At 36.4% G+C, this 288,358-nt stretch overlaps 4 protein-coding genes and 2 pseudogenes across 5 annotated transcripts; 4 read left to right on the top strand and 2 right to left on the bottom strand.

Annotated features, from left to right (window-relative positions):
* The first annotated feature begins 58,927 nt into the window (after positions 1-58,927).
* Positions 58,928-59,264, top strand: LOC132010251 (large ribosomal subunit protein eL30-like; annotated as a pseudogene).
* A 10,315-nt stretch (positions 59,265-69,579) lies between these two features.
* On the bottom strand, positions 69,580-136,839 carry PROS1 (protein S). The gene is made up of 15 exons (XM_059392131.1): positions 136,620-136,839; positions 110,614-110,771; positions 107,607-107,631; positions 102,011-102,097; positions 99,313-99,435; positions 99,082-99,213; positions 95,876-96,001; positions 93,353-93,474; positions 90,100-90,215; positions 86,928-87,117; positions 81,399-81,566; positions 79,953-80,121; positions 76,116-76,264; positions 73,767-73,992; positions 69,580-70,063 (listed from the first exon to the last, which is right to left on the bottom strand). Exons 1-15 carry the CDS (start codon positions 136,693-136,695, stop codon positions 69,903-69,905), a joined length of 2,028 nt encoding a protein of 675 aa, XP_059248114.1. The 5' UTR covers positions 136,696-136,839; the 3' UTR covers positions 69,580-69,902.
* Positions 124,446-124,595, top strand: LOC132012602 (U4 spliceosomal RNA; annotated as a pseudogene).
* Positions 136,840-142,778: 5,939 nt separating the features above from the next.
* On the top strand, positions 142,779-213,172 carry ARL13B (ADP ribosylation factor like GTPase 13B). 2 transcript variants are annotated; one of them, XM_059392129.1, is made up of 11 exons: positions 142,787-142,886; positions 142,989-143,151; positions 157,388-157,458; positions 163,425-163,674; positions 187,446-187,551; positions 188,645-188,847; positions 192,565-192,679; positions 195,836-196,061; positions 198,407-198,523; positions 199,468-199,536; positions 211,023-213,172. In XM_059392129.1, exons 2-11 carry the CDS (start codon positions 143,093-143,095, stop codon positions 211,097-211,099), a joined length of 1,293 nt encoding a protein of 430 aa, XP_059248112.1. In that variant the 5' UTR covers positions 142,787-142,886; positions 142,989-143,092; the 3' UTR covers positions 211,100-213,172. The 2 variants fall into 2 exon arrangements, with proteins under 2 accessions (XP_059248113.1, XP_059248112.1); XM_059392130.1 differs by lacking the exon at positions 199,468-199,536 and having other exon boundaries at positions 142,779-143,151.
* Positions 171,867-183,304, bottom strand: STX19 (syntaxin 19). Its single transcript, XM_059388169.1, has 2 exons — positions 183,067-183,304; positions 171,867-172,895 (listed from the first exon to the last, which is right to left on the bottom strand). Exon 2 carries the CDS (start codon positions 172,775-172,777, stop codon positions 171,893-171,895), a length of 885 nt encoding a protein of 294 aa, XP_059244152.1. The 5' UTR covers positions 172,778-172,895; positions 183,067-183,304; the 3' UTR covers positions 171,867-171,892.
* Positions 213,173-218,543: 5,371 nt separating the features above from the next.
* NSUN3 (NOP2/Sun RNA methyltransferase 3) lies at positions 218,544-272,565 on the top strand. Its single transcript, XM_059392128.1, has 6 exons — positions 218,544-218,710; positions 219,528-219,637; positions 230,893-231,236; positions 241,405-241,559; positions 242,294-242,415; positions 272,188-272,565. Exons 1-6 carry the CDS (start codon positions 218,699-218,701, stop codon positions 272,456-272,458), a joined length of 1,014 nt encoding a protein of 337 aa, XP_059248111.1. The 5' UTR covers positions 218,544-218,698; the 3' UTR covers positions 272,459-272,565.
* The last annotated feature ends 15,793 nt before the right edge of the window (positions 272,566-288,358 follow it).

The raw sequence follows: 288,358 nt of genomic DNA, 5'->3' as shown, positions 1-288,358 counted from the left end.
AGATCATTTTTGAGCTACCACAACACATAAATAACCATAAATACATTACACATAGCATAAGCTTTTGTACACACTCGTATATTTTGGATAATAAACTGGCATTGAAAAATCCAGATTCATGTTGGATTTCAGTAACATCTTCATTAATGTAATTAATTCTCACATCATTGCTCTAAGTAGAATTTTTACGTCTCAGCAGTGAAAATAAAGTAGATTTCTAGAAGTGAAAAGGTGTTGGTGAAATGGTCTCTGTAAACGTGGGGCCGGATTATTGTAAAATTCCATTACTCACAAATGCCTCTACTAAGAGTTCTACATAAGGAAAGTAAATTTATTGCTATCCCTTTAGGATAGTAAAATCTAAAATAGCTCAGTGTGGGCCTTAGCTCACCACAGAATTTTAATGCTAGACAGGATCTCAGCCCATCATCCTTACTTTTGAGATAAGAAAAGTGAGACTCAGCCAAACGCCTGCTCTTAGTTCCCAGAGCCCGTAAGTGGCAGGGATCAGGACTAATACTTCCTCACTTCTGGTCCATGCTCTGCTTTGAGCGATGCAACTCTCTTCTGTTCAGTCATTTGCTGAAATAAAAGCTGGTTTTTACCACTCTCCTATGCAGGTGTCTTCGATCCTTAAAATTAAAGCATATTAATTCAAATTTAAGTCTTTATTTCTAGGCTGAATAACATAAATACTCCTGCTGACCCCCTAGCCACAAAAATCTGATCTGTTAAAAAGGGAATTTAGAAGACAGCCCTCAGTAGTCATTGGCTAATTAGGTTAATTCAAAGGAGTTGGTTTAGTTAAGGTTTAATGTAAACAGAAGAGTCAAAACCTGCAAATGTACTCAGTCCAGAAACATCTACAACAAGCAGCGAGCAGGAATAAATCTGTAACAGCTGGGGAGGTTTCTATCTACAAATTAACTTAAAGATGCAGAAATTCTCTCTCTCACACCGAGTATGTTGGTTTGTGGTTTTCTAAGAACTCACTGGCTCTGTCTCTATTATTTCTCATGAAGAGAAGCTTGATAAAAGGGCACAATGTCATGCTGATATCCTTTGTAAATCATCTGCTTTCAAGTTTACCAGGCAAGTTTAGCAAGGAGATAGTTGATTACACGACCGGCTCCCATGTCTCTAACTGATGCCAGGAAGCCATTTGACAAATCCATCCTTAAAAACCTGGGTGAGTGATTTTGAACAGATTTTGTTCCTGTAGTTGTTCATAACATGAAATACAGGCGACATTACAACATGGTCCGAATTTTTTCTCAGAGTATTACATATCGTGTTTAGATAGTTAGAACTCCCTGCTCTTGTTTACTCGTGCCAATATAAATTACTCTCTTCGAATGAACTCAGGTCACATAAACTCTGGCTTCCTGGAACCAGAGCATGCTTTCTTTTGGAGAGATGTGAATTTCACCTTATTCCTTGAAAATTGAAAAATCAAATAACAAACAACCTTAGTGTTTGCAATCAATACCTAGTTCGGTAACTCCTTGAGATTGCTTGACTCCAGTGTGAGTTGCAGTGTTGGGAGAATTAAGGACTTGAAATCTTTTTTTTTTGCTATCAACTCCAAAACCAAGATGAGCTGGCGTACAGAGTTACCTTTATTACGGAGGTCTGAAGAGGATCTCTGGTTTGTTTTATTTATTTTAAAGCCACCAGCCAATTCAAGGATGATGAATGGTGTCAGTTTGACAGCACCAAAGACTGAAATTCTTCATTTCTTCCAAGGTTTAGCAGGGCAACAACTGCTATTTCTTTTACTGTTTACTGGGTGAAGTGCATTAACTCTTACCTGGATAAGTTGATTCTAAAAATATGGTGTTGGGATCATGATCTATTCTGACAATCCTTTTCTCCTGACAACCTTGTAAGTGTGAGGGTAGATGTATAAAAGGAGATTCTTTTTACTTTTTAAGAGGTTTTTTTTTTTTTTTTTCAGTTGAAACTGAATAAAGCCTTCTGATTGAATTTATTCAGGCCAGCACAGTGATTGACAGGTAGAACTGGTGTGAACCTGACCCCAGCCATGACTGGTCCACATGCCCAATCTCAGATGGGGTTCAGGTTTATTGACCTGAATTTATCCAGATTGAAAGGAAGTCTCGGGGAAAGTTTACCTATACTCTACCTTTCTACTTTAACGGAAAGTTACTCTGCTCTTTGGTTGGCACCAATAGTGGTAATATGGGGGAATGGATATTTCTTCATCTCTGAGGGATCTCTGGAACAAGGAGAGAAAAAGCTATCTTCAGCTGGTCATTGCCATCCAGGTAATAATGACCTCTGATTGTTAATATACAATCTGGCTTCAAATGAAAACCATTTTGTCTGAAGCACTTTGTTTTTCACTTATTCTTTCCCATCAGTAACTAGTTTATAGCATTTAAATATTTGCATTGAAATGATTATAGAAATGCAATAAAAGGATGAAACACATTATTATTTCTGAAACATTCTTTTCTTCAAGTTTTTAAACATAATAAATATATTTGAAAAGGTTACTAATAGAGACTAAAGCTAAGTCCATATAAATAATAGTAAGAAGGTTTGAAGAACCATTATAACAATAAATTTCTGCTGAAATAAGGACACTAATTAAATTCATGGAATAACCACAATATAACAGTTGTTGCTAAAAGCTTTTGACATAATAATGAAAATATCTCAGTTTCAAGGTGTTTATAATCAACCTGAAGAAACAACAATAATACACTAAAAAATAAAAAGGCTACAATGTTAACAAAACCTGAGTGTTGCCATCAAATACTGCATGTCTTATGAAAATTAATCTCTTTTTATAGTGAGTTGTTTTTAATACGTAATTGTTAAATAAGGTGGCATGGGCTCCAAATACTGTTGTGATTCAGATAAAGAAGAAATTAAATAAAGTATAGAGTATTGGAATTGTGAACTATATTTGGAAAAAAGAAATTATATTTTAAAAACAGGATTGAAAAAATTAGATAAATAAAAATAGGGTTGGAGGAGGACATTGTCAATTTAAAAAATGTTCTCAGATGGTACAAGCATGGATTCTATTGGAACGATGAGGCCTTCTCATTTCTCTAGTGGATGAAACACACTTTAAAATGACTTTAATGAATACCATTTTTCCCTTCATACAAAACTTTTAAGAAGTGAAAAACTGAGTGATTGTTAGGATAATTTCAACCCATGTCAAAAAATAAAGCATATAGCAAACTAAGTTGCAGAGGGGAAAAGAAAAAACACAATTCCTTCTCTTAAAGGATTGAATTTTTGTGTTAAGATTTGCTGCCCACAAGCCTGACAGATTTTTTTTTTTAAATCTCTTTCTTGATTTAAAATGATGAAAGCTGAGTGAGAAATTTTCTTGAATTCATTAGTGTAGTATAACACTTCAGAGTTTACAAGTATAATCACTTACATTACTTATTTTATCCTAGACAGGAGAGAGGACAGCAGGTTCCACTGTCACCACCGTCCAGCTGTGTGACTTTGGCCTTTTGTTTATCTATTTCAGATTTGTTTGGAAGTTTAGTTTTCTTTTCTGTAATAGGAAATGCTGATACCACATACAGTTGTAAATCCCTTAAAAACATAGTGCTTGTTTTGTGAGATTAAGAGTCACTTATGGTTTGTCTCCTGCCGGGGGGAGGGGGTTTGGGAGAAGGGGGTGGGATTATGGACATTGGGGAGGGTATGTGATTTGGTGAGTGCTGTGAAGTGTGTAAACCTGGTGATTCACAGACCTGTACCCCTGGGGATAAAAATATATGTTTATAAAAAATAAAAAATTAAAAAAAAAAAAAAAACATAGTGCTTGTTACAGAGTTGACACTCAAGCATTAGTCCTCTATGCAGACTGAGTAGGGCCACCATTTATATGATGACAAAATCTGGGAAAAGTCCAGTACCTTGTCAAAGGCTTCACAAATTGACGATATGGATAGAACAATAGTCTTCAGATTTACCATCTCCTGATTTTTCTGCTATATGGTATAGTTTCAAATAATTTTTCATATGCTCATATTGATGGATGTGAGTCTCTAGATACATTTTTACCTATATCTATCAAAGCCAATATCACTTATGTATCTAAGTGTATGCGTATCACTGTTAAGCTTCTTAAACAATGTGTCCCTGTGCTATTGTTATTCAAAATCATGGATTAAACCTGGAACACCGGGATGGGGGGAGAAGGACAATATTTTATATTAAAATAAGAAAACCACATGTAAACCATATGTAACACAGCAGAGTTTCTATTTTTTAGTGTAAAACAAAAAATGTGCTTACAGAAGTTTGTTTTTAGATCATATGTTTATATGATCATGTTTTCTGCTGTGCTTGGTAGGTTGAAAAGAAAGTTTGATGAGCAGTAAAATACCATGCTAAAGATCACGAAAGCATTTGTATTCACAAAAAGCTATACTTTGCAGAATATAAGCTAAAAATTGGCATGGTCTCATATTCTTCTATCTATTCTTCCTCCTATCTCCTTCTCCTCCTTTCGAGTGTAGCAGAAGTAAGCATAGCATGACCAAAGTCAATGGTTTACGGGAGGGAACATTGAGGGAAGCAAGTCCAACATGAAAATATGCATAGTGGTTTCTGTACTCTAAGGGACATAATTTTACTTGAGGTAAAATTAAAATTCTTAATTATATTAAATGTTCTCTATCAGTGGCATGTGTGTCGGACAATAAATTTTAAACCCAATCTTCTATACTGCTCTTTGTGGCGCTGTAGCTAAAGGTCTGTAAACTCATTTCTGCTTTATTTAGCTGGATCACTGTTGGGCTGTGCCAGTAGAGGGAGGCTAGAGAGCTAAAGGCTTAAAAAAGACTTGCTGCTTTGTGTCTGGTTCCTATTCTTGCCCCAGTAGACCCAGCAACACACCTTCTCCCTGCCAGTGATGCTTGTTCAATAAGCACAGTTAATTCCTATTTGCAGTTTTTCCAACATTCCCACTGTCTTGCGTTAAATCACCGATTTAGGCATTATTTCTTTTAAAATCATTTCCTTAGTGCCGTGGTTATTATCACAAACAACAGTGACAGATTTTTGCTTGCTTTTATTTTTTTTTTCTCCAACTTGATCTCTGCCAGAAATCTCCAGAGCAATCATACTATCTCTCATCTCTCCCCCAAGAATTCTAGAGAGGTTGGGTAATCTCCTTTTGTGATTACTGGAAAGAGAATATTCAAATAATTAAAATAAAATTTGTCTCAACACTACAAGCCATGAGACCATGAGATCTTATTTCAAACCCTGTTTCAATGTGTCCATATAAAATATTATTGAATGAAGTAATTAATTTGGACTTGCAATTAAAAAAGTTCTCTTGGGTGTTTCTATGGGATTAGGAACAATTTTTTTTCATTTCCTTCACAGATGCAGCATAAAATGCACCAGAAAATTAAACCACTATACTTCTCACATCTGTTTTTCCTAGTTTATATATCAAAAATCTTGATTTTTTTCTTGTTTTTCTTTTTTTAATCTCTTCTCTGCTTAATGCTCAAAAGGGCCTTGTGAAGCAAATATTTTCAGTTTTCCACCATTTCATAGGAAATAAATACAAGATAATTTTTAAATATTTTTAAACCTTTTATTTTGAAGATTTTTAATCTTCCAGAAAGGTAGGAAGAGTTATATAATAATTTCTCATATACCCATTGTGATGGTTAATTTTATTATCTACTTGGCTGGGCCATAGTGCCCAGATATTTAGCCAATATTATTCTGGATGTTTCTGTGCAGGTGTTTTTGGATGAGATTAACATTTAAATTGGTGTGGGTGCCTGGGTGGCTCAGCTGGTTAAGCAATTGCCAGGTCATGATCCTGGGATCCAGGTCAGGTCCTGGGATCAAGTCCCACCTGGGCTCCCTGCTCAGTGGGAAGCCTGCTTCTCCCTCTGCCAGCTGCTCCCCCTGCTTGTGCTCTGTGTGTGTGTGTCAAATAAATAAAATCTTTTAAAAAACTTTAAATTAGTGGACTTTGAGTAAAGCAGATTGCCCTTTAAAATGTGAATGAGCCTCATCTAATCAGTTGAAGCCCTAAATAAAAACAAAAGACTGATCTCCTCTGAGCAGGAGGTAATTCTCCAGTTGAGGTCCTCACACCTCAACTCCAGCCGTGGCTTTTCTCTGGTTTTCAGCCTGCTGACCCACCCTACAGATTTGGGACTTGCCAGCCTTCATAATCATGGAAACAAATTTCCTAAATTAACTATATCTAATTTAAAATAACTACACTCACATGCATATACTGCACACACGCACACACACATATCTTATTAGTTTTATTTCTCTGGAAAACCTTAAAAAAATATACCCATTATCACCATTAACAACTGGCAGTTTCTTTACTTTCTTAATGTATTTTTGTTTGTAATTCTTTAGAGTAAATTCAGACATCATGACATTTCATCCCTAAAATGGTCAGTACATTACCTCAGTAATCTCTGAAAGTAATATTTTCCCACACAAGAGAATGCTATTATCACACTTAACAAACTTAATAATTCTTTGTATCAATTAATACTTACTCCATCTTGAAATTCTCCCAATGGTCCAAAAAATGTCTTGTTCAAACAAGAAGCCAATTGAAAACAAAACTTTGTGTTGGGATGTGATGAGACATAATACTTTATAGATGACACTGTATAGTTCATAATAAGAAGCACATAATGTCTCCTTATTAGGAATACTAACTTTAAACTCTGGTTCAAGGGGATAACAGCCTAATCGCTCCTTTATAAAATCACATCATTTGCTTTCAGTTACCTGCAAGTAATCTTTGTGACTATATTTTGGCATCTCATGAAGATCTGTAACAAACTTTCATCTAGTGATATTCTCATCCATTAATGATCCCTACCTGAGTCAAGCATTTTATTAAAGGTTGCAAAAAATGTTAACAGAACATCCAATGATAATTTATTGTGAAAACCAGTTCTATCTTCCATCTCCTAATTTGCTCTGAACACACCAGTATGGGATTTTTGGGTTGTCATGGTTGCAATCAGTAAAATCAAGTAAAAGAGAATGCTCTGGATGGAAGAAAGCCTACTTTAAGGTCTGGTGTGTGTACGATGAGGGGAGTCTATAAACTGGTAATGCAAATATTGATCTTCGTAAGTCCCAATCCCCATATCACTTTGAAAAATTAGTTGGGATATATTATATGAGGTTTTATGTTAGAATGAGGAACAGATAATGGATTAATTATGCCCAGTAGTGCAGACCAGGAGTTAATAGCTTGGAATTTTTTCCCTAGATTTATTGACATATAATTGATAAATAATTGAATTATTTTTATAAAGACCTAACCAAAAAACATTTAGTTTATGAAATGTGCTAACTTAACAGTGTGTTTACCTATTACCATGTATTTTTATATGATTTTGGCAATTCTTAACCTTTTTTCTTTCCCATTTTTTTCTCAAACTCACTTTGAATCACAGGTTCTAGAACTCTGAGTCTCACCTCTTTGGTATTCGATTTTCACCTTTTTCCTACCACTGTATATCTTCTGCATATATCAGTTTACCTTCAACTTTACTAAGTCTGTGGCAAAGGAACACCCACTGAGAATAAATGGAAGAGATATTAAATTTAAGGACTATGGGAATTTAGAAATTAACATTCTGATAGAAGCAAGAAGATGCTGAGACAGTCTTGGGAAAAAGCCAGTTTTAAGTTAGTGGTCTGTTCTAGTAGATTATATTATAAACTTTTAATTAAGATCCCAATAGACTTTGAACTCAGAATACTTATTCAAATTCATTGTGAACCCTTTGAGGTTGACTCATTGTTCATATTTTACCATTTTAAGGTAAGACTTCCTACTGACACTGACCAGTACAACCTTAATGTGGACAAGTGGAATAGGAAGTTCAAGATTGCTGAACTCTTGTAAAATGACCTATTTATTGTTTTTACTTAATTCCTCAGACATGCTTCATGGCTTTTTTTATTATTACTATTAGATTCTTAAGTTCTATTTTCCATTCAGTGGCCCTAATCTTCCTAGGAAGATCTTGAACAACAGGGACAGCTGTTCAAAGAATGAGCTCACTAATTAGTTTCATATTGGAAAAATAAATAGTGTAACAACTAACTTACCTTATTGTTTATTTCTTAAGGATAGTGTGGAAAATGTCTGCTCATGACTTAATTGCAATAAAATAAATAGGGTTCCATCTGTATGCTTCGGTTGACAAATTTTCCAAGCATAGGAAGGTGCCAAATTAAAATAAGAACCTATCTTCACAAGCTTGGTTGTTATTTATCTATCTAGTTATTCATCTTTATGGTCTGAGAAAAAAAAACAGTGGTGAACAAATTATTCTCTTAAATTCAGGGGGCATGGAAAAGTCTGCTCCTTAAAGGACTCCAGCATTTAGTCTGCATGTCACTCTATCATGGGAAGTAATAGATGAAACAGTATCTACCGAGAAATTATAGGTTTCTGTAGATTCTAAATAAGTATTTATACATGGTAATCTAATTGTTCTATTTCAGTAATGGAGTTTACTCATTTTATCTATCCTAAAATTGACATGTTGGTTTTTTTTTTTTAAGATTTTATTTATTTATTTGACAGACAGAGATCACAAGTAGGCAGAGATGCAGGCAGAGAGAGAGAAAGAGGGAAGCAGGCTCCCTGCTGAGCAGAGAGCCCGATGCGGGACTCCATCCCAGGACCTGGGATCATGACCTGAGCCAAAGGCAGTGGCTTAACCCACTGAGCCACCCAGGTGCCCGACATGTTGGTTTTTTTAAATGTAGATGTCATTTTTACTTTTCATTTCATTTTTTCCTTTTCCTTCCTTCACTGAAGAACTCACTGGTCTGTTATGAATTGAATGTTGATGTCCTCCTGAAATTCATATATGGAAACCCTACCCCCACCCCCGCATACTCCTAATATGATGTTATTAGGATGTAGGGTCTTTGGAAGGTAATTAGGATTAGAGGAGAGCTAATGAATGGGATTAACATCCTTATAGGAGGTAACCAGAGAGCTTGCCTCTCTCTGCTCTCTGCCCTGTAAAGATATGGCGAAAAGACAGCAGTCTACACCAGGAAGTTGTTTCTCACCAGACACTGGATTTCGGGCACCATAATCTTGGACTCCTGAGCCTCCAGAAAGATGAGAAATAAACAGATGTTATTTAATCCACCCAATGACAATTTGTTATAGCAGTCAGAACTTAAATTGTCTAAACTAAATAATTACTTGTCATATGCAAAACTTAAAGTATGCTTGAAAAAACACTGATCACCTCTAACATTGCATATAAAACCATTTCACCTCATTTTATGTATTTTCTTCTTACTCAAAAGATAGAGTGTTCTGCAATTCACAAATACATCTTCTTTCTGGACAAACTTAAAATTGAATGCCCATCAGAGTTATTATGTGGTTCAACACAACTTTGCTTCTCATTTTTGCCTGGCACCAAAGTGAAGACAAACCCACAGCCAGTTCCTGTGGGGATGCAACAAGCCCATATTTGTCTCTCTATGACCAGCACAAGCTACTGGCATCTGACTTGGAAATCCTCAAGAACACCCAAACTTTTAGTCCTGCCTTCCTATGTTATGCCACTTCAATCAGAAAAAAACTGATGAAGAATGTGAGGTTAAGGGAAGTGGTAAGGAAGGGACTGGTTGGGGGAAAAGGAAAAAGACAATATGTAGAAAGCATTTATAGTGGCTTTCTGATTTTCTTTGCAATATTCTCTAATGAAGTTCTAGAATAAAACACTATCGCCCTAGGATCTACAACTAGCTATGCAAAAATGGAAAGTTTTACAGAGGCTGTCATCAAAGTTCTCAAACCAAATAAATCAAAACAAAGTAAAAATAAAATATTTTTATAGAATTCATTATTTTATTAAATGATTATCCAATTTTAACAAATACTTGAGATATTAATTTCAAGCAGTCAAGTAATTTTAACATGTTAACTTGAGAAAAATGTGTCACATGTTTAGCTGCACCTGTAATACTTCTCTATAGGATAATTCAGGGGCTTCCCTTTGCGTTAAAATATTTTCCAAAGCAGTTTATCACACTGCTCTGTTTTTCCCCTGTTTCTTACATACAACCACTTTACAGTTAAAAATAAGTTTGAAAAAGCTGTCTGTGCTAAGACACTTGCCTTTCTTTAAAAGTGGATACATTAGATTAAATATTAATGGTATCCAATAAGCCTGCAAATTGCTACGCCTTGCACAAGCTCCTGTTCGCTTCTGCCTTTGTCTTTTGGTGATTCTGAAGTAAAAAGCTATATATTTATAATTGAGGACTTGCTATGACAAGAGAACCACAGGAGAAGATGTGATTAGTGATAAACCAAAGATTCCAAATGATAGTCCTCAAAGTCTGTTAACCATATATAGTGCAGCAAAAGGTATTTTCCAAAAAAGGCTACAGCAATGTTTCTTGTTCCACAGAATATTTTCAGATCCTTGTCATTCCCTCATCAAGAAGTAGAGTTTATTTTTCCTCCACTTGATTCTGGGTAGGACTTTATGAGTGAAATGTACCTCAGGTGATGCTGTGTGACTTTGAGGCTGGATGGTCAGCGATGGTGTGGCTTCAGGTTGGCTCTTTTTCAATCTCTTAGGACACTCCCCTTGGAGCTTCATAGGTATTCAGCTGACAGCTCCTGCTAAAATCCTAGGTGACTGCCACAGGCATTGCTGGTTACACGTGCAAAGGAATGACTCCAACGACCAGGCTTCTGGCTGCCCCTGCTGACGCTGAATGGAGCAGAGACAAGCTAGCCTGCTGAGCCTTGCCCAATGGAAAACTTGTCAGCAAATCAATGTTGTTTTGTTTTTAGGCCACTCAGTGTTGTGGGTTTGTTATTGTTATGGACTGGACTGTGTCTCCCCACACCCCAATCCAGAATTTTAAGCTCTCATTCCTAATATGACTATTTTTAGAGGTAGGATCTTTAAGGAAATAATTAAGGTTAAATGAGGTCATATAGGTGGTACTTAAACTCAGTAGGACTGGTGTTCGTATAAGAAGAGGGAGAGACACTCTCTCTCTCTCTTCTGATACACAAAGAAAAGACTCCATGTAGACACAGTGAGAAGGTGGATTTCTGTAAGACAGGAGGAAAGTCTTCATGAGAAACGGGCCTGCTGACACCTTGATCTTGGACTTCTAGACTCCAGATCTGTGGGAAAATAAATCTCTCTTGTATAAACCACTTTCTCTGTGATATTTTGTTGTGGCAATCCGAGCCTAATACAGATTTTGGTAGTACGAAGTAGAGTGCTGCAATGAAAAATGTCGAAAATTGGGACAGACACAGAATCAAGAAAGGGCAGAATGAAGGAAGGCTGTTGGAGTTCTGGTATTCTATAGGCTGGGATGAGAGAACTCTCTGCTTTGAATATGCATTTTCCTTCAATGACTCTGAAGGCAATTCAGGGATGGTGGGGAATGCCACTCCCACCCCAGGCCCAGGCGGCAAGGTGGTTTCATCAGTCCTTGCAGATGGGGCCACTTCCTCAGTGTCTGTGGGCCAGGATGCTGCTGCCCAGGATGCAGGGCCAAGCCCAGCTGCAGAGCTGAAGGGGTGGGGCTGCCACCTCAGGACTGAGGAGAGACACCACCACCCAGTGCCTCAGAGCACAGAGCCTTGAGCCAAAGAGGATCATTCTCAAGCTTTAAGACCTACTAGAATTTTTAACTGCTTGGGAACTGTCACCCCTTTTGCCTTTCCATTTTCTTCCTTTTGGAATGGGAATGTTTATCCTCTGCCTGTGCCATCACTGTACTTTGGAAGCACATAACTTGTCTAGTTGCATAGGTTCTCAGCTAGTGAGGAATTTTGAGTCAGGAAAAATCATACCTCAACTCTCACCCATATCCAATTTAGATGAAATTTAGTTGAGACTTTGGAACAGATGGTGGAATGGGTTATGATTTGGGGAGGGATTGGGGGATGGGATGAATTTTGCACACGAGAAGGACATTAATTTGGGGGGTGAGAGAGTAGAATGTTAATAACTGAATTGTGCTCCTCTCAAATTCACAAGTTGAGGCATTAACCCCCCGTGGGACTGTATTTAGAGATAGGGCATTGACACGAGGTAATTAAGATTAAATGAGGTCCTGTCCTAAGGGTGGTACCTTATCCCAGTATCCAGTATCCTTATGAGAAGAGGAAAAGGAGCATGTTCACACACAGGAAAGGCACTATGAGGACACAGAAGAAACTGAGTGTTAAAATCTTCAACTATAATTGCACATTTGTCTATTCATCCTTTTATTTCTGCCAGTTTGGGGTTTCATAATTTGAAGCTCTGTTATTAGCAGTGTACCTATTTGGGATTCATGTTATTTTCTTGATGAAATCACCCCTTGAACATTATACAGTAGCTTTCGGTATTCCTGCAAATTGTCGTCGTTCTGAGGTTGACTTATCCTGATATTAATATAATCACACCCACATCCTTATGATTAATGTTTATCTTGTTCATCTTTTTTCATCATGTAACTTTTAACATAACTATGTTTTTACGTTTATAGTGAGTTTCTTGCAGACAACATATAAATGGGTTTGCTTTTCCATCCTGAAGATTTTTTTTTTTATTTATTTTAGGGAGAGAGAGAGAGACAGCAAAGGGCGGGAAGAGCAGGGAGGGAGGGAGGAAGAATTTCAAGCAGACTGCTGGGCACAGAGCCTGAGGCTGGGCTCCATCTTATGACCCTGAGGTCATGACCAGAGCTGAAACCAAGAGTTAGATGCTGAACTGACTGTGCCCACCCAGGTGCTCCCTGACAACTCTATCTTAAATTAGCGTGCTTCTACTATCTATACACATAGTATAGATTACTTGAGTATTGTTCTGAACTTTGGCTTTGCGAGGAAATATAACAAGTAAGAAGTTACTTGTAAACAAAATTTATACAAATAAAATCTCACTTTTATCTGCTTCATGGTTTGGAATTCTGAATAAGATATTTTTGAAGGCAAAAAAGATTCTGACACCAAAATTATCTTCAAGCCACAGATGATCTTGCATTGATTGATTATTAGCTTTTGGTGAAGTGGATTAGTTTTGACTGATATAAACTGAGGTGTCGATGGCCAAATGAACTTTCGTTTCTGTACAGATATGGGTCACTGGTTATCACTTATACTAACAGTACCCCAGGACAATTGCAGGACTACTTCCGCCACCCTCTGGTAATTGTACCATGATCATATGCCTTTGAAATTCTGAGTTTTGCTAAAATGGGAAATCAAAGGAAAGGAAGAGTGTTTTCTCATAAACTTTGCACTCTGCTTCTCTCCGGAAGTATGTACTGATTTTGCCACCTTATCAATCTAAGCTTCCATTCTAACACCTAGACTATGAAAATAATATCATTTTCTCCAAAAGAATTTAGAAAGTATGGTCACAAGGGAGTAAGTGGTATTTCCAAAGATTTCCATAAATTTTGCATCTCTGACTGCAAATCTTTTCTTTACATTACCTCCCTCTCCTACAAATTCATTCATATTATAGATAAGACATTCTTCTCTTTTGCTTGGTAAATTTAACTGAAGAAAAAGAGAATGCTGGTATTATCCAAAGACTAGCCCAATTGCCTTTAAAGGAAAGTATCTATGAATCACTTGCTGGGCTATAAAGGGGGTTGATAAAAATACAAATGATAACAAGTTGTTGTAATAAACACCATTAATTTTAAGGATTTTACCCTATCTTTCAAGTTTCTATTAGCTAGAAAAGAACAAATAGAAGGAAAATATTGCATGGAAATAGCAAAAATTCACTTGCTTTTAATTGAATGAATATGACTCAGATATGAACTCCTGTGTTTGCCCTGAAAAAATCCCTATTTAGTTATTTATTAAAAATGGAGAACTTCAGTGGAAGATTTCAATATACCAAATCATAGGCTAACTCCACAGAGAAAATAGTAAACACCATTTTTCTCAAACTGTGTAAAGGAGAAAAAGATAAAATTCTGTTATATTTATCAGAAATTTCTCTGTGATAATTATGAGTCCAGGGAAATCAGACCAACTCTATAAAATCTAATTGTGTCTAAATAAGTATATATTTTACATTGAATATGTTCTGCTATATAACAATAAAGAAAAAGAAATATTATAAAATTGAGAAGTAAAACCTTCACTACTCAAAAAATCAATCTCATTTATTATCATCTCTAAAATTAAATAATATCACCTTTACAAGTGTAGATGACAAATCACTTACACATATCTACATTTTTTTAAAAGATTTTATTTATTTATTTGAGAGACAGTGAGTATGAGCAGTGGAGAGGGGCAAGGGGAGAGAGAGAGAGACAGAGAGAGAAGCAGACTCCCTACTGATCAGGAAGCCCAACTCAGGGTTCTATTCCAGGACCCAGGGATCATGACCCGTGCTGAAGGCAGACGCTTAACAAACTAAGCCACCCAGGCACCCCTACTTCTTTTTTTTTACAAAAGAGAGAGAAAGTGAGCACAAGTTGGGGAGGAACATTGGGATAAGATGGAGAGAGAACTATAAGCCAGCTCCATGCTCAGCATGAAGCCCAACGTGGAGCTCAATTTCAGGACCCTGAGCTCATGACCTGAGCCAAAATCAAGAGTTGGATGCTTAACTAACTGGCCCACCCAGATGTGCCACCTATATCTACACTTTAAAACAAACAAACAAACAACAACAACAAAAAAAAAACAGCATGCATAAAAAGCTGAACCTAAATTTATGGAAGTAAAGAGTTGAACAAATGTTGACACTTAGAGATCACTTTAAATGGATCTGAATCTAGAGTTCTTAATTTACGTAAGCAATTATATAGACTTTAACATACATTTTTTTAAAAGATTTTATTTCTCTATTTGTGAGAGCATGACAGCACAAGTAAGGGGAGAAGCAGAGGGAGAGCCAGAGGGAGAACCAGACTCCCTGCTGAGCAGGGAGCCCAACCTGAGCAAAAGACAGCCCCTTAACCCACTGAGCCATCCAGGTGCCCCTAAGCTGCTACATGCTTATCTGAACTTTAAAAAAAGTAGCATTTTGAAATTTGAAGAGATCTTGGAAATTATCTAGTCTAACTGTATTCCTTTAAAACGGAGAAGAGTTAGGTCAAGAAAAGATGAAACATTTGCCCAAAATCTCCCTGCTAGTTAGCTTACTAAAGTGGAATTAGAACTCATATCTAATGACAGAACAGTAACAACAGCAAGTTAGAATAGTAAATTCCATTAGTTAGAAAATCACTTCTGAGTAAATATCATTTTATCTAACGCACTATCAAGCCAACTGCTTTTATCCCTCACTTTAGTTTCTACTCTTTATGCTCTGTAATTGTAAGATTTTCCTTAGGAATAACAAACTATTTCACTCTTCTTTTACCTGAAATAGAACAGCTCATCTTCTTAAAATGAATACCATTCTTCTGTCTTCAACAAGATGATTTCTAATACGGCAATTAGTAACATTCAGATTTACCGACCCTGACAAATGGGAAGAGCAAGTTTTTAATTCATATTTTCTACCATTGAAATGCTTCTTGACTTACAAGTAATTTCCTATGCTCATTTGGCCTAAGCTGAGATTCGACCACTCATCTATATGAAATCCCTAAATGTGTAGTTACTTTTTTCCCCTTAAGTCCTTATCAGTTGAGTATGAAATGATTTTTGAAATGTGTACTAACATACTACAATGGCAGAAAATAGAAGACTAAACCACTTTAGTCTATTTTTTATGGTGAACTGTTCACTATTCTGCTTTCTTAAGCATTTTCTTCTAAGCTTCTATTATATAAAATGTTGATGGTCATATCTTGAGAGAAAAGAGAGACTTGCAAATGGATTGAAATTGTAATGACTGTCTCTAATGGAGATTAGAGCGTAAGAAAAAGAATGACAGATGGAATTTGTTGACACTCAAACCCAACATTTTCACATTTGAGGGGAAGTACCAAAGACAGGCTGAAAATAGAAAAAAATAGCACAATATTAAATTGTTTTATGTAACATTTGTTTCCATCTCTAAGGTGCCACAAATTATATTGGACTGTGTCTCAAAATTGGATTGATCTGCAAATAAATTTGAGTTTATGTATATAGACATAAAATGTGGATATAAAGACTCCCTCTTCTTGATTTATATTTATGTTTGTCTGTTTTTTACTTCCTCTTCACATTTAAACTGTGATCTTTGGGGCACCTGGATGTCTCAGTTGCTAAATGTCTGCCTTCTGCTAAGGTCATGATCCCAGAGTCCTGGGAAGGCCTGCTTCTACTTTCCCACTCCCCCTGCTTGTGTTCCCTCTCTCCCTGTGTCTCTCTCTGTCAAATAAATAAATAAAATCTTAAAAAAAAAAAAAAACCTGTGATCTTTAAGGTTTCTGTATTTATAAGATAAGCAGAATAATTTAATACCATATCTCAGGTTTCATTTATTTCCCTTCCCTTTTGGGGAAATGGGCTAATTCCCATGGATTATCCAGCATTATATGTGGTTTCATTATCTTTGTTTATTCAGATAGTATTCAATTGCCAACTTGATGGTAACTATAAGACACGAGGTAGCAAAAAAAGCATTTTTCATTTTGATACCAAGAAGTCATTAGGATTAACAAATTAATGTTTATCAAATTACCCTAAACACTCAAGTGCATGTTTCTGCATTCATACAAAGGATTATCTGGTAAACCAGATTAACAGAATTGAACAGTATGGTAAAACAAGAATCATCTGCTTTAAGGAATTAAGTAATTATATATAATTAATGGAAAGGAATAATAATTAGTGAATATATAATACTTATACTATAATCAGTTAACACTTTAAAAATAATTAACTTTCCTAATGACCATTTTCAAAAAAATTAATGTATTTTGCATGAGTAGCTGGTGACAAGTAAAATACTAATAGTTCCTCATTACGGCACTGCCAGAGGGGGTAGAAAGAGTATGGTGAGAGCAAACCTTCATGGTTTTCATTAGGATACTCCTCATGATTCTTTTTCTTTCTTTTTTTTTATGATTCTTTTGCTGAAGAAAAATAATAATTCTTTTTTTTTTTTAAGACTTTATTTATTTGACAGAGAGAGATCAGTAGGCATAGAGGCAGGCAGAGAGAGAGAGAGGAGGAAGCAGGCTCCCCGCTGAGCAGAGAGCCCGATGCGGGACTCGATCCCAGGACCCTAAGATCATGACCTGAGCCGAAGGCAGCGGCTTAACCCACTGAGCCACCCAGGTGCCCGAAAAATAATAATTCTTCAGAAAATTCAGCATTGGTAGAATCTAAGTGATAAAAAATATACATACACATTTATATCATAGGTATATATGATTTCATATGTGTATTTCTAATTACTGCATTTAAATGCATTCATTCCAGGGAAAGTAGTCTTAAACTATGATGGTTTGATCTTTCCTCTTCTTATATTCAGTCAGCCACCAATCTTTTCTCCTTTAGACTATTTCATTCATTCTCTTCTACAGACTCCCATCATTACATGTCTGATTTTTGTCTAAATAACTTGCTTCCATTTTTAACTCCTACATTTCATCCTTTGCATAGTCAGCAAGCTATTTCTTCCCCTAAAATATGGTTTACAATGAGGTGCTAGCCCATTCAAAGAGTTTCAATGGTTCCCCATGGCCTACAAGATTAAACCCCAATACTATAGCCTGACACTTACTCTGATCAAAATCCAACCCAGCTTCTTCCCCAAATCTTACTTCACTCTTCTGTTTCTGCTTTTTAAATAGTTCTTGAGTGAATTAAATGACTACCCTTATAATTCAGATAATCAATGGTAAGATGATCAAAATTACTCCAACTTGCCAGCTATTATAATGATCTTTCAAATAAATGATGCTGAACTTCCTCATTAAGATTAGTATTCAGGAAAATAATAACAAGTCATCACCAAAAAAAGGACTAAGTCCTGGTCAATGAAACAATGAAATAAAACTTATGGTTGTGAATACACCTGCTTCCTAGTGCTCTGCAGTTATTGCCAACTCTTCTACAACATAAGTATATGCTGTAGGAATTTACCTTCTTTTTTCCATCCTTGACTTTTGAACATTTGCCTCAGTATCTTACCAACTGGGTGGCCCAGGGTTTCCCTATCTCAGACATGTACATGCTGTTCTTGACAAAACATCCACTGGGAGTCTCTCTGAAACATGGCAGCTGAACTACAGGGGGCAAAAAACATAGGCAAGAGACTAACTTAGCCCACAATATTGCTTTAAAGGCTAGCAGGGGGCATCACATTAAGAAGTGATGGGTCCAAAAAAAAAAAAAAAGGGATGGGTCTCCTAAAAAGGCAAAAAAATAGACACAAAAACGTAGGGAATTCAACTTCACTGTGGTGTTAGATCCAGAGAGGTCTTTAGAGGTTACTTAGTCCAAACACCTTATCTTAGAAACAAGGATGAAAGGTAAAAAGTGACTAATACTGTATTCTCTAGTCAGTGCATGTGATATAATTTAAAAACAAATGTTCTGATTGAGAGCTGGTCCACAGTTTTTCCACTAATCTATGCTCTAGATCAGGGGTCTTGAACGTGGGGTACACATACCCCAGAAGGTAAATAAACCCAACCATGGTAGTGAGTACAGAATATGTTAAGATTTCTGATTATATTTACTTTTTACATTTAAAAGAGAAAAAGAGATATGTAATTAAGCTTTACAAGATTTTAATATACAGACTGACACTAGTCCCCACATTAGGGTGATAATACATATGGATCTACATGTCACCTACAGTATTCAGCTGTCCTGAGAAAAGAGTAAGACATCTATAATTAGGAAAAAATGGGATATAATTTCCTTCACTTTCACATTTGCTTCATCTTATTGATACATGTTATAGTCTACATTTATATTGCACCAGAAAGTGTATTTATAGATTACATTCTCCAATTTGAATCAAGTTAATTTAAAAATTGTATTATCTAGCTTCAATTAAATTAAAGTTCCATAAAATGGGTAAGTGGCTACAATTATATTATTATTAATCCTAATATGACTTCACTGGTGACATTACAAAATAAAATCAATGAATGTCTAATCAGATCTGATAAGATACCAGCAAAAATATTAAAATTTTCAAGAATACAACAAAAAATATGGACATATATATACTGTCATTAACGGAAACTCTGACCTTAAATGTATATTATGTGTTGAGATATTGGTTAATGATAGTGATATTTGTATAATAAAAATAAATAAATGGCTGGTATAACCAATAATACTTTGAGACCACTGCTCTAGTTAAAGTCCCGGACATCAAATAATAATAGATAGGCCCAAAACTATAGACAACCCATATGTCCATCAACGGAAGAATTGATAAGCAAATTGTGATATATTGCCACAATGGAGTAGTACTTGGCAATAGAAAAGAAGGAATTATGGATATAATCAACAACATGAATAAATCTCCAAAGCACTATGCTGAAAGCAAGAAGCTAGACCAAAAAGAAAAAAAGAACATACCCAGTGATTTCATCTGTATGAAGTTCAAGTTGAAATTCTATGGTGACAAAAATGAGAACAATGTTGCTATGAGATGGAAACCGAGTAGAATGGGGCATGAGAGGACTTTCTAAGATGATGAAAATGTCCTATGTCTGGCTTGGGGTGTTAGCTACACCCCAGATACATGTATATTCCAGGTATATACATTCACCAGAATTCAGCAAATGGTACATATGGACTCTGTACATTTCACTGTGCATAATGTGTGCCTTGGTTAAAAAAATTCCAAAAACATGTTTAAATGGATAGCGTCAGGTGGAACTTGCACTTTGATCTGAAGCTCCCATGTTCTAGCTCTTATGTATGATACTGCAATTTTCTTTATTTTTTTAAGACTTTATTTATTTATTTGACAGAGATCACAAGTAGGCAGAGAGGCAGAGAGAGAGGAGGAAGCAGGCTCCCTGCGGAGCAGAGAGCCCGATGCGGGACTCGATCCCAGGACCCTGAGATCATGACCTGAGCCAAAGGCAGAGGCTTAACCCACTGAGCCACCCTGGCGCCCAATACTGCAAGTTTCATTGACATATCCATCTCTCTTACTTGTTGAGGCAGATGCTGTGACGTATTTATTCCTGCTTTATTCAGCCACACTCCGAATATCACCACACTGTCTCAATGCAAGTGTTGCTGAACAGATAAACAAAGGAAGTACTCATTTTTTATTTACAAGTTGTTTAATATTCTTCTAATTAATGAGAATTCTCTATATGAATTCCACTTCCTTGAACAACAGTAAATAAATTTTTCCAAGTTCCTGAAGGCACTCTGCCCTTTATATCAGGCAGCTTTGGACCTCAATTCCAGATGGGCTTCTTACTACCTGTGAGGTCTTAAGTAAATCAGTTGAACTCTCTGGGCCCATTTTCTCTTTGATATATATAAAGGATAATAATAAGAGCCAACACAAAAGGTGTCGAGGAGTAGAAATTAAATAATATGACACATACAGTAACATACTGTACGACTTAGTTCTATTCTCACATCCTATAAACAACATGAGTGCATTTCTCCTGGAGTCATCAAAATAATACAGCTTACTGTTTGTCTCAACATTTAACCATGTGTGCAGATGGCCAGAGAGGTTCAATAATTAATCTCTGTTCCTGTATGGGTTCAAGTTGCCAAGCTATCTCTCCCCAGTCCCCTGTTTTTAATTTGGTGTGACCGGGTAGGTGGAAATGTTAAGCTCCCCACCTTTTGTGGCTTGTGTGTCAAAACCCTCTTTTAAACCCGCTAAAAACTTTCTCCCAGAGCACACTGAAACTCTTTTAGGATGTGACAACTGAATTCAACCGCACCTTGTAGAATTCAGTTTTATGAGCCTGCTGAATTATCTAAGGAGCTTCTTTCCTTCCAATTACTGTTTCACTGCCAATCTCCCCCCAAAATGTAGTGTATCAGTTGTTTCCTGCTAACTGCCTCATAAGGTATCCCATTAAAAAAGCAAAAACTTGTGGGAGGAAAGCCAGCAGTTTATATTTGTTCTAGTCTCTATGAATACCTCATTAAAACAAAACAAAACAAAAAAGAATAGGCAGTGTTTTTATTTATAGCAATAAAACTGAACTGTATACTCCGGGAAGGTTCTCTAGACTCACAACCCAGGAGCTAGTCTTTGAAATTCACAAGCCTCTGACAAGTCCTGGTTTCTGTACTTGAAGCATTTCACAGCTAAGCTTACAGATTGTAGTTATAATAAGCCCTGAAATCTCAACTTTATGAAACAATACCTACCAAATCCTTCACACATGCAATACACTCAAATTCAATGTGTGTGATTTCAAGGAAGAAGGGTATGAAATTGGAAACTGGTCTCTTGATAAGACATTTAGATGTTAGCACGGTAATGCAGAACAATTTTTTTGCGGAATCTGAATACTTCCATTCCCACCACATTTTCTAAGTACTTTATATAAGAAAACAACTGATTTGATTAAGTTAACTAATTTAAATAAGAGAGATCATCTTTACTTAACAGAATGGTACTTTTACTGGACTGGCTGGCGGAGATCATGTAACCTCAGATGATCACCCAAGCGCACAGTACCCTCCTGAGAAAAGTGGCCGGAAATGGTTCTTTCTTGAATATTATGCTTTCAAATGTATATTGAGTGAAATCAACCTCAGTCCTTTGGTCACAACTGATTGCAACAATAATCAGGGCATGAGTCAAAGACAACCACACTGGAGCAGGTCAAAAGTGAGGCCAACCATCTCTGAAAAGCTTTGGCCTGAAACTGAAACCCTACCCAAGAAACTTGTCCCATATTGAAAGATGATAAAACAAGCCAATCAAATCTTTGTCTTTAGAAATAACGAATATTAAATGAAAAGATATCTCATATTCCTATCTAATCCTCGGTAATACTGCTATGGTTTCATTTCTTCAATGGGGGTAGTACTCTCTTAGAAGAACTTTCAACCCAATATTTCTATATAATCTTAATAAGCTCCCTTTGCCAAGGGTAATTCCTATGTGCCTCTTTGCTACAGTATTGAAGAAATATGACTAATATAACAATACCAGTGCTGGGAATAATGTATTTATTTTTTGTGTGTGTAACAGAGTAATAAAATAAAACAAAACCTTATCCTTGACATCATAGATCATATTTCTTACTCGCAGTTTTCCGAACCACTGGGAACATGTTTAAAGGGAATATAATTTAGAGGAACAAAAGGAATTAATTTAGCCAAGCTGTTGACTGTGAAAATTGTATTATTGAGAGAAGAATTCTAATTGCATATAGGTAAGTGGCTTAGTTCATTTTAGTAAGTTCCCATTTTCCTCAGGCTGTGCTTAGGTTAAAGGTAGAGCTTCTGTTTGAAGATAAAATGCTGGCAAATACCAACTATGTATTGAAAATTCTCCCCAGTTTATACCACAAACCAACTTCAATCATCACTGACTTTCCACCAACAAAAGCAGCTAACCAAAAATAAGGTCACCACAAATGCTACCCAGCGAAAAATTTTTAAAAACACCAAATTATAGCCAAACATATAAAGCAAACTCTTAGACTATAGTTTGGATGTTATCAATACCTCACTGGGTAGTAATTAGATATAGAAGGGTTTTTATTTTAGCATGGTTAATCATTATTTCTCCCATAATTTTGCCTTCTCAATAATATAAACCCTTGTGCAGTTTGCATAAATTCTGCTTGTTTTCCATAATATATACTCTCCTATTTATAATGCAAATCTAATTATAATCAGTCAAAAAGGGTAAATGATATTTTGCTACTCATAATTGGTTTTAGTAGCAACAAGGCTCTTACTCAATTTCTGTTAAGGGCATTCTATCTTCGTATATGCCAGTTATCAGTGAAACTAAGTAATTTTCCAGGTTTTAGTCTATTTGTTTTAAGATTTTATTTATTTATTTGAGAGAGAGAAAGAAAGAGCACAAGTCTCTGATTTTAGTTCTAATTTTTTTGCAATAATTTGAAGGCATTAATGTGTTTCACTACTCCAACCATTATATTCCATCTTCTATATACCTGGTCTTGAAATGCTTTATGACAACTTTTTTTTTTCTACTTTTTTGTATGGTGACTCAAACCAGACTTCTTCGAGGACTTCCCTCCCCACCTTCTCTAGTGACTTCCCTCTCCATCTCCAATCACTGCCCTACCATGTCCTCCTCTTTCTTTGATCTTACTTCAACCCTAACCAAGAAATTTTGTGTAGTGTTTGCTAAGTTTTGGTTTGGAGGGTTGACTTTGTTTTATGAGGAAGTTCTATTCAAATAGCAAATTAAGTTAATTAGTCTTAGTGGCAAAGAGAAGCCAGATTTATCAGGAGAGAATGGAGTAGCAGAAGGCCAGGGTGAAAATCTTTGTTTCTGAAGAGAATATTGAGTTTAAATAGCTATCAGTTTTACTTGAGGTTAACAATATAAATTAAATTATTTGAAACCACTTACCTAGAATCTGGCATAGTATTAGATTGAAAAATTCAAAAGCAAGTTTATAAAAAAAACTTGGTCCTCTTTTCTCAAAATGTCAGAGCAAATGTAGTTTGGCTAGTGAGTATAATTATTCTTCAGTTGCCCACAACTTGTTGTCAGAGGGTAATTCAATTCAATCAGACTCATCCAACATTTACTACTGTTCTAACAGTGTTGGTCATCCATGCTAGATGTTGTCAAAGATAGAATAATAATTTCAATATAAAAAAAAAAAGTGTTTCTCTCTGCACAAAAGGAGACAAAAGAAAGGCTGCAACTTGACCCTAGATACTAAGCATTCCAGTGACTTTGCAAACTTAAATTAAGCCATCCTTTCATGAAGAAGTGTTGAATTTTAAGCTAAGTAATGAAAAGTTATTCTAAATATGAATCATACAAGTAGCTCCTTATAGTTCTGAGTGAGGAGAGATACAAGGAGGAATCTAATTTCACAGGACAGAGAATGCAATGGAGATACCTATTAGTCCTTGCTCTCCACACAAATCATCTACAGAGGAGGCTATCTTTTGAAATTCAAAGGCCATGAAAGAAAATAAAGCAAAACTTAAAGAGTTTGCCCCTGAAATTCAGAGTTCAAGATGCATCAGAATTTCATTATTCAAATGCAACCTTTCAGTAATATCGGATTAGATTCGATTTTTGGCTCAGAAGCTCAGGCTGTGGTGATGGGAAATCTGGAGGATCACTCCTGGGTTTGATAACATTGAAGTCTGTGATTTGATTGGTTGGTTCATACTCATGATTTATGAAGCAACCTCTAGGTCAATAGTTCTAGAAGTCATAGAACCTTAGAGCAGAAAGGAACCATAAGAAATCACCCACAAATAAACGACTTCGTGACAGGTGTTTAAAAAAAAAAGACAACCAGCCCAAAATAGAGTCACTTGTGCTAAGCGTCACGTCAGCAAAACAAAACTTAATTGCAGTTTCAACCTCTCCCAGGAATGTAACCCTTAACCAGTCAGTTTAGAATTACTTGATCAGCATAGTGAGGTAATCCACTCAATTGATCTCCTCTGTCCCCCATAAGAAGAAAACTTTGAAACAATTCACTCCTTCGAGAAATTTTCTTTTCCTGACTCATTCAGTCTATAAAAGCCTTTTATTTTGTACAGCTCTTCAGGGCTCCTTTCTATCTGCTAGATGGGATGCTGCCCAATTCATGAATCATTGAATAAAACCAGTAAGATCCTTAAAAGTTAGTTGAATTTTGTCTTTTAACATGGGAGGTTGAATTCTGTGACTAATTAAGGGAGAGAGCATTAAAACCAGTTTTCCTGCCTTTTGGAGCAGTGTTTTATTCCACCAATGCAAATACCGAGAAAAAAAAAATCTTCTGTCTACTTGATAGTTTCATTTCTTTTTATCTTTTGGTTCTTAAACCCTTTTACAAGCAACCTCTGCTTTCCATAAATCTCTAGGCTCTGCTGAGGTGTGATTTTTTTTTCAACATTTTGCACTGTAATTGCTATTTATTTAAGCAAAAGAAAAATTCTAATTGGCTCTTTTTGGGGGCTTGCATCTCATCAGAAAATGTAAAATTTCAGCCCCGATCTATTCTTTCAAATAATAAAAAGTTTATTTTTATTTGAACTAAAATTACATTTGTAAGCATGTTCCAAATTACTGTTCCAAAACACTTTAGAAACTCAAAATGCTGTATGAGGCCCAAAGGAAATACTTTTCTTTTTGCTATAAGAGGCCTTATCTAAAAGAGCAAGTGATTTGACTACTAATTCAGTAACATTTTATACCAACTCAATTCTAAAGAGTCCGAAAATGTGCTCTTACAATGTTAAGTAGAATGCATAACTCTCCCTAATCAATCAATCAATTATCTTATGTACTGACAAGAAAACAGTAATATAAACCAAGATAATTATTTCAGTCATCAGAAATAACTCATTAAAATAGAGCTGAGTGAAAAAACAAAGAGCCAACACACAAGAAAAACAAAGGAAATACAACATGAAGTCAAAGGTTTGTGTAAGAGTTTTTTATCCATATAAAATAAAAAAGTGAATATGGGCTTCAGGGGCCAAAAATCACCAAAGTAAATTTTGACTGAAGCATGAAGGGTGAACTAACAAGAAACAAGAAAGAAAGAGAGAGAGAGAGATATCAGAATATTTCTGACTAGGATTCTTACTCTCTCTCTGATACATGTATGTGTATCCGTATGTCTGCTTAGTGATGTTATTTCTATGAAGGAGTAAGAAATCAACAAGGGAAAAAATCTACCAGAAACACTACTCTTTAGCCAAATTTTAGGAAAGAAATTTACAGGATCTGGAAATTGCAGGGAGAATGCACAAATGGAATGGTAGCTGGATTAAAAGAGGCCCTGTCAGCCTTTTTGATCATCTCCAGTAATGACTAATATCAGTCATGGCTGGACCTGCAAAGTTTCCAACCCTGCTGGGTAACCATCTGAGTATTGAACTAAATGACCCTCCCTGATTCTCAAATACTGTAGTAGATCAATTGCATTTTAACATTTGCACAGCTGGTTATTTGGTTAAATGTGGGCAATTCCCCAAGTCCTCATTTGATTTTGGAATGTATCTGTTCACTTAAAGCACACTGTAATGTGCTGCCTCGGATAGTGTATTTGTCCCTGCGGAATTAGTTCAGCAAGACTGTGCTCCCACAAACCAAACATCCCTCCTGGAGAGACAGTATAAGGCTTTCTGAATTCATTGGTCACAGCCCTAAATACACACTATGTGATAATGATTATTTTAAAACAAAAAAGCTATTAAGATTAGCTAAAGAATCAAAAGCTAAAAAGAAAAAAAAGAAAAAGAAAAAGGGCCCAGTGGCAAAATTAATCCCCAGATGATTTATGATCTAATATACGATCTATCAATGTTGCTAAATTTTAGTACAGTCAAGGAGTAACTCTTAAGCATTGGGTCACAAAATACCAGAACAATCGCCCGTAGACTCTAAAAATTTAGTAGGCTAGATTATGAGACTTGTGACTAATAAATGCTAATTATGGAATTTTAAATTTATAAGGAGTTTTTAGGTCTTCTCATGTTCAAAATGCATCTTCTTTATACCTATTATGTGGGGATTTCTTCCTACCATCCAGCGAGGAAAACGGAAGCAATCTGTTCCTCCTCTCTCAGAAGGGAAAAGAGGTGAGAGTATGGGATCCAGGTAATCCTCCCAGCCTCCCGTCGCCGCTCCCAGCAGGCTTTGCTGCTGCCCTATAACAGCCAGCTCCCCTGGTCCCAGTTCTCAGTTTCTTCCTCCTCAAGCAACGGTTCTGGTTACAGATTCTTCTTCCTCAGTCACTTCAGCTTCAGGACTTCTGCTTGGAGAAAAATATTCCGATATTACATTTGTTCAGTTACTTCTCAGGAAAGAAGCACCCAGATGATGTTTCTACCCAACCTCTCTCAGTATCTCTATCTAAAAGGAGAATGATGTAAAAATCTTTCTCAGAAGGTTTTGTGAGAAATGAAAGAGAAAATAGCACGTAAAGTGTATAGCACAAGTCCTAGCAGTTAGGACATGCATGGATATTAGCTCTTATTGTCAACACCTTAAAAAAAGACAAAAAGGCACTTTCAAAAATCTTAAAAGGAATTTGAAGCTTAATATTTAAGGCAGGGAGAGGGAAAAGAACAATAAAAGAGGAGATAGAAAAATACCAGATGTGTGGTTCCAGGGTGGCTCAGTCGTTAAGCATCTGCCTTTGGCTCAGGTCATGATCCCAGGGTCCTGGGATCAAGTCGCACATTGGGCTCTCTGCTCACTGGGAAGTCTGTTTCTCCCTCTCCCTCTACCCCTCCCGCTGCTTGTGCTCTACCTCTCTCTCAAATAAATAAATAAAATCTTTTTTAAAATATATCAAGAGCAAAAGACACCTTAATTCACTTCACTTTAATTAATGGAGTTACATCTGCTCAACCTAGATGCTAAAAGGGTGAAAGCAGAGCTGTTCGTCATTCCAATCGGTTTGTTTTTCCTTTACAGAACATTCCACCTACTTCAAACGGAAGCTACAGAAACATCCATTTTGGAACATAATGGAAACTGTGAATGCTATGGTATTTTTATTTATGTCTTGGGCACCTAAAATAGCACATACAAGGAAAGAGTGGGAGGTGGTAGTCAAGAGTGGGCTTTTTTTTTTTTAAGATTTTATTAACTTATTTGAGAGAGAGTGCATGCAAAAGAGAGCACAAGCAAGGGAAGCAGCAAAGAGAGAAGGAGAAGCAGGCTCCTGGTTGAGTGGGAGCCTGATATGGGGCTCAATCCCAGGACCTTGGTATCATGACCTGAGCTGAAGGCAGATACTTAACAGACTGAGCCACCCAAAAGCCCCAAGTGTGAGCTTTCAGTAGTGAAAAATCTTACAGGTTCGATAAAGCTATATCTACAATATCTCTAAAAAACAATCTGAAGAGGATAGAAATGTGTGCATTCATGAATCTTTTCTATTTTTAGATGCTTCAGAATTCATCATTTCTTTTAAAAGTGAATGAGAATGAGAACATACATGGTTGCATGAGTATGAAATTAACAAAATATGAAAGTCACAAAGCCCTGTCTGGAATCACTCATGTCAGCATGGCCATTTACCCCTTTGTAGACAGATTTAATTATTTTTGTCTTTACAAATTGCTAAGAAGTTCTCAAAAATAAAGTTTTGGTTTCTTGTGCAAAGAAGTGAGGAAAGATCAGACAGCAGAGAAGCAGGAATTGAACCCAAAGGGTTAATGAGGGCAGAAGCAGTAGAAGAGAGACAGGGCTAGGTAGCTGGTAAGCTGGGGATTGTTAATAGCAATCAAGGGCCACTATAAACAAATCAGCAGGAAATAGAGAGACTCTACATTTTCCTGGCTTGGTAGCAGGAGCCATCTGGACAGAGGGAATTTGGCTTAAAACTCTCATAAGGGAACTTGGCTTTTTTCTTTTTTAACCATTCCAGCATAGTAGGTCACTGAAGTAAACAAATTGAACCTGTTTATGCTATAACAGACTAAATCACTATCACAAAATATAAAATCCACAACAGATTATGACCAATTTAACACATCAACAAAGGAAGAATTTTACAGCTCAGGAAGAGTGAGTATAGTTTTAAGAGTAGCCAGGGAAGCTTAAACAAAGGAAGGAGAGAAAAGAAAAAGTTATTGGTTTATAATATACATAAAAATTATATTCTCCAGAGTTTAAAAAAGAAAATCATTTGTTTAAAAGCATCCAAGTCAGCAGAACTGGTCACCATGATCAAGTCTGCTTGAAAGTATCACATAGGCTGTCCTTTGTCAGGGAGCTGCTAATGAAATTAGAAGTAAAAAAAAAAAAAAAAAAAAAAAAAAAAAATAAAAAAAAAAATCAGAAAAAAAAAAGCCAAAAAGTCTTTCTCTCAAAAAAAAAAAAAAAAAAAAATCACAATAGTGAAGAACAGCAAACAACCAAATAGTTTTTTCCAAGACCTTCTTGTCCCTTTGTATACTTGCAAACCTCCATCACCTCTGCCTCAGTTTCAAATGTTTACTACACTTAGACCAGACTCCAAATCTCCATTGTTGTTGCTATTGTAGCTTTGGTGTTGTTAGCTTAGCATTTTTTTTTTTTTTTTTTTTTTACTGATCTCTGGCTCCCTTTGTTTCTATCTACAAGTTGCATGTTTTACTGTCAAGGGGTCAGACAGGAGGAAGGGGGGGTCTCCAGCCATGAATCAGCAAGGTTACTTAGCTCTCTCTCCTGACTTCCTTTCTCTTTTTCAATTGTCTGCTCTATCAAGTTTTCTCTTTTAAATATTCTATCTAGCCAAAACTTTGACTTCAGAACTTAGGGAAGGATTGACATAAACTCAGGACCCTACATTACCATGACTTGGTGTTTTCTTCTTTGGGCTGTGAAAAACTGGATAGTGGCCCTTGATTGGCGCCTGGGTGGCTCAGTGGGTTAAGCCTCTGCCTTCAGCTGGATTCATGGTCTCAGGGTCCTGGGATAGAGCCCCACATTGGGCTCTCTGCTCAGCAAGGAGCCTGCTTCCCTCTCTCTCTCTCTCTGCCTGCCTCTCTGCCTACTTGTGATCTCTGTCTGTCAAATAAATAAATAAAATCTTTAAACTACCAAAAAGGTTTACCGCACCTGCTATTAGGCCTGCCTCTGAGTCATGGCCTCCATCTGCAGCAATGTGTTTTGTAGTTCAGAGACACACTCAGGGCAAAATCTCTGTCCTATCATGGAGCAGCTGTATGTTCAATAACTAAGAGAGGTATACACCTCTCTGAGATTCCGTTTTCTCTTGCAAAATGGAGAAAATAGTCCCCAGTTCACAGTGTTGTTGAAGGATTTAATATTTGAATGCATGCAATGTCCTCACCATGGTGCCAGGTACAAAGAATGGGCTTAAAAAAAAAAAAATGGGCCAACTCTTATTACTTTTTCTAGGACCCATTTTTGAAAAATTTTATGGCTTCCCTCCATTTGAGTCAGACTCATTTAACTCAAACCCAGTGGTGAAATTATAAATATTTTGCTATAAAGAGTTTTAACTCTCCTTTGTCATTTTTTTTTTTTTTTGGCCAAGTGCATTATGTGCACACAATTCCCACCAAATAAAGGCAGAAACAATTTCTTGGTTTTTGCTTTTCTCTCCTGGGCAGCAATTATAATTTGCTTGGAACATAGTTTATTGTAAGTCATCAAATACATTTCCCTAAGGTGTCATTGCATACCACCTATCTAAATATTTTTTCTGCTGATTTACTTATTTATTCTTCAGAATAAAAATAAAGAAAGCCATATGACAAAAAATATAATTTACTTATCCAAGGGTCTTACAAAAAAAGCATGTGCAACTTTAATACATTGACCCTCTATTTACAATGATGATTTCAAATACCATAGAGTGTTTAACCTAATTCCATGTTTTCCAAAAACTCTTAGTTTGAATTTACACACAGAAGGAGAGATTTACATTAAGCATAGACTCGCAGTTGAAAAAGGAAAAACTCAGTTGTATGTCCAACATCATGGAACCATTCTTTTTTGGTTTTAATCATTAAGTTATCAAACATGTAGCGAGCACTTAGACGTGCCTGCACTCTGCCAGGCACTGAGGATATGATAATGAATTAATTGCCTTGTCTTAATGGGGCTTGAATTGTGTTATGGAAGATAGAAAATAGACAAATACACTGTGTTAGAGCTTCATCAGTGGTGAGAAAAAAAAGGTAAGGTAGGCGGGGAGGAGGTAAAATGGGAGGTTGAGGTTCCACATGCTGACTGAGGTTGCTCACAGTGAAGCCGAATTTTGGTGAAAACCTGGACAGCACAAAGAAACTAACTCTACAGTGTCTGAAGAAACAGCCTTGCAGGGGGAAGCAGCAGCAAGTGCCAAGTCCTCAAGTCAGGAATGTGCTTGGCTGTTTGAGGAAGAGTAAGGAGGGGCAGAGCTCGCACGGAGAAAATGAAAGGAAGAGAAATTTTAAAAGGGGCAGAAATCATGACCGCGTGAGCTTGCAGGGTCTTAACTTGGTATATTCTTTGAATCAGTAATAAATATTGCCTAAAAGGAGAATTTTTATTATCCTATGAAATATGTACTCCAGATTAAGGTACTCTAAATAGAATGTTTTAAAGAAGGAAATATGTAGGGGCGCCTGGGTGGCTCAGTGGGTTAAGCCGCTGCCTTCGGCTCAGGTCATGATCTCAGGGTCCTGGGATCAAGGCCCGCATCGGGCTCTCTGCTCAGCAGGGAGCCTGCTTCCCTCTCTCTCTCTCTGCCTGCCTCTCCGACTACTTGTGATTTCTCTCTGTCAAATAAATAAATAAAATCTTTAAAAAAAAAAAAGAAGGAAATATGTATACAATAATATATATAATAGAATAGAAATAATAGAATTCATTGTATATATGTAAGAATATATAGATATGTGCAGATATATAAATAAAGACAACTACTTATCAGATTTTAAGGTTAATTTACTTGGAAGTAACTTTTGATAACTTTTGATTTTGTGTATTACAGTGAGTCTTTTTTTTTTTTTTTTTAACGTATAATGTATTATTTGCTTCAGTGGTACAGGTCTGTGAATCATCAGCCTTACACAATTATAGTGAGTCTTTTCTATACATCATCCTTCTTCAAAAAAAAAAAAAAAAGAGAGAGAGAGAGAGAGAGAGAGTGTGTGTGTGTGTTTGCATATGAACAAGCCAGAGGAGGGGCTGAGGGAGGGAGAGAGAGTGAATCCCAAGCAGACTCTGGGCCAAGTTCAAAACCTGACGAGGGGTTTGTTCTCACAACCCTGAGATCATAACCACAACCCAAACCAAGAGTCAAAGGCTTAACCAACTTACCCAGCCAGGTGCCCCTCCTTCTTCTTTTAATCTGAAGCTAAAGATATCTATCGGAAGAAATATGAGCATTGTTTGTTTGGTTGGTTTTTTACCTTTTGAGATAAATCACAGGCTTAATCATTTAATAATTTACCTTTATTTTAAAATACGGCAGAGATGAAATTAAGATAGTGTAAAAAACAGAACTGGCCTCAAGTAGCAGGTAAACAGCTCTCCCCAAGAAAAAGACATTTACTCCCCATGGGTAAGGAGCCCAAATGCATAATGCACAGTGAGGATGATTCCTTCAGAAACTCCTTGAATTCAATGCAGGAGAACACTGTGAGCAGCAGAGCATTGACAGGTGTATAAATGATCTAATTCCTTTACAACTTCAGGGGGAAAAAAAGTTCAAATGAGGCATGAGAACTTTTTGCAAAGAGGAGACTTAAGTACCAAAACTCCAAACCTCTGGTAAAGAGTGAGGCATTGAGAAGGCTCGAAGGCAGCGGATATTAGTTAGGCACTAGAAGAGACCCGTACCACACCCACGCAAAATAAAAACATTACCATCTAATGGAGGAGACAGAAATTTCTTTTAAAAAATGAATTTTAGAACCAAAATGAAACCAAATATTTACAGGATCATTTTTATAATTTGAAATATAAATTTGCTGAGATGAAATAGAAATCCTTAGGTAGGATATATGAAACATAATTTATTCCTCTCAGCAATACTACATTTAGTTACCAGGGAGAAGAAAACATGTTCTATTTCACTTACATTTGCCTCCAAAATTCTGAAACTAGCATACTATATCAATAAAATGGGAAATCCAGGAATGCAGTTGGGGGGTCTATGTATCAGCTTTTAAAAAATAACCTCAGGGGCATCTGAGTGGCTCAGTCAGTTTAGCATCTGCCTTTGGCTCAGGTCATGCTCCTGGGGTCCAGAGGTCCTGGGATCCTGGGGTCCTGGGATCGAGCCCCATGTCAGGCTCCCTGTTCAGCAGGGAGTCTGCTTCTCCCTCTGCCCCTCCCCCACTCTCACTCACACTTTCTGTCTCTCTCAAATAAATAAATAAAATCTTTAGGGAAAAAAAAATAGCCTCAAATTTATGACCTTGTTGATTTTTGACAGTTATATTACCTTGCCATGCTTGACATCAACTGGCATTTGATACAAAATAAATTTTGATTCAGTATATTGCCCTAGTAAAACGAGAGAGGGATATTTTTTCTAATTCGGCAGATAATGCCACGCTTATTAGGTATTATAACTTGTTTTCAGGTATCTTCACTCACCAGCCCCAACAAAAATATGGATAGAGGCCATGAACACTATTGTGTAGGCTCATCTGCACCATGGACTGTGAGTTTCCCTACAGTGACCTCATGCTTAAACTTAATGCATTTGGGGCTTTTTCCCCCTCTGAAGTCTATGAAATGAAAGTTAGCAAAAAGCCACTTCCAAGTAAATTAGCCTTGATGTCTGATAAATAATTGTTCTTATTTATCTGTCCACCCGTCCACATCTATATACACATACATACATAGATACATGATGAATTCTATTATTTCTGTTATTCTACCATAATTGTAAGAGTATAATCTAGTACAAATCAATTCTGCTGCACAAAATTCTATACACAAAACTTGCTCTCACTGTCAAAGTCACAGCGAGTCCGCGCCCTTCCTTGCAGCATGACTCACTTCACGTTCTGAAAATGGTTTCCCATAACTTTCCTGGTGAAAATGAAAACCTTTTCCTCAAATGTTCACTTGTATTCACGCTGCCCCTTTTTTCCACTCTCCCCACAGGTTCTCCTCAGCAGCCACTACGTCAACCCTCAGTCTTCTCAGAATGCCCCCCTCCTTCCCGGAGCTTTCCATAACATAGAAAGAAGTTGGCACACTCCTGCAACATAAAATCCCCGTGATTGCCCTTCTACCCTTTTTTTCCAGATTATGTACTAACTCTCTAGCCTTTCACACATGTCGTCAGTTTCAAGTGCTTTTCTAACTTCATATTTTTTTTAAATAGAGCTAAGGCTTTCACGTGTTACATGTGTTAACACATTTAATCCTCACAACCAGTCTATGAGGTTAGTCCCATTTTACAGGGGGGAAAAACTGAGGCACATAGAAGTTATTTGGCGAATGTCACCAGTTAGTAAGTAAAAGAGCTCATCTGTGAACAGAGATAGTATGGCTCCAGAGTTCATGCTCTTAACCAGTTCACGAATCTGCTCCTTTATGTTTGATATTTGTCACTTATTTATATTTTTAAAGCCTATGCCGCTGTGTTACCTGTTCTGGCATACTAAAAACTATTGTTACAAAGATGATGTAGCTTCATTCAAACTATACTTGAATTTTTTTTTTCTTTTCTTAATCATTAGGAGCTAATGCATTCAGGGACTAACTAACTTGGCCAGTGCCATATGAGTGTTAAAACACAAGGAAAAAAGAGTAGGAAGAGGCAAGAGAAATATGATGAAGCTGTATAAATAATATATAGGCTGAGATTTTCTTTAGGAAATTCATCATCTCCTTTCAAAGTTGTCTACTGCCTCAAACCATTGCTGAAAGATTATATTAATATTCTAGTCCCTTCAAATGGATTACTTGCTTTGTCAGCGATATTTGTGGGGCTATTTTTTTCCCTCGGAAACTAAAATACACCTCAAATGTTAAAATTGTGTTGCTGTTTACAGTGTATTTTATACACATTATTTCATTTGACTATATCAGCAATGACCGCTTCCTTTCTCCTGACAAGGAGTAAGTAAAGGTGACGTAAATATGAGAACAAATTTCTCAGGAAAACCATTAGTTTTAGCAAGTGAAAGCAGTTCCTCGTTGTAGACATACATCTTCCCTTTCCCAAGAACTAAATATCTATGTTAATGGAGAAGAAGGTTTATAATACCATTGCAGGACCAGCATATTTATGTCCTTTCTGCTAACTAATATTGAAGGCAAATGAATGAGAAGGGTTGAGAGCAGTACCGATTCGCACATACAGCAGTAAGTCATGTACAATTCTTTCTTAACCGTGCCCTTACATCTTATGGGAACATATGTAGGGCTAAATCATCACATTTTTTAAAAACTCTCACATATACATACACATAAACACACCTAAATATGAAAGAATCATTTCATTAATGTATTAATGTGTAAAGTTCTTTAATGAATTGTTATCAGATAGTAACGCCACTAGAAAATAAATAGGTGGTTTCTTATCTAAATTAGTTACTCCTAATTCAGAGAAAATATGTTAGGTTTAACAAAACAACTGCAGCTAAGCTAATTTATAAGAGTGAATTTACTTTGTATATATCGTACCTCCTTGGATTCTTATTATTTGGGGTGAAATTTTATATTTTTTATATTGTTTTTATATTTCATGCTTTCAAGGTCACTCTTCCCCTGAATTCACAATAAGAATAACTTGAAAATTTTTACTAGTCAGCACATAACCGTAGATGAAGTTAAGAGCCTCGTTAAGGAAAAATCAGTAATGCTATTATTTATTCTGCAACCAATAATTTTATAATTAACACGAAATAGTCCAGTTGTTTTTCCAGTATAGACTCTTTCTTAGGAATTCTTGTGATGTGATGGCCAAGAACAGATCTCCACATCTGTTTTATGGTCACTGAAGAAACGATACGTTTTCCAAGTTAACTGATCAATGTCTTCAGAAGCTCTCTTACTTTAATAAAAACAAAACAAAACATATAATAAGGATTCTAACATCCATAAAGAATGTTTCAAAGTCTAACTTTTACACCCATAACATAAATAAGCACCAAGTGTATCTCTAAACTGAGGACAAGTTATTATTCTCCCAGAGAAAGAGACTAAACCACTAGCTAGGATATACACCAAACTTCATGTCTGTGAGTTTGCCTTTTGCAGAAACGGAGTTACTCAGCACATTTTTACCACCCAGCAGCACAGATAGCCCTCCATTATATTTAAGACAAATCCATATTGTGGAATCGAACAATCACTGCTCTATTAAAATTCTCAAGTAACACAAAGATCGTGTTAACACACAAAATCAATCAGACTGATGTTTGAAGTTCACAAAGAAGTTACTGTAGCTATTCTTCAACTATTCCTTTGATTTCTTTTCTTTTTTATTCCTTTTCCTTTTTTTTTTTTTTTTTTTTTTTTTTTTGCTTCCTTCCCAAAATTCAGACCCTGATACTGGCAAGTTGAATCAAAAACCTGTCATAAGACATCTGTAAATGATTCTGTAACTAATGGCCATGGCCAGACCCGAATTTAATTACGTGTAAAATGATAAATAAAACAGAAAAGTTCCAAACTTAATTAACATAGTGAACATTAAAAAACTTCAGTGGATATTATATTTAGAAAGTCCCAGGCACATAACGCAAAGGCAGTATTTTTCTTTGCATCACACACAACACCGTTCATGAATAAGAGCATACAACAATTGATTTAAAACCTTTATGAAGTTGTGGGTTGTGTTTTTCTCCACACAAATACATCATTGATAATACTGCACAGCTCCATTGATGAAGAGGCTAATCCAATGCCAGGCTATTGATATGAATAGAGAGGACAGCTCCTTTCTTGTTACCAACCAGAAACGGCTCATTTCTCCTTCCTCTGGGCTGAACGCAAAAAAAAAACTTTCATGCCATTCAGATTTCATTTCCAGTTTGAAATATTTTCCAGGAGTCTATTTTGGTTCAGGTGCTTGAGGAATGGAAACGTGTTCTGGTCTTTGGTTGGCAAGGTCATACCTGCATAGATCACTGAGAGCAAATTAGCAAAGATGGCGAATGCCTGCATTCCCTAAGTGGGGAGCTGGCTGCAGCAAAATCGTGTGTCCGGTGACATCAACTGATACTTGCAAGGTAGTAGTGACTAAGAAGAGCAAAAAGCCCTGGAACCAAGGGCTTGAGTCCAAGTTCCTATTCGATTACTTTCTGTACCTTTTGCCATATTATTTAATCTCTCTGCCCTTTGGTTGCCTCAGTATGCAAAAGGAGGATAATTATAAAGTTTTTATGAAGATTAAATGAGTTCATATATATGTAAAGCTCTAAAAAATGTATGCTAATTATGTTGTTATATCTTATAATTTATAGTTACTCAGAGGACGTTTTGATTGTATGACACTGTAGCTATTTTCTCTATTCCCAGAATGAAAACGAAACTTCTTTATGCCACTGGTCTCAAACTCGGCTATGCATTGACGTCATGCGGGGAATGTTTGGAAGCACTCATAACTGTATAGGCTACAGCCTAGACATCAGAATTTTAAAAGATTCCTAGGTTACTTTAATGTGCAGCCAAGTATAAGAACCACCGATCTATGTTCCTCCTTCCCTAGATGGAACACCTATAAAAAAATAAAGCCAGAGTGAGTTTGGAGTAGATGATGCTAATTCCCAAGGTTCCCTGTGGCCTATGACAATTGTTCTTAATCTTCAGTGTACATTAGAATTATTGGGAGGACTTACTAAAATAAAGATTGCTAGCCATACCACAGAGTTTCTGAGCCAGCAGGTCTGGGATAAGGCTCAAGGATTTGCATTTCTAACGGGTTCCCATGGAATGCTCCTGTTGCTGGTCCAGTGACCAGGAGCTGGGGCAGATAAGCCCACAGTAGCCACCATGCTTTTCACATCTGAAGTATGGCCTGTGTTAGGATTCTCCAGAAAACTAAACCAATAGGGTGTGTGTGTGTGTGTGTGTGTGTGTGTGTGTGTTCTATAAATGCTTTCGACTGATTGGATGAACCCACCTGCATCATGGATGGTGCTCTGCTTTACTCAAAGTCCACCAATTTAAATGTTAATAACCAAAAAACACCTTAACAGAAACATCCAGAGTGATGTTTGACCATATATCTGGGTGCCATGGCCCCATCAAGTTGGCACACAAAGTAAACCATACATGTTCACATCTGTCCACAAGTGTTGAATACAGTAGGAAAAAGAACTTCTCATCTCCAAATCTCTTTACTATTTTAAGTTACTATGGAAAAAGTTCAAGTTAATCAGATGGTGATAGAAACCATAAGAAAGTTGAATGATCCAAAAGTGATTGAGTTTGGCCAGTCAGTGACAAAATTCTCAGTGCATTGAGTGACCCAACAGGTATAGCTTTCTAAATAATATTTTAGGATGCTTACAAAAAACAGACACAGAACTCACTCAAAATACAGAAGCTGACTCTTATGCTTCCTAGCATTCCTCTGCAAGGTTACAGGGCTCCAGCCCTCTTGATTGTCTATCAAATCCTCTATGTCCTGTGTTCCTATCCCAAAGTTCCATACTCTCAGCTATAAATATTATAACAAATTAATATGCCATGAAGTACAGAAGTAATTTGATGACACTGACTGATTTCTATGAGGCTTAATAAACCAAACGCCTGCCAACATTATTTTTCCAGAATTGCAAATGGACAGCAAAACTGAGCACGTGAAGGAACTTCTTTTTCACACTGGGGTCTATTACAAGGTTAGCATTAGTGGGAGAGCTTTCTCAAAACACACACCATGTCACTGTGCACACAGGATATATATTAATATGCTCGGTGATGGGTTTGTTCCAGATAATTCAAATAAAACCCTTCCTCCCCCCATCAGTAGTTCTCCATCCTAATTATATATTAAATCACCTCGTGAGCTTCTATTACACCCAGATGCCAGGGCTCCTCCCTAATCCAATTAAGAAAGAACATCTACCTCTACGATGGAATCAATGTGTTTTAACCGCTCCCCTGGTGATTCTAATAATGCATCCAAGGCTGAGAACCACTGCCTTCCATTAAGAAGCCACCAAAAGCCATGAGGTCACAGAGTTTGTAAGGAAAGCAGAGCACACTATTTATCATAAAATAAATAAAACCTTTATGGTATCAGTTTTACAATATATAGTTACAAACTTTATACTTATGGCCAGCTAAAGTTAGAAACAGCCTAGTATGGGAAGGAGTTTTGGGGGAACACAAAGATCTCCAGCACCTTCTAACCTCTTAATCTCTCAGTTCTATCATTTTTATCCACTGAAAAATTCTTACTCACTGAAAATTACCACTGTGAGTAGGCAACATTCCAGGTATTTAGGCAGAATGACAATTTTTTAAAATAGAATAATGATTAAAAATAGAGGAGTTTTTTCCCCCCTTCATTGAGCCTTTTGTTAGTCTAATGAGCTTGAAAGACAAATGCCCTGCAACCATCCCTAAGTTTTCTTGTAACCTTTGATCAACTAGAGCAGGGGGTATATCCTAAATCCATTGTGGCCTCTCCGTAGTTCTAGCCCAGACAGGAACTTGATGTGTATTATTGATTAACTGATGGAGGATGAACTGTTTTAACTGCTTTATTTCAATTTTTAAGGTATTTTAAACACACATCTTTTAGTGCATATTTTTAAATAAGATATATATTTCAATACTTTGATTTTAGAAAAGCCATGTAAACTTCAGAAAACATTTATACTGCAAAAGTTTTGGTTAGTCTCGAAGAGATAAATGTGAAAAAGATCAAAGAACCAATGCATACAAAGAATAGGAACTACTAGAGACCTGTACTCAAAGTATGTCAGATTTCAGATTGAAGGAAATTTTAGGCATCTGGGGGGAAAAACATTATAGCTGTTACAAATCCTTATACATAGGAAACAATCTTCAAATAAAATAATACACCTTTGAAATCATAATGGAGTGGGTCCTTATCTACATAGTTGGATTATAGAAGTAACTGGCATAATGCTATACTTCCCCTCAAACCACACCAATTCTGACTGAAATGGCACCAGTATTATTAAGTACAGCTATAAGCATGGATCACTTGTAGCAAATACTCCTGAGGAAACTAGTTGTCCCAGTGAATTAAAGTAACTTTACTAGGCTCTGCACTTGAAAGCACCTGGTGTGAAGAATGGGACTGGGGGCTTCCAGACAGCAACAAAATCCTTTTGTCAACTTTTCAGAAACTGAAATTATAAGACTCATGCACACCGGTTTCTCCTTCTGAAAAGATCTGAATAACACTGTGGAGTTCTGGAAAGCTGAACTCACTTACAATTAGACATATTGGAACATAATGTTTATAGTTGAAAAATCTGACAATCTAATATATTTTTCATATACCTTTAAATGTACAAGGAAATATTGAAAATGTTTGACAAGGATGCCTGGTGGTTCAATTGTTTGGGTCATGGACTCTTGATTTTGGCTCACGTGGTGATCTCAGGGTTGTGGGATTCAGCCCCACCCAGCGTCACTAGGCACTGGGTGTGGAGTCTGCTTGGGATTCTCTCCCTCCCCCCCACCCCCAATTCTTCCTGGGGTTCTTTCTCAGAGAGAAAGAATTCTCTCTCCCTCTTCCTCTGCCCCTCCCCCACTCCCGAATCACACTTATTGCCCTTTCTGAAAGAAAGAAAGAAAGAAAAGAAAGAATAGAAAATGTGTGGTAAGAACAGCGTATTCAAAAAAACTTGAGGGAAGACATCAGGGTAATTAACTTGTTAACAGCAAAAAGAAAATTTTCAAAGACTACTAGAATACCAGGGGCTAGTCTACAATAAATATGAGCATCACATTGACATTATTTCAGTACATTTTAAAATAATACAGATCATTGGAGCATCTGGGTGGCTCAGTGAGTTGAGCCTGTGCCTTCAGCTCAGGTCATGATCTCAGGGTCCTGGGATCGAGCCCTGCATCGGGCTCTCTGCTTGGCGGGGAGCCTGCTTCCCCCCCCCAACTCTCTGCTGGCCTCTCTGTCTACTTGTAATCTGTCTCTCTGTCAAATACATAAATAAAATCTTTAAAAAAAAGATAATACAGATCATTAATATGCAATTTTCAAGTGGGTAAGGTTGATGATGTTTTTAATGGTACATTTTGTTGTATTCATTTTAATTCATTTAACTGTTCAGTAATGTCTCACTTTGTTTGCAATTGTACCATAAAACAGTTGCAACCATATTGGCAAATAGGAAAAGAATGAATGAGATTGTAAATATGATAATTTGCATAATATCAGTAATTATTATATTTAGGTAATTTATATAACTTTATAATTATGTTTATTTTATTTATACAATCACAGATAATAATTATATAAAATTATATTACAATATTAATGATACTGTGTATAATTAAACGAAAGTGCTATATATTAAAGTATTTGGCCATATGTATGTGTTATTTGTACAAATCAATTTTGATGTTAGCGTCCTAATACCACTTCTTTCCTAAGCTTACAAAAAAAGTCTTTGTTTTATTTCAAAAATCATTAAGAAACATTGCATTTTAGAAGTAAAACTAAACTGTCATGGAATACTTTTGTTAATTGCTCTTCTATTTTGGAAATTCATGCTAAAATGGTAATTGGATTTGAACACAAAATCGATAAATAAAATATAAGTTATTATGACTCAAACAGGTTTTCAATTTTTAATCTCTTACTGTTCACCATTTCAGTAAGTGAAAATACATATAGATCTCTGTAAGTCAGAATTCGCCACTGTCTTTTAGTCAGCATTAATATGCTTGTCATTGTCTACATAGTGCTGGTCTTGGTATCAGCAAATTTCTAATATCTCAAACTAAGATATCTTTGTAAGAATGAGTAATGCCATTTATCAGGCAAATCCCTTCATTGATTTCATTGCAAGATTTAGGAGGCACAGAGTCAGAGGAAAAATTGTTAACCTAGTTTATGATTTAAAATGTTTTATATTAAGCCGAATAATGATATCATGGAGCTAAGGATAAGACAATTCCCCCAAATTTTGGGAATTAAACAGGACATATCAAACTTACTTGATACAGCTGCTTCAGGCTACCCCTCAGCCATATGAATACTTAACACTCTTCTCTGCTTCAAAGAGGACATATTTTGAAGTATGTCTGTGGTCCGTTCCTCTTGTTCATTAAACTGTAAACTGCATCTCTTACCCTGCACCATGCAACTAAAACTTTGCTTCTTTGTTTAAATTCAACAGGTAATGTGACCTTATTATGAACCTGGCACTTTAACACACACTCAAAGAGATACTCAAGGGTAAGACACAATATTTGAGGAAAGAAAGAACAGTAACTTTTATAGCTTACAAACTTAATGAACATAAAGGACAGACACATGAAATAATGTGTTTTAGTAAACCACCCAATAGTTCCACAAGTGATGCAGTAATTACTAATCACATATGGGAAAGAGACACCTGAACACTTGAGAGAGGTGTGGACAGTACTCTAAGGCAAGAGAATTACCTTTGTTCTTAGAAGAATGGATAGAGAGGAAGGGACCAAGCTTCTCCACGTGGAGGAACAACTTGAGTAAAATTGTATCACTGGCAACAATCAAGGCCTGAGAAGCATGATAAAGGAAGAAATTGCTGGTCATGAAATACTGGACAAGGGTGAAGACAAAGAAAAGATTATTTCTAAGGTCCAAATCTGGGAAACCAAGAGAACAAAGTCAAGGTATGTCTGAAGGGAATTTTCACAAGAGAAAAACTTGAATTGGGTTTGAATATGTTGAATTACAGTCATTTCTGGGACAACCAGAAGAAAATTAAAAGTGGAGCTAAAGTCTGGCCAACATGGGAAGTAGTGACAAGAGATCACTGCTACCATTTCTACTACTGGAAAAACCTCAATAACTGAAATGTTTAATTATTTTGATCACATCATCTCTTCTTTCAATATGAAACACAGAGCAGTGAATATTTTGAATGAAGATTTTGGTAAGATCTCTAAAACTTCTGAATTCAACTCAGGAACATTTAGTCAAGCCTCCCTCTATGACTTTTCTTACAGGCTCCCTCTCCTACACGCATTGAAAGTTTTCCTAATTCTTCTAAGAGTCTTCTAATTCATTAACTTAAACTTTATTCCAAGAATATGAGAAAACTGTGTGCCTAGTAAAGGGGCCTAGAATATCAAAGGGAAGAGTAAGTAGTGCGATCACACTTCCATCCTTGCACTCCCTAGAAAGATGGCATTATGCAAGCTTCCCACCAGGAAAGAAGCAAAATGATGAAAAGCATTGCCTACATTTGGCAACCTGGTGTCTTCTAGAAATCGAGAATAACTCAGCTAACAACCAGGTAACAACTAATATGATCTGGGCTTAGCTAAGACTTTTGGTCAAAGAAACACAATACTGTAACCAGAAGGAAATAAAAGACATTCAAATTGGGGCACCTGGGTGGCTCACTTGGTTAAGCATCTGACTCTTGATTTCAGTTCAGGTCATGATCTCAACGTTGCAAGATGGAGCCCATCATTGGGCTCCAGGGAGCCGGCTTAAGATTCTCTCTCTCGTTCTCTTTTTCCCCCTCTGCCCCTCGCTTCACCCTTCTCTCTCTCTCTAATTTAAAAAAAAAAAAAAGAAACATTCAGATCATTTAAAGAAGTCTTTTTAAAAATGGTGACAAGATGGAAATAGACTTTAAAAACCACAAATCTTCTGAAATATTCATTCTCACCGTCTTTACAACTCTTAACATCCTTCACATGGACAATCTTCCTTTCTGATGTTCAACGTCCCACCACCATCCCGTAAGGGGCTTTGTCTTTCTTTCTAACGCTTTTCTCTTTTCTCTTCCCAAAGTAAATACTCCATCTCCCCTTCTTCAGTTTTATTTATTTATTTATTTATTTATTTATTTTTAATTCACTGGCTCAAAACAGCATCCAAGTAAAATAGGAATTGAAACAATTTTCCTTGGAGGTCAGAAGAAAGTAGAAAATCCTGGGCAAGAGTGGGCAGGGGTAAGAACACACACTTTGACATTTGCTGTTCCAATCACATGTGGATGCTTTTACTTTCAAAATAATTTACTATTAGTATGTTTTATTTTGTTCTCAAACTCCAGGCTTTTCAGGGACACCTGGGTGGCTCAGTCAGTTAAGTGTCTGTCTGCCCTCAGCTCAGGTCATGATCCCAAGGTCCTGGGATTGAGTCCCTCATTGGGCTCATTGCTCAGCGACGAATCTGATTCTCACTCTCCCTCTACTGCCACTCCCCCCTACTTGTATGTTCTTGCATTCTCTCTCTCTCTTTCTCCCCAATAAATTAAATAAAAATCTTTAAAGAAAATCTAATCTCTTCGGAAGACAATTCAAATTATCAGATTTCTGGGTCATTCTCTTTTTAGGATCTCTTGGGCTTTTGAAATCAGTGAGAAACTGAATAGAAATCTCCATTGTTAAGGCAAACCACAAAGACCTCAAGAGTCCTCTAACTTTGGAGATGCAAATGACCTTCAGTACTTTCCTGACCCATAAGATGAAATGCTGGGACAGGGTGCAGTGCCTTGTTTTCACTGGTCTGTGGCTTTCCACATTGCCACTCAGCAGAAGACAAGAATGGAATTTGTCTGCTCCAAGAACTAGGGCAACATTTCCATGTTGCCTGTCTTTCTCAAACAGACTGTGTTTTTGTCCTATTTTGCTTTTAATGAGTAAAACATTTAATAACATGATTAATCAAATTTTATTTAATTTTTGAAGCATTAGAGTACTAACAAGAAAGGAAAAAGCTATAAAAATGTAGAATGCACTCCTTTTCTTTTCTAAAATGACCAGAGAATTTTAGGTCATGGGTAGTGAACATCTAGTTAACCAAGGATTGTGATATCAATTACTAGTTTCAGTAACATAAAGTATAGGGCACTACAATAACAATGTATTAAACATAATTTAAAGAATCCTTTGGCACATAGTGGGAGCTCCATAAATATCTGTAAATGAAATCATTCTCCCTCAGGAGACTAAATTATTGATGGTAATTGCAGAAATATTCTCTTTACTAGGAAACTAAAATATTACCTTTTTCAGAAAAAAAATTTTAGCAAATTTGTTCTTAAGGGGTCCAATTTTAAGTAGCTTATTTGAATCATGTTCTCTATAATAATCATTCTTAAAAATAATAATTATTGTAGATGTACCAGAGAGTACTACACTCTTAATCCCCATTTACAGAACAAGAAACCACAGTATAATGAGTCCAGAGGAATAGGACTCTAACTCGGAGTACTTCATACTTGGCCCTCAACCTGTCTAGCACTACTTCAATTATGTGATGTGTAACTATCCATTATTCCCACTCAACTGTTTATTCATCTGAGTAAAGAGACATCAACCTAAATAGCACCGAGTAGTTTCAGAGTTTACCTAAGTCCTAGAGAACTTTAAAGACACCAATGAATTACAATTACATAGCAAATAACAATTACATAAAATAAATGCAAATCATCCAGAATGAATGAATTCTTACCGAAAGTGCATTATGTACCATTTAAAAGTGATGAAAGAAATTTTGAAATAAAGTTGCTTAATTTTAGATAGCTATTCTGTGAATGCATATGTTTAATAGCATTATAAAGTATCACTTCTGAAACACCATTCTGTTTGCAGACAGCGTATTCTTAGGTCACAAAGTTATGATTCATATATATCAAGTCACTTAGCACTACTGGCAAGTGTTGCCAGGCTGAAATATAAAACAGAGAGGATAATAAAACTTTAACAAGCAGCAATAAAACTAATGAAATATAATCTCAAATATACTACTCTAATTCATCCAGAGAGGAAACACAATCACCCAATCCTGGGGATGAGGAAATGAAGCCAGCTCCATAAAAACACATATTCATCACAGTAACATGGATCATTTTAGAATTAGAACCAAAGAGAATTCAAGCTGGTTACAGTAGTGTAATTATCAGGGCCAAATTGTGGAGGATGACAGGATGAAGCAACAGTTCACAAAAGCTTATTTTGGCTCCATAGTTAAAGCTATGGAAATGAAAATATTGATCTTATTTTTAACAGAGATAATCTTCTGTGCTGAGGACAGAGAAACGTCATGACAGATTGGGCAGCAAGATCGACGGGGCCCTAACATAGATGTCATGAAAATACTGTCAATGCAAAAATAAAATATGCTTGTAACTAGGATTAGTAAATTTTGTAAAAAAAAAAAAAGAAAAGAAAAAGAAAAAAAAAGAAATATATATATATATCTATATATAGATATATATACACACACACACACACACATATATGTATCTTAACTATAAAAATGTTCTTCAGGAGAACTCTGCACATCCCCTACCACCAGAGAATATTGCTCTGTGTCTCAGGCCCACACCTAAGTGGTAGCTGTAATTTTAACCCCTATTAATTGAAAACCTTATAATAATAAAGGTTTTATTAATTAAAAAAAAAAAGACTCCCAAGATCGATATGCAAGTGGGTCACGAGTTTATCTACACACAGTACGCATGCGCTTATGATAACCTTTCAATCGAGCCCAAAATAAGTTTAGGTTGATGTTTATTACTGGGTCCCTTGAGGTTGTAATTTTTTTTTAAGATTTTATTTATTTATTTGACAGAGAGAAATCACAAGTAGATGGAGAGGCAGGCAGAGAGAGAGAGAGAGAGGGAAGCAGGCTCCCTGCTGAGCAGAAAGCCCGTTGTGGGACTCGATTCCAGGACCCTGAGATCATGACCTGAGCAGAAGGCAGCGGCTTAACCCGCTGAGCCACCCAGGCACCCCCGTTGAGATTGTAATTTAACAATTATGAGTCTCCCGCTCCCCATCCCCACTTATGGCTTGTCATTCTCTTCTGGTTTTGAGAACCCCTATTTCCAAACCTAAGGAGAAGCGAGGAGAGGGCAGGAAAGGCAAGGAAGAGTGAGAGAGTAGAGTGAGGAGGGAAGGGGGCAGAGGAGAGGGGCGGCGTGTGCTAGGAGCCCTTCGCGGGAGCTTTGGTGTAAGGCAGCAAGCGATAGAGCTCACAGACGTCTCCAAAGATGAAATCCGAAGGGACAAGGTTTATTTTTCTTGGTTTGTTTTCAAGAGACAACCTGCATGATTGTGCATATAGTGTAGTTTTATACATCCAGGTAAACTAGCAAAGGGAGACAGGTCAGCAGCTGCCCATTCTCAGAAGCACCCACAAGACAACAAAGAGTTCTGTGCTTAGTCCTCCACTGCAAGAAGATTTAGGGGAAAATTAGAGGAATTCATATCAGTGATTGATTTTTTTTTTTTAATCCAACGAGGCTGAGGAAACACATAATGTCAAGTGGGGTCAAAGAATGAATAAGGCACAATATGGAACTCTGTTCAGGTGTGTTTAAGAGAAGTGAAAATAATGGAGAAGAACAAGATGTGTACAGGGAGTACATAGGAGTTTGGAATTTCTATGAACAAGGGGCAACCTGGTGGGAGTACTCTCCTAATAGAATGAACTCACAGAGTCAGATTATCCACTTCAGACTTACTTGACTAAGGCATTTTTAAAAAACTAATAAGAGTTTTGTTGAAAAACAACAATGGAAAGATGTCACATGAAAAATGGATGAAAACTAAGAATGACTAATTCTTCTTTCAACCCTGCACTAAAATTAATGGAAAACAGAAAATGAGGTTAAATACAAGTTTTAATAATCGAATTCATCTTACCTTCTGTTGTCTCACTTTTCTTTACAAAACACATATACTTCTACCCACTGGTTTTATTTCAATTTGTTCTGATAGGAGTACTAATGTCAGCCTTGAAATTGGAAGAGATAAGTTTCATTATTTCCCACCTGTCCTGAAATTTTATTATCTAGGTACATGACTTTCCATCTTAAAAGTGGCAATTATTTAGGGGCACCTGGGTAGTCAGTTAGCTGAACATCCAGCTGTTGGTTTCGGCTCAGGTCATGATCTCAGGGTTGTGAGATGGAGCCTTGCATCAGGCTCTGGGCTAAGCGAGGAGTTTCCTTGCGATTCTCTCCCTCTTCCCCTGCCACCCATGCTCACTCTCTTACTCTCTCTTGCTCAAAAATAAATTCATAAATTTTTAAAAATAATAACACAAAAGGAAAAAACACTTTATAGAAATGAAATAACAAGGTTTGTAAGAGCTATAGGTTATTAATAGAGTTAATGCTATTATTTTCCTTCTCAATATAAATGCCTGATAATTCTTTCCAACCAGAAACAAAACCAAAACAATGTCTTTAACATCTACCTGCTTTCAAGGTTTACTACTTTCCCCCTATGGTGGGGGAAAGGGAAACCTCAATTTAAATGGCGTAAGTTGACAATATTTTCAATATGAATAACGTTCCATAGAAACGGAGAATAGAATCAGGCCATATTTATGCTTTAAGTGGATAATTTCAGTTGTTACATTATACGGTTTGAAAAGGAGCCTTTTTAGGGCTTGATTTCATTATAACATATTCGTGTAGCACCATCGTGTGGTAAATCAAGCACATACCAGCTTATTTGAAACTGCAAAAATACCCCAAGAGAAAAAGTACTATTTGGGGGGTTCATTCTAGTCACCTTCATTTTATCCAGAAAAACTTAGAAAGAGTTAGCTGTGGTAACCTCATACAGATCCAAGCCAAAGCACTTGTTTACTGGCAGGCATAGATAGGCTGCCACTCCAATGTAACTGATAAAAACACAGGGAGCAAACAACATTTCCCATTTCAAAACTGTTTAATATTCCGGGTCTCATACCAAAGGTCCATCAACTATTCAAAGTTGGGTCCTTTATACATTTTGAAAATCACAAGTTATAGCTAAAATAAAGTTTTATAACCATGGTGCCTCTCTTATCTAACTGGGAAAAAAATAAAAGCAAAAAACCCCGGGTACATGAATGGACGAGTTTAAGTGCAATTTAAATTAGAAATGTTGAACATACAGTCTGACATCACACTTTTCTCACTTAGTGCATATATTTTTGCATCCGTTTTCAAAAACACAAAATCAAACATCAGTTGTAACTCTCTTCTACTTAATTTTTAATACCCTCTCCAATACTAAGGAATGAGTATAATAATGAGATTATTTCAACAGATTTATGTTTTACAAGTTAAAATTTTTCTTCCGAGATCAGAGCATGGAAATTAAAAACACAGGTTAGTCAGATAGTTATTCTGGATTTAAATACAGAAGTTTTTCTTACAAAGCATTTAATTTTTTTTCAAAAATAAAACATAATTAAAATTTAAATATAGCAAAAACTATAGGGAAGTGCAATTCTGTTAATGATTTCTCTAATTTTAGAAAGTACTAAATGAGCTGATGAAAATTTTGCCTTTAATAAATAGTGTAAAGAAAGAAATGTAATTATTTAAATTCTCTTATCTGTATGTATAACTTTAAGAAATGACAAGTACTTTCAAATACAGTGCCTCAGATTATTAATTTAAATATGCCAGACAACACCTAATGTATTTACCTCTTCTCCTTTCTCCACTGAACACCAACAACAAATTGCTTTTTAGATTTAAAGATACCAAATTATCAACAAATATAAAATCAGAATACAAGAGAGAAAAATAAAAAAAAAAAAAAAAAAGACCTGGGAAGTAAATATCCTAATGCAGAAGGAAAACAATGTATTGAGTAGAGGTGGAGATTATCTAACCCAAAGATCAGATAAACACTATTATTTTGGTTATCTGAGTGTCTATTATGGAAAACAAAACAAACCAGTAAATAGAATAAAACAAGTTGAACACTTAATGGAATCTTGACACTCTTAAAGGACTTAATAATTAAGGGAGGCAGGACCGCAACTAAGACAGTCCACTATTTAATTGCCTGCCAATGCCAGAAAATTTTAATTTAGTCACGGTGACTTTGGTCCAACAGGAGAGTCAGGGGCAGCTGCCAGTGGCAGGGCTACAAATCTAAAGTCTCCTGAATCTTCAGCCTCATGAAGAAGATGAAAGGCATCTAGAAGATTTGACTATGAAGTAATATCAAGGAAAAAGCCCTCGTCACCTTCAAAGGTACACGTCTGTTGTCTTAAGAAAAATAGGGACAATCTTGGTCAACATTCTTTTGACTGCAAGTTACAGAAACCCATTTAAGATAGTTTTTACACAGAACGGGAATTTGTTACACAAATATAAGTGTATAGTGCTACTCGAAGAACAATGCGAAAACATTGACGGGATATGGAAGTTGAGACTAAGTTTAGAAAGTATAGCTTTTGGATACTGTACTCTTTTGTCTGCTGATTCTTTAATAAAATCTGTATTAGTTTCTGATGGGCATGATAACAAATTGCCACAAATTTGATGGCTTGAAACAACAGAGATTTATTGTCTCATAGTCCCGAAGGCCACTCCAGCTATCTTCTTTCAAGGAGGGCCTGGAGGTAGTGAAGCATCTTAGCCCAGCGTAAGCAGAGAGAAGGAAGTGCTTGAGAGTTTACCATCACCACTGCTGCCCAAGTCGGCCGGAAGCCGACAACTGATTAGTCAGGGAGTATGGAAGCCCAGCAACTTTGCCTTGAGTCAGGACAAACAGTGCATTGTAACTTACATTCCAAAACTCCCCTGCTGAGTAAGGCTGTCACCACACTTGCTTGAAATAGCACCCTTGCTGCTTACCTTTCTTCTCTTGCTTCCCTCACTCCCTTACCAGTTTATTTGGGAGCACTTACTTAATAAATGACTTGCATGTGAATTCCTCGTTTAATGTCTTCTTATATTGAAGAAGTGACCTAACACTAAAGGTATTTCACAGAGACCTTGTTTAATGTCCCCTTAGACTGGGAAACCCAACCTAAGACAAAAGCGATCTCATATAAATGAATGGCAATATGAGCATCCAAGCCTCATTAAAGAACCAGAATCAAATCATCAAGTTCTCTCTCTGGGCCTCCCGAGCCTCGTGAACTATTCTCTTTGCACGTCTATTATATTTTTGTCTCTGCATACATCCGTCCCTGCTTTCCTGCACATGACCATAACTTTTAATCTAGCTTCTTGTTCTCTATTTATAATTTTCTTCCACTGAATATGGTAACTTTCCACAATCTGTTAATGACATTCAGAATAGTTTTATCTAAAAGAAGCTTATTTCAATGAACTTTAATAGAAGAAAAGGATCACCCTACAGTTTTAGACATTACCATACTCTTCATAGGGATAAACCAGATCAGTTACTTCTCAGTCTCATTCAAGCGTGGAATGAAGGTGGATCTCATTGACCCAGATTATATTGAGGTAATAAAACTGGATAGGGTCAGTAGTGATATACTATATATCTTTATATAGTATATCTCTATATACTATATATCTTTATATAGTTTATCTCTATATACTATATATCTAAATATAGGATACAAAGGACTGTCAAGCTTCATCCCTTTAAGACAGTTCTTCTCTTTTAAGAAAAGAGGTAGATGCCAAAAAGAATAACATGACCTAGAGTAAACTTAACCAAGGAGGTGAAAGACCTGTACTCTGAAAATTATAAAATGTTGATGAAAGAAATTAAAGAAGGCACAAACAAATGGAAAGATATTCCATGCTCCTGGCTTACCAGAATTAATATTGTTTAAATGTCCATATTACCCAAAGCAATCTACAGGTTCAGTGCAATCCCCATCCAATTACCAATAGCATTTTTCATAGAACTAGAATAAATAATACTAAAATTTTCATGGAACCACAAAAGACCTTAAATAGCTAAAGCCATCCTGAGAAAAAAAAGCAAAACAGAAGTTATTACAATTCCAGTTTTCAGGATACACTACAAACTGTAGTGATCAAAACAACATGGTACTGGCATAAAAATAGACACATAGATCAATGGAAAAGAATAGAGAACCCTGATTTAAACCCATGCTTATATGGCCAGTTAATCTACAACAAAGAAAGAAAGAATATACAATCAGGAAAATACAGTCTCTTCAATAAATGGTACTGGGAAAACTGGGCAGCTACATGTGAAAGAATGAAACTGGACCACTTCTAATACCGTACACAAGCATAAACTCAAAATGGATTAAAGATCTAAATTTGAGGCCTAAAACCATAAAAATCCTAGAAAAGAAAACAGACAATTTCTTTGATGATGACTATGGCAACTTTTTTTTTTTTTTAATTTCTCCTAAAGCAGGGAAAATAAAGCAAACATAAACCAAACATAAACTATTGGGACACATCAAAACAAAAAGCATCCGCACGGGGGGGGGGGGGAGGTGACCTACTGAATGGGAGAAGATATTTGCAAATTCACTCCATAAAGGTATTTATATCCAAAATAAATAAAGAACATATACAACTAAACACCAAAAATAAAACAATCTGATCAAAAAATGGACAGAAAAACTAAATACACTTTCTGCAAAGCAGACATACAAAGGCCAACAGACACATGAAAACATGCCCAACATCACTCATCATCAGGGAAATGCAAATGAAAACTGAGATCTCACCTCACATCTGTCAGAATGGCTAAAATCAAAGACCACAAGAAACAAGTACTGGTGAGGATGTGGAGAAATAGGAACCTTGTGTACTGTTGGGGGGAAGGCAGCCGTGGTGGGAGACAGTAAGGAAGTTCCTCAAAAAATTAAAAATAAAGCTACCTACCCTATGACCCAGCGATCGCACTGTTGGGTATTTATCCAAAGAATACAAGGACACTAATTTGAAGGGTTACATACACTCCTAAGTTTATTGCAGCATTATTTACAATAGCAAAATTATGGAAGCACTTAAGTGTCTACGACTAATGAATGGATAAAGAAGAAGTGGTATGCACGTTCCACAATATAACCATGGCATGCTCCCCAACCATCTTGCCATTTGCAACAACATGAATGGAGCTAGACAGTGTAATGCTAAGTGAAATAAGCAAGTCAGAGAAAGACAAATACCATGATTTCACTGATATGTGAAATTTAGGAAACAAAACAAATGAACAAAGAGGAAAAGAGAGACAGAGAGAGAGAGAGAGAGAGAAACAGAAGCAAACTCTTAACTATAAAGAACAAAAAGATGGTTACTGGAGTGGGTAGGGGTGGGAATGGATGAAATAGGTGAAGAAAATTAAGAATACACTTAGCTTGATGAGCACTGAGAAATACATGGAATTGTTGAACCACTATACTGTACACCCGAAATGACTATAACTGTATATTAGCTATACTAGTGTGTGTGTGTGTATGGGTGTGTGTGTGTGTATTAAGAATAGTCAAATATATATTTATTATTTGGCCAAATATATATGTATTTTTATATAATATATTTTAATATATAATAATAATATATAATATATACCATTATATATAATAGTATACAATATAATATAATATATAAATATAATATAAAATATATAAATAAATATATTTATTATATGATATATAATTTTATAATTTTTATTATATGCCATAATATATTTTATATACATAATATATATTATATGAATAATAAATATATATTTGGCCAAAACACAAACAAGAATGATTTATTCTTTCTAGAGTAAAAATAAATAAGTAAAGTCTTCACAGAAGGAGCATTAAACGTGGACTTGAAGAATAAATAAAAGTTCACCAGGGGGCAAGTGAGGGAATGTTATTTTATGCAGAGAAAATAGCATAACCAAATCTGTAGAAGCTTAAAATGAAGCTCTGAGAGCAGAAACTTAATTGGGACTTTTTCTTTCCATCCTCAATATTTATTGTAAGGCTGGGCATAAAGTAGCTGTCCAGTAAATGAATTCTTCAGAAAATAAGTGCATCCAGAGCTAGCTGAATTGAGGAATGTTAGAAGAAAGTTGATAGAGAGCATGAAAATGGAAACACAGACAAGAAGAAATGCAAGAACCCAAGTGAGAGAAAAAGTGAGCATTGGGGCGGAGGACAGCAGTGATGAGTAAGAAGAGTTAAAAAATCCCAAAAATATTTTAGTGGTAGAATTGACAAGACATGGTAACGAAACAAATATATATGAGGCAAGCGAGAGGGAAAAAGCATGAGGTCACAGAAAAAAGAATCTGGAAGAAAGTCCCCTAGTGGATGATGATCCTTTTATTTAAGATAAAGAACACAGCAGGAAAAACACAGACTTGTAGGAACTAATAAAAAGTGCAATTTCATCCTCTGTTAATTTCGAAATGCCAGGTGTCTGTTGGGGATATTCTGGAGATACAGAACAGAAGCTCAACAGAAGTCAGGTCAGAGATACACCTTTGGAAGTCATCTCCAAAGAGTTTGACCTCTTAAAATGGAATACGCACAAAAAGGGTACATATACTCAGCAAGGCAACAAGTTTACAGCAAATTGTGAGAGATTAAAGGGTGTTCTAGGGAAAGTGATTTTTTTTTTAAGATTTTATTTATTTATTTGACAGATAGAGATCACAAGTAGGCAGAGAGGCAGGCAGAGAGGGCGGGAGGAAGCAGGCTCCCTGCTGACCAGAGAACCCAATGTGATGTTTGATCCCAGGACCCTGGGATCATGACCCAACCTGGAAGGCAGAGGCTTTAATCCACTGAGCCATCCAGGTACCCCCAGGGCAAGCGATTTTAAGCACTGGCAATGGGAAAACAAACGTTCATTAAACTCACAGTACATAATTCTTGCAGAAAATATTCCATTTCCAGGAAAAGATTAAGAAGATTGTTCTCAGAATATGTAGATGCAGACAATCTGCACAGAGAAAAGAGGCTGAGGCAAAGGCAAAAGTAGTGCATGATGAGTTAACTGAGAAAATTTATGAACAAGAATGGCTAATATCAATTTGTAGTTGCTTTTTTAGTAATCAGCAACAGGTATATCAGACCTTCATTGAGTGCCGCACCTTCAAATTCATTGTGTCGGCAACATTTGAGAATCTTTGGACAAAGAAGTGGATCTTCTACACCTGGGGTGATACAGTCCTGACAGGGCTAGATGGTACTAGAAAGATAATGGAATTGTATACAAAATGAACTACACTAGATGCAGCAGGAACTCAAAGTTGAATGTGACAACGGAAAGCTTCCACACTTCTCTCTGCTGCACACACACACCAGGTCCCCAGTTTCCAGGGAGACAGAGAGAGACCAAGAGGACATGGTACATTTAAGCAAAATAATAATCATAATTCCCAAGGACAGACTACCTCATCTGATATTTTAGTTACAATTTTACAAATTAAACAATGATAAATATAATATCAATTACAATATAAAATCTACCTGAGTTATGATAATACTCAGAACTTCAAAGTGGTTTTGTGCTTAGGGTAAGCGACTTCAGGTTATGCTTCCAGACCTTCAAAAACAAAAGCTCATTCTCATTTGTTGTCGGGGCTGTTTTTTCAGTTTGCGAAACAACCAAAAGAGAAAACAAGAGATGTAATGTGAGATTGTGAAATCAACCACGGAAGTGTATAAAGTGAAGACAAAGCCAAATATGAAGTTTGGAAAAATTCATATTTAAAGGATGACTTTCCTAGAGTTGCGAAAAAGAAAAAAATTTTTTCAGAGAGGTTGGAAAAGAATCGTGAAAGAGACATGACACAAAACCCAAAGACTATGTGTGTTTCAAATCAAACAGGGGGCCCTGGTCAGCGGGATCAAATTTGGTTAAAAGGTCTTCCAGAATTACAGATTAAGATCTTCAGTTTCATAAATGGGAGGTGACTTTTACAAAAGCAGTCTGACTGGACTAGCTGATGTGGACCATGGGTTAAGTTGTAAATAGATGGCTTTTATTTTATTTTTTTAAGATTTTATTTCTTTGACAGAGATCACAAACAGGCAGAGAGGCAGGCAGAGAGAGTGGGGGAAACAGGCTCCCTGCCGAGCAGAGAGCCCAATGCGGGGCTTGATCCCAGGACCCTAAGACCATGACCTGAGCCAAAGGCAGAGGCTTAATTCACTGAGCCACCCAGGTGCCCCAATAGATGACTTTTTAAAATAAGCGAGAGAATATAGATTCTTCTATTGAGAAGTTTAGAAAAACCAGGAGCAGTGAAGAGAGAATGGGCTAAAAGTCTTTTACACAATGGAGAAATCGTGAGTAAGCTTGTAGTCCAGAGGAGACAGTTGGAAAGAAGAAAGGACTGATTAAGAATCAAGGAACGTAGGGTATTTCTGGCAACGGGGTACCAACGAACTAGAGGCCATGGGACAGGATAAACACCACATTACCTCTGCATGGAGAAAGAAGGGGTCCAGGAGGGTGGAAAATATGGTAATCTGTGAAGCCTCTACCTTATCAGCGAATTTAGATACTGCTTATCCTGTGAGGGCTGAAGGCACAGGGTTGAACTCAGTCACAAGGAGATGATAAAATTTTGTTAAATTTACAGTCAATGAGAGAGAAACAAAAGAATTAGCATGTATGTTGTAAATGTGCTAACTGCCACCGAAAGACTTTAAAATGGCTAATTTTATGTTCTGTGAATTTAACTTCAATTAGAAAAGAAAAAGTGGTGAACAAAAGTGAGAGCCTGAAAACCACACAGTCAAGGTTAGCATAAAGCAATAGGAAAGAAAAGAAATAGGATGCTCGAAGCCCAGGACATGTTCTGCCAAAGACGTTACAGTTCTGTTTTGACTTTACCGACCTGAAGCAAAATTAAGACTGAAATATGAGTCTATCTTCAAAGGCAGACAGAGAGAAAAAAACGTATTGTAGGCAAAAATATATGTACGAAAGGAGAAAAATGGAGTCAGATACAAGGCTTTTAAATCAGGAGGGGGAAAAAAAAAACAGGTCTGTTAAATGTAAATAAAGGGAGTTTTTTTTTTTCCTTTGTGACTGAGTAGAGTTCATTTGAATTATTTCCAAGGATGTCAAAGTCATGATGAAACACTCTTTTTGTAAGAGTATTTGAAAAATAATGACATGTCCAGGTTGATAGGAAAGTTGAGGATATCCTTTGAGACTGTTCTGGCAAGATTTGTGGATGTGGGCTGTTCTACAGACATATGAGTCATCTGTTTTGCCTGGGACATGAAATTCCAAGAATGAGGAGGAAAATAGGACACATCTTTGCATGTCAATATCTTCCTTACACCATAATCTCTCTTTAGAGTGCAGTGCCTTTTGCCCTAAATCATCTGCTTATGGGCTTATGTAGAAATGGCTCGTTCTTCCTTCTTTATATAAAGACAGAACAGAAACACAGAAGCCTTCAATGCTTCCCTTTATATCCTACAAATGTTTCGCCATAAACATTCAGCTCCAAAAAACTTCATTATCGACAGTACTTTCTCTTTTAGATGAGATAATAGGTGAAGCATAACATCGTTCATCTCCGTGTGCTGAAGAAATGCTGACTAAAACGCCCACGCCTTGTTCTTTCTCACATTGTTATTTCTCACTCTTTCTCACTTGTTATTGCTTGTTCTCCTTTTGACTTTCACTAGTGTCTCGTGATTTTCACAAGCCTCGGTTTTTCAGGTATCCGTGAAGTCATTGGCGTTTTAGGAAGCAGAGAGGTAGTACGGAGGCATCTGTGGATTCAAAAAGAACAGTGGGAATTTTCCCTGTAAATGTGTAAATGTTTGCAATACTTGTTGCAAGTTGGAGAGGAAGTAAAGCAAATATGCATCAACAAAAGAAGTTATTTAATGAACAAGTATTACTACTCAGCAAATGCCAGGCACTGGGGTATAGATAATGCCCCTTCTTTCATACAAATTACAGTGTGCAGAAGGACACATCGTAAATAATGAGAGTATATGGAAGTAGGAAAATGTGATTAAGTGCTGCGAGGAAGAATGGATGCATGCGTCTGAGACGGTCTGAAGGAAAGTAGGGAGGGCTTTATTAGTGGAATGAAGCAGCGAAAGGATGAAGACAAAAGGATTAAAAGGGACCCGTGAGGGGCGCCTGGGTGGCTCAGTGGGTTAAAGCCTCTGCCTTAGGCTCCGGTAATGATCCCAGGATCCTGGGATCAAGCCCCACATCGGGCTCTCTGCTCAGCAAGCCTGCTTCCGCCTCTCTCTCTGTCTCTCTGCCTTCTTGTGATCTGTCAAATAAATAAAATATTAAAAAAAGAAAGAAAGAAAGAAAAAGAAAAAAGGGACCCGTGAAGACCCACAGAGTCACTGGCCTGATGAGGTAGAGATAATAGCTTGGGAGAGTAGAAAGGGGATAAGATTATAAAGGACCTTGGAAATTTAGCAGAAATTTTAAATATTAAAACAAAGCAATTAGTGGCCAGGGAAGGAGTCTGTTTTTTAAAGTGAGCTTAATCAGACTCATCACTTCTGCCTATAATGAGGATTTACTCTTAGTCCTTTGACTGGAGAATTTTACCAGTAAATAAAAAGGTAGGCATCACAGAAAGCTACTAGGGATACATAGTACCTTGTCATTTTGTCCCCTGTTGCTGTGGGTTTTACCTATGGACTAAACTGAAAGCGTAAGGGGACAGAAAGTGGATGCAAAGAGCCACTTTAAAATCTAAGTTATGGGGCGCCTGGGTGGCTCAGTGGGTTAAAGCCCCTGCCTTCGCCTAGGGTCATGATCCCAGGGTCCTGGGATTGAGCCCCATGTCGGGCTCTCTGCTCAGTGGGGAGCCTGCTTCCTCCTCTCTCTCTGCCTGCCTCTCTGCCTACTTGTAATCTCTGCCTGTCAAATAGATAAATAAAATCTTTTAAAAAAATAGATAAAATAAAAAAAATAAAATCTAAGTTATGAAGAACAAAAGTGAAAGGCATTTGATCATAGTATTGAATTTGGGCAACTCATAATAAACATTTTGAGCTGCTTTTCATATACATTTTATCACACAGTTGATGGAGCTAACTATTTGTTTGACTTGAGGTATTATTGAGTAGTGCCATATGTACAGTAATAGAGAATCCTTAGAAAAATTATGAAATATATGTTCTTTTCCTGACTTTTTACCTCACCATGGTCATGAAGCCATTTTTCTGGGTCTGATAGCCTGGCCCTTTCTAGTCTCTAGTCAGGCAAATTAAATGTAAGTTATAATAACTTAAGAAGCTATTATATAATTAATACAGTTGTGTTGAGAAACACAGCTTTATTATTTAAAACTGATTTTTTTCTTACTAATTATTTGAATTATTTAGTATCTCCCATCTTGCCCTCTCCAAAGAGGTCTTACACTTATTTTTCAATAAAAGGGATTTAAATAAATAGATAGATAGATAGATTAATAAATAAATAAAAATAAAAGGGATTTTACCCTTTCTAACTCCTGGCCACCTTGGGGGCTGTTCTTGATTGAGGCCATCCCACACCTAAGGCAGCAAGATGGCAGCCACAAAGTAGTCAAAAAAGTCACTGGAGTCAATCAACTCTAGGCTTGTTTTGAAAAGTGGAAAGTATATGCTGGGGTAGAAGCAGATCCTGAAAATGATCAGACACAGCAAAACAAAACTAGTCGTCTTCACCAACTGCCTAGACTGGAGGACATCTGGAATAGAACACTGACCTCTGTTGACCAAAACTGGTGCCCATCGCTACAGTGGCAATGATACTGAACTGAGCCCAGTCTGTGGGAAATATCACAGAGTGCACCGTGGCTATCATCGATCCCAGGGATCCTGATATCATCTGAAGCATGCCAGAACAGATTGGTGAAAAGTAAATCATGCAAAATTTTTCTTTAATTTAACTGGCCAAAGCTTGTTTTAAAAAGATAAAAAATAAATAAAAGGAGTTTTAATCATTAAAAAGCAGAACCGAGCATTAAATAGTAACGTCCTATCTATATAACTGACTACATCATGGAAAACAATTTGTATTTGAACAAATCTTTCTGGCCAACAAATGAGGGTCAATTTGAAAATGAAATTCTAGAGGCTTTGTTTTTGTGCCTTCTAAACCACATAATTAGCTATCTGAAAAGTATATAGAAAAACCATAATATATCTGTGCTTTAAGTAATCCCTAGTGGAAGCAACAAGGACATTTTAATACTTTCAGAGGAAATGCATCTAAATAAATTATGTGGTTTAATTATAGTTTAGATTTCTTACCTTCTCCCTCCCATAACTTACAAGAGAGTCAGAATCTATTTATTTTATTAAATGAATATTAACATGAGCGTTTAGTGGATTAGCTTTTCTGCTCTTGCACCATTATGAATCTGAGTGAATGATCTAGTGGTTGTAATTAAAACTCCGGTGGTGAAACCATACAGTATAAATGCATCTTTCAAGGTTTTCAAATTTTGCTTTTTCCTCAATCTGGCACTGTTGGAGAAAGGGACATAGTTAAGTCACTTCTGATCAAGTAAAAGATATACATTCTCTTCTCCAATGCAAAAATGGAACCAGGAAAACAAAGCAGCCTGTTACCATTTTCAAGAAAGGCCTGAGAAAAAACTGAAATGTATCAATGAATGAAGTTGGATCTTTAGGAACCACTTCTTTCAAGCCTACTCTGTGGACTGCCACATGGCAAGTTTCTGGTCCTGCAAAGTAGTAGGTAAGACTTTCAACTTCTAATGAAGGACAATATTTTAAGGAATCTTGGGAATCCAGCCAAACTTTCTCTATTTAACAATAACAATAATAAAAATAATAATAACAAACTCATAAATCACTTACTATGGACAATTTAATCTTCACATCAACCCAATAAGCCAGCCACTATTATCTCACTTTATAGATGGGGAAAGAGGCACAGAGACAATAAGCAACTGAGCACAAATAGCTACTTAGTTATGGAACTGGCATTTAAACTAAATAGTCTGGGGTCACCTGGGTGGTACAGTTGGTTGAGCAGCCGACTCTTGGTTTTGACTCGGGATCCAGCCTCTCGTAGGGCTCCACGCTCAGTGCAGAATCTGCTTCAGATTTTCTCACCCTCTCCTTCTGCCTCTCCTCCTCATGCTCTCTATCTCTCTCTCTAAAATAAATCAAATAAATCTTTAAAAAATAAAATAAAAGAAATAGTCTGGCTCCAGAATTCATATCCATAATAATAACAACATAATATTCCTCTCACTTTCTCTGTTCTCTTAAATTTTAACGTCAATCCAAAGTGAATTTTAGACATCAAGTGTAACGGGATGAATGGTGCCCCTCCCCAAAGATATACCTACGTCTTTATTCTTTAAACTGTAGGTGTTCCTTTTCTTGGAAAAGGAGACTTCTTGAGTGTAATTATTGTGATGAGATCACCCCAGATTATCTGGGTGGGCCTGAAATTTAATGGCTAGGACCACTGCAAGAGACGGATGGATGCCCAGAGAAGACACACACTGAGGGGAGGCACTGTTAAGACCGAGACAGAAATGGGGTGACATGGTCACCGGCCATAAAAAAACAAGAAAGTCAACAGGCACCAGAAGTTGGAAAAGATAAGGAACGGATTCTCTTCTAGAGCCCCCAGAGGAAGCATGACCTTGCCAGATCTTGACTCTCACCTCCAGAACTGCAAGACAATAAATTTCTGTGATTTTAAGCCACCAAGTCTGTGTTCCTTTGTTACAGCAGCTTCAGGAAACTGATACAGTAAATAAAATGTTGCTTTGGGATGACGACACTGGAAACACATTTTGAGAAACTATTACTTAGTAGTATGCTGGAGCCAGCCCAGACAGACTTGCAAGAGTTGATTTATGAATATTTGAGAATTTCCCAAGCTCATCGTTAAAGTGCTAAAAATCAAGTGGCCCCTCACTCCCTCTGAGTCACTTTGCCTCCTCTACTTTAAGCAGCGCTGGAGCTAAGGGGGTCTCTCTTGCCCTGGGTCCCGTCTTTTCAGTCCTCACTCACTGAGACTAGCAGCACTCTGGATTCTGGCAATAGGAAAGATTTCCTTTGTTCAGGAGAAGCATCTTACCCCCTTTAGCAAATTTTGATTATTACTGTTAGTGTGTATGGGGAGCAGAAGATGTTTGCATAAAGCAGGATAGGAATATGAAGTGTTGCTAACTAGGATGACAGAGGCTTTTATAATAGACCTATTAGAAAAGCTGGCTAAGTGTTGGCACATTCAATCCCTCCCCCCAGCTTCTCTCCACTGGTCTCAGACACCCAAATACTTCTAATCTAAGATCAGCTTTGTATTTTACAGGATAGAACAATAAAATCAGAAAGTGGGGTAATTTACAAAAGAACCAATCATTTAAATAAGTTTTACCAAGCCTCTCCAAAGCAATATAAAGTCAAGAGAAAATCTGATACTGCAGTCCAACAAGGGTAGTTTTAAGTAACAGGCAGTTACTTAAGAATAGGTAACTTTTTAAGGGTGGTTTTAGCCATAGCAGGTAGAGCATGAAACCCACAGAAGAGCTAGTCTCAGCAGATTCCCCTGCCAAAGCAGTACTTCCTACACAATGGAGGAAGATAATCTAGAAAAGTATTCTCAGCTAGAGTAAGTGTGATGCCAAAAATTTGCTTTGTTTTAAAAGCATACACACTTTCAGACTTTTATTTCTGTATGAAAAGCATATTTAAAGTTAGGGGTTTTTTTTATACAACTATTATTTTTATAAAGTGTATTTATTACATGTTAGAGTAAGTTACTTTTCTTATGGTAGAAGAGGGATTTTGGGGTTTTTTTTTTTTTTGGTACGTGTTTTTAATTAGATCAGAAACATGAGAAACATAGAAATATAAAACATAAGTTAAAAATGGGTTGTTGAGGGGTGCCTGGGTGGCTCTGTTGTTAGGTGCCTGCCTTTGACTCAGGTCACGATCCCAGGGTCCTGGAATTGGGCCCCACATTGGGCTCCCTGCTCGGCGGGAAGCCTGCTTTTCCCTCTCTCACTCCCCCTGCTTGTGTTCCTTCTCTCTCTCTCTCTCTCTCTCTCTCTGTCAAATAAATAAATAAACAAAATCTTTTTAAAAAATGGGTTATAGAAATATAACTTTTACTCTATAAGGAAGCCTCCTTAGAAACAATAGAAATCTTTATTTCATAGTGTGCATGTACAGGTGTGGCCAGGACCCCTTCTTTGCCATTGCTTGCACACCCCCCCACACCCCCATCCACCTTGCTTCATGGGCAAGGCATGTTTCCGTGATGTACCTTAAAATCACCTGCAGAGTTTTTAAACTCTATACCCAGACTGCACACCATACACACTCGCCCTGGGCGAGTCAAATATTTCCCTCGGAATTCTGGAACTGAGGATGAAAGATAAAAACTATTATTACTCTGCTATTTCTGAGCTGTATCTGACAGGAACATGTAAATTCAGAAAAGGTTGGCAGCCATATTCCATGATGTCCCAACTGAACAGTTGAAGAAACCAGTATGTATTATTATGACAAACTATAGCTATTCAGAGAGAAACAGCCATGAGAAACGATGTGAGGAAACTGCCTTAGTTCGCTACAGGAATCCAATCCCTAAGAATAGTTTTTATTCCTTAAATTCCATTAGTTAACCAATTACCTTTCCAAAAATTCTCTTTTTGCTTCCAACTGAATTCCTGCTACTTGCAACCAATAGAATCCTAACTCATTTATAGCAGAAATTGAGGAGCATTTTATGATAAGTAGAGAGATTATAATTTTTTTTTTTTTAAGAGCTTTCTAAGAGAGCTGACTGTGCCAGATATGAAAGCATGCAGCTTAGACCACATTTAAGAGACCCTGCTGCATGGAACACAGCTGACTGAGAGCTGAAATTGGTATCTCCTTGGAGGCATCTGGGATTCCTCCCAGCCAGTGACTCAGCACCATCACAGTATTTCTGCCAGGCCACTCTTGCCTGATGCAGAAATCCCCTGAGAGACAACATGGCCAAGCATTCCTCATTGACCTAGTGGAAACTTTCTCAGAACTGCACTGAGATATGAGACTCTTCCTATCAACCTACTTCTTTCTCTCCTTGTACAGGAGTCAGACAATGCCTGGCTACCTAAGGCTTCTCCCTACCCATTCCTGCTCTCTCTCACTTTTCCCTTCACGGGTAATTCTCTCAATAAATCTCTTGCCTGTGGTATTAGTTTGCTAAGACTCCCATAAGAAAATACCATGTCCCAGGTGACTTAAACAACAGAAATTTCTTTTCAAATTATTCTGGGGACTGGAAGTCCAAAGACCAATGGTATCAGCAGGTCTGGTTGCTCCTAGGGTCTTGCTCTTCTTTGGCTTACTTTGTCCTCATATGGTTTTTCCTCTGTGTGCACACCCAGGTGTGTCTCTCTCTTATAAGAACAGCACTTGTATGGGCTTGGGGTCCCACTCTTACGACCTCACTTAACCTTAATTACCTCCTCAAATGCCCATCTCCAAATACAGTCACATTAAGGCTTTGTCATATGAATTTTGTGGACATGCAATTCAGTTCACAGCCTCTGTCTATTACCTACTTGGTATCTGCTTCTCGAAGCTTCCAAACTAAGGCACTGAGCAGAGTAAAGGGACTTTGTTAAACAAATAGTGAGGCCTGCATCCATGAAGGTATTCAGAGAAAACTTGAAAGATCACTTCTCAGTGATATCATTTGGTCCTACTGATTAGGTTTCTATCTGAATTCCAGACCCACATTGCTTTTTTTTTTTTTTTTTAATTAAACATGAACAATAAAAAAGGTAACCTGAAACCTGGGAATACCATGGTAAAAGCTGATTTAAATTAAGCCATGATATGCAGAGTCATAGAAGATACTTTTGCTTTCTGCATTTAACCTCTATAGATCTTTCTTTTTCATGACCATGTTTGGACGTAGGTGGAAGGATCTTCACTCACGTAGCCCAAGCACCTAGAACAAAGTTTGGCATATTATATGTGTTCCACAAATACTTGTTGAATGAATGAATGTATTGTGGCCTTCTAAACACGTTCAGTTATTGCATCTAGTAGGTGCTCAGATTCTGTATGTTAAAAAGAATTGTGTTGGGGGCGCCTGGGTGGCTCAGTGGGTTAAGACTCTGCCTTAAGCTCAGGTCATGATCTCAGGGTCCTGGGATCCAGCTGAACATTGGCTCTCTGCTCAGCAGGAAGCCTACCCCCAGCCCCCGCCCTGCCTGCCTCTTTTCCTACTTGTGATCTCTGTCAAATAAATAAAATCTTTAGAAAAAAAAAAAAGAATTGTGTTAGAGAATTATGATGATAATGATGTGAACAAGAGATCAGAAGCTAGTGATTTTACTGATTATTTTCTCCCTTCATTGTTTATCCTGGAAAGTTCAGCCCAGAAAACAGAGTTAACTGAGAAATCTGGGAAGTTTTCCACAAGGATGTACAGTTGCATGACCTTTGAAAGCCCCCCAGGTAGTTCTCTGGGGTGGACAATCTGGTCACCAGAAAAACTTGATGGCATCATGGCAATAGCTTTCAAGCTATCAGGGCCTGTAAAGCTTAGTCTTCCTTATTAGAAAGGAAGGAAGGAGTAGAGATGGAAGAAAGGAAAGGCAGGAGGGAGGAAGACATCCTTGCTTTCTTGGAGGGAGATTCGTGACCTGATGCCATGCTCCATGCACAGAGCTCTTGTGATGCTAGACTGATCTTATGAGTGAAATAACAGTTTCTGCCTACCAGCTACAGATGCCTGGTCTTTTCAGGCATTTCTAGAGTATTTTAAACAACAGAGGGGAAAGTAGGTATACCAGGGAGAATGAGGGTCAGCTCAAAGTGGCCTGGCATAAGAAAAATTTCTTTGAATGCTACTGTTTCTAGTTTCATATGCATTTGCCCAAGTCTTTCAAGAGAAAGGTCAGCAGCAAGTTTCGTGCTTTGGAAGTTTCTGGGAAAATGTGGTGCCTGAAAGAAAAACAAAAACAGTACTTAAAATTTCCAGACTAATTATTCTCCATATTTGGGGGGCCATAACAAAGACAGAGGAATGTCAGAAACATAGAGGAGCTCTTATGACTGCAGGTTTAAAAGTTCTCACTGTTCTAACGACAACCTCACACCATGTTGAAAAGAGCTCTCTCTCCTCTGCATTTCCCCAGATGTAATCTCCCTTGGTGACAACTCCCTTAGGTGAAAAGTGGCTAAGCCCCCAATTTCAAAGAGGTCAGAAACAAGGCAAGAAAATGTCAGTGATAGTGGTTGTAAGCCCTTCCCCCCTTTCCTGGCAGAATGTTACAAGATCATCCTCATGAATCCCTATAGAGGATTCCTTGATGATTGACTTTGGGGACACTTTGGGATGGATACCTCCTAGTAGCTATCTGGCCAAGCTACCTGGATGCCCCTCCCAAGCAGCTACCTCCACCTCCGGGGCATAGAACATCATCTCCACACCAAGTCTTATGGATGCCATCCTCATCTTGGATAAACTAGCTGAGTCTCCTCTCCTTCTACTTGACTCACTCTGTATTTCTCTATCCCCTTCTTTTTCCCTTTTAATTATTACTATGTTCTTCTTGTTTCTGCTTTCTCTTCCCAGACATATTCTTCTGTTATTTTGATGTCTGCCTATTTTCTGTTTTTCTTCTGGCACTCTTTCCCTCTTTCTTTCCATTTATATTTGTTCCTTTTCTCTGTCTATGCTTGGTTCATCTCTTTTTTTTTTCTATGCCCATCTACTCTTTTCTGTTTCTCCCTTTCATCTTTCCTAACTTTACCTTTTTCACTTTTTCCTTTTATTTTCTTATAAATTTTTATCTCTACTTCATTATCTCAGTCTCTTTAATTTCTATTTAATTCCTTTAATTCTCAGACGTCACTACTAATGTCACCAACTCCTACCTGTCTAAAAAAAGTAGGTATTCCATTTCATTTTGTATTTTTTTCTCTATCTCTAGCTTATCCTCCTCACCCAGTATCTTTCTGTATCCTTTGCTTCTTTTTCCTTTTCCTCTTTATTTTCTATTGTACGAAATCTTTCTCATCTCCTCTCATTTGGTTTTCTCTTTCTTGTCCTTTTCTCTCCTCCTGATTTCGTTCACGAACACGGACTCATACCTGTTTCTCTCCCTTTCTCCTATCTCTACCTTCCCCTCATTTTTTGCATTACGTCTGCCCTACCATATGTGTACGTGTGAATTCACATGCATATGGGAGACAAGAGGAGACAGAAGGGAGTGCATGAGGCTGGGAAGAACCCAGAGGGTGGCTCTGTGGTTTGCTACCTGGTTTTCAACGGGAATCTTCTGATTCAGTTGTCTGTAATGGGGCCAATGAATCTAATACGCATCTCAGATTGAGATCCACTGGTTTAATGATGAAAGCCCTTGAAAGCTAGGATTAATTATCTGTACTTCATGCAATAATCAGTAGGGAAAATCAGGGACATTTTGAGAATTGTTGTGAAATACGATCTCTGTGTGAGAGATTATCTGAAAATACTGTGGGAAAGAGGACTTGGAAGCAGAGAAATGGAACTTCATATATATTTCATTGGGCCTAATTCAAATAGCACTTCACTAAACTTTCATGTGTAACCCATTTCTTCCTCCCTAGAGCCCTCTGTATACAGTTTATTTCTCTGCTGCAGCTGTTACCAAATTCAGGCTCATATTTGAGTTATTTGTCCCATTTCTGTGCTATCTCCTAGCTAGACTGAATCTCTTGATGGCAGGACTACAGCATCTTCTCCATTGTTTTCCTAGGACAATACATAGTCCAGAGTTCTAATTACAGAAGTTTTCAGAGCCATTGTCAGCATTTCCTTAATTTAATTAAACAATACCACATTTGTCTTCAAAACCATTAAATTGATGATATTATCCTCATCTGAGAATCAAAGACACAGAAAGTTATATGTAGAGCTGAGGATAGAATTTGTTCACTCCAAAAATTAGTATTTACTGAGTGATGGGTTAACCAGTAAGAATAGAGGAGCAGTATAGAGTTTCGAATTTGGGTATGGACTCTTGTTTCAGACATCCCTGCCTGGTAACCTGCTAGCTACATGTACAAAGAGGATTCAACTGTTACCTATCTTCTAGAACAGCCTGCTGTTAGTCCTGTGTGGCTGCCTTGTACATGCTGAGCTGCCTCAATGAGACACTCATCTCTGAAAGCTCCAGCTTTGACTCCAGAGTTCAATACGATTCTGTTTAATTAAATTTTTATATTTATTATATTTATTACTTATATAAAATGTTACTATTCTATAATTATTTATTATTTGGGAACTCCAGATAATAACATTAGAGTCTTTGTCATTTAAATATTGGTCCAGTCACCCTTCTCTTAAGATCAACTTGAAGAGGATCAGATGCATCAGATGGTTTTTCCATCTGGAGACTAGTTACAAAATGAGATTTTAGACTCCGCCATTTAAACCGTTAGCAGAAAAGAGGGTTTCTCTTGTTCCACAGCAGAAGATCAGATTATCAAATGTAAATTCTCTGGGAAAGCCTGAAGCCAGGTACAGCAAGTAGCCCGTGTGTAAGATCATTGCCAGATGACTCTCATAAGAAACACCTCCCCTCTCATCTTGCTAAGTTATATGTACATGCATTTCGAACAGAGATGAAATTTATAAATGGGTCTCTGGACCGTCTTTGAAGATCACTGCATGTTGAAAGTTTTCCATTTCTAATGGTAAGTGTGGAACTGATCCCTATAGTTGTCTTTGTATCTGGGCATAATTAAACAAGAATCACAGAACTCCTCCCCGAAGAAAATTCTTTTTTCCCTCATCTCCTTTCTTTTTTTTTTTTTTTTTCCTTTTCATAGGCATTCAGTTTTTCTACTTTTTTGCTTTTTTACATCAGTGTAATTGTCAATAGTTGCTTGCTGAAATTCATCACCCACAGTACATGGTGGTAAATTGGGAGAAAGATTACATCGAGTAAGATGAACTAGCACAATTCTGGGCAGGTGTCAAACACTCAATACATTATCACCTTTGCTTTTCTTCCCTTTCTGAGCTCCAATCTGTAACTCAACCATAGCTTCTGATCATGTATTTGACCTTTATATCTTTCAACTAAAGAGCCACTGCTGCAGGAAGACTTCCATGGATGCTGTATGATTTTATGTTCCGTTTAAAGAGTTGACAAAATATAGATATTATTCACATAAATGTTTGCATTACACTCCAGTTTATTGTTTTAAATGATATAAAATATCTATAGTAGAAAAAAAAAGTTTATTTTCTAAAACTAGTAATGAAACACCTGAGCCATACCTAACATGACTGGTAGGTCTGGGAGTGATAAAACTTCCACTTGGAAGGCATTACCAACAAGTACCTGGCACCCTTAACCTCCTTACTCCAAAGAAACAGTATTAACTATGTCCCTCTATGGTTATCCTTTCATTATACCTGTTCTAGCTTTCAGAGTTCTTTTTGTCCTTCAGCAATCACATCTGGCAATTGGGTCTAGTACTTAAAGTTGGACTCAAGGAATACTATGCAATTCCATGTTATTCATTCTATCATTTGTTCTTTCCATCTTAGGTTCTGCCTTTTCTTTTTTTTTTTTTTTTTAAAGATTTTATTTATTTATCTGACAGAGAGAGATCACAAGTAGGCAGAGAGGCAGGCAGAGAGAGAGGAGGAAGCAGGCTCCCCACCGAGCAGAGAGCCCGATGCGGGACTCGATCCCAGGACCCCGAGACCATGACCTGAGCCGAAAGCAGAGGCCTTAACCCACTGAGCCACCCAGGTGCCCCAGGTTCTGCCTTTTCTAATCTTGAGCTTGAGTAACCCACAGCCAAACTTAAGGACTGGCCCCATCCCACGTTTCTACACCCATTCCAGCACAATCTAATATCTCATCCTCATAAAATCCAATTACTAAGCAGCAAGATTCATTTGTTTCCTTGAAAATATGTCCCACTTGTTTTGTAATTCAAGAAAGCTACTGGCTAAAATGCAAAGCTAAGTGAAAATCCCCCTGAAGAACAGTTTTTGGGGTAAAGCTTTAAAGCCTTCCACTCAATTCTTTCTTAATAGGCCACTTTCTCTCCTTCTGCCCTCATTAGGGAAAAACAAAAATAAATAAAAAGAGTATCTGCTATGATCAGTAGTATTTAGTCACATGCACTTTTGTTTGATTCCCAAAAAACACAGATATTTATTTCAGCACTAGCTCCTGGTGATAAAACTAAATTTTACTTTGACAAACATAAAAATGAGGAAATGTCATTTGTGCAAAAAATTCAAATTAGAAATGTTTATGTAATTCATTATTTAATTTCTAGGCAGCAATAGAGGTCAGAATTCTTAAATGTGATTTGTACCATCAGAGGTTCTTGTTCTTCTAGAAAAAGGACCTTTTTTAAAATTCCAGGAAAGTCAAAGTACCATAAAATAATCAAGGTCTGAACATTACAGGTAAAGCCCTTCTGCTATTATTGAAACATAAGTATAATTACACACAGGAAAAATATATTATCAGCACAGGAAAGAAGCCTTAAGAATTCTTTGTGTTGTTTGAAATTGTTGGACATGAGTGAGCTCTAATATCATTATGCTTAGAAACAGCTTCATCCAGATCCAACTGGACACCATTAATGTTCACTTCCATACAGCCATTATAAAAGGCATTCACTGGTGTGGCATTGAATGGAATATCTGTAAAAACAGAATATTAAAATATTAGCCCAAGACTTCTGGCATCTTGTTTGCTTATAATTAGAGAAACTATTCAGACTTCCCATATCCAACCAAATTCTAATCATAAAGGAAAAATCAATAATGTGATTATTCAATAAATTTATATTAAGTGACTCCTATGTATATAAGGTATTGTGCCTCGCACTGGATTCAGCATATCAAGAGTTCCTCTGATTTCATAAACACAATTAGTATCATTCAAACCTAAGATAGATAAAAACACTTCAAAAAGAATTAAAAAGAGCATATTCTTACCTGTGATGTTCTATTTTATTATCTTCTTTTTAAATTTGAGCAACAATTTAAGCATTGTTAAATCATTTTTTTCAACTCCAAACTATAGCTACCTGGAAATCTTTTTAAAATGCCATGATAAATTCATCTCTTTTATTACTGCTGGAATAAAAGAGATTTCTCTATTTTCCCAAAAACAGCTTTTTGCTGAGCCTACAATGGCAGGTCATGATAGGGAATTCATTTTATATACTGTTTGGTGTTCAAAAAAATAATTTTAACAATGTTTCAGTGACTAGTTTAGAGCCTTAGGGCCTTTTGACACTTTTACTCTCCCCATCAGACTTAATACTTGGGTAACACCCTTGAATTCCTAAGAACTATGGTTCATCTTAATAACATCCATCTCTCCACTTGCTTCTTTTTTTGGCACTCCTCCCCCATGAATTTAGTTCCCAACGGACATTTTTCAGCCTTTATTCTTCTTTCTTAGTACCTTATGCAAAAAACATACAGTTCAAATTTTCCACTTTTAATTTGTCAATGCAGTGAATAAAGTCTATACTTTTCTAGGGGCTCACAGCATTCTTTATGAAACCCTTTCAAGTCTAGCTAAGCATCAGGATTATGCCACTGTTATAAAAATTCCCAGAATCATCAATTTCGCCTGATTTTTAATTCATAGCATGCGACTGAATATACTTATTTTGCATATCAACTGGTAATTTACCTATCCCACTGTTTACACTCCTAATATCTCAATTGTCGGTTGCCCTCAGTTTTCCTCACTATTTCTCTAAACACATCTTGCCTGAAGTCATCTTCAGTGCTGGTGCCAAAGTCCTGGAACGATTAATATTTGATAGCTTTACTTCTTTTCAACTCTTGTATTGTTTGTCTGATTTACTAAAATGGCATTCAACTAATTTGCAAATAAGGTAGTAGGTAGATTTCAATATAGAATTCATTCCTTTGAACTATAATTATGCTTCTAATAAGTAACCAAAATAACTTAAGTAACTATCTAATAATTAACCACGCTGACTTATCTATTTATCTATCTATCCATAACTTTTAGAGTATCCTTACCTCTGTTCCACAAAAACCCAGATAAAATTTCCATATATGAAAAATGAAGCCCCTGAACAATTAAAAGTAAGAAAATCAAGATTCCTGGAGCACCTGGGTGGCTCAGTGGGTTAAAGCCTCTGCCTTCGGCTCAGACCTGGGATCGAGCCCCACATTGGGCTCTCTGCTCAGCAGGGAGTCTGCTTCCCCCCTCTCTCTGCCTGCCTCTCTGCCTACTTGTGATCTCTGTCTGTCAAATAAATAAATAAATATTTAAAAATAAATAAATAAACAAATAAATAAATAAAGGTTCCTAGAAGTCCAGACATCAAACTCGGAATTTTCCTTACAAGAATAATCTGCAGGGGCGCCTGGGTGGCTCAGTGGATTAAGCCGCTGCCTTCGGCTCAGGTCATGATCTCAGGGTCCTGGGATCGAGGCCCGCATCGGGCTCTCTGCTCAGCAGGGAGCCTGCTTCCCTCTCTCTCTCTCTGCCTGCCTCTCTGCCTACTTGTGATTTCTCTCTGTCAAATAAATAAATAAATAATCTTAAAAAAAAAAAAAAAAAAAAAAAAGAATAATCTGCAAATGATATTTGAAAATATTTCTCAAAAATTTTCTGCCTCAATTACTTTTTGCCACTTAAAGGAAAATGTTGACACCAATTTCATATTTTCCACTATTAACTGGAGATGCATGTGCTTTTCCTCCGGTTCTCCCTATCTTATGATAAATGGAATCTCCACCCATGCAATTGCTCATGCTGGATATCTAAGAAAGAGATCCGGATACCTGCCTTTCAGTCCTTAAATCCTATTAATGTTGTTTCTCACATAAAGCTCCCATCTAACCATCATGCCCCACCTTCACAGCCATCATTCTAGTCCAGCAGCTTCCTCATGTGTGACATGGGGATAATAATAGCACCTGCCTCACAGGTCTGTTTTGGTTATTAAATAAGTCAATCCCTCTGAACCACTCTGAACAATGCCAGACTGTTTATTACACACTGATTGATGGTAGCAGAGTTGTTGCCTCTGTTACTGTTACTGCTTCTCCATCTGGGCTACTTCAGCAGCCCACAGCTCATCTCATCCACTTTTGTCTCCTGCCTGTCCATCTCCATCCATCACATAGAGTGGGTTTTTAAAATGACAATATTGAGAGAGAGAATGCAGAGGGAGAAGCAGACTTTCTGCTGAGCAGAGAGCCCAATGCGGGGCTTGATCCAAGGACCTGGGATCATGACCTGAGCCAAAAGCAGATGCTTAACCGACTGAGCCACCCAGGCACCCCAACTTTTTAAAAGACTTCCATGGCTCTTGTAACAAGAGTCAGGACCCCAAACCAGGTCTACAACCCGCCATGCCCCATGCACCCAGTTCTCAGCCTCACTACCATCTCCCTTGCTCAAAGGGTTTAAGCGTCTTCTGTATTTTCCTCAAGTGTATCCACCCCCATTTTGCCCACACACAGACCTTTTCTTTACTTGCATATTAATTCCAATTCCCACCCAACCACTTGGTTAAATTTAATCCTTCAATTTACCATATTTATATCTTAGCCTTTTCTTCAGAGAGCTCATTCCTGGCCTGCATGACCAGGACAAGTCCCCATTTTTAGGCTCCGAAAGCAATTCATACTTTTCTTTCCTACAAGTTATCATCACAATTTAATTATTCTGATTTTATCCTAATTGGTTATTTGTCATCTGCCTCTGAACTAGATTGTAAAAGGCTTAGAAGCAGAGATCATATCTATTTGCTTATTACTATACCCCTACTACCTAGGATGTAGGTTCTTAATAAATAAAAGGTAAATGATGAATTAATTCAAGAATAAAGATTGAACTCACAAGACTATTGTGAAGATGAACTGAAATAATAAACACTTTCTGATTAGGATAGCCAGATGCAACAAAAGTTGGTTAAGTTTTAGTTCACCATTAAGAAATAAATAAACAGGGACACCTGGGTGGCTCTGTGGGTTAAAGCCTCTGCCTTCAGTTCAGGTCATGATCTCGGAGTCCTAGGATTGAGCCCCGCATTGGGCTCTCTGCTCAGCAGAAAATCTGCTTCCCCCTCTCTCTCTGCCTGCCTCTCTGCCTACTTGTGATTTCTCTTTCTGTCAAATAAATAAACAAACTCTTAAATCAATAAATAAATAAGCAAAATATACCAATAAAACATCAATATAAATTCTCAGGAAAAAATAAATGGATACTGGAATTTTGTCTTCCTTTTACGAAGATTACACATTTAAAATAGTATCAATTTGATTAAAAAGATACTTTTTAAAGCTTTTCAAAGAAAATTTTGGAAAAAAAAGGAAAAAGAAAAAGAAAAAAGTATGAAGCTACCTGGAAGACCACCCAGGTAAGTGGTCACTGTCCCTTTCATTGCTTCATCCAAAATGGCCAACTGTCTTTGAAGGTTTTCAGAGGAGATAGTGTCTTTTTTAAGTGGAGTGAACAGCTCCAGATTGTTTCTGTTGACTCTCAATTCCAGATGGAATGGTTGATTGGAACACAGACTTACAGCATCCATCCGATACATTACCGTATTTTCAACAGATACCAGGATATCCTGAAAAACAGAGCAAAGATTCAATATAAGCAAGTATTTATGGTATTGCCACTTAAGAGGGACTTTTGAGTCACATCATAATTTTAAAAAATACACTAGTTTTACAAATTTCAGGTCCAGCTAAGATACAAATGGACAGTGGTTTCTGAAATTTCAGTACACCCAGTTGTTTTACGAAGGATGGGAACCTAAAGTACAGTCTTTAAGCACTATTTTTCTGTTTGTGAGCCTTCCTAACTTCAAAACTTACATGTGAAAAATGAAGGAGTTGAATCACTCTTTGTTGGGGAAAGGGCTTGGAAAATTTCAAATGCTTGAGTAAGCACATGCCAGCAAGACTGAAAGGTTTCTGTGTGCCACACAAGCAATCCTGTAAGACTTGGGACAAAATGAGGGGGAAAGTCCTGAGAGAGGAAAGCCAGGGATCATCAGCAGTAAGTTACAGAGTATCTACCAGAAGATATTTAAAAGAGAAAATGTATTTGTTTTGCTGAACTTTTCAAACCGCTGAGACACAAAATCACTCAACTGGTTGACAGTGATCTATGCATATAACTTACATGTGGATAGAGAAAATGTAAAAAGAATAAAATCAAGGGTCACCTGGGTAGCTCCTGGATGAGACCTTGGAAATAAGCCAGCAAAAAGTAATAATAATGGACATTTTTGAGGCAGTTAAGCATCTGCCTTCGGATCAGGTCATGTTCTAAGGGTCCTAGGGTCGAGCCCCACGTCTGGCTCCCTGCTCAGGGTTGTGGTGGCAGGCGGGGGGGAGCCTACTTCCCCCCTCACTGTCTCTCCCCACCCCTGCTTGTTCTTGTTCTCTCTCTCAAACAAATAAATAAAATCTTAAAAAAAAAAAAAAACTAGGAACATGGGTGTTATGAGATGGTAGAAAAATAGTCTGAAGTATTTACTTAGGAATCCAAGCCTATACGTTGCAAATACCAGTTATTTGAGGAAATCTGTCACTGTTACCTATCCATATCCTTGAACTCACTAATAATCTTAAAATGGTTCCAGAATGATCAACAGTATGTGGACTTATGTTATGAAATATTATACACAGATCTTGAAAAGGTAATCTGACATGAAAAAAAAAAAAAAAAAAGGAGCCACAGACTCAAACACAGAAAAGATAAAATAAATAACAAAGACAAGGCATACATTAATCTCCTCTACTGGAGGGATAATATAGTGCTGAAGACAGAATTTCCATTTTGTTTAAAAAAAAAAGGAAGCTGGAATCTAAATGCAGTGAGTTCCTGTGGTAAATTGGAGCTGAAAACTGGGCAAGATCTCCTTAGGTGGCTTATGCTTAACCACTAGACACTCCCTGCAATCATCATTAAGCTGAAAACAACACACCTTTTTATTGCTACAGACATCATTCAATTACATCCTTCTGTCTAAAAGCTACAGAGAACGTCCACGCCAACCTTGGCACAAACACAAGCTTCTGGCCGTAACTTGTTGGAATCCAGTATAGATGACACATGGTCAGAACTATTAGTCTCAAGTAGAAGGCTGAATAATACAGATCTTCTGATAATGCTCATGTTTCCTTTTATCCTAGAGTCTTTTCCTGTTCTTCCTCCTATTTTCAAATTACAGTTGCCAGCAAGAAGCCAGGTGGACTGGTTTTAGTTTTCTCCAGTCCTTCCTAATTTACTCATGGAAGAAAAGATTAAGACTGCCAGAGAACACAAAACATTATAATTAGACACAGAATAGCTGAGACTGAATTTTAATCAGACTCACTTTTATTTTGTTAGTACAGACGATGACTCCCATAATATTTCAAGGATTTAAATAAAGGTGGATTTCTATGCACCCTGGGAAGGCTCCAGGCAGCCTGTGTGTGAGTCTGCCTGATCTTGGCTGTTGGATGCACAGTAACAGGCTTTTCAATTTTTCTCCCCTCTCTGCTTCCTGGATCAGACCTTGGAAATAAGCCAGCAAAAAGTAATAATAACGGACATTTTCTGAGTCCTTATCGATGGGCTGGACACGGTGCTAACTACTTTACATGCTATCTCATTTAATCATCATTCACAGATAAAACAAAACAAAACAAAACAAACAAACAAAAAATGAGAATCACAAAAGTTTAGGGAAGTTACCTGAAGCTTTTCAGAGGCAGAGTCTACCAAGGACAAGGCAAAGGGCACAGTGCTGCCAGAAACCAAGGCGAACATAACACCAGTGCCCGTGGATGGGCGAATGCTCAAGGATGCATTTACTTGCCAGTCCTCAACATTGGACAGGTTACCTGTTAAAACAATCAAACAGAAGCAGGATCAGTATACTCCTAAAGTATGCCAGGAGGGGGGCACCTGGGTGGCTCAGTGGGTTAAAGCCTCTGCCTTCGGCTCAGGTCATGATCTCAGGGTTCTGGGATCCAGCCCTGCATCGGGCTCTCTGCTCAGCAGGGAGCCTGTTTCCTCCTCTCTCTACCTGCCTCTCTGCCTACTTGTGATCTCTGTCTGTCAAATAAATGAATACAATCTTAAAAAAAAAAAATTTTAAAGTATGCCAGGAGGAATTATTGCAACTTTACTGATACTCAAAGCCATTTTTTGTGGAAAACTGAAGATTTTCATTCTCCTTCCTCAATGTCCTATAAAACCTGGGCAAAAATCTAAAAACAAGAACCATTTTTTTTAAAGATTTTATTTATTTATTTGACAGACAGAGATCACAAGTAGGCAGAAAGGCAGGCAGAGAGAGAGGGGAGGAAGTAGGCTCCCTGCAGAGCAGAGAGCCCGATGCGGAGCTCGATCCCAGGACCCTGGGATCATGACCTGAGCCGAAGGCAGAGACATTAACCCACTGAGCCACCCAGGCGCCCCCAAGAACCATTTTTTTAAATGCAGGCAAGAAACACATAAATGGAGCCCTAGCCTTCTGGTCTTCCTAGAATAAAATTCTATGATGTGGTGTTTCAGAATATTATGAACTTCTCCTGTGTTCTTTTACAGGTATTCTTTCTGCCTCCATCTCCACCACCGGTCTAATCTCAGATGGTCAGATTTTAGAGTACACACTGAGAAGGAAATTCAACAATTTTATTGTAATGTTTCTGAGGGAACATTTGGGTATGGCTGCCATCACCACCCTACCATTCCTCATCCATAAAGGGGTCAGTTCAAAGCAGTGGGACAGAAAAATATGATTTATACAAATAGGAGAGTTAGATAGTTTGATAGTAGAGATGTACTCTGAAATCAACAGTTAACTCTAAAATTCTAACAGGAACTCTTCTGCGATTCTGTCATCATAATAGTTAATATTTTTTTTTTATTGTTACAAGGTTAATTGTGTATCCCACTAGAGTGCAAGCCCTACTTGGTTCTACGACCACTTTATTTTCCACAGTAGTCACTCAACAAATAGTTGAATTGATGTGTTTCTAAAATAGTTTAATTCCTAAAAAGATTAGGGCACCTGGGTAGCTCAGTCGATTAAGCATCAGACTTTGGCTCAGCTCATGATCTCAGGATCCTGGAATCCAGTCCTGCATCAGGCTCCCCATTTGGCGGGGAGTCTACTTGTCACTCTCTCCCTCTTTCTCTGCCTCTCCTCCACTCATGCTTTTCTGTACCTCTCAAATAAATAAATAAAATCTTTAAAGAAATACTAATTTACACTTTGAGTGAAGCCTTCCTTATTTAATATGAGGTAATATAAAACAATAGCTCAAATACCACTTGTAGGCTTTGAAAAAGTAAATGTGATTGGAGAAAATAATCTCCTCTTGACAAGATGATCTTCCATTTCACCACATCTAATGCTATTACAGTGTTCATTTATAATCTTTTTAAAAAGATTTTATTTATTTATTTCTCAGAGAGAGAGAGAGGGGCAGGTAGATGGAGAAGTAGGCTCCCTGCTGAGCAAGGAGCATGATGTGGGACTCAGATCCCAGGACCCTGGATCATGACCTAAGCCAAAGACAGACACTTAACTGATTGAGCCACCCAGGCATCCCCATTCATAATACTTTAATTCCCACCCAGGAGATGTATTTCTATGAAATAACTAATTACTTATGATTTTTTTCAGATACAATAGAACTCTTATTCTCATTTTAGTTTCAGAGTTTTTCTCTTGAACAAATTATTGTGGGTCTAGTTTTTTCTTATATTAGTCATCAATCTCAATTGAAATTTTTTGTTTAAATCCTTCTCATATAGAATAGAACTAAATAGAATAAAAACATTCCATTACTTTATGTTAGGGACACAAAAAGTGCTAGTGGAAGATTCTTCTTTAAAACTGTAGTAATATTTTTTTAGACTGCAAATAAACACATTTAAAATATAATTTTTCCTTAAAGCAGAGGTATTAGTACACTAAATTTATAATACAATAGTAGCTCAGATCATGAACTCCTAAACAGAAAAAGACAAAGAACCTCGTAAGAGAATTAAGATATAAAAATAGCTAATAAGCATATGGAGAGATATTAAAATTCAGTAGAAATTGGGACAATAATATTTAAAATTAAAATACTTAATTTTTCAACTCTCAGATTGGAAACAAACCTCAAGCATACACTTTCTTACTCTGTTGGTCGGAGTATAAATTGATAAGACATCTTTGGAAGAGAATCTAACTGAGCAGTAGGAACTATACATTTGCGTAACTTTTGATGGACATAATCTAAGATTCTCTCCTACAGAATTAATCACTAAAAGGAATAAAGATGTATGTCCATTCCTTCTTTGTCTTCTCTACGCAACAAAAGCCTTACAGCAATGGGAAAAAGGCAACAAACACTGCCACCATTAGAACACATGCAAAGACCCATTGCATCTACACGTTAGGGAAAGGAAACTGGGAAAAAACAACAACAACAGCAAACCAACCAAAAGCCATTTACCATGGAGAAGGATCTGGAGTCCTGATCATTAGATATCTCCCCCACAGGTGGCTGGGAGAGGGACAATGAAAAGTTCACACCCCTGGAACCCAGGGATACAACACTTGCCCAAAACTGAACTGTATCAGAACGTGAGAGAATGGTCCCCAGACCTTGCCATCATGCTAGCAAATGTCAAGTAACAAGAGCATTCCTTTGAGGTAAAGCAAGACCGTGCAGAAACACTTTCTTGAGGCGTATCATAAACAGAACACCTAAAGCTAATGATAGATGAACTATTAAGAAAAACCCTCTGGCAAACCAGTCACTGCCCTAAGCACAAGGTAATAATAAAGGAATTTGAAGTGTACTCATGGAAACCAGAAAGCTTAAGCAGCTCAACGCTTAACTAGACTGATTCAACCAGTTTATAAAAGGCCTATCAAAAGCAGAAATATGCTTGTCTCCAGACTTATGTATTATTTATCTGTCTTTACTGTTCTATACAAGATGCTTACCTTTAAACCAAAAATCATTCAATACTGAAGGAAACAAGGAAAAATAACACATGGTCAAGAGACAAAGCAATCAACATGACATTGATATTGGACCTATCAGATAGAGAATTTAAAATAATTATGATTAATAAGTTGAAGGCTCAAGTAGAAAACGTGGACAACATCTAATCACAGGTAGGAAACTTCAAGGAAGGGTTGGACATTTTAAGAAACAATCAACTGACATACTGGTAATGAAAATGAATCCTTTTGAAGCAGTAAGCAGTAAACTCAACACAGCTGAGAAATTGGTGAACTTTAAAACAGGTTAATTGAATTTACTTGCAATTAATCAAGTTAGGTACCAATAACTTTTTTTTTAAGTAATATTTAAGTAATAACATAAGCATATTCTACTTCCTTCCCTCCCAACATACTGCAAAAATTGAATAAAAAACATACAACATGAATAAGCCTAACGCTATGCCTGGCACATAGTTACGTATTCAATAATGTTTACTGAAGAAAATACAACTGTTTGTCAATTAATAAATTTAGTCATTAATGAGAAAAGAGAGGTAAAATGAGAAATTACTTACTGTAGTCTATGCTAAACTGAGCAACTCCAGAACCAGGATAGTAGGAACCCTTCTCCACAGTGACAAGACAATGCTTATTTTGCTTTTCTTGAATGATTTCCTTTATTCCCGAAGCTCCCTGACCCATCAAATTCCAACTTCGTATACATCCATCTAGACGAGGGTTAATCTAATAATTAAAATATAGGTCGAGTGTATCTTAAACAAAAAAGTCAGACTCATATAGGGCTTAATTGATTACAGATACAGTTTTCATTAAGAGGGAAAACTTTTCTTTGATGACATTTTAAAATACTTTACATATTTTGAATATTATCTAATTTTTTAAGGTGTCCTTCAGATGGGCAGTCTTTTTCAGTTACAGTGAGTTTTTGCCATCACAGACCTCCACTGCGATCCTAATGATTTCTAGCCCCTCAAGCTCTAGCCGCCTCTCCTCTATCATCCAGAAATAACTTTTCTGCTCTCAAGTTCCATATATGCTTCTAGCTGTGGGTGTGGGCTGTAAGCTGCTTACTTTAATTGCATTTATATATAGGTTTGTTTTGCCATCAGACACTGAATCTCTTCAGGAACAAAAGTCTCCTCAAAGCAACCAGCCAGACTCAAGACCCAGAGTAGCCATTTTATAAATAGTTTTTGAATAATTTATTTTACTTTTAAAATGTCTTGATTTATCAATTTCAAAGGAACAGATGCAGTCACTCTCACATGAGTTAACTAATTCAGGTTTTATATCATACTGCAAGAATCTTTCAAAAGTTAAGGTAAGTGTGAATTGCCATGAGTAAAAGATGGATATTAAATGGTAAATATTTAAGTTAAATCAGCGAGTATAATTGACAGGCCCATGACTTCAAATGAAATTTTTAAGACTCTTCAAGGACAGTGATTAGTCTCCTTCGTGAAACCTATTCCACAGTTATTAGACAAACATCATATTCCAAAAATCATCTATTATATATAACTTCAATTTATGATAGGATGAAGTTAAACTCCCAGAAAAGATTTTTTTTAAAAAGTTCCAGCATCATATGCTATTTTATCTCCCAAATTTAAGTCCTAAAATAGACGTAAGAAAATTCTTTGATTGGCTTCTACAAAACATTGTATTTTTGGACTCAAATACATGTATTTACATTTGTAGTAGCTGAATATGCACAGTTATCATGTTAACAATGAACTGATGCTTGAGAACTGAAAGAAAAATCTACTTCCCCATGAGTAATGCTGGGGATTTAAATGGACTCAAAAACACTACATTTATTTTCTTATTTCCTTAATATAATTTCAAGGATCACTATGTTATTTTTCCTTGTTCAATTTAAGTTGTCACAGTTGGTTCAACAAAATCACTTCTTTTGACTCTCAGAAAAACACATTTTCAAATCTATTACAGACAAGAGTAATTCATCCATGATGAATGATAGAAACTTGGATCATTACCGGTCTAACGAGTGTATTCTCCGCTTTCCGAGGTAATCCTGCAAAATATACTTTAGTTTCTAGAAATCCACTTGTAAGCTTAAAAAGGCTTTCGGGTTTATTTATATTCATTACAGCTTCTTTAGATATTTTCACACTAATACTGTGTTCTAGTTCTTCCACAGAGACCTACAATTAAAAAGACAAAAATTATCAAACCACCAAACATCACTGCATGTCATTTGAAACACTAAGATTGAAAAATCCTGTTATTATTCTGGTAAATAATTTTTCAAAGTAATCATTTTAGTTTAATTATTAATTTGTTGTAATCCACTTGATATAAGGTGGTAAATATGTGTTTTAAAATGGTAATTTTTTTTTAATTTTTTATTTTTGATAAACATATATTTTTATCCCCAGGGGTACAGGTCTGTGAATCACCAGGTTTACACACTTCACAGCACTCACCAAATCACATACCCTCCCCAATGTCCATAATCCCACCCCCTTCTCCCAAACCCCCTCCCCCCAGCAACCCTCAGTTTGTTTTGTGAGATTAAGAGTCACTTATGGTTTGTCTCCCTCCCAATCCCATCTTGTTTCATTTATTCTTCTTCTACCCACTTAAGCCTCCATAAAATGGTAATTTTTGATTGAAAATTAAATGAACCCCATATTTTAAAGTAAAAAAGAACTCACACAATACTGTTCTTTTAATTTTAAACATCCAATTATAATATACATAATTCAAATCCAGTGTCATAAAATTAAGTTTCTTTTAATCGAGTCACTTTACAAGATCTTAGAAAACATTTAAGTTTTCCTATTTTACAGATGTCTGAAAGTATACATAAGGAATCAATAATGGAAATAAATTCTTAATATAAAGTATGAGAAATCAGTACCTCCAGTATTCTGTTCATTACACACAAATTATACTTTATTTCAAAATTCAAAAGTAATTGAGATCATAAAGAAGTATAATACATAAAATTAAATTGGGTTTTTCCAATTCTGTTTTGTTTTTTGTTTTTAAGTAGGCTTCATGCCCAGGATGGAGCCCAACATGGGGCTTGAACTCATGACCCTGAGGTCAAACCCTGACCTGAGATCAAGAGTCAGACGTTTAACCGGCTGAGCCACCCAGGTGCCCTGAAAGGAGTCCAGCTTTTTTTTTTTTTTTTTTTAAAGATTTTATTTATTTATCAGAGAGAGAGAGAGAGCAAGCACAGGCAGACAGAATGGCAGGCAGAGGCAGAGGGAGAAGCAGGCTCTCTGTGGAGCAAGGAGCCCGATGTGGGACTCGATCCCAGGACGCTGGGATCATGACCTGAGCTGAAGGCAGCTGCTTAACTAACTGAGCCACCCAGGCGTCCCGGAGTCCAGCTTTTTAAAAAAGGTTGAAAGTGATGGTAAACGACAATAATAGTAATAATTTCAAAATCTCCCCAAAAGGCCATTCGAAGAACTACTGCTGACATTTCCTCATGCAAAACTGTAGCGCTCAAAACGCAAACTCTTCTTTTACTAATCAATGATGGAAGCAAAAGAGCAGGCCTATGAAAGCACCACTACAGGAAGGGGAAAACTATGCTCTAAAGCAAAATACTTTGGTCATGTTTACAGTTAGTCAGTACACTGTCCTTAATACAGCCAACTGGCATCATTTTACTTGAATGACTATTCCCTCCTTGAAAGATGTTGTCAGCTTCTAGAACCTCAGTCTCACTTGCATCTCCACATTCTTATCACTCCCTCTCAGCTTCCTTTGCTGGCTCCTCCTCTTCTCTCAATGTCTATTCTACACCTGAGCTCAGCACTCTACACCTTTTCCCTCTAGTCATGCAAATATGTTTCAATGGGGGTGTACTGGACCACTCTAGGGTATTTGGAAAACTTAGGGATAGGGATGGTACTTTTAGTTGTCACAATGAGTAGGACGTAGGGGATGCTGCAAAATGCTGGACACCCTGTAATATGTAGGAAAGTCATGAAAAATAAGTAATAAAATATTCAATATCCTGCAAACCCTCTGAACATCCCTACAGGATATTCTTTATGCTGAATATTCAGAAATTTTTATCTATCTTAAATTGAAGGCTAGGGGCACCTGGGTGGCTCAGTGGGTTAAGCCTTTGCCTTCGGCTCAGGTCATGATCTCAGGGTCCTGAGATCGAGTCCCACATCGGGCCCTGCATCGGGCTCTCTGCTTAGCAGGGAGCCTGCTTCCTCCTCTCTCTCTCTCTCTGCCTGCCTATTTACCTACTTGTGATCTCTGTCAAATAAATAAATCTTTTTAAAAAAATTAAAAAATAAAAAAAAATAAATTGAAGGCTGGACCTTAAAAGTATATCCAGCATCTGACCACTTCTCATCACCTACCAACACTATAGTCAGTGATGCCATCTTCTCCCCACTGAGTTACTGCAATGGTCTCATGACCCCATAATCTGTCCCATTCTTACTCTCTACTATCTAGTGTCCACAAAGCCATCATGTCGTGATACAAACTGCCTTTTAAGATACGTGCAAATTAAATCCTGTCACTTCTCATAATCATCCAAGTTCTTTCTACTTAGCATAAACTCCAAGTTCTCACTATAGTCCCCATGACCCTATCTGGTCTTGTTCCAGAGTACTTCTAACCTCATTCTCTGCCCCTCTCTCTCTCCCTTACTCACCTGCATCTACACTGACCTTTGTGTTGTTCCTCAATACAACAATCACATCCTCTTGCCTGATGCTCTGTATTTGCTATTCACATGGCACAGAATCATCTTCCCCAGAGATTTCTCATGATTTATGCCCTGGTCTCCAGTCAGATGTAATCTCATCGGGGATGGCTTTCCTGATTCCACATACACACTCATCATCACTCTCTGTTGCCTGGTTGTTTTTGTTTCTTCCTCCTAGCACTAACCACTCTCTGACGCATCAGTTTGTTCATGCAGTTTTAGGTTTATTCCTCACCCCTAGTACGCAAGCTCCATGAGACCAGTGATTTTGATTTACTCACTGTTGTAGCCTCACCACCCAAAGGAATAGCACATAAAGTGCTCAATAAATTTTCTCAATATGCTCAATAAATATTCTACTGAATGAATAAAACTGTGATCCAAGTTACAGATTTCCCACCCATATTAGAATCATACCGAAATATGATATAATAATGACTTATAATAGAGCAATATTTATTTCTATGGTTTATAATTACCATTTTAAGTACTTAATAAGTACACACATTCTATTTATCTGGATTACAGCACAATTCTACATTTTAATTGCTTATTTTTAAAGTATTTTATTTGAAATTTTAAAATTATTTAAAATCAGTGAAAAACTGCTATGAAGTGAATGGTCCAGTTTACAGATTAATTTAACTTAACTTTGTCATTTAAAATATTTACTTAAAATACATAGCTATTTGAGATAATTTCTATAGCTGCATAAATTTGTCTGAAACGGTATAGTTTATTAATAAGCCATCAAAATTATAAAATGGTAAAAACAGTATGCAGTAATTTTTTACATGAAAGATATGAAGAAAAAAATCCCATTTATACGGTGGGGGTGAACATTCATAAATTGTTAAAATATCAAATTGAGAATTTTTTTAAAAAGCCAGCATCAAATTTACCATATTAAAGTTTTTCTGTGACTTTTTTATTGTTCTTAAATTTTCCTGCCAAGTTGCATTCAGTTTATAAAGGGAAATGTTAATCAAAATATGGGCACATCATTAAATAAGTTTCTTTTAATAAGGATCATAACCATAATAAAATGTGGAGAACTGAGTAGCTGCCTTCTAACCAGCCCAAATCCTACCTTTCAAATACGGTTCATAGATAACTCATTAGTAAACACTACCTGCAACTCAAGATGTTTGCCTCACAGATAAACATTTACCTTCTTTATATATATATTCTGTATTACCTAGAATGTATCCAAGTTCTCTGTCAAACAGATAATATTTTCAATTTGTATCAATTAACCAGAAAAATTGTGTTGGCTCTATTTTGCTGAAAAGTGATCTTAGTGATTTTTAGATAGGTGATTTGGGGACATTAGGCAATAAAACGTATTCTTCAGTACACGGGAAGCACAGCTGTACGCATCAAGCTGTATGCACACACATGGAGTAAAGGAAAGCTGTAGTGGCAAAGCTATATATAGCAGAGAGAACCTCGGGAGAAGCCAGAGAACATTAGTGATTACTCTGACAACTGCATCTGATCTTGTGCAGACTGTATTCTGGTGAAAGTCCAGAATCTATGGCTGTCGCAGGACGAATAGCCCCAATTTTGGTAAAACACATCTGTCCCCAACTGTACTTTATTACTACCTGTAGTGTAACAATTTCACATCCCATTGCATTAGCACATAAGGCAACACAAGCTATTAAACTGTGAGGTACTAAGGAAGTCCAAGAGCAAGGAAAATCTCTAGCCAGAGTTCTACAACCTTGAACGCAGGAACTTAGCATTTGAAAAGGGGCTCACTAAAAGCTCATGGAATAAATGAGTGCATGAGTGAGTAAATAAAGAAATGAAGTAATTTAGTGATGATCTCACATGTCTTCTCAACATGGACCTCCTGGCAGATCCCACAGGCAGACAAAGTGTCTCTTTGGGGTACCACATTCTTTTTTTTTTTTTTAAGATGTTATTTATTTATTTGACAGACAAAGATTACAAGTAGGCAGAAAGGCAGGCAGAGAGAGAGGAGGAAGCAGGCTCCCCACTGAGCAAAGAGCCCAAAGTGGGGCTCAATCCCAGGACCCTGAGATCATGACCTGAGCTAAAGGCAGAGGCTTTAACCACTGAGCCACCCAGGTGCCCCGGGGTACCACATTCTAAGGGGAAGCTGATCTCTGAGTTATCAGCTGCTGAAAGTAGCAATGACTCCTTTGCAGAAAAGAATTCTCCCCATTAGAGACTAGGAGTAATGCCCTCATGAAAAATTCCTTTTTAGTCTCACTGTTAGGGATTATGTAAAAATGCTCATTTTAAGTACTCTACTTGGTACTACTATACTAGCTAGTGTGTACTGTTTGTACAAATTGATTATGTATCTATATTCTAATATTTAAAATTGAGTTAATTACTATATGTATTACTCTTTCTACATGTATTTCTATGTTACTATGTGTATTTCTCTTTCATTTAAAAATATGGGTGGCTATTCAGTATGGCTGTCCTTGATCAGCAGTGTCTTTGCATAAGCTGTTATGCCTGCTAAAAACCCCTAACCTATAGGAGAGACACCAACAGTAGCCACTAAAAAAGGTAAAAAGTCAAAGATAAAGTAGTCCAAGCAAGTAACTGAAAATAATTTCATACTGTTTTCAATACTATTTCAAATATTATGTGAGGTTATCATTTCTCAGACGCTGTTTCAAGGACATACAGTGCATGGGATATGCTTCATACAACATCAAATAAATCCGGCTCCATTTACATTTGGTATCAGTATAAAAATAAGTTATTAATGATGTTAAACAAAGTGTGTCAAAGTAGAGACGTTCTTTGTGAAATCTGCAAAACCTACCATATTCCAATGACCATTATTAATAACTTTGCCTCCAGATATGATTTTGGTTGTAAATTCATTCTTAAACTGAATTTCAATCTTTCCATCACGAAGTGCAATCAGGAACCAAGCTGAGTGGTCAAGAGATTCTGCATACAGGACAACACCTTCTGAATCATAGGTCCGAAAATCAAAATGGGCTGAAAATCTAAATAATGGAAAAAAGAAAGCCTTAATAGGGAAATATGGAAAGCTCAATATACTATTCCTTCTCTTATACTAGTAAACAGCAGTATATTGAGAGAGCCAACTCTTTCTTTCCTGGAATTAAAAAAAGAGTAGGGCAGAATTAGACTGTTCATGTGTTATCTCTGGTTCCATGTGTGTTTAATATCAAGTTATTATATTTTCTTGCTTATTCTTAGAGTCTTTTTCCCCCGTGAACAGATGCTTTGGTAATTTTTCATATTTTTTGCACTGCATTTGGATTGCATTTCATATTTTTTTTTGTTTTGAAGGCCCTTTTTTAAATGTTGGAATTCATGCACGTACAAATACTAGATATATTGTATCTCTCCTGGAGCTTCTTATACACTATATAATCTGACATTATGACATTAAGATTCATTTTTTTTTTTTTTTTTTGCTGTGTCCGTAAGTGATTAGTAAAAGATGTTACAATTTCATGATGGGTTTATGCATCAAAAGGCCTGTTTTCCCTGTGACTTCATATATGTCAGGAAGGAATCACTCACAGAGACATACAAGACAGTACCTAGATGGCTGCAAACATAATTAAGCCTTCATATGTGGAAAGAAAGGTAAAGTAAATACTTTAAGATGTATCTGTGAGCCTGATTTCAAAAGCTCTCCAAAACTCTAACTGTGTAAGTCACTGTACTAGAGCATATAGGAGGAGAGCTTAAAAGATGTAGTCTAGCCATGTGCTTGGGGGTATCTGAGCTCTGGCAATGACTGTTACAATTAAGACCCTAGATATATACGCAGCTATTACAAGGGAAGATGTTAGAAATGCTGGATTAAAAAATAACAGGTACTGATTAGTGCCTTAATGACACCATAATGAGAATCAGCATTAACATTTTCAAGAAACCAGCAAATCAAAATGACTGAAAAATGTGACCTCAGCAGGGAGCCTGCTTCCCCCTCTATCTCTGCCTCTTTCTCTGCCTACTTGTGACCTCTCTCTCTCTCGCTGTGTCAAATAAATTTTTAAAAATCTTAAAAAAATAAAAATAAAAATAAACAAAATGACTGAAAAAAGACAAATAGGGAATAGAAAAAATATTTGTATAACTATTAGTCACTTGAGTTAAGCTAAAATAAAAGTAATTTACACTAAAAAAGTTAGGACTTCAGATAACAGCCAAGTAAGGTAAGAAAGAATCCTTACCTCCCACTAATAGTAGTGGGGGCACCATATACAACTTCTAACTTCAAATGGAACAAAGAAAGGCTCATAAAATCAATTTTTTAATCTCTAGAATTCCAAAGAAATATTTAAAAGAGGTCATGTGGAGTAAAGTATGTTGGACAGATAACAAGGTAGTAATAATTGACTGAACTAAGATTATTTTTTTATTTTATATTCTTGGTTTAGGAAAAGGACCTCTATTCTCTTTCATAACCATTACATTTTGCTGATGCTAAACATGTATTATTCTGTCAATACCCAAATCTGTGTATGCTCAGGATCTTCCAGAAGTTGATCCTAATATGGAGGTAATCTCCCTCTCTGCAAAATCATGCTAACCCAGTAATACAAAGAATTGTGTTCTGTATCTTTCTGTCTGGAATATATCAGCAAACATTGGGGAACAATTCATTCTTTTTCTGAAATTTTGTAGAATGAAAAGGATGAGTGAATTTGTTAACTTTAGGATAGAATAAATATTTGATCATTGAAAACAGAGCTGAAGGAATTTGCAAAAAGCAGGGGAGAAAAGCAACCAAGCACTAACAATTCTTTGTGTTGCTTACTTACCAGGTGGCAGTTTATAAAAAATTCATTAAGCTATACACTTAAGGTACGTGTATATTTCTGTATATGGATATATACTTCAATAAAAAGTTTAAACTAAGTAAATAAGGAACAGATAAATATTGAAAAAAATCATTATTTGGCCTATTTGATCCAATGTTAGAGCTCAAACTATTATGAGTTGTCAGAACTGAATCTCCCTGAACATGTCTAACTATGCAAAAATTAACCTTTTTCTCTCTCAACCTCATTATTCTTTTTGCAAAGGAAATGCTGTTTCCAGTCTCCGTCACTAGACAATATTATTTGCTCTGAGATGTTAAAAGGGAAAATCGGGTCCTGGTGGATAAGAGTACTGAAGGAGCACAACTGTATCATTGAATTTGAGAATATAGTTCAAAGTTCCTTAATGATGCGATATCTATGAATTTAGTTGAATTATTTTATAAATAATCATTCATATATCTAATGAATTAAACTGTATGTAGGCATGCTTATCTAATTAAAATATTTTAAAATATGGATTCTATAAATCAGTCACAAATACACTTCCTTTCCACTTTTCCAACAAAATTCCAATTTCTTTTTTCTAGCTCCAACCATGTATGACTCTGAAAAAATTTGGTAATTAAAGTAGAATCATGACCCTAAAGTACAAGCAACTATTCTTTTCCTACAAGCAACCTAACTGTAGGAATAACAGAAACTGTACTCAGTCAATTAAAATCATGTGACATGTTTCTTTAAAATACTACCTAAGTAATCTTATGAATTTTCTTTAATAATTATGAATATAACTATATTCTAAAAGCAATACTTTGAGTACTTTCTCATTACTTAGTTTTTATAACACATATGAAGAAGAATGGAAATTTCTCAAATATATTAAATCTACTTTCCCAACTTCTTAGTACATACGTATTCACTAGAAAAGGAAGAAGGATGTATTAAGGTAAAATGATCACTGGGGAAGGTCAGCCTAGAATGACCCAAATGATTTCTAGCATGACAATAAACATGGGTGAAGGGGTAAATCAACTTTAGGGCTCCTCAAATCATCTGATTGATAATATCCCTAAATTATCCAATTGGAAATGCAATTTCATACATTTCAAACCTTTTTTGGTCACTAAACTTCTGTCCTTACCTGCTTACCTCTAGAGATTATTACTGACATTGGTACCTCACCTGGTGATTTCCGGCAAACGAAATTTTAAATATAAAGCCACGCCTACAAATTGCTCTGCCAAATAAAGTAATTCATAATTTTTGTCAAGGTTCAAAGGAAGGCACACTGGAACAGCCTGAAAAAAAGGAAACAAAACAAAGAACCAAAATGCATAGGTTATTGCTTGCTGTTTGTGTCAGGTTAGCATTCCTTTCTCTGCTTCCTAATGGTCTTGTCAAATGTGTCCTCTCTGATAAGTTAATTAAATTAAGAACACCCTTGGTAATAAAGCAACATCTTTTACTTCCTTATATAGTCCATCAGTATAACTTCTCAGAACGTGTGTTTTTAAAAAGTCTTGCTCAATGTATGTGGCTTGTATTTTTGTCCTTACTATTTCCTTTGCAAATCTCAGCCCGAAACACAACCTTTTTCTTCTAGTAACAACACATATCTCCTAATTAACTGCAGCTCTGATACTTTCTAAGAATTATATTAGAAAAAAAATTTGGAGTCAGAAATCGTGGAAAAATTAGTATACCAAGAAGTAGCACCTCATACATTCATTCATTCATTTATTAAGAAAAATTTTCTGTGGCACCTGGGTGGCTCAGTGGGTTAAAGTCTCTGCCTTCAGCTCAGGTCATGATTCCAGGGTCCTGGGATCGAGCCCCACATCAGACTCTCTGCTCAGCAGGGAGCCTGCTTCCCTTCCTCTCTCTGCCTGTCTCTCTGCCTACTTGTGATCTCTCTCTCTCTCTCTCTGTAAAATAAATAAATAAAATGCTAAAAAAAAAAAAAAAAAAAAAAAAGACAGGGCCTGTTTGCTTTTAAAAAAAGAAAAATTTTCTGAGCAAAACTGTATCATCTAGATAACGAAGGTGAGGTAGGGGAAGCTCAAGGAACTCTATTTTAGAAAGACTCCATTTCTGCTATTTTCTCGCTCAGCCCTATTTACTCGTGTTCTATATTTCACCTCCCATCTGCGTAAAAGCCAAAGAAGCTATGTTCCCACTCCAGGGAGTAGAGCGGAGCAGGAAAGTTAATAATTCTCTGAGTTCTGTCCTAGGCCCCAAATATCTGATAACATCTAAGAAGACCTGGATCCCAAACATGTTATAGGACATTAGCTTTGAACAAACCTCAGCTGACACTGGCATCAACACCCCCCACCTTCGATGATTTATAAAGTAACACCTATTACTCACCCATCGCTCGCCTTTGATCAGACCCTACGCTGGATTCCTAAAGGAACACACGCCCTGGACCTCTTTCCAATATAAATCCCTAGCCCTAAATAATGAAGAGACCCATTCTCTTTTCCTTTCCAAGTCCCCCAGACACTCTGTCTGCTATACTCTGTTATTCACACAGTAAACTCCACTTTCACTTTCCCTGGCACGAATTTGATTTCTATCCTGTGGGAAGCCAAGGAACCTCTTGGCTGTTCCTGTGGGAACTCCCTCACCCCACCTTCCCAGGTTCTCGGACGGAGCCTGCCTGCATCAAAGGAAATGCTGGAAAACCTACATGGGATAAATATAAATTAAGATACCATGTTAGTATCCAAGGAATTAACAAAAAAATGATTCAGGGTCATTAAATTTATTATCAAGGTTTTTTTTCTAAGAATAAAAGCAAACATTAAAACAGAAAGCTTTTTAGGGATAAGTTCTTGGGCACATATACGGATACTCAAGGGGGGATCTGTGTACCTGACACTGTATTAAATCAAGGTCCAGAAAAAACATCTCATTTCCTCTTAGAATTTCAATAAATCTATTCCAGGGTAGATGGTGATGTGTAACTACTACAAATACTAAAATAATAAAAGATTAAATTACAAAATAGACATCCACAGAGCACGGCATGCAATTAAGTATAGTCGAAGTTACTGCATATGCCAAATATCTCACCTTCCCTTCCCTTCCCTTCCCTAGTAGGTGGCATTTATTGAATATTACATGTTTGGACATACACAGTATAGTGCTAGTAACGGATACAGAGGTATGTGAAGACACGTGATTAAATCACCATTTAAGGTGGGTTTTTTGTTGTGTTTTATTTTGTTTTACTCTGCCTCATAATCCTGTAACATTTTACCTTCACTTGCATAAAGGAGTTCAAGAGTGGGACTAAGAATCACTAACATATGATCCTTATCCACAGAAAAAAGAGCTTCAGATGCTGATCTCTTTCTTTTTTTTTTTTTTTAAGATTCTATTTATTTATTTGACAGACAGAGATCACAAGTAGGCAAAGAGGCAGGCAGAGAGAGAGGGGGAAGCAGGCTCCCCACTGAGCAGAGAGCCCTTTGCAGGGGGGACTCGGTCTCAGGACTCTGGGATCATGACCAGAGCCGAAGGCAGAGGCTTTAACCCACTGAGCCACCCAGGCACCCCTGACCTATTTATTTCAATGAAGGAAAAACTACCCCAACATTCAATTCTTGGGTCAATTAAATCCAAGTGAATAAAAGCAAGTTTGAGAGATAAAGATGAACAAAATTGACCTCTCTGAATTTTTATGTACTTAAACCCCACTGAATTCCAATTTGAAAGTTATTTCCACCCAAGATTTTATGAGCACTCTTGCAAGTTCTGACATGCTGAAGAGCGATCCAACTTGTCAGAGTGGGAAAAAGAAAAGTACACTGAGGAAAACGTTCCTGCTAAGGTTTCTATGTAAGATGTTTTTTCTCACAAAGAGAAGTATAAGCCTCAGCTTTTCTTAATTTTTTAAATAAACATACTCATTGTATTTTGTAAACGTACAGCCTATACGGATGAACACTTTCTGAACTATGACCCTGCAATCATTTTTTTTAAACCTAGTCACTAATTATCCCCAATATTTATAGCTTACATGACCAAAATTAGTAATTGGACTGCAATTCATAGCCTGCTAGCCTATAGCAATTATTATAGAACATCTGTATTTTTCCTGGAGTGCCTGGGTGGTTCAGTCAGTTAAGCATCTGACTCTTGATTTGGACTCAAGTCATGATCTCGGGGTTCGTGAGATGGAGTCCTTGTGGGACTCCATGCTCACTGGGGAGTCTGCTTGAAATTCTCTTTCCCTCTCTCTCTATCTCTCCCATGCTCTCTCTCTGTCTCTCTCTCTCAAAATAAATAAATAAATCTTTTAAAAAATATATATCATTTCTTTAAAAAGAACATCTGTATTTTCCTGACTTATCTCAGCTATATGGAAATATGTACCCCAGTTTCTCATTTTAGAAGAGATGGTAAGTTTAGCATTGCAAAATGTTACCTCACAGCTCTTGTGATCTTGGGCAAGTTTGAATCCTTTTTTCCCATCACAATAACAAGAGAAACCTCCAGGGTAGTTGACACAAAGTTGAGCGCATATGTTCTCAGAGCATTCGTCCACGTCTGGGGTAAAAGGGAACACAGATCTTAATATCTTCCAAACGTTCAATCCAAGAGGAGTATTCCAATTTTAGCATAAGATAATCGGTGATTATAGAGGTGCCGGTAGTTAAGTCGGTTGATCATCTGACTCTATTTCAGCTCAGATAATGGTCTTGGGATCTTAAAATCAAGCCCCACACCAGGCACCACACTCAGCCCCGAGTCTGCTGAGACTTTTCACCCTCTCCCTCTACCCCTCCCCTTCTTGCACTCACTCACTCCGTATCCCAAATAAATTAAATAGATAGATAGATAGATAGATAGATAAAAGATAATCAGGATACTAGATTCTTAGTAAAAGAAATCTCTCTGCCATGAAATCACATTTCAACACTTGGCATGGAAATTTAAATGAGTGTCAAGTGTAATTTCTATCATTTACACAAGTGAAATAAATTTAATGTATAACTTTCAGTAATAAATAATTAATAAAAATATAACAACTATGCTAATTTTCCAGTTTTTAATTTGAAGGAAAAAAGACTGAGAGTCTCAAGGTAACTGTCATTTCTAACTAAATGAATTCCATTGAGACTGCCTCCCAATTATTTGCTTTGAAGAAAAGAAAGGGAGGGGTAAGGAAGGGAGAGGAGAGGAGGGGTGAAGAGAGGGGAAGAGGCAAAAAATCCCTTTTAACTGAAGGTTAATATAACCAGGTATTACATAATATCAAGAACATTCGACATTCCATAATGCAGCATTAACAGTGACAACACATTTGAGGATGTATCTTTATTTCTTATCACTTAAAAAAGAAAAACAAGCCTCACTGTGCTATTACCCCGCCTATTGTGAAATCTATACAGCCCTGTTCTTGCCCATGTTTTGAGAAAATCATCTTTGAAAAATTGTAATAACATGTTTCAGTAAATCTACTTCAGAGCTACATGAGATCCTTGATATTTCCAAAGCATGCATCCTCCAATCTTGGTAAATTTACAAGTATATAAATGCATATATTACTAGCATACAAATTCCCCCATAAAATGCCTCAAAATACTACTGAAAATTGGTGATTCCTTAGCATCAAAATTAAATTGCAGATAATTGAAGTAATATGAATATGTGTCATATATACATCTTTTTCAAAAAACCTGTGTTTTATTGAATAAAACTACAATATACATTATAAAGTTGGCTAATACCATTCTTAATATTACCATAGTAATTTCTATCTGGAGCTGTGTGAGAACAGAAATGCTGTATGGAAGAGTATTTTTTGGTGAGTGCATAAAATGTAAAACATCAAAATATCAACAGGAACAGATATATTTTTTTAAAAATTATTTTAAAATTACTATTGATGTAGGCAAATTCATAAAGATAGAAAATAAATTAAAGGTTATCTCCCAAAAAGTAGATAGAGACAGAAAATAGTTTAGAATTTGGGAGAGGAAGGAAGGGAAATTTATTGCTTAATGGTTACAGAGTTCTGTTTGGGATGATGAAAAACTTCTGGAAACAGAGAGCAGTGGCTCTGTGGCCATAACCATGTGAAAGTAATTAGAGCCCCTGAATGGTACCCTTAAGAATGGTTAAAAGGGTACATTTTATACACATAAACATAGGTATATAATAGAAATATTAGAAAAATCACTATTGATTTGATTAGTTTTAGTCATGATATTAAATTTAAAGTTTTTAAGATTTAAAGGATATGAAATAATTTCCATATATCTATGATCTTTTTTTAAGCCCCCCAATACTTCCAAGTTACATGCACACCTGGCATGTAACTCCTTTGGCCAAATGAATCCAAAGGGCTCTCCCAAATCCACAGGTGCTGACAGTACTCATCAATACTTTTTAAATTTTTAGAGCTCAGTTATCATTTCATTATGATGATATTTTTTATATGTATTTAATTACAACAGAACTATGTCGTTTCCTATTTAAGAATAAATGACGTACAGAAACATGCGCAGAAGATTACCAAAATGCTTGGTATAAAACTGAAGGTTTCTAACCTTCCATGTAACATCCATGTGATTTTTAAACTTGTCTTTCTTTTATATGTGTATGTTTTTCCTTCCAGATCGAAACTCTTTTTATCTTTTAATATTATTTAAATGATGTGAAGATATGTTTATTTTGCTTTTATCAAACATGGGAGGTCTCCAATTCATACATAGCTTAGAAGACAAACAGAGTGCTTAAGACTAAACCTAAAAACCATGCTCTTAGCTACTTTTACTCTGGAAGGAAGCCAATGATTCCCCATTTGGCCACGCTGTATATGGAGCTTGCCGTCTTAGGAAATCTTATTGTGGACATCAAACAGAACCAACGCTTCTAATCTCAAACCAAGGCTCAAACCCACCCTCTCCACCATCAACAATGATAGACACCACCACAACTCTACCTTCGCAAGCCTTTAGTACAGGATTGTATCTGTAGCCTTCAGTACATTCACATTCAAAGTCTCCTGGGATGTTCTTGCACACAGCTGTGCCACAAATGTCTGGCATTACAGAACACTCATCCACATCTATAAATGAAACCAATAGATTAAAAAAATATTTTTCCCATACCAGAGGATAATAGCAAAGAATGCTTGATTTGTGTTTCCTGCATCTAGTTTAATATATATAATGAGACAATAAAGTGGCCTGGGAATAACAAAATTTTAAGTCTATCATCACGTTTTAGTTTACTAAACATGATTTCTTCATGAAAACATATAGGGAATTTGATGGTTGCTATGTTCTTCAGAGTTATGTAAAAGGAAAGGGCTTTAGTTATTTTCTTATCAAGCTACATTACACAAATAAATGGGAGAAAAGATTCACCATATTCTTAATATATATCCCTAAATACATGTTTGTTTGTTTTTTTTTTAAGATTTTTTATTTATTTATTTGACAGAAGGGATCACAAGTAGGCAGAGAGGCAGGCAGAGAGAGAGGAGGAAGCAGGCCCCCCGCTGAGCAGAGAGCCTGATGCGGGGCTCAATCCCAGGACTCTGAGATCATGACCTGAGCCGAAGGCAGCGGCTTAACCCACTGAGCCACCCAGGCACCCCCCTAAATACATGTTTTTGAAATATGTACTCGAAAGTGGATTCATTCTGTATTATCACAAATATAAAAAATAAAAATGAGGTGACTCATCAGCCATGTTTTCCTTTGGAAATGGACAGGAGCTAAATCTGCACACTATTATTATTGACTGAAGTATTCAAGAGTGATTCAAATTTAAAAAAGAATAGAGGAAGGTCTCTAAGTATGTATAGAATTCCAATGCAAATTTTAGTGTCAAATTAATATTCAGAAATTTCAGGTGCATTTATTGTATTTATTATATTATATTAACATGTATATTACATGGTAGAGTAGGAAACAAAATACTAATTGCAACTAATCACTAGATGAAAGCATCTGTGAGAAAAAACAAGTTGCAGAAATAGTTCACTGGAGATGTAATTATTAGTGAACTTTTCTCATCTGTACTCTCTGGAGACAGACAAATTCAGAATGGAAAATATATTTTCTACTCTATAAAATTGAGAGTTTAATTTTTCCATAGACTAATAACCAAAACTTCAGACATTACTCTATTTAAAAAAGCATGAACAGAAATAACTGAATCAATTCCTGTATAAGGGAATCCTATATCATGACTGTATCAATGTCAATATCCTGGGTGTGATATTGTAGGACAGTTTTGTAAAATGTTACTACTGGGGGAAACTGAGAAGAACACATGGGATCTCTTTCTATAATTTCTTACAATGGCATGTGAATCTCCAATTACATCAAATAAAATATTCATTTAAAAAAATAGCTATAAAAGCCATATTTTAAAATAAAGTGAAAACATATGACTAAAATTATTTGGTTTGAGGCATACTGCAGAGAACTATCTAAATCATATGAGTTCAGGTTATAGCACATTGATTTTATTACCCTACACTGACATCTAATGTCTGACAAAAAGTTTTATTCTTGCATTTGTAGACAATCACTGGCAACTTGATCTCAAGCAATATCCACATCTTGGCAAAGACCCTATTGTAATAGTCATATACATATTTTTCTATCACCTAGTTCATGGATAAAGTCTGTGTAAATGAAGTATACAAGAACATATGTCATGGTCATTGGGGATATTCTTATGTATAAAAGGACTTTTTGTAATAATTTATATACATGTGTATTAACTCAATGGATAAGAATTAAATAGCTTTTAATTAAAAATATAAGTCACAACTTCTTGTTGTGAAGAAGAATACTTCTGCATTTAAGTATTTAAATTCAAGTATTTAAATGCAGAAGTATGAATGGGTATTATTTGCTTATAGAATACATATGGTATCCTGCATTATGATGGTTTTCTATAATATGTTCTAACAGTAGTGGTATTCTCAATTTCTAACCTCAAACCTCAGACCTTCAAATAGGCAGACAGGAAAGATGTATGGTCACAAATTGGTAATGGTTTAGGAGAAATTGTTAGTTAATGCAGTTCACTTTAGAGTCATTTAACTGTGCTTTAAACAATATTATAGTAAATTATACTATAATAAACACTACAGTACGGTGAGGGATAGAACATCCCTTCAATAGAATTGACTAGAGTTGAACAGGAACACTTTATGATTTAAGTTACTGTATTGTTCTACCTCATAGCCAAAAGGAGAGGCACAAAGAGGGAGGGAAGAAAGGAAGGAGGGAGCGAGGGAAGAAGACGGGGGTGAGGGAGGGAGGAGAAAATTATTTCCAATTTCTAAAGGCAAAACCTAACTCCAGGCTGGAAAATTCATTTTTAGCCATCCACACATAGCACAAATATTCGAAGTTTTAATTGTGGCAGTTAAAAGAATCAAATAGAAAGGACAATAGACAGAGGGGAAAAAGTCAAAATTGGAGGGAAACATAAGGACAATAAAAAACAAAGGAAATACACTAGTACAATGGCTTATTGAAAAGTTAAACTGACAGGGATTATTCAAATCTGAAGGAAAAAAAATAGTTATGACCGATGATGAGATCTTACATGTATAAAGAGAAAGAAAATAGTTCATCTTTCCCAAAACCACACAGGAAATAAGTTGTAAGAAGAAAGGATTATATTAGATATTTGACAGGTATATCTAACAAGGAAATATGAAATACAGTGGAAGAGGTTATTAAGGATTATGATGGATTACTCTGTATAACTGTTTATCTTATGGTATAAAGGAAATAATATTAGAATGTCTGGAAAAAATAAAAACAATGATTTTGCAAAGACTCTAGTAAGCAAGGACCTGCACTGAAACTTCACTTTATCACCTTTTCATGAAATTCTTTATTCAAACGTATACACACACACACACACAGTAACAAAACAGTAAAATACTCAATAAATAATACAATACAATAAGAAAACAATGAAAAACTCTATAAATGACAAAATAATCCATGAACATTAAACTAAAAGGCAGTCCCCGAGTATCACAAGGCTTCAAGGTGGGTAATAATGTGTATTTGTTACAAGCACTTACAACCAGAGAGTTCCAAGGATTTCCTGGGGAAATTCCACTACCTGAACTTTGGCCCCACACAGTAAATGCCTTCTTGCTCTTACCTTTGCAGTCCTTCTTATTTAAAAGCATAAAAAAACCACTTTTACAGGAACAGCGGTAACTTCCAGGTGTATTATCACATATCTGGCTGCAACCTCCATTTACATTTGAGGGATGTTTGCATTCATTTATATCTAAGAAGGGAAAAATAAATTATTTTTAAAGCAATAAGGCCTCTGGAGAACGTTCTAGGAGACCAATCCAGAGGAGTGAGGTGGGTTTAATAGACATACCATATTCACACTTGTCTCCTTGCCAACCTGGTTTACAGATGCAAGTGAATGTAGCTTGACCATCTCTGCAGCTTTTGTACCCATCTTCATTGCATGGCAGGGGACTACATTGGTCTGGAATGGCTGAAGGAGATAGACAGCTATTTAATTTTTGCCACATGCCATGGTAAAAAAAAGAACTACATACCCTTTAATAGAAATCCTGTGCATGAAGCCTGTAATCAATGAAAAAAATCGTAACTCCTTCCTTCAAATAATACTTTTTCATAGAAAAGTGAGTCCAATATTTTTTTTCCTCTATGATCATCAGCCTTGTTTCCCAAACTCCACATATGAGTGAAATCACATAGTACTTGTTTCTCTCTGACTGACCTACCTTGCTCAGCATAATACTCTCTAGCTCCATCTACATTGTCACAAATGGCAAGATTTCACTCTTTTCTAAAAAGAGAAGCAGACCAAGAAGACAGCTTTTTATTTTTTTTTTATTTTTTTTTCTCTCTTATTTCTCAGAGAGAGAAAGAGAGCGCATGCACAAGCAGGGAGAGCAGTGGGCAAGCTCCCTGCTGAGCAAGAGGCCCGATTGTGGGTCTTGATCCCAGGACCCTAGGATCATGACTGGAGCCAAAAGTAGACACTGAACCAACAGAGTCATTCAGGCGTCCCACCAGGCCAACTCTTAACTATGCAGGATGGCCTGAAGGTTGGCAGAGGGGAGGTGGGGGGAGATGAGTGAATGGGTCATGGGGATTAGGGGATGCCCTTGCTGTGACAAGCCCTGTGTGTTGTATGTAGGTGTTGAATCACTAGACTGTGCACCTGAAACTCATATTGTTTTGTATGTTGGTTAATTGAAATTTAAATAAAAATTTTTTTAAAAAGTGAGTCCATTAGATTGATCTTTATAATTATTTTATAAAAGGGAACTACTTTTATATTTGCAAGTATATACAAATATACAACATATACAGTATAAATTTATGTGTATTTTGTTATTTCTTCATATAAATTATCATATTTGATCCTTAAAACAATTCACTGTGGTAGGCAGAACAAATAAAACTAATTGGTATCAACAGAAAAAAGAATTTGGGACTTCCAATTTGGGTTGGGGGGAGGGGGTTTGGGAGAAGGGGGTGGGATTATGGTCATTGGGGAGGGTATGTGCTTTGGTGAGTGCTGTGAAGTGTGTAAACCTGGTGATTCACAGACCTGTACCCCTGGGGATAAAAATATATGTTTATAAAAAAAAAAAAAATATAAAAAAAAAAAAAAAAAAAAAAAAAAAAAGATGAAGTACATGAACTAGATTCATCTTCCTGCCTTAAATAAATACAACTCTGCTCAAAAGACATAAAATGATGGTTTCCAGACACTGGACAATAGGTAGCAGAGAACTGGTGATTCCTAGGGGAAGGCCATTTTCTTCATAAAATGTGACAGAACTTTACCACCATCTTAAATAATACGCCCAGTTGCGTATTTGTGGTCTCTCTTCCCTCACTAGACACTGCGATGGTCCCTTGGTTCCTGCACATTCCCACACTTGTTTCTCAAGCCTTCCTAGTTAACTCTGCAAATTCCTTCCAACACATTCCTGTTTGCTTAAATTAGCCAGAGGAATTTTCTGTTACATGTAAAAAAAAAAAAAAAAAGTTTTAAAACTAAACAAAACGTAATTGCCAAATTTTTCAATAAATGTTCTAAAAAAATCAAGTTTTTGAAAAGTGGCAATAAATTAAGTATTAGTTAAAATTCTAGAAGACAGGCTAATCAGCAAATTATTAAATTATTTTTATATCCGGGACACCTGGGTGGCTCAGGGCGACTAAGCATCTGCCTTTGCCTCAGGTCATGATCCCAGGGTTTGAGGGATTGAGTCCCTCATAGGGTTCCCTGCTCAGTGGGGAGCCTGCTTCTCCCTCTGCCTGTTGCTCCCCCTGCTTGTACGCTCTCTCTCTAACAAATAAATAAATAAAGTCTTTAAAAACATTACTTTCATATCCTCTGGTAAATTAAAAAATAAAGTATGTATTAAATATACATGTTCAGGCAAACTATTTTACTTGTATAATTACAACTGACTTAAAGTTAGAGAAAATTCAGATACATGAGTATTTAGATAATGCCAATGTCACATGTAAAATATTCACTAGACAGACATCCCAATTTACATGTTGCAATTTCACCCTTTTGTCTTTGACTCTCACCCAGGATATTAGAGATAAATAATCTACCAGAGTTATCACTAGGCGCTATATGAACTTCAGAGGGAGAAGGCTAATGTGATATTTTAATTTTTCATATTTATATGACTGGTGCCAAAACTTAGAAGAATAAGCATGGCTGCACTTTATACATGATCATGCAACGACATCCAAAATAAAGCTGTCAGGAATAAAATTCTGAAGTTGAGGACCTAAAGCTTAGCAAACAAGGAACACTGTTCAACTTAAACATCAGATGGAATATTTATTTGGAGTAAAATAGCAGCATTTACATTTGGGGAAAAAAAAAACAAAACACATTCTTTCAAACGATTTTGAGAATATCTCCTTGCCGGGACACAACTCTTCTAGAGCTCATTTGTTGATTTTAAACATTAGTTATATTTACATGGTATATTTTATTTACTTGAAGGGTTTTGCTTTGCTTTATTTATTTATTCATTTTTTAAATAGATGGTAGAGGTGTTTACCAGTGACACAGCTCCGCAGATCAGGGTGAGCTTCGGTGGACTGACGTGCAGCAGTGAACAACCCAGCTCGGAAAGAGCCAAGACAACCTGTAAGTACAAGCAAATGTAGTCTTTTTAGAGTAGATACATTTACTTCCTCTGAAATCATGGTGGAGGTAGAAATTATCCAAAGTGATAGAATATTTATCTTCCTGGGGATTGACAGTATTTGGCATTCAAAATGTCATCCCTGAATGTTTCTGTCCACATTTTTAAAAATTTAAATATTCTACAAGCAAGATTGCAGTAAATACAGAATCATGAAAAAAAGTTTATGGAAACTTCTTTTTGGAGAAGAATCTTAAAGCAAGAGATGAAAAAGATCTTAGATTAACAGAAAAATTTACTGGCAAATAAATCTATGTTCTTCACTCTGCAGCAGAAACCTAGAGTTACCCTCATATCCGTAGGCCAGAGTCTAATTTAAAAGTGTCTAGGGGCGCCTGGGTGGCTCAGTGGGTTAAGCCTCTGCCTTCGGCTCAGGTCATGATCTCACGGTCCCGGGATCGAGCCCCACATTGGGCTCTCTGCTCAGAAGCAGACCTGTTTCCCCTCCCTCTCTACCTTCTTGTGATCTCTCGCTCTGTCAAGTAAATAAATTTAAAAAATCTTTAGAAGTGTCTATAATTAAGTCAATAGATTAAGTTAGTGTTTCTGGCTGCTGCAGGCAACTTCTAATTCTCTCAGTGTTGTATAGAGACTAAGATAATAATATTTGTATAATGCCTCAATATTATAAAGTAGGTTTACTTCATTTAATTTCTCACTATAACTCTGTGAAATTAGATCTAGCAATCTGGCAGCAAAAACAGCTGAAGTAACAGATAAATACTTACATACTTTTAAGTAGGAGACATTTAGTGTCAACAACAATTCTTTATAGTCTCTGAAGACAACATTATTTTTATCTGTATCTATATCTATTTATCATTTCATTGTACAGCTAATCATAATTTTACTAGTTACCGTAACTTATTACTAAAGAAATGGTATTTTGATTACCTTTTGCTGAGTAACAACCCCCAAAATTAGAACCTCAAGTAATCCCTCCATTTTGTTCACAATCTGTGGGTCAAATATTAGAAAGGGTTTAGCTGGGCTGGTTTGTCTCTGTTACACATAGAGTCAGCCAGGGCCACTGAGACTGGAAGATCCACCTCTCAGATGGCTTTTCTTTCTTTCTTTCTTTCTTTCTTTTTTTAAGATTTTATTTATTTGAGAGAGAGAGAGAGCATGAGAGAGAGCATGAAAGGGGAGTAGGTCAGAGGGAGAAGCAGACTCCCCATGGAGCTGGGAGCCCAATGCAGGGCTCAATCCCGAGACTCTAGGATCATGACCTGAGCCAAAGGCAGTTGCCTAACCAACTGAGCCACCCAAGCACCCTGAGATGGCTTTTCACTCACATGGCTGACATTTCTCTCTTCCCATGTGTTCATAATTCAGGACTTCTCAATGTGGTTCAGTTTCGTTTAGCATGCTGGTCCTAAAGTGGCTCTTATTTCATGGCAGTTGGCTTCCAGGAGGAAGAAAGCAGATACTTCCAGACCAATGAAGAGGCATTTTGTCACCTCTAGAGTCTACTGATCAAGGCTGTCCCAGGGTACATCCAAATTCAGGGAGCAAGGAGGCACTATGTTTATGATCACTCCATGCTGCTGCATATAAGTTATTGCTTCTAATTTTTTGCTTGCTAAACTTTACTCCATTGCAAGCAACCACCATTTTTATAATCCCCTCTACCCATGAAAGATACTTAAATCGCCCCCCAACGTCCCACCTCTACAAGTTGCACTGCAATGGATATCTTCATGCAGATCTCATTAGTACATGCATAAGAAATAGATACCCAGGGGTTTCAAGAATTGTGGGATCATTAGATAGTCACATAGTTAGTGGTTCTCTAGAGGTGCGTTTCCACTACACAGCTTAAGAATTTCTGTATTTGGCTTTCTAACTTATACCACAATAGTGAAGTGAGTGATATTTCATATTGTTTTTTGATTTCTAGTGAGATGGAGCATACCTTATGTCATTTATTATTAAAGATTTTTATTTATTTATTTGACAGAGATCACAAGTAGGCAAACAGGCAGGCAGAGAGAGAGAGGAGGAAGCAGGCTCCCTGCAGTGCAGAAAACCTTGATGCGGGGCTTGATCCCAGGACCCTGAGATCATGACCTGAGTGAAAGGGAGAGGTTTTAACCCACTGAGCCACTCAGGTGCCCCTCCTTATGTCATTTAAAAAATTTTTGTTTCCAGGGCACTTATCTACAGTAGTACTGGTCCTGGACAAAAGTATCAAAATTTGTAAATTATATGGTTGTTCTGTATAAACTTTATCAAGCTCAGAAAATTCTCCTATAATCAGGAGATTTTTTTTTTTTTTTTTGCAAAAACAGTTTGCAAAAAGGTTTTATAATTAAATGCTGAATTTTATCAACTGCTTTTTCTGTATGAACTGAGGTAATAATATACTCTTTATGTGGATAATTAAATTGATAGATTTTCTGATGCTAAACCATTCTGTATTTCTGTAATAAACCCTACTTCTTTGTGATATATTATTTTAATACACTTTAGATTAGATTGAACATCATTTTATTTAGAATTAATTTATAATTGAAAAGGAATTTTTTTGCCTTTTTTAATTTTTTTTTTATTTTTTATTTTTTATAAACATATATTTTTATCCCCAGGGGTACAGGTCTGTGAATCGCCAGGTTTTTATTTTCTTGTATCATTCTTAACCTGATTTTGGAATCAAGATTACTTCAAACTTTTTGAATAAGCTCACAGCATAGAACCTTATTCTCTCTTCTTGGACAATTTTTTAAGAGAAAACACATTTTTTTTTTAAATTTAGAAGAAGTCATTTGTATAACATCTGGATTTGAATTTGAGAGGCACCATGGAAGAGGGCTTTGAGGTTTTGCTGATTTAGTAATTACTGGTAACCAAGTTATCAACTTCTTCCTATAAAATTATAGTGTTATATATTTTTCTGGGAATATATCCCTTTTATCAAGTTTCTAAATATATTTTGGTACAGCTATTTTTATTATTTTGTGATTATACTTTATGATTATCTTTATTTTACCATTATAAATTCAATCTATGTTGGGCTTATAGTATTTCTTCTTCTTCTCCTACACTTTGTGTTTTGGCATTTTGTTTTTCTCTTTTTCTTTTTTCTTAATTATTCTTACTAGAGGTCAATCTAACTTACTAACCCTTTCAAAGAATAACATTTTGGTTTTGTGAATCTTTTGTTTTCCTTTAACTTATTTCTATCCCTATTTTTGTTATTTTCTTATTTTTTGCTGCTAAGAGTTTGCAATATTGTACTTTCTTAAACCTTTTCTTGCTTTGTATGATTAGGTAATTTCTTAAATACTCCAAATGGTCCTCTTACTGCTACCTCAGCAGTCAGCCCCCAACTTCCCACACACACATATTAGGTCAAGCCAGCCTTCAGTTTATTCATGAATTTCTCACATTTCTTGTGGTTTTTCATTTTATTTTGTTATCATTAGTGCCTAGAATGCCAATGTTTCTCTTGAGATGATTTTAAGAGAAGAAAGGAGTCAGCAGTCTGGGCTAATTAATTGACTTGGCAAGAACCAGAAACTAAAATTTATTTTTAATGTTTATATTTAGGCTCAGAACTGAACATTTTCCAAAGAAGCTTCTCTTCCATTAATATAAAAATCCACTCTATCAGGTGATATTTAAAAGGCTTTCATAAATGGTAGGGTTATTCATTTTATTTTCTAAGGAAAGAACAGAACTTAAAAACTTAACATTTGTGTGATGAAATCGACAGTATTTTTTACCAAATTCCATGCTTCCAATGCATTACATACGGTGTATGGATAAACTGAAGCACTTTCTAACCCCTGAAACTCCAAATCTAACACTGTCCACTATGTGAGTTTTAGTGATCTAAGTTCTTGGGTGGTCTTATCTCACGCTAAGGAGATTCCTGAATAAGTTACGGTAACTAGTAAAATTATGTTAGGTTTGCCAAGGACAGGTTCATAAAGTTTTTCCCCCCCATTTGGGGCCATTGACCTATGGAATATACACATCAAACGATCTAAAAGTTTAAGTTAGGTAGAGTTTTTGTTTTTTTGTTGTCAACAGTGAAATTCATTGCATATGCCTATACATAAGTAAAGACCAAAATATAAATTGTGAGTCAAAAAGTAAAAATGATATAAAGTAAAGTTTTGTTTTAAATTAAGGGTTGGTTAAATAATAATGCTTTACATTTGAAGAGTAATGTAAAGTGAAAAAAAAAAACTATCTACATAAATATACTTATCTGGTATTCCCAACAGGTCCGAAGTTAGAAAATATAATTATAGCGCACATTTAAATAAGAACCTGAAAAGCAAAATAACTTGTTTAACCTGACACAGTAGAAATTTTTAGATCTGGGAGTAGAGCCCACATCTTACAGGTTTTGTTTTTGGTTTTCTTTTTTTGTTTTTTGTACTTGATTATTCTACCATGCTGCCAAAGAAGACAAGCAAAAAGAAAAGAAAGTTGAGTAGAGCCAGAAAAGAGGAAAATGAGAAGGAGAAAAGAAGAAAAAAGGAAAGTATTTTATCTAAGGAGCTTTCCCAAAATACATAATGTTGTATTAAAAAGCTATTTATCTTTATCCACATGTACTCTGTGATCAAAGGTATATATTTCTTGAGTGCAGATGTCCACAAAAACACAGCTTCATTACATGAACCTAAGAAACAAGGATTAATACTGTATTTTTTAATGCAAATGCTTTTAATTTTTAATAGCCAAATACCTTTTCTATAAAATATTTAAATTCCTACCTAAAATTGAGAAGCTAAAACAGTCTTGACATTCTATCTTTTCTCCACTTTAATTATGATGATTTATGTCATAAACTCTGAAGAGTGTAGAGATTTTTTTTCTTTCATTAAAAGATAATCCATAAGTTCCAGTTATAAAGTGAACAAGTCTTGGGGTATAATGTATAGGATGGTGACTATAGTTAATAATCCTGTATTGTATATTTGAAAGTTGCTAAGAAAGTAGATCTTACAAGTTTTCATCACAGGAAGAAGAAATTATAAATATGTTGTGGTGACAGATGTTAACTGGACTTACTGGATGGTCATCCTGCAACATATACATATATTAAATATTATGTTGTATACATGAAACTAATACAATGTTATATGTTAACTATATACCAATATTAAGAAGATAACCCATGATAACCATATGCTTCTAAAGAATGTCCTGATACCTAAATATAATTTATCATCAGCCCATGGACATTTATGGCAAAGTCAGGAGAATAAAAAAGACTAAAAGTCAAAATGCCAGACAATAATTAAAGAACCATTTCAAATTTGTTTACGTGTCCTTAAATAAAAGGACAGCAAGACTACTTATAAAATGAACTCTTATGCCCGAGGCTAATTAAATTATATTGGATGGAATAGATGAGTGAAAGATTGGACTTGATCAAATCTAAATTCCCTTCTATCTCTATGATTATATGATTGAGATTCTTTGAACTTACCTAAGTATTTTGGATAAAAATAATCCTAGAAAGAAAGGAAAGACAAAATGTATTTTAGCAAGCCTAAATTTCACTAAATAGTTAAAACTTAGCTTAAATCAATATTGAGCAATAAAATCATGTAACAAAAGCTTCTAAACTGAAAACAGGTTCTACTAAAGATGTTACATGCAATATATGCTCTCTATTTGTAAATTCTTTAATTTTTCCATAATGATCAGATACCTGAGGGTTTTGGAGGGGAGAGGGGGAGGGGGATGGGTAGGCCTGATGATGGGTATTATGGAGGGCACATATTGCATGCAGCACAGGGTGTGGTGCATAAACAATGAATTTTGGAACACTGAAAAGAAATAAAATAAAATTAATGGAAAAAAAAAAGATCAGATACCCATTTGACGCCTTTCATGTCATGCTGATTACACATGCCACATTTAATGTTGAATAGAAGTGACATAATTTGAAGTGAATTAAACTGAATATTCATCTTTTAGCATCTTACGTACATGTAATACCTTATTATAAATTGGTTATGTACCAAAAGTTTGTCTGTAAATCGGTAATTTGGACTAAGGAATGTACTTTTCCAAAGGGAGGAAAAATGTTAAAAATGATTTCTGAAGGTACAGTTCTTAGGCTGGTTCCTCAAAGCTTTCTTAGGCCATAATATATCTAATGTGTAACATTAACAGCACAAGAATACTTCACAAGAAACCAGTGTTTCTAAATAAAAACATACTCAAGTAAGGAATATACTTCATCCAGTACAGAGCCAAAGTCACTCTTGCCTTCTCTCACATATAAACCTAAACAACAGTTGTCCACTCATTTGTAAGGGTGGGATCTCCCACCAAGTAATTCGAACACTGGTATTTTCTTCTACAGAACAAAAGCCAGGAAGACAAGCAACAATGAATGGGTTCAAAAGGAGACGATATGAATGTGAAAGGAAGATATTAGGGACAGCAGGGAGTGTGGACTAGGATATTAGGGATGTGGACAGGGAGGGGATGGGGCAGGATAGAAAATGAGAAGCAGGGGGACCTGGGTGGCTCAGTTGGTTGGGCGTCTGCCTTCAGCTTGGGTCATGGTCTCTGGGTCCTGGGATCCAGTCCCATGTGAGGCACCCCACTCAGCAGGGAGTCTGCTTCTCCCTCTCCATCCACCTCTCCCTCCAACCCTCTCCTCCGTTCATGCCCTCTCTCACTCTCTCTCTCTCAAATAAATACATAAACTCTTTTAAAAAAAAAATGAGAAGCAGTCACAAATGTTTCTTTTTCCCTTCCCTTTCATTTCTCCCATTTTTTTCTTTACTCCGTCATCTGTCATCTTTCTGTTTTGTATATGAGACCAATGTCAAAAAGTGAAGGGGAGGAAGCAAATAAATGAGTTTCCCTTCTCCACTACTTTCCCTCCTCTCCACTATGGTTTTATACCTCACTCTTCATTTGCCATTCAGTGGCTAAGCTACAAGAACATACATACAATGTTAAAAGTATATACTCAGGTATTTAAGGGCTATGCAAGAATATGATATCTTAGGGATATAGGCTTGCCTTAAATGATCCAGCAAAACAAAACTAAAATTAGACTGCGTGGGGTTGAGAATAGGCAAAATAAGAATGGTGATTGCTGATAATTACTTAATTATCAGCAATAATTAATAATTAATAAATAATACCAGGGGAGGTGCATGGGGGTTTATCATACTGTTCTGACTACTGTGGTATATCTTTAAATTTCTATAATAAATAATATTATATTATACTGTATTATAAATGTATATTATATATATAACATATATATGTATCCTACACAATAAGAGTACTAATCTGCTATATATTGTGAAATAATAAAATATTCTGTCTTGTCAATTGCTTATCCACAAAAAGCCACAAAACTCGCTCAATCCTGCAGAGTATTAATTCTTTGGTACCTTGGAAAAAATATTCTTTGAACCTAAGTAGAGAGAAAAGGATTAAAGAGGAACTCGGGAGAACACAAGTTGTTACTGTCTTGAGCAAGTTCTCTAACTATAGACAAATGTTCCTGCTCATTATCTTTCATTCAGTCTCATGGTCCCAGAAGCCATGGCTGAGCTAAAGGAGCTACTTTGTATTTGTTTTCTTCCTCATTTCCTTTGGGTTACATAGTTCATGTCAGGAAAAATATCTGAGGTAATGCTGAAGATTATCAGATTTGAATTCTCAAGGTCATCTTCATCCTAATTTTTAGAGGCACTATTTATAATCCTGTTTTCCACAAGGCATATTAGAAAACATCCTTCCCTAGGAAAATTAGGAGACTAAAGATAAGGTCTGGGGTCCCGTGTTTCTGTATGATATTAGTGGTCTTTATGATTAAATTCTTCTAGACTAACTTGGAAAAATTTATACATTAAATTTATAAATTCTAACACCAGGAATTAGTGATCATATTAAGTGGGTTCAGGAAACTTCCCAAGGCTTTATGGAAAAAAAAAATTTACTTCAGGAATATGGTACTATAATGAATTCTTTCGTAAGCAATCACTGAGTACCTACATTGTACCAAGCTCCAGATTAGGTAGCACTGTCTTCTAAAGCCTGGTTAAAAATGTCAATAGAGAGATTTAATGAGGTATAGTGATAATACAGTCACACACACACACACACACACACATTATACTTGAGATACCTTCTTCTCCACCTACCTAATACTACCAAATTCCAATTGGGAAGAAAGTATTTGCAAACCATGAGGTCAAGACAACTTGCTGATAATAAAGTATACCCAAATTATAGTTAAGCTAGTACATAATGCTTTGGCAGTAGTATCTTCCTAACAAGCCCACTTTTCTCTGAAGTTACTTTCTTCTGAAATGATTCAGTGGTTACATGTAGAAGGCAATATACACAATCATTAATTTCAAAAAGGAACACAAGGGAACACAGACTCAAGATGGAAATGTTCAGTCTTTCATTGTATGTCTAGGTATGCTAACTTACTAGATTTCATTCATTCTTACCGTTTCAGGGTCATTTTCAAAGATCTCCCTGGCTTCTTCTTTATTGCATAATTCTTCAATGCATTCTCTTTCAAGATTACCCTTTTTGGTTTCTTCAAACATAGAATATGCACGGCGTTTCCTAACCAGGACTTGTGAAGCATCCTGCTTTGACAAAACTGAAGGAAAAAATAAGTTTTTATAAACAAGCTTTTCATTTCTCCATCTAAAATATGATATTTTATTAAATAAGTGAGAATTAAAATCATTATCTAATTGTGAACTGCATAACATTTAAAATTAGTATAGGAGAATTGAGAAGAGAAATATGCAGATACATAAGCACTTTAACAACTCAAAGAGCAGGTTTGGTGGGCAAGTCATAGCACTTGTATAATGATCTTCACAAATCATTCAAGTTCACGCATGAGGCCAAACAAACCAGACAATATTTAATGTTTACCTTATTATGACTACACTGGGAAAAAGCAACATGCTGAAACAACTGTATCAAAAGTTACAGCCCACATCTTTAAAGTTAGAGTAATAAGCTTTCTCAATTTTACTGGAAAACCACATGACCTCTGTAAAAATAGAGCAATGTGGGAGTACAGCCTAAGGAGCTATTTAAAAGATACTTGATGAGCTAAAACATTTGATTTATTCACACAAAGGGGAAATAAAGATCTTTGGGAAAAGGAAGATCATGTGCAAAGCATAAAATATAGAAGGCAAAGAGAAAAAATTTGGTAATATCAACTGCATAACAAATTTCAAACAGCTAAGCAGCAACAACAAAAATTACAAAGTTCAACATCAAGTGATAGGCTGGAAGAAAACATTTCATGATACAGACTGGAAAAAGATTACATTCAAAATGTATAAACAGGGCGCCTGGGTGGCTCAGTGGGTTAAGCCTCTGCCTTCGGCTCAGGTCATGATCTCAGGATCCTGGGATCGAGTCCCACATTGGGCTCTCTGCTTGGTGCGGAGCCTGCTTCCTCCTCCTCTCTCTCTCTCTGCCTCTCTGCCTACTTCTGATCTCATTCTGTCAAATAAATAAATAAAATCTTTTAAAAAAATGTATAAACAACTTTTGCAAATTGAAACAATAACAACAATAATAATAAGCCAATGAATATTAATAATGTGTGCAAAATTAAATACAAAATAATATAAAGAAAACACTATAATCAAAATCATACAAACATCACTAAAGAGGAAAATAAAAATGGCCAATAAACATGTGAAAAGACGTTCACTACAAATTTTTTAAGTAGATTTTTGCCCATTAAATGTGCACAAACTTAAAGGACTGATAACATCAAGTAATGGTGAGAGTAAGGGGAAACAAGTATTCTTGTATATCAGTGGTGGGAATATATTCTGCTAAGCATTATTTTAAGGTCATCTGGTAGTAGCTGAAAATTTAAGGCACACATACTCTTCAATTCAACAATTCTGCTTCTGAGGATGTCGTGCAGATATGTACCTGTGCTGGAAAAGGTGTATATAGAATGTTTGTTGAAAAACTGCAATATCAAAAAATTAAAAACAATCTAAATAACTCTCAGGAAGGGAAAGGAAAAATAAACTACAATACATCTGTACTGTGGGATAATATGCACCTATCCAAAAAAAAAAAAAAAAGGAACATATTCCTCTATTGAAGAGCTTCAAAATATATTATTAAATTAAAAATGAAAATTATAGAATGTCATACTATCTCACAACCCTATGTATATCAGGCATACTTGTAGATATGTATATATCATCTGGACAGATACACAAAATAGTTTGGAAAGACACTCAAACTACTGATTGCAATTATGTTTGAAGAAAAGAATGGACAGTATGAAGCTTTGGCTTTATTGTTTTAGCATGTAAACAACATTTTTTTAACAACATAATTTTTAATGAAACTTTTTAAAAGCAAAAATAAAACCTAAAAAATTTTTTAAATCCTGATTCAAACCATAATAGTGCTTTCACTAAGATAATCAAGTAATATAAACAGATAAATCTGTTTTTCTCCTTTTTATCTTATTACCTGGAAAAAATATGACAATAGAAGGAAGAAAAAGAAAAGCAAAAGTACTAATTAATCAAGTCACCATAACTATTATCTGAGTAACTGAACATCTTTCAAGAGTGTAGTAAGTAAAGTTACTTTATTTCTCCTACTTGCCAAAACAGAAGTTTAAATGTGATGACTAACGAAATAAATAGTGTTCAGGTTATATTTTTAACCCTATGTCTTACCATCTTTATCTCTGTTCATTACTAAGATTGAGATTAAATCAAGGCTGTGTGTGTCCAACAGATGTTGTTCTGTGAGCACATTACCTGCCAAACGTAATTACTGACTGATAAATGGTAGCCCTATCCACAGTGAAAGAATCTGACACAGTCAGTTATCTCATTTATTTGAAGTAGTTTTAAGGATGCTACTTTATAATAAATATATCAAAAACTGAACTCTTCTGAACCTCAAAGCAAATATGTATCTTTCTGGGGAAAAAAGTATCTTTCCCTGAAAGATAAATACAGTGATGCAATAACAAACAAACAAAAAAAAATCAATGTCAAATGCACTTAGAAAACTAACCATTAACATCACTCTTTTGCATTTCTTTCTTATGGAATATTAAACTTTGGAATGTAGATATTAATATTGACATTTAAGTGTATCTCTTCCCCTACAAGTGACCACTGCAGGACACAGACCATGTTTGATAACACGAACAATATTCACACTGCAAGAGGAAGTTCTCAAGCATCCAGAGAGAACTAAGGCAAATATTTAGAGGAATGCTCACATAAATTTATAGGAGAAGAAAACAAAATGGCCACCATCATTTTATAGAAGATGAAACGCACATAAAGAGCCTGCAGGATAGTTGCCCTAAATTATAAGGAATAGCAAAATTAGGACTTAGATCGCAATGTACAGATCCCAAGGTACCGATTACTATATGCTGTTTCTCAAAAAACAGAGGTTTCATTTTCTCCACTGATTAGAGGAATCTTAAAAAGGAAAATTTTTACACCTCTACCCTAAAAGATAACGAAATTAACAATAAAAACCTAATTTGGGGGGTTCCTGGGTGGCTCAGTGGGTTAAAGCCTCTGCCTTCAGCTCAGGTCATGATCTCAGGGTCCTGGGATCGAGCCCCACATCAGGCTCTCTGCTTGGTGGGGAGCCTGCTTCCCCCTCTCTCTCTGCCTGCCTCTCTGCCTACTTGTGAGCTCTGTCAAATAAATAAATAAATAAATCTTAAAAAAACTAATTTTGTCTAAATTTGAATGCTTATATTTTATTTCATCTAGGTTCAAGCCAATAATGTTTTAGATTGGCAAGGTACTTAATAATTTTCAATGTGTGTATTATTTCATTTGATCATCACATAAATAATGCCATAAGTCAGAGGACAGAATTATCACCCCCACTTTCCTTGAGTTACTTGAAGAAAATGAAGCTGAAAGAGGTCCTATGATTTGGCCCAAGCCCATAGAGCTAGGATGTGCTGCTAATGGAACAAGAATTTAAATATACCCATCCTCCTAATCCAGTGTTCTTTCCTTCTCTATACCTGCCACTCAAATGCCAACAACGTATTTGGTTTTAAAAAAGAAACTATGTGGTTGTGGCATGGACAAGTTTGATATCTTAACTAAGACATTTACTGTCCTATAGGAAATAAAACCACCCATTTAATAAGTTTGCTTTCAAAGGAATCTACTATCCCTTGTAAAAAAAAAATACAAATATGACATAACAGATCCAAATTAAGAATTACAGAACTGTAGGATGACAAAACTATGTGGGTTAGAAGTGCTTTTACTGGCTGCCTCAGTCTATCTACCCCAAAGCATCCACCCTGCTGCACTGCAGGAATGTCCCCAAAGTTCCATTATTTATCATAACAGTCATGGTATATAAGCAGGTAATGTCCTTTTTACATTATCTCCTTTAATACTAATCACAAATGTTCTAAGTAGACAGTAATTTTACCATATTATGCATGAACAAATGACAACTCCAGGAAGTTGAGTCAACCTTACCAAGTTGACACAGCTGGGAACACAGCCTGCCTCCAAAACCCATTTTCCTTTCACTACACTGTCACTTCTTTCCTACACTGTCTCTAATCACTTGTTTCACTTCTTTGGATTAAGAAGTTTTTCAAGAAAGTCTGTTAAAGCCCAAGTATGTTGCTTGAAAAGTGTTACCTTCAGCTTCATAGTTTAGGTATAACGTTTAGTTATGAGTTTCAAGTTTCTAACTTTCAAGTTAGAAGAATGACTTAACTATTTACACTGTTAACTTATCTAAGTTCTCCCTCTTCAAAATAGGGACCATAGCAGGTTGAACAATTATGTCAGTAATATAACCATTGTTCAAACACGAACTAAAACTCCTTTTTGAAATTGTCTTAACAGCTTTCATATGTTCCCTTTAATATTTTCTGTAAGGACAAATCTTTGGTTTTTGAGCATAAGATTTGATTGTCTTATCTTCAAAAAAGTCACTTATTGTCACTGGTACTTCATAAAAGCAGACATAATAAAGGTAGTGGGATTAACACTATCTCTGGTCAGAGAATTTCCCAGGGTGTTCAATTCAGTTCCATCTGGTCAAGGGAAGGTCCTTTCCCGGGACCCTCTTCTCCCACTCAAGTGTTCAAAACTGCTACTCTGTCCAGAGGGGTGGTAAGGACCACGGATCTGCAGGTTGCCCATTACTGATCAGAGAAGAGGGACGTCGCCGACGAAGGAGATTTAAGCTTTAGGATAGTCCATCGTCTGAATCTTTGCCATTCTGCTCTTTTGTCCTTTTGCCAAGATGGTTCTCACATTCCTTCTTCCAAAGCTCTTCTCTTTTATAGTTTGCTTTCTGTCTCTCTTTTTCCCAGGCCCTACTTGTCTGGCATCCCAAGAATGAAAAACGACTCCTAAAAAAATGTGTCTGAGAAGAAAATCTCCCACTAGCATTTGGGTTGGCAGGGTGTTTGAATCTTTTGTTTCTGATTCAGTGTGGGACGAAGCAGGAGGAATTGTTTTCAATGTACAAATAGAACTAGATAATACTTTGAGATGTAATTGTGCTTCACGTGTGTCAACTGTTGAACTGGCATGTTTCCTTTAGTTCAAGTCTGAGGAAAAATAGAACTGCATGTAATACAGAAACACCATTAACTAGTAATGATGGGAAAACATATGTCCAGAAGTTACCAACTATATTTAAAATAGTAATAATAAAATAGTAATCAAATGTAAAATCTTTCATTTTATTCATAAAGATTTCTACCACAGAAGACTTCTAATTGAGGAGGAATATTTAAAAATGTGAGGATTGCAAGGACTATGAAAACAAAAAGATTTTTAATTAAGTGTTTGTTGGCCTATATATTTATTATCAATTTTTGGAGAAGTTTATGTCAGCCTTCAGAAAGAAATGCCACGTCTGGATGCATGTTACACTTAAATCTTTTTTAGGTTAATTTTTTAAAGAGAACTATTATACGTGCTTTTCTCTAAAGTTCTTTCTTTTGTTTCTATTGAGGACTAGGCTGCTGAGCAACTGATTCTTCCATTACTATGTTAAAGGTTAGAAAAGTATTAGAAAAAGTATTTCTGGGTAAAAGTGCGCATCCATTCTTCAAGAGGGCTAAGCAGTAAATAGACTGATGAGAAATTCTTTAAAAGAGTCCAAAGTCATAAGGATAGATCTGGGTAAGAATTTAAATCTGGGGGGAAAAAAGAGGAAATAGATCTGAGTTATATGTTGTATATATAAAGATAGTGAGTCCTAAAACATTTGGATTAAAAGAGACGAAGGCTGTTATTTATTTAGTAGTAGAAAAGCCATTGGTGCTATTAAAATGTGACTACCCCCCACCCGCCCACCCAATTCTGGCTGAACAGGGAAACAATGCCTGAACTGTTTAGCCACAACAGGAGTGACACGGACCTCTCCTTACTCGGAGATTTAATTATAACTTTAATTTACAGTCCCTAGTCTAGAAAAAAAGAATAAATCAAACACTCTGCCTTTGTTTCCCCAAGGTTAAAATCTCGACTGTATCCATAGACAGAGAAAATGGTGCACATCCGTTATCCTTTCCAAAATAACAAATACTTTTACCCACAAGGCAGAACAGGCAGCTTATTACTCCCTGCCCCCCCCACAAAAAACAACATAAACAAAAACAAAACAAAAAAACCCAAAACACAACATTAATCATCTCTTTCATTTGCTCTGTCTGCTCTCAGTGAGTGTTAAATTAGAGTACTTCGTTTGAAGGGACTCAGAGCCGATTTCGGCAAGGTATGGACAGAGATGTTATAGCGTCTTTCCTTCTCGAGATAACTACACTGCAAACTGACTACCTTCCTGAGGCTCTAGCACGAGGCCTCCTTTCTGACGAGCAGATCTTTCACACAGTCAGCTTTCCTTGTCTTTTTCATCTTCGACACCCTAGGACACCAGAACAGCATCTGCTTTTGACGTCATGTACCAAGAGGTTACAGCGCAGGAAAAGTTGTGTTTTTGTTCTATTTGACCTATTTGTTAGCATAGCATCAATTAATATTATTAGTTCACTGGCCTGTGTCTGTGTTTATGTTTGGAAAAGCAACAGGCAAACTGTTCCTGGACATTTTGAAAGGCGACAGTGAAAGAGCTGGCCTAATTCTGCACTATCTTACTTCCTTCAATATCTCCCAGATATAAAACAAAGCTTAGAAACACTCTAGATGCAGCCCCGTTGACTCTTCTGATATATTTTTTTAAGTGCTGATGCGGAAATGAGATTATTTGGAATATTGGTATAGTACTGAATAGGTGTTTATAATTCAATTTCTAAATTTCTGCCAGAACCTCAGAATTCCTTCTTGACTTCCTGGCCATAAGACACAGTCTAAATAACAACAGAATAAAATAACTTATTTAAGGAGAGGGGAGAAAATGATTGAGATAAGGATTTGGGGAAGAAGGATAATAAAACAAGCAATAAGGAAAAGTACATTTAACATACAGAAACTCAGTTTCTGAGTTTCAAAAAAATGGCTACAAAGTTAAAAAACAAAACAAAACAAAAACCCACTTCTTCCCTTCCACAGTTACAACAATAACAACAAAAAGAACCTGTGTTCTCCTTGACAAGGCATACGGACTGTATGTTTGTCATTATGATATGAATGTTTGTGTCCACCTCCCCGAATTTATATGTTCAAGTGGAAATCCCCAGTGTGGCTCTATTTGGAAAAAAGGCTTCTAAGGAATAATTAAGGTTAAATGAGGTCATGAGGGTGGGACCCTAATCCTACATGATAAATGTTTTTATGAGAGGAGACATTAGTGAGCTCTCTCCCTGGAAGCATACAGGCCCTGAGGAAAGGCCATGTGAGAACATAGTAAGAAAGCAAGGTCTACAGGCAGGAAGGGAGCCCTCCCTAGAAACTGAACTGGTCAGAACTTTCACCTTGGATTCTCCAGCCTCTCGAACTGTGAGAAGATAAATTTCTCTTGTTTAAGCCATATAGTCTGTGGTATTTTGTGAGAGCAGTCCAAGTAGACTAATGTATAAAGCAAGAGGTTAGTGACTATTTTTAGCTGCTCTTTAAAGTTAATGGATAAACTGAAAAAGAGAATGGACTACTTCTCTCCCACCCCAAAAAGGCCACCCCCATTTTTATTCCTATTACATTGAGACAGATTTAAAAAGAAGTTAATGTTCAATGTTGGCAAAGATGAGAACAAGTAGGCACTCTTTTTTTTTCCCCATCTTGCCACGTCTTTTTTTTTTTTTAAATTAACATATAATATATTATTTGCTTCAGGGGTACAGGTCTGTGAATCATCAGTCTTAAGACAATTCACAGCTCTCACCACAGTACGTACCCTCCTCAATGTCCATAACGCAGCCACCCTAACCCTATCCTCCCACCCCCCAGCAACCCTGTTTGTTTCCTGAGATTAAGAGTCTCTTACGGTTTTTCTCCCTCCCCAGTCCCATCTTGTTTCATTTTTTCCCCTCCCTTCCTCCCAGAACCTCCGCCCTGCCTCTCAAATTCCTCATATCAGAGATATCATTTAATTGTCTTTCTCTGATTGACTTACTTCACTTGGCATAATACCCTCTAGTTCCATCCACGTCGTTAAAAACGGCAGGATTTCATTTCTTTTGATGGCTGCATAGTATTCTGTTGTGTATGTATGTATGCATGCATGTGTGTGTGTGTAGTATTCCATCGTGTGTCTCTGTGTGTATCACACCACCTCTTCTTTATCATTCATCTGTTGATGGACATCTTGGTTCTTTCCATAGTCTGGCTATTGTGGACATTGCTGCTATAAACATTCTGGTGCACATGTCCCCTTTAGATCACTACATTTATATCTTAAGGGTAAATACCTAGTAATGGGATTGCTGTGTCAAAGGGTAGCTCTGTTTTCAACTTTTTGAGGAACCTCCATGCTGTTTTCCACAGTGGCTGCAGTAGCTTGCATTCCCACAACAGTGTAAAAGGGTTCCCCTTTCTCCGCATCCTCACCAACGTCGGTCATTTCCCGACTTGTTAATTTTAGCCATTCTCACTGGTGTGAGGTGGTATCTCATTGTGGTTTTGATTTGTAGTTCCCTAGTGGCAAGTAATATTGAGCACTTTTTCATGTGTCTGTTGGCCTTTTGGATGTCTTCTTTGCAAAACTGTCTGTTCATGTCCTCTGCCCATTTCTTGGTTGGATCATTTGTTCTTTGGGTGTTGAGTTTGCTAAGCTCTTTATAGATTTTGGACACTAGTCCTTTATCGGATATGTCGTTTGCAAATATCTTCTCCCATTCTGTCAGTTCTCTCCTGGTTTTGTTGACTGTTTCCTTTGCTGTGCAAAAGCTCTTGGTCTTGATGAAGTCCCAATAGTTCATTTTTGCCCTTGTTTCCCTTGCCTATTCCTCCATGTTTCTGGAAGAATTTGCTGTGGCTGAGGTTGAAGAGGTTGCTGCCTGTGTTCTCCTCAAGGATTTTGATGGATTCCTGTCTCACATTGAGGTCCTTCATCCATTTTGAGTCTATTTTTATGTGTGGGGTAAGGAAATGGTCCAGTTTCATTTTTCTGCATGTGGCTGTCCAATTTTCCCAACACCATTTGTTGAAGAGACTGTCTTTGTCCCATTAGACATTCTCTCCTTCTTTGTTGAAGATTAGTTGACCACAGAGTTGAAGTGCCATTTCTGGGTTCACTTTCTTTCCATTGATCTATGTGTCTGTTTTTATGCCCATACCATACTGTCTGGATGATCACAGCTTTGTAATAGAACTTGAAGTTTGGAATTGTGATGCCGCCAAACAAGGAGGCACTCTTAAACCTACTTTTTTTTTTTTTTTGAAAATTTTTTTATAATTTTTTTATTTTTTATAAACATATATTTTTATCCCCTGGGGTACAGGTATGTGAATCACCAGGTTTACACACTTCACAGCACTCACCATAGCACATACCTTCCCCAATGTCCATAGCCCCACCCCCCTTCCCCCAACCCCCCTCACCCCAGCAACCCTCAGTTTGTTTTGTGAGATTAAGAGTCACTTATGGTTTGTCTCCCTCCCAATCCCATCTTGTTTCATTTATTCTTCTCCTACCCCCTTAGACCCCATGTTGCATCTCCACTTCTTCATATCAGGGAGATCATATGATAGTTGTCTTTCTCTGCTTGACTTATTTCACTAAGCATGATACACTCTAGTTCCATCCACGTTGTTGCAAATGGCAAGATTTCATTTCTTTTGATGGCTGCATAGTATTCCGTTATGTATATATATATACCACATCTTCTTTATCCATTCATCTGTTGATGGACATCTAGGTTCTTTCCATAGTTTGGCTATTGTAGACATTGCTGCTATAAACATTCGGGTGCACGTGCCCCTTCAGATCACTACGTTTGTATCTTTAGGGTAAATATCCAGTAGTGCAATTGCTGGGTCATAAGGCAGTTCTATTTTCAACATTTTGAGGAACCTCCATGCTGTTTTCCAGAGTGGTTGCACCAGCTTGCATTCCCACCAACAGTGTAGGAGGGTTCCCCTTTCTCCACATCCTCGCCAGCATCTGTCATTTCCTGACTTGTTTATTTTAGTCATTCTGACTGGTGTGAGGTAATATCTCATTGTGGTTTTGATTTGTATTTCCCTGATGCTGAGTGATGTGGAGCACTTTTTCATGTGTCTGTTGGCCATCTGGATGTCTTCTTTGCAGAAATGTCTGTTCATGTCCTCTGCCCATTTCTTGATTGGATTATTTGTTCTTTGGGTGTTGAGTCTGCTAAGCTCTTTATAGATTTTGAACACTAGCCCTTGATCTAATATGTCATTTGCAAATATCTTCTCCCATTCTGTCAGTTGTCTTTTGGTTTTGTTAACTTAAACCTATTTTAAAAGCAAATTTTCAGGGAGAAATCTAACAATATGTATTCAAAACCTTTAGATATTCAGTTAAACATTCTATTTCTAGGAAATTAATCTGAAGAAATGAACAGGACATATGTAAAGAAATACGTATGAATATGTGCATCATAATATTATTGATATAAACAAAACATTGGAAATAATCTAAATTTCCAACATATGGTTTTGATTAAATATATTATGATGAACATATATGAAGGAAAATTATAATCTATTTTATAGTGTGACAGATATTTTTACAATTTTGTTCAGTTACTCACTTATAGTACATCATTAGTTTTTGATGTAGTGTTCAATGATTCATTAGTTACGTATTAACACCTAGTGCACATCGCAACATGTGCCCTCCTTAATACCCATCACCCTGTTTACCCCCTTTTAGATCATTTCCCAGGGTCCACAGTCTCTCATGGTATCTTTCTCTCTCTCTCTGATTTCTCCCCCTTCAGATTTCCTTCCCTTCCCCTGTGGTCCTCTGTGCTATTGCTTATGTTCCGCATATGAGTGAAACCATATGGTAATTGTCTTTCTCTGCTTGAGTTACTTCATTTCACATAACCCTCTTCAGTTCTATCTATGTTGATCCTTTCTGATGCTGAATAATATTCCACTGTATATATGTACTTCATCTTCTTTACCCATTCATCTGTTGAAAGGCTATTGTGGACATTGCTGCTATGAATATTGGGGTGCATGTGCCCCTCCTTTTCACTACATCTGTATTTTGGGGATAAATACCTAGTAGTACAATTGCTGGGTCATAGGGTAGCTCTACTTTTAACAACTTGCAAAACCTCCATACTGTTTTCCAGAGTGGCTGCATTGCATTCCCACATGTCTACGTGGGAGGGTTCCCCTTTCTCTACATCCTCACCAACATTTGTTGTTTCCTTTTTGTTAATTTTTGCCATTCTAGCAGGTGTAAGGTGGTAGCTCATTGTGGTTTTGATCTGTATTTCCCTGATGGCTAATAATGGTGAGCATTTTTTCTTATGTCTGTTAGCCATTTTTATGGCATCTCTGAAGGAGTGTCAGTTCATGTCTTCTGCCCATTTTTGACTGGGTTATCTGTTTTTTGAGTGTTGAGCTTCAGAATTTCTTCATAAATCTTGGAAATCAGCCCTCCAACTGTAATGTCATTTGCAAATATCTTCTTCCCTTCCATGGGTTGCCTCTTAGTTTTGTTGACTGTTTCCTTTTCTCTGCAGAAGCTTTTTAGCTTGATGAAGTCCCCAAAGTTCATTTTTGCTTTTGACATGCCTTTGGAGACATGTCTTGAAAAAAGTTATTGTGGCCAATGTCGAAGAGGTTACTGCCTATGTTCTTTGATTCCTTTCTCACATTGAGATCTTTCATCCATTTTGATTTATCTTTGTGTATGGTGTAAGAGAATGGTCCAGTTTCATTCTTCTATATGTAGCTGTCCAATTTTCCCAGCACCACTTATTGAAGAGATTGACTTTTTTTCCATTGGATATTTTCCTGATTTGTTAAAGATTAGTTGACCATACAGCTGAGGGTCCATTTCTGGAGTCCTATTCTGTGCCAGTGGTCTATGTGTCTGTTTTTGTGCCAATATCATGCTGTCTTGGTGATCACAACTTTGTAATAATGAAGTCAGGCAACATGATGTTCCCAACTTTGGTATTTACTTTTTTTTTTTTTTTCATTATTCCTGTGGAGATTTGGGGTGTTTTCTGGTTCCATACCAATTTTAGGACTGTCTGTTCCAGCTCTTTGAAAAATGCCAATAGTATTTTAATAGGGATGGCTTGAACGTACAAATTGTCCCCTGGCAGGATGGACATTTTAACAATGTTTACTCTTCCAGTCCATGAGCAAGGAATATTTTCCCATCTTTTTGTGTCCTCCTCAATTTCTTTCTTAAGTGTTCTGTAGTTTCTAGGGTATAGATTCTTTACCTCTTTGGTTAGGTTTATTCCTAGGTATCTTGTGGGTTTTGTTGCTATTGTGAGTGGAACTGATTCCTTAATTTCTCTTTCTACAGTTACATTGTTAGTGTATAGAAAAGGAACTGATTTCTGTGTATTGATTTTGTATCCTGCCATATTGCTGAATTGCTGTATGAGTTCTAGTAACTTGGGGGGTGGAGTCTTTGAGGTTTTCCACATAAAATATCATGCTGTCTGCAAGGAGAGAGAGTCTGACTTCTTTGCCACTTTGGATACCTTATTTCTTTTTGTTGTCTGATTGCTGAGGCTAGTACTTCTAGCACTACACCAAACAACTGTTGTGAGAGTGGGCATCACTGTCATGTTCCTGACCTTAAGGGAAAACTTTCAGATTTTCCCCATTGATAATGATACTCACTGTGGGCTTTTCATGGATGGTCTTTATGATATTGAGGACTGTTCCCTATACTCTGAAAAGTTTTAATCAGGAATGGATGCTGTACTTGGTCAAATGCTTTCTCTGCATTTCTCAGAGGATCATATGTTTCATGTATTTTCTTTTGTTAATATGCTTTATCACATTGATTCATGAATGTTGAACCACCCTTGCATCCCAGAAATAAATCCCACTTGGTCATGGTGAATAATCCTTTCAATATACTGTTGGATCCTATATGCTAGGATCTTTTTGAGTATTTTGGCATCCATGTTTATCAGGGATATTGGTCTGTAACTCTCCTTTTTGATGGGATCTTTGCCTGATTGGGGGATCAGGATAATGCCAGCTTCATAGGAGGAGTTAGAAGTTTTCCTTCTGTTTCTATTTTTTGAAACAGCTTCAGTAGAATAGGTATTATTTCTTCTTTAAATGTTTAGTAGAATTCCCCTGGGAAGCCGTCTGGCCCTGGATTTTTGTTTTTGGGGGAGGTTTCTGATTACTACTTCAATTTCATTATTGGTTATTGGCCTATTCAGATTGTCTATTTCTTCCTGTTTCAGTCTTGGTAGTTTGTAAGTTTCCAGGAAAGCACCCATTTCTTCCAGGTTGCTTAATTTGTTGGCATATAGTTGCTGATAATAATTTCTAATAACTGTTTCTATTTTCTTGGTGGTGTTCATTGTCTCTCCCCTTTCATCCATGATTTTATTAATTTGGGTCCTATCTCTTTTCTTTTGGGTAAGTGTTGCCAGTTGTTTATTGATTTTGTTAATTCTTTCAAAGAACCAGCTCCTAGTTTTGTTGATCTGTTCTACTGTTTTTCTGGTTTCTATTTCATTTACTTCTGGTCTAATCTTTATTATTTTGCTTCTCCTGCTTGGTTTAGGTTTTATTTGTTTAGGTTTATTTGTTATTAGGTTTTATTTGTTGTTCAGCTCCTTTAGTTTGTGCATTTAGAACTTTTCTAATTTTCTGAGAAAGGCTTGGATGGCTATGCATTTCCCTCTTATGATCACCTTTGCAGTATCCCTAGCTTTGCGCAGTGGCAGTATCGTAGCCAATGAGGTTTATCCGAGGCGTGATTATTGCTAATTGAAACCTTTGCAGTATCCCATTGGTTTCAGACTGAAGTGTTTTCATTCTCATTAGTTTCCATGAATTGTTTAAGTTCTTCTCTAATTTCCTGATTGATCTAATCATTCTTTAGAAGGATTCCCTTTAACTTCCAAGTGTTTGAATTCCTTCCAAATTTTTTCTTCTGATTGAGTTCCAGTTTCAAGGCATTGTGGTCTGATAACATGCAGGGAATAATCTCTGTTATTGTTTGTTATTGCCTGAGACCTGAGCTGTGACCTAGTATGTGGTCTATTTTGGAGAAAGTTCTATGTGCATTTGAGAAGAATGAGTATTCTGATGTTTTGGGGTGGGATATTCTGTATATATCTACAAAGTCCATCTGGTCCAATGTGTCATTCAAAGCTCTTCTGTCTTTGTTGATCTTCTTTTAGATGATCTGTCCAATGCTGAGAGTGGAGTGTTAAAATCTCCTGCTATTAATGTATTATTGTCGATTTGATTCTTTATTTTGGTTAACAGCTGGTTTATACAATTGACTGCTTCCATGTTGGGGGCATAGATATTTACAACTGTTACATTTCTTATTGGATAGACCCTGTGAGATTGATACAGTATCCCCCTGGATCTTTTATTACAGACTCTGGTTCAAATTCTAATTTGTCTGATGTAAGAATCGCTACCCCAGCTATTTCTTTAGGTCTGTTGGCATGATAAGTGGTTCTCCATTCCCTCACTTTCAGTCTGGAGGTGTCTTTAGGTTCAAAATGAGTCTCTTGTAGACAGCATATGGATGGGTCCTGTCTTTATATCCAATCTGCAACCCTGTTCTGTTTCATGAGAGCATTTAGGCTGTTCACATTGAGAGTTATTAAAGTGTGACAGATTTTACTGACAGGAAAACCATCATCATATTTTTAGGTGAAACATCAAACTAAAAATATTTTAAAAAATAGTATTAGAGCACAATTCCATTCTTGTATGTATGTATTTTAATTTCTAAGAATATATATATGCAGACAACATAGCTTAGAAGAAAACAGAGCAAAACATTACTCTGGCTAGTGGGACTACAGATGCATATTTTTTTAAGTGCATATCTGTATTCCCAAATTAGATTATATTAATCACGGAATCCCTGAATGGTTTTAAAAAGTTAGGGAGTCAACAGTATATAGCTAGTAGTTAAAGCTGGAAGAGATGTTCAATGAGGCCAGAAGACCAAAATGGAACCCAAGGAAACTTTAATATCTAAGGGAAAACAGAGATCTTCAAAACAACAGAAGTAGAATGAGTAACACACAAATACAGAGAAAGAAGATTTTAAGATAATATTTATAGACATAAAAGGAAGTCAATTTCAAAAAGATGTTTCAACAGTGTCAAATGTTGCAAAGAAGTCATTAATAATAGGAGTCCCTAGGTGGCTCAGTTGGTTAAGTGTCTAACTCTTGATTTCTGCTCAGGTCATGATCTCAGGATCCTGAGATCAAGCCCTGCCTGGGGTTCTGCATTGAGCATGGAGCCTGCTTTGGATTCTTTCTCTCCCTCTCCCTCTGCCTTGACACTCTGATTCCTGCTCATGTGTCTACATGCTCTTTCCGTCTCTGTCTCTCTCAAAAAGGTTATTAATAATAATTACCATTAAAAAATAATAATGATTACCATTATTTAGAATGACAGCTAACATGTAGTTGATTTAACAATAGGACCATTGTTAACATTCCCAATCACCAACACCAGTGGGAGGGTGAGAAGGAAGAGAGGAAATAGAGAGTGCTAGAATAAACCACTTCCTCAAGAAGTTCGAATGAAAGTAGGAAGAGAATGTGGGGTAACAACTCTCAGTAGGGGGAGAGTAAAGGTAACTTCTTCCTGAAGTCAGGGAGGTGCATTACAGAACAGCTGTGAAACTCAGTGAGAAAATGCCAAATATGCCATTTAAAAGGTAGAAACTATCACACAAGTGCAGGAAGTTATATATATTTTACCATTTTGACAAAGATATAAAGGCCATTGTTTTTGAATGTGTCTTTTTAAAGTCCATTCCAAGAAATGAACAAGAGGACTAAAAAGAATTATACTAAAGGCCTAAAACCAGTGGAGCCAGTTCCTATTACTTTACTTACTATAGTAACACTCACAATCTAGATAAATTATCCCTATTTCAGTTCCCCTCAAGACTGGAGGACTCAATTTCCATATTTAGAACAATGTAATATAAATAAAACTCTTAAATGAAATGGTGTTCTCATACTGAAGTTAATAGCACAAGTTATTATATTTATTAAGGGCAAAAAGGTAGGCAAGGTATAAAAAGCATCATAACTCTACTTTCTAGAGACACTATTAAAATGTTATTCATTTTCTTCCAATCTTTTGTGCACAGTATTTTCTTGTCTAAATTACTGAATTCTTGCCCATCCCCTCAAATTATTGTAATTATTTACTTAAATGCATTTCCCAGATATCTGTAAAATAAAATAGGAATATTTAGGTAAAAAGGATTTGCATCACCCAAAAGAAAAAGAGTCAAGACCTACTATTTGTTTTTGCATCACCACAGTGAGTTTTTTTCTTCTAGCATTAACAAAACATTACCGTCAATCAAAGCTTAACAATTTAAGGATAATTTGAGTTTTGCTAATGTCACATATCATCTTGTACTTTCTGAATAACTGACTGGGGTCCTAAAACCCCAATCCCACTCCTGATAAAAATTTCAATGTCTCTCAAGACTTCTACCTCCTTTTGGAGCTGAGGTTCTTATGGTCGCTATTGGCTCTGTTAGCTTTCACTAAACTCTTCACCTCAGCTGTATCTTATGGAACTCTTCTCTTCATTCTTAATCAGCTAGATGTGGAAATCAACCTCTTCTGAAGAAGCCCTGGAGGCAGGTGGCAGGGGGCAGGTACAAAGGGCTATAGTTTACATTAAAGCAACTTTTCCAATTTTAAGTTGAGTCTTAAGAAAAACCAGTTCCTAAAGGTCCACTGTCCACCTCACATATAATAATTTCTTAATGGATGGGGCACTTGGGTGACTCAGGCAGTTAAGCATCTGACTCTTCACTTCAGCTCAGGTCATGATGTCAGGGTAGGGAGATCGAGCCCTGCATCAGGCTCCATGCTGGGTGTAGAGCTTGCTTAAGATTCTCTCTCTCTCTCTCTCTTCCTCTGCCCCTCTCCCTCTTTCCTCCCCTGCACGTGCTCTCTCCTCTCTCTCTCTCTCTCTCTAATAAATAAATAAATAAAAATAAAAATTTTACTGGAGACATTCCTAAAAGGTGTATTGTCTTGCCATATGGCTCAGCTTCTTTTCTCCCTTCTCGGACATCTTCTCCTCTTCCCTCTCCCTGGTTGCCTCCTATTTCCATCCCTGCAATTTGCATTTACTTCTTACAAAGAACCATTTATCGACTTTTTCTCCTATCTCCTAAGACACCAGCATGATTCAAATTTTAAGTGTGCATAGGAATTACCTGGGGTCTTCTTAAAATGATTATTCTAAATCTGTAGGTCTGGCATGGGGCCAGAGATGCTTCATTTCTAATCAGCTCCCAGGCAATACTGCTATTACTAGTTCATGAATCAGTAGTTCATGAACTACTCTTTTTTTTTTTTTTTTAAGATTTCATTTATGTATTTGAGAGAAAGGGAGAGAGAGAGAGAGCTTAGCAGACAGAGATGCAGGCAGATGGAGAGGGGGAAGCAGGCCCTCTGCTGAGCAGAGAGCTGATGTGGGGCTTGATCCCAGGACTCTGGGATCATGACCTGAGCTGAAGGCAGAGGCTTAATCCACTGAGCCACCCAGGTGCCTCATGAACTACTCTTGAATAGCAAAGTTATAGACCATGTTTTCAGGACTTTACTTTCTAAGCCTAAAGCCACTTTTCAAGGTAAAATAATAACAATTCTCACAAAAGGGATAATTTCAGTATAACTGTTACCACATTTTTTTCACCCTACTACATTAACAGCCGGTTCAATGTCATCATACTATGTCCCCAGCTTAGGTCTGTTGGGCATAGTTAATTTTTCCCTCTCTATTTAACTAATATTTAATACAACCTCACACTTTGTAAAATATATTACCAAAGGTAAAATGAGCAATATGTGTTTGTGCTTCTCTTAGACAGAGAAACAATAATCTTAACCCCAGATGAGGAAAATCTGTAGCAGAGACAATGCTGACCAAATATTCCATGTGCTTCCTTGGGTTGGGCTGTTACAATCATAAGCAGAAGTGAGTTGTGTCACTTTTGTGCATAAGCACACCTCCTCCATTGACCTCCTCTCACTGGGGAGATCAATGCACCTGAAGAGGACACCACAGATGAGACCTTGGCTCTGCTGGATCCCTTGATCTTAGCTTTGTGAAAACCTAAGCAGGTCCCTGGACTTGTACCTGGACTAAGAGTTAATAAATTGTATTGAGATGCTAATTTTGTGGCAATTGGTTACACAACAATAGAAAACTAATGTAAAATGTCAACATGCAATTTTGAATCAGGCTGAAAGTAGTAATATTGATGATTTCATTCCATCTTCCAGCTACGGTCACCAGTTTCAGTTCCAACGGTTGGCTTCGTTGGCTAACACCATCCTAGACAAAACTTTGGCACCCACTGAATAACTCTGAAAAGCCAGACATTCCTTGGCATAATATTAGAAAGAATTCACAAGGACTAGGAAACAGATTCTGGCTTGAATCTTTCACATGGTTCCTACCTATTCACTTTCTCACTTATCCATCCTACTCCCCCGTATGCTATACAAGAATATATGTTCATGATTATCATAGAAATCAGTTAGTAAGGAAATCACTGGGCTTTCTAAAAAGCATTTTATTGGCTGTTCTCCCTAGACTGGAAATGCTAATGGCAGGGGCTGCAATGAAACTGGGTTTCTGGTGATCAAATCTTGGAGAAAGAATTAACAGGTAAAGATCTCTCTAGGATGAGATGGGAAAACAACCCATAAAATTCCTCATTGAATTTTTTAACCCCAAAACTCCCTGAGTTAATAAATAGAGGTTGTATAATACAAAGAAATCACCACCTCTCCTTAATTACCAATCTTGAATCAGTTGATGGATCTAGAATTTCTCGAATGAAGGAGAGGAGAGAAACCCTTGAAGAAGCATCCTGTATACAGTGAACTTTTCTTCTTCTTTCTCCCATGAAAATTAACTGCACTGGGTAACTGCACTAAGGTAAGAGATTGCAAAAACCATTAGTGATTATTCGATACTGGCCTCTAGAGAAGAAAAACATCTAAAATCTAATGAACTACTTAGGACTGAGGTCTATGGGTGTCAGTTGATTAAGGGGATTGTGTCCTAAAAGTACCTAACTATAGGTCTAATAAAACTCAAACTCCAAACTGTGAATCCTTCCCCAGGTGTGAACTATTTTCAGCAACAATTTGGTCATGCTGGAATATTCCTGTCCAAATGAGAGATACGTTTTTATATACCTGGGCATTCAACACTGAGATAGAAGGATACATATTGACAGACCCCTTATTGTTGAGGCATATTCTGTTTTTAGGTATTCTACTCTGGTCTATTTATCATATGAGTCTAAAACCTGCCAGATGTAGCAGATGGAAACCAGAATAATAAAATGCTCTCTGGCTAGTTTCAAAGTTTGATTCAAGCAGTCTCTCAGTCAGACTAGGTAGTGAACCATCAGATCCAATTGTGTCAAATACTCCCTAGAACTGCAGGGTACTCTGCCACTATCCAGGGTACCATACCAAGTCCCTGGAGAAGAATTTTAGTAGAGGTCCTTATGATTTGAGAGTAAGTCACATTTCCTTCTGCCAGGGAAGAAACTTCTCCTGGCATTTTTTCAGACTTTAGTGAAAACTGCAAATCTGACCACAGGACACCTGGTGACCCAGTGATTTAAACAGCTCATTGTGAACTGGATGCTACCTTTTCCATCTAGCCAGAAACTTAGCTGGGACAGCAGTTTGGCTGTGACATGCTCCAGTGGTGTGAATAGGATGGAATTCCAGGCACACCTCCGTGGTCTGTGCAGTTACTCCCTCTCCTGCCATGAAGCCTTCCCCCTGCCTTTACAGTCTTATGGGAAAAAGCCTATGACCAGCCTACTGAGGATGAAAGTCAAACTACTAAACACAAAATCTCTAGCTGACAGATACTTCTTTGTGACAGACCAACAGAAGCCGGAGGGAAACCAGCTATGAAGCCACAGCCTGCAATGAACAAATAAAAAAAAAAAAAATGACAGCCTCTCTCAAGGATGACCTTGAGGTGACACAGAATGTTTGGAGAAATGAAAACCTGGGCAGACAGACAAGCAGCATTTCTCACTGTCCACTTTGCTTAGAACGAGATCAGGATCTATTCCGCTTTCTGAATGGTTGGAAATGGTCTGTGTAAATGTACAGAGACCCATAAAGAGCTAGATATCAGGTCTAGAGACAAGGATGTTTGGCAAGAATTGCCCAGAATTGAGACTGTGCTCCAGGGGCTTACTCGCAAGATAGCCCCACATCAGAGAAGTTCTTAATAATAAGAGAGGCTAGAACTGTCCACGTAAGGATTGTCCATTGTGTTTCTTCTCAAGGCAATCTAGTGCAAGGGTCACAAACTCTGAAATCTACAAGTGTCAGATAGGTTCCATAAGTAAGGGAAGAGAATTTGGTGAAAGACGATAGCGGACGTCTGGAATCATGGCAAACTAGAGAGATTCTATTCTATCTTAAGAAGGCAGCTTTGAATCTTACCGTGTTGGAAGGTGCACGCAGTGTTGCCAGATCTTCCTTCATTTGTTTTCCAAGAGAGGTCATAAATCAAACTTTTTAGATGAAATTTCCTGATTTTTAAAATGCCATGAGGGCCAAACACTCAAGTCTCTGGGCACATTTGTTGCCAAGGCTGTCCCTCTCTCTGTCACTTGGTCTACTGTTGCTCGATACTCCTAAAAAAAACCCTGCCCGAGTGGCAAGGATGGATACTGACTCAATTCTTCCTCACTAAGATCCACGAGGCTCTCCCTACTAAAAAACACCATATTTGCCAGCAGAACTGCCATTCCTTTCACTGTTAAGACATTGGACATATTGCAAAATCCATCAGATCCTGGTGGATGATCGATTAGTTAGGGCTCTTTTATCATGTGTGAGCAGCACATTGTACTCAGAGATATTCATTCTGGATTTGAATTTAATTTTTCTTTTGGTACCACTACTGGTAGACTTATTTAATGCCTTATGCTAAGCCACATAACTTTATCTCTAACTAAGGAATTAACTCCACAGTTAAGTAAATAAGTCAATGGGATGATTATTATGGTTTTCTTGGCTCTCACTATGTAATCTAATACCTAAAAGGAGCTAGCCTTAAGGATGATAGACTGACTAATTACTGAAGGCTCTATTCCTGCCTTTTCAGACACAACACTATTTTCCAAAATGTGGTTTAAAAATTGTGGTATGTTTTGGAGGCCTCTCACTATCTCAGTCAGTACAGCATACAACTCTTGATCTCAGGGTCATGAGTTCGAGCCCCACGTTAGGCATAGAGCTTACTTTAGAGAAAGGAGTACTTTTTTTGTACCAGACATCATTAATATATAGTGCTTTCTTTCTCTAAAGCTAAAATACACAGGTCAGAAATAAAGGTAGAAAGGGAAGAAGTACTTGTCATGTTATGATGCTTAGTGAGTGTTATGGATTGAATAGTGTCCTTTATGAAGATGGTAATGTCCTTCATCTTCCAGTACCAGTGAATATGGTCTTATTTGGAAAAAGGAATTTGCAGATGATCAAATTAAGACAAGGTCATAAGGGTGAGCTCTAATCCAATATGACTGATGTCTTCATCAAAAGGGGCAATTTGGAATAGAAACACTCATGTACATAGGGAAGTTGATGTAAAGACATAGGGAAAATGTCATCTACAAGCCAAGAAATTTTTGATGCTACCAGAAGCAAGGAGAGAGGGGTGAAACAGATTCTCCTTCACAGCTCCCAGAAGGACTCAATCCTGCTAACACCTTAATCTCAGACTTCTAGTTTCCAGAACTGTGAGACAATATATTCTATTGTTTAAGCTCCCCAGGTTGTGGTATCTTCTTACAGCAGCATAAGAAACTAATTCAATGACCTATTTTCAATTTTTTTTTTGCTTTTTTCCTTGCAACTGTCTTTTACTCTTCTAGAAATTGGTAAACGGATAAGAAATACATTCACTATGGGACCTAATGTGTTTTCCACCAATTTAGAAGCTGAGACTGCTATGTAGCCATTTCAAGTTCTTTATTCCTGTTGGAAAAAAAATTTTAAAAAGAAGATTATACTGGTATGACAATAACCAAGGCAAAATAGTGTTGCTGCCACATCTAAATCAAGTCTTGGAGAGCTGCTCCTTCAAGATGACTATTATACACAATAGACATTGTAAAAGAAGAGGTGGATACAACCATCCATAGGTAGGACCAAGGCTCAGACTCTTCCTGAATCAGCATGTGGTTCATCTCAGAGGGAAGCCCCCCCACCCAAAAAAAAATCAAACATAAGGGAACTGTGTGAAAGCAAGAGACGCGTGAACTGGAGAGTGAAGAGGAGGTCACAAACGCCAACTCCCGCTCCAAAGGAAGACAGGCCACCCTAAAGTATTTGTATTCTTTTGCTTCTCTTTTTAGTATGATTATTTTTTGGCATTTGAGATGAATTGGTACATTACAATGTATTGTTTCATCCATAAAGCATAGCACATTGACATGAGACTATGAAAGAACTAGAGGAGGCATGGACATCCCTCGATGACAGTAAACTAAGAAATGGTAGCCTTGAGCCTTCCTCTTTGGGTGTGGTGACTGAAATCTATTAAGGAGAAGGTCCTTTCTGCTATACCTTAGTTCTTAGTTATTTGCATTAGATTAAAATATGTGCATTATACTTGAAATATCTCCTAATGGTGTATATGGAAAGAAGGGAATATATGTATGTTGTACAACCAATAATTAGTATGTGTAGACTTCTTCATTTCTGCTTCCTCTGCAGCTTCCATTCCTTTGTGGGATCTGTGCAGATACTTCACCTGATTCTAGGGAGCTGTCAGTCACAGGACTCCAGATACATGTTAAACCAAAAGGACCAGGTTCTCTCTTCTGGGAATTTCAATCATGGGCAGGGATACCCAGGACTAGAAGAGAAGTTAGAACCCAGTCATCTAATAGCAGCTCCTAACACAGTGAGCATGTAATTTCCCATTATACAGATCACTGAAATGCCTAAGTCCCTGGTTTCTGTTGGCCGAGTTATTCAACATGCTATTCAGCAGTCTTCCAATAAATCCACTCAGATTTCTTCCTACTTCTCCCCTCTCCCCCAACTGCCGCCCTTCCTTCCTTAGTTAGCAAGAGTTCATTATTATCCCCTGTAGCAAAAGAATACTGATATATGTACTATCAGGTTTTTTTCTCAAAATATATTGAAAGTTTAAATACAGCTCATTTAGCTATAAAGAGGATATCGAACTTGGTGGACAGAAAAGGTCTATTATGAAGCATTACTCTGTATCCTGTTGTAGAACTGGTAGTAAGAGAATATGGCACAGGATATTGTTGCTATGCCAGAAATCGTCTCTAACGCTTCCTAACCTTAATTAAATCTCTCCATCAGTGCAACGTTTTGAAGTCTGAAATACAGGGAATTTAAAAAAACAAAAACAAAAACAAAAAAAACAAAGATAGATAAAGAATAATTACAGAAGGAAAGAAGAGAGTAGAAAAGAGAAAGCAAATATGAGTCAGTAATGTCAAGGATAGACTGCACCCACTTACCTGTAGAAGTCTGGATAGGACCAAACTAGCACAGCCAGAAAACATGCCCTTTCTCCTATTTCTCCTCACCACAGCCCTTAGTGGCAACTGATGGAATATGTAGACGGTATATATTTTAAATCTCTCTCCCCCTATCTGCCTCTCTTTTATATTTACTAAAAATATAAGAGACAGTAAAAATATCTTTCATATATATAAATGTCTGCAAAGTGACTCTTAATCTTACAAAACAAACTTAGGGTTGCTGGGGGGAGGGGGGTTGGGAGAAGGGGGGGTCGGGTTATGGACATTGGGGAGGGTATGTGCTTTGGTGAGTGCTGATTCACAGACCTGTACCCCTGGGGATAAAAACACATGTTTATAAAAAATAAAAAATTCAAAAAAAAAGTCAGTTAACATCTTTGACCAATTCTTATTATTAAAATGAACTGGAGAGTTTCTACCAACTCTCAAAACTAAAACTGTGATTTGTAAACCTTTCTCTTTAAATAGCAACTATGTTTCCATGGACTAACAAATGAATTATAAATCAAATATTTAGAGTTCTAATTCTATCTCAAATTTAAAATCTTAGGGAGTAAAAACATTCCATCTGTACCTCAGTTTCCTCATCAGTTAACCAGAGATGAGTTTTAATCCAATTAAACTACTCATACTTTTTAAAATAAAGTCAATATAGGGCCAACGATTCTTTATGTCATATATTTGTACTATTAATTTCTCCACTCTATCATAACAAGTGTATTTCATTACATACATTGTTTGGTTACCTGTGTATAATATGCACAGACATATACATCATTTTTAACCGTGTCTAGATTCAGTGAAAATGTAACAATCTGTACAAAAAGAAAGATTTAGCACATTCCTGTCATGACAAGCAATGAGTCTGGAAAGCTACTTTTGTCTCTTTGGTTATCAGGCAAATATTTGAACACTGTAATGAACTATATAAATAATGAATTTGTGCATATGGTCCACGTACAGGCTCAATGATAGTGGTTTAAATAGTAATGCTGCTATTGCAGCTCTTTAATATAAGATCAACAAGTAATTTTTTACCTTTAAATTAGAACTTTAATTAATTTAGTTTTACCTTTAAATTAGAATTTTACTGATCATCCTGATCAGTAACTAATGCAAACTAGTGGAATTTAGTAAATTCCTAGTTATGTCTCCTAAAATTACTATCTTTGAAAAGTTTCCATAAGAGCTTTAGGAAGCGTACAAGTTTCTGCAATTCAGAGTTTATCTCTCCCATACCATTTCCTGAGAATAAAACGTAGCATAAGTAAGCATTTTTAATCAATGACTATCCTTAAACTTCGAACACAAATTCACTGGCAATCAAAATGTACTAAATGCTAAGGGGCGCCTGGGTGGCTCAGTCTGTTAAGTGTCTGCCTTAGGTTCAGGTCATGACCCCAGAGTCCCAGGAAAGAGCCCCATATCAGGATCCTTGCTCAGCAGGGAGTCTGCTTCTCCCTTTCCCACTGCCCCTCCCTGCAGCTTGTGCTCTCTTGCTCTCACTCCCTCTCTAATAAATACATCTTTTAAAAAAATGTACTAAATGCCTTGATATTCCTTATATACTTTTCAGAGAAAACTCAATATCCTGCCTTGAATCCACCCATGGGAACATAAAGAACTGGAAATACAAAGATAAAGTACAGAGAATTCATGCCATGGCCTCAGATCAGTGACAGTGTCAAAAATACTTAGTACAAAATGATCTGCGAAACACAACATTTAGCAGTTTTTTTGATTTCAAGGTTAGAAAATGACATCTGCCTCCTGCTTTGCAAACCAGCAGTGATCCTAAAACAATTGGTTTGTCACTGCTGAGATAAGCAAACCAAGCTCAAAGTCCAGAAATTGCAAAAGGGAGGTAAATTTCAGCAAGGGGTGCTGGCTGGGGACAGCGGCTTGTACCAAGAGAAAACATAATAGGCTGCCTTTTTCTCCCTGTTGTTATACTGGAAAATGCTCATCCTTGCCCTCTGATTGGGAACTTCAGCTGCTGAGGGCAAATGGGTAAGGTGTTGTAATTCCTTCATTGGTATTCCGTGTCCCCCAGGTTCTTGAATCTGTCCAGTAGCGAAGAGCCTAGAGCAGGGCAAATATTGCCCCTGCCCCACGGTTACTGCCCGCTAGATCCACTGACGGCTTCCGTCAGCCCGGAGATGGGTAGGACTTACTGGAAACTTTCTAGCAGGCTGCAGCCCCAGCAAAGAAAATCCTACCGGGAGGGCTCGGGGTTCCGTCGGCGCTGCCGCTGGGGAGAGAAGAGAGCACGCTATTGATTACTCACAGTTTGCCTCGGAGACGGGGAGCACCAGGACGAGGCACGCCAGCAGCACCCCGCAGCACCCACGCAGGACCCTCATTGCGAAGCGGGCGGAGGCGCGGGCGGGGACCCGGACGGTGGCGCGGCGCGGTGGGGACCTGCGAGCCCGGGCGCCACTCAGGGAGGACTGCGGCGCGGCGGCGCCTGCAAGCGAGCGCTCCGGCGGAACAGCGGGAGCCGGGGGCGGGGGGGGGGGGGGGGGGGACCGCCCGCTCCCAGCCCCCAGCCCGAGAGGGGAAGTGATAACGAGGACATTTCCAGGAAGCTTTACGAAGCTGGGGGCAGGGCTCAGGCAGAGTGGTGGAGGCCTAGTCCACACTGTCGAGACATCCTTCCTCGCCCCGAGTTTCGTTCCCTGTCTCTGCACTGTGAACTTTCCCAAGGGGAAGGGGAAGGAGACGTAGTAGCAACCGCCAGGGAGCTGGGGGGGAGAGGCTCAGTGGCCCCGGGCACTTTGAGGACACAGAGGAAGGAGTGTCCAGGCTTAGAAGGAAAAGTGCTGCAGAGACAGAAGGACGTTGGGATGAAGACATTAATCAAACAGAGAAGGGAACAACTCCAGGAAGGCATCAGAGACCAGAGATAATGGAAGCAAATGGGATACTTTGGATCATCCAGTTTTCTTTTGTTCTTGCGTTTATGGTGTTTAAAAAATGTTTTGAGAAAAAAAAAAAAAAGAAGAATATCAAATTCCATCACTTTCAAGCAGCTTGTTTTAATTTTTGGAGTATAACCCCCGCATTTTGTGCTTAGACATATACATTTGAAATCTTATGTAATGTTTAAGGCTGCATCTGGAGCTAAAACGCCTGATTCAAATCTCATTAATTTTATCACTTACTAGTTCTGTAACTTTAAGCAAATTGCTTAACCTCTCTAAGCTTCAGTTGTATCAACTCTAAAATGGGGGATAATAGAGGGTTTTCATAATGTTAATGTAAGGATTTAAGAGATAAGGATTTAAAAGATAACATGTAAAGCAGATACTATGTATGAAATAGTATTACTGAAGGCATATTTACTATTATCACTTCTAGAATTTCTGCCCAAGTGAACCTGTCGATTGATTTCCTAGGTGTGTGTATGAAATTCAAGAGACTGATCATCCTTCAAGGGTCTCTTCTAGCTCTAGCTTTCTGTGGTTCTGTGACCCAGTGAGATGAAAGTTGATATTAGAGTCACTTTTTCTGATAAGAACACTTGTGAGGGAATTATTGACTATATTATTCTTCTCTTTTTGAAATTCTTTTCCTTCTTGCTGTGTCTGACTCTACCATATCAGTCTATTCACCAGTTTATTCCCAGCCCCAAGTGATTTAAATCTGAATATAATTCTAATCTCTGTAGAATTGTTTGGTATGCTAACAATCTTTAGCATTAAACAAAATGAACTTTAAGTACTTTATTCAACTATTAAAATTTAAATGCATTTAAGCTAGGAATCTTTCAAGTTAAGGTTCGGTTTGGGACTCTCCTCATCCTGTGAGGAGGAGTTAAGAGCAGAATATCAATTTTGAAATCTCAAAATTTCACAAGGAGAGAATAGTTCCAAAATCATGAATCGACAACGTTCATAGCCATCTCCAATATCCCCAATATAAAAAAGAATATAAAAAGTTTGAAGAAGGAAACATGTTACCCAAAAGAAAAAGCTTTCTCTCCTAAAATCTTTGGGAGATTAAAATGATTATGTTTTTAGTATCATAAATGTGCATCACAGTGTCAGCAATTTGTCAGTGATGAAAAATTATGTATCCTACCACTACTGTAATGTCAAACTTTGAAAAATCATATTCTGAGATGTTTAATAATAAAATTTAATAATACAGCTTTGGATAAAAATTTTCAGGTTTTTAATTTCTCTCAGAAGTTTACTCTGTAAAGGTGGTATCTGGTTTTAGGTCAATAAATTAATACTTAGTCAATTTCACTTGCCCAAAATTTATTTTCAGTACATTTCTAAATATGTTTGTAAGTTTGTTTTAGAAGGAGTAATTTCCGTTGTTTTTACTTTGAGAATGTTACTTTGTTAAATGTTTGCAAAATGGATCAGAGCAAGGAAAGATTAGAAACCAAGTAACATTTGTAGAAGAGACAGCAAGTGTTGATGAATAAGCAGAGAACAGTGGGAATGTATATTGGTACAACCATTATGGAAAATACTATGGAAGTTCCTCAAGAAATGAAAAATGGAGCTACCATATGATCCAAAATTCCCAGTTCTGGGTACATATCCGAAGGAATCACTATCTTGAAGAGATATCTGCATTCTCATGTTCATTACGGCATTATTCATAATAACCAAGATAAGGAAACCACAAGCTAAGTCTAATCAATGGATGAATGAATAAAGAAAATGTGCGATATAGAGATAGATAGATATGGGTATGTCACATTTATGTATGGCATTTGGGCATTATGCTAAGTGAAATAAGCCAGAGAAAGATAAATACTGCATGGGATGGCTCATATGTAGAATCTTAAAAAAAGAGGCAGGGAGAGAGGTGCGTGGGTGGCTCAGTCTGTTAAGTGTCTGCCTTCAGTCCAGGTCATGATCTCAGGATCCTGGGATTGATCTCCAAGTCAGGCTCTCTGCTCAACAGGGAGCCTGCTTCTTCCTCTCCCTCTGTCCCTTCCCCCAGCTCGTGCTTGTGCTCTCTTTCTCTCAAATAAGTAAAATCTCTCTCTCTCTTTTTGTTAAGGCAAATTCATAGAAACAAAGAATAGATTGGTCATTGCCAGGAGCTGGGAGTAAGGAAATGGTGAGAAGTTAATAAAGGTACATAAACTGCTTTATATACCCTTTCACAGCATGGTGACTATAGTTAATTATGCTATATCATATACTGGAATTTGGTGAGAGGAGATCTTAAGTGTGTTCTCAAAAGAGAAAAGAAAGGTAACAGTGTGAGGTGTTGGATGGATTAACTGACTTGATTGTGTGAATCATGTTTACCATGTATACATATATTAAGTCATCATATTGTCCATTTAAAATATGTTGTCAATTATCTCTCAATAAAGCTGGAAAAGGAAATCAAGTAACATTTAGGAAGATAATAATCCCAGGGGGATTAAATAAGACTCTTAGCTAGAATGACAGCAAGGTTGTTTTTTATCATTCAGAGTAATTTAGATTAGACTATGGTGAAATAGTCATGGAATTACAATGGTTTAAGGTGAGTGTTTATTGCTTACTCCTAGGAAGTTCACTGCAGGACTTTCTGGGCAGACATCTTCATTGTGTTGGCTCAGCATTCCATACTGTTTTGATTTTGTAGTATTTTGAAGTTAACATAGTCTTCCACAATTTCCATTTCACTCATTTCACTGGACAAAGGAAAGTCTCATGACTTCTAGAGGATGGGAAGAACTACCTCGTATGTATGGAAAAGGGAAAGAAAACTGAAAATAGTGTGCAGTGTTTATGTCTATCAAACTACTTAATGTATTGAAAAACTAGTAGTCAACTTAGTTTACTAACTGATCCGACTGTAGTTTGGCACCAGAAATGGTTGTTGAGATATCATTCTCAGATATGAAGTAGAGACGGGGTTGGATATATTTTGGGGGAACAAAAGGGGTATATAGTATAGTTCCAGAAATGCTGAAGGAACATCTACATAGTAAGTATCATTAGGCATAGGAGTAGTAATTGGATTCTCCAAGAGAACATGTTTTTAAAAAGGAATACAGTGGGATAAAGTCAGATCTTGGAAAGTACATATGGGAAACTGAAGGTGGAATGACTAGTGAGATCCAGAATAGTCCACAATTGTGAAAAGCCGAGGGAGGAAAGAGTTTTAGAAGAGTTAACTGTATTAGATGTATTAATTGATGAAAAAGAAAATGAGAACTGATTTAACAATTAGGAGATATAAGTTAATTAAAAAATGTGTTTTGAGTAGATTGATGGGGCAGAACCCCGCTCACAGTAAATTGATAAAAAGAGTGAACAGAAAAAAAAAAAAAAGTGCTTTAGGATTTTAGTGGTAAGCCACTAGTTTAAAAAGTCAGGTTATGAAAGTAAAGAGTCAGCAGAACAGTACAAATCTGGCTCATATCTAAGGAGGAATTGTGGATCTTTTCTGCCTTGCCTTCTCACCCACTATCCACCCTGGAAACTGCAGTCAAAGATCTAGGGGAAAAATGGGGAGCAATATAGTTCAGATGTTGGATTGAAAAGAAATAATCAGACGAACAGGATTTCAGAAAAGTTGAAACATGATGTTTGATAAAGTTGCAGGAAAGTGGTTAACCTTGGAAAAGAAAAGATAGATGTCTTCAGATATTAGAAAATGAGCAGAAACAGGTAACAGTGAGAAAAGAAAATTTGTGAAGGTATGATCTAACTTTCTTCCTTAGCACTGTAGAATTGAAGTATTACTGTGTCTGGACAGGGCAGTCTGGGTAGATTAAGCATCTGGCACTGATGAAGGGAGGATTCGGCTAGGAAAACCAGTACAGGTCATGCACCCTTGAGCAACTGGAAAGAAATTTGAAGCTATCAAATCAGGACAATGAAAACAGTGAACAAGAAAACATTGTCAGGGCAATGAAAACAGTGAACTAGCAATTTAGAAAAAGAGGTAGGAGGCAAGGTGCCATGAATGTTTATTAGACCGGTGACACCAAATTTAAAATTTGCTATCTATTATTTGTTAGAAACTGTACTTAAGCTTTATTTCTTTCACTTCATCATCTTAGCAACCCTGCAAAGTAGGTATTTTTATTCCCATTTTGCAGATGGGATACTTGGGTTCAGAGATGGTGAGCTGTAAGAGATATATATGAGTCGAATTAGGGTTACATGAATGAATAAAGAACAAATAATTTTAAAACTCAATCTGTTGTGGGGCAGTGGGTTACTCAGTCAGTTAAGCGTCTGACTCTTGATTTCAGCTCAGGTCATGATCTCAAAATCCCGGGAAGAGCACTACATAGGGCTCCATGCTCAGCTTGGAGTCTCCTTGAGATTCTCTCTCCCTCTGCTCTGCCTCCCACTCATGCACATGCATACTCTCTCTCATTTCTATAAACAAATAAATAAATATTAAAAAACAACAATAAGAAACTAAACCAAATGTGTTGTAGCAAACCATTATTTTCCCCTGGATACCCTGAGCATCCCAGGGCCCTCTCTCCTTTTACCAAAATTTGAAAAAATATATTTAAGTAGAAATGGAATGGGCACACAGGTCCCTACATATCATGTGTGCATTTTTTCCCCTACAGGAATGCACTTGCCATTTCTCCCCACGCACCCAAATATATATATATATATATATATATATATATATATATGCAGATATTACATATCCTTGTAAATGAACTAAAACATATTAAAAAAACAGCCAGCAGATCACCATCTCCATCTTGCAGAAACCAAATAGTTAGCAATCTAACATTATCTAAAAATCCTAGGAAGAACATATATTAAAATGTTAATACTTGTTATTTTGGGGTGGCGAATGTGAAATTTTATTTTGTTCATCTTATTCATTTTTTAGTGTTTTTCACATTTTCTACAATGAACCTATTATTTCCTTTAGCACCTGGTACTTGATATTCACTCATTTTGCATTCATTTTGTGTATCTCCCCACAATAATTACCATACAATTCAATTTCACATTTTATATAACAAACAGCAGTAAACATAAAGATTAAAAGTCACTGTAATCTGCATTATTAGTTAGCAAATGAGTTTTCCCTTGTTCTTCATTTGTAATAACTGCCCCAGTGTATTGTTTCTGTAGTTGTGCAGCCAGAGTCCGCCAGAGTCCCAGAGGGTCCCCAACCCTGCTTCATAAAACAAAACAAAACACGCACAAGACCTGAGATCTGTGGATCTCAGCTGTGTTTAGGGACAGACGAGGCACAGCACCCTCGACGACTGGCAACACATTTTCTGCGGGTGTGCAGAGAGGCCTTGCCCAAGATCTGTCTGGGATTTTTCAACTCCTCTCTGGACGCTCCGGTTGCCTAGTGACGACAACCCTCCTCCCCGCCCCGCCTCCACAGGGGAAGGGAGCCGGCTCCTTCAGCCACTCAGCTGCCCCCACCCCGGGCGGTCGCACGATGATTGGAGAAGTATGTGGGCGGTGCTTGGGGGCGGGCCTTCCGCGCCTGGGAGGAACGTCAGCACGTCGACGGGGGGGTTTTCTCTGGCCCGGCTCCGCTAACCCTGTTCGGGTCTGTGTATCTGCGCCTTTGGCCGGGCGGTACCTGGGTGAGGAGGCCGTTGTTCGCTCGCGGGTCCCTGGCACGGTTATCAGGGCTTGGTTTGGGGACTAGCCTCTTTGACCTCCCTCCCGACTTCTCCGCCTCACAGGTGCCTGGGAGCGACTGCGGCCCCCCGGGGACTCTGCCCCGGGCGACCAGGGGCCCGTTCTCGCTCGAGGCTCGGATGGGAGGCGGCGGGAGGTACGGCCTGGCATGTTCAGTCTGATGGCCAATTGCTGCAGCTGGTTCAAGCGGTGGCGGGAGCCCGTCAGGTAAGCTGGAGCCGACTGGCTCCGTGCGGTCCTAGGGGGGAGGGACAGCTGCACCCCAAGGGACTGGTTGGGACGCTACCCCTCACCTCCGGGAAGAGTCTCAGGCCGCGGGGGATGTTTTTGTTCCCAATTTGACTTGTCCCCCGAGGAAGAGATAGGAGGATGTAGCTTTTTTGTGTAGTTGCGATTAAGTTCTCAGTGATGCTTACTGTTATTATTTAAATGGGTTCGAACTTCTTAAGAAGTTGTGGATTTTATGCGTGGAATTGGGAACTATCCGTTGTGTATATTTCCTGTGACGCTAATTTAATGGGATTTTTTTTTTTTTTTTTTTAATAGAGAACCATGGGATACAGCTTTCGTAACATCCACACATTCCTTTCAAAAACACACACAGGCCCACGTACACACTCATTCACTCACTGTTTTTGAGGACTTGGGTTTGAAATCTGCCTCCACTGCTTAATAAATTATATGATTTAACCACTTTTGGCCCCACCTTCATCATATGTTAAATGTGGGGTGATAGTATCTATGCCTCAGGAGTGTTGTATTAAATGAGACTAGCTAATGGAGTGTTTTCTTAACTGTAGTGTAGCTTCAGTTTTCATGGGGAATCTAGTTAAGCCTTTAATTAAGAGTCCGCTTCTTAACCTTTCATTTTGTAAAGCTAGATGTATTAAGATTTAGCACCTGCTACTTGATATTCACTCATTTGTTGACAAAATACAATGTGCCAGGCACTTTGCTAGGCAAGAGGCAGTAAAAATGATGCTTTTTAGGCTTAACCTATTTTGTTACTCCTGATAAATAATGTTGACTTTTTAGTAGTTTTACTTTGGAATTAAGCCAAGGGTAAATTTTAACAAAGTTTTGTTTTTCCAGTGATTTGATAAAGGTGTTGTTGTGCAGAGGAATACGGAAGAGATGACATGTCTTTCTCAGTATCCAGCGTTGCATTATGTTGGTAGTTTTATTACTCGTAGTGTTAACTTTGATCACTTGGCTATTGTTGTGTCTGCCAGATTTCTCAATATAGTGTTTTTGAGTCAAACAGATTCATGTCTGAATCCTAGAAATTTTGGCACTTTCCCCCCATGAAGTGTGGGTGATCTTTGTCTTACAGCATTTTGAGAAAGAAAATTTATGCAAGTACTTGATGCTTTGCAGGTAGCACTCAGTAAGTCAGACTTCTGATCTTAGGAGACAAGTGTGTATTGGTCAGTTACACACCCCAATTCATTTTATACTTACCAGTATAGATTCCTTTCCCTTCCTCCCTTCCTATGTTTGTGGAAGAATGGTTCATTTTCAAGGCTAATTCTGGTGGCTGTGTTCTTTAGTCCATTTTTCCCCATTTCTTGGTGAGCTTTAGTTGTTTAGCATTTTGCTAGAGATCACAGAGAAAACTTCTGGGTTACAAGAATAAACCTAACCTTTTATCCCAAAGTTTATTGTTCAGTTTTATCAAAAGTACAAGTTCTCTTTCTCTTTTGTCTTCACAGCTTCACTTCTATTTTTTCTTTAGAATGTAAACAGGCTCAAGCCTCTCTTACCTAAAAAAAACAACCCAAAATGAATGTTTCCTATTGCTGCTGTGGCAAATTACTATTAACATAGTGACCTAAAACAACACAAATGTATTATCCCATGGTTCTGAGCTCAGAAGTCTAAAATGGGTTAGGAGAGTTGCATACCTTCTGGAGTCTCTAAGAGAGAATGTTTTCCTTTGCCTTTTCCAGCAAAAAAAAAAGGGGGGGGGGCTGTTGCCTATAGTCATTGGCTTGTGGCCCCCTTCTTCCATTTTCAAAGCCAATAATGTAACATCTCTCTCCTCTGATCTTTTATCAGGACTTTTCAGAGTCCCTTTTATAAGGATTCTTGAATTTACCTCTGGTCTACCAGGGCACTCCCAAGATAAGCTCCCTATCCAAGATCCTTAACTTAATCTTGTCTGGAAGATTCATTTTGCCATTTAAGGTAACATATTCACAGGTTTCAGTGATGAGATTGTAGACGTATTTGGGAAGCCATTATTCTGTGTCTACCATAATAAGCAACTCTCTGTCTCTGCAGCACTACCTTTCCTCTCAGCCTTCACCCTCGACTAAACAGTTGGCAATAGATTACTGATACTTCACCTTCCTCTCCTCTCATGCATTCCTTAACTTCTGCTTTTGAAGACTTCTGCCCAGACCCTTTAATTCAGTTTTCTCACTATAGCAGATGTTGCCTGGTTAGTAAATCCAGTGGATTCTTTTTAATCTCTTGGCCTCATTTGACACTTAAGATCTCTTTCTTCTTAAAATTGTCTGATTTATTTTTCCTGAATTTAAATTTTTTACCTTTCTGCCTGTTACCTTTTCTAACTCTTTTTGCCAGTTAGCCTTTCATCATCTCACTCTCAAGGCTTCCCCAGGGTTCTGTCTTCAATTCTCTTTTCTTCTGTATATTTTCCCTTTGTGGGCAGTTTCACCACATACAGTGACTTCAGTGGGCACTTAAACATTGACTCTGAAGTCCGTGTTTCCAGCACAAAGACTCATCTTCCACCACTTGAAGATTTACATATCGCATTTCACAAGAATTCTCAATCCCAGCACATCCAAAATTGAGTTTGTATCCTCTCATTTCCATGCCAAATTGCTTCAGCCTTCCAAGTCAAGAAAAGAAGTAATCCTAGATACCTATATGTGCTTTGATCTCTCAAATCATCGTCTTTTGGTTTGTATGGGCTTAATACCACTTCCAAGTCTTACACTCTTTTAGCCTTTCCATATGCACTGCTCTGTTTTAGATAAAATTTCTGTCCCACATTTCTTTGACAGACTTCCCACTGTTCCCCTCTAATTAATTCTCTACACTGTTGTCAGTGATGTTTTTTCCTTTTTCCTCCTGTCCAAATTCCTCATGCCAGATTTGCCATATTTAAGTTCTCTAGTCCCTCCATTCCTCACCAAATGCTCTTCTTTTTTTGGTTGGCTGTTCCTAATCATTCCTCACATGTCAGTTGGGAGCTTCTCTTTCAGGACCCTTTCTTTGAATTCCATCTAGATTCTTTACTTTTTCGTTGTAATTGCTTAGCATCTTGTATTTGTCTCTTCTTACGCATGTACTGTAATGAGATGTTTATTCATAGAGTCCTGAAGAATAGCTTGTGGACAGAAGCTATTGTTATTTAAAAATATTTAAAAGTAATGCATGTTTATTGTTATTTAAAGGTGATGAATGTTTATGTAGAACATTGAAAACACAGTTAAGCAAAAGTGGCATGTATTAGTAACCTGCTGTCTCACCCCCAAAGATTTATATTTTGGTGTAGAATCTCTTATATAACTGTAAATTCTCTTTTTATTCGCTATTTTTATGCATTACCAAAAGATCTCCATTGTAAGTCAAGTTAACCATCTGATACTATATTAAATTATTAAAATATTATTGACTATATTTCCTATACTGTATATAACATCCCCATGACTTATTTGTTTTGTAACTGGAAGTATGTACCTCTTAATCCTCTTCACTTATTTCATCTCTCCCTCTATGGTAACCAACAGTTTGTTTCCTGTCTCTAAGTTTCTTTCTGTTTGATTTGTGTTTGTTTTTTCAATTCCACGAATAAATGAAAGCATATGGTGTTTGTCTTCCCCTGACTTATTTCACTTAACATCATACCTCTAGGCCATCCATGTTGTTGTACATGGCAGGATTTCATTCTTTTTTATTTTTTTTGGTGGCCAAATAATATTCCATTGTGTATCTATACACCACATCTTTATTCATCTATTGATGGACATTTAGGTTGCTTCCATATCTTGGCTATTGTAAATAATTCTACAGTAAACATAGGGGTGCATGTACCTCTTCAAATTGCTATCTTTGTTTTCTTCCTTTAGATACCCAGAAGTGAATTGCTGGTAGTTCTATTTTTAATTTTTTGAGGAACCTCCATACTCCATATGTTTTCCGTAGTGGAAAATTTAAGTTCCCCTCCACAGTGTACAGGATTTCCCTTTTCTCTTCATCTGCACCAACACTTGTTATTTTTTGTCTTTTTGATAATACCAATCTGACCAGTGTGAGGTGGTATCTTAAGAGTTTTGATTTGCATTTCCCTCATGATTAGTGACACTTAGCATCCTTTCGTGTGCCTGTTGACCATCTCTGTTCTGTTTTGAAAAACTTTTGTTTGGGTCCTCTGCCCATTTTTTAATCCGGTTATTTTTTTGAGTTGTGTCAATTTATATATTATCCTAAGTTTTATACATTTGGGACATTAGTCCTTTATTGGATCTATGTTTTGCAAATATCTTCTCTCATTCAGTAGCTTGCCTTTTTGTTTTTGTTGATGGTTTCTATCTGTGTAAAATTTTAAACAAGAGATAATAGACAGCTAATTTGAAGCTTCTTTTTATTTTTGCTTTAACATCTTTTTGCTTCATTACATGTTTTTCATGAACTAGAGTAGTGTGTTGTATAGATTCACCAAAGTATGTTTAATCATTCCTGTTATTAAATAATTAGAAAATTAAAAATTTTTCACTATTGTGAACAATGCTTGGCTGTGCACCCTCCTATAAATATTTTGGAAGTGGAATTTAAGATCAAATGATGATGAGATCAAATGAAAAAGTTTAAGGTATTTGTTATATATTGCCAAATTGCTCTTCAGAAAGGCTTTCAAAAAACAAATCAACCATTATTACTACTACCAGAAGTGTATAAGAATGCCTTTTCCCCTCAAAAAAGTGAGAGTCACCACTTGTTTTCTTCAGGGGGGAAAAACTTTTTATAGGGGGAAATACTGTCTGCATTTAGTTCCTATTTTTTGATTCCTAGTAAAATTATTTTTTCCTTGGATTTTCATATTTCTTCTTTGGGGAATTTCCCTATGATTTCCTTTGCTGTTTTCCTATTGGGGCAGGTGCATTTTCTTATTGAATTTTCTGAGATTTTAAATGTATATAGTAGTAACCATTTCTCTGTAGTATATATTACCGATATTTTTCTTCCATTTGTTATATTTGTAAATTTTTTATGGTGTTTGAAGCATAAACATTTAATAATTATTTATTCAAAGACACCATTCTTTTAGTGTAATAATTAGATTATATTCCATTATATGTCTCCAAGATTATATTCACCTATACTTTTACCTAGTACTTTAATATTTTAATTTTAACATTTAAAGCTATTAACATTTATTCTGTGTATAGGGAACAGCATTTGTCCTGGATGTAGAACCCAAGCCATGATGCTTAGTATATTCAGTACCTTGTAAGTAGGTCCTCACCCTTGCATATTATTATCTATATACTCTGAACTCCTATTATGTATGCCAGGTAGCATATAGTTGATAGTATAGTACATATAAAATATGATAGAACATGCAAGAGTTGAAAGATGATTTCTAAGATTTTTAGCCAGAATAAAAGACAGGATTTTGTAAGGGGTGTAATTTTACTGGGATCTTGAAGAAATTTTGTGCTTCCTAAGCTTTCCAAGGTCGTGAATTCAGAAATGGCCCACCTAAGAGAAGCAAAAAATTAATATCAAGTTAAATGAGAAAAAAAAATGGCAACAAGAATAACGTAATACTGCGATGAAAAATAAAAATATTTTCCGTTATTTAAAAAGAAAAATATAGTAAGTACTCATGTGCCTACTACCCAGATTTTACAAGTATTAACCTTTAGTTATCACATTTCATTTTCTAAAGAAATAGATAACAAATCTTTGAAGCTCCTTGCACCCTATTCATCTCCCACCATCCCTCCCTAGAGGTAACCACTAGCTGGGAGTAGTTTCTTGTCCATCTGTGTTTTCTGATGTCATAACTCAGCTTATCAATACTTTACTTCAGATTTATTGGTATATTGCTGTTCACTGTTGTCAGCTGTAAAGAGACTGAGACGTTACTTAAGCACTGTGGGTTAATGCTTTTTGTACATCACTGTGGTGTCTGGTAAAAGCAAACTGTGATAGATAGGGCATGTCATCTTTGCTATGAATTTTTTCAATGGGGAAACATTTAGTACCTTAATAGGCATCATTTTGTTTTTAATAAATATAACCGTAAATCCTATACTGTTTATAGAAATTGCTGAGTTTTTAATTTGTTAATTAAGCTGTACACACAGATTAGAAAGGATTATCTGATTGCTGTATGCAGAACTGGAATGTTTTACATTTCTTTTTAAACCCCTAGGGCTTCTTGTGTATTCTCAGTAAGAAGTTTAGTATTTTAGGATAAAAAGGGACCTAGAGACATTCTGATTCTATGCCTTAATATTTTAGAATTGAACAAATTGACATGAAGATTTTGACTTACGACTTCAGAACTAGCATATGACCCCAAGTTTGGTCCCCTTTCTATTTATTAATGAACTAGAACTAGCATATGACCCCAAGTTTGGTCCCCTTTCTATTTATTAATGGTCCATAAATTTAGATAGTGATTTTGATGTAATATTATCCTGGGCTCCACAATCTGAACTAAAATGTCAGAAAATAGTGCATTTGTACACTAAAATCACAGCATAATTTTTGGGTGGTAAACTTTTTATTATACCAATTTTTTTTGTGGTAGGTTTTTTTTCTCTCTCACACACATTTATCATTAAATGGTGTTCCCAAGTCATTTTTCCGACATGTGTTTATGCTACTTTTTAAATTTAGTACTTGTTTTATGTAGTTCTAAATATTTTCAGTAATACTCATTTGATGTGTTTAGGTTTTTTTAGTGTTTTGGTGAAATAGTTTTGTTTTTTTTTTTTAAGATTTTATTTTATTTGTTTGAGACAGAGAGAGAACATGGGCCCAAGGAGAGGGGCAGAGAGAATGGAAGAGTGAAAAGCTGACTCTCCTCTGAGTAGGGACCTGGATGTAAGGCTCAATCCCAGGACTCTGGGATCGTGACCTGAGACAAAGGCAGCACCTGACTGACTGAACCGCCTAGGTGCCCCCCAAATGTTTTTTTTGTTTTGTTTTATTTTAAGATTTTATTTATTTTTTTGCCAGAGACTGAAACACAGCGAGAGAGGGAACACAAGCGGGGTGGAGGAGGGGGGAGTGGGAGAGGAAGAAGCAGTCACCCTGCTGAGTGAGAACACTGTTGTGGGACTCTATCCCAGGCCTCTGGGATCATGACCTGAGCTGAGGGCAGACGCTTAATGACTAAGCCACCCAGGCTCTCGAAAATAGTTTATTTTTGACTTGCAATGTATTTTTGAAGTTAGAAATAGTTTTTATGTAGTTATCTCATTTGAAGCATTGTCTCCTTAGTTGACAAGTTAGGACGTTTAGAATTGTAGATGTTCAAATGATTGCAATAATGTCACTCAATAAAAATTAATAATTCAAATTCTTTTTAAGTTCAAAACTCTGGTATTATATTGCTTAGATTTCTGATATATCAAATTGTATATCTATTATATAAAAAGAGACTCAGATCAAATGTATAAAACAAGCTTTTGACCTTCTTAATCCCTACTTTTAATTTTTTTTTAAAGATTTTTATTTATTTATTTGACAGAGAGGAGATCACAAGCAGGCAGAGAGGCATGCAGAGAGGAAGCAGGCTCCCTGCTGAGCAGAGAGCCCAATGTGGGGCTCAATCCCAGGACCCTGAGACCATGACCTGAGCCGAAGGCAGTGGCTTAACCCACTGAGCCACCCAGGGGCCCCTAATTTTTTTTTTTTTTTTTTTACTCAGAATTCTTTCACTTTTAAAAATCTTTCTCACTGTTAATTATTACCTTGAAACCTTGAGCATGTAAATGTTTTCAGAAAACTTAAGCCAGTTTGATATAAGAAGATAATTTTTTAAAAGGATTTTATTTATTTGTCAGAGAGAGAGAACACAAGCAGGGGGAGCAGCAGGCAGAGGGAGAAGCAGGCTCCCTGCTGAGTGAAAAGCTAGATGCGAGACTTGATCCAGGATCCTGGGATCATGACCTGAGCTGGAGGCAGACACTTAACCAACTGAGCCACCCAGGCATCCCAGAAGATAGATAGTTTTAATTACATTCTCTAAGATTGAGCGGTCACTTTTATGTGAAGATTTATATAAATTAAATCCATTGTAGTACTTTATCAACTGAAAATTATATATTTTAATTTTTCTTAATATTTACTCAGCAAATGGGGGAGTTAGAAAATATATTATGCTATTTCATTCAGTAAAGATGCTTAATGTGTGTGTGTGCACAGGACATTTGATGCTGGGGCTACAGAGTTGATTGACAAGTTCCAGTAGAGGACACTGTATTAGAAGTTGCATAAGAAAGTTAATATCTGTTTGCTGTGGTAGCAAAGAATCGTCAGGAAGGACAGAAAAGATGAGGGGAGTACCTTGATTAGTAGGCCTGCTGACGAGGGCAGAAGAGGAGGCTACAGAATTTGGACTTAATTTTGTTTAAGGATTCTAAGCAGGATTTTAACTGCCATAGTTAGATTTTCATCAATATCATGGTTAGGTTTTATTAACAGCTTGCTATTCATGCTATTCATGTTAGTGTACCTGTATTACATAATCTACTTTCTGTTAGTTCCACGAACTAAGTTACGATTGTGATAGACCTAAATCTGTAAGGGAAACGTCATGATACTCTGATGAAAATGAGCCACACTACTTGGCTTCTGATGTGTATCTGTGTGCATATATATAAGTCAGTAAATTATAGGCTAAACAAAATGTTTTAAGTTATCCTTTAAAATAATAATAATTATTACTGTTTTTACAAACCATTGTATTTAAACTTCCCATGGAAACTGCTCTTGATTAACTTTTTATGAGCACGTAGGGATGGGTAACTTGTACCTTCTCTACTTACAAGGATAATATGAATATAAATGATAGGGTAAAGTAGCTTTGAACCATTAAGACACACTATATGAATTCAAAGCATTGGATATTGCAGGGTTTGGGAAAAGATGAGAGCATTTACTACTGAGTTACTTAATTTGGGGCAATTACCAAAAAAAATTAATTTTACAAAACTTTGCAGTATTTGGTATTGCTTATCTTCTAAGCCTTCTGGATACTAGTCCCAATGCTGCCATTTCTTTGGTCTCCTCATTTCTTTCTAATTACAGTTTTAAGGGTTTCTTCAAAGGTTCTCAGGGTTCCATGCTCCCCTCACCCCTAGCTCTTCTCCTTCATATGTTCTCCCTCGGATCTTTCATCTGTTCTCATAGTTTTAATTAATTAATTACTATGTCTCATAAACCCAGGACAGATCTCTTCTTCAGCTTCAGACTTCAGTGTGAGATGAGTGAGCACGGTCAACATGTATAAAATTGAACCCATTCATTTTCTTCTGTAATCTGGTCCCTGCCTGTTCTGTGTTCTCATCTCATGGACTTCCTGTTTTGAATTTTATGCTGTAATAAGAATAGCCATTGGTTGAGCACTTATTTTTGTGGCACAGGCATTGAGCACTTTACTTGTGTTGTCATATTTCATTTAACCACATCCCTGTGGGATGGATGTTATTATTAACTCATTTTACTGATAAAATTCTGAGATGTTAAATAACATAGCCCAGGTCATATAGCTTGGAAGTGTCAAATCTCGGACTTGAATGCAGGTCTAATACCGAGTTCTTGGCAATCTATCAGATCGCACACAATCCCTGTTACTTGTTACTAGAGGAAACTTACTATACATCTTAAAATACTGCCAAGTGCTTTCCATCTCAGCCTTTCTAGTTTGATATATAATTAATGACTGAGGGATAACTGTGATAAGAGTGAAGTGATCACTTTCAACTGCTGAGAAAGTCACATGATTAAATATTTGTTGATACTAGTTCCTAAGGTAGCAGTATATCAAGTTTACTTTAGATTCAAAGTGTAGTTCTGTTGTGTGGTGATTATGTGTGCGTCTAACAAACGTGTCCTCCTTTTGTTTAAGGCTGCTCTACTGAGGTGTACTCTTAACCCCTAGCTTTAGCGACTCTACACCCTGCGAGTTCTCCTCCCCTCCTTGGGTGCAGTATCTTCTCAGGCAGTGTTTCCAGTCTGGAATCTCTTCATCCTACCATGCATCTTAACCTTACCCTTGCTTGGCAAACTTTTCTACTTTAACAGCTTAGCTGAGGCATTGCCTTCTGTAAGGAGCTTCCCTGACCTTCTGTATCTCTAGGCTGGATAAAGTCCTCTTGCTCTCTATTACTCTAATATCTTGTATACATAGATGAGCATATTTAACTGTCATACTGTCACAATGTACTAATTTTAGTTCTTCTATTTACTATTATTGTCTCCTGCCACTATCATTTAAGTTTAGTAGGGAAGAATTTCTGTATCTGTTGTTTATTTTGTACTAATATTTGTTTATGTTTTAGTCACTCTCATTAGAAGATGAGTACTGTGAGATAGAAAACCAAGTCTCAGGTATTTTTGTGTCCATAATGCCTATTGTCTGACCAAATGACTTGTTTTTATTGCTAGTATCAACTTTTCCAGACACTATAAACCTAAGCACACTATATATATATATTTTTTTTCAATTGAAGGATTATATATTTATTTGATCAGTAATCATAAGGTTAAAAAAAGATACAGAGTGTCTTCCATCCTTCTTTTGTCGTAGGCACAGCGAACTGTTCCCAATCAGTGGTAATTTACCATACTTTAAATAGCTATAATGACATGTATATTTTAACATGTGTTAGAGTGTACGTCTTCATTTTCTGAAGGGCATAAGATTTTGAGTGTTAGGTGAATGTTACCCTTTTAAATCCATTCTGTTCTGAAAGTATAAATTTAATTTTTGTTAATCAGAAATTGCAGTAATTCATGCTGTGATTTTTCATTTGTACTATTAATGTTATGTTTATTCATTAAGACTTTAATTACCTCAAATATTTAATTAAAGTCATGTTTTCAAGTATATGGTGTATGGTCTAAAAAATTAACTACTTTCAAGATTGTCAAAGTAAAAAAGAAATCCAGAGAGACTTATTTTGTGCCATTCTCAGCATAATTACAATTTTCCAATGTGTTATTTTCATGTTTGAAGGACTTTTTTGTTTGAACCTGTTATTCTATTAAAAAGGAAGTTTTTAAGGTAAAAAGCTAATACCCTTGATAGCAAGCTTTAAGAGAAAATGTGTTCAAAATGTGTCATAGCAATTATTTAGAATATTCTTTTAGCTGGAATCTTGACAAGAATGGAGAGAAAACAGAAGATGCAACCTGTGTAATAGAGAATGAGAGGCCATTTCCTTAAAAAAGTCTATTTGAGATTTTTCACTTTGGCTCATAAGGCATAAGAAAACATCACATCCGTGATATTCCTGGAAACTGCTAACCTAGTTGCAGTTGGTCTTCGTTGACTTATAGAGTGGGTATGGTTGCCTGCCATCTCTTCCTGTGGCTGCCTGTGCTTTCCCATGAAAACAGTAATCACACATACCTATCTAATACCTGTTTTCTTGCTCTCGAGTGAGTTAGGAATTTTGGATGTTTTGTTTGCTGCTGTATACAAGGTGTTTAATAAATATTTATAGGATAAAGGAATCAAGTAAGCATAATGTGGGCATTTTGTTCTCCAGTAGTAATTGTTTTGGTTCATGGTCATGTCTGAAGGATGGTAGATCTTTAAATACATTATAAATTTTCAAACGGCAATTGAATTATTTTTAATATTATTTTAATCTAATTTATTGTATATCTAGTCATTTGAATTACCTAAAATATTATATAAATGCTACATTATCTATTTCTTTTGGATAGACATTTACTATATTTTGCTTAGGAGATTATTTTACACTTAAATCTTTTTTTTTTTTTAAGATTTTAATTATTAGAGAGAGAGAGAGAGAGACCACAAGCAGAAGTGTAGGAGAGGGAGAGGGAGATGCAGGCTTCCTGTGGAGCAGGGACCCTGATTTAGGGCTCAATCCCAGGATGGTGACCTGAGCCAAAGGCAGATGCTTAACCAGCTGAGCCACCCAGGCACCACATAATTTGTACTTAAATCTTATTTGATATTTAGTAGTTGTGAATTCTTCAAACAAAACAATAATGTTATACTCCAGAATATTGCACTGCTTCCTTAAGAAGTAAATGCATATTTTTCACAGTTGATAAAGCAGGTGTAATTTCTACATGCGTAGAAGTATCCAGAACTCACATACTATCTCAGCTCCTTAAATTCATAATCTGTCATAGTTCTCTTTGGCATTCCCACTGACCCTCCACTGGCTGACTAGGGTTGGGGTATGGCGATGCTGCTAATTGTGGCTTACTTTATTTTTGCACTGATTCAAGCTTAGATATACTTCCATTTATTCCTCATGATGGGTAGAGACAGTTAAAACTTTTAAGACTATGGCTCCTGGATGAAAAAAAAAATTAATATGGAGAGTAAATCAACTTCATTCACAAAAGCCAAAGCCCTTACCTACGAGGCCGTCCATGATCTGGCCTCTGATGTATTTCTGACTCCTGTTGTTCTTCCCTGCTCCATTGGTTTTACCACATTGGCATGCATGCTGATAGTAGAACATTCCTGCGTGCCCTCACCTTAGTGCCTTTGCCCTAGATATTCTTTCTTGACCCAGATATTTGCACAACTAGCTCCTTCCTTCAAGGCCTTGCTCCGATTTTACCTTCTCAGTGAGGCCTGCCCATCTCACCAGACATAAAACTGCTACCCAGCTTCCATCCCTATTGCTGCCTCCCTCTAGCCAGCTTTACTGTATATTCTTTTTTCATAGTATGTAACCACCTTCCAACATAGTTATAGTGTACTTAGTTCTTATATTTATTAATGTATTATTTATAATATTATAATATTAATAAATAAATATTTATTAGTTCCTGCCAGTTAACATGTATGTTTAGTAAGGGAAGAATTTCTGTATCTGTTTTTGTTTGTTTTCTCGTTGTAGTAGTTTCTTTAATACACAGGCATATCTTAAGTACTTAGAACACTGGTATCTAGTGTACAGAAGATGATCAGTAACTGTTTGTTTAATAAACGACCAGTTTGGTTTTTGCAAGACCAAGTTTGTTTTTCCTCAGTGTATGATCCATAACTGGACTGCCTTACCCCTTCAGCTCTGTCCTTTGTTTTTGTTATATGGATCCTTCGACTACATCTGGCATAAAAGAAAAACAAACAGATCCAAGATCCAAGAGAGTTAGAGCTAGAGAGAAAAAAGAAGACCCCTTCTTAACATCTAAGTTTTGTGTGTGTGTGTGTGTGTGTGTGTGTGTGTGTGTGTGTGTTTTTTAACCCTTTTTGGGATGATTGTTTGTATAGAATGACTTGGCAGAAACCCAGAAGAATGTGGCCCCATGGCTTTAACATGACACCCATGTTATGCTGTGGCTTTCTCTCTCTATTCCCAAATCTGTGGTTTTAATGAATGGTCTTACCTCTTATATGTATGATGGCTCAGCCTGAAACAGAAATGAGCTCTAGTGGGGGACTATATTGCCAAGATAGTAGGACTGTTCTAATAGGTTTGTTCCTTTATACCTATCCTCTGTTTAAGAACTTTCTAGGTGTTAAGTGATTTAAGTTCTAGTTCTGACTCTGTAAGCGACTCATTGTCTTACAACTCTGGTCTTATGTTTCTTCAACTGTAAAATTGAACTAGACTTTTTTTTCCCCCCTGATTATGTGAAGTTTAGCTATATCATCAAAAAGATTTTAAGTTTTATAATTGTAGGAACCCTCTTTCAAAATATGTTAGCACTTAAGTTAATAATCATGTTATTAAAGTATATTTAAGATTTATACTTGATGAGGTGCTAGATAGCTAAAAACAGAGGTGAGCACACCAGTAGTGTCTAGAACCGAACAATTGTTTTTTTATGTATTTCACAAGAAAAAACAGATTTGTGATAATTCTTAGAATTCAGTTAACTAGAAAATTGGATCTTTAGCGATGATAAATAACTGGTGTTAGAATCATTCTCTCTTTGTTCTTTCTCTTCTCCTGTTCTTTCTCTACCTGTTGCCCAATCTCTTGTACAGTTTTCTTTTCTGTTTTTTCTTTTTTGCTGATAGAACTAAAGGATGACACTTTAAAGGTATTTCTCAAGAATTTTGCTTTGGAATCTATTTTGTTCATTATTGAACTGCTTGGGGTCCAGCAGTTTATGTTATACATGGTAGATGCTCCTTAAATGTTGCTTGAATGAATGAATTTACTTTTATTTTTCTCCAATATTGAATTAATTCAGAAAGTGATTTTTAAATTTTTATTATTTTAAGAAAGGTGACTCTTGTGATGGTGGGACTTGATAATGCTGGTAAAACGGCAACAGCAAAGGGAATCCAAGGAGGTAAGCAGAAAATATGTATTATTAAACTATTCTGAATTATTTATTTATGTAAATTGCTTTATTACATATTCATTTGGTTTAGATTGTATACACTCCCTTACTTTAAATTCTTAGTATGCTTGTGGCTAGTATGGTGAATAGACTCTAGTTTAAGAATACCAGCCTGTTAATATGTTTCAGATTTGAGTAAGTGCAGAGATGCAGAGGATCCTTGGGGTCTTTGATCAGATAAATGGGATCACATCTGTCTTCTCAGCACCAGAGGGAAAAAGCAAAAAAAGGACATGTCCTGCCTTGAAGGATATCCATCTTCTACTTAACATTCTCTTGGCCAGAATTTAGTCACAAGGCTAAGGAGGGAAAGAAAGAAAGAAAGGGAGGTAGAAATATAATTAGCTAGCACAACTCTCTTCGTATGTCTTGATTTTTTTTTAATATGATTTGTGACTTTTATAGTTATGATAAAATTATGGCCTTTTCCTTATCAGATGGTTTTATGTCATTTATATTACATTTCATTCATTTTATTTATTTAGTTAGTCTTAATTTAATACTGTATACTACAATATAGAAGCAACTGTGCTGGTAAGTTTGTTGTACACCCAGAAGATGTGGCCAAGCATCTTATGGGTATGAACTGGGAAAAAGCTTAACATATATTTGTTGCTGAAAAAGGATGTTTCAACAAGATATGGATACCGAATAGTCAGGGGGGCTTTTATTTATGGGAGTTTATGAAAGAAAATTAACACTTTGCAAAACTTGCTGTTGGAGGAAAATGTTTTATCACCGTATATTCTACTATGTAACATGAGATGTAAATTATATATTTTTGTCTTTGGATTCTTGAAGTCCTTTTGTGTGTACCCTTCATGCTGTCTCCTAGGTTATATCCTCACAGAGCATTCATTGTCATCATCTAAACTAGGGGTGGCAAACTTCTTTTGTAAAGAGCCAGATAGTAAATATTTTACACTTTGAGGGTCATGCATTCTTTTTCCCAGCTATACAACCATGACATAGTATGAAAGCAGTCATACCCAATATATAAACAAATAAGCATGGCCATGTTCCAATGAAGCTTTGTTATGGACACTGAAATTTGATGTATTATGAAATACTATCTTTTTTATCTTCGTAATTACTTAAAAATAGAAAACACAATCTTTGCTTGAGAGCCATATAAAAGTAGATCGTGAGCCAGATTTGGCCTTCAGACTGTGACTCCTCATCTAAACATCTTTACTTCTTCCATTTCTTCAGTCTTACATTGAGGGAGAAGAATCTAAGACTCAGACTGTCTACTTTGTTGTGTGTACTTAAACATCCTCTTTCCATTAGGATCATTCTCTTCTGATTTTCATCTCTCTGTTTCTATCAGTTTCTTTTTCTGAGTTTAGAAATTACTCAGGTTGTTATATCATGAACAGAAAGTCAAAGCTGTCTTCAACTTTGAGCTTGTTCTTCATCTTGTTTATTTATTCTTCAGCCTACTCTTGTGACTGATTTCTTACCTTTTTTTCTTTTTTTAAGCTTCCAGTTATATAGAAGTAGATGAAGTTTTCCAATGGAGCTTTTTCATGCCTTTGTATTTGTTTATGCTATTTCTACTTGTCCTTTTTTTTTTTTTTTTTTTTTAAGATTTTATTTATTTATCTGACAGAGCGAGAGAGCACTAGCAGTGGGGGACAATGGAGAGTGAGAAGGAGAAGCAGACTCCCCGCCTAAGCAGGGAGCCAGATGTGGGGCTTGATCCCAGAACCATGGGATCATGACCTAAGCTGAAGGCAGATGCCTAACTATCTGAGCCACCCAAGCACCCCTCCCACTTGCCTTATTAGAGAGAATATCTGCTTATCTTTAAAGCAGAGTATATATTTCTAAAGGTGGATTTTTGTTATATAGTCTCATTCTTCATGAAATCTTTTCTACCTCCTGCTACAGTTAGCCATTACCACTACCATCAGTAGATATGACTGCTTCCTGTGCTTTGGCCTATACTTACTTATACCTACTTGTATCACTACTTAAATTACTCCCTCATTCATGCATCTCTTACTCATTCTGGTGTCCCAGTTCAGCCATGCCTTATGTGTAATAGGTAACCTTCTTCCAACATTTTGCCATGGCTTCTACTCTTCAGCTTTTTTCGGGTTTGTCTCAGTTTCTTTTCTTCTTTTTTTCCCCCTCATTTCTTTTGAGACATATCTGCTTCTTTTCTAAGTGCAATGTCTAAATCCATACCTTCAGTGTCTTTCATCTAGAATACAATAGCTTCCTAATCAGAGAGTACTTTTCTTATGTTGACCTTTGCTTTTTCTATCAACTTCCCTTCTTTATAGCTATCAAAGTGATTGTATTAGTTGGATATAGGTTCAGTTGTCCTAACAGAGACCTAAAATTACAGTGGCTTAACAAAATAGAATTTTATTTCTCATAATAGTGCACACAAAAGTAATGTAGGCCTACCATAATAGCCCTTTGGTGGTAGAGACTCAAGTTCCTTCTCCTTTTTTTTTTTTTTTTTTTTTGGCCATTTATAGTGTTCTCCCTTGCCTATCTAGTCCAAGGTGCCTCACTACGGTGCATTTTAGCAGGAAGGGAGAAGTAATGGGGAAGGGAGGCCATTTTCTTTTCTTTTAAGGGCATGAACTAGAAGCTCCTATATCAGTTCAGTTCAATGCCGTTGACTAGAACTGGTGGGATTCTGGAGCTGGCTCCTACTTGCTCTATTGGCTTATATCAGCTATCTAGAGCCAGTTAGGTACATCTCTTTCCAATTATGTGTTCAGGTACCTCGCACTAGTTTGAAATTGGCCATAGTGGGAATATTCACACCACGGAAAATGACAAACAGTACATATCAAATTTCCCCAAAAGTGGTTAAACATTTAACTCTACACCACTAGCTCACTATCTAGGGTATGCTTTAATGGCCATCCCTCGCTACCACAGACATGGGGGATTGTAGTCTTTATCCTAAATAGGTATGTGCTCAGCTAAAAAATCCAGGATTCTCTTGACTATCCAGTGCTGTTTCCTAATAGTTTCCAAGAAATGATTGCTATTTGGGTGGCAAAATTTTTCTTTGTGTAAATTGATCCCTATTTTTGTTGGATATTAACGTATCTCCATTATGTTATAGGTATTTATGTTTCTACTTTTCTCCGCTATGTAAGAGCTCTGTAAGATCAGAAGATGAATCTTGTTATTGTGTATGTAAGACACTGCATAGTGCTTTGCATACAATAGATATGCAATAAATAAGTTATTGATTATATATTTTCACTTTCTCTTGGGCTTTCTAGAGATTGTCTTAACATGTATACTTTACTGAAATCCTCAGGCCCGGGGACCATTTGTCTCTGTACTTCTGGTTCTTGTATGATACTTGATCTATAATAGACCCTCAATAAATGGCTACTAGCATGAATGGATGGATAAGTATATGGAAGGACGAAAGGAAGGATGTTAAGGACAGTAGCTTCAGCTACCCTTCAGCTGTCATGGCAGTCTGGTGTTATAATATTGAGCTGCTATATACTTTGTGCTAAGTACAAAGGATACAAAGTAGGTCCTAGATATTGGGAAAGTACAGGCTATTGTGAGGACCAGCAAGAAGAGAGAATATTGTGATAGAGTGTGTAGGTGATCCTGCAGGTAGACTGAAATCATTAGAAAGGATTTATAGGGAAGTTGTATCTAGAGCATTTAGTCTTCTTGAAGTCTGTCTTGAAACACAGAATCATAAATAGGACCCAGAGGAGAGGATAGAGAAGTCAGGGAGGAAAGGCATTTAACCTGGATTTGAATCCTGGCTCTGCCCACCATGTAACCTTGAAAAAATTACCTAATCTGAATTGGTTTTCTGGGAATGTTGCCATCATTTTATCTGCATTGCTCTCCTTTGCTTGGAATGTTCTTCTGCCTTCTTTTATTATAATTATGTAGTTTTTAATACTTCATTTTTTTTTCATGGCCTTTCTGAAGTCTTTGTATAACATAGCTTCTGCCGCCCTCCTCTTTAGTGTTTTCCTCCTAGATGCCTGTGGTCTTAGTTTGGGCTGCTGTACCCATATCTTAGCCTGGGTGGCTTAAACAGGTTGTTCCTTTGAGGACTGCAACCCTCTTATTCATCTTTATATCCTAATGCGTAACAAAGTTTTGTGCTGAGTAGGTGTCTGTATGTGTTAGTTTTCTTATCCCTGTTCTAGCATTGTTAATTTATTTTCATTAATAATTTTCTGGGAATACTTGTGAAATCATGCTCAAAGACAGCTGCCTATTTTAACTAAGAAAACCAGTTCTGGCCTGGACTAGATCATGTTTTGAAATGTCTACTGTAATCCTGTTTTGGGAGTATCATTCTGCTTATATTTCTTCTAAACTTTTTTCTCCTAGATAATGAAGGTCTTAGAAAAATGTGACTTGTAATGTCTCTTTTAACTCTGTAGGGAGCTGCTTAAACTGTGCTAAGGTACTTGCTGCCTGGGAGTGGTACCCTGCAGATCTGTTTTCCAGTCACACCTAAATCTAGCAGCAAATGCCTTTCAAATTTATCTTTGTAATAGCAAATATTTTGTTGAATATAGGAATGATAAAGACCATCTACACCAGCATTATTCAGTAGAACTTTCTGCAGTGATAGGAATGTTCTATATGGCCTCTGTCTAGTAGTAGGGTAGGCCACTAGCCAATGTGGATCGTACACCTGAAGAATTGAAATTTAAATGTAGATCATACACCTGAAGAATTTTGAGCACTTTAAATGTATATCGTACACCTGAAGAATTGAAATTTAATTTAATTTGATTTTAATTTAAAAAGCCTCATGTATTTTGGGGCCATTGTATTGCCCAGGTATAAACAAAGTCCAATAGAGTGCTATTTGTTGTGGATTCTGGTGATGAAGAGAGAGTAAAAGAGATAAACGTGAAGTTTCCTTCATAGCCATTGAGTCATCAGGTTCTGTTAGTCTTTCTTGAGTTCTGTCTTTCCATTCTTTATTTTCATATCTGTCTGAAACGTGGTCATCACTGTCATTTCTAGCCAGTTCTAGAGACTTTGCAAAGAAGTTTCTTAATAAAGCACTACTTTAGTCACCTTAATTATATTACTAGTCTACTGACATACCTTCCCTGGCTCCCAGTTCTCTCTGGAACCCTCTTCAGTCTGCATTCACGGTCTTAAGGGTTTGCTCCAACTACAAGTTCAAGTCTTCTTGAACCTTAGTTGTCTTTTTAATCTTATTACCATTCCTTGGCAGTTATGTACACCCTGTACCTCTTTTGTGTTGTCATATATAGAAGTACAGAAAATTTTAATTTTTAATTTATGAGAACATCCAAAGCATGTTCCTGTAGAAATGATGAAATCTACTCTATATCTGCAAGCTGCCCTGAAAAGTTTCTTTATTCCAATTATCTTTAATTCAATAATTAAAGAAGTGCAGTCTACTCCTCATAGCTTCTCCCATTTTTTGGTTCTTCTCAACTATTCTCTAAATACTCAGTTTTTCTTTATAACTTCACAGAGGTTGCAATGGTCTCTGGGGATGGCTGTGGTGTTGAAGGGTTGAAATTTTTATTACTTGTAATTTAAGAGAGACGATAGCCTCAAAGGCAAGAGTTCATTCATTTACTCATTCTACGGGTATTTATTGCTTACCTCTTACATGGTAGACATTATTCTAGGAGCCAGGGTTATGCCAGTATAAAACAAATAAACAAAGAAGAAATTTTTATCTGCATGGAGCATAAATTCTAGTTGAATATTTTATAATATCTACCCTTCCTCCAAACCAGTATACTTAGATGTAAAGCTTAATGTGTAAGCAAATAATAAACATTCCATTTAGTACTAAATTATGATTGAAAACTGCTTTTTATGTCATTTAAGTTGTGAAATTAAATTGATGTTATTAATTTAACGTCTAAAGATTGTTTCTTTTGTATCATTTGAAACAGAGTATCCTGAAGATGTAGCTCCTACTGTTGGCTTTTCCAAAATTGACCTTAGACAAGGAAAGTTTGAAGTCACCATTTTTGACTTGGGAGGTGGAAAAAGAATTCGGGGAATCTGGAAGAATTACTATGCTGAGTCCTATGGGGTAATATTTGTTGTGGATTCCAGTGATGAAGAGAGAATGGAAGAGACAAAGGAAACAATGTCAGAAGTGCTAAGACATCCTAGGATATCGGGAAAGCCTATACTGGTGTAAGTAACGTTGCTGTCATTGTAAACGCAGAAGCAGTGACATTAGCCAATAAAGAAATTTACCTGTTACAAAATAAATAAGCAAATAAGCTAAAATTGTCACATCCTAATGTAATAAAATGTGGTTAACTGGGAATTGTTTTGGTCTCCTTAGTAATTAAGGATTGAGGCTGTGTTATTAAGAAGAGTTATATTAGATCTTCTGGGTATTCAAATATAAACTCTTTGTTTTATTTGATAACTTACTTTTTATAAGAGTCTGCATTTTGAAATGACCTATTAATAAGGTTCTAGGATGTTTTTCAATTTTTTCCCTCTTTTAATAATTTATGTTTTGTGTTTGTCTTCTTTTTCTTGAAGAGTATTTTTTTTTTTAAGATTTTATTTATTTATTTGACAAACAGACATCACAAGTAGGCAGAGAGGCAGGCAGAGAGAGAGGAGGAAGCAGGCTTCCCACTGAGCAGAGAATCCAATGGGCTCGATCCCAGGACCCTGGGATCATGACCTGGGCTGAAGGCAGAGGCTTTAACCCACTGAGCCACCCAGGCACCTTGAAGAGTATTCTTATTTGGAAGTTATTTAAAAGGTTTATTCTTCTAAATTTCTAATTTTTTTTTAAAGATTTTATTTATTTGACAGACAGAAATCACAAGTAGGCAGAGAGGCAGGCGTGGGGGGAGAGGGGGGCGCGGGATGCAGGCTCCCTGCTGAGCAGAGACCCCCCCCCCATGTGGGTCTCCATCATGACCTCAGCTGAAGGCAGAGACATTAACCCACTGAGCCACCCAGGTGCCCCTGATTTCTAAATTTTTATTCCTATATTTCCAAATTGAATGTGTGATCTGTGCTGTTATCAGCTTAGTCATGTGCTTATATCATTTTGTTCAGCTGCCTAAACATATTTTAAAAAGTGACAATGGGCAGTCACAGCCTTTCTGCATAGTAAACACCAGATGGTGCTATAAGACATAGAAAAATGAAAGTCCTTTAAATCGCTCTTAAAATCAGAGTAAACTGAATGTGTGCCATTGCCTTCTTGTCCCTTTTTCCTCATGCCTGTTTCATTACTGAGGATTAAAAACAACCAACCAGCTTATCGTGTGGCTAAATGAGAAATTGTAAGCAGAGTTTCTCAGTGGTCCCCAGCAGTAAATGAATATTTTTAAATGAGGCAGTTTAGAAGCTTTCATTACACAAAGTAAGACTTTTTGGCATCATTTATTAGTATAGATCCTATGGCTTAATTTTTATTTAACCAATTAGTGAAGATATTTGATTTGTGTAATCAATTCTCACCTTTATTGAATCTGAAGGAAAGTTTAATAGACATATGTATGAAGAATGAACTGTGTTGAACCCCATAGGCTAAGATTCTCTACACATTTAAGCAAAGAACAGTGACTTCTAAAGTAAAAAGTGTTAATGACTGAGATGACTGATGCTCATGTGTAAAATAATTGTGTGTTCATTTTTAACCCTATAGTCATTTATTTAATTTATTCTTTCATTCGTTCATTCATGTGTTAAATCAGCAGTATTTATTATGCATCCACTATGTGCTAGGCACTGTTCTGGTGATGGGGATACATTTGGGAACAAAAACAGTATAAATCCATGTATGATCTCAGAAGCTTACATTCTAGGGAGTGGCATACACAATAAATGTAATAAATAAGATATATCATACATTAGGTGATAACAATATTGAAAAATGCAGGTAAAATATCTGGGATCCTATCGTGGTGGTATGGCAGTGGTATGTTACTCTTATAATTAGGATAATCACAGTAGGGTGTTTTGTTTTGTTTTTTTAAGATTTTTATTTATGAGAGAGAGAGCATGAGCGGAGGAAGGGTCAGAGGGAGAAGCAGACTTCCCGCTGAGCAGGGAGACGGATGCAGGACTCTATCCAGGGACTCCAGGATCATGACCTGAGCCAAAGGCAGTCGCCCAACCAGCTGAGCCACCCAGGCGCCCATCAGAGTTGATTTTGAGGAGATGACACCTGAGACAAGAGAGGCAATCATCTAGATGTATGTGGAAAAGCCGCAAGGCAGGAGTGTGCAGTTCCTAAGTGACTACAGTTAGCACTGACTAATCAAATAACGGTCAACAAGAGACCTGCTGTCTGTTCTCTCACTTCTCTCACCGAATAGATTTTCAGAATAGAGGGTGAAAAACTCTGGAAGATCACTGACTGGGGGTTCCCTCACCATTACAATTTTGTAATCAGGGCAATCTCACAAAGACATGAGAATTAATAATGGATACTATAATTTGCTTCTGAAGTATGGTATGGTTCCCCATTTGACCAGTTTTTTTTCCCGGGGTATTTTACAACTAAAGATTTTTTGTTAATAAAGATAAACTGCTTTTTGAAATGAGTATGCTTCAGAAATATACAAAATATACAAGAAATACACATTCTTAATAAATAAACATGTAGGTAAGAGTGAGTTAAAAAATGTTGGATCAACCACGTGAGCCAATCACTACTAACATTTTGATGCATTTCCTTTACACATTTTTGCAAAATCTGTAATGTACACAGTTGTGTATAATATATAAAATTTTGTATTCCATCTTTTCTTACTTTAAAAAACATGTATGTATATTTTAATTTATTTGTTTGTTTTTAAGTAAATTGTCATGACCCTGAGAACAGAAGTCACATGCTCTTCTAACTGAGCCAGCCAGGGGTCCCTGTACCCCCACTTTTTTTTTAAAATAAGTTTCTAAATTCCTTTTTTTTTTTTTTTTTTAAGATTTTATTTATTTATTTGACAGAGAGAGAGAAATCACAAGTAGGCAGAGAGGCAGGCAGAGAGAGAGAGGAGGAAGCAGGCTCCCTGCTGAGCAGAGAGCCCGATGCGGGGCTTGATCCCAGGACCCTGAGATCATGACCTGAGCCGAAGGCAGCGGCTTAATCCACTGAGCCACCCAGGTGCCCCCTAAATTCCTCTTAAATACCTATACAAAACCTATATTTGGGAATTCTCCTGTTTACCTTTTTCTCTCTGACCGACAAGTAGTTTCTCTTATTGATGTTACTGTCTTAATATCCTTTGAGTCTCTACTTCTCTGTAATCCTCTCTGTAATCCATCTGCACTTTTCCCCTGTGTTTCTGAGAGCAACAGTCTCCTAAGCAGTCTCCCTGCATTCTTGCCCATCTAAATTGCTAGCAGGAGACTTTTTCTTTATTTGATGTTTTTTAAATTTATAGAATTTGATATTTTACAAGAAAATTTGATGTTTTACAAAACCAGTACATGCTTTAACAAGTGAAACAATGTGGAATATATAAAGGCGATGAGAGCTCTTTAAAATACACTCTTGGATAATAAGTGGGAATGACCTCTGACAGAACCCTGCTTAGTGCTAGGACCTGGTGGGTTGTGGAGACAGAGGGGGAGGGTACCTGAATCAGGAGGCAGGCTACAGTGTCCCTTCTTGCACTTAGCTGCTTCTTTCCAGCCCACAAATATCAAGACCTATCATGGGCAAAATTCAGTGACAACATCTAATTTCTTCTCTTCATCCCTGTCTGAGCCTAAACTAGCTGATTTAGGACCAACAGGGCCTCTCAGAACTCACTTCAGTACTTAGGTAACTTTCCCTTTCCACCCTATAATGATGAACAAACAGCAAACAGTATAACACCTCTGAGAAGATTCAGCCATTCAACAGAAATAAATTTGAAAAATTAGAATATTATTTATAATCACAAAACTACAAATTGAGGGAGCCAGGATTCATTCATGCTATGGGAAGCAAAGTTAGATGATCACAGTAGCTGGTGCTGGGCAGTCTCTGTCCTGGCCTGACTTGCCTTTGCACACCAGCCTGACAGCAGGTGTCATTGAAAATGAAGCCTCAGCCAAATTTCACTTCATGTCAGACTTGAGGGCTCTCTTGAAAGGTCAGAATCATAGAACATCACCAGTCTTCTGTGTTTTATTAGCTCAGAAATTCTATTTTACTGTTCCATAGCATTTACTACTTAATGAGTATAATATTTTGATTAAAATCTCTGAAATAGTGGTGAAAAGTTGAAAAACCATGGATTTAGAGAGAAGATGGAGAGTCTGGAACCTGGATTCTAAGAGCTGTGTGAATTTGTTTATGACCCTGGCAAATCACTCTACTTCTTTGCACTTAGTGGCTAAATGCCTCTTCTATATTAAAAGTATCTGTAAAATATTGTAATTCTGCTTTTGTATTCAGCTGCTATAATCATGTGAACCATACTGTAGGGTATTGTAAGAATCCATTTCAGTAAAACAGTAAAAGTGATTAAAGAGAGTCAAAATAGATGCTATTCAAATGTTCTGCTCTGTAATCATGTTAACCTGTTTATTTACCTAGAGTTTTCCTTTTACTCTTTTAGCTATAATAGAGATTTACCTTATACTCTGATAAGGTATGAATTATATTATCTGCCTCTGTGTACTTCCTCCATACTCTTCCTTTAACAATTTATAACTTAATTTAAAAAAAAAAACTAAGATTAGATACTCTGGACAGATAAAGACCTCTCCAATAGAAAAAATAAATAACTTTTGGAGTTCTATCAATAGCACTAGAATCAACATAATTCCTAATTTCTTTTTTAGTTGAAATATAGTTGATATATAATATTAGTTTCAGGTGTACAATGCAGTAATTTAACAATTATATATACATTACAAAATGCTCACCATGGTAAGTGTATTTACCACCAGTCACCATACAGTTATTACAATATTATTGACTCTATTCCTATGTTGTACTTTTCCTTCCCGTGACTTATTTTATAGCTGGAAGTTTTACCTATTTCACAACCTCCCAACCCTCTTCCAGCAGTTAGCCCAAATTTCAAGCTCAACACCTACCAAGAAATTCTTCATAAATAATATAAGGCCCTATTTATTGATTACTTCTGGAAGGAACTGAGCTGAAGCTTTCCTTTTTTATGGCTGAATCTCCTAATACTTAAAACTGGGATAACTCTGGAGATCCAAGGCTAAAATTTCCTCCCAGGATAATTGCTAGCACATTTGAACTCTTGGAATGATGCCACTTTCTCATTACATACTGTTTTTCTGTGGAATTATATGACCTAACTTTGAGCCAAACATTGCAAATTGGATGCTTTGCAACAAAAGTAATATAGAGGAGTTTCACTCAGGGATGAAAATATAGTATCTCTGATATGAACTACTAGGTGTTATGATTTTGGATAAAAAAACATTTTTTGACCCAGAGGTCTTTGCACCTATGATGGCCTCCCAGAACCCTCTGAAATCACATACATGATCCTGAGTGCATGTGCATTTTTCCTTGGGAGCAGATCCTAGCTCTCATCAAATTCCTAAAGGATTTCATTACCCAAAAGGTTAAAAACTATGGCAGTGAGTTTCCATATTAGGAAAAGCAATAACCAGGGTTTTATTATTACTTTTCCAATAGAAGAGTTTTTATCTCTAATTTTATATGCCTCCTTGAGTCACCTTTTTTCTAGACAGTATTATAGGAGAACATTTGCAAATTTCTTTGAGTCCTATTTATTGTAAGTGCTGAGAAGTTAACTAGAGTTACATATTATCCTGTCATTAGATTTTGAGGAAAATGCACTTTTACCAAGTTAGACCTTTAAATAATAAATAGGAGAACCTGGGCCCTTTTGAGATTGCTAGAAACTCTCTAAGTATGCAAATATGGACTGCCTGTCATTTAATCCTGTTGTCCTTAGATGTAGTGCTGAGTCCTTTAACTTACTATTTTTACCATCTGAAAACCCTACTCACCCTACTCACTGGCTTAAGATTTCTCTTCTTGTAGTGAAACCTTACCAGGCTGTTATCTTCATCAACCTTATTTAGTTATATCATTGATTCATCTCCAAACTTCCTTCCTAAAGTCTTCCTTTTGTCTCTACTGGCATCAACTTCACTCTTTGCAGCTGTAGTTCATAGTGAAGCTTCTCAGCGGGTTAACTTCCTAGATAATTTATGCATAAGAAACCTTCAGAGGTTGCCATCCTTCCCTTCCCCACCTGAATGCACTTTATATAAAAACAATATAACAAAGAAAAACCTGTTGGTAGTGTTATTAGCAAGGTGTTTTTGGGGACCATCTGCATCAGCATCGGCCCAGACCTTTTAAATTTTTGAGGGTGTGGCCAGGGGAATGCTTCTGGTTTTTTTTCACAGGTTCTCCAGATCATTCTGATGCACAGGAAAAGTTGAGGGCTACTGGTGTAGGAGAAAGTGGGTTTTGGAGTCAGGCCTTGGGCAGCTCACTTGTTCTTTCTGAGCATCCATGTCTACACTTGTAAATAAGAATTTTAGTATCTGTGTTGTCATATGAGTTTCAAATGATGCGTTTAAAGCAGCTAATGCAGTCCTTTATTAATGTTCTGTAAATGTGATGATGGATATGAATAGTTATTGTTGATGATACGCTGTGCCTGGATGGAGATGGTTTAGGAGAGCAAGTTTTAAAGTGTCTCATCATATGAATTCAGGCAACGTGAAACTTTTGATTACAGAAAATGATATAATTTAGTAGGTGAGAATATGAGCCCAAGTGCTCATAGTAATTTTACCAGTAGGTTTCCTAATATTGTACCTCTAACACTTAGTAGTTTTTTCTCTTTAAGTAGTAATTTAAATGAAAAAAAAATTACTTTTAGTGCCTACTGAGTGTGTGAATAAAATATATATGAAATGTTCAACTAATTAAATATCCTGTTGTTTTGTTGCTTAGGCTAGTGTTTTTCTTTCCTTTTTTTTTTTTTTTTTTAAGATTTTATTTACTTGAGGGTGCCTGGGTGGCTCAGTGGGTTAAGCTACTGCTTTCAGCTCAGGTCAGGATCTCAGGGTCCTGGGATTGAGGCCCACATTGGGCTTCTCTGCTCATCAGGGAGCCTGCTTCCCCCTGCCTCTCTGCCTGTTTCCCTGCCTACTTGTGACCTCTCTTTTTGTCAAATAAATAAACAAAATCTTAAAAAAAAAAGATTTTTTTATTTATTTGAGATAGGGAAAGAGAGCATGAGCAGGGGGTAGTGGCAGAGGGAGAGGGAGAAACAGAATCACTGTTGACCAGAGAACCCATATGCGGCTCCATCCCAGGACCCTGAGATCATGCCCTGAGCTCAAGACAGACACTTTGACTGAGCCACTCAGGGGTCCGTCTTTCTTCCTTCCTTCCTTTTCCTCCCTTCCTTTCTTTCTGTCCGATTTTTAAGTACTCTCTACGCCCAACATAGGGCTTGAATTCACAACCCCAAGATCAGGAGTCACATGCTCTGTCGACTGAGCCAGCCAACCAGGTGCCCTAGAGTGATTCTGATTAGTTTTAAAATATAACAATGAAAATTATATGTGATACATGTGATGTGTTGCTTTGCTATGAATCTTTCTGTGCTTAAGTCTTGCTTTAAAAGCACTATGTGCAGATATAAATACTAATAGAAAATTACTATTTTACAAATCATCTGGACATAATTATGCCAGTGAGTAGTAAATAATACTTAATATTCTCAATTTCTGTGATAAACAGTTTAGGAACAATTAAAAACAAGTGTCAGTAAGGTACTAAATAAAAGATTATAGTGCAAGTTTAGAAGGGACAGAAGAAATTTATTGTTTAAGCAGTTGTCACTTACTGACCCTCATTTTGTTAAGGCATTGAAAGTTAACAAAAATATATACTAGAACTTGATGCCTGAACAAAAATGTTGAGATCACTGATCTCATTTTCAATAGTTAACCTGTGATTTTTAAGTTAACTAACTATACTATTTTTAGTTTAATGAGTGAAGGCTTGCTTTGTCACTGACTTTAGAAGTTTCTGATGTGGAGGCACCTGGGTGACTCAGTGGGTTAAGCCTCTGCCTTCGGCTCTGGTCATGATCTCAGGGTTCTGGGATGGAGCCCTGCATCAGGCTCTCTGCTCAGCAGGGAGCCTGCTTCCTGCAGGCTTTTTCTTCCTGCACCCTCTTTCTCTGCCTGCCTTTCTGCCTATTTGTGATCTCTATCTGTCAAATAAATAAATAAATAATCTTAAAAAAAACATTATTAGAAGTTTCTGATGTTATAGCAGGTAAGGGCTATAGAGGAAAATTATGACTCAGTAGTGATGAAAAGTATGTGAAGATCTATAAAATGAAAAGAGACACTGAAACATGGGACATCTTCATTCAAACTGGAAAAAATGTCTAAAATAGCTTCTTTATTTTGAGCCACAGCATGGACAACACCAACAACACAATACCTTACAAGGATTTCTTTTTTTGTATTTTATAGCTAGTCCAAATTTCTCCTTAGTAGTGTTAACATATTCTTTTGTACCGTTCACTATCATTTCAATATTGTTGATGCTTTCTCCTTGTTCCTCTACTAAAAGAGATATCTGAATGAAAAGGTCCCTTACATCCTTTATTTGGTTCTCCAAATTAACAAGTTCCTTGTGTCTCTGTTCTATCTCCGAGAGTTGTGCTTTAGTGATAGTGATTTCTGTAAGTAAGCTTTCATTAAAAACTTCCCATTTTCCTTGATAAAGCATATCATTTACTTCTTCTTCAGGCATTTCTTTTCCAGCAACTTCAAGCTGACGGAGAATAAATGTCTTGCACTTCTCTTGCTTTGCTGCTATTGTGTCATTGTATGTAAACATAGTTCGCTGAAATTGGCGGAACATCGAAGCATGCTGAGATTTAAGTATCCTTGTCACCACTGACGATGGACCACTTTCAGCCTCTGACTTTTTAACTTCTTTTGTTAAATCATCCAGACCTCTGTTAATGTTTTCTGCTTGTATTTTTATCCCGTTTGTAATGCTAGACTCTCTCTTAAGTAGACTAAACCTTCTCATTGAAGCCACCAGACTTCTCTGTTGTTGCCCAAATTTTTGAACATCATCTGTCAAATTGTTAATACTCTCCTGTAGTTTTTGAATCTCATGTAGGTGTCTCTCAGCTACAGGCTCTCTTTCATAAATAACCGCTTGCTGCAAAAACACCCCTTGTTCTGCTTCTGTAGTCGACACATGCCTCTCTCTAGAGAGTTCGATTTCCTTTGTTCGTTGCTTTAGTTCTTGAAGTCGGTCTTTCATCATACCTTTCCTCTTAAGAAGCAAAAATAAATGTGTCAAACAAATAAGTTTGGCATTTTCTTTCAATAGCAATTGACTTCACATAGCTATGTGTGTCTTCCCGAAAAATCCTCTTAGTTTTCTGAAAAGAGGTTGAAAAATTAGAGAAATCACTAAGAATTTCCTCATAAAGATAACTGAATAGGAAAAGTAATGTAAAATAATTTATAAGTTACTGTGCATCTCGTGAGCCTATTGTGAGTCCTGTTTGATTGACGTAGCTAAGAAAGCAATGATAAAGATACAGTAGCCCCCCAAATAAGTACTTCAGTGTCATGATACTGTCACATAATAGATTTTTGTACATACAGAGGATATATCTTAGAATAGAAGATTTGGCCATATCTTCAAGTTTTAGAAGTAAAAGGACACTCCGAAAATGCCCTTATTAGTAAAGATACTGTTCCCAGTTTATTTGGCCTATGTAATGTTAAACTCCTTTTGCTAAATATGCATAATTTAGTTAAAATCAGTATAGTGACAGGGCAGATTCCATTTGAGGGCTTGAAATAATATAGATAATGTTGAATTTATTTTAAAATATCTGAGGCTTCTAGATGGATTAACATTTAACATAGCTTTGTTTTTTTAATCCATTGCATACATATGAAAACATATTCTTGGTTTGATTATGCTGGTTTCTCATTCTTAGCATTCCTTTCAAACATATCCAGACTTAGAACAAAATTTATATCCATTCATATTAAGTGCTATTTTTTCCAAACAGGAAGATACATAAAGTCTTGTTTTGGGTGCTGATAATATTGACATCATATCCTATGTTGTTAGTTATCCACAGGATTAAATTTGGTGTACATAATTTATAAATAGTGATTTATATACATATGTTTTTTGTATATATATATCAAGTGAAATGAGTAAGTGGGAAAGCAAACTGGTGCAGCCACTGTGGAAAATAGTATGGAGGTTCCTCAAAAAATTAAAAATAGAGCTACCCTATGACCCAGCAATTGCACTACTAGGTATTTACCCAAATAATACAGGTGTACTAATTCAAAGGTATACATGCACCCTAGTATTTATAGCAGCAATATCTACTTCCAAATTATGTAAACAGCCCAAGTGTCCATGGGCTGATGAATGGATAAGGAAGAAGTGTTGTATATGTATATGTATGTGAATATATGTGTGTGTGTGTGCGCACACACACACAATCGAAAGTTACTCAGCCATGAAAAAGAGAAATCCTGGCGGCGCCTGGGTGGCTCAGTGGGTTAAAGCCTCTACCTTCTGCTCAAGTCATGATCTTAGGGTCCTGGGATTGAGCCCCGCATCAGGCTGTCTGTTCAGCAGGGAGCCTGCTTCCCTCCCCCTCTCTCTGCCTGCCTCTCTGCCTACTTGTGATCCCTGTCAAATAAATAAATAAAATCTTAAAAAAAAAAAAAATCCTGCCATTTGCATGGACATGGATGGAGCTAGAGTATATTATACTAAGCAAAATAAGTCAGAGAAAGACAAGTACCATATGATTTCACTCATATGTGGAATTTTTAAAAAATTAACATATTTAAAACAAATGAGTAAAGGGGGGGAAAGGGAGAGAGAGAGAGAGAGAGAGAGAGAGGCAAACCAAGCAACAAACAGTCTTAACTATATAGAGAAGAAACTGATGGTAACCAGAGGGAAGGTGGGTAAGGCAATGGATTAAATAGGTAATGGGGAGAAGGAGTGCACTTGCTGTGATGAGCACTGGGTGTTGTATGGAAATGTTGAATCACTGTATTGTACACATGAAGCTAACATTGCACTGTATGTTAACTAACTGGAATTTAAATAAAAACTTAAAAAATATATTGACAAAGGCAATCTATGTTAATAAAATATTTTCACAGTACATCTTGATTTTAGAAATGCACTTAATAATACCTTTCATGATATTTTTGCAGATAAGAAGCTTTAGGAAATTACAAATAGTGCATTGAAACACGCATAATATCAGTATAAACCAGAGAAAAATCAACCAGTATTACTAACGTTATGTTGTTATGCTATCGGGCTTAGTGTTTAATATGCTTAAGTAAATATTTTTGTCGGTAATTTGGATATTGTCACAGATGGCATACTTATCAAATATGTTGATGGCAAAGAATTTGGAGTGATTTTCAGAATGTTGAAGTACAGAATTGGGATTCAAAAATTAAAATAGCACAGAACACTATACTAAAAGTAACAAAATTATGTTTAACCAGGGAAGATGTAAAATATTGCAACTAGTTGTTTAGAAAACATCTATAAAATGGAAGATACTGTGTTCATAGCGGTGCTTAGGAAACTTACTGGAGATTTCTATCAGAATAATCATGCTTTCATGAATAACAGTATCATGTCTAGACTGACTAAGAAAGATGACTCTAGGCCAGATGACTCTAGGCTATTCAAAGCAAGTGGAAGAAGGACTGTGTTAAGTTCTGATGTTTTGAGATGAAAATTCATAAATTGGAAATTTCCAAATGGTCAGGGAAGGATGAGATTGGAAGACCATAGTACAGAGAATCGTTGAGAGGAATGGAAATACTTGTCCTGCAAAAGAGATCTAGGGAATATTTACAGCTATTTTCTGAAATGTGTAGGTCTGTATATATAAGAGGGATTAGACTTATTTGGCATTATTCCAAAAGACAATGGATGGAAATTACATGAAGAGAGGTTTGATTTAGTATAAAAAAGAGTTTTTGAATGGGTAGAGTTGTCCCAAGATGGAATAAACTGCTTCATGAGTTAATAAGCTTGTCATGGCTGGAGGTGTTCAAGATTCTTGAATGATGACCCAGTTGAGAATGTAGAAATGAGGCCTGCATTGCACAAAAAGTTAAACCAGTGTCCTAATAATTATTCCTTTCGCTTTAAAGGGCTAATATTTTGTCAAAGAATTATTGAGTCCTACTATATGCAAAATTTTAAATGCTGTAGTATTTATTCAGTAGTACCTGTACTTGAATAATTTATTCTCTGAGGGGAATTGGACAGTATATAATTAAATAGGTAAACGAGACAATTTTAGATCTTGGTAGATAATTAAGCAAGTCTTCTCTAAGGGGGTATTTGCTGTGAGACCTAAAGTTGAGAAGACGAAGAGCCAACGAACACTGTCTGGGGTATAGGAGATGGGGTGCCAAGTCAATGAATGGGATTCCAGAAAGAATCCTAATAAGTTAACTAATCAATTTATGCATTTTTCTTATGGGGAAATTGAGAATCAGAAAAGTTAAATGTCTTACCCAGAGCTTGTTAGTAGTAGTACTGGTTAAATAATGTCAGATTTCCTGGCTGTTAGACCAGTGCTTTTCCTGTATAAGATATATAACAAATTTCCCAGAATATATATATTACATAAAGCTTGGATCATGTACATGCTCTTTTGTGTTGAGTATTTTATTAAATATCTTATGACTGTGTTGGTATTGATATTTAAAAACACTCAAAAACATTGGGAAGTGATTATAGAAACTTTTTTTTAGGTGGCAACTTTCTGAAAGCAGAATTAGCAACCATAATTTACTATATACCTCTGATAAAGACTGATTGTCTTTCCAGTGTAGAGGGAGGTTGATACTAATTTCAGTTAGCTTAATGATTTATCTTGAATAGTTCCCTACTCTTTGTTTGATTTAGTGTTATTTATTACTTCCTTATCTGTATGCTCTCTCTGGCATTACTTTATTGATTCTGAAAATAATTTCCTCCCCAAAGTCTTTAAGATGTCATGCTACTTTTGTTATAGCTGTAAACTTTTTCTTTTTTAAATTGGCTTTTAAATATGATTTTTAGGGGCACCTGGGTGGCTCAGTGGGCTAAAGCCTCTGCCTTCAGCTCAGGTCATGATCCCAGGGTCCTGGGATCGAGCCCCACATCGGGCTCTCTGCTCAGCAGGGAGCCTGCTCCCCTTCCTCTCTCTGCTGCCTCTCTGCTTACTGTGGTCTCTGTCAAATAAATAAATAAAATCTTAAAAAAATATATTTTTATTTTCCTCAAATTAACACATACAGGCAGTTTAAGAAGTCAAATCACTGCACAGGTTGTCAAGATAAACTGCTGATATCTGCCTGCCCCACCATATCTCATTTCCAGTTCCCCATTCCCCAAGGCAGTAATTTTCAACTCCTTAGCTCTATGTTGCTTTTAAACTCTCTGTTTCTAAGTAATTTGTCTATGTAGGTGTTTCTGCTTTTTCGGTTCTAAATATTATATTGAATCTCTGCTGTGAAAGATATGGATTTAACTTTCTTTTAAACACCAAGCCTTCCCTCAGTTTTTCCTTTCAAAATAGTTATATCATAATTTTTGGTTAGTCAGTATTCTGTGTTTACATTATCATAATTACACATTTTCCTAGTTCATATATTACGTACGCCAGAGTCACATAAGGTACTATGGTCATGTTTCCTTTCTCAAATAATTTTTTTTCATTGTTTCTTGGCCTTTTCAGTGGATAGAGTTAGGAAATGTGTACTTTAAGAAAGCTTTTCATTGAAATGTTTGCATGTAATGAGAAAATGCCCTAAATTCAAATGTATAGTTTGATGATTTTTCACACGTACATGTAACCACCACACAGATCAAGAACGATGTAACTTTTAAAATTTCTCTTGAAGATGCTAATTACCTAAGTTTTTCAATTGCCTCATTTTGTGTGTATGTATTACTAATTCATTCTAAAACTCTTCAGCTGAACTGAAAGTATCCTCTCAATATTTAAATATAGTAGGTATTCTTTTTATAGTAGGTATTCTTTTTCTTTTATTTCCTTTATATTACTATATCTTTTGAGACTTCTTTTCCTGGAACCATCTAGTATGACCTGATTTACCCCATAGCTCTTGCGTTTAGATATTTTTCTCTTTTGTGTATTATCTCCCAATTCCCACTTCCTCATCTCTTTTCTTGGTTTATTCTCTTGATTTTGAGGCATACCCATAGTTTTGTTTCAAAACAAAAATGTAGTGAAAACTTGTATTTCTGAAAGTGTTTTTTTATTCTACCCTTAACACCTGAATAATATATTTTCTGCAGATATAATTCTTACTTGGAGATTATATTCCCATAGAATTTTGAAAACGTTTTTGCATTTTTATATAACATCCTTTGTTGCCCTTAAGAAATTTACTATCAGATTCCTGGTATTTTATACAGGATCTTTTATTTTCTTCCTTTCATGAAAGTCTTGGCCTTTTCTTTTTATTCTTGGTGTTCTGAAATTTCACAATAGCATGACCTGGGGTACATCTTTTTGCATTAAAATTGCTGGAAATGTAGTTTTTTTTTTCAAGTTGGAAATTTCATGTGTTAAGGATTGGGGGGGTCCTAATTAAAAAAAAAAAAAATCTCTCTTCCATTTTCTTTGTATTCTTTTCTTTGAAATTCCCCTTATTTGGATGTTGACTTTCATAGCTATTCCTCTTTCTTAGTGACTTGCCAGAGGCAACACAACTAAAAAATGGCAGAGCCGTACATTCAGATATAAGCTTACCTGGTTGCAAATCTGTTCTTTTTTTTCCCCATTCTATAGTGAATAGAGATAGATTATTCTAGTGAAATATACAACAATAAAGCTGATCTGTATCAAATATTGTATTAGTGTATAAATACTATAATCAATTAGTATAAATTACTGTAATACTAAAATAAAAATGTTCTTGCAGGAGGTAGTATATCAGAGCTAAAATAATTATCCTGTTTGCAGCTTTATTATGACCATTAATGTAATTAGACCAAATTAAGCACTTTACAGTTGAGAAGAGGAAGAAGATTTGGTTCTGTTCGCATAGACCTGTGTTACAGAAAGTCTTTAAGAAATTTTAAATCCTATCCTTGGTACCATGTAGAGATGAGGATTTTTATATTTTGTTTTGGCTTGTAGTAATAAGCTGAGATAAGAGAGATAAGAAGTGAACTATACTTCATTTCTGTATACATACACAGATTTCTGTTTTCTACTAACTTGTTAGTATGAATTCTTATAGCTACAATGTATATACTATGTGAGACATAGCTATGTTGTTTTTTGTACTTAAAAAATAATGACTTGTGTTCTTGATATGTGGGGAAAAAAAGGAGTTAAAGTATTAGGGGATCAAATGAGAAATATAAGAAGGTACCAAAACAAAACGAATTCTGATTTTTTTTTTATTCATGATAATTAAGTCCTGTTTAATGTTTCTATAGGGCTAAGTAGCTTTTGGTACTGTCTAAATTTAACGGTTCTCAAGAACTACAATGTCCCCAGCTTTGTTCTTGGTTGCATGGTTTAGAAGAAATCCTGAAACAAGCCCCTCTAGCATTTTTATGCCTTGGATAGATCTTTTCTCTTTTTTTAAGTTAGAAACAAATTATCAATGCCATCAAAAGCCTTTTTCCCAAGCATCATAGTTTGAAAAAATTTTTAAGGAACAGAATATTTCAAATTGTTATTGTAACACTGTGTTCCCTTACAAAGTGCTTTTGGAAAGGTAAATTTTACTGTCACTGATTTTGGAGATCAATGTATTTGACTCTCAGCCTTGTAAAAGTTGTCTTTTCCTGGGTTTCTATTCTTGAAAGAATTGTTTCCCAGAGTACCACACTTTCATATTTGAATAAAAGGTACTTTAAGGAATGCTTTAAAAATATATTGATAGTATTTTTTATTCATTAATGTTGATAATTTTACCAGAAAAAAAAAAAAAGTAAAACTTCCAAATCTGTTTCCCTGTAGATCTCAATGTGTTACTAATATTAAAGGAAGAAGTCAGATTTTTCAGTGCTATGTATCACAGCACGCATATTATAATAATGTTTATATGTAATTAGCCATACAGTTTATACTGTGCTCATCTTGGTTTAGGGATCCAGTGTCTTTGTTTACTTCTTTTGAACGTTTAAAGTGTATTTATGTTAAAGATACTTTACATTATTAGATTATTTCTCATTTCTTGGGAACAAATTCCTTTGTTTGTTGTGGCCACCAACTGTTTCTTTGGGTGGTGGACAAGTGTATTTTGTGAACTTTGTCAGTAGTTTGTCTTCAGTGGGTGATTACATTATACAAGGTTGCCCTGAGTGCTCTGCATTATAGATACATTCTTAACCTATTTTTTGTGTTTGGCACTACTAGGCCCCTTTGGAGCTTGCCCAGGTTAGGCCAGGTAGAATAAATATGGGCTTGATTTTTCTTTAGTGATTTCTATAGCTCAGATAATGTATATACGGGTCTGTTCTCCCCTGCCCCCGGCCCCCCAGTGATTTTTGGAGCTCCAGTGAATACCACCTTCTCCTAGAATCTTGGACAAACCAATGGCTTTTTAACTGTATATGGACTATATTCTATTTTTTCTAGTTTGCTACTTCATCTGGGAAGCCCAGTTTTAGTCCCCTCTTATGCACAAACACTAAACCCTGGCCCCTAAGGGAAAGTATTTGCATGGAGTTTGCTTTAATTCCTACTTTTCATTTTGACTATGAACATGTTCCTTTTTCAGTTCTGGTATCTGGAAGTTTAATTTCCTTACTTCAGATATAATGATGGAGTTTTAAATTTTATCTTTTTTTCCCCTTAATATTAAATACTTTTATATGTTTGTATAAGAGGAAGGTATATCTGGGGGCACCTGGGTGGCTCAGTGGGTTAAAGCCTCTGTCTTCTGCTCAGGTCATGATCTCAGGGTGCTGGGATCGAGCCCTGCATCAGGTTCTCTGCTCGGCAGAGAGCCTGCTTCCTCCTCTCTCTCTCTGCCTGCCTCTCTGCCTACTTGTGATCTCTGCCTGCCAAATAAATAAATAAATCTTTAAAAAAAAAAAAAAGAGGGAAGTATATCTGTGTATCTTGACTGAAAGTCATAGGTGATTATAGAGATAACTAATTCAGAATGTTCCTTAAATCCTTGTTAGTCTGTTCAAAAATGGACTTAATGTAGGTACTCATGTACACTTACATGTTATATATAAATTGTATTTTCTAGTAGGTGCATGCTCATAACTACATGCATGACTATTTCCATCTTTTTTTTTTTTAAAGGTTTTATTTATTTATTTGACAGACAGAGATTACAAGTAGGCAGAGAGGCAGGCAGGAAGAGAGAGGAGGAAGCAGGCTCTCCACGGAGCAGAGAGCCCGATGTGGGGCTTGATCCCAGGACTCTGGGATCATGACCTGAGCCGAAAGCAGAGGCTTTAGCCCGCTGAGCCACCCAGGCACCCCAACTATTTCCATCTTAATTGCTTAATCTTATAGCTTCATAAAATAGAATATTAGGCAAGGTGAGATATCAAAGCATGTTAGAATTTGAAAGTTGGATGGAGTTCATGAAGCCGTAAAGTATAATAGCTTAGGCTGCATAAAATTGATGAGACCACCATTGTAAGTAATCTTTTCTGTACCTTAAATTTATTTTCTTAGTGTTGGAAGACTTCTGTCCAAATATGAATCTTTCAGCCTTTTTAACTTACTCTATTGCTATACAGTTTTGAATTGTACTATTAGTAACTGACTTATCTTTGAGCTTAAACACAGTATTTGCAAAAAGAAAGAAGACTAATTTATAAATATGGTAATCAACTTTGGAAATTTGTTCTAGGAAACAGAAAAGTAAACCCTGTATGACTCAAAAGTTTCTCCACCCTATTACAAACAGGGGACATTCCCAGAAACAGACATATGAATAAAAATTACCTAATGCTTTAAGAAATATGCCTTGGGATAGATATGACAGATTTATGGATTTTTTTTCAGTAAGACATTTCTTTCTATAGTTAACTATTAAATACAATATTTTAATAAATGTAACAGTTTTTTACGACATAAAATGGAGTATTCTTTTGCTTTTATGAATGGAGACAACTTGTAGTATTTTCCTAATTCAAGGTAAAAGCAGCTGTTACTGGAAAAATCACCTCTTTTGCTACTTAAATATTGAAACTAAAAAACAGAATTTGGCAAATTGCGTATATTCTCTCAAAGCTTAAATTATCTGATATTTTTTGTAATGCAGTCTTTTTTTTTTTAAAGATTTTATTTATTTATTTGACATACAGAGATCACAAGTAGGCAGAGAGGCAGGCAGAGAGAGAGAGAGAGAAGAGGAAGCAGGCCCCCTGCGGAGCAGAGATCCCGATGCGGGGCTCCATCCCAGGACCCTGGGATCACAACCTGAGCCGAAGGCAGAGACTTTAACCCACTAAGCCACCCAGGTGCCCCTATAATGTAGTCTTTTAGTGCTTTTTTTATTCTACTTATTTGTTGTAAATAAGTTGTTAAATTAACTTCCTTAATGCAACAAGACCATTTTTGTTTAAATACTTAAGAATTCTATAATTTTGAACTTTCATTTATCTGATTAAGTTGTGTGTACATGAAATGATTCTTATATTAAATTTTAAAACTACATAGCCATGAAGATAATATGTTATTGGTGTATCACAGCCAACTTTCAAGTACACCCTTAAAATATTATTTTGAGTGACAAGGAGTTATTAAGTTCTAACATTGTAGGAATTAAAAAGTAACTTTAAAGAAATATCAAAAAATAAAATAAATTTTGGTTAAGCTTCTATATATTGCATAAGTTTGAAAGTATCAGACCTACCTATATATATGTTGCATTTAAATAATGCGTACTTAAATTTTTTAAAGTGTCAAATCAAATATATTTACATAGAATTTTATAATTTAAGTACTTTTAATATACTAAACCATTAAAAATATGAGCATTTTGATATTTTTACTGTAGTCCTTTTACAACAAAATTATTTTCTACTTTCTTCCAGTTTAAAAGATTTTTGGAAACAGCAATGAAGAAATTAAGACCTTATAGAAAATTACCTTAACTTTAAAAAAAAAAAGTGCATGTGTGTCAAATTCAGGCATAAGCTTCTTTTCACAGTTAAATGTAAAAGTGTTCTCTAAAACAAGCACAGTATGACTAATTTATAATCTGTCTACAAAAGAAAGAATTTTAAGTTTGTTTTTAGCAGGTCTGACTTTCTCATGTTTCCAAAACGAGAAGTTATTCTTTTAAAGGAATTAAAAAAAAACGTTGATTTTTATTACAGTGGTTTATTTATAAGAGCTCTACTTAAATATGGAAACTTATTCAGTATATTAGCAGTATAAATTAACAGTTCAGCTACCTGCTGCCTGGTCCAACTCTGAACAAACCAGTAACTTTAATTATCTATTGAGTTATTTTAAAATGTGACACATTTCAGTCTATGGATGTTTTGCATTGAAAAGTAGGAAAAAAAAAGAGTAGTTTATTTACCTTTGTCTTGTTCTTTTTGTTGCTTTCCACTTGGGGTGTTGGAGTCCTGCCCTTAAGAGAAAAACTGAGTATCATCTATAATGTTTCAATCAATTATTTAAGCCTGTGTCTTATGATTCACAGGCCAATTTCTGTATGGTTTTCATATCGTTAATGTAATTGAAAGCCGAATAATGAAGTCAAGTAAGTTAGACATAAAGTTGTCCTTTTGCTGTTGGTATCAAATGAGAAGAACAAATTGCTTACTTCACACCTGGAGAATCCGGTTTTGCCAGTTAGCCGCCCATTCTTGAGATTAAAGGAAGATCATTTTCATTGGAGCTAGCTGGTAACAGGAAGTCCTTGTTAAACTGCCTACATAGAATATTTGGCACAGTCTCTGTAATTGCAATTCTGTATTATATATAAAATACATTACTCACAAAAAAAGGTGATTTGTATTTAAACAGAGGTTACTTTGTTTTCTTTAGGTATCAAAACTTGCTAAAATATACAGAATTTAGAATAAATAAGAATGGAAACAAGCCTGGTATAAAGGCTTTTTGTTCCGTTTACTTTAAAATGATTGAATTCTGTTTTATTTTAGGAAATCCCAAAGGCTTACTTCATGAAATATCGAATTTCAGAACTACAACAGCCAGAAAAGAGCTTGTCTTTAAACCTTCCACCCTTTTCTTTTTACTTATATCTGCTATTTTTTTAAAAAGATTTTATTATTTGTTTCTTTGACAGACAGAGATCACAAGTAGGCAGAGAGGCAGTCAGAGATAGAGAGAGAAAGAGAGTGGGGAAGCAGGCTCCTTGCCGAGCAGAGAGCCCAATATGGGGCTCGATCCTAGGACCCTGAGATCATGACCTGAGCCAAAGGCAAAGGCTTAACACACTGAGCCACCCAGGCACCCCCCCCACCCTTTTTAAAAGATTTTATTTATTTATTTGGCAGACAGAGATCACAAGTAGGCAGAGAGGCAAGCAGAGATTATATCTGCTATTTTAACTTTAAAATAATTTACTTGCATAGTTTCAGTGCCGAAAACCCCAAGTTGTGCAGCAATCTGTGATACTGTTTATGATATCAGTATACAATTCAAAATTAATTTTTACCAGAGTGAAATATTTATAAAAAGTATTAGAAATGAAATTTATCTCATGGTACTAAATATCCTTACCTTCCCTTTTTTATTGTCTGAGTTGTTATGATTTAAGAGTATGAGGAGGTACTTTGCTATAATATCTATCAAAATAACATTTGCATTTATTCTTTGATTTAGTGGTCTTACTTCCTGGATTCTGTTCCTGAAATAAGAAATAACTCCTTCACACACTTGTTTTTCACAGCACTCTTTATGAAAACAAACCATTGGAAACAACCCAAAAGTCCATAGTCCCCAAATTATATACTTTACAATACCTTTTCCCCAATATACATGTTTATATTTTCAAAAAGGAATAGTGAGAGGATGAACTAAAAACTTATGAAAATTATTACCTAAAAGAGAATGGAAGAAATAGAAGAAAAGGGACAGAGATGAAAAATAGTTCTGATTGTACCTTCTTTTTATAGTTTTGAATTTGGAACCATATAAACATCTATCTCTAAAAGGCAAAAGAAGCCTGAAACAAATGAACCCGGGTACATATCTAGGTGGTGGAATAGCCAGACAGAGAAGGATTATTCCAAGTAATTTTAAAACTAGAGTATTTTGACCCATGCATCTTTTGTGGGATCTATCTTAGAGACAAAAATAATCACAAAGAGATCTTGGCCTGAATTTAGTAGGATTTTTAGTAATAAGACTGATGTTGTTATGTTAAAACTCATATATGTTGTAAGATAAGGAAATAGTTAATGTTCATGTTATTAGGAACTGTAGTTTTCAAGCATTAGAAAAGAAGAGACACAATTAAGCTAAGTAAAACGTAAGTAATATTTGATTTAAAATGGAAAAATCAATATGGGCTCATGATTTAATTTTTTTTCTTTCTTACAAAACAACATTTTTCCTAGCTTTGTTCACTCATGGTCTAGAAGCAATGGCATTAATAGCAATAAATGCCCAGAGTCCCCAGATTGTGATCTTTAAAGTACCATTTCCTTCCTTACTGAAAAGAATCAGGACTCTTTAGAGAAATTGATGATTCCAGGTCTGGGACTTTTTTTTTTTTTTTTTTTTTAACAAAATCTAAGAAGCTATCAAAGCCTATTGGAGTTGCACCAAAAGAACACAGGAGCTAGTTCAAAGGGGATTCCCACTGACCAAAAATGGGTAACTTTGAGCCTCAAACATACAATGACTGTAATAAATTGAAACACATTAAATACTTTTTTAAACCTGTGAGTTCATAATGATATCCCCTCACAAACCAAAGGAAGCAATTTGGAGGTTAATAGGGCATCAGTTTATTCTTATGAAAACTAAGAAATGAAGGCAAAGGATCAAAACATTTATGTTGACTTTCGTTTGAATCCTATTTAAGTAAGACCTACCAAGTAGTTGATGAAAGCTTACTTTTTTTTTTTTTTTTTAACAAAATCCAGCTAGTAAATTCAGAGGGAATATAGAACTAGAAAAATCATGATTTTATAAGCTCTTATAAAATAATGAAATTAAGCAAAGGTCATTAATGGATGTTAAAATCATTCGATGAAAGAAAGTTTAGTGGGGAACTTTATTTTGGATGAATCAATCTGACTCCAGCCAAAACCTCTGATCCAATTTAAAATCACTAAATGTTCTATAACTAGATATTCTATGCCTTCTCAGTATCAGCACCATCTGTGAAATATGTTTGTCAAGATTTCAGCTTGAAACTCATCCAGCCTATATATCTAACGGCAGATGTCACAGCTACAGATGTGCATCTGACTACAGATATAGGAAATATTGGGTATGCATGTTAAAATGACCTTATAAGTAAGATAGTTAGATCTTAAACACAGGAAATTCTGTAGAAATGGTACTTGTTTTCAAATAAATGTCATGGAAGGAAATGTGGTGGTGGTGGTGTTGCAGGGGTGTAAGTGTTGGGACTGGGGACAGTATTAAAAGAATACATTGTAATGTATATCTTGTTTGGATCTGAATTTGGACATAACATTAGAAAAAAGATTGAGTAATGTTAGTTTTTTTTAGGTGTGATAGTGGTATTATGGTAATTTTTAAAAATTTTTAAATTTTGGGGTGAAGTAACATAACTGGGCAGGAAAAGTAGAGGATCTGTAGATGAACAACAATGGCCTAATGTTGATAATGTTTAAAGGTAGGTGATAAGTTTTCATTAGATTTATTGAATAATATATTTTTGCCTCCAAAATATCTATCAAACCCTGACAAGACAGTGTTTTATTTAAATCTCTGCCATCTGATAGGCAAACAGTGTTATTTTGTAGTAATTCCTATTTTTTTAAAATAACTTATTTTGGTTTTTCATTTTGTTTTCCCCCAATTTGTTCCTAACTGAACATCATGGTTTTTATGCCCAATGCTACGCCCAGTAAATTCAAAGTGACCCTACCTCTACAGTAAGTTGCACATTTATGTGGACCCATTCACACACTGAAAATACAGATGAGCTCATATATTACAAGTTCAGTATAACTATCTGGTTGTTTAAAACATGATACAGTTTGTATTTTAAAAAGATAAGGACATAATTAGTGTGAGAGTTAGAATTGATGGTTCTTTTTGTAGTATTTTGTTGTTGTTGTTGGCCTATTGAACTATTGTTTGTTTTCTTAACACTTCTTGTTAGTTGATTTTTGCCTTTTTTAGGCCAGTTCTTACAAACTTACTTTAGCCATAAATCAAGAACAAATAATGAAACAGATACTACAATACTTTTTTTATAACTTTTTTTAAAGATTTTATTTATTAGAGAGAGCGCACAAGTAGGCAGAGAGGCAGGGTGATAGAGGGGGAAGCAGGCTCCCCACCGAGCAGAGAGCCCAATGCGGGGGCTCAATCCAAGGACCCTGAGATCATGACCTGAGCCAAAGGCAGAGGAAAATGCACTGAGCCACCCAGGTGCCCCTACAATACTTTTTTTAAAAAAGATTTTATTTATTTGAGAGAGAGAGATTCCCCCTAGCATGAGCAGAGGGAGGGGCAGAAGAAGAAGGAGAAGCAGACTCTCCCGTGAGCAGGGAGCATGAGCTGGGGCTCAATCCCAGGAACCTGGCAACATGACCTCTGCTGAAGGCAGATGCTTAACTGACTGAGCCACGCAGGTTCCCAGATACTATAATACATTTTTGAACCAGTGTGTTCTGTGATCAATAGGCTTAAAAATTTGGAATAAGAAGAACATAATCAAAATAGTTTTAAGTGTCTTCATGATTATGTATTTGCTATAAAACTACTTCATTTATGTCTCTCTAGGTTGGCAAATAAACAAGACAAGGAAGGGGCTTTAGGAGAAGCTGATGTGATTGAATGCCTATCTCTGGAAAAATTGGTCAATGAACACAAGTGCCTATGTCAAATAGTAAGTTTTGGGGGTTTTTTGCCCTATGAGATATGTTCAGCATAGTCTGGTTTTTATGGAGGTGATAGGCAATTAAGTGGTAGACAGCTAACAAAATAATTTATCAGTGTCTTAAAATATTTTTTTTTTTTTACCCAGGAAATCACATTCTCACTCTTCTATTGATATTATTTGCTTGAATGTAACATATGGTTTCTGTTTAGTTGTTACTTTCATAAACTTTCATGATTTCAAAGACTAGATTTGCTTTTTTGTTTAAGATATTGCTGATAGGACTTATTAAGTTATACAAACATGTCATGCTATAAATTTTGTAGATTGGTAAAGTATAAATACAAAATTTAATGATGGGAGAGGTTATAATGAGTTTTGAAAAATTGTATCAGGAGAGTTATCCTACAATCTTACGAAAGGTAGACAGAGGATTTAGTTGTTCATTCTGGTTTCAGAAGATGACCAATAGGCCGTCAATCTTAAAAGATATTTATTGCTGTAAATTCCCTGGCATATAAGGAGTTAAAACTTTCTGCTTTTTTGTTGTTGCTGTTGTTGTTTTGTTTTGTTTTTTTAAGTAGGGGTATTTTTCCTTTGGCAGAACACTTTTGTCTTCCGTTTTTTTTTTTTAAAGATTATTTATTTATTTAGTCATGAGAGACAGAGAGAGAGAGAGAGAGAGAGAGAGACAGGCAGCGTCAGAGGGAGAAGCAGGCTCCCTACAGAGCAGGGAGCTGCGTGAAGGACTTGATCCTAGGACCCTAGGATCCTAACCCTAGTCAGTCTGTGGACTAAGCCACTCAAGTGCCTTTCCATGGAGTTTGTTTAAAATTATAACTAGCGCTGTTGACTTCTTGTGTCATAATGTGTCTTACAGTTTACAGATATAATCCATAAATATTTCACCTTATAGGTACTAATGTTTTATTAGTGATCATTGCAAAGATGTCTTTTGTAAATTAAATAAGCAGATGCTTCATATAATTAACTTAATGATTAGTTTTGATTTGCTGGTAATTATACTTAATGGTTTATGAACAGATATTTGTGGAGAGCTTTTAGTTTTAATCTTTGAGCCAAACGAATTGGTCTTTTTCAGGAACCTTGTTCTGCTGTCTTAGGATATGGAAAGAAAATTGACAAGTCCATTAAAAAAGGCCTTTATTGGCTGCTACATATCATTGCAAGAGACTTTGATGCCTTAAATGAACGCATCCAAAGGGACACAATGGAACAGCGTGCTCTTGAAGAGCAAGAGAAACGAGAAAGGGCTGAACGAGTGCGAAAATTACGGGAAGAGAGGCAAGTAGATTTATTTGTGCCACAGCAGATGTGCAAAGTAAAGAACATCACAGCTTTAAGAATAACTTTATAGTTTTATCTATTCAGTTTCCTCTTGCTATGTGAAGATACTAGGTAAAGATTTTATTTCTGTGGATTTTTCTCTATACAAGTTTGGGTGGTAGGATTCTAATTTTCCTAGTGGTGTTATAATAGTTAAATTTATTCCTTAGGTACTATATACCAGAACTTGAAGATTTTTATCTCTTCTTTTGAGTACTGTTGGTGTAGTGGTTCTCAATCCATGGGGTGATTTTGCTTCTCAGAGGACATTTGGCAATGTTTCGAGATATTTTTTACTTGTCACATGGGGTAGCTGGAGTGCTACTGGCATCTTGTGGGCAGAGGCGAGGGATGCTGCTAAATATCTTGTAATGCACAGGACCATATCCCACACAAAGAATTATTGGGCTCAGTACTTCAATAGACTGAGAACTCCTTCTTCAGTCTAAGCAAAGATAGAAGGTAAGCTGTTAGTGGATCTGTCAACTGAAGCAAAATCTGATCTTCTATATTAGTTTTGTCAGAAAGCAGATTAAATTGCAATATCTCAGTATTTTAAAATATGTTGCTTAAAATTATTTTAAAAATATAGTGCTTGAAAGCAAACTTTTAAATGGAATTTAGCAAACTCTGAATTAAAAAAAAAAGGATTATATAAATTCTACCATAAAATTATAATAATCTGAATGTGTAAGAGAGTACACAGATTTGATTAGAAGTTGAGTTTAGTAAATAATGCCATGATTCATCTTTCTTTCTCCACTGGATTGTTATGAGTTAGGGGAGGGGAGAAATGAAAAGATATCTGTATGTATCCCCCCCCGCTATATATATATGTATTTTTTTTTTTTAAAGAGGGAGGGTATAGGGAGAAGCAGAGGGTTAGGGGTAGAGAGAATTCCAAGCAGGCTCCACACTCAGCACTGAGCCGGATGTGGGGCTGGATCTCACAACCTTGAGATCATGACCTGAGATGAAATCAAGAGTTGGAAACTTAACCAGTTGAGCTGTGCAGATGCCCCAAAACGAAAAGATGTCTTTTTTTTTTTTTTAAGAGGGAGGGAGAGCACAGCAAAAGCGTGTGCACACATGCATACATATGCATGAGGGTGGGGGAGGGTCAGAGAATGAGGAAGGGAGAGAATCTTAAGCAGGTTCTGTGCTCAGCATGGAGTCCAGTGCGATGTGGAGCTGTTTCTCAACCGTAAGATCATGACCTGAGCTGAAGTCAAGCATTAGACACTTAACCGACTTAACTGGAGCCCCTAAAATGAAAAGAATTTTGAGTGAGTTCCTGTAAGATGCAAAGTTGTCTTCCATCTATATAATTTTGGCCTCCCATGTGCTTTTAACATAGTTGTAATTTGGTAGGCAAGAACCCACTAATTACTCTTGGTGATGGCTTTGTGAGATGCTTCCTTACACTGCTGAGGAAGTCCTCTGATTACTGGTATCTTTCATTTAATTCAGAGAAAGGACTTACATCTTTTTTAGAGATGACTGTCCATCCCACGTGCTCAGTAATATGAGCAGATCATTCATCTAGGTTTTTCTTGATATTAGTGGGAGGTTTTAGTAAATGTGAGAATCTTTGGTTTTCTCTATCCTAGTGTATCATATTTTCATGATACAAAGCTCAGTATAAGTCATTCAAGGAGATATACCTTTTATTTTCTGAAGACTTTTTTTGCTTTTCCTCCATTAAGAACGCAAACAAAAAGAACCAAAAAAGAAAAAAGAGTTAGATAAATGAAGTCTAATGTTTGTCTTTTTTTTTTGTTTTTTTTTTTAACCTTTTGCATAAAGATATTCTAGATCTTGTTATGGCAGGCTTTTCTGTTACCCATTCCTCCTTTCTCCTAGCCATGTAACTTGTGGTCTGAGCCCTGTCCTATTGAGCAAAGAGACTCTGTAATTAAAAGTAAATTGGCATTTAGAAAAGAGTTATTAAAACACACACACACACACACACACACACACACACACACAAAACCACACACACACAAAAAAAAACCCATTTTATTTAATTAAATCCAATGGAGTAAGTTCAGATATTTTTGAAAAACAGTAAAACATGCTGTTGTTGGTACCTGAAAATAGTATGTCAGTACTAGATTACCTGAAATTATGTAGGAATAAATGAACAACATTAAGAGCAATTACTGTCTTGTAGGTATGTTCATTTACAGAGTGCATTTACATACAGAGTGCTTTGTCTACACAACACTATGAAGTAGATGTTTTTATCCACATTTATAGGGAAGCTGAGACTTAAAGATCCAGATAGAAGTCCAGGGTCACAGAGGTAATAACTCTTAACTCTTGGCTTCCTTTGTTCAGAATGAATGGATATATCTTTCCATAATAGAACATAATTAATAAATGTCATAGTATTGAGCATTCACATTATCATACTTACAGTGTAGTTGCAGATCTACAGTACTTATTTTTCTGTCTTCAGCTACTTGTTTTAAAAAGTAATTTATTCTTCATGCCTGGGGCAATGTTAACTATAAATAACAGTGATAGTAAGTGTTTCAGTAGTAACTAATCTGGAAATACTTCTTTAATCTAAGTGATATTGGGTAATTTAGTTTTATAGTTTCTCTACTTTTACACAGCAATGATTGTTATCCAGCTCATTTGTGACATGTAGCTTGACACAGCCCTGAAGAAGGGTGTTAACTAGAGAACTTATTTATTCGTTAACATCAATGAAGAGGCTGGTGTTTGGGAGGGAGGGTAGTTGAGGAATCGATTATATAGAATATATAGACTGAAATTAAGAAGTCAGTCAAAAGGAATGTTATTTTTGTCAGTATTTCTTTTTTGTGTTAATTCAAAGGATCAACTATGGATTATTACTCAGCCATAAAACATAATGAGATCTTGCATTTGCAACAGCATGAATGGACCTAGAGGGTATTATGCGAAGTGAAATAAGTCAGACAGAAAAAGACAAATACCATGATTTCACTTACATGTGTAGTTTAAAAACAAACAAAAAACAAAGCAGAAACACACCCATAAGCACAGAGAACAAACTGATGGTTGTTGGGAGAAGGAGAGGTGGACAGGCAGAATGGGTGAAGGGGAGTGGGAGGTATAGGCTTCCATTTATGGAATGAGTAAGTCAGGATGAAAAGTATAGCAGAGAATATTGTAATAGTGTATGGTGACAGTAGCTACACTTGTGAGCATAGCATAATGTATAGACTTGTCAAATCACTATGTTGTACTTCTGAAACTAATGTAATATTGTGTGTCAACTATACTTCAAATAAAAAGTTCAAATGAGTTGGGAGAGGGGGGTGGGGTTATGGACATTGGGGAGGGTATGTGCTTTGGTGAGTGCTGTGAAGTGTGTAACCTGGCGATTCACAGACCTGTACCCCTGGGGATAAAAATATATGTTTATAAAAAATAAAAAATTAAAAAAAAAAAAAACAACCACCATTTTGCACCAAAAAAAAAAAAAGTTCAAATGATAATCTTTACATGGGGCTAAGAGGTCTATTATCTGCATTAGGATTTCAGAAAGTCTCTAAGTAACTCAAAACCATCTCCAGATGTTTAACTTACTCAATTTAACAGCCTTAAACCTATTGCAAGTGTTCTTAAGCATGGTTCAGCATTTTCTCATAAGGTATTCCAAATTTTTCTCTCAAACAATAGAGAACAAAGAGAGCGAGAGCAGGCGGAACTGAATGGAACCAGCAGCCTAGCTGAGTTGGACCCTGAACCAATTATTGTTAATCCTTTCCAGCCAATAGCATCTGTCATCCTTGAGGTATGGACGGTGGCAAATGTAATTTTTATAACTTAAGTTATGAAGTTGGAAGTTGAGAAAGGAGGCGGGAGAAGTGTTTTACCAGAGATAATTTCTAAAAGAAATTAAATGGATTAATTTTTCTTCTTCTTAAAGTTCGCTTTTTGATCTAATATGAAAAGGAAAGCTGACTTCTGAATTAACTGAGAATGAAAATGAAGATTGAATGTAGAAACTGTCATTGTTACTGTCCAGATAAATCATTTTTTGGTCACTTATTTCATATGATAGTAATGTATTTACTCTTATTTACATTGCCTTTCTCCCTGTGTTGCTGTTACTATCCCTTAAAAGTACTGTTTAAATGCTTATGATGCATTTTAGAGTATGTAAATGATTTCCTAATTATTTTCCCAGGATACTTCAGATTGTTTGAAACTATAGTTAAGTTCTTCTATATACAAATATCATTTATTTTAATTTTAATTGTCAGAAGTTTTACCAAAATTAATTTTTAGACTTTAATCAGGAGGAAGTTAAGGGACTATGTGTGTGTGTGTGTGTGTGTCTGTATATCTCTATCTTTGTTTTCATTTTCTGCTGGTGTCCAGAGTTCACATTGGCCCTTGCTTTAATTACCCTCAGCAGCCGTGCCTCCTTAGAGGCAGAGCTTCCTAAATCTCCATTCACTTAGAGCTTAATGTGACAGCTGGCTTGGTGGTCCCACCTGTATATTCTCCATTCCTCTTCCCCTGTCACTGCCTCCTTCCACACAGGTGCTCATCTGGAAAGGTGGATGATTGTTTCTTCCTTGGGGCTGCTGCTGAGGAGGGAGGCAGCTCCACAGGTAAGAAGATGATTGGATGGTTTTGGTATTGCTTTATTTTGCAGAATAATTGGCAATATGAGATAGTTTGTCTTAAGTTGCTTAGATAACAGAAGGTTAATTGTATTTAATCTTTTTATTAACCCCACTACATTTACCTTAAGTATACACTCTTCTAAGTACATTAAAGGTGTCTTAATAACTTGAGCTATTGATTTATCTCTATCCTATTAAATACTGTGGTTTCCAAGTTTTGTTGTATGTTCTTTAAAAAATACTGATAGAGTAAGGAAATCAAGATTGACTTTTCACTTTGAAACATGCATTTTCTCTATATTTGTAATAAAGCTCACCTTGTACATGATGACTGATTATTTTATAGTATCATGGTTATAAATTACTTAGATGGCCTTAGTGCCTCTACCAACATTGTATATTTGATGATATGAAGATGTGAACAGTAATGGTGTATAGCATAGTATACCTTAAATCAAAGTCCCTGAACCTAATTTGTAGCATGCAGAAAGTACAGACAGTTACTAAGCTTTTAAACTGTTAATTTTAAGAATATGAGCCATAAAGAAATGAAATAAATGAAAACAAATTACCTAAAGTCTTCTTTTTACTTAGCAAATTTTCTTTTCTTTCCATAAAATTTCTCCTTTAAAATGTTTGCATTTTAGAGAAACTTTACATTCCTTTGATTTTTACCACAGATAATAAAAATTGTGAGGTATTGTTTCTAAAATAGACAGACCATTCAAACCCAGTTATGCATGAGCACTTAGTATAAGATAAAGGTGACATTTCAAATCTGAGAAAAAAGGGAGTTAGAATAATGAACAATTATTTGGAAAAAAGTAAAATTAATGAACAGTGTGTACCAAATTCAACTCTAGAAGACTTAAGTGTGTAAAAAAAAAAAAGAATTAAAGTACTAGCATATAGTATAATTGAACATTTGTATATAGTTGGAGGAGAACTTTTTGTGTGTGTGTGTGTGTTATGTTAGTCACCATACAGTACATCATTAATTTTTGATGTAGTGTTCCAAGATTCATTGTTTACATGTCTCACCCAGTGCTCCATGCAATACATGCCCTCCTTAATACCTACCACCAGGCTCTCGCATCCCACCCATTCCCCTCCCCTCTAAAACCCTCAGTTTGTTTCTGAGTCTACAGTCTCTCATGGTTAACAGTCAAGCCACAAATCATGAAATGAAAAACAGATCAGTCTTCTTATATCAATTTTTAAACATCTCTTCTACGAAGTTAAAGGCAAAGAACAAACCTTAATGAGAAATTTTTGAGACACGTAAGACAAAAAAAGAACCTTTAAAAATTCCTATGAAAATAATGAGAATCTAATAGAAAAAAAGGTTTTGAGTTACCTTGGATAGTTCCTGACAGAAAAAAATAAAAATGACAATAAAGTTACTTAATAGCTCATCTTCACTAGCAGTAAAGAATAATTAAAATAATTAAATTGAATTAAACTAACACTGAGGTAAAAATATATATATATATTAGTTTGGTGGACATGTAAAAGACTGATGATAATATATAGGTATTGAAGAAGATATGGGAAAATGTCTCTCCTAACACTGCCTGGAGTGTAAATTGACTTTAACTTTTCTAAAGGGCAGTGTGTTACCCAATACTTATTGATCCACTAGTTCCAGTGTTAGGAATTTATTCTAAAAGAACAATTCAATAATTGTATTTCTTAGAATGAAAAATTGAAAATAATTTGTCTCTTCATTAGGAGTTGGTAAATTAAGTTATGCTATAACCATTCAAAATGATAATATAATTGATGAAAGTAGTAATGGCTAATGCATATAGCATTATATAACACATACAGCTAACACTTTATTGTGGGTCAGGTACTATTCTAAGCACTTCATGTATTCATTGACAAGGAAAGGAATATATATTCTTAAGTAAAAATATCAAGTCTTTTTTGTTGAAAAAACAAATGCATAAATATGTATATAAAGAGGGACATTCAGTCACATTTATATATGTTTGTGGGTGGTGTATGTCTGTACGTGTGTGGGTAGGAAAAGAAAAACACCTCTTAGTAATTGTGCGCCAAACAGAGATCATTTCTTAATTGTGGAATTACTGGTAATATTTGTTTCTTTGTTTTCTTTATACTATCTGTGTTTTCTGAAATTTTACTGATTACCAATTAGTATGCTTTAGTGATATATTCAACAAATAATTTTTTAATAGAAGTATCACAGTACCCCGAAGTTACAGAATGCTTTTGGATTATAAGATTTCTTCCTTAAAACTATCTTGGATAACCAGAAGATTAAAAATGATATATTTCATTTTTGTTAGAATGAAAGAAAACTTGAAAAAGAAAAAAAGAGACAAAATATGGAGAAAGACAGTGATGGCGGCCCCCTGAATCATAAAGTGGAGCATGAGCAAATAGAGACACAGAGCCAGATCAGTGACAGTAGCCAAAAAAACAATGAGCTTGGAATAGTAGAAAATTATAAGGAGGCATTAACACAGCAGTTGGAGAATGAAGATGAGACAGACCAGCGATCATCAGAATCAGGTGATAAATCTAGTTATTAAAAATATATGTATTTATACATACACACACACATAATACTTACCAGTACATGTCTCATTTTTCATGATTATTTTCACAGAAAATGTACTATTATATTTTTTGTCTCTAGTTGTAGTATTTGTCATGGTTTTCTCATGGTTTTGAGTTTCTTGTTAGTGAATTTGCTAACTTTTGTTTTTATTCATTATGCCTTAAAATGTAGTCCTTTGTAATTTAAAAGAATTTCAACAGAAAATTCTGTTTCCACTTTTATTTCATGAACTTGGAATATAGCATAGTCTCAGGAATCCTTGGAATGTATTTAACCTTGAAGATACTTTGATGGGGTTTTTTTGAGTGTTATTTTAAACTTTGTAATGCTACAGTCAGCATCATTTCTTTTATTGACTTATTATTTCTGCAGAATACAGACATACTCAGTTGAACATTTTTAAAGTCAGTAGCCATTTTCCTCTTATTTTAATATAAAAATCTTCAATTCATAATTGCTTTTCTTTTTCTAAGTGGCTATGTGATTTAACAGATTCCTGTCTTTGGTATCATAGAGAGGATCAGACCACTTGAGATAGAATCAGGGTATTTGTTATATTACACTGTATTGTTTTTAATCTTAGTTTCCTCATCTCTAAAAGGGAGATTTAGCATCATTTTTTTTTTCCCCACAAGGTTTTAAGGTTACTTAAAATAAAAATAACCCTATAGTATTCCTATTACAGAGCCTGACACATGACCCAATGATCATTACTTCCTTATGACTTTTAGTTAGCAGTATAGTTTCATTATATATAAGAATTTTTGTACAATGTCAGGAAGGTTATGAAAATAAGATCATAATCCCTGAGGTTCAGTTTAGTTAACGGATATTTTGCTGTATAAAAAATTAGATTTGAAAGTTATACCTTTTATAAATTAGGAAGGTAGGACAGCCATATTCTTACCCATGTAGTTCTGTTAACAGAGTTAAACAGAAAGTAGATTTCAACTGGCCTCTCAATATATTGAAAGAACTTTTGAACACTAATACTCTTTGTTAAAGAGCAGAAGATTTGGCAGATTATTTGAAAGTATAGTATGGGAAGATTTAAGATAGTCAATCATATAACTATAGTAATAATATATTTTATGCTATAGAATATAGCTTCAGATTTATTATTTAATGCAGGATTATGTTATTTAACATAACAATCCTACGGTATATTATTCCCATTATTTTGAATAGGAAATCAGGGACTTGGAGAGGTTGAGTTACTTGGTTAAGATCATACATCTCATCTGTGGCTGGGCTGAGAGCCTGCTTCATACCTTCTGCCCGTTATCCTGTGCTCTTCGTGACCCTGAACTATTCCCATCTTGAAATACTGCATGGTTCTGGACTCTTTCCTTTTTCTTAGCTGTTAAACTTAGGGTTTAATTGTAAAGTGATGTCTTTGTTTTTCTCTGGAGTAAAAAGTCTCAAATGACACAAGTAATTTATTTAGAAAAATGATGTCTTTCTAAACATGTTTATATTTCTCACTGCTTTGTAGATTTCATAGATGTTGGCTATTTCTCATATAACAGATAATTCACATTTTACTAACTGTATTACATAATATGTAAATTAAGCAGCTGGGATTGTCCATTAAAATATTTCAATAATTTTAGTGTTTGGTTATTTAACTATTATGCCTTACCAGTTTTCATTGTTAAAATTTGCATGTTAATGACATAAATGTCCTTAAATTGTTTGTAAGTACTTAAGTGAGAATCTGTAGTTTATTTTTTAGAAAGAACACAGATTCAATTCTGCAGTTTCTAATACTGTGATTTTGCATAACTTATCTGGGTTTATTTCAATGGGTAACATATTTAAATTTGATTGGGGTCTTTTTTCACATTTCAAAGAATTATTTTTGAACTGTTTATACCTGGAATCCATTCCATATATTCTACTGAGAGAAATCAACACCTCTGTCCTTTCTCTGGGCTAGTCTTAATTTCATGAACATCCCTGCAATTAAACAATTATATTTACTTGATATGACATTTGGAAAAAATGTAAGTTACTTTTGGAACGGTGAACTTTTTTTGTATTTTAATAACTCATAAAACTTAAAATACAGGCTTTTTGCTGTTTGTATCATATTAATTATTCAATAAGTAATCATTTTAAAAAATTTACTCTTAGTAAAGGCAGATGTACATTTCATTACTGCTAATAAGTTCCAAAGTTGAAGATGTAGTTTTCTAGTAAGGATAATATGAATAGAAATTCTAGGTCCATTCTTTTTCGTATAGAAGTTTATGTTTTCTCAGAGGCATATAGTTTCATGTTTATATTCTTTTAGATAACAGTAAAAAGAAAACTAAGAAACTAAGAATAAAAAGGAGTCACCGTGTAGAGCCTGTTAATACAGATGACTCTGCTCCTAAGAGTCCAACACCACCCCCACCTCCTCCTCCTGGTGAGTAAATTGATATTGATACTAAATTTAGGAATACTGCTTTAAACAGTAAGGAAAAATAAAGAAATTTTGTGGTTTTATTCAATATGCTTACTCTTGTGAATTTATGATAAAGGAAGTTTTCTATGTTACTTTGTTCAAAATTTATTGTAAGTATATATTTCCTTTTTTTAATCAGAAAAAAAATGTTTTCTAAAGTAGAAAGTGTGTAAAATTAATAAGAACACTTTACCCAACCACTTCCTAGAATGGATTCAAGTCCTACTTGAAATATCAGTCCCCAAATTGCTAAAAGGAATTTAAATTTAATGAATGGATGGCTAATGGAAGTTTTTAAAAAGTTAGATCTTTCATGCTGAAAGTTATCATTTGAAAGCAAGATGTGTGAATTTTTCCAATATATTTCCAACATACATACTGACTTTCTAAATTGTCCTGAGGATTAAAAGGAATATTGCATGTAAAACACTGGTATGTGCTAACTGCGTGGTGATTGTGAGAAATTTCTCAGTACTAGGCACAATACCTAACACACCATAGGTGCTCAATAAATATCTAAATGTATATGTTTATAGTGTCCTTTTAACCCTATTAGAAGGCTTTAGGTGGTAACATTTTAAGACTCGTTTCTAATGTTTCATTTATTAGTAAATAATGATCATAATCCCTTTGCTAGGGCTTGGAATAGTAGCCTACGGTAATTTTTGATGGTGGTGAAGATGCTTATATTTTTGACTAAAGATAAGTAAAAACTTAAAGTAGATGTTACCGGCCTATAATTACACTTCTAATTAAAAACTATTTCAAATAATACTGTGTCATTCAATATACATATATGACTTGACATCGAATATTATTATATTCCTGTCAAGGGATGGATCCTCTCAACAGACCTAAAGAGACATTGTTTAACAGTGTTTTAAAATCTTTTTCTCTTTCCTTAGTTGGCTGGGGAACCCCCAAAGTCACTAGACTTCCAAAACTTGAGCTTCTTGGTGAAACACGTCATAATGGTAATGCAAAAGGATCAGTTTTCAAGTATACGTATTACATCCACTTTTCTTTACCTCACTACTTCAACAAACTTTTATTTTTGGAAGGCTTTCAAGTTCACAACCATCCTTTTTCATTATACTTCACTTTTTTCATTTTATTTAATTTTTTTATTCTTTAGTGCCTTTTGCCTCCATATAATTTGTTTACCTTGGAATACAGATGTAAAAATAATCATAGTTCATGTTTATCCACTATATGTAAAGTGGTATGATAAGTGAACAGTTACAAAGAGACATACAATTATATATAGTGTTAAAAACAGCATTGTCCTATATGTGCTCAGTATACTCTGTGATAATGTCACATTAATGGTTTTTTCTCTGTTTTTAATGAGACCCAGCTACTGAATATTAAAGTCAAGTAAAGATTAACACAATTTGTAAAATCAGAGACTAAACTAACAAACCGAATAAGGTTCAGCAAAATTGAAAGTTAGTAAAGGCTTATAGACTCAAGAAAATAGTTTTCTTTGGATTAAATTAACATAAGGTATAATCTCGTGAATATATGGCATTAGAATTCCATAAATGGAAAACTAGAGAAGGGACAGTTGGGTATAGAGAACTGCCTGATACAGCAGACTGAAGTTCTGATTTCAGACCATCAGCTCAGGCTTTTTTTTTTTTTAAAGATTTTATTTATTTATTTGACAGACAGAGATCACAAGTAGTCAGAGAGGCAGGCAGAGAGAGGAGGAAGCAAATATCTTCTCCCATTCTGTCAGTTGTCTTTTGATTTTGTTAACTGTTTCCTTTGCTGTGCAAAAGCTTTTGATCTTGATGAAATCCCAATAGTTCATTTTTGCCCTTGCTTCCCTTGCCTTTGGCGATGTTCCTAGGAAGATGTTGCTGCAGCTGAGGTCAAAGAGGTTGCTGCCTGTGTTCTCCTCAGTATGTTGATGGATTCCTTTCTCACATTGAAGTCCTTCATCCATTTTGAGTCTATTTTTGTGTGTGTTATAAGGAAATGGTCCAATTTCATTTTTCTGCATGTGGCTGTCCAATTTTCCCAACACCATTTATTGAAGAGGCTGTCTTTTTTCCATTGGATATTCTTTCCTGCTTTGTTGATTAGTTGACCAGGGAGTTGAGGGTCTATTTCTGGGCTCTCTATTCTGTTCCATTGACCTGTGTGTCTGTTTTTGTGCCAGTACCATGCTGTCTTGATGATGACAGCTTTGTAATCGAGCTTGATGTCCAGAATTGTGATGCCACCAACTTTGGCTTTTTCAATATCCCTTTGGCTATTCGAGGTCTTTTCTGGTTCCATATAAATTTTAGAATTATTTGTTCCATTTCTTTGAAAAAAATGGGTGGTACTTTGATAGGAATTGCATTGAATGTGTAGATTGCTTTAGGTAGCATAGACATTTTCACAATATTTATTCTTCCAATCCAGGAGCATAGAACATTTTTCCATTTATTTGTGTCTTCCTCAATTTCTTTAATGAGTATTTTATAGTTTTCTGAGTATAGATCCTTAGCCTCTTTGGATAGGTTTATTCATATGTATCTTATAGTTTTGGGTGCAATTGTAAATGGGATTGACTCCTTAATTTCCCTTTCTTCTGTCTTGTTGTTGGTGTAGAGAAATGCAACTGATTTCTGTGCATTGATTTTATATCCTGACACTTTACTGAATTCCTGTACAAGTTCTAGCAGTTTTGGAGTGGAGTCTTTTGGGTTTTCCATATATAGTATCATATCATCTGCGAAGAGTGATAATTTGACTTCTTCTTTGCCGATTTGGATACCTTTAATTTCCTTTTGTTGTCTGATTGCTGAGGCTAGGACTTCTAGTACTATGTTGAATAGCAGTGGTGATAATGGACATCCCTGCCATGTTCCTGACCTTAGTGGAAAAGCTTTCAGTTTTTCTCCATTGAGAATGATATTTGTGGTGGGTTTTTCATAGATGGCTTTGATAATATTGAGGTATGTGCCCTCTATCCCTACACTTTGAAGAGTTTTGATCAGGAAGGGATGCTGTACTTTGTCAAATGCTTTTTCAGCATCTATTGAGAGTATCATATGGTTCTTGTTCTTTCTTTTATTGATGTGTTGTATTACATTGCTTGATTTGCGGATGTTGAACCAACCTTGCAGCCCTGGAATAAATCCCACTTGGTTGTGGTGAATAATCCTTTTAATGTACTGTTGAATCCTATTGGCTAGTATTTGGGGGAGAATTTTCACATCTGTGTTCATCAAGGATATTGGTCTATAGCTCTCTTTTTTGATGGGATCGTTGTCTGGTTTTGGGATCAAGGTGATGCTGGCCTCATAAAATGAGTTTGGAAGTTTTCCTTCTATTTTTATTTTTTGGAACAGTTTCAGGAGGATAGGAATTAGTTCTTTAAATGTTTGGTAGAATTCCCCCGGGAAGCCGTCTGGCCCTGGGCTTTTGTTTGTTTGGAGATTTTTAATGACTGTTTCAATCTCCTTACTGGTTATGGGTCTGTTCAGGCTTTCTATTTCTTCCTGGTTCAGTTATGGTAGTTTATATGTTTCTAGGAATGCATCCATTTCTTCCAGATTGTCAAATTTATTGGCATAGAGTTGTTCATAGTATGTTCTTATAATAGTTTGTATTTCTTTGGTGTTAGTTGTGATCTCTCCTCTTTCATTCATGATTTTATTTATTTGGGTCCTTTCTCTTTTCTTTTTGCTAAGTCTGGCCAGGGGTTTATCAATTTTATTAATTCTTTCAAAGAACCAGCTCCTAGTTTCGTTGATTTGTTCTATTGTTTTTTTGGTTTCTATTTCATTGATTTCTGCTCTGATATTTATGATTTCTCTTCTCCTGCTGGGTTTAAGGTTTCTTTCTTGTTCTTTCTCCAGCTCCTTTAGGTGTAGGGTTAGGTTGTGTACCTGAGACCTTTCTTGTTTCTTAAGAAAGGCTGTACCACTATATATTTTCCTCTCAGGACTGCCTTTTTGTGTCCCACAGATTTTGAACCATTGTGTTTTCATTATCATTTGTTTCCATGAATTTTTTAAATTCTCCTTTAATTTCCTGGTTGACCCATTCATTCTTTACAAGGATGCTGTTTAGTCTCCATGTATTTGGGTTCTTTCCAAATTTCCTCTTGTGATTGAGTTCTGGCTTCAGAGCATTGTGGTCTGAAAATATGCAGGGAATGACCCCAATCTTTTGATACCAGTTGAGACCTGATTAAGGACCGAGGATGTGAACTATTATGTAGAATGTTCCATGTCCACTAAAGAAGAATGTGTATTCTGTTGCTTTGGGATGAAATGTTCTAAATATATTTGTGATGTCCATCTGGTCCACTGTGTCATTTAAGTCCTTTATTTCCTTGTTGATCTTTTGCTTGGATGATCTGTCCACTTCAGTGAGGGGAGTGTTAAAGTCCCCTACTATTATTGTATTATTGTTGATGTGTTTCTTTGATTTTGTTATTAATTGGTTTATATAGTTGGCTGCTCCCACGTTGGGGGCATAGATATTTAAAATTGTTAGATCTTCTTGTTGGACAGACCCTTTGAGTAAGATATAGTGTCCTTCCTCATCTTTTATTATAGACTTTGGCTTAAAATCTAATTGATCTGATTTAAGGATTGCCATTCCTGCTTTCTTCTAATGTCCATTAGCATTTTAAATTGCTTTCCACCTCCTCAATTTAAATCTGAAGGTGTCTTTGGATTTAAAATTAGTTTTTTGTAGGCAACATATAGATGGGTTTTGTTTTTTTAATCCATTCTGATACCCTGTGTCTTTTGATTGGGGCATTTAGCCCATTAACATTCACGTTAACTATTGAAATATATGAATTTAGTGCCATTGTATTGCCTGTAAGGTGACTGTTACTGTATCTGGTCTCTGTTCCTTTCTGATCTACTACTTTTAGGCTCTCTCTTTGCTTAGAGGACCCCTTTCAATATTTCCTGTAGTTCTGGTTTGGTGTTTGCAAATTCTTTTAGTTTTTGTTTGTCCTGGGAGCTTTTAATCTCTCCTTCATTTTCAATGATAGCCTAGCTGGATATAGTATTCTTGGCTGCATGTTGTTCTCATTTAGTGCTCTGAATATATCATGCCAGCTCCTTCTGGCCTGCCAGGTCTCTGTGGATAAGTCTGCTGCCAGTCTAATATTTTTACCATTGTATGTTACAGACTTCTTTTCCCAGACTGCTTTCAGGATTTTCTCCTTGTCAGTAAGACTTGTAAATTTTACTATTAGGTGACGGGGTGTGGGCCTATTATTGATTTTGAGGGGCGTTCTCTGAACCTCCTGAAATTTGATGCTTGTTCCCTTTGTCATATTGGGGAAATTCTCCCCAATAATTCTCTCCAGTATACCTTCTGCTCCCCTCTCTCCTTCTTCTTCTTCTGGAATCCCAATTATTCTAATGTTGTTTTGTCTTATGGTGTCACTTATCTCTCGAATTCTCCCCTTGTCGTCCAGTAGCTGTTTGTCCCTCTTTTGCTCAGCTTCTTTATTCTCTGTGATTTGGTCTTCTATATCACTAATTCTTTCTTCTGCCTCATTTATCCTAGCAGTGAGAGCCTCCATTTTTGATTGCACCTCATTAATAGCTTTTTTGATTTCAACTTGGTTAGATTTTAGTTCTTTTATTTCTCCAGAAAGGGCTTTTATATCTCCCGAGAGTGTTTCTCTAATATCTTCCATGTCTTTTTGGAGCCCGGCTAGAACCTTGAGAATTGTCATTCTGAACTCTAGATCTGACATATTACCAGCGTCTGTATTGATTAGGTCCCTAGCCTTCGGTACTGCTTCTTGTTCTTTTTTTTGTGGTGAATTTTTCCGCCTTGTCATTTTGTCCAGATAAGAGTATATGAAAAAGCAAGTAAAATACTAAAAGTGTGGCAACAACCCCAGGAAAATACGCTTTAACCAAATCAGAAGAGATCTCAAATCATGAGTGGGGAGAAAGGGGATAAAAAGAGGTTCAGAAAGAAAGAAAGCAAAAAAAAGAAAAAAAAAAGGGAAAAGAAAAGAATTTAAAAAAAGAAAATGAATGAAGAAAAGTATAAAAAAGAAAAAAATATATATTAGATAAACTAATTAAAAAACATTAAAAAAGAAAAAGGTAAAAGTAAAAAAATTTTAGCAGAAGAAGAGGAAAAAAAAAATGAAAAAGAAAAAAAAATTAAATTAACTGCAAGACTAAAGAATCACAGGGAGAAAGCCATGAGTTCCGTGCTTTGCTTTCTCCTCCTCTGGAATTGTGCTGCTCTCCTTGGTATTGAAACTGCACTCCTTGGTAGGTGAGCTTGGTCTTGGCTTGGATTTCTTGTTGACCTTCTGGGGGAGGGGCCTGGTGTAGTGATTCTCAAGTGTCTTTGCCCCAGGCGGAATTGCAATGCCTTTACCAGGGGCTGGGCTGAGTACTCCGCTTGGGTTTGCTTTCAGGAGCTTTTGTTCCCTGAGCGCTTTCCGTAGAGTTCTGGAGGACAGGAATTCAAATGGCGGCCTCCTGGTCTCCAGCCTGGAGGAGCCGAGAGTCCGGGGCCCCACTCCTCAGTGCGCCCTCAGAGAACAGCGCCCAGTAATTCCCGTCTGCCTGACCTCCGGCCGTGCTCTGAGCTCACCAAGCCTGCGTCCAGTTCAAGGTAACTCCGAGCTGGGAGCTCACTGTCAGCTCTGTCTCTGTAGCCGGCTTCCCCGTCCCAATACTCTCAAGCTCTGCGACACTCAGACACCCCCGATCCTTCTGTGACCCTGCGGGACCTGAGGCCACGCTGACCCCGCCTGGGCTTCGCGCCCCGGTTTAGCCTCTGGAGCAATGTCCCTCAGCGGAACAGACTTTTAAAAGTGTTGATTTTGTGCTCTGTTGCTCTGCCACTTGCCAGGAGCCAGCCCCTCCCCCCCGGGGTCTCTCTTCCCGTTGTTTTGGATCACTTCTCCGCCAGTCCTACCTTTCAGAAAGTGGTTGCTTTTCTGTTTCTAGAATTGCTATTCTTCTTCTCTTCGATCTGCCGATGGATTCGCAGGTTTTTGCAATCTTTGGATAAGCTATCTAGCTGATCTCCTGCTAGCTGAAGTAGTCTCAGCCTGCTACTTCTCTGCCATCTTGACTCCTCCCCCTCTTCCCATAAATTTTTAGTCAAAGTATACCTAACCTGTTTTTAAAAAAAAAAAAAAAAGTACAATCAACTCTGATTTCATTAATAGGGAAGAACGCAGGTATAATTAAAAATTCTAATAAAAAACCTTAAATTTATTTTTAGAGTTGTTCATGGGATCTTCAGTGGAGATGCTGATAGCTGCCAATTTTATAATTGCATCCTCCTCTTTTCTCTAATTTTATACACATTTCTTTGCATTTGTTGAAAGGCAAGTAAACAACAGATACAACAATTTTTTATAGTTATACTGAGAATTTTTAAAGCAGATTCATGCCTTTTCTTTGCTAATAGACATTTGTTTTGATAGTAGTTTGATTTTACTTTTCTAATTATTGTCTGTAATACTTGTTCAGTGTAACAGGTAAGACATGCATGGAGAAAGGAGACTTAAAAAGAGAATATGTTTACTATATAAACACTCTCAACCCATACTTCATTAACATATTGTGTGTTATACATTATGAGAAATAGATCAAGGATTCTCTTAGCTAGAAATACCAAATGCACTAAACAAAAGAATATTTCTAATCTTAAACTGTGAATGAAGATAAAATTTTGTATGCAGTTTTACTACCCTTCAATTTGGTGTTTAAAAAGTTTGAAGCTCTGGGCGCCTGGGTGGCTCAGTGGGTTAAGCCGGTGCCTTCGGCTCAGGTCATGATCTCAGGGTCCTGGGATCAAGTCCCGCATCGGGCTCTCTGCTCAGCGGGGAACCTGCTTCCTCCTCTCTCTCTCTCTCTCTCTGCCTGCCTCTCTGCCTACTTGTGATCTCTCTTTGTCAAATAAATAAATAAATAACCTTAAAAAAAAAAAAGTTTGAAGCTCTTTGTAAAAATGTGTGTTAGCAATTAAGTTGATTTATTATCAGTTAGTGCCCAGTTATTATCCGTTGGGTACTAACATCGACTTATATCCCTTACAGTTAAGACAATAAGAAACATACTTTGTATAGAATGATTTTATTTTCTGGCAAAGAAATAATACAGAATCCTTACCTCAAAAATAAAATAACTTCTTGGGAGGGAGAAAGATAATTCTTGCTGTGTGTATGTGATTTCTCTTTTTAGGAATATACTTTTAAATTCTAAAAGTATAACATATTAGGAAGTATACGCACCTTGGGTTAATTTTGAGTTCTGTTATGTATTAAAATTCTCATTAATTTTGATTTTAAGAAATTAGAAAAGTCATATTTAAAATTTGTCAAAATTGTTTTAATTTAAGTTATAACAATAGTATAGCAATAATATTAACTGTATACTCTGTGTTCCTGGCATATTGCTAAGCACTTCAGGTACATTAATTCATTTTATTTCTCCTAAAAGCCTTATAAGATGGGCAGGGATATCCCCATTTTGTACAGGAGGAACTTACACTCCAAGGTCACACAGCTACTAGGTAGCATTACCAAGATTTGAATGTAGGTGTGTCCAGCTTTGAAATCCATACCTTTAATTCATTTTGTTGCACTGTCACATCGAGACTTATGAGGGTATCCTTGTACCTTACTAGTTGCTTGGAATTTATAGTTGCTTGAAAAGCCATTTTCTCCTAATACTTCTCTATATTTAAAGTAATTTTCTTGTAGACAGCCTATTGTTGGATCATATTTTTTGATCTGCTCTGACAGTCTTTATCTTTTAGTTGTTGCAAATCAAAATGATTATTGGTATAGTTGGATTAATATCTAGCATATCTATTACTGTTTTCTATTTGTTGCCCTCATTCTTTGTTCCTATTTTTGTCTTCCATTCTTTTTCTCCCTTTTGTGGCCTTTTTTTTAAAAGATTTATTTAGAGAGTGAAAAGAGAGGGAATGGGGTAGGGAGAGGGGCAGAGGAAGAGAGAGAATCTCAGGCAAACTCCTCGTTATGGCAGAGCCTGTCCGGGGCTCCATCCCACATCTCTGAGATCATGACCTGAACTGAAACCAAGAGTAGGACACTTAACCAACTGTCCCACCAAGGTGCCCCTGCCTTTTGTGGGTTTAATTGAGCACTTTCTATGTTTCCATTTTCTCTCCTTAGTGTATCAGTTAAACTAATTTTTTTGTTTTTACTTTTTTTTTAGTGGCTACTCTAGAGTTTGCAGTATACATTTACATTAATCCAAGTTCACTTTCAAACTACACTATAGATTTAATGGGTAGTGCAAGGGCCTAAAATAATCAAATAATCCTGATTCCTTTCTCTGTGTTCTTTGTGTCATTACTGTCATTCATTTAACTTAATATATAAGCATGTATAAGTGAATATATGTATATATACATACATGCATAAGATTTATACCTACATATACATAATCAAAGTACATTGTTACTATTAGCATTTTTTAACCAACTTTTATCTTTTTGATCAATTAAGAAGAAAAATGTGTTTTCATTTTACTTGTTTCTTCTTTGATACTTTTTCTTTCTTTACGTACATCTGAATTTCTGACCTTTATTATTTTCCTTCTCTCTAAAGAACTTTTAACATTCCTTGCAAGTCAGGTCTACTCACAATAAATTCCCTCAACTTGTGTTTGTCTGGAAAAGTGTATTTTTCCTTTACTTTTGAAGGACAGTTTTGCAGGGTATAGAATTCTAGATTGGTGTTTTGTTTTGTTTTGTTTTATTTTGTTTTCTTTCTCTAAACACTTTAAATATTTCACTTTACTTTCTTCTTGCTTGCATGGCGTCTGAGGAAAAGCTGCATGTAATTCTTAGCTTTGAGCCTCTGTTGAAAAGCTGTTTTTCGCTCTCTAGCTTCTTTCAGGATTTTTCCTTTTCTTTGGTTTTCTGTAGATTGAAAATGACATGCCCAGATATGCATTTATCCTGCTCAGTGGTCTCTAGATACCTCGATCTGTGCCTTGATGTCTGACATTAACTTAGGGGAAATTCTTAGTCATTATTGATTCAAATATTGCTTCTATTCTTTTTTCTCTTTCTTCTTCTGGTAATTGCATTAAAAATAAGGTATGACTTTTGTACTTGTCCCACAGTCCTTGGATATTCTTTTCTGTTTTTTCCCCCAGTCTTTGTTCTCTTTGCTTTTCAATTCGTGAGGATTTTATTGATCTATTCTCAAGCTCAAGTTCTTTCCTCAGTTGTGTCCCGTCTATTAATAAGCTCATCAAAGGCATTCTTCATTTCTGTAACAGTGATTTTTTTTTTATCTCTAGCATTTTGTTGTTGTTGTTCTTTGTTTGGATTTCCATCTCTCTGCTTACATTGCTATGTGTTCTTGCATGCTGTCTACTTTATCCACTAAAGCCCTTAGCTTATTAATCATAGTTATTTTAAATTCCTGGCCTGATAATTCCAATATTCCTGCTATGTCTTTTTCTGATGATTGATCTGTCTCTTCACATTTTGGGTTTTTTGCCCTTTCTGGAATGCCTTGTTTTTGTTTTGTTTTGTTTTGTTTTTGTCTGACATGGTGTATCAGGTGAAAGAAACTTTCTGAAGTTACTGAATTACTGAAATTGGCTTTCAGTAATATGGTGGTGATATGTGATAGAAAGAGAAGTGTTCTATATTTCTATAATGAGATCTCAGTCTTTTAGTGAGCCAGTCCCTCTGGACTCTGAATGTTACAAGAATTTCTCAGTTTTTTTCTTCCCCACTCGGTAGACAAAAATGGGTAGTGCCAGCTGGAATTGGTGGTCTTCTTCCCCAGGTCAGTTGGGGTTTGATGATACTGCAGTAGTTTAAGCTCTAGTTAACTAGTTTTCCCTGAGGGGAGGCTGTGTGCCCCAAAACAGAGTGTTCTGGGGTATTTCAAAATGGTTTCTTTTTTTCCTTGCCTGACAGAAGTGGGAGGGGATTTTTCTTCAATATTTATTGTGGAAATTTGGTCATGTTTCTGGAGACAAATTTCACAATATCGTAGGAATCCTCATATGACTTAGTCTCCTTGGAGTTTTTAACTCTGAGATTTGTTCCTGCTAAGCCTCCAGCAATTAATCAAAGTTCAGGTTTTCCTAGCTGGGCAGTTTTCCTTCCTTTGGCAGTTTCCATTCATGAATATATGCTCTGGTAAACTGAAACTCCCTATATTTGCCTGTCTGTCTCCATTTCTGGGTCAGTGGTTTGTCTTGTGACCTCCCCTCTTATGGAAATGAGTTGATGTGTTGATTTTGTAGTCTGTTCAGCCTTTTACTTCTTGTTAGGATGGAGTGGTGACTTCCAGTCTTCTTAAATGCTGTTATGACTTTGTTAAATTAACACTTGTTAAGTAGGGCCCCTGGATGTTAGATGCTAAGTCTTGGTTCAAAAAGGCCACAGAAGAAATTGAGACAGGAGAAATTTATTACTTACAGGTCCTGGAGGAAATATGTGGCATACCTTGAGGTTTCCATGGGGGAGATCAAGGCAGGGTGCAGGCAGAGAGAGCTGCAGGAGCTGGGCCATATGCTAACACCAGATTGGTGAATTCAAAACAAAAAAAATGTGGTTTTGTAAGTTCCATCAGGGTCTTATCTAACAGAAGGCTCTGGCAGGTGTGGGATACTGTTGATCACAAAGGACATTTGGGTAAGTTATATCAGGAACTTACATTTACTTGTGACATTGCAGGCTGTTTTCTAGGTCATGTGCTCATTTAGGGCTAGTTGGCCAAACTCTCAATATATCCAAAACTGGAAACAGGACTCTAGTACATTTTCAATATATTTATTTCAAGTGATCCTAAAAATCTATGCTTCTAGGATAATTTTAAGGTAATAGGCTAGAAAATAACTACTTACTAAAGGTTTACATATGCTATTAACTCTAAGCCAATTGATAATAATTAAGGGACAGGAACTTATTAAGAAATGTAAAATAAGACTTTCTTTGTATCATATACACCGTAAATCACTGAATTATAGAGAAGCATCATTGTAGAATATTACTACCTACCAGAAAACTAAGATAATTAATTCTTTTTGTAAAATACCTATAAGTAATAACCACTGGATGAGAATATGGATGGTACAAATACTGACTTATCAGGGCCTTGGCAAGAACTTCCATAGATTTTTGAGTATTTATTTGTTTTACACTAATATGAACATGTAATTGGACCTAAAATAATATATATGTATATTTATTAGATAAAACTTTTTATTAAATCGAGTAGAAATTAATTTATAATCTAGAGTTAGGAATTTGTACTAGTGGTTATGTTTTAAATTTATTCAAGTTTTCTTGGATTTTGATTTTTTTTTTTCGTCTATTCTCCTCATCCATTAGTCTACCCATCAAGTGAGAGCACCTTACTTTTTTAAAGGTGTTGGTTGGAAAATAATGAATTGCATCAAAAATTCTGATTTACCATACTATTTTTTGGTATCCCTTCTGTATGTAGATTTCTATGGAAAGCCACTGCCTCCGCTGGCTGTGCGACAGAGACCTAACAGTGATGCTCATGATGTGATTTCATAGCCAAGTCATATGGATGCACTAAATACAGGCAAGATCAACTAGAGGACCTTCTTTCTCAAAGAAGAAAAGCCCTAAACATTCATGACTAGGGCAATATAACCATGGCAATTTCAGTAAGGAGTCCAATAGCCAAAGACCTGACTGATCTGACAATTATCCATGTTATTCACGGTTTAAAAAAAAAAAAAAAAAAAGAAGCAAAATGATCAGTAGATGGGATGAGCATTTGAATCAAATTATCAGGAGTTATTGTTGACTCTGGATTTTACAGTCCCATTCATGAGCATATTCCTGAAGGAAAACCTTTTCAGAAAAAGAGCCAATGGACTCTGCACACTTTCTTAACCATTTGTTTAATAGTCTTTGTTACTGTATCTTACACATTTTTTGTAAAATACATGTGCATGGAAGGGGAATCTTGGGAATTTATAACCTACGTTTTTAACTTTTTATATTTTTCTAAAACTTATAAGAATTTTAATTACTATGATATTGACTGCACTTTTCTATAGATGCTTTGTTTAATGGAAATGGAGTTGATTTACTTGACAAACATGAACTATACAAACAGGACATATTTATATGGTTTTAGGTATGTTTTATAATAGTATTGTTCTTGAAATGTACATCCTAATTTTACCTAATTTTAAAATAATACCTTTTAAAACTAGTTGCTTAGATCTTTATTCTTCCAAATTATGTTATCTGAAAATACTACCCAAATACTACCCAAGCAGGGTTCATTTTGTTGTTGTTTGCTTTTTTTTTTTTTTTTTTGTGATGATTGCAATAAATGAAAGAGACTTGAAATACTTTCTTGATCTAAATGCTTTTTAAATTAATAAAAATGTTACGTGAGCTATTATTAAAATTTTCAGTGAACACCTCTTTTATGGTATAGACTTTTTCAGATCATGGTGCTCGTTGTCACTTCCTTGTTCTGTCAGAAGCTGCAGTGACTCTTTTATTTTAATTCTTTTGTGCCTTGAAAATAAAGGCAAGAAGACTGAAAAAGACACTGTGGGTACAAACACTTGGTTTTGTAACTAGGAAATGCTTGAGTACTAAGTCAATAAGAATTAAAAAGTTGGTTTAAAATTATTTTTATAAAGAGAGAATTCCAAAATTATTTCTCAATTTAAAATAGTAGCACTTCCCTTGCACTGAAGAATGGCATCTACAGGATTCTCTATTTAAGCAAATTTTTAGGAATATATTTTGAGTATTAGATCATAATTTGCACTTAATTAAAAGTATATACATTTATATCACTGTGAAAATGTTAGAAACAACATGAATCCTATCACCTCGTTAAAATTTTAAGTTTGGTTAACTTGTACTGACAACAAAGAAACACTAGTATCTAACAATAACAAGATTAAGTATATCTAAAGCAGTTTAATATGATTATTTTACTTTGGAGCATCACATTTAGTCACATTTTTTAAGTCCTTGAACTTTCATTAGTTGGGTCACTTATTACTCTAGTCAGCATCATAATGCAGTCTTTTGAAGTTTTGTACACCAGGCACACTGAGTAAAAAACATTCTGCTTCAGATATAAAACAGCCTAAATTTGATAGGTGGCTGAAATGTAAGCGAAAGCAACACAGGAAGACAAAATGTAAATTTTGAACTGAATTTTAGAGTAAAACTTATTTGTATATCTTTTTGGTTCCTGTTTGTAACATTTACATTTATTCATTTTTTTAAACACTAAACTTATACTTTTGTCATCCTTTTAATTTTCATCTAGTTTGAGAGTAAATGAAAGTTTAAACATTTTTTGTTTCCTGTAAGTGATTACTATAGTGTGCAATAATACTGAATTCATTTATTAAAAATAAAAATGATTTTTGAAATGAAATATATGATGCAGTGAAATAAATGTTTTATATATCTCTCAAAAATTAATTTGTATTCCTAAAGCATTCTAAAGATATTTTAAAAGAAGTTTTGTAAATCCAGGTTGCTTTTAACAAGTAAATGCCTATTTTGTTATGTGCTGCATTTTTATTCTTAACCATCATGGATTATTACATTTTCACACAATAAAAATAATTTATATCAGTATGCAGTTTTGCTTTTCATTTGATAAATTTAAGTGATTTCTTTTTGGTAAGAAAATAGAAATTTTCAGATATGCCTGTTGGAAGAAATCTTAAGTCGATAGATTAAAATAATGACTTTATTTTAGATGAAAACTTTTTCTCTGTACACGTTTTCATATATATGGAAAGGAATACTGTCAATTTTTTTTTTAAGATTTTATTTATTTATTTGACAGAGATCACAGGTAGGCTGAGAGGCAGGCAGAGAGAGAGGAAAGGAAGCAGGCTCCCTGCTGAGCAGAGAGCCCAATGCGGGGCAATATCCCAGGACCATGGGATCACGACCTGAGCCAAAGGCAGAGGCTTTAACCCACTGAGCCACCTAGGTGCCCCAGGAATATTGTCATTTTAAAGGCAATTAAAAATATATCACCTCATGATCCTGGATGATGCAATGTCTGTCTTTTCTTAAAATTACTTACTGAAAGATATATATTTTTACTTATTTAAAAGATAAGTCTATATGCCCAAAAGGAATATATAACATGCATACAATATTGCATGTAATTGATATTAAATAATGAACTTTTTAGTTATTGGTTGTGTGTTTTCCTCAGTTTTTCAAATGAATTTTTAAAATTTTGCTTACTTTGTTTTTTAAAGGATTTTATTTCTTTGCAACACAGAGAAGGCACAAGCAGGGAGGATGGCAGGCAGAGGGAGAGGGAGAAGCAGACTCTGCTGAGCAGGGAGCCTGACATGGGGCTTGATCCCAGGATCCAGGGTCCAGGGTCCTGGGATTATGACTTGAGACGAAGGCAGATGCTTAACCAACTGAGCCACCCAGGTGCCCCCAAATTTTGCTGCTTTTATGATGGGAGAATCAAACATAATTTTGTAAAAATTAAGTGCTATGCTTTCTGCAAGCTTAAAATTGAACGGTCTTTTCAGTGTGAAACAAAGGACTTAATATGTAAAACTTTTTTTTTTTTTTAAGATTTTATTTATTTGAGAGAGAACATGCACATGAGCAGATCTGGAGGGCAGAGGGAGAGGGAGTGGGAGAAGGATGAAATAGACTCCTTGCGTTGAGTACAGAGCCCTTCACTGGGTTAAGTCGCAGGAGCCATGAGATCATGACCTGAGCCAAAACCAAGAGTCAGACTCTCAACTAACGGAGCCACCCAGGCACTCCTGTAAAATGTATTTTGAATAGCCCATAAATAAATTATCTGTAGAATATGCCTTTTTTTTTTGTAGCTGATCTCCAAGTATTTGTTTATTGTGATAATTTATTTTATTTGCTACTTGTTTCTATATGGTATGCTATTCATGTTACTGAATTTTTCCCATTCTGCACTGAAGAAAATGCTTTTTGGTGTCAAAACCTTATCAAAAGTGAAACTGCTTATACAAATAAAGCTGTAGCTTATAAACTTTATTATCTTTGGCTTTAATACTTAAGTTTTTGTCTAAGTGGAGTAGACTTTGCAACTGAGATTCTGCTAATACTATTTATCAACAAATATATTCCAGCTGATCCAAAGAACAAATTTAGATATTTGAAGACTTACATTAAAGTATGATTAGAGGGGCACCTTGGTGGCTAAGTTAAGCATCTGCCTTCAGCTCAGTTTGCCTTTGGCTCAGGTCATGATCTCAGGATCCTGGGATTGAGCCCCACATAGGACCTCCACTCAGTCAGTGGTGAGTTTGCTTCTCCCTCTCCCTCTGTGATCTCTCTTGCTTTCTCTCTCTCAAATAAGTAAATAAGTAAATAAGTAAAATCTAAATATATATATATATGTGATTATAAACTATCAAATAATAATCCATTAGCTTCATGGAAACAATAATGGAAACCTGTTTTTGGGGGGAAAGAAATAGGAAATCAGAAATGAATTTTCTTTGATGAAGGGAATCAGCTTATAATTGAAGGAAAAATAGGAAGAAAATTATTTGCTTGTTTAGAGCCCGAGTTGTAAATTCTGTGTGCTAATTAGTAAACAGAATTTATGACCTAGGTAAATGAATCAATGGTCTCCTGATTTTTATAATATATCTTTTCCAGTAATATTTAAGTTATTATATTAGTTTGGTAGATCTGCCACACGATACTACCAAAGACTGGGTGGATCAAACAACGGGAATTAATTTTCTCACATTCCTGAAGTCTGGAAGTCCAGGATCAACCTGGAACCTTATTGCCAGGACTGGTTTCTTCTGAAATTCCTCTCTTTGGCTTATAGATGGCCTGCTTCTCCCTGTTTCCTCGTGTGGTCTTTCCACTGTATGTGTTTATCCCTAGTGTCTGAGGGTTTAAATTTCCTCTTTTTATAAGGATACTAGTCAGATTAGATTAGGACCCACCCTTAAGGTCCTTTTTAATTTAATCACCTCTGGAAAGACTTTCTAAATACAGTCATATTCTCAGGTATTAGGACTTAAGGCTTCAGTATGTGAATTTTGAGGGGATAAGTTTCAGCTCATAATTAACATACATATTCTATTGCACTTTGTGTATATACTTCCCCCTAAGGTTTTTGTTTTTTTTTCCAAAGATTTGATAAAATTAAATAAAAAACAAGTTATATTTACTTCCCAATCCCATTGGATTCTATGATAGAGTTTGTACACACCACTTTGGAGGACTAAAATAATAAAATGAGAGCCTCAGCTAATAAGCTATTCTCCTGAAATGATAGTTCAAGATTGCCTGTAAACTAGGCTTTATTCTCTTGCTTTGATGGTGAATTTCTCTGTTGTGTTTTTTGCCATTCATTTTAAGGAGTGAGTGGTCTCTTGATGGTGGATTGTTTTACTGTAAAGCCTGTCTTTATCTTTTTGGCACAGAAACCTCTACATGACTATGAATGTTTTATGTTTTATGTAAATATGAAAATTCATAAAATGCATAGAAGTCTATAAAGTATTCTTATCTTGAAACACTTCTTATAACAAATAAATTCACAATAAAATTGCTTAGGTTTATTTAAAATTCTTTTCCTGCCCAGTTTAAGTACATATTAAGTTGCTTTATTCTTTAATGCAATAGTAATAATAATAATAAAATACAGTTTCTGGTGTTGGTGTCAGCTCAATTTATATCTGCCATGGTTTAAAACAAGTCTGGTAATAGTTTCTATTTTTATTTTTATTTATTTATTTATTTATTTATTTATTTAAAGATTTTATTTTTATTTATTTGACAGAGAGAAATCACAAGTAGATGGAGAGGCAGGCAGAGAGAGAGAGGGAAGCAGGCTCCCTGCTGAGCAGAGAGCCCGATGCTGGCCTCGATCCCAAGACCCTGAGATCACGACCTGAGCCGAAGGCAGCGGCTTAACCCACTGAGCCACCCAGGCGCCCTAGTTTCTATTTTTAAAATGAAGTGTGGACCTTTGTTTATTCTTTAGTAGGTATTTGGTAGGGGAAGTCCACTAACATTCTCATGATACATTTATATTGATTCTATATAGATTAATGGGTTAAGTATTAAAGATCAAGCTGTAAAGAGAAAAAAAAGGGAGAAAGAAACATAATTGCTTGCCTCTGTGCGAAGCAATTTCCAAGCCAAAAAGCAATGGAATCAATTACAAAATAAAAAAATTTACTGCATAAAATTTTAAGATATTTTTACATTTAAAGAGTTGTAAGAAAAAAATGGGAAGGTACTTGAAAATGTTATATGGTTAACATCTCTAATATAAATAAAAATAGCACTAAGACATCTACAGATAAGTGGACATGAGGTGGTAATTTATAAAAGAAACAAATAGTATGATTTGAAACCTATTGAAACTAAGAATATAATAAAAATTGTAAGATTATCAGACATGGAAAGAACGATGAGCAAACATGTTTATCAATAGTAAGAAGGTAAGTTAGTATAGTAACCTCCATACCTTAGAATACTATGCAACTTTTAGAAAGTTATATATGAAGAATTTTTAACATAAGAAAATGCTTATAATAGCAGGATACATTATACGTACTGTTTGATCAAACTTGAAAATGCGTAAAACTAGAGGAATACATCAAGATGTCAATACAATCTCTAGTGGCATTATCTTTAATTTTCATTCTCATAGGCTTTTTTCCATTTTCATCAGTATTCATTAGCTTATTTAAAATTGGAAAATAGAAACATTGGAAAATAGAAAATTCAAAAATTATATAATAGAACCAATATGACCTCTTTCCAAGCATTACACATCCCCTTTCCCTAAAAGAAATATAGTGTATATGATTTCTACTATCTCCTTAAAAGTCTTTTAAATGTCTACTTTGCAAATATACTACCATATTAATTCAATAAATGCAATATTCTGAAATGAACACAGAAAAAAATATAATCTCATGTATAGAGGCTGAAAGGTAGACTAATGACTTTTCTCTAAACAACCAACAAACTGCATGCATTTAATCACTTCAGTCCTTAATACTTTATTTTCTTTTGCACCAAATCTAAATTTATTTTTAGATTACTAGGGAAGTTGTGTAAGTAAATGTATTAAGCTTCAAATCACATTATTGGTGATATTTTTCTTTTTACGTGGTTCTAAGATTTGTACCTATGGTATATGCCTATACTGATATTTTGAGCATCAAAGGTCTCAAAATGATGATTTTTCACTAAATATCAGGGACCATATCAAACACTGATTTCTTGATGAATTGTTGATTGCTGTTACAAGGGAGGAATTAAAAAGTAACACTAAAAGAGAAAATAAAGTGCTGTTCCTATTAGAATGGGTGTAATATTTTCCTCAGCACATGTAACACTGCCCTTAATAAAGGTGGGTGGGAGGCTACTGTGTAGGGTCATTCTGGTCTTCAGGCATTTGGTATCAGAACGTGATGTTCATAATCTTGAAGATCATGATAGTAAAAATAATACACAGCAGCAGCCAACATTCAGGCATTTACTGTTTCCTACCCTTTGTGCTAAGTGCTTTACTGTATTTCAATTAAACATTTAACCCTCTCCGTTAAAAGAGAGATTATCCCCATTGTCCATCTCTAGGAAATACATGTCTTATTTCTTCATCATATCATCCCTATTACCCTTAGTTCTGAATATCTGAGCTAAAGGGGGGATATCCAATTTGATGGATTAATTCCGTAACTAGCTTAGCCTCTGAGAACATTTTACAACAACGGTCATTATACAAAACCTAATACAAATTAACATTTTTTTTTACTGAGCCACAAGCACACAGCAGCTTCTGTTCAGTGAAACGCTTCACTTGAAGCTGCCAGCCACTCAAGGCTCCGCCCAAGGGTCAAGCTACGCCCTCGGTGGTAAGCACCGCCCCCACCAGCCGGCGGCGGAAGTAACTTTGCGCTCTCGTACCTCTCGCGAGACCTACACGACTTTTGGCGAGATTTCGACAAGGAGGGCAAAGCAGAATCTCGCGGGAAGTTGAACCGGAAAAGCGAGGGATAGAAGTGCGAGCGGGTGAACCTCGCGTGTGAGGCTGTGCTTTTGGTTTCCCGGAGGTGCTGGGTCCTGTAGATCTCTTGTCTGGCATCTCGCGGCGGGATAATGTTGACCCGGGTGAGGGCTGGCGCTCAGCTGGGAGCCTCTGACTGAATCCCTGTGCGGGCCGAGGTGGCGAGGGAGGGGGTCGGGAGGGGGGAACTTCGCGAGCTGTTGGCTTCCCTGGCTGCACAGTTCGAGGCTGCAGTGCGGAACGCTCGAACGCTTTCTCTGAGCGCTCTCTGCGGTTTTCTCCCAAGACTCCCCTGTGCCCCCACGTCACTTGGTTGCAGTCCAGCCTGCCGAGCTGAATACTGCTCCGTTCAGCTTTGAGCAGAATGCAAGCTCCTCAGGGTATGAGACTCACTGCTCTATCCTGGGACCCTGGGACAGTATTACGTGGTAATACCTCGCTAAACTGGATGAGGAAATGAAATAGAATTGCAAGGAAGTTTACACAGCAAGCGGGCGACTTTTATTTATTTTTTTCCCCGAAGTAGCCTTTTAATTTTAGAATAATTTTACATTTACAAGAAAGTTGCAAAGATAATACTAATCTCCATAGGCTTTTCACTCAGTTTCCCCAAATGTTAGTACCTAGAGTCGCTTAATTTTGTTTCTTTGACGCAGCTTCTGTCAAGGCCACTAACTTTTTTTTTTTTTTTTTTTTTTTTAACGCCACAAAGCCTTTTAACCTTTGCTTTACATAGGAGCAATAATTATTTGAAGAAACCCTCTTTTTTCATAACTACAGTGTTGTTATATTTGAGGTAATGCTTCCTTGAAAGGACTAATAATAATCATAAAACATGTTCTTAAGACAAAACCTGCTAGTTTGAAGTTCAATAAATTTGTATTATCAGATTGGGTCAGCAATATTTTCTTATCATCATAGCTGAAAGCAAAATCAGAGGGGAAGCTTGCAAAACAGATTTGCAGAGTTGTATTGGATCATTTTGAGAACCAGTATTCCAAAGAACTTGGAGATGCCTGGAATACAGTAAGGTTAGTATAATTCATCTCTTGATGCTTTTTGATAGAACAGGAAATAAACCCTTTTGGGGGAGAGTGGTGCTTGAGGATGAAAAATAAAGGAATGTAAATCTGGGTGCCCTTTTCCTACAGAGACTAAAGAGAAGAACTGAAGAAATAGATGGAATCGTAGGAAAATGAAAAGGGGAGAAAGAAAACTTTGTAGTACTAGTAATTACTGGAAAAAAAAATGTTAGAGCCTTGCTTTGAGCAATTGTTTTAATCTTTGAAACAGGAATGCCCACCAATTGACAAAATTAATTATACTGTAACAGGAAAACCTTAAAACTTTTGAGGGTATTTGACTAGTTTCCGAAAATTCAGAAGATAATTAGTCTTTAAAGCTGGCACAGCTCTGTCTTAGCTAGAGTCATTTTATTTGGTTATATTTCTTCCCTGTGTTTTTGGCAGGCTGTGTTTTGAACACATGTACACACACACATACACACACAAATTCTTTGAAATTATTATTGAAAACATCTTTCATGCATAGAAGTAAGTGAGGTAAGTTTGATTTCTATGCTTAGTGACTTTTGCCTTTGGTCAGAATGTTATTCCATGGGTTCTTTACATTGAGGTGTTTTTTTTTTTTTCTTTTCCAGTTTTTATTTAAATTCTAATTAGTTAACATATACTGTCATACTCGTTTCGGGAGTAGAATTTAGTGGTTCATCACCTGCATATAAAAACCAGTGCTCAGCACAAGTGCCCTTTCTAATGCCCATGACCCATTTAGCTTCTCCCCCAGTCACCTCCTTTCCAGCAACCCTCAGTCTGTTCTCTATAGTTAAGAGTCTTAACGGTTTGCTTTCCTCTCTCTCTTTTTTTTTTCCCTTCCCTGTGTCATCTATTTTGTTTCTTAAATTCCACATACAAGTGAAATTATATGGTGTTTATCTTTCTCTGGCTGGCTGACTTTGCTAAGCATAATACATTCCAGTTCCATTACTGCAAATGGCAAGATTTCATTCTTTTTGATGACTGATATTACGTATGTATATAAGTGTACACACACACACACACACCCCACATGTTCTTTATTCATCAGTCGGTGGACAGTTGGACTCTTTCCATAGTATGGCTATTGTTGATAATGCTGTTATAAACATCAGGGTGCACATGCCCCTTCAGATCAGTATGTTTGTATCCTTTGGTTAAATTCCTAAAGTAGCTCAATTGCTGGATCATAGGGTAATTCTATTTTTAACGTTTTGAGGAACCTTCATGCTGTTTCCCAGAGTGGCTGTCCCAGTTTGTGTTCCCAACAACACTGCAAGACGGTTCCCCTTTCTCTGCATCCTTACCAGTATCTCTTGTTTCCTGAGTTGTTGATTTTAGCCTCTCTGGCAGGTGTAAGGTGGTATCTCGTGGTTTTGATTTATGTTTCTCTGATGCTGAATGATGTTGAGCATCTTTCCATGTGCCTGTTGGCCATCTGTATGTCTTTGGAAAAATGTCTATTCATGTCTTCTGCATTTCCTAATTGGGTTAAATGTTTTTTGGGTGTTGAGTTTGATAAGTTCTATACATATTTTGGACTTTTTATCAGATACGTCATTGGCAAATATTTTCTCCCATTCTGAAGGTTGCCTTTTAGTTTCATTGATTATTTCCTTGGCTGTTCAGAAGCTTTTTGTCTTGATGAAATTCTAATCATTTTTTTCTTTTGTTTCCCTTGCCTACATTGAGTTGTTAAATAGTATATTCCATGCCCTGTGGAATATAAAGAGCAAGACAGTCCCCATGTCCAGTTTGCCTGCAGTCTGGTGTTCATGGGGTATAAGGACGCTGGTTTTAAAACTATATGAACTATTAATTCCATAAATATCCTGATAGAAATAGACAGGAGAACCTTGTCTTATTTAACAAAGACGGAGGGTGCAAGCAAAGACGTGAGGAGAAGCCTGCCCTTAACAGGAGTTATCTTAGCAAAAAGAATTAGATAATTTAGGCGGAAAGAAGAGGGAGCACTGCTTCTGAAGCAAGGGACAAAAGCCCAGTACATACTGCTCAGGAAAAAAAAAGGTTATGTAGCTATAGACAATGGATTCAGTCATATTGTTGTCTTACTAATCTCTTTTTGGATAAACTCAGTAACGCTTTCTCACTTAAAGGACAACTTTAAGCATTTATTTTTTTTTAAACAAATGAAATATTGACTGATAATGAAGTCTGAGGTTCTGAGATAATTTTTAGGACAAATTATACTGTTTTAGAAACTTGTAAATACTGTAATATGAAAAAATAGTTCGTGGTTGTGGTTTTTATTTCGAAACTAGATTTTTAGGTTTTTTTAATTTATTTTTTAAAAGATTTATTTGACAGAGACACAGCAAGAGAGGGAACACAAGCAAGAAGAGCCGGAGAGGGAGAAGCTGGCTTCCCGCTGAGCAGGGAGCCCAGTGCAGGGCTCTATCCCAGGACCCTGGGATCATGACCTGAGCCAAAGACAGACCCTTAACAACTGAGTCACCCAGGCGCCCCCCAAACTGGATTTTAAAATGGGAAGCTTCTGTCACGGAGAAAAAAGAAGAATGATAGTGGAGTGTAATAAATTCATTATGTTTTTAGTATGTAAAGTTACTCACATAGAGTAGCCAGACTACCACACATCTACTGCATGCTTATTATGTACCAGATAGTATTGGCTTTATGTGATCCTCAGAACAAAGCTCTGAGGTTTGTTTCCCATTTTTCACATGATGAAACCACATGGCGTTTAAGTAAATTCCCAAGTTTACGTAAGTGCCAGAGCAGGGATCTGTATCTAGGCTTTCTGGTTAAAGAACTTCCACTGCCTAACTCCTAATCTCACACCTGGGTGTAATTAGACATTCATGGATAATTTTTTAAAAAAATTTTTTAAAGGGATAGTGTCTTCAGATTTTATAGTAGTCTGACTACCCATACCCTGTAATGAGTTATTTTTCTATTTAATGTGCTCAGGCAGATTTATAAGTTATTGTTTGACCCTAAATTAAATGAGCAGTGAACCTCAGATCCATTTAATTAGCTGTGCCTTCTGCTTCATCTACCTTTTTGTTGTGTTTTATGATGATTTAAGTTTTGCATAAATGTGCTAAATTTACCATGGGCAAAATAAAGGCTGAGCTCAAAAAGTAGTCTGAACATGGAAGATGGCATGGGGAAGTAAGAACAAGTCTATATATTTTTTTTAACTTTTATTTGGAATGTCATGCTTGCAGAGTGTATTTACTTCCAGAGAAAGGTGAGTGCATTTTTGTCTTCTACCTGGAAAGTGATTTGCTTACTTTTAGTGTCCTTTCTTATCTAAGAGATGTAGATAATGGGGAAGATTTGGTATTTACTTAAATTTTATTTTTTTGTAATAACCTTTTTTACAAGTCACCCTCTGACTAGCTCTTTAAAGTTGTTTACAATGAGTTTAAGTTTTGCTCCTCTCATTGCCTATTTATCTTTCAGTGATGCCCTTTCATGGCATCACTTCCCTCACTATGCTGTCATCTCAAGCTGTGCAGTCTTCTCTAAGCTCTGTTCCATACTTCTCAGTGTTTTCTGGTAACTTCACTTAGTTTGATACTAGGCAATCTCAGAAGCATGTTATTTTCCCTTCTAAACCTATGTTGTCATTTGCCACTTGCATATTTTTTCTCACTTGTTGAAGTTATCACCATCAATATGTTTCCTCTTTTCTCCTCCAGACCTTCAAGGTAAGGAATGAACCTTAATCAAAAATAAGTCTGATATTTGCCCTCAGCTCCTGGGAGGTTATCTCTAGGCCCTTGGAATGTCCTGCCCAAGAGTGTCCTTGTTTACTTGGGGGGTTAGGCCACACTGGAAAGTCTAACTGTGATTTATGGCGGGGGCTGTGGGCCATGGTATCAGCTTGGCTTCCCACCTCTGACCTCCAGAGGAGTTGGAAACTAAAGATTAGCCAGTTGATTGTATTTATGTGACCAGCCCCCAATAAAATCTAGACACCAAGCTTTTGGTGAGCCTTCCTACTTGGCGGTATTCTTACGCATGTGGTCATACACTGTTGCAGGAAAAAGTTGTGCTTGCCCGTGATTCCACTGGAAAGCACATGTGGAAGCTTCATGCTTTGAACTTCCTGTACTCTGCACTATGTATCTCTTACCTTGACTGACCTTGATATTTTGGCAGCTCCCAAACTATGGGCTGCCATACACTACTACTCTGCCTCCATCATAATCTCAACGCCCACCAGATGCTTTTGCTTCTTCCTGAGACATTTCTTCGTTTGGATTTCATTTCTACCCGCTTTATTACTGTTTAGTTAAGCTTGCATCATTACTTACTTGGTATATTGCAGTAGTCCCTTTACATAGTCTCCTGCCTTTAGTATTTATTTGATGGCTTATATGTAACCACTTTTATGACACTGTCTGTCGGGCAGTGTTCTAATCACTTTATGAATACTAACCTAATCCTCTGTACAGCCTTCTAAGATAGTTGTTACTATTTACACTTTACAGATAGGAAAACTGAGCATATGGGGGCTAATTAACTTGCCTAATGGAACAGAGCTCACATTTGGAGGAGCTTTGGGAGTTTGTCTTACCCTCTGTCCTGCTGCTTTTCAGTACCATCGTATTCCATTGTGCCACTCCTGGAGTAGAAGCCTCCTCTGCCCCCCAGTGTCTGCAGTATTATGTTTGGACTAAATATCTTAGCATGACTAGACAGGATCTTTCCTCCCTTTGGGATTGTGTGTGCTATTCCCTCTGCCAGGAATGACCCTTTCCTTTTCCCCTCTGTACAGTGGTTAAAATATGCATTTAGATCCCACCTTTGCATCTGGTAGCATATGACCTAGGTAGGTTACTTAACATCTCAGCCCCTCACTATCTTTATGTGTAAAATAGGATCTAATTCATATAATTATTACAATGATTTTATATATGTGCAAATTTTAGAATATTGTTTGACATATAGTAAGCCCTCAATATGTGTTAGCATTATTTTTATTACTGTTAACTGTTTTTAACCAATTCTCCATCAACCTGACCCATATATCCTAGACAATGTGTTTCCATTGCATTTTGTTGATAACAGCTATTGTAATTCTTTCGAGATTGTGTTGTCATAATTTCATTAAGTTGTCTTTTCTGACAAGGGAGGGTCTTGAAGAACCAATATCTTAAGACTTGAGCAAGTCATCTACTTATTCAAAATTTTAGTGTTTATAAACCAAGTACTGTTCTAAGCACTGGGTATACAAAGATGGATTATATATATTCTGCCCTCAGTTGTATATGAGGGGAAGATTAATTGGAAATCTTTATTAGACACTTTTCTCCAGAGATCACGTAGTTCATGTATAGGGGAAAAAATACAGTCAGATTGCATTAGCAGAATCTGTGAATGAGATGGAGTAGGATGGTTGGGGAAAACAGAAATGAGCTCTCTATTTCTGTTTTGTCCCTTATGTTAGCTTTACACAAATATTCAACCTTACTCTGTGCAAATCCCTATGAAGTAGTAACTTTTGGCCCCTTTGAAAGTCATAAGTTAGAAAGTACCAATTTTACTGGCCAATCTAGGCCTATGATACTAAAATCCATCTTGGTCCTCTACCAAGTGTGCTGCTGTGCAGGGTGTGGAGTCCCACCCCTGGGAGTGTATGCACATGTCTCCTGATACAAGGGATTCCTTGTATGCAGTATTTTCACCTTAGGTTGGTCTCTACCAGAAACGCAAACCATCACTTAGGACTTCTAGTTGAGCTACTGTGAATAACAAATATGGACGTAGATTGCCTTCTATAAGCACTAAAGAAACAATGCCAAGAAAGAGTAGGAGGCAGTCAGTTCATCATTAGAATCTCTGAGGAATAAAAATGAAAGTCTTATAAACATACTTAGGTGTACTTCCATGAACGGATGGATTCATTGCTAAACCAGACTTTTAAAATGATTGAATGAGCACCCTCTAGTGGATACCAATAGCAGTAAAACGGATTTTTATTTTTATAACCATAAAAATTTAATTGGTTTTGTAATCAACAAGATTTATACCAATTGTGCTTAGCAATTCCTAGATAAAATGATTTTTTATCCTCATCATTTGATAGGAAGGTAGACTAGAGAGTAGAATAAGTACTAAGAGAAAAGAATAAAGTCACAGAAAAGTTGAATGAAAATAATAACATCAAATAACATTGTCCAAATAATACATTATACAATTTTTTCAAAGGATATGTGTGCACAGGCAAGTTATAGCAATCAACTTCCAGATTTTCAGTTTTCATATATTCTCTTTCACAAAAGTACTCTGATCCTTATGTGCCAAAGGGAGTATTTTCCTTTATCAACTAGCTTTCTTTGGTCTTTCTCCCACTTTACAAAAAGAGAACACACTTTCACTATCTTGACTCTTCCACATTGCAGTTCTCCAGGGTGATAACACTTCTGCAGGTCAGAGACTGTTGGAATGTCATTGTAAGGGTCGAAAAAATAAATGACTAATGACAACAAATACTTTGACAGGTCAAGTGGTTTCCAAGTTTTGCTTTTAGCAAAAGTAAAGGAGCTCCAGTTGAGTTGTCAACTAGCAGATCATTTAAAATATTTTTGAAGATAGATGATTAAGTGATTTGGGAATATAACTCAGAAGGAAATAGAAGTCAAAAAGAGAGACATTGCTACAGTGAAGTATATTTAATTATTACCCACTTATTTAAGTGAAGGTTTTTCTCAGCTCTTGTAAAAATACAAAACAGGAATGTAGTTGATTTTAACCCTGACTCAGTATAGCCCTCGGTAATATTCATCTCTGGATATATGGAGACCAGGGTTGGCAGGGGAGTGGTGGGAAGGGAAGTTATTTCATTGAGATCCATTTCCTAACACTTCCTTTTTATGTTTATTAATTATCAAATCTATGATAAGTATTTTGATCAATTTTATAGTAAAAATTTTACTGATAACTGAATCCAGAAGTTACCATTTTAACACTTAGAGATTTAGGCCACAGTGAAAACAGATTTAGTATATATATATATATATATATATGTGTGTGTGTGTGTGTGTGTGTGTGGTGTTTATGGCAGAGAAGTATGATAGGGTAATAAAAGATTTTGAGCACAAAAATGTATTAAAATAAAGTTATGTGGGGGACATAGTATGTAAATAGAAAAAGGAACTAAAATTTTCACCTGTTCAAGAAGATTCAGTCCATGAATTTTTAAATGGACAGTGATGGGTTTCAAAATCACTCGTATTTAGGTTCCACTGGATGCATTTTAAAAAGTGGTATAATTTATATTTGAAAATGACAATTTTTATAGCATGCTGGAAATTACATTCTTAAGTCTATGGTGAAGATTTTGATGTCAACTTAAAACATGCCAGAGGGTACATAGTTTTTTTCAAAATGATACCTGTGGAGGTACGAGCAAACATCTGTATGTTACTGGTCTTGTGGGTCCCAGTTCTCCTGGCTGCTGAGGTACTTGAACTTCTGTCATTGAAAACCAGTAAGTGGAACAGCTTCAGACTCCTCATGAATCTTGAGAGGAGTGCCATAGTGTGGTGTCTGGTGAGTGTCTTCTTAAGCCCTTTGATGTACACTCCCTGTATTATCTGCTGGGCTACTTGTCTATCCAGTTAGAGCTTTGGACTTGAGTAACCATTGGCCTGGGAGGCCCAGGGGCATCATCCTACCAATGCACTGGAGTGTGAGTGTGTGCGTCTTTGTGCGCATGTGCTAGGAAGAGGGGAGGTCACTGGTAGTTGGGTGGGACGGCTGTGGGTGTGGTGCTGAGACCCACATTAATATGCAGTTTTACTTTCTTAGGGGTAGGAAGCAGCATCCTGAGCAGTCCCTTCACCAAGTGGTCCCACTGCAGGTGCTCCAGGCAGCATGTATCAGGCTATTCTGATTGTTAGGAGCAGTGGGAGACCAGGGCACTGACACTAGTCCAAGGTTGGGGTGAAAATTCTGTCTCTCCCTGTGGTATGCTGCTAGTGCTACAGTACAAAGGTCTCACACTTTAGACTTTAAAGTCAGCCAGATTTTGAATCAGGTACTTCTGCTTAATAGTGATAGAACCTTGGGTGAGTTGCCAGACTTCGAGAAGCTTCAGTTACCTAACTTCTAATATGGGGGTAATAGCTGTCCTTCACGGTAGTGATGGTTAAATAAGCTAGGTATGAAAAATGCATATTGTAAACTTATTTTATTCATTTATTTATTTTTTTAAAACCTTTTATTTATCTGACAGAGATCACAAGTAGGCAGAGAGGCAGGCAGAGGGAGAGAGGGAGAAGCAGGCTCCCCGCCGAGCAGAGAGCCCGATGTGGGGCTTGATCCCAGGACCCTGGGATCATGACCTGAGCTGAAGGCAGAGGCTTTAACCCACTGAGCCACCCAGGCGCCCCGCATATTGTAAACTTATGATTAGTAATTTTTATTATTAGGGTGAGGTGGGGTGGCTGGATTAGGTTATAGGTAGACAAGTTTCTCTGAGGAGATAAAGCCTAAACTGGCCCCTCAGCAGAGAGTAGGGGAGTCAGCTAGGTTTTAGGTGGGCCATTGTAGGTCAGCGGAAAGGTCATTATAGGCAGAGGGAGCAGTTTATCCTGAGACTGGTAAAGGCTAAAGAAAACTTATTCCAGGAAGTGCAAGGACTCAGTAAGGTTGCGTACCGGTTAGGAGGAGTCAGAAAATCTTTTTAAAGCAAGGTCTTATTTCATCCAGTTGTTAGAGAATGAGAATAATTTCTGAAGATTGCTGACTCAATCTGCCAGAAGTATGTGTATGTATGTGTTTTGTGTGTGTGTGTGTGTATTTTAAAGATTATTTATTTGAGAGAAAGCAAGGGCAGAGGAAGAGGGAGAGAGAAGCTTTAGCAGCTTCCCATGTGGGGCTTGATCTTAGGACCCTGAGATCATGACCTGAGCTGAAACCAAGAGTCAGATACTTAACTGACTGAGCCACCTAGGGGCCCCAATAGGTATATGTTTTTAAATCCAATGAGGCTTTCTTCCCTAGGGTCCTTCAGTGAACTTTATCACATTATACTTGACCCATATAATCTGCCACGAGCCCCAGATTTTTTTTTTAAGATTTTATTTATTTATTTGACACAGAAAGAGAGAGACAGCAAGAAAGGGAACACAAGCAGGGGGAGTGGGAGAGGGAGAAAGAGGCTTCCTGCCAAGTAGGGAGCTCAATGCGGGGCTCAATTCCAGGACCTGGGATCATAACCTGAGTGGAAGTCAGATGCTTAACCGACTAAGCCACACAGGTGCCCCAGATTACTTTTAATTACCCAAATGCACTGTCCTTCATACGTCTGCCTGTGCTATTGCCTTTGTCCTTCAACTTCCCTTCTCATTTTGTCCTATGGTATTTCTCCTTATCATTCAAGATTTAACATATTGTATAAGAAACAAAAATAGTGTTCCTAAACTAACAATCCTTTTATATACAATAAGATTAAAAGGAAATATGCAAGAATAATAACCTGTACTAAGGGATCAGAAAGAAAATATGACTAAATGGAGAAACATTGTAGTTAGGGTTGGAAAGACTAAATACAATAAGGATGCTAATTCTCCCCAAATTTACTGCATTTAATATAATCCTAGCCAAGATGTCTATCTATCTATCTACACAAATATTTTATAAATTATTTTAACTGACCCAACTGATGCTAACGTTCATCTGAAAGAATAAACATTCTAAAATAGCTTTGGAAATTCTGAAGAAAAAAAAAAACAGATTTGTTCTGTCAGATATTAACCAATTGAAAGTACCCTACCATTGTAGCTAACGGGACAAGCCACTCTAATCTGTATGAATTAAATTATGTTTTTTACTATTACTTCTCTGTTATATGAGCCAGAACCCTGGGTAAATTTTCATCCTGTTAAGAGGGGAAGATTAGGATGGACTGAAATAAAAGTTACAACCGTGACATTTGCAGATCTTCCCTTTGGGTCCATTTTAATGTTGTGGTTCCCAAAGTGTGGTTGGGAGGATTAGCAGAACCATTATCACTGGAGAACTTGCTAGAAATGCTAATTCTCAGTTCCTGCTTCCAACCTACTGTATCAGAAAATCCTGGAGTAGGACTTAGCAGTCTCTTATAGACACTTGATGCATGCTAAAGTAGAGTACATTCTTAAAAAAAGAGGTTGTCATCTTCCAGAATTCCTGAAACAGACAAACTGGGTTCCCATGATGGTGGACCATCAGAGTAAGAGGCAGTAAATGAGAAAACAGCTTCACGTGTTAGTGTCAGTTGAAATTCACCTGGCACAGTTCCAGTCGCAGGTGTTACATTTCAATCCAGCCATTTCTCACATAGTCACCTCCGGGGTGAGTAGCAGCTGGAATTTATTTAATTGACCATGGTTAATGAGGCTCCCAAATAACTCAGCTAGAAAGATCAGCTTGTAAATAAATTAAATATTTCCTGCTGTATCATACGTCAGTTGATGTGAGCTTGTGACTGTTAAGAGCTCTAACTGTTGGACTAAATAAAAATTTAGGAAAGAGAATCTTCTGGTGAAGGCGGGAGGGTGGTGGGTGGGTGGTACTGTCAATCCATAAGTGATTTTTAAACCATCCTTGGTTTTGTATCATCTGAACCACTGAGTGCCTCACTAACTCTCTTACTGTAGAGTTCACTGTAGTTCGTTTTCCATACTTTTATTTCCTGAGAGGAAGACTTTAACACTCACTCCTCTAAATGCCCTTTAGAGGCATTTAGTACTAATGATAGTACTTTTCCCTCCAATGGTAATAGTCTCAGGTTTTAAATTTTGTCTTTATGAAAAACACTTGTGCAAAGAATGATGGACAGTCTATTTCGATGTATTCAGAGGTATGAAAAGACCATGTGTTTTTGGCAAGATGTTCTGCAGGAAGGTACTAGGTTGAGGCAGGTAAGGCATTCCTCTCTGGTGCAGAATTTAAGGGACCCCTAAAACTCAATAATCAAGTAATACTTTAACGGGTACAGTTGATACAAAAGAAAGAAAATCCATGATGAATAAAATACCAAAGTTTTAAATAAAGTCAGGATCATGTCTGTGGTAGGTTGAACCATATTGGAACCTTTGACAAAAGGGCAAAGTCAGTGATACTTACCTTGACTCTGAAAAAAATCACAGGTAAGTGTGAAACTAGAACCCCGTTTCAATTGATTAGTAATATAAAATTGTGTTTGTATATATAATATTAATACTATATTTTTTTTCTTTTTCTGCTTCTAGGGATATACTAATATCACCATCATGCTGGCAGTATGCTATCCTTCTTAACCGATTCAATTATTCCTTTGAACTGGAAAAAGATTTACATTTAAAGGGCTATCACACACTCTTTCAAGGATCTTTACCCTACTATCCTAAATCAATGAGGTGTTACCTTAGCAGAACTCCAGATAGAATGCCTTCAGAAAGACACCAAATTGGAAATCTAAAAAAATATTATCTCCTGAATGCTGCCTCTCTTCTCCCAGTATTGGCTCTGGAATTAAGGGATGGCGAGAAGGTTCTGGATCTCTGTGCTGCTCCTGGAGGCAAATCGATAGCTCTGCTTCAGTGTGCTTATCCAGGTAGTGTGCTTTTCTTTCAGTAATTGACAACTTTTAAATACCCATGTATTTCAAAGTACTTTCAAAGTATATGGGAAGAAGTGTAAGACTGAGTTTGCAGACTTTGAAAATCTGAAAACCAGGACAGTATGTAGAATGGAAGTTTTAGCTGAGGAATCAGTGTAATTTTTTTTTTTTATTTTCAGCTATGTATTTGCAGGTAATTTTGAACAAAACAATCACATTTTGTAAACATAAATCTGTTAGGTAAAATGAATCCTTATATGCCAATAACAAAGATTTTTTATTTTATTGTTGACTTTTATACTTGAGAGTCTTGTATGATATGTCATCATACTTCTAGGCAACAAAATATGCACATTCAAAGTCATTTTTTGTATCATTAGACCATAAGGTTGTAAGGCAGTTTTGTCTAATAGAAATATAATGTGAAGTGCATATAAAATTTAAAATTTTTAAGTACTTGTTAAAAAAAGTAGAAACGGTTGAGCTTAATTTTAGTAATAACATTGTGACCCAGTACATCCAAAATATTTCAACATGTAATCAAAATAAAAGTTATTAAAGAGACATTTTGCGTTCTTATTTTCTTACAAAGTCTTCAAAAGGGGTACGTATTATACGGCACATTTCAGTTTGGGCTAGCTGCCTTTTAAGTGCTCATAGCCACATGTAGCAAATGCGTATGATATTAGACAATGCAATTCCTTTTTTTTTTTTTAAGATTTTATTTATTTATTGACAGAGAAGAGCATAAGGAGGGGGAGCAGCAGGCAAAGGGAGAAACAGGCTCCCTGCTGAGGAGGGAGCCCAGAGTGGGGCTTGACCGACCCTGGGATCATGACCTGAGCCAGAGGCAGATGCTTAACTGACTGAGCCACCCAGGATTCCCTGCACAATGCAATTCTAAAAGACTTTGATACGTTTTTTGGAAGTAACTTACCTTTACCATTATTAGTATAAAAATGATGAAATGTATGTAAATGTACATTTTTATATTTGTTAAAAGTAATGAGTCAAGCAATAGCATAAATTATTTTCCTAATTAGATAATAGGACTTTTTAAAAAATTACTTCAGATTTCCCTGGATAAGTATTACTTATTGCTTGGTAAGATAGGGTTCAGCATCAGTTATGTCTGATTTTTGTCTGATGGTTTTTATGAATGCAGATGCTGTTTTTTATTATAGATTGTGATGGAAATGATGGGAATTATGTTATAGTGGTTTCACCAAGCTCTTTAAATCTTGAATTATCACCCCAAATGTCCATAAATATTTTTCTTCAAGCATTATTTTAATGATCTGCTAAGTAAGCACCAGCTTTTGATTTTTTGAAGGGAAAGGGTTACAAACCATCTCTATTACTAAAGGCTACTTTGCCTAGATGTTTAATTCATTCACTTTCTTAGCCAAGGTACCCATGTGTTTAATTGCCTTTGTTTGGTCCTTTGTAAATTTCTGTACCCTGGCACAATTTGCTGTAAAAAGATTCTGGATAAGTGGGAAGCATGCTTCTCAGTTATAAGGTTGGTGACGTGTCATTGTGAAAGGAGATGCCCTGACCGGAGGTGTGCTTTAGGAAGTGATCTGAACATTGATTTTTCTAAAACTATCCAACTTTGCTTATTATCCCTTAGAAAGTTGTTAGTATCCGTAGGGCATGCAAAGCCCAGTTTGAAGACTGCTAATTTATATCTTCCTTTGAGAGCACTCCCTGTTGAAATAGATTTCATAAACTTTTTTGACAGCTGTGAATCCAGTAGTATTAGGCGTTGGTACAAATATATCCGTTAACTACGTATTTAGGAGGAAACATAATGTGTGTTTTAGAGTTGTTATTAAAACTCTGTTATTGAAGCTTGCTGTATTTTTTAATGTAAGAAATCAGAACAAAAGAGGTAATTTTATAAGGTTATTTTTATTATTTTTATATTTGAGCTGAAGATTTATGGAATCATGTGATAAGGAGTATTTTTACTTTCTTTTTTTGTGTTCTTTGGCAGTATTCTTATTGTCTGTTATCAATTTTGAATAGAGAATTTTTAGTATTGTAAAAAATGGAAGAGAAATATGAAATTTGGGTACCATGTTAAAGAGAGCATTTTAATTCTAAATTATCCTTATTAATAGGCTGTATTTCACATGCTTATGATAGGGAAGCTGATTTGATTAGGAATACAAATGCAAACTGATATATCCTAGGAGTTTGAATTGGAGAAGAATCTTACTGTTCTTACATCAAGGGCAATGAACTATAGGCACTGTTCCAAATAAAGAAGCTTTTCATTAAGTAGTACTGATGATAATGGTTTGGTAAGAAGTACAGATGCCTTCATGCTGATGCTCAAAGCCCAAATTAGGTTAGCTACACTGCTTGAATTTGGAATGCGGAAGCAATACTAAAATAAGCTTTTAAAAACAAAACCTAAAATGATGGCTGCAACTAAATGTGCATTTATACAACAAATTTCTTTAGATTACTACTGGCCTTTATTCTGGGCCAAGAGGCTCACAGCTTTAAATGATTAAAAAGCTCATATTTTAGGATGATTAAATTAGTTTATTTCTCTTTTGGTCCAGCTGCTCCCACCTGTTGACACAGTGACAGATTATCCACTTTTTTGTTTTTGTTTTTGTTTTTGTCAATACGGCCTTTGTTAGCCTAATATGTGCCAGGGACTGTATTAATCACATTGAGTAAATCTGTGTTTTCAAACATTTTTTAGTAGTCTTTGCTTCCAGCGTCTTATGCTGTATTTCTATATATACATGTTTCTGAAGTCCTAGGGCTCTGAAGAACACAGTGTGAGTAACATGGTGTATAGATCTTCTTTAACTCTGCAGCACCATTAGTTGGGCATTATTATGCCCACTTTAAAGATGAAATCAAGGGCGCCTGGGTGGCTCAGTGGTTTAAGCCGCTGCCTTCGGCTCAGGTCACGATCTCAGGGTCCTGGGATCAAGTCCCATATCGGGCTCTCTGCTCAGCAAGGAGCCTGCTTCCGTCTCTCTCTCTCTGCCTGCCTCTCTCTCCATCTACTTGTCATCTCTCTCTGTCAAATAAATAAATAAAATCTTAAAAAAAAAAAAAAAAAAAAAAAAAAAAATAAAGATGAAATCAAGTAGCAGAGGTGGGATCTCAACTCAGGTTTTCAGGCATGTGCACTTGACTCTGTTTTGAGGTCTCCTAATGTTACTCAACTGCTGACTTTTCCAGCAACCGCTCCGTTAGACAGCTTCTTGAGAATAGGGGCGACAAGCACCATGCCCAGTCTATAACAAGTACTTAGTAAACCAGAATCTTGAAGTGGTTGTATTCTCAAGTGTATTTTAATCTGTTGTCAAACATGTTCTAACAAATTTGTTGTTAAGTTTGTTGTGAAGTTGTAACATTGCTTCCAGACATCCGAAGAACCTTACAATTAGCTTTCGTATCACTTCTAATATATGGACAATACCATTATTCTAGTTTTTACATTGAGAGGGACATATAATTCCTCTGATAATCAGGATTATGGCTTATGGCTCCAAGGAATAATTAACAGAACTGAAAATAGGCATAATTTTTTTTTCCAAGTTAGTTGCATCAGAGTAAATTAATGAATGAAACTAGCAGCCCAGTTTCTTTCCATGGACCAAAGGCTGCCTTAAACAGATGGATGTAAAGCCTCAATGACTTAAGTATTTTTTTTTTTTTTAATTCATCCCCTTTCCTGCCTAGATGAATAAAATACCAAGATTTGGCTTATCTTTGACAATTTAAACATGAAGTTAATTCTGTTTCAATGTAGAAAGTCTTAGTATATATGAAACTTGAGTTGTGATGTCTTATATTACATATTTTAAAAAGTTTAACTAATCTAAGACAATTTCAAATAAAATCTATATCTAGGGCAAACAATGTAACATAAAGCTATGTTTTAAGTAAGAGAGTTCTTTTAAAATGCTGAATTAAGGGGCACCTGGGTGGCTCAGAGGGTTAAGCCTCTGCCTTCGGCTCAGGTCATGATCTCAGGGTCCTGGGATCGAGTCCCACATCGGGCTCTCTGCTCAGTGGGGAGCCTGCTTCCTCCTCTCTCTCTCTCTGCCTGCCTCTCTACCTGCTTGTGATCTCTGTCTGTCAAATAAATAAATAAATAAAATCTTTAAAAAAAATTAAAAAAATTAAATGCTGAATTAAGAATCTAGACTGAAGTTAAAAATCTTGACTAAATTTAATGAAAAGCTGACTTGATTTTCACTTTTAATAGTTTAAATATTCTTATGATGCCGTGTTTCAGATCAACTCAGCCACATTAGTGAGCACATACTATGTGTGCAAGGCTTTGGATCGTAGGTATGGAGCTGTGAAAAATGCATAAATAACTAAGACTTTGGATTCTTATAGAATGACAGACTAGGTCTTTTAACCAACTCCTGGTGAAAACAACTCTTGCTGAAAACAACTAACAAATGTAGCATATAGTATTAAAAACAATCTTTTTAAATGCATTGGTGATCTCCAAATACTCACTGACCAAAATCTAAGAGATAATGGGAACCCAGAAGATCAGTTGAGCATCAAAGCTAGCTTTTCACTTATGGAGCATTTGCTTAACCTGAAAAAGTTGAATGTTGATATTCATTGCTTCATGAAAATATGCAAATAAAAGACAAAGCCAGAGCTTGCCCAAGAGAACATCTGCTAGGAGGTTAACTTACAGAAAGTTGAGATTCCAAAATGGTATACCTTCCATGTAAGGTAAACTAAGAAGAAATTGTCCTATCCCAAGGGACTGAAAAAGGAAACTGTTTTCAACTTTGATAATGGAGGAGGAATAGAAATAACCTCCAAAATTGTGTAAGCACAGCTAAGCCAGTGTAGACCATTATGGTGAAGTTGCAGAACATTGAAAAAGAGATCTTAATAGCAGCCCGAGAGGACAGATGGTTTACCTTCAAAAGACAGCAGACTGAGGATTGACCTTTGAAAGTAACAATGGAAACTAGCATTCAGAGGAACAATGTCCTGAGAAAAGAGGACTATAAATCCAGAAATATATTCACCAAAATATCCCTGAAGAACAAAAGTGAAATGACATTTTTTTTTAGAGAGATAGAGTATAAGTTTGTCACCAATGATTCTGAAAGATGTGCTTCAGGAAAAAGGAAAGCCATTGTAGATGGATGATAAGGTAATAAGAAGAAATGAAGAACAAAAAAGATGGGCAATATATAGGTAAAATCTATAAGTCATTGACTAGAGAAGACAATGATGATAATATTTTGTGTAGTTAAAAAATGTAAGCCCAAATAAAACCCAAATATATAGTAACAGCATCTAGTTTGGGAGGGAGAATTAAAAGATTATTACATCTTTTAGGAAAAACAGATTGACTAACTTTATATTTTTTTTACATAAGCATGCATGTTAAAATTTTTAAGTTTACCAGTAAAATAGTGGAAATGGAATATAATATTTAAACCAGAAAAAGGGAGAAGTAGAGTGAAAAATAATTAAGACATGGGTCTTTCCTAGTATCTGATGGGGACAAGGTGTGACTTTGGGGAGGTCTCTTGGCCCCAGTTTATGTTCCACCACAGATGTCTTTGGCTTCACCTTTACTCCCATTCCTTACTTAAAGGCTTGAGACCTTTGAATTGTTTCCAGGCTGGAGAAACCCTAAAAAAGATCCATGCTGTTCCTGCAGTTTTATGCTGATAGGGTTAACTGCTGTCACAAATTGAGCAGCCTCCAGATGGCTGCCTGCTGACAAGCAAAAATCACCACACCTGAGTGGTTGCTATAACTGGCCTTGGGACTCTCTGGCTTGTTTGTAGGGGCCAGATAGCACAATCCTGAAGTGTGTGGGAGTTACCAACTCTTGGAATGGACTTTGACCAACAAGAAGCAGAAGACAGGAAGATGACAGCAGATTAATTGTTCTCCCTCCTTATTCCACTAAACCCCATAGTTTCTTCTAAGGCTCATCAATTTCAGATGAGAGATGGACCAGTGCTGTAGCCCGCTTGATTACAAACCCTTTTATATTTATGCTTTGTCTTTGTATGATTTCCTTCTTTTTTCTTTCACTCTAGTTTCCCTGTGGTTGTAGCCCCTCCAAAACATTAACTTTTGCCTTCAGTCATTTTCTAGTGATCTCTGGCTTTTAGACAATTGTCCATAACCTACATGAGCAGATCCTCCAGAAGTCCCTGAAATAAACATGTAAACTGAATTTAAAAAGAGTATACTACCTGTATAAATGCAACTTTAAGGTGATTTCTTACTCCTTTCTCCCCACTAACAAAATTGATGCCGTCTCCTGAGCACTTTCCATATAGAAATTGCGGTGTGGTGGTAGTAGAAAGGGTAAGCAGTGCAAGCGAACACCACTCATGAGGCAAAATATGGTTAAGTACTGTGGAAGAGGTTTGAAGTATGTATGAGAAGTGGAAAGTCAGTCAAATTTGGTGGAGCACAGAGTATGTTGGTAAAACAGTGGGAGGTTAAAATTAAAAGGTTGTCTTAAGGTCTCATTATCACAGACCTTGAAATAAATCAGTAGTTTGAACTTTAATGGATGATGGGAAATCTTTAAATGTTTTTAATCATGGTGTGACAATCAGAACAACTCTATGTATAGATACACATATAGAGAGATATAGGGTCTCAAAAATATTTCCCCCTCTACATTAGAATTTCACTTTCATGTAGTTTTCTAGCTTTGTTTCCCTGGAACCTAACAGATTGTCACTACGTTTCCAGGCAATATTCATGATAAAAAAAAAAAGACCCTGGGGCGCCTGGGTGGCTCAGTGGGTTAAGCCTCTGCCTTCCACTCAGGTCATGATCTCAGGGTTCTGGGATCCAGTCTCGCATCGGGCTCTCTGCTCGGCGGGGAGTCTTCCTCCTCTCTCTCTCTGCTTGCCTCTCTGCCTACTTGTGATCTCTCTCTGTCAAATAAATAAAATCTTAAAAAAAAAAAAAAAAAGAGAGAGAGGGAGACCCTGATGGGTAAAATGCAAGTGCCCTGGGGGAAAGAATAAATAAGTCCCAGAGACCCTATAGGGATTCCCTGATTGGGTCTCTCTGAGTGCATTGATGCTTGTTACTGGGCAGTCCTCTTGTAACTGAGCATCCCTCATGGGGATCCTGGAAGCTGTGCCCCTGGAGTAGTTAGAAGAGATGTTGTCTCCTGTGGCATATGCAGCTTTTAAGCCAGGACACCTCCTACACCAATATAAATCTTTTCTTCTTGCACTAAATTACCAGCTTACCAAAGTACAAGGTCTTTGTGAAAGAGGAATGTCTTACTCTGCCCTCTTGGCAAGCTGTGGTTTCTGTCCTTTGTGGGATGATGCTGAACATGGCCTGCATAAATGTTGAGCTGAATCAGACTTGAAAATCTAATGGTTGAAAGACTACCTTAAATAAGACCAGAAAAACCTAGAAATTATAAAAGTGGTATGATTGACTTTTAAAAAATTGTGAAACTGAAGAAATAAAAAACATAAATTCAGAAGACTATAAGAAACATTTGCAGATCAGAAGGCAGAGAAAGAGATAATATCTGTATAATGAAAATATGTCTTACCTGTTAGTAAGAAAAATATAAATAGTGGAGCAGGAAAAAAACAAAAAACAAAAAACGAAGGATAAGAATAGGCACTTACAGGGACGCCTGGGTGGCTCAGTGGGTTAAGCCTCTGCCTTCAGCTCAGGTCATGATCCCAGAGTCCTGGGACTGAGTCCGGTATTGGGCTCTCTGCTCAGCAGGGAGCCTACTTCCCCCCCCCACCCGACCCCGCCTGCCTCTCTGCCTACTTGTGATCTCTCTGTCAAATAAATAAATAAAATCTTAAAAAAAAAAAAAACAAAAGATAGGCATTTACAGAAAAGCAAAACCAAATGGCAAATAGAAAATGAAAAAATTATACTACAACATCACATCCCATTAACACTTCTTGGGGGAGTTTGGTGGAGGGACAGGGTGATATTTACTAAAAGTAAAAATTCCCCTTCCCTAACCTATCCACACCTCTGGAACTGTCTCATAAAAATAAAAATTTTGAAAGGACAACTGTAGAAGGATGTTTATTAAATTTTATTATTAATTTTTTTTGTTTATTGAATTTTACTAGTGATAACAATGTGAATGCCCCATGATTAGTAATGGATAAATAAAGGATGATATATCTATTTCATATACTATTTAGCAGCCTTTAAAATTATTTATATTCCTACCAGTTGACTTGGTGGTTTTTTTTTTAAAGTATTGGCATACATAGAGAAGAAGTCATATATATAAATGTGTGGGTTGATAATATAAGTTCCTTTTGTTGGGGTAGTTGGGCAGTTGATGGAGAGGGTAGATGAAGAATGTGACAAAAAAAATGACAATATGAAAATATATATAATTTCACTTATCAGTTTTATATGGGTATACAAAAAAGAGATGTGATATGGTATGATTATTAAATGGCTATCTGAACACTGGGTTTGAGGTAGTTTTTGATCTTTATACTTCTGTGCATTCAAAAATATGCTTGTATTTATTTATTTATTAAAGATTTTATTTATTTGTTTGTCAGAGAGCACAAGCAGGCAGAGTGGCAGGCAGAGGCAGAGAGAGAAGTAGGCTCCCTGCTGAGCAAGGAGCCTGATGTGGGACTCCATCCCAGGACCCTGGGATCATGACCTGAGCCGACGGCAGCGGCTTAACCAACTGAGCCACACAGGCATCCCCAAAACTGTGCTTGTATTTATATATTATATAATTTATATTATATAATAAATACATATAAATATTTATAAAAATATACACATATACTTAAATAAAGGAAAGACAAAATAACTTTCATTAGGGAATGAACCATTTTGCTAGGTGTCTTTGTACTGAGAAGCAGTATAGGGGAGGTAGCCAGTGTAGGGGAGATAAAGTTTCTCTTCCATCCTCTAGGATTTTTCATTGGGACTGACAAAAAAGGTTTGTAGAAGTAAGGCATACAAATTTTATTTAATAAAATTTTACATGTACATGGGTGTTGCCATAGGAAAATGGAAGATCCATGAAAGTGGCTAATCATAAGTGCTTATGCAGTAGGTTGAACACAGAGTGCCAGTTTTGGAAAACGTTGGGAGGGAGAAGACAGGAAGGACTTTTTAGCAAGATCTGTACAGATTTCTTTTGGCCCAGATGCCCCAACTCTGGTGATAAGAATAGTTCTTCCCTTCTGATATAGAGAGAGTATTTTTCGTATGGGATTTCATCTCCTTTTAGGAAGAAAAAGGGAGGTAAAAATGCCCTTCCTGCTATGCTATTATTCAAGTGCCTTGAATTCAAAATAATCAACATGCCAAAGTGGCATATTTTGGAGAGTCATGTTCTGAATCCTTTCACTAGTACAATCTCCATTTTACAAATAAGGGAACTGAGACTTTTTTTAATGAGGTCATGAACATTTTTTTAAATTTAAATTCAATTAACATATAGTGTATTATTAGTGACAAAGGTGGAGTTCAGTGATTTCATCAACACCTAGTACTCATTATATCATGTACCCTCTTTAATGCCCACCACCTTTTTACCCCATCCCCACCTCTGTCCCCTTCAGCAACCCTCAGTTTGGGAAACAGACTCTCAAGGAGAGCTGAGTAACTTCCCCAGAATCTGATAGTTCATAATTTGAGCCCGTGTCTTACCATAGAGCTAGTAGCTCTACATGCTTTCTTCCATATATTGCATAACTTTTATTTAAAATGAAAGTCTTCTGTCCTGGAAAGACATATATTTGGATATAGATAGATAGATAGATAGATAGATAGATAGATGATAGATAGATATGGATATATAACAGAATATATCATTTACTCTTAAGAGCTTTAGAGAGAACTGTATTTGAGGTATTGATTGTATAGCATATCTTTAGGAATCCATAATTAAATCTGAATGAGTAAATGGTCAGCGCTGCTAACAGGCTGTGTAGACAGGACTATTGTGAATGTTTTGTATGTGTGTATATTGCTGTTTTTAAAACCTTAGACAATCATAGTATTTACCTCTGTGCCCTATATCTGCATAATTATGATGAATTGATATCATTCTGAAATTTATTTGATTAATAGTAGGAATTTAACAATTCCATAGCATTCATTTTAAAACTTTTTAACCCTTTGTATTTAGGTTATCTTCACTGTAATGAACATGATAGTCTGAGATTGAGGTGGCTGAGGCAGACATTAGAATCTTTCATCCCACAGCCTTTGGTAAATGTAATTAAAGTGTCTGAATTGGATGGCAGAGAAATGGGAGATGCCCAGCCTGAAATGTTTGACAAGGTACAGTTATTACATTGTGACAAACCGATGTGCTCCCAGTGATACCACTGTTATTTTGCTTTGTTGTTGTTGTTTTCCATTTGCTTCCAGACATAGCCTGATAGAATTTCTCAGTACTCTGGGAAATTTTGATAAAGTGAACAAGGAAGCAGTTTTCATTTGATGGTCAGCATGGTTCAAAGGAAGTGGTAACACTGGGCTTGGGGATTATTGAATGTTTTTATTTCCAGGTGCCTCAAAGATACTCAGGAAAAGATCAGATATTATTTGGGTCAGTGCACAAACCTGTACGCTATATTGCTTTAATTTGGTAACATTTCATATCAGAGTATGACAATTGAAGAAAAACATTTCATCAAATCAAAACTGAAATATTAGTTCTCAAAAATAAATGCTGAGAATTCAGAAATATAGTAATGTTTGTTTAAAACAAGTAACTTGTAAAAGTTATTGCTATAGCCATCAAGAATATGAAATACGAGTAGATAATAGTAGACTTTTAGTCCTCCTATTCCCTCTCCCCACCAAAGCAAAAACAAACACTGAAAGGACACGAGAAATTTTCCTGTAAAGTACTAGTGAAGAAATGTCATAAAGAATTTACCATAATATATTTTTGGTTTTAAAAGAAATGTCTTTGTTAGCTGTTTTTTGTCATATTTTACATAGCTTCTCCATGTATTTTGACTATATTCTCAATGCATGTGTGCATTATATATCCTTTTTTTCTCTAGGTGTTAGTTGATGCTCCCTGTTCAAATGATCGAAGTTGGTTGTTCTCTTCTGATTCTCAGAAGGCAACCTGGAGGATAAGCCAAAGGAGGAATTTGCCCATTCTGCAACTAGAACTATTAAGGTGAGGGGTATTAAAACAAAAGTTATTCTGGTTTCTAATGTAATTTAAGTTGGCATGAAAAATCATGACACAGAGGATTCCCCAAATGGAAATTGGGGAATTGTTGGTAATTATTCCTCCAAAGGCTGTATTCAGAAAATTCTTAACCTTTTTCCTTCCAGCTCTCATGCTGTAAGGCGCCATTGCCCCCCCACCCCCTCAGTGAAATGTAATATTGCTATGCATTGTTTTTTAAAGGCCACGTATGATTTTATTGTGGTTTAAAGTTGTTTGCAAATCAGGACCATCTCAAACCTAGGGGTCAGCACACTATTCTTTCACCAGAACCGGAACAGCCCCCCATAATAGTAGCTTTGGACTAGGATGTATTTTTTTTTTATAACAGATACATTGTTCTGGATGAGTCAGCCTCCTAGGAAGTTGTGGTTTATTGTTGACATTTACCGTCCCTTGAAGAATTTTCTAGAAGCATGTGTCCACCAAAAGATACTTGGTTTTCTTCCAAATAGAGGCTTTTGGGGACATTCGTACTGGTTCCAAAAGAGTTTTCTAGTTATACCCTACTTGCAGGTAATTCCTATTCAATGCAGAACAAAAATTCTCTGGAATATTTAAAATATAATTTAATGACGTAATACCACTTGGATTATTAACTTTTGCATGTTGCATAGATCCTGCTATGATTTCTTTCTCACCTGAACTTTCTTGATTTGGCTTCTTAATTATTCCGTCAACTCTGGGCCTTGCCATTGTTATACCTTATACCTTATAACAGACAGTAAGTTTTATGACTGCTTATTAGCGTTGTGACCTCTGATTTTTTTTTTTAAACTGTGATTAAGGAACCAACCTTTCTGAAAATATCATTTTTCCTTCTCTTTCATGAAGAATCATCTCTTCACTTCTTTTTCTTCCTGTACATTACCAAGCTTTTTGTGTTTTATATTCTATTGCTTTTCCTCCCATCTATGCTCAGTTCATTGTAATCTGTTTTCTGTTCCCCTTATTCTTCCAAATTTATGCTTGTTAAGGCTACTAAAGATACATTAAATTTACAAATATTTTTCAGTTTTAACTTTACTTGATCTCTTAATAGTATTTTAAAAATGTATCTTATTATATAGCTGTTACATGGAAACATTTTCATTGTAAAGAACTCAAATAATGAAAATGAAGCAAAAGGCCCCTTGGCCATGGACCCAACCAACTACCAGCTTCCTTTACTGAGCTAACTATTGCACTAGTTTGGTGTACTCTTCCAGATTTTTCCTCTAGTTGTTTTTACAGTTTTATGTGCATGGAGAAATACGTTTTAAAAATAACTGCTATCATTGTGTATATATTGTTCTGAAACTTATACTTGATTTTTCTTAGTTTTTTCCTTACAGGTCTGCTTTGTTCTCTTCCACTTTTGTGAAATGTTAAATAAGATCAGTCTATTATATTCTATTTAATCCTCTATTTTTTGGATACATTTATTCTCCCCCCACCCCGCTTTTTTTTACTTAAACAAACCATCCTTTATTTTGTCTCATTGGACATGATACTAGCATTTTTCTTGATTAAATATCAAAAAAGTAGAAACAAGGATCAAACATTTTAGATGTATTGAATTGTTCTCTAAAATAGCTATACCAGGGACTCCTGAGTGGCTGTCAGGGACACGTCTACCTTAGGCTTAGGTTCTGGGATCAAGTACAGCATCAGGCTCCTTGCTCAGTGGGGACCATGCTTCTCCTCCTGCCTGCTGCTCTCCCTGCTTGTGCTCTCCCTCTCTGACAAATAAATAAAATCTTTAAAAATAAATAAAATAGCTATACCAGTTTATACTTTCTATTTCATTTCTATTTCTATTGCATTTGACCCTATTGACTGCATGTTCCCTCTTCTTCTTCTTCTTCTTTTTTTTTTTTTTTTTTTTAAGATTTATTTATTTTTGGTAGGGACAGAGGGAGAGCGAGAAAGAGGGTCTTAAAGCAGACTCTGCGCTAACCATGGAGCCCTGCACTAAGCATGGAGCCCTGCGCAGCTTGATCTCACGACCTTGAGATCATAGCCTGAGCTGAAATCAAGAATCGAAGACTTAACCAGCTGTGTCACTCAGGCATCTCTGCTTGTTCCCTCTTATAGTATTCTCTTCCCTTGATTTTTGTGATGATACGCTTTCCTGGTTTTATTCCTACTTACTTTTTTTTAACCTACCCTTAACCATCGCATTTATTACTCATTGCATAGTTACTCGGTTTCCTTAGGCTGCTAAGGTTGGCTCTCTATTTATCTGATGGCTTCAACTGATATAAGATGCTGTCGCTCAAGTGTGGGTGTCAGCTCATCTCCCTAGCCTCAGACCTATGTATTCAGTTATCTATGACATAATCTCTATTTGGAAGCCCCTTGGAAACATAAAACTGAATTTGTCAAGAGGAGAACTCATAGTTTCTAATGCTTTTCTGCCCCCCATCAACAAAATAAAAAATCAAATAGAAACACCACTAATCTACCTCTTTTTTCTCTATTCTGTATCTCAGTAATTTCTATACCATCATACATTTGCTAAAGTCAGAAATCCATCTCCAGCCCCCTTTCTGTTGTACTCAAGTCAATTGCTATGATGTTTCAGTTGTACCTGTTACATGTTTTTCAAGTCCATCCAATTCTATCCATCCTGAATAGCCTAACCTGAGCCACCAGCATTCTGTCATCTGAATCACTGCAGCTGGCTCCTAAATGCCCTGCAGGTCTCCAGGTGTGAGCTTCACTCCACTCTTCAGTAAAGCAAATCCGATCCGAAATGTGAATCTGATTGTGTCATTCTCTTTTTTAAAATCCTGAAGTGGTTCCCATTACCATTAAGATATTAAGTTCTGGTGGGAAAAAAAAAAAAAAAAGAATTCAAATTCCTTAGTATAATATTCTAACTGTCTTTGGATATGTCTTCTTACTTCATTTGCCTCATTGTCTTAGGACCTCTCTTACTTTGTATTCCACCAGAGCAGTTCTTCTAACTCACCTTACAGTGTTCTTTCTGAGGCCAGAGTGTTTCTTTTCCTTTTGGTTGAGAGTTATTACTCATCCTCTCTTTTCTCTTGGCTAAATCTGGGTTCTTTAGAAATTAGCTCTGACCTCTTCTTATTGAAACCGTATCTGACTGTCTAGGACTAGGATTGATATTCCCTTCTTGTCCTTACTTTAATTTAAAAATATATTGTCAGTTCCTTTGCTTAACATTTGCTTAGTACTTATCTCTTTCTTCAACAAGACTGTTACAAGCCCAATGGGAACAGGGGTAGTCTTACTGTTTTTACTGCTAATACATAATTTGGTGTCTGCTATGTAGGAGGTCAGCAAATAACTATTTAAAAATACTAAATTACAAGGGCTGAGTATTTAGAATTTAAATGTGTAATTAAATTTATAGCAAAGTTAATCTGCCAAAAATGATATAATCACTATTGTGCGGCATAGTAATTAGGCATAAATATAAAGCATTTCTGTAATTTATTTTGATTAGTATTGCTTTTATGTAACCAAAGCATGGTTTTAGTGTCAGTTTAGTTTTTTTCCTTCCATTGGATACACTTCTCTTAACTTCATTTAGCATTTCAGTCATTGTTGTGAAGGTCACACATTTATATAAACCTCACATAGGCACCTACTTACGCCCTAACAACTACTGCCCTTCCTTAGTGGCCACTCCTCTCTCCCATCATCTTATTTCCCAAAAAGAATGACTTTAGCATTATGTCATTTTAGTAGCATATATAAACAAGGTGTAAAACTGTCATCTCAATCACTACAGGTATAGATTTTTATGTAGTTAGATGTCACCCCTCCCATCTCTTATTCTTTTCCTTGAGCAGCTACACTCCATTGCCTATCTCTGATGCCTGGTCTGTGTGAGAGATTTGGGAGCCACCTAAATAAAATAGTTGAAACTCTGGGTCCCTTGACTGTGTAGTTATGATGATAATGGGGAAAGAGTGGGACACCCAAACTATAGGCACAGATAATGGTTCTTATTCCATGACATCTACAAGTTTGGGGGTTGAAAAGATGAAGGGAAAAATGATAATTCCAGTCACAATTTCTCTTTTACCTCCTGTCCTTGACCAAAAATGAAATATATATTAATAGTAATTTTCTCATTGGGGATAGCTCTATCACTATACCACATACAAAGAAATTTCTGAATTTCTTTGAAATCTTTCTCACCTGGTTATTGCCTTACCTTCCTTTAACAAAAGGTAATCCTCTTATTCCACAATAAGAAACAAAGGGTTTCAAATGCAAACATAGACAGGAAAGTAAATATATTGATGTATGAGTTTTAGTCACAAGTATAAAGGATTGACTGTAGATCCTTATTTGCATTTGCAAAGAGCAATTAGAAAGCAAGAAAGCAAATATTGCCTAACCTGATATTGTGGACAGAAGATGACACTCAGAAGGGAGAAAATGAGTGGAACGGATAACTGAGAGGCAAATAAAGAAAACTTTTTGGAAGGCAGCTATGCTCACCACTATACCACCAACGCAAGAAAACTTTTTGTACTCTTTTGTTGGAGACTAGTATTTGCATTTGTCAGCTGACCGATATGGTACTCAGAGATACGTTATGCCCTCTGTGGCTGTACATTCATTTGCCTCACCAGAAATTATTCATATTTATATTAATTAGGCGTCTGCATGGTGTTCACAGTTTTAACTTTTGAGAACACAATACTGTACAAGCAAATACTACTCTTAACATATTTTTATGAATGTGATACTTAAAATAGAAATTTTGCTTATTACTATTAAATATTTTATCTATTTATTTGAGAGACAGAGATTGCATGCAGAGCAGGGGGAGGGGCAGAGGGAGAAGGAGAAGCAGATTTCCTGCTGAGCAGGGAGCCCTGTGTGGAGCTAGACCCCTGGAACCAGGCATCATGACCTGAGCCAAAGGCAGATACTTAACCATTTGAGCCACCCAGGCATCCCAACACTTTATTTAATAGAAGTTTCTGGACGTTACTTTTTTTTTTTAAGAGTAATGTTAGTAGATATCTAAGTCTTTTAAAATTCTTTTAAAAATTAATGTATGTTTATAATCATGAAAATAGTAACCTAACTTGATTTTTCGTTTTAGCATGGAAAGCATACTGGAAGACACAATGGTGACAGGAGCTAGAGATCCCAAAGCACATGAGTTCATTGCACACTTATTGAGGACTCTTTCATTTATCCATACAGAAATGGAAAAATTAGAATCTTCTATTTAATTTATAAAACATGAAGGAAAAGTTGTATACAACTCATACATCTTCCCCTGAACCATTTAAGAAGATAAGAATGTGGGACAACATTATAAAGAGTAATTGAATATAAGCCAGTTTTATTAATGGAGTACCACTTGAAAGTATAACTTTATTATTACTTAGAATAATTTCTGAGACCACTCATTTCTGTTCCATACTATGTATGTACATACTACAAAGTCAGATTCTCTTGCTTAATTTTTATTTAAATGTATTAGGAAAACAGTGGGAAAATATACTGAAAATAATATACACATAGTCTCTTTAGAAAGTGGCATGGTGGGCGCCTGGGTGGCTCAGTGGGTTGAGCCTCTGCCTTCGGCTCAGGTCATGATCTCAGGGTCCTGGGATCGAGTCCCGCGTCGGGCTCTCTGCTTGGCGGGGAGCCTGCTTCCCTCTATCTCTCTCTCTGCCTGCCTCTCTGCCTACCTGTGATATCTCTCTGTCAAATAAATTAAATATTTATTAAAAAAAAAAAAAAAAAGAAGGTGGCATGGTGTTTGTGCAAAAGGCATTTACATGATTTTTAGGAGGGAAAGCATGAACCGAAGAGTATGATTTATAACAAAAATATTGGTATGTTATTGCAGTACTGTATCATGTCATCCATTTCCTCAGAGAAAATCAATCACATTTAAAATACTGACCCCTTCCGGTTTTCTTTTCTCACTAGTTGACAAGTAAAATCCAATTTGTGAACTCATTGAAAAGGAAGCTTAGATTATTCAGTAACATTCTGAAAATTTGTATAAATCGTCCAGATAACTATCCTTAAAAAGTAGTACTCTGACAGCAAGAATTGTGTTTTAAAAGAAACGTAAAAAAAAAAAAATCCCCAACAACTCCTCTGTCATGCTTTCGAGCTGAGATAAGGAATACCTAGTGATTATGGAGCATGAGTCTTCATCATTCATCAACATAGTGACCAAAATATTGATGTGTTCATGTTGGAAAAATAATATTTGGATATACAGTTCTATTAGAATGGAAGATTTCCACCACTCTTTTGGTGGTGGAAATAATTTTGGTGGTATATAATTTCTTCTTAAAGATCAACTAATTCACTTAGCTTTGCATGCTGTCATTATATGCTTAGTCATATGTTTGAAACCCAGAAAACAGAAGCAAACCACTATTAATACTAATACTCTTGCTACTACTACTACTTTACTTTCTCTTTTTTCTTCTTTTTTTCTTTAAGTTAAATGGCAGGAGTCAGAGGTTCTCCAATTAAAAATATGTAATTTGGGCAAAGTACACACTTTTTTAAATAAGAGTCTGCAGATCAAAATATTCCACATTAAATGAAATTGTAAAAGGTTGAGGGGACATCTGTGGTTTGTAGCTACTATATTTTCAACATTAAAAATATCTCAAGTATAGATTGACAATATGAAATAAAATTTTGAAAAGGAGATTTTATCAATACTTATGAATGGGGCACCTGGGTGCCTCAGTGGGTTGAGCCTCTGCCTTTGGCTCAGGTCCTGATCTTGGGATCCTGGGATCGAACCCCACATCAGGCTCTCTGCTCAACGGGGAGCCTGCTTTCCCCTCTCTCTCTGCCTTCCTCTCTGCCTATTTGTGATCTCTGTCAAATAAATAAATAAGTAAAATCTTAAAAAAAAAAAACCCACTTATTAGTTTATCCAACATTTATTAAGTATCTTGTATCAGAACTTTGCTAGGCACTGCAGATACAAAAATATATGTGAAATGCTCCTTGTTCTCAAGGTCCACAGGGCAGTTGTCATAACATGGGGCAACGACGTGGTAACAGAGTAGAGTACAGAGGTAGCAAGAGGAGGGATACCCAGCTTTGGTCAGGTTAAACAAGTTCTATTTTACAAAATAAACAACAGGTAAATATTTAAACTAAAGGTGTTCTCATCATTTTTCATAACCTGGAAGTAATATAGGCTCATATAGCATTTGAAATATGAAAAGAAATATAAAGAAGAAAATAAGGCATCCATTGAAAGAAATTTATATTGACTTCCTTTGCATATAGTAATCATAACAATAGAAATCATAGTGATATATAACTTGATATCTTTTTCTATTTAATTTGTTTTGAATATGTTAACCAAATAGTATTTGAAAATACACTTTTGAAATGGCTACATCATAATAAATCGCTCCATTCATTCCTTCATGTATTCAGGTACCTAGGAGTATTAAAGACTTTCTAATGATAGGATCTCATTCATGCAAGAAATAGGTACAAAAACATCCTAGTGGAGAGTAAAACATCAGCCTTTTCAATGATCCAGGCAACAGCTTGATAACTCTTTGGGGAAGGAGTTAGCAGCTGGCCTGTGATCCATTTCTCTTTTGATTCCTAGGGAGGCATTCCCCCGGAAAAAAAGGCAGGTGACCCTGTTAAACATGTTGATAACTGACCTCCTTGGTAAATAGACTAATGAATTTTGCTGAGAGAACTCTTACTTGTAGTATGCTTTGAGCAGAATATCCCTAGTTAGGATTGCCATGGTAAACACAACCTAGAATCTAGATTTATGAGGCACAGCTTCCTGTAGAATGTCATACAAGCTATTCAGCTCCCTAAGATATATTGGAGATGTGACATATCCTAAATGCTCCCCATTGTGTGAGGTGACCTGCGAACTTTGCTTAGAGAACTCATCTGTTATCTGAGCTAGAAAACATTCTGAACTATAAGCAGGCCTGAGGTAGCCACATCAGATGTCCCTGCCTCCTGTATGCCATTTGATTGCTTGTATACTTGAAATTATTAGTAAAGTTTGATAGTGGCTACGATATCTGGCTTGTGAGACTGATTTGACAATCCAGTCCTTTGTGTTAACTTGTCCCTGAACCCCATCCAGGGACCTCTGAGGAAACCTCTTACTCCAGTCCCACATCTAAATCTTGAAATTCAATCTGCTAATTCACATAGCTCTTAGGCAGAAAGTAAGAGTCTTCTCCCTTTATATCCTGTGCATGGAAACATGATTAAAAAGGTGAAACAGTATGACTGGTTGTACCAGAGTTAGGCAGTTCCAGGAGAATAAGAGTTTGTGATGTTCCATGAATACTAATTTTTCCATTTTGGCTCTACTCTTTAGTAAAAATAATAACAATGTATGCTGTTTATTGACTGTATTAGCTACTTCTGTCCTTGAGTACAGCAAAGAGGTGGAAGGAATCTTGAATTGTTTACTCCAGCAACATGCCTATCCCTGCCCTGTGGGTGGAGGAAGGTGAATCTCCTTTTTCTTAGAAACAGAATGCAAGGATGGTGACAGTTCTCCCCTGTATATTCTGCTTATTGTAGTCTAAGTGTTTATTGAGTGCCTTTTGTCTTCTGGGGACCAGTGGTAAAACAGGGCAGATTCAGATCTTCTTTGAGTTGGCTGCCATTATTTTCTAAGTAATTAACCATCCATCATTACTGATTTAGGAGTTTCATGACTTCCCTTAGCATCCCTGCAACTGGCATGCTACCTTTTTAGCTTGCAAGCAGGATAAATATAAGTCCCTTCAAAGTTTTTGACTTTGTGGTACAAATACCTTCTCCATATTGTGGTTTGGTGGCTTACCCTTTACTCTTCTCAGTGTTTTGGGTTTATTTTGTTTCTACAAAGAGAGGCTGTTGCTTTTTATCTGTATCTTCCTTTAGGATGAATGCTCTTTTGTGTGTCCTGTTTAAGAAATCTTTCCATACCTTAGATAATCTCTCATGTTATTTTCTGGAAGCTTTATTTATTTATTTAAAGATTTTATTTATTTATTTGAGAGAGAATGAGTGAGAGAGAGCATGAGAGAGGAGAGGGTCAGAGGGAGAAGCAGACTCCCCAACGAGCTGGGAGCGTGATGCGGGACTTGATCTGGAAGTCCGGGATCATGACCTGAGCCGAAGGCAGCCGCTCACCAACTGAGCCACCGAGGCGCCCCTGGAAGCTTTATTTTTTAACTTTAACGTTTAGATCTATAATACACCTCAGCTAATTTTTGTTTAGTAGCGTGAGGTAGGGATCTATTTTCTTTTCTTCCTTTTCCTTTTCCTTACTTTCTTTAACCTTGCGCATGGATACCTCATTGTCCCAACAGCTTTTAGTTTATTTTTTTAAAGATTTTATTATTTTGAGAGAGAGAGAGAGAGAAAGCACATGGGGGCAGAAGGAGAGAAAGAGAGAGAATCTCCAGTTGACTCTGCACTGAGCATGAAGCCCTGCAAAGGAAAGGGTTCAGTCTCACAATCCTGAGATAATGACCTAGCCAGTCAAGAGTCATAGATTTAACCAACTGAAGCACCTAGCGTCCCCAACAGCATTTATTGAAGTCTGTCGATTTACCAGTACTCTGTAGTGCTACTTCTATCGTAAATCAGATGTCCACATTAACATCAGTCTGATTTCTGTTGATTCAGTTGCTTTGTTTATAGATACTCCAGCTAGTACTACACGAGCTTAATTACCATAGCATTAATATCATAATGTGTAGGTGCAAATATTCCTTTTGTTTGTTTCATTTGGTTTTGTTAAGAGTATCTTGGCTATTTTCGATTCCTTTGCATCTTTACATTTTAGAATCGGCTTCTCAAGTTTCATATAAAATTGTAGGGATTTTGACTGGAATTACATTAAATCTATCAATTTAGAGAGCTTTGACATTTTCCTGCTATTTCACAATATTGATAAATTTTTTAAAGTTTAAAAATTTATAAATTCTTTTGGATTTTTAACAAAACCCCTCATAATTCTGTAATCTGTAGAAATATGTAGGTAATTTTTTCTGGATTCTGTATGGTATTTTGCTTAGGACTTTTTCATGTGTGTTCATAAATGAAACTGGCCTGTAATTTTTCATTTTTGAAATAGCCTTATTAGAGTTTGGAATTAAGGTTATACTGACTTCATAAAATGAATTGAGGAGTGGGTTCTCTATTTTATATTCTCTGGAACAGTGTATGGAAAATTGCAGTTATCTTTTTCCCTTGAATATTTGGTAGAAACTGCAGTTGAAGCCATAATGGGCCTGGAGCTCTGTGGGAAAATTTTTGATTGCTAATTTACTTGTTTAATGGTTACAGGAGGTTTTTTGTTGTTGTTGTTGTTGTTAAGATTTTATTTATTTGTTTGACAGAGAGTGAGCACAGGCGGGGGGGGGGGCAACAGGCAAAGGGAGGGGGAGAAGCAGGTTCCCCACTGATAAGGGAGCCTGATGTGGGGTTCAATCCCAGGACCCTGGGATCACAACTGAAGCAGAAGGCAGATGCTTAACCAACTGAGCATGTAGGCACCCACAGTCACAGGACTCTTTTTTTTTTTTTTTTTTTAATTTAAAGATTTATTTAACAGACAGAGATCACAAATAGGCAGAGAAGCAGGCAGAGAGAGAGGAGGAAGCAGGCTCCCAGCTGAGCAGAGAGCCCGACGCGGGCCTCGATCCCAGGACCCTGGGATCGTGACCTGAGCCGAAGGCAGAGGCTTTAACCCACTGAGCCACCCAGGTGCCCAGTCACAGGACTCTTAACAGTTCTCTTTTTTTTTTAATCAGTTTAAGTGTTTTTTTTTTTTTTAAGTTATTCAGCCAATACACCCAAGTCTACACACTTATTAACATGAAGTTATATATAGTATCATCTTATTATCTTTTTAGTGTCTGTAGGAATTATAATAATGTCTCCTGTATTATTTTTGTTAATCAGTTTCGCCTGAGGTTTGTCAAATTTTTAAGTCTTTTTAGGATCCAGTATTTAACTTTGTTCATATTTTTTTTTAGTTCGTTTCCTGTTTCCAAACATGGGAATGTGTGTGTGTGTGTATATATATATATATATATATACACACATACATATATATATATATATAATTATCTTACTCCTTTTTAATTTGTATTTTGATCAGAGAACATATGCTATATCAGCCTGTTGTTTACCTCTAAATAATTATTGATAACTATGGCTTTTAAACTTTGCTCTGTAAAGACATAAGGATTTTGTAGCATTGTTGTAGGAGCCATCTTAAGGGAAGGGAGAGGAATGACCAGGAGAACCTTACAGTTCATCCCAGCAGATCCAGCTAGAGGGATGATATCTTCATATGGTTAAAGTTGTAGGATGTCACTTGAAGAAAATTTGTCATTAAAAAAAGAATAAAAAGAAGTTTGAAAATCTTAAAAAAATCATTTAAATCAGCAGTAAGCAAACTCTCTTCATTTATAAGCACATTTGCTAAGGGTCAAAATTAAGTCAATTCTGGTGGTTTTCTTGAAAGCTTTTTTCTTTCTTGAAAGTTCTTTTTCTTTATATGAGTGAAGAGACAATATTTGGTAGTAGATTAAAGACCCTATGTAAAAAGCAGGCCTAATGTACTTTGTTGTCACTCTTACTAACTTAAGCAACACAAATCTGCTTTCCTTATATTCTCTTGCAGAGAGCTAAGGGGAAAGTATACTAAACATAAGATTTCCAGGTAGAAATGGGTAATAAATATGTTAAAACTTGCCATTTATAATCTATTTCAGGAATAGCTAGCATCATTTATTACTCTGCTACCATATATAAAAAAGTGCTATATAAAAAATATTCCTTCTTCAAGGTAAAAACTTACTGCCAGTGGAGAGAAGATAATTATCAGCATTGTTTTTGTTTGTTAAGCTGACAAAGGAATAGCTGCTGGGTATGGCATCTCTGAAAATAGCAAACTTGGTCATGTTTTTTTTATCTTGAATTTATGGAACTTCTTTGATAATAAACAGTTTGATATCTAGATATTTGATTACTTACTGTGAGCATAGTGAAGGGGACCCTCAAGGCTTGGAAAATAATACTTCACAAACTGATGATAGCACTGTGTAACTATCAGCCTGGAAATATCTGTGTTTTAGGTTCTTACAGTACCTGAAATTTAATTTTGAATCTGCATTTATTTGATAGATTGTACATGAGCTTCAACTTTTCACCTTAATGTTTTCTTTGGTCATAATGCATAATAGTGGTATTTGCTTCCTTGCCCAATCTGCTGTTTACCAGTAGAAACAGTAAATGGATACAAACATAGTGAAGTGATAAAAAACAAACAAACAAACAGGTCATGGAAAAATGAAACAGGAACTGTTAAAAAGGAACAAAAATAGAAAAATTGGAAATGAATACTAGAACTCAACAATGTAACATGGAAAAAAATGTGGAATAGTAAGGAAAAATAAATGAAACAGAAACACCTGAAACATTTAGGAAAAAAAGACAAAATGTAGAGGAATTAAACATTTAGGATTATGGGGGAGACAAAAAGGAACAACTTAAACATATAAGCTTTGTGAGCTCGTGACAATTGGCTAAAGTTGTGGTTTTATCATTTGTTAATTTATCTTGTAGTAACTAAAATATTTCTATTGGTATATCAAATTAGGCTAATTTTTTTTAAAAGAGTGAATATATTTCCTTCCTTTTAAATCAGATTGCCTGCATTCCACACTAACTTTATCTTTTAGATTTCCCTTATGTTACCAGAAAGACAGTGTCAGGGATAACCTTCATTTTTAAATATGTCTTAATGACCTTTTTGGTGCCTAAAAGGGTTGTGGTACCAATTCCAGTGAACTACCAAGTGTTACTCTGTGATACCACTGGGTGTGTAGCTACAGTTTAACTCTTCTCACACTCTCTACAGTGGTGTCACTTCGTACAGGTTGAGTTTAGGCCCACAAGACTGCCCTCACCACACTTCAGAAGCCAATTACAAGTCCATGTTTGTCACCTTGCTTCTAATCAATGAAATGTAAGAGGTTCCCATGATGCACTTGTTGGTTTTGATTTGCTAGAGCAGCTCACAGAACTCAGAGAAACATATACTTGCATTTACCAATTCTATTAAAGAATATGTTAAAGGATACAGATGAATATCCAGATGGAAAAGATGCAAGGTATATGGGAAAAGGGCACAGAACCTCCATGCACTCTGGGCATGTCACTCTCTCCCATCTTCTCTATGTGTTCACCAATCCAGAAACTCTCTGACCTATCCTTCTGGATTTTTATGGAGGCTTTATTATATAGACATGCTTGATTAAATTGTTGGCTATTGGCAGTTGTTAAATCTTCAGCCCCTCATACCTCCCTAGAGGTTTAGAGGGTGAGACTAAAAGTTCTAACCTTCTGGTCACATGTTGGTTCCTCTGGAAATCAGTGCCCACCCTTAGTAGTTGTTCAAAAGTCCACCTCATTCGTGTAACAAAAGATGCCTTTGTTACTCTCATCTCTTAGGAAATCTCAAAGTTTTTGGAGCCCTGTGAGACCACAATTGCTGTGTAGTAACCTTCATTAACAGATTATTTTTCCTTCTTTAGGAGTTTATCTACAACCCTTCTAACAAGGGAAAAAAACCTTTCTCATATTTATAAATTGTTGGCAAAAAGTTTATTATTTTTTTTTTCCAAATAAAGCCTCTGGCCTCTAACATTTCCATCTGTTCTAACATATGAGAGTTGTAGGTTGCTTGAGCTGTTCGTTATCCAGAATTTAAAAAAAAAAAAAAAAAAATTATTTATTTTAGAGAGAGAAAGGATGAATTGGGGGAGGAAGAAAGGGAGAGAGAGAATCTCAGGTGGACTCCCCACTGTGCGGGGAGCCCAATGTAAGGCTCCATCCCATGACCCTGAGATCATGACCTGAGTTGAAACCAAGAGTCGGACACAACTGACTGAGCCATCCCACCAGAATTTTTGAATGTTAGTTGCAATGAGCTTTTTTACACTGAAAAGTTCTTTGCTTGACCTACCTTTTAATTAAGGTAGCATTCATTCATTCACTATTTTTAATATATTTTGAGAACATACTTTCTAGTTGTGCTATATATAAACAAAATGAATGTAATATAAACCATGTTTTCAAGCAGCTGAAAATTTATTGCTTGGGAAAAACAGGAAGGAATTCCATGGGAAGTCAGTGAAAGTTTTAGAGATTATATAAACTTTGAAGTAGGTCTAGAAGGATAAATGGAAGTTTGATCAAAAGAAAACGAGAAAATAATTATGTAAGCATTGGAACTTGCCAAGAAAGAATTTTAACTCCTTGACTTGAGAGTTAATTACACACATTGTCTCATTCTATAAGGAGCAGAGAGAGGTATTACTGATTGACAGCATTTGATCAGGGAAGAATCTCTGTAAGTGATGTAGGGATCTTATAGGAATTAGATCTCACTGAATCATGGGAGCAGTTAAACAGTCTATAAAAGTTGTATGTAATTGTGCCCCTACTTCTGGTGTGGGACCTGAAGTTTGCCAGGACTAGTAACTAGCATACAAGGTGGGGGAGAACAAAGACACACCACAACCCAGAAGGACAGAAGAACCACATCTTTCTATCACCAGAAACTGTAAAGGTCTCCTGTCACCCCAAGCATCTGATCTTAATGATGTGGATGGTCTGCAGAATAGCTGGCACGTTTGGAGATGGAGCTGCATAGGAACGTGGTCTAGAATTCAGAGAAGCTGAGGGAAGATCCCATGATTGCTGGAGGAGCTATCCCACCCCACCTGCAAGTTGAGCCACTGGATCTACAACGACATGGGTGTACACGAGGTGATAGGTTCATTTCAGGGAATTTTGACAGTTACAGAGGCATGTGTAACCCATAACCCTATCAAAATATAGAACATTTCTAACATGCCAGGAAGATTTCTGATGCTTCCTTAGAATCCATTAGCTTCCCTCATCAAAGGCAACCACTGTTCTGACTTCTCTCACTATAGATTAGCTTTGCCTGTTCTCAAACTATGAAAATGTAATCAAACAACATGCATTCTTTCTTTATATGGAACTTTTTCTCTCAGCATAACATTTTTGAAATGTATTCATGAGGTGTGAAAGAAATCATTATTTTGGGACTAAATCTTGCTCTCTGGATAAGAACATTTACTCAGAAGTGCTTGAAGAAGCCTTGAGGCCACTGTTAGAGCAGCCTCCTCTCTGTTAGAGCAGCCTCCTCAGGGAAACCTTTTTATCAGAATCTTGACTTTTTCAACCCTAACAAGGCTCAAATTACTGAATTTTTGGTTGATTTAGATTATAATCCACAGGTTGAGGGCCTTCTTTAGCAGACTTGTATTCCTTCCATCTTGTCTTCCAAATCCAAAGATCTTTTCTGAGCCTTCTCACATTAACACGCACTAACATTGTGAGATTTTCTTCTGGTCACCTTTGAGTTATATAAGCTTTGGGTAGCATGTGGTCTGTCTTCCAAGATATCATAAAACAATGATTTTATTAAATTATATCCCATGCCATAATAAGGGTTACTGGCTATATTAATCTGGGTTCTCCAGAAAAACATAGGATGTGTGCATATATACAGAAAGAGGGATTTTTTTTTTAATTTTTATTTTTTTTATTTTTTAAAGAAATTGGCTCACACGATTATGGAGGCTGGCAAATTCAAATTCTGTAGGATGAGTGAGCACACTGGAGATCCAGAGAAGATTTGATGCCGTGGTTCAAGTCTGAATAATACCAGCTGATAGAATTCTGTTCAAGGGAGGTCAGTCTTCTATTCAGGCCTTCAGCTGTGACTGACTGGATGAGACCCAAACACATTATGGAGTGCATTCTGCTTTACTCAAAGTTCACTGATTTAAATTTAATTTTATCCAAAAATACCACCAAAGAAACATCCAGAATACTGCTTAACCAAATATCTAGGCATAACCGCCGAGTCAAGTTGACACATAAAATTAACACTTGGGCTTTGTAGCCAGTAGTGATTTGTTTGAATATTCTCTCCATTGCCGGCTTACTAAGCCAGTTCCACATTTTAGATTCTGCTAAAGCAAGTCCACATTTGGTGCCAATTCAGTTTAAGTGAAGATAATTTTTGTTCTAATATAACAGAAAGAAATAGACTCAAAATAGTGACTTAAATAAGTAAAAGCCTGACTAGGTTTCTCAGGGTTCTGGCAACCATTTGATTGCCAGACTCCACAATCATCAGGGACCCAGTCCCCAACTTTCTTCCACCTCATGGTCCAGGGTGGCTATTCCAGCTCTTGTGTTTATTCTGCATTGCAACTAGTAGGAAGGGACAAAAGAACATACCTTATATTACTTCCACTCACATCTCATGGTTAGACTTAGTTATATGACTACCTTTGGTGAAAGGCAGTTTAGGAAATTAGCCTTAGCTATATACCATTAAAAATCACATTACTACAGAAGGAATTGAGAACTGGTATTGAGGAAAAATTAGAAGTGTTTATCAAAAATTGGAAATCCCTTGATCGGATAACACTGGAAGATGCAAAGGAGATTTACAAGAAAATCCTTTAGCAAGAAAACCAATTTGAAAAATTTTACAATAGTCAAGATTAGGTAACAAAGGCATTAAGGAAATAAATGATAGGGAAATAAGGACATGTGGTTAGATTGGCAAGATAATTTCAATGGGGAATTAGTAGAACTTGGTGATGTATTTGCTCTGGAGTGGGAAGGAGAAGAAAGTGTCAAGGATAACACCTTGAATAACAGCATGAGCTGTAGAGCTCTACTGTCTGAATTTGATTCTTGGTTTGTATATTTCCTGAGTGGCCTTGTAGTAGTTGCTTAACTCTCTTGCCTTGGTTTTCTCATCTGCAAAGTGGGAATAATAACTAATGTTTGAAAACTTGAGTGAGATAACATGTAAAACACCCAACTTTAGGAAGAAAAAATAAACCAAGGAGGGGACCTAGCTGGCTCATTTGGTGTAGCATACAACTCTTGAGCTCAGAGTTGTAGATTTGAGTTCCATGTTGGGTGGAGAGATTACTTAAAAATAAATTTTTTAAAAAGATTTATTTATTTATTTATTTGACAGAAATCACAAGTAGGCAGAGAGGCAGGCAGAGAGAGAGGAGGAAGCAGGCTCCCTGCTGAGCAGAGAGCCCTATGCGGGGCTTGATCCCAGGACCCTGGAATCATGACCTGAGCCGAAGGCAGCGGCTTTAACCCACTGAGCCACCCAGGTGCCCCTAAAAATAAAATCTTAAAGGAAAAAAAAAAAAAAAAACCCTAAGGATAAAATTCTTGGGAAGACTGATAGACTGATATTTAATGGATAGGAGGAAGAGGAAAGGTGGTTAAGGAGGCTAAAGGGGAACTTCAGAGAAGGAGGTGTGAACAAAGGAAGAGTAGTGTCCAGAAACCACAGTGGGAGAATGTTTCTTGAGGTTGAGGATGAAAGAATCAAATAGTATAGTTAGATGAGGGCTGAAGATGAAACTTTTGGGCTGGTTTTATACTCATTTTACTCAAACAATACTCAGAATTCGGTTAAATGAATTGCCAGATGATTTGGAGTTTGGAATAATTACCAAATTACTCCAAATTATTTGGAATTTTAATGGAGGTTCTCGGAGGTTCTAACAGTCAAGTGTAGTTTGTTTAAATTCTTTAAAACTATGATTTAGATGTCAGTCTGTGGTGAAGAGGTTCAAATTATGTCTCAGCATGGGGTATTTGCTTTCATTTACCTCATCATAAATGCTCTATCATTGGAACAGATGAAGATTGTGTATGCCATAAAGGGAGCAGGTAGCCAAGATTCTCAGGTCATAGTGTCAGACCTAGTAATTCTTCAGTTTCTTTACGTTAAAAGAGCCTGTAAGTATATAGTTACTCCATACCTTCCGTGTTTGGGACAGTTGGGATGATTAAATGTATGCATGTGGCATCCTCTTTATTCTTGGCCTAAATTCCATACCTATTTTAGCAGTGGTAACATTGCTTCAGGATATATAGCAGTGGTAAAGCTTGCAGTCCTTTTCCTGGTATACAAAGCTGCATTAATTAGCTTTGTAACTTTGAGTAAGTCACTGAGTCTTTGTGACCACCGTCCATTTGATAAATTGGGTCAGACTATTTACCCTCTTCACCTCATAAGGTTTTATTAAGACTCCATGTGTGAGGTGCTCTTTAAATTAAGTACCAAATAAACATAAGATAATATGACTAATTAGACTGATAGCTTGTCCTTCACCTGGCTAATATAGGAATCGCATCTCATTTGATTCCTGGACCAAATCCATATTCCTGTTGAAACAGGAGTCTTCTATTTTATTTGAAAGAAAAAGTAAAAATTTCTTCCTGGGAGAACATGTGCTGTGTGTGCAGTGTTCTCCGGAGGCATTTAACCTTTTCATTTGGGGATTTAGTTTGTCATTTGAGTAGTTAAGATACAAAGACTGCCAGTACTTTTCATACGTCTTTCACATTAATTATAGAAATGTTTTTCTTTTCTATGTAACTTGAAAGTAACCTTATGAAGTAGCCTTATATATAAAACCTTTGAAATACTAATTGAATATTAAATGGTTACAAGGGACCAATTGCAGGATTGATGCTTTTCTGCCCACTTTAAATTTTTTCATGTTACTATAGTCTCAGTTGGCTTTTAAAAAAATGTTTAATACTAGAGTTTCTAAGATGAAGGGAACAAGATTGAGAATACTGTGGCAATGAAGGAATCTTTAAGTCTGTTTCACTTGATTGCTTCTCCATATTTACATCTGAAGAAAAGGAAGCTATTGCCTTAATGCTTTAATGTTGCTAGAAGGGACTTTAGGAAAGATGAAGAATAAATATATTAATCACTAACAAGTGATAGTTAGCTGTAATCTTAATTTTTCAAAAGTGTAGACATCTATGATTGCTTTACTTCTGCACCAGAAATTGTTGTAGGAGGGGCAGTGACTGTAACTTCAAACATGTTACAAGGAAGACATAAAAAGATGTTGTTTAGGGATGCCTAGGTGGCTCAGTGGGTTAAAGCCTCTGCCTTCAGCTCAGGTCATGATCCAAGGGTCCTGGGATCGAGCCCCTCATCGGGCTCTCTGCTCGGCAGGGAGCCTGCTTCCCCCTCTCTCTCTGCCTGCCTTTCTGGCTATTTGTGATCTCTGTCTGACCTGTGATCTCTGTCTGTGAAATAAATAAAATCTTTAAAAAAGTTAAAAAAAAAAAAAAGATGTTATTTATCTCCTGATATGTAAGTAAATCATGAGGAATTAAAGGGGGAAAGAATCACTTTCTGTTTTGGTCAAAAGATGGCACTATTGCTGTGCTGATTGTTTTCTTTTGCAGTTTTGTTCAATCTTTTTAAATATAGAAAACAGTTAAAATTAGTGATCTAATTAACACTGACCCTCCCAACAGAATGCCACATTACTAATCAAGGATCAGAAGAATATACCAGAAAAATGGAATTTATATTTTTAGAATGTGTTAGGTTGTTTTAGAAGCTATTTAAATAACATTTTCTGAGATTCAGAGATTTACCTTAGGAACAACAGGACACCCTGCATCATGTTATCAATTTTGGTTAAGTTTGAAATACCTTTAGTTTGGAACCTTGATAGTTACCAGGGTTTCAAGATGTTTTAGTTTTAGTTTTAGTTTTAGGGTTTTTTTTTTTTTTTCCTTTTTCTAGTTTTTTAAAGTCCTTGAACTTGTTTTCATTAAGGTGGTAATACTTTTATCCTTCAAGGTATTAAGGCCAGGTAATCATTTTTTTCCCCCTCAACGATTATACTTTACTTATTGATAGCTGGTAAACTATGTGGACCAGGTTGGACATGGAAAGGTGGTCTCCCTTCTTGTGCTGGGAGTGCCAGCAACTTCTTATTTCTAAGCTGGTACCTTAAATGGCTCTTGGGGCTTAATTCTTTGTTTTTCTTTGAGCAGATCTTTTAAGGGTGGAGCAATTCAGGGAAAAGCACTGAACAGAATGACACACTCCTTTAAAAAGAGGCTTTATTATTGATTATACAAAGTATTCTTTAACACATACAAAATAAATAAATTAAAAATACAAACATACGAGTCTCAAAACACTTTTTGGGGGGAAGAAGGTGGAATCCTCGGTCCATTGAAAGAACACAAAATAATCCAGTATTTTTTGCTGACTCTGTACTAGAATAGGAGTACCCTGACGGACTCCTGCAAACAGACTGCGGATTTACCTATCTGGTGCTTTTTAAAGTTAAGATTTAAATGGTTTACTTTTAAAAGTAATTAAGCTTTCATCAGTTAATTATGTGACTAGTTTATCATGTAGATACAAGACAAGATCAAGTTTATGTCGTTTGCACTGTAACTCATTTGAAGCTAAAATACCAGTCCATAATCTTATTCAGAATGTTTGAGGCCAGATATGTTTCAGTTTTTTTTTTTTCTTTTTTCTTAAAGGTACTGTAGTAGATATTTGGTATACTTCCCCCAGTAGGGTCTGAGGCAGCAACCTGTCATCCAACCTCTGTCATTTCAACCTCTGAATAGTTACCTCACATGGGCTAAGTCTTGACCATAAATAACCTCACATCAATTTAGGTCAGATTTTGAGGCCAGTGAGTCTGCCACAGACTTAAGAAAAAAAAAAACTAGGTTGCAGAGCTTTTGGATTTTACAAAGACATGTAAGAGATAATAGAACTGAAGTCTTATTGCAGTCGACTCTGTGAACTGTCCGAAATCCACTAAGGTTTTCTGTTTGTAAATGGGAAATTTTAATTTATTCTATTTAATGGTTTCTTTTTTAAGAGTATGTTTAATTGGGGTACCTGGGTGATTCAGTCATTAAGCGACTGACTTCAGCTCAGGTCATTATCCCAGCGTCTTGGGATCCAGCCCCTCATCAGGCTTCCTGCTCAGCTGGGAGCCTGCTTCTCCCTCTCCAGCTCCCCCGAGCTTATGTTCCCTCTCTTACCATCTCTCGTAAGTAAATAAAATCTTTTAAAAAAATAGAATATGTTTATTTTGTGTTTAAGGTGGTTCAAGCACAAAATGCATTTCAGCCTATTCTATAATATCACTGAAAGACAACCAAAGATTTGGAGAAATTTGTATGGCCAGTTTCTACCATAAAGCAACAGGCTATCCAGTGTAAGTTCTGTGGCAAAGAAAGTCATCATTCTTTTTCTGTTAGGAATCCTTGAGGTAAAAGCATTTCCCACTTTATTTTATGCTGTACTGCTAATCAATACCAGCTTTATTTCCTACAGCATGTTGTGAGATAGAATCTTATTTCAAATTTAAAGTAGGGTTAATCCTCCGACTTGGGTAAGGGGTTTCTGAGGGGAATATATGTTTCAGTTAATGATACAAGGATGGTGTTAAGTGACAAATCTGCCTCCTTTATAGAAGTACTTCCCCTGGTTCTGCGTTATAGTGAATTCAATAATAAATAAAATATATATATTATATATAAAATACAAGATAATGTCTAATAATTTCTACTTCAGTTTAAGGTATTACCACCTAATCTGATCAAATGAATACTTTTGCTCTATCTATTGTAGTTAGTCGTGACATCTTTTTCTGCCTTCTGCTGGCAAGTATGATTAGAATGCTTTGCTGACTGACCATCTCTCTAGCATCTGTTACAATTCAGTGACAAATAATGCCAGTCTTAATACAACTTGGTTTGTAGTAATTTCATGTAGTATAGGTAGGTTATAGCATAGGTGAAAATAATCCTATAACTCAGGTTCTTGTTAAACTATGAAATTTATAGTTATTGAGAAGCCAATGACTTTCTCCAAGTCATTTGGAGAAAGTTAGCAGAGGATACCATTATGCCAAATGGATGTTGCTTAGTTATGTAGTTTTCTTTCCTATTAAAAAAAAAGAAGAAGAAATTTGCATAATAGAGAAATTTACATAAATATAGAGAGAACCCTTTTTGCCTTCTACCAGACCTCAGATCCATTGCATCTTATTTTTCTTTTCTAATCCCGACTTATATTTTTATATGGTCAATACCACAACTTTTCCACCTTCCTTTGTATTATTCAAGTCTCTCTGGCTTCTAATTTTTTTTTCCCTTTCCAGAATTTTAAATTTCTTACTGGGCTTGTTAAGACCTATTAAGTGGTATCTTTATTCTGATTATAATCACTTCTGTCCTGAAGCATCACACCCTTCTCACATCCTCCTACCTAACTGTTCTAAAATATATATATATATATATATATATATATATATTCATATTATATTACATATTACATATATATACAGTCTTTTTGTGATTCAGATGAAATAATAATTACTTCATTCTTATGGGCTGTTTCAAAGTATGCATGAATTATAGAAGCAGATGATTTATCCTAGACACTACTAGTAGTGTCTAGTAGTTTACCTACTACTAGTAGGTAAAGTAGTGTATATTTATGTACTTATATTTTAGAAATGTATTAATTTTCACTTAATATTATAAAACACATACTAAATTATCTTTTACTTTATTGGAATGCCAATGCTAGAAGTATTGGTTTTTAAATCATTGAACTAATCTATAAACACTCTAGCCTTAACTAAAACTAAGTTACCTGTTGCCATTTATGTGTCAAAACTAAAGAAACTATTATATGCATTGATAAAAGATAATTAGAAAGATATCTTTATACTTTCTAATAATTCTCAGAACCCTAGGAGTACTTCACATGCCTGTTTTCCTTGATCTATGAATACAAAATTTTGATATTTATTTTTTAAAGAATTTATTCATTCATTTGAGAGAGAGAGCACAGGCAGAGGGAGGAGGAGAAGCAAACTCCCTGCTGAACTGAGAGCCCGATGTGGGGCTCAATCCCAGGACCTGGAGCTTTTGACCTGAGCCAAAGGCAGATGCCCAACCATCTGAGCCACCCAGGTGCCCCCAAATTATGGTATTTTTCAAATCTATAACTGCTATAAGCAAAAGGACAAAAAAAATGGTGTTTAAACAACAATCACCAGCAGCAAACAACCACCATTTGTTAGGAATCCCTAACATTTTTGTGCTAGGGTGTTGAGATTAACCCAGTGAGTAACAAAGCCTTTGTGTTGCCACATACAATTTTCTTGTTTAGAAATTAATGTGACCAGTTAAGTTATACCAACCTAATTTTAGAAACATAAATTATGAATGTTGGAATAAAAACAAACCAGGAGAATTAGCCAAAACATAAAAATTAATTTAATTTCCATCAAGCCAGGAACATATTGTTTGTAAATGATGAGCCTTCTGTGTACTTTTGTGTAACTGTAATAGGAAAGAATCGTATTTATTTGATTAGGTATTGGCTTTGCTACCTGTGGAAGTAAGAGCAAAATAAGTCCTTTTAGCGGGGATTTAAAAAAGCTGTATTCAAACTGCATACATCCCCTACACAGTAATCACAGTTTTTCAAGGAATATTCTGTACCCAGATGCCTGGGTGGCTCAGTGGGTTAAAGCCTCTACCTTCGGGGGGCGCCTGGGTGGCTCAGTGGGTTAAAGCCTCTGCCTTAGGCTCAGGTCATAAACTCATGGTCCTGGGATCAAGCCCCGCATCTGGCTCTCTGCTCAGCAGGGAGCCTGCTTCCTCCCCTCCTCTCTCTACCTGCCTCTCTGCCTACTTCTGATCTCTATCTGTCAAATAAATAAATAAAATCTTAAAAAAAAAAAAAAAGCCTCTACCTTCGGTTCAGGTCATGATCTCTGGGTCTTGGGATCTAGCCTCGCATTGGGCTCTCTGCTCAGCGGGGAGCCCGCTTCCCCCTCTCACTCTCTGCCTGCCTTTCTGCCTACTTGTGATCTCTGTCAAATAAGTAAATAAAATCTTAAAAAAAAAAAAAAAAGAATATTTTGTACCCATTGCTATAATCCGAAATGAGTGTAGTTGTAATTTACACAATTTTAGCAAAATCTTCTGATGCCTTAGTATGTTAGGTGTAAATAAAAAAACCATCCCAGTTGTGTATTAATTTCCTATTGCTGCTATAATAAGTTACAACAAAGTTAGTGGCTTAAAGTAGCACAAGTTTATTTATCTTACACTTCTGGAGGTTCTAAGTTCAAAATTAAGGTCCTGGCAGAGCGCAGTTCCTTCTGGATGCTCTAGATGGGGGCTATAGACTGAATATTTGTATCCTCCCAAAATTTATGTTAAAATCCTCTTTGCAAAGATGGTGGTTTTAGGTGGTAGGCCTTTGGGGGTGATTAGGTGATTAGGGTTGAGTCCTCATGAATGGAATTAGTGCCCTTATAAAAGAAAACCCAGAGAGTTCCCTCACCCCTTCTGCCATGTGGGGACACAAAGGCCATCAGTGGACCAGGCAGCGGGTCCTCACCAGGCACCAAACCTGCTGGTACCTTGATCTTGGACTTTCCAGCCTTCAGAACTGTGAGAAATAAATGTTTATTGTTCATGCCCCTCAGTCCATGGTGTTTTTGTTATAGCAGCCCAAAGGGATTAAGATGGAGAATTGTTTCCTTACCTAAACTGATTTTCAGAAGCAGTTCAGATTCCTTGCCTTTGGTCTTTGGCCAACAGTCCTGTCACTCTTGCCTTAGCTTCAGTCATCACCTCTTTCTCTGACTCTCCTGTCTCACTTTTTGATTTGTATGTAGGGATCTGTGGGGTTATATTGGGCATACCCAGATAATCCAATTTAGTGTTCCTATCTCAGGTTCCTTAATTTAATCACTTCTTCAAATACCCTTTTGCCATGTAATGTGACATGTTTAAAGGTACTGGGGATCAGGATATGGCCAAATTTGGGGGGGCCATTATTCTTCCTACCACAGGCTAGTCACAAATGTGAACCCATGAATGGTTCACATCTCTGCTGTTTAGATAGGAGCCTTTTTTTCTTTTTGTGGGGCAATATTTAGGGAACGGTGAAAAGTAAGATACATATAAACAAAACATTTTTTTAGAGATTGCCAACAAACACTGAAGGTTAAGTCGGCTTTTGGTGGTAGGCACTTCCCCAAATATTTTTTACAATAAATGAATACATGAGAAATTCTGAATACCTTTAAATTTTAGTCATTTGGAACCTCAGGCAATAAGTTTTCTAGAGAGTTAATCCCTTAAGTGTAAAAGAAACCCAAAAGTTAACAACAGTGTCTGCACCCTGAGTTCTTAGTACCCTGTTCTCAGTCTCTCCCTCATTCAGTTCAGAGATTTAGCATTGCATGCTTAGATTTACACTTCTTATTCTGTTAGCGGAAGGGTCTCTGAACACATTTCCGACTTTATTCTTTTTGAAATAGTGAGGCCACTATCTCTTAGTTTCTCTTTTTGTGATGTAAGAATATCTGTAGGCCCACCCCGCCTTCCATTTCTCCCTCCCCACTTCCCGGTGATTGACAACTGCACCTCTCCTGTCTGGTCCACAGTTTTCTTTCTGAGATGTACAGATATGTTCTGAAGCATTACTAAGGTCAGTCTGGTGGAATGTTTCTGAACACTGAAGACCAATAATGAGTATATATTTAAATCTGTAAATACTGTTCGCTGCAGAATGGACGGATAACCTTAGAATTGCATTTCCTTTTCTATTGGTTCAGTGTTAACGATCGAGTGCTAGAAGGAAAATGTTCGTACAGTCACATTTGGTGGGAAAATCCCTTTCTCTCCTCTTTTTCTCCCTTCCCCCAGCCCCAGCCCAGTTGCATATACCAAATCTTCAAGGTTTTCTCACTTTTCAGTCATTTCATCTCTTCTGTCCCTTCTCACTTCCTTCTAAATATCTCCCTCATTCTAACCTGGAGTAGTTACCCTCTGGGGCTCCTGAGTAGTTATCATTCTGGGATTTCACTCCCTCCACTGCTTTCCTATGTTGCATTTACGAAATTCAGTATCACATTTCTCCCCTTTCTTGATTTACCTTCTCATTTTGCTAGAGGTAACATTTCTGAGTCATCAGATATCTGAACGTTTCCGTATTTCTCCTATATATTTATTTGACAGTTTGGCAGTAAATAGCATCAACTTTAAATTGCCTTTTTCCCAGGATTTCAAGTGAGCTATGCCATTGATGCCAGTCTGTTTCCTGGAGCCTTATTGGTGACCCATTTTTCTTTCCGAAGGCTTTTAGCATCTTTGGTTCTTGAAGTTCTAAGGTTTAATAATAATGTATCTAAGTATGGATGTTTTTCATTCATAATAAAATTGACATGTTTACAGTGTTAATATGAGACCTTCTATACCCCTTCCTTTTAACTTTCTGATCTCATCTCATTCTTCCACCCCGTAGCTCACTTTGCTCCAGACACACTGGCTCTTTTTTCCTCGAATGTGCCTCAGGGTTATTGCACTGGTTATTTCTTTTGTGTGGAATGCTCTTGCCTCCAACATCTGCATGGCCACTTCCTTACCTCCCCAGGTCTTTGTTCAAATGTCATTTCCTGAATGTCATCCTATTCAAACTACCCCATGTAAAATTGTAATCTTCCTCCTGCTCCCATCCAAGCTCTTCTAATCCTGCTATCTTGATTTAATTTTCTTCATAAACCTATTAGTAAATAAAAAATATATAAACTATGATATTATAAAGATATATTTGGTCTTTGTTACTGGATCCAGGCCAGAGTTCCTAAAACCCTAATAATTACCTAAGTGGTAAGAGGGATGGAAACATGTTTTATTATAATACTTGCTTTTTGTTAGTATGAAAGGAGCAGCGTTTGTTATTGATAAAAGCTTTTGTCAACCACACTTTAGTTTATGTCAGTGAGATGGCTTTTGGAAAGCCTCTAAGGGTGTCAAGGGAACCAACCATATGACTAGAGGATTGGAGCTTTCAGAACCCCCTCCAGAGAGATTGAGTGAAAACACCAATGGCTTATGTTTTAATCATTATGCCTACTTAATGAAGCCTCCATAAAAAACCCTCACTGAAGGGATATGGAGAGCTCCCAGGTTGGCGAGGAGGTGCTGGTGAGGAGGTACTGGGAGGGTGGCATGCCCGGAAAGGACACAGCAGGTCTGCACCCCTTTTCCCATACTTTGTTTTATGCATTCCATCTGGCTAATCCTGAATTGTATCAGTAATCTAATAAGTAAACTCTTTTCCTGAGTTCTTTGAGCCATTTTAGAAAATTGCTGAAACCAAGGACAGGGGTTGTAGGAACCCTTAATTTATGGCAGGTCAGTCAGAAGTACCAGAGGCCTAGACTTCCAGTTGGCATCTGAAGGGCAGCCTTAGCCCTTAACCTTGGAATCTGATACTAACTCCAGGTGAATAGCATCAGAATTGAGGTAAATTGTTGGACTTGCAGTCAGTGTTTTCAGAGAATTGAGGGGAGGATTGTCTGATAGGGGAAAAATATACAAACATACATACATACGTGTGTGTATTATGTATGTGTTTACACACACACACAAGTTGTCCTTTGGTGTATATATACTTTGTACTAGTTTTCTAGGACTACCATAAATTGCCATAGACAGAGTGGCTTAAATGACAGAAGTTATTTTCTCACAGTTCTGGAGGTTAGAAGTCTGTGAGCAAGATCGCCAGGGTTGGTTTCTTCAGGCCTCTCTGGTTGGCTGGTAGATATCTGTCGTCTCCCTGCGTCGTCTTATGGTCTTCCCTCTATAACTCCGTGACCAAATTTCCTCTTCTTATAAGGACACACCAGTTATGTTAGAGTAGGACCCAGCCTGTTTTAACTTAATTGCCTCTTTAGAGATCTATTTTCCAAATACTATTAGATTTTGAACTCTTGGGGGTTAGGATTTCAGCAAATGAATTTGGAGGGAAGGGACACAATTTAGCTCATGACTAACTTACTGTCATTACTATTATTATTATTATTATTTTATATATTCTCTGTCCCCGAGCTAGAATGGTAGCTTCATGATGGCAAGGAGTTTTTGTTGTTGTGTTGTTTTTAAAGATTTTTTTGTTTGTTTTTACTGTTATACATTTCTTAAGCATTTATCACCCAAAATTATCTGACAGTCCTTGGTTGTACATTTTTATTTAATGGGGCAGTAAAATACTAGGAGTTTTATTTTAGAAGTTTAAAGGTGGGATTTTTTTGCCCAATGATGTCACTTTATGATGAGCTGGCAGTTACCCCAGAGGCTCCTTTCAAGGGAGAATGTGGAGGACTTTGGTTTCAGGGGCAAATGCTGGCAGTGGCTGACTTAGGTCTACTCAGATAATTTATTCAACTTTCTTAGATAAAAACCTTCCAGACTTTTTACCTGGCTGCCTGACTTGCCATACATGGGTGTATGGAATCCATGGTTTCTTATATATGCTCTGAATTAATATCCTTGTTTTCACTTTTTACTCCCATCACATTATAGCTGGCATTTCCAGTTCCCAAACTCTGTAGTCCCCAGGTCAAATTATGCTCCCTGTGGCTGTTGTCCTCGCCGTGAGAGGCTCTCTCCTCTCTCTTGATCTGCTACTACTCCTCCATCTGCATATTATCTTTCAGAAATATGTTGAAATCTGTTACCAGTTAATAAGTCTATCCTATTTACTTTTTATTTTGAGTTGATACTTAAAAATATATGTATGTATTTTTCACCTTGTGTTTCAGGGTGTCTGAGGATATTTGAGGAACGAAAAGTTTTTCATCGGTTTGTCTCTTTTTTTTTTTTGTCAGTTTGTTTGTCTTAAATTAGGATTCCTCAATCCTTTAGTAATTGGACATAGGGAATAGAATTTGAACTTATTTTGATAATGTGTATCTTCATTATAAATATCTGTTACTGGCATGTGCTCTAGATTGTTAAAATACAAAGATGAGACATGGGATTGGCTGTATACTTAAGTCCAGTAGAGGTTTTAGAATATGGACTCTTTAAACAAAAACCTTGAGTAGTAATTGTTTAGGGGTTATCACCACACCAGCAGGACTAAAACTTATTGTTTTTTCTCTCAGTAGATTACCTTGTCTCCCACTCCACTCTTATTATCAAGGCTTTCTTTCTATCATGAACTTTATTTACCTTAAAACATCCTAGTTCCCTCTTCATGCTTCCATGTTGTTTCAGATGAAGTGCTGGAACCCCATCTGTTATGAAGCTCACTCTTCCATTTGCTGTCTAAAGTCCTAGATTTGTTCTTCTCCTGGATCTGCATTTACAAATATGTTCAAGTCTTCCTCAAAAACAACAACAGCAACAACATCAACAAAAAAAGCCAAAACAGACAAACAAAAATACCTTTCTTTCCATCTTTTCCTAAAGCTACACTTTCATCAGGTGAAGCCCTCATTACTTCCTGAGTTTTGTCTCCCTTTAAATGTAGGTATTCTCTTAGTGTCTTCCTTTAGTCCATATTTCCTTGCTCTTTTCCAGGGAAATCCTATTTACGCCCATGACTTTAGCTATCACTGAACCTTAGCTGCTTTCCTGAAGTTCAGGTGTTCTTCCCACCTACTCATTAGGACCACTCAGTATATTCAAAGACAAACCCATTAATCATGTTCCACCCTCATCCTCCTAGCCTTAACAAACAAACAAAAAAGAACCAGCCAAACACATTCTCTGTTTTTCCCATGTTGATTGAAGTCATTGTTGACTTCAATGTTGATTGTTTCAAGTCACATTAGAAAGAAATAGTTGTAAGGCTAGAAAACACCCACAGTTATTGCAGCCTAAGTCACAGTAAAGTTATTTTCAAGTATAAGCTTCCTTGCCCTCTGACCTTATATTTTCCTTTTCCTAAATCTAACCAAACTTCTCCATTTTTCTGATTACACACAGGTCTGCAATTAAGGCCTTACGCCCTGGAGGGTTGCTTGTGTACTCTACATGCACACTTTCCAAGGCAGAAAATCAAGATGTCATCAGTGAAATTTTAAACTCCTACACGAACATCATGCCTGTGGACATTAAGGAAATGGCAAGGACTTGCTCCCAAGATTTCACATTTGCTCCCACTGGCCAGGACTGTGGACTCTTAGTGATTCCAGAGAAGGGTAAAGCCTGGGGCCCAATGTATGTAGCCAAATTGAAGAAATCATGGATTATATGAAATTGGTGATATGCATTTTGTAAGTCATGACAGTGTATTATTATATTTATATTTCTGGGTTCTTGAGGTGTTAACATTTAAATAAATGTGGAGTCATTTTCCCTGGGTCTGTTTGGAATCCTGTTTACTTAATACTTGGCATCTCAGAATCTAGGCTTGAGGATTTTCCAGTTGTATTTTTTTTCCTAGAAGTGTATCTATAGCACTGTTTTCAGGTGTTGCAGATGGTGTTTGTTCTGAATAATAAATCTGCCTTTAGTTGGCATTTTGTAGTTAAATTAATCAGAATATGTGGTTTTATGCATACTATGTTTAGGGATACATTGTATCCATGATGTTGGTGTTTTGAACCTTTAAAAATGCACATTTGGCTGTCCCTGTTATAATTTTTCACCTTATCAAATATACGGATTCTTTCAGAATCCACCCCCCACATTTTTCTGTAAGAACTGATTAGTATTCTGAGACTAACTTCTTAAACGGCACTATTTTGAGTTCTAGAAAATAGGTTTCTTATTTGCCACATTGTTTTCCACTAAGGTCTATCTTCTGTTTACTGCAAAGGTCAGTGACTCTATTGACACCAGCTTTATTTCTCCACTTTTTTTGTATTCACAAATACAAATTGAAAGGGTAAATTGTGTTGAAAGGCTGTTAGAACAGCAGATTCACATGCACAAGTTTGACTTTCGACATTCAGCTTGTAGAATAATGGAGTCTATCCAGCAGGCTATAAAGCAAGTACTTGAAACAAAACCAGAATGATTAATAACTGCAATAACTGAACTATATTTGGAGAGTTTTGTTACATAATTGCAGTCATAATGAGCACTACAGAATCTGATTATCTTACAGTTGCAATCTGGAGGGGCTTTTTATTTCACTCCGTTATGAAATGTTATATGAGAGTATGATGTCACGTATTAATGCACAAGAGGGAGATGCTTAATGAGAGTGGATTATACTATTACCAAAACCCAATACCATTTACTGTATGGCTCTCCCTGTTTACATATATCCTGGAATATTGTGTACATTTTTGTTTATGTACTTAGGGTTTTAGCTTCAGGTTTGGATCATGTTTTTTCCTCTAGAAATTGCTTCACTTAGAGTCCAAAGGTACTTTACCAACTATTAAGAAAAACTATGCAGCACACTTCAAAAAATAGTTATCTATTTGAAAATTAACTTAAAAAAAAACTAAAGAAATAGAAAATTCTGCTGAAGCTGAATCCTTTTGAATTTGTTTACTATATTCTGCATATTTAAACTAGAGACTCATCTCCTGGACTGGTTTTTTTTTACCCCCCCCCCCAAGCATATATAGCCAGTTTCTTATAGTTGGGAAAGAAAAAGCTGGATCTCTTGGACTCAATGAAATATTTTGGATTAAGACAGAAAATTAAAGATTCTGGAAAATGTATTTTTTAATTTACTTTAAGTTTGTATTTGTTGGCTTATTTATTCAGTTGAAAAACCTTGCCTTCATGGGACGCCTGGGTGGCTCAGTGGGTTAAGTTATCTGCTTCCAGCTCAGGTCATGATCCCAGGGTCCTGGGATCAAGTCCCATGTCAGGCTCTCTGCTTAGTGGGTGCTTGCTTCTCCCTCTTCTCCCTGCTCATGCTGTCTTCTCACTATCTCTCTCTCTCTCTCTCACTCTCTCTCTCAAATAAATAAATAGAATCTCTAAAAAAATAAAAATAAATAAAACCTTGTCTTCAGATACTGTAGTTAAAAAGTGCGTTTATTCTGTGTAGGTTAATCACAAAGTAAATTTTCACAGTGCACTTTGTTGAATGTCATTATTTTTCCAACGTGCTGCCATGAAGTCTAATCTGAATACTCAATGTGCCATTGGATTTGACCTTCCTATGATTACGGAAAAATGCAAATATAGATACATATATAGCTTACTTTATTGTTGACATTAATTATAATGAAACAGCTGGCATTTATGGAGCCTTAAGTATTTGGTTAATTTCTTTATATATATGTTGTCTTTCTTGATCTTTAAAACAACTTGAGTATTATAACTGCCTTTTGTGAATGAGAAAACCCTAGCTCAGTGCTGTTTGTAGCTTGCCAGGGCTACACTGGGAAGTAAAGGGTGGAGCTGAGATTAAAACTAACTGGAGTCAGTCCAGGACCTTCTCCGTAGACTGTGCTGTCTCACAAAATGGAGATTATAGGAACCCCCAAGATTACAGCTGGTCCTTATTCTCCATCCCTCAGGTTTTCACTTGTATGCAATTCTTTAGTCACAGAGCATCAAAGGTCTAATCAACACTTGGTGGGGGGGGACTGCAGGATTTCAGAGTGTGTTCTAAACTATTTCTTGTGCAATACCCAGAAATCTCCGATGGAGGTGCTCTGTGCCTTCCTGTTCTTTGCAGATTTTGAACTGAAGAATAGAAATTTGGAGCAGCCTTGCAATGTCAATTGAAAAGCAAAGAGTAATTGATATTACTTTCTGTGGCATTGAGTTACTTTCAAAATAGCTTTATAAAAATTTAGGTTGCTTACCAACACATTAACTTCTCTCTGCCTTCAGCGCGCTGAATAGCCACTGGTTTCAGAAATAGACTATGAATAAATGTAATGCATTTAAATGGTTTATACTGAATTTTTAAAGCATTTGATATTATCTGTGGTTTGAAATCAAGGTGGCCTATAGTCCTTTATCCTATTATATGTATCCGTATAGCCTCATATCCAAGATTGCATGTTACTCCCTTAGCAGTGTTGTGAAAAATATCCTTTTATACAATGTGAGTAGGTATAAAATAATAGGTACCAGAACACTTGCTACATGACTAAGTAATCACAAATGTAATGGGCCCTCATCCAAGAAGGCCTTATACCTGAAAGATAAGCATCAGATGATCTGCATAGGCTGATGCAACTTGTTTGGAATACAAAGAGAAAATTGGAACCAATAGCAACAGTTTTATTAGATGCAAAGAAGTCCTTTGATGCAGTTGAATGGAACTACTTGTATTATGTGTTAGGTAAATTTGACTTTGGGGACAAATATAACAGATAGCACAACCCATTTATATGGTTCAAATCAATGGTTTACAATCTCCCTTTCCTTGCCTTATTGCTGCACTGGGGAGTAAGGATGGTACCCATTACTGATGTTACTTTTCAGGCTGACATTGGGTTACAATATCATCCAGATCCCATGGGTATCTGAAGGATATTCAGATGAAGGTTCACAAATTAACTAATGTCTGCTGATAACCTACTACTTGTGCTGAAAGCCCTAATGGCATCTGTCCTGAAAACATTAAAAGTCATGTCAGTATTTGGAATGGCTTCATGCTGCAAAGTCACGGGAGAGAATCAGAAATACTACCTTAACAGAATAGTTTCTATTAATATTACTTATTGTGTGGCATTTAAAATAAGATGAAAATTTAACAAGAATTGATTTGGGATTCTCATTAGGGAATGATTAAATAATAGAATGAAAACAAAGACAAATTTTAAAAATTGACCTATAATTCAATGCTCAGATTTTTAAAAAATAGGTTTCACTAAATCTAAGGAGGAAGAAAGCTGGGCAAAGCATATACTTCTTTAAAATTTAATTAGCTCAATCAAATATTAACTCCATACCTTTCTATAACTTTTCACAAATGAAGAAAGTAATTTATTTCCTTAGTCATGTGAGATCATGTAGTCATGTTGAAACTGGGTGAAAGCATATGCTACCTTAGAAAAAGGACTTTTTTCCTCACTGGAAGCTATTTGATGGCATACGTCATGACTCAATTAAGCTTGCTGTGGCTTGTCAAAGGAATTTTCTGCTGCATGTTGCTATGGAAGAGCCTATTACACACAAATAACTGCATAACCTAGCAGAATCAACAGAGACTAAAAACATAGCTTATTGGAAAATAAGAAGCAGGACCCAGCTTCTTCCTAGTTCTTAAAAACATATAGGAGTACCATTGAAGGTATTAATAAGAATGGACAAAGTTAAGAGGTCTTAGCACTGGTGATAGAAAAGGGGACTGAATATTCCAGCTTTTAATTACTAAGTTATAGTGTGAGCTTGTAGTTCATAACTGCAACTCTTTTTTTAAAAACAGTAGTCTTTTTTTTTTTTTTTTTAATATTCATCTACTTGATAGCATAAGAGATCACACAAGCCGGGGGGAGGGGGCGGCAGCAGGCAGAAGAAAAGGGAAAAGCATGCTCTCCGCAAAGTAGGGAGCCCAATGTGGGACTCGATCCCAGGACCATGAGATCATGACCTGAGATGAAAGCAGACACTCAGCTAACAGAGCCACCAAGTGCCCCATAACTGCAACTCTTAAGAAAAAGGAAAAGGGGACATGATGGTGGCAATAAGCTCTAATGCTACTGGAAATTGTTCCATATGACATAGCCATGAATAGCCAACTAGTCATACCACATTTCCACAGGTAGATATCCTTCTTGACTTGATTATAAAAATACCTCAGCTTAAGTCCTTAATTATAATAAATGTGTTTAATAAACAGAGCAGACTATATAAACTACCCATGTTTTATTAAAAGAAATGTTTGCTTTTGTCATATATTCTAGCACAGATAATCTCTGTTAAATATTCTGTATGACGCTATAGCTGTGCCCATGTTATTTTCAACTGCCTTGTTAACCTGGCCATACAGAGTTAACCAGATTCCCTTCATACCCCACAGTATCGAGTTGGGTGAAGCAAGTTGATGGAGTTTCACAAGAGGTGATTGTGAACCAGGAGAATGGTTCGGAAGAGGTTTAAGTAGGATCTGGAATATCACTCTGGGGTAAGGTCCAGATTGAGTCAGTCAAACATGTTTGCAAGTAAAGGACACTCCAGTAGGCCTAAAGGGCTGCAGGATACACTGCCAGGAAGCACATCAGTTTATGTGTTCGTCTATCTGGTCACACCCTCTGCATTCACTGAGGACTTCAGTGTCTAGCTCATATTTTCTCCATTGGAACTCCTGACAAAGGCTGGATTCAACACTTTTCTGGAAAGCCCATCCAATATCCTACCCTTCTGATTCTTTTACTGACTCTCTCAATGGCTTTTGTCTTCACTGTATACAGTATCCCACATTCTTGGACATTTCCTAGAACTTGGTGTTAGCTAGAAGCACGAGCTTTCTACATGATGGCAGTGTTTTATCTGCCATGTGCAATATGAAGAATATGCTAGCCATGTTTGGCTACTTAGCACTTTAAATGTGGCTAGTGTAACAGAGGAACATAATTTATATTTTAATTAATTTAACTATAAATAGCCACCAGTCGCTTTTGGCTACCATATCAGATAGCACAGATCTAGAATTTCTCTACTTAGGAAAAGTTAATCTCAGTATCTTCTATCCTTTCAGGTCTCTTACTCATTAACACTGCAGTCCGATCTTGACACCTGTAGTTTTTAAACCTTCTTTCCTCGGAGGCTGTCCACTCCTCTTGCGGTCTCTTCCTTATCTGTCCTCAATCCTGTGGTGAATGCCTTAAAACTTTTTTTCTGACACTGATATTATCTCCTCATACTTTTGGATTCTATGGCATCTAACATTTAAATCAGCCTACTAGTTCCTGCATCTACCTCTGTCATACCTGGATGGCTGAGCATTGTTTGGAAAAAAAGAAAACCAAATAGGAGTGCGGACTGATGTCACTACATATTCGTACACCTGTGCAGGTTGATTTCACAGCAGATTTATGTTCCCCTGCCTCCTGTAAGACCTTTGCACCGCTCAATCACTTTGGCCATTCTTTGGCCAGCTTTTTTCTCCATTCCCATTAGTGACTTTTCCAAACCTCCACAATTTTCTACAACTGTCCTATATAAACACCCTCCTCTTTTCTGTCAGAAGATGCTCCTGTCTCTTAGTTTCTTGAGAAAATTATGGCCATCAGAGTGAATGTCTTCCATCTTTCCTCATGCATACTCCTCTTCATTTTATTTAGAAGCAACACCGTCCATCTGGCCTTAAAAAGCTGGACAGCTGGAAGCCACATTCAAAATTTCTCTTTTCTGTTTTTCACTCTCACCTCTAGCTAATAACCAAGTCTTAACCTTTTTTTATTGTTTTCTCTTAATACCATTGGTGTTGCCTTAGTTAAGGCTACCTGTACTGCTGAATTTTCTCCCCAATTCATCTTACTACCTCCTGCCTCACACTTCACAATTCACACACTACATTGCTGCTGAAGTACTGTTCCCACAATAAAATCCTATTCCATTACCCTGCTTAAAATTCTTCGGTGGTCTTTAAAAAAAAGGAAGAGGGTGTGCCTGGATGGTAGAGTCAGTTAAGCTTCCAGCTCTGGTTTCAGCTCAGGTCCTGATCTCAGAGTTGTGAGATTGAACCCTAAGTTGGGCTCTGTGCTCAGCATGGAGTCTGCTTGAGATTCTCTCTCTCCCTCTGCCCCTCCTGCTCATGCTCTCTCTCTCTTTTCCTCTTTCTCTCAAATAAAAATCTTTAAAAAAAAAAAAAAATTCTTCAGTGGCTCCCTATTGCCTACAGGATAAATCTGAGCCCTTAGTATTTCATGCTAGGTCCTTTTGTTTTGAGATCTGTCTCTCTCTCTCTCATTCTCACTCTCTTTCACACACACACACACACACACACACACACAGACATACACACACACAATTACATCCTGGTTAACTTTACCAAAATTTGAATATTCATGTTGAGGAATCCCAATACCACAATGTATATGAAGTGTCCCAGCTTATTGTTTGGGATATCCTTTAAATAACTTGCCAGTGTCCCCACTCTATAATTAGCTAGAATTGTACTAGAGAACGTGATTTTTTTTTTTTCAAAGTGATCTAGATTTTTAAGAATATAGTTTCTTGTTCGTATGCTCTTATCTGAAAACAATAAAGGCATATTTTAGGCTGCAATACTAGGTTTTTCCATAGTGAATTGAAATAATAGATCATTTTCAAAAGCTTGTGCATTGGACTGAGAGATGTAAATTAAATAGAGAATCCACTATATTATGAGCATGCTTAGGCATGCATACAGTGTGGGAAAATTTTAAAATGAAATAGGCTCAATAATAAGGTTGGAATGCCAATGGATAAATCCATAATTGTCTTCTAGAGGATACTTCAAACCTACAAGGAATATCCAAGGGCAGAACAGCAGATGAGAGTGTCTTAAAATAGAAAAAGAAATTGTACTTCAGCACATCAAGGACAGTCAAAAAATAGATTATATTAAAGTGGCACTTGCAGAAACTATAGAAAAATCTTATTCTCTATAAACTTACCAGTTACTCCAGAGTGTTGTGTTTTTTATTATTTATTTATTATTATTATTTTTTAAATATGATTTGGAGCTCCTTCTGCCTTTAACTTTATCTGGGACATTATATAGGTCTCTTACTTTGTCAATCTTGGTTGCCTGATTTTTAGAGTAAAATAGATTATCTCTAAGGGAAGTGAATGTGTTTTGAGCCATTACAATATTGCAAGCACTGTTCTAAGTATTTACATACTTGTTATTATATTTGGTCTAGTTATAAAGTTCTCCGACCTGAAACTGAGATTGAGGTAAAAGGCTAATATTGTGTACTAAAGTCAAGAGAGAAAATAGATGGTAGTGAACCAGTATAATCTAAGAGGAGTTGATAAATAGAAAAGTGAGACCTGAGTAGGCAGAGTGTCGACAAGGGAGCCGCCAGCGGGGGAGCCTGGCTGAAGAGGACAACTGCCCATGTTAATTCATATTTTTGGCAGTTATATTCATTTTGCTAAATTGGCATTTCTGTTAAGCTAAGATGCCAGAAAGCCTGGTTGTTTCTATTTCTTTTCCATTGAAAACCAAAGCATATTTTCCACTCTAATATATCTTCAAACTTTTGAAATATGAGAACCTCTTTTTTAAGAGCAAAAATATTTTCTGAGGCTCCAGTGTTTCCTTATTTATTTTAAAATAGTACAGTATATAGGGGCGTCTGGGTGGCTCAATGGGTTAAGTGTCTGCCTTCAGCTCAGGTCAAGATCCCAGCGTCCTGGGATCAAGCCCCACACTGGGCTCCCTGCTCAGCCCCAGGCAGGGAGAGGGGTGGTGGTGGTGTCTGCTTCTCCATATCCCTCTGCCCCTCTCCCCACTTGTGCTCTCTCTCATAAAAAATAAAATCTTTAAAAAAGGAAGTGTATAAAGTTCTTTATACATATCGTTTTACACAACTCTAAAATCTACAAACCCTATAAAGATTTAAAAAATTGAAAAATAGCGTTGAAACAAATGGCATTAACATCACAGATGACACTGTTCTGTTGAAATTGTATTGCCACTTGAGATCTGAGTGTGGTATTAACTGTTAAGGTGTAGGACTTTGGAGTTCAGCCTATCTTGGCTATCATGCATCAATTAATTTCTCAGTTCTTCCACCAATTTTCTCTAGTTGTACTAAATAAAACTCTCATTTTTGTGTGTTCTATGATGCCGTTTTGTCTCCAACTTTTCATGAATACAGAATTTATATATTAAGAACACCTTTAGGGTTCTTAAGTTACACCACAGATATTATACCTTAAGCACTACAGTCTTATTGTGACCATTCAGATAATGCAGAGTACGCCTATGCTCTATTTTTTTTTTAAGCTTTTATGTTTAAGTAATCTCTAAACCCAAAGTAGAACTCAAACTCAGAACCCCAAGATCAAGAGTTGCTCACAGTACTGCCTGAGCCAGCCAGGAGCCCCAAAATAGGTTTCTTTCTTTCTTTTTATTATTATTTTTTAGATTTTATTTGTTTATTCATGATAGAGAGAGAGAGAGAGAGAAAGAGGCAAAGGGAGAAGCAGGCAGCCCAACACGGAACTCAATCCCAGGACCCTGGGATTATGACCTGAGCCGAAGGCAGACCCTTAACCGACTGAGCCACCCAGGTGCCCCCAACGTAAATTTCTTTCTGAGGACTATTTTTTAGACTTGAAGGTGGCTACTTTTTTTTTTTTTTTTAAGATTATTTGTTTATTTGTGAGAGAGAGAGAGAGACAAAGATAGTGAGAGAGAAGGAGAGGAAGAAACGGCTTCTCCACTGAGCAGGGAGCCCAATGCATGTGGGCCAATCCCAGGACGCTGAGATCGTGAACTGAGTCAAAGACAGATGCTTAGCCGGCAGACCAGAGCCACCCAGGAGTCCCAGGTGGCTACTTGCTACTTGCTCACCAAATATTCATGTGTCCTCTTTGTGGGAGAGGAGATCTATATTTTTAAAGACTCTCCAGCAGACTCTCCACTGAGTACAGAATCCTACACAGGGCTCTGTCTCATGACCCTAGATCATAACAGGAGCTGAAATCAAGAATCAGAGCTTTGACTGACTGAGCCACCCAGGTGCCCCTGAAATTTTTATTTTTATTTTTATTTATTTATTTATTTTAAAAATTCAGAATAGCTTCAGTGAATTGGTCTGAGAAATACTTTTCTGGTTTTTATTACACTTCTGAATAGGAAAACATGGAATGTCCTCTGACAAGGAGTATGTCTCAGAGGGTTTATAGAGAAAGAGAAGCATGTAGAAATCATAATTTGAGTAAAAGGATAGAATATCTCTGGTACACAGTTCATCTCTACAAACATTTCCAAGTCAGGGACATTTGTCCTTCCTTATGGAAAGGGTGGTCACGTAACTTGTCATCCATCGAGGACATTTTTGAGAGTGGAAGAATAAGCTATTAAGAATTTTAGCAGGACACCTGATGAAACCAGAACTATCATGGATGCCTTTGGGCCACTTACACGTGCATGGGGCAGGATGAGGGGGACGCTCATGCATTTGAAAAGATCAAATATATCTCGGGCTTCATGAGAAAAACTTTTCACCCTCCAGTACACTTTTCTGCAGTCCTCCATCTCTGCAAGAAATGAGATTTCTTCCATCTCAACACAAATAAGAACCTCTTTAATTAAACAATGACTTCCACTTCTTTGCCTAAAATATAAAGTTTGAGGATCTCCTTTTATTTATTTATTTATTTATTTATTTATTTATTTTTAAATAAACATATAATGTATTATTTGTTTCAGGGTACAGGTCTGTGAATTATCAGTCTTACACAATTCACAGCACTCGCCAGAGCACACACCCTCCCCAAAGTCCATAACACAGCCATGTCATCCTTCCCCACCTACCTCCAGCAACCCTCAGTTTGTTTCCTGAGATTAAGAGTCTCTTATGGTTTGTCTCCCTCTCTGGTTTTGTCTTGTTTCATTTTTCCCTCCCTTCCCCTATGATCCTCTGTCTTGTTTTTCAAATTCCTCGTATCAGCGAGGTCATATAATTTTCTTTCTCTTATTGACTTACTTTGTTTAGCATAATAACTTCTAGTTCCATCCACATCATTGCAAATGGCAAGATTTCATTTTTTGATGGCCATAATATTCCATTGTACACATATACCACATTTTCTTTATCCATTCATCTGTTGATGGACATCTGGGCTCTTTCCATAGGTTGGCTATTATGGACATTGCTGCTATAAACATTCAGGTGCACGTGCCCCTTTGGATCACTACATTTGTATTGTACTGTATACTGGGTATTTTAGGGCAAATACCCAGTAGTGTGATTGCTGGGTTGTAGGGTAGCTCTATTTTCAACTTTTTGAGGAACCTGCATACTGTTTTCCAGAGTGGCTGCATTGGCTTGCGTTCCCACCAACAGTGTAGGAGGCTTCCCCTTTCTCCACATCCTTGCCAACACCTGCTATTTCCCAACTTGTTAATTTTAGCCATTCTGACTGGTGTGAGGTGGTATCTCACTGTGGTTTTGATTTGTAGTTCCCTGATGCTAAGTGATGTCAAGTACTTTTTCAAGTGTCTGTTGGACATTTGGATTTTTTTTTCAGAAATGTCTGCTCATATCTTCTGCCCATTTCTTGATTGGGTTGTTTGTTCTTTGGGTGTTGAGTTTGATAAGTTCTTTATAGATTTTGGATACTAGCCCTTTATCTGATATGTCATTTGCAAATATCTTTTCCCATTCTGTCGGTTGTCTTTTGGTTTTGTTGACTGTTTCCTTTGTTGTGCAAAAGCTTTTGATCTTGTTGAAGTCCCAATAGTTCATTTTTGCCCTTGCTTCTCTTGCATTTGTTGATGTTTCTAAGAAGAAATAGCTGTGCCTGAGGTCTAAGGGGTTGCTACCTGTGTTCTCCTCAAGGATTTTGATGGATTCCTATCTCATGTTGAGGTCTTTCATCCACTTTGAGTCTCTTTTTGTGTGTGGTGTAAGGAAATGGTCCAGTTTCATTTCTCTGCATGTGGCTGTTCAATTTTCCCAACGCCATTTGTTGAAGAGACTTTTTTCCTTTCTTTTTTCCATTCTTTTTTGCATTGTTGAAGATTAGTTGACCATGGAGTTGAGGGTCCATTTCTGAGCTTTCTATTCTGTCCCATTGATCTGTGTGTCTGTTTTTGTGTCTGTACCATACTGTCTTGATGATTACAGCTTTGTAATGGAGCTTGAAGTCTGTAATTGTGATGCCGCCAACTTTGGTTTTCTTTTTCAACGTTCCTCTGGCTATTCAGGGTCTTTTCTGGTTCCATATAAATTTCAGGATTATTTGTTCCACTTATTTGAAAAAAGTCGATGGTATTTTGATAGGGATTGCATTAAATGTGTAGATTGTTTTAGATAGCATAGACATTTTCATAATATTTGTGCTTCCAATCCAGGAGCATGGAACGTTTTTCCATTTCTTTGTGTCTTCCTCAATTTCTTTCATGAATACTTTATAATTTTCTAAGTACAGATTCTTTGCCTCTTTGGTTAGGTTTATTCCTAGGTATCTTATGGTTTTGGGTGTAATTGTAAATGGGATTGACTCCTTAATTTCTCTTTCTTCTGTTTTGTTGCTGGTGTATAGAAATGCAACTGATTTCTGTGCATTGACTTTATATCCTGACACTTTACTGAATTCCTGTATGAGTTCCAGCAGTTTTGGAGTGGAGCCTTTTGGGTTTTCCACATAAAGTATTGTATTATCTACACAGAGGGAGTTTGACTTCTTCTTTGCCAATTCGGATGCCTTTAATTTCTTTTTGGTGTCTGATTGCTGAGGCTAGGACTTCCAGTACTATGTTGAATAGCAGTGGTGATAATGGACATCCCTGCCGTGTTCCTGACCTTAGCAGAAAGCTCTCAGTTCTTCTGCATTGAGAAGGATATTCAATGAGGATCTCCTTTTAGACAATAACTCAAAATGCTACACTCCAAACACTTTCTAAAGACTTCAATCTGATACAGTTTTTTTATGAAGCTTTGACAAGATCCTGGCTGAGATAACTGATAGTCAAGACGAATAGTATAAACTAAGGAGTGTCATTCAAGCTTTTGGAAAAAAAAATGAGTCATATTTATAAGATAACACATACATATAAACCCATAAACATACCACAATTTTATTGCACTTTATTATATTTCACAAATACTGGGTTTTTTTTTTTTTTTTTTTTAACAAATTGAAGGTTGTTACAAGCCTGCATCAACTGTCTATTGGCATCATTTTTCCAACAGCATTTGCTCACTTCATGTTTCTCTGTCACATTTTCATAATTCTCTTAATGTTTCAGTTTTTCATTATTATATTTGTTATAGTCATCTGTGATCAAGAATAGCAACTTGCTGAAAGCTCAGGTGATAGTTGGCATTGTATAGCAATAAAATACTTTGTAAGGTATGCACATTTGTATACTGTTTTTTATTTTAATTCTATTATAGTGAACATGCAGCACTATATTAGTTTCAGGTGTATAATGTAGTGATTCAGCAATTTTATACTTTACTCAGTGTTCATTGTGATAAGTGTACTCTTTTTACCCCATCCCTCCACCCACCTCCTTCTGACAACCATCAGTTTGTTCTCTATAATTAAGAGTATGTTTCTTGGTTAGCCTCTCTCTCTCTCTTTTTTCCCTTTGTTCGTTTGTTTCTTAAATTCCACATATGAGTGAAATCATAGGTATTTGTCTTTCTCTGACTTATTTTGTTTTGTCCCATCCATATCTTCACAGAGGGCAAGAGTTCATTCTTTTTTTAATATCTAAAAATATTTCACTGTGTGTATGTGTATATTATATATATTATATAATATATATCACATATTACATTTTTAAAAAATATAATACTATTGCACACTTAATTGACTATGATAGAGTATAAACATAACTTTTATATGCACTGAGAAACCAAAAAATTCATCTGACTCATTATTGTGCTATTCTTTTTTATTTCAGTGATCTGGACCCAAACACATATCTCCCAGATATGCTTGTACGTATTTTTGAACTTGAGATGTATCCGCCTCCCATATCTATCATCTATATCTATATTTATAGCTATCTATATCTATATCATCTATACATATATAGATATAGATATTTCTGTATAATTTTTATTTTATTCATATTTATTTATTTGAGAAAGAGAGAGGGAGCAAAGGGCAGGACAGAGGGAGAGAGAGAATCTCCAGCAAATTCCCCACAGATCGAGGAGCCCAGCATGGGGCTTGATCTCAGGACCCTGAGACTGTGACCTGAGCCAAAATCAAGAGTTGGATGCTCAACCGACTGAGCCTCCCAGGCACCCCATATGTCTGTATAATTTTTTTTTTTAAAAACTGCCTGTGACCCACTTGGTTGATTTCATTTGTGATCTGTGGTTCAAAAAACCTGCTAGCCAGCCATTCCTCCTATGTCAAATAAAAAGCTATGTAAAAGTACTATATTAATTCATTTCTACATGCCATCACAGAACTTCAATATTCTATTTTACTGTTGGTTTAAAAGTTAATTTCAGACACTTTTAAAACTTCCTATGTAAGACATAGTATATACTATGGTATTCAAAATCTCCTCCATGTAGGGGCCCTAATTATGAATTTTTCTTAGATTTTAGTGAATGTTTTCAGATTAAGAAGACAGTATAAATCTGGTTTTTCCAGATTTTCCCATTTTGCCTTGGGTACTGGGAAACATAGCTAAATCCTGTGATCAGCTGCAGCAAATATCTGTCTCCCTTCACCTACCTCCTTTTCTACATGGCTTTTCTTCTTTTCAGATAAAATCGTCATGTTGTAGCATGTGTTAACCTCTTTGTATCTTAGTCTCCTCATCAGAAAAATTAGAATAACAATAATAATTTCTATTTTACAGGTTTTTTGTGAGAGCTGAATGAGATAATACTTGTTAGTACTTTGGACATTGCTTAGCTTGTAGAAAGTGGACAGATAATAAACGAAGTTATTAGTGATATCATCTAAAGTTTCAAAGCAAACATACAATTAGTTATTTATTATTTATTTCCCATCTTACGGAACCAGTAACCTCCCATAAATATAAAATCTTATCTAAGGTGAGCATATAAATGTGTCTCTGCATCTTATTCTATAACTATCCCTTTATCAGGTGAATTTGTAGATGAATGTTTTCTCTTGGAATCTCAAGGCTAGGTAGTTCTCCCTCCTTCCTTACTTATTCCTTTATGATATGTATGCATGAGTTTGTCTTCCCACTAGTATGCAAGAAACTTGAGGGTCAGGGTCTGTCTTACCAGTCTTTGAACTTCATTCAGTGCTTTGCTACAGTAGATATTTCATAAATGTTTAATGAAATAAATTAATCTAACTGGTTCTTCTCAATGTCAGTAAAGTAAGGAAGTTCTCAGTAAGGAGTAAATAGCCACACAGAGTTTGATGAAAGCACAGAGAGAATTTGATATTCACAATGTTAGTTGAGGCAGTAAAGCCAACTTAGAATGCCCAGTTTTCCTATCAGTGGTGGTTAAGAACATGGGCATTTGCTAAATCTGGATACAAAATCTTTTCTCTGTTGCTTCCTAGTTATTCAAATGTGGGCAGATTGTATAGTCTCTTTAAACTTCAGATCCCTTCAATCTGTGGTAAAGATAATTAAAAGATCACATTTAAACATGGAGTCTGATAGATAGTATTAGGTTTTCTTTTGCTGTGTCACAAATTAACACAAACTTACCAGTTTAAATTTTATTGTTTTACTGTTCTCATGGGTCAGCAGTCCAGGACATTATAATTTGGCCCTCTGCTTATGGTTTCAAAGGGATAAAACCAAGACATAAGGCAAGTGTACCCTTATCGAGAAATGATTGAGAGATCTGTTTCCAAGCTCTCTCAATTTGTTGGTCCAATTTTGATTCTGTTGGTTAGAACCACTCTCAGCAACTAGAAGCCACTGGCAGGTCCTCGTCACAAGGCCCTCTCCCTAGGCCTTCTCACTCTATGAATTTCTTAATCCTCTTAATTTCTTCCTTCAGAAAAGGCTCTCAGTCCCTTTGAGTACTCTACTCAGGTGATTAGATCAGCCCCACCTAACGTAATCTCCCTTTTGATGAACTCATAGTCTACTGATCAGTAACTCAGACTTGGGAGTGGTATTTCATGATATCCATAGGTATGCCTCACATGCTGGAGGAGGGTATTGTACAGGGTGAGGGTCATAGGATGGTGGGAATCTTAGAGACCATCTTCACATTCTGCATAACATGAGATATAATTTCAGAGTCCTTCTGAATGGGCATTTAAGTTTTAGGAAACAAGTCACTACAGAGAGAGAAAGAGAGAGAGACAGAGAGAGAATCACATTTCATTTCACCATTCCACATTCAGTGAGTGTGTGGACTGTATTAAGTATGAGAAACTTGTGGTTGATGTTCCCTCACTTCTGGCCTCTGTTACTATAAGCATTTTGTCATTCTGGGTGTGATTATATATTTATGTATATAAATTAATTATATAGCATGGCCCTTAACTATTTAATTGCGGTAAATGGAAGACACAACATTTTTTTTAAGATTTTATTTATTTATTTGACAGACAGAGATCACAAGTAGGCAGAGAAGCAGGCAGAGAG

Source organism: Mustela nigripes, chromosome 2, assembly GCF_022355385.1.
Source record: "Mustela nigripes isolate SB6536 chromosome 2, MUSNIG.SB6536, whole genome shotgun sequence".
NCBI lineage: Eukaryota > Metazoa > Chordata > Mammalia > Carnivora > Mustelidae > Mustela > Mustela nigripes.
This window is presented reverse-complemented; position numbering and strand designations above follow the sequence as displayed.

What these genes read in the sequence shown, in the direction of transcription:
- NSUN3 (XM_059392128.1), top strand. An exon ending in GATGCCTGGAATACAGTAAG is followed by an intron (nt 219,638 to 230,892) that starts GTTAGTATAATT and finishes TTCTGCTTCTAG; the next exon opens with GGATATACTAATATCACCAT. An exon ending in AGCCTGAAATGTTTGACAAG is followed by an intron (nt 241,560 to 242,293) that starts GTACAGTTATTA and finishes TTTTTTCTCTAG; the next exon opens with GTGTTAGTTGATGCTCCCTG.
- STX19 (XM_059388169.1), bottom strand. Translation starts at nt 172,777, where the DNA reads ATGATGAAAGACCGACTTCAAGAACTAAAGCAACGAACAAAGGAAATC.
- PROS1 (XM_059392131.1), bottom strand. Translation starts at nt 136,695, where the DNA reads ATGAGGGTCCTGCGTGGGTGCTGCGGGGTGCTGCTGGCGTGCCTCGTC. An exon ending in TTTTTATCCAAAATACTTAG is followed by an intron (nt 102,098 to 107,606) that starts GTAAGTTCAAAG and finishes TTGTACTTACAG; the next exon opens with GTTGTCTTGGCTCTTTCCGA. An exon ending in AAATAAGAAGGACTGCAAAG is followed by an intron (nt 96,002 to 99,081) that starts GTAAGAGCAAGA and finishes TTTCATTTATAG; the next exon opens with ATGTGGATGAGTGTTCTGTA.
- ARL13B (XM_059392129.1), top strand. Translation starts at nt 143,093, where the DNA reads ATGTTCAGTCTGATGGCCAATTGCTGCAGCTGGTTCAAGCGGTGGCGG. An exon ending in CGGTGGCGGGAGCCCGTCAG is followed by an intron (nt 143,152 to 157,387) that starts GTAAGCTGGAGC and finishes TATTATTTTAAG; the next exon opens with AAAGGTGACTCTTGTGATGG. An exon ending in TGGTGAAACACGTCATAATG is followed by an intron (nt 199,537 to 211,022) that starts GTAATGCAAAAG and finishes TTCTGTATGTAG; the next exon opens with ATTTCTATGGAAAGCCACTG.